The sequence below is a fragment of the Paramormyrops kingsleyae genome, chromosome 8, assembly GCF_048594095.1.
Source record: "Paramormyrops kingsleyae isolate MSU_618 chromosome 8, PKINGS_0.4, whole genome shotgun sequence".
NCBI lineage: Eukaryota > Metazoa > Chordata > Actinopteri > Osteoglossiformes > Mormyridae > Paramormyrops > Paramormyrops kingsleyae.
This window is the reverse complement of record NC_132804.1, coordinates 27,724,214-28,005,920: the sequence shown is the minus strand read 5'-3', so window position 1 is coordinate 28,005,920 and position 281,707 is coordinate 27,724,214. Positions and strand designations below refer to the sequence as shown.

Here is a 281,707-nt window from a genome sequence, read left to right as displayed (position 1 = left end):
GAAGCAAATGTGGGCAGGCACAGAATGTATTACAGCTTTAAAAATATATGTTATTCAAGTTTTTTTTTAACAAATATTTTCAAAATTTAATCTTTTTCGCACAAGGTGTCTTGATTTCTTCATGATTGATTAGTCACCACAAAGAATGCCATTCAGTCCCATTATATTCGAGAGGAATACTAGGCAACTCACAGCAGAACAACCTAGATGGACATGGAAGTAAATTAATGACAAAAGTCGTTGATGAAAAAAAACACGTTGAATTACACTTATCGAATAAAAACGCATTGCATTAATGACGCTTTGAATTTTTGGGGACTGTAATTTAATATGTGCATACATTTAAACATTGAACATTTCAACTGAAAACATTTCAATCGTAATTTCATTGCTTAAATATTCAGTACAAAAATATTCGGCTTCCAAAATTCAGTTCCAAAAGATACGTATTTTAAAGTGCATGTTTATAATTCAACCACATGAATTCAGTTCATTTAATTTCGCCTCAAAATAAATTTCAAAAGAACAAATTCAGTTGAAAATATTCCATGAGTTTTATTCGCATCTTTATTATTCAAGCAGTAACATTCAGTTGTCATGGATACGGGCGGCTCGGACACGAGGACGAGGCATCGGGCACAAAAAAGGGTGGACGACCCACTAGCGGCTCCAAGAACAAAAAGGGGTTTATTAAATAAAACAGAAAACACTACAAACACAACAAAACCAAAAAGGACCACGAGGGGTCAAAAACTAAAGGGAATAAACTAAGACTAAATCACAAAAACCGAATACACATCAAACTCTGAAAATAGCAAAACCATTGAACATCGCAAACAACAATACATCTAATACAGGGAATTTCTGACATAACAACCATCAAACGCAATCAATACAAACCAACAACAACAATGAACCACTGGGGAACTGAACAGAAGCAGGAACTAAAATACTAAGGGGTAACGAGACTAACCCCTGATTTACACTGGATGCGTATCCGCTGCGGTGCGTTTCCGACACGGCAGCCGCAGGCAATCGCCGCCAATAAAGTCAATGCATCAGTTTACACCAGATCCGCTGCGTTGCGTCTCCGCTATGTCTCTGTTCCGTCACGCGTCCGGAAGTCCGTCGAGATGCGCATCAAGTCTATTTTTGACGGATACCGATCAAGAACGCAACACAGAGTGCATGCGCCAATTCTCCGTCACATTATGGACGAGGAAAATTTAATTTTGGAGGTGGAGAAACACGAAATTGTGTACGACCCCAGACATCCTTTTTACAAGGATAATAGTAGAAAGGAGAAGGCGTGGAGTGAAACTTCAGAAGTTCTGGGATTTGATGGTAAGTTGAATCTTCCAATTAACTATGTATATACTTGATTTTTAATGAAAGTAACCTGTACTGTGAAGTACTTGTAAACTCCTAATAAAGTGTTCAGTAACCTATATGGGAGTGACACATTATTTTATCTATAGAAACATAGATAAATGTTATGTTAAATGTTATTCTCCCGTGGTCATGTGATCTCGCAAACCAGCGGCGCGCCGGATCAGATACGGACCGCAATCGCGTCCAGTGTGAATTGGCGGACGACTATGGGCTGATATTTGTGCCACTAGAAACTGAATATGAATTTTGTATATTTGAATCTGCAGTTATCCGCATTACAAAACTGAATCTGAATTTAATAGTTTGAATCTGAATTCCAGTAACTCGAAATAGCATTTATCCTACCTCGAAAAATTCATTTTGCGAGTTCAATTTCAATCTAGTGTGACACACCTAACTCGAGATAGCATTTACCCAACCTCGAAAAATTAAGTTCGCAAATTCAATTTCAATCTAGTGTGACACACATCCGGGTCCTTGAGAAAAAGTAATCGACCGCAGATTCACAACGCAACTCATTTCCACGTTTACGACAGTTCTGCAGGTCGGGGTAAAGAGGAGGCCTATGCCGGGGTGTCGCAAGTGCAAATGTGGGATCTTTATCGTACCACCACTTCTCACAAGTTGCCAATACTCTGCTACTCAGAGACAAGCGTCACGCGAGAGTGGCGGTGCACCGCGCGCCGTACCGTCAGTGTTGTTTAGGCGCTCCTGTTGTTCCCAACACCCCCGCCGCCGTTCTCACGGTCAATACAGTAGCGACACTTCTATTTCTCCACTTAGAGCACTGCTTATACAGATCACCATATTAAACGCCAGTCCAATTGATGTTTCCGGTTATTAGCACAGTACACCGAGAGCGCTGTAGACATGCAGCAGACAAGACGCATAGCACCTCAAACCCGCTTTATAACTTTACATTTAGATCGATACCGGGGGGTATGTGTATCGATGCATTCGTGTTGTGTTTTTTCTCCCCCGCCAATCAGGAGTCAGGAGCCGCTTGTGTAGATCTTCAGATTCAGCCTTTATTGCCACAGTGAGGTTGCAGGAGTGTGTCCAATACTGTTTTACACTAATTTTTATACATTTTCTTATCGTGTAACAATATCTCGTCACTTAAGCATCATCATTTCTTCAACCATTCACCATCGTTGTTTTCTCCCAACACCCCTAGATGATGTTTGTCAATCATCTCTTTTACTATTTGGTCCCTCGGCTGAAAATAATGGCGGCATGACCATGTCTAGTTGTGGTTTTTTTAAACACCCAGCCGTGAAATTTTGCGAATCCCTTCCTTCAGTAGCAAACCTTGCATCGGTCTTTGTCAGTCACGTTTCTGCACTAACACGCCCCCATTCGCCATTTTGAGTGTATCGCGGATGTAAACACATTTGCTTAATATTTCATATTCAGTGTTTTTTTTTCTCCACAAAAATGTAATGTTTTATGTAATCAGTTATAGCCCACTTTCATTACCAAAACACGCTAGTAATGCAGGTGTTTAAGAAAGGAAGAGAGTCACGAACACCACAAAAATGTCATTGCATGGACATAACTTTATTGGTCATATTTACATGCTCTATGCATTATGAAGTTCTAAATAATATTACATACTCACATAAAATTAATACTGATTTCCGCTTCATATCGGCGAGATGAATATTTAAAAAAATATTTTGCATAAACACTGCTAGAAAGCCACATGAGATGAACAGGCAAGCCATAACTTAAACTAAACTAGAAGTAAAATTAATATCCCTACTATCCCTAGCTAGTTTTGCGTTAGTCTACCATATTAACATAAACTAGAAGTGCCAGAAATCGTTAATTAAACCACATATACTACCATATACTAACCAGACGTATGGTTAATGTTTATGTTATCGCTCGTATATATAAAGCTTATTCTCATATGTATCATAAGGTAATGACAAACCTGCGAATCCAGCATTTGTTTTTCTGACATCCCGGCACACGCCTCCTCTTTACCCCGACCTGCAAAACTGTCGTAAACGTGGAAATGAGTTGCGTTGTGAATCTGCGGTCGATTACTTTTTCTCAAGGACCCGGATGTGTGTCACACTAGATTGAAATTGAATTTGCGAACTTAATTTTTCGAGGTAGGGTAAATGCTATTTCGAGTTACTGGAATTCAAATTCAAACTATTAAATTCAGATTCAGTTTTGTAATGCGGATAACTGCAGATTTAAATAATGAAAATTCATATTCAGTTTCTAGTGGCACAAATATCAGCCCATAGGACGGCCTCGAACGGAATGCGAATGCAGCGCAGTCGCACCGCAGCGGATACGCATCCAGTGTAAATCAGGGGTCCACAGGCCAGGTGAGGCTAATTAACAAAGACCAGGGAAACAGGGCACAGGTGAAACTAATAAACTCAAAGGAACTAAAAACAGGGAAACTAAGAACCAACCAAGGACACAGGGAAACAGAAACCAACACTAGGGAATTAAACTGGTAAAGACACAAGCAGGGGCACAAGGAACAAAACCAACTACACAATCAGACAAAATAACTAAAGAAACTCAAATGAAACACTAGGGAGCAAAATACAAAAACAGAGGAGGTGGGATTCAAACGAGGACAGAAGGATATACAGACAACAACATGCTCAACACATTGAGTCACATGACCAACCAGGTAATAGGGGGGAACAAAGACTAGCATAAAGAACGGGATGACCAGCAATGCCTGCTGGCCAAACGAGGAAGGGACACGGTATAGGACCACAGCAGGGGCTAACCCTGACATCAGTCCTCTTATTTCTGCTTTACAATATTCAGTCCCGTTATTTTCCGCTGTTTCAAATACGCTGCCACAATTTCAGTGGTTTAAAATACGATCCGAAATTCAACCCTCTACATCCGGGACTAGCAGGATGAGCCATAGATTGCCGATAGAGTTCTCTTTGGGAACCGCGATCAAAATGGAGCAAGCGATCAGTACAAGTAGGCTACTGATTGACTTGGCAGCAGATTTTTGTTGATTGTGTTATTTATGTTTCTTGTCGTTTACTGGTCAATACGATAACTTATTTCAACCCCAACTAGTAGGTTTTTATGTAAGTAATTCGCTAGCTGCGTTAATTATCACCAAACTTATCTTGCTAACGTAAGATGCCTACGGGCAACTACAAGGTTTACACACCAAGAGTTTAAATCAGCGTGATAAATTTATGATAATGACAGTCAGTTATGAAAGCTGCTGGCAACAGGTATAATGGCAAGGGTGCCAGCAACTGACCCATACCCAGGGCCGCTGCTGACCAAATGGGTGCCCTAAGCAGAATTTTACTTTTGTGCCCCTCCCCCAAATATTACGGAAGTAAAAATAAAATAATTAAAAAAACACCTACTATAGGGGCCAAAATAGAACTTTATTCAAATAAAAGTAAATACATAAATAAATTGTATCATTTATAAATTACAATTGTAGCTCTACAGCAAAAAATACAAACTAAAATTACACTTTAAATAAAACATTTATATTAAATAAAATAAACAATAATAAATTGAAATAAAATCAACACTGTCATCTGCTGGAGCTTTCCAAAGTTCAAAATTTACAAAGGCACACTTCTGCTTTTTCTTGAGGCAAAGTCGTAAATGAGCTCTTCATATGATAAAGCCTTTGCTAATTCAGAGTTGATGCTGACAATTGCCAGACCACTCATGCGCTCTTGTGCCATAGATGAGCGCAAGTACGTTTTGATGAGCTTCATTTTAGAAAAACTTCGCTCAGCAGAGGCAACAGTTACAGGGAGCGTCACTGCTATGCGCAGAGCAATCCAGAGATTTGGGTACAACTTGTATATTTTTGTTTATTTGTATATGTATATTATTAATATTAATTTATTATTATAATATATAAAAACGATTTTTTTGAGCAGCTGGGATGGTGCCCCCCTGGGAGTTGGTGCCCTACGCAGACTGCGTACTCTGCGTATAGGGAGCGGCGGTACTGGGTAAATCATTAGTTGGGCAATAATTTACTTATGCACTACGAGAGTCAAATAGTTAACACGGTTTCTTGGGAACACAATTCATTAACCGCTAAATATTTAAACACAGAATACAAATATAAATGTAGTGAATTATCAATTTAGTGTAAAATCGGTTCTCAATAAAACTGCAGCTTCTGTCAAATACCAGTAACAGAAGCCTGTAAAAAGACGAACATGTTTAACAATATCGATCAGCTAAACTAATTCAGTCGTCTATACGTGCTTACGGACAACAGCATTTGTGCTGCCGTCTGGTTCTCATATTGAGATTAGGAATCTGGTCTGGTATAACTACAATGACGATGACGTTTTCTTACTTACGTACTTACTCATTTTGAAGTTTTTACAGAAAGACCATCCAATCTTCAAGCAAGGGCACAAACATTTCAAACTACAAGCACAGTCACACACTGAAATATCTAATCGGCATTACTCCACATGGAGTTATTTCTTTCATCTCCAAATGATGGGGTGGGTGCACTAGTGACAAACGAATAACAGAGAATGGTGGTTTTGTAGACAAACTACTGCCACGTAACTTAGTTTTGCCAGATCAAGGTTTTGACATAAAGGAGAGTGTGGGAATGATGTGTGCTGAAGTGACAATACCAGCATTCGCAAACGGTCACCATCAGCTGGAAGCAAAGGATATGGAGGAAACAAATGTATCACACATCCTAGAATCCACGTGGAGAGAATTATCGGTCTTGTACGCAACAAATACAAACACTGTCTTCCAAAATTACAATCAGTATGATTCTGCCCTGTGAAAATGAGAGTGTGACATCTTAGACAAAATTGCCAGTTTGCTGTGCTTTGAGAAACATGTGTCCAGGTGTTGTGTGCTGATTGTTAAAGTACACTGTGTTGTGGTTAGTGTACTGGTGCGACTCTGTCCCTGATAGTTGTCCGATACCGGTGTAGCCAACCTTTATTAGCACTAATCATAACCTCAGAGGCTGAACAATGCAGATGTGATGTAATTGTAACTCCCATTTTCATCCCACCCTCATATTGAGTTATTTTGACAGGACAATTTCTGTTGATTGATTCCTAGTTTATGTTGTCCAATAAAGCCAGGCTACATTACATGAGTAAAAATTTATTTATTTTGAATGGTTTCAATGATGACAATGTCAAGCACCTTTTTATATAACTTGAAACGACATATTTGTTTCTAGTAGAATTTTATGTATAGCATTATAAATCACAATATATATTTACACAGCATAAATCATACACTACATTATAATTTCCAGGAAAAGGGAACACGGGACACAAAGGGATCTTTTTTTGTATTTTTTTGTATTTTATTCACAGACACTTCACAGACAGTAAGTGCAACAAACAAAACCACATCTAACAAACACAACCCAAGCTAAGCTAAATCCTAAGTGAAAATAAGTCAACAAAGAAACACGGTCTACACCTGACTCCCTATCCAAATCATACAGTAAACACCATGTTGCGCAAAAACAAACAGGCAGTCACCCCGTACGCACCAAGCACACACACACACACACACACACACACACACACACACACACACACACACACACACACACACACACACACACACACACACACACACACACACACACACACACAGAGAGCAATCACGCAATCCAAACACAGTGTCCCAAAGGGGCGAGCAAAGAGAATAGTCAGGAGTCGGGTGAAAGATCAAAGAAACCAGCAAAGAAATCAAAGCAAAGGAACAGTACCAGAAAGGGGGCGAAGCGAAAGTCGGAAACCAGAAACAAAAACAGTCATACACGGTAAGAGTCAGCCAATAACAATCCAAATCACAAATCCAAAAATGAGCAGAGCTCCTTTTCTCCTGAGGAACAGGAACTGACGCGTGGCGTATCGGAGGAGCTGTGTGCGGGGTCTGGTCAGCAAGGCGGAGCCAAGATGCAGCCGGCGAATGACGACAAGGGAGGGATGTCCGGAGAATCTGGAGGCTTCCCCTGGAAACTTATGGCACATAACACGGGTCACGGGGGTAGCAGCTTCAGGAGAGATACCCAGACCTCCCTCTCCCCAGCTACCTCTACCAGCTCCTCAGGGAGGACGTTCCCAGGCCAGCCGAGAGATATATTCCCTCCAGCGAGTCCTGGGTCTGCCCCGGGGCCTCCTCCCTGTAGGACAGGCACGGAAAACCTCTCCGGGTAGCCGCCCAGGAGGCATCCGCACCAGATGTCCAAACCACCTCAACTGGCTCCTTTTGACGTGGAGAAGCAGCGGTTCTACTCTGAGGCCCTCCCAGATATCCGAACTTCTCACCCTATCCCTAAGGGAGAGCCCAGACACCCTGCGGAGAAACCTCATTTCGGCCACCTGTATTCGCAATCTCATTCTTTCGGTCATTACCCATATCTCATGACCATAGGTGAGGGTAGGGACGAAGATTCTATTATATATCACATCTATTATTATAAATTATTATATATTTATGACATCATATGTAGACCAAGAGGTCATGGGTCATCCAGCTCCAGCCTTATCGCTGAAATAGCTCTGAAAAGTCATATATACACCTTATTCAGGAAAATTTAATTGTATATATATACAGTTGTGTTCAGAGTAATAGCAGTGTGTCTAAAAAAAGTGAATAAAGCTGAAAATCCTTATAATAGTTTTTATTTCCATACAAGCAAATGCATTGGGAACACTACACATTCTATTCCAAATCAAAACAAGAAGAGAAATTCACCACATTTGTGTTACTCCTTTACAGAAAGTGAAGGAAAGGGAATATTAGGCTGCTCAAAAAAATAGCAGTGTCCACATTCTTCTTTACAAACTCAAAGATTCACCGTTTGAACTGAAAAATGTTTTAAGATTTTGCTTTCCTTTGAATCATTGAACTAATATTTAGTTGTATAACCACTGTTTCTGAGAAATGCTGCACATCTGTATTGTATGGAGTCGACCAACTTCTGGCACCTGTGAACAGGTATTCCAGCCCACAATGATTTGAGCTCCATCTAGGCCTCTGAAAACCTGTGGATTGAAACAGTATTTATGTTAAGAACTGCAGTCTCAGCAAAAAATACTGAACAGCTCAATAAATGCATACATCTCTTGACATAAACCAAGACATAATGAAATAAAAATACATATTGATATATTAATATAATGCTTCCCGGAAAATTTAGGATCTTTTTAAAGAAACAGGACGGTGTCTATGTTAAGAAACATCTCTTGGGATAATGCAAGACACAATGAAATAAAAATATATTGACAAAATGCTTCCTGGAGAATTTTGGATCTTTTTAAGTAAACAGGACAGTGTCCATGTTAAATATTGCATTCTCAGCAATTACTGCCAAGAAGAATTACTAATGACAGACTACATAACTTTTCTGTACTAAATATTTTTTTAAAATTACATTCTCAGCAGTTACTGACATGACTTACGGTTATTGATGCTGACTACATAACTTTTTCTGCAAAACATTTAATTTTGTACCTCATGTACCTCATGGCACATCTGCACCTTACCTTGTCTGCACCTATGGCACTTTATTTATTACATGGTAAATGCATATTTACTTCTGTATATAGATGTATATAAATTCGTTTTTCCTCTTTTTATACTTATCCTCTGTTAGTACTTATATACTCATCCTACGTCTAGCACAGTCGGAGTTCAGCCAGGAAAACACATTTCACTGTATGTTGTACCAGCTATAACTACATGTGACAAATAAAGAATCTTGAATCTTAATCGACAGAGAGTTGAATACGCTGTCGTGCGCCTTTTCACAGCGCGTTTGTTTCGCAGACTACACATTTTAAAACAATCGACAGCATTCTTATGCAATTTGACATATTGAATCGACAACATCAAACTAACGATCTGCAAAATACGAAATCAATCGGCTAAACACCCGAAAAAAAGAATAATAACGGGGCGAGATTTCTGCAGCTTACCTGTTAGCGCTGTGTAAGGCTAACCAGCCTTATATTGGTATTGGTATATTGGTATATAGGTATTGCATACATAAAAATCGTATTTAAGCAGTGTAACCTTAATATACAATATTCACCTCATAATGTTATAATAATTGTGTCTACAATCCAAGGTGTAAAGTGATAGATGCAGTAGCAGCAGTTTGGGCAGGTAAGAGTTGATTGTATTGCTGTCTTCACCCTTCAGCAGCTATGGGTGTATGTGTATAGAGTGTGTGTATGTCAATACGTGTGTGGTTGGTGGGAATGGGGGTGTGATAGAGGCTACAGGGATGGGGAAGACGCTGTTCCTCAGTCTGTTGGTATGTGTCCTGATGGTCCTGTATCTTCAGTCTGATTGCTGAGTCTTTGTTAACTGATTTGCATTGCATAGCACTTTGCCTTTTCATCTCAATAGGCATTGAGGGCAGGCTGGTTTTGTAACTACCATTACTATTACGGGAGGCCACACAAACTAGGGTTTCTGTGTTACAAAGTAATACAGCAACCAGAAGTATAATAAAGTAACAAAGCTGGATCCTACAATTGGTACTGGTACAGAGTTTTGGCTGGTGTCAGCTGGAGCCATCTGACCATGCCCCACAGCTCATTATTGAAAGTGCATTGAACATGCATATACTATTGGCATATGTAATAAATGCATAACAATATTAGTTAGTTGTGAAGTCGTGAAGAATTTTAAATATGTATTCTTGGACTGAATTACCGATCATGTCGTGCAGTGCTCAACAGCGACATCTAGTGGGGCCTGGCCCCACTGGTCCCTAATGTATAGATGCAACTGCACTTGATATAAAGTACCCAAGGGAAATGCCTACAGGAAAAATATAATTTTTTTTACATGGACTTTACATTTTCCATACATGATAACATATGGCTTTAGTAGGAAATACAAGTTTATTGTTTGTTGTTTCTTAATAAAAATGTATATTGCTTTTACATTATTCATATGAAACACATGCATGACCTCTCCACATTCAGTTGGTTTAATTAAACTGTTCTCAGAACACAAAGTGAATATATCAACTGAAAACAGATGGTTCCTTTTCAAAATACTCATTCTAATTTTGTGGAACCATTATGCACGATTCAATTAAATTAATTCAAATAATTGCGCATAAAAACGAATACTGACAAAACATTCATTTAATATACGGAGTACATCAGTGCAGAGCTGAAATGTTTGACAAAACATTAACTTAATATGTATTTTAGGAAATTTATGACAAATGACACATACATTTAATATGGATTGTACTTGAATGTAGGATTATATGTTTGACAGTACATTCATTTGAGTTTGCTTTTGTATTTTAGATCAATAAAGGACATATGTCTTAAGACACAATAGGTTAAATATGAGTTGTACATTTATTTTGAGTGTCATATAAAGAGCTTATATATATTAGGTAAAATGCATGAGTCATACGTTATTTTTAAAAATCCTTTCCGTATCGGTGTAGCCGAGTGTCAATGGATTAGAAAGGACTGGACTAAGAACACAGAGCAGTGGTGCTCCTGTGTAGATGATGTAAGGCTGCCCACCCAGACATTTTGTGGTCTGTATGTGACGAAATACAAAATCCAAGAGCACTGTGTGAGGGTTAATCACAGGTTGTTGCACTTATTCACCAGTTTATGGGTATCCAATGCATTGAAAGCGGAGCTGAAATTGACAAACAGCAACCTGATGTATGTGCCGGAATACTCCAGATGGGACAGGGCTGTGCGGGGTGCGATTGGGGTTGCACCCTTAGTTGATCTGTTTCCATGGTAAGCGAACTGCATGGTGCCGGTACAGATACATGGAGACGTTGGCCCTGATGTGAGATAGAACATAATTGCCAAATGTCCCCACAAACTGGTGCGGCATACTTTCCAACAAACTGGCTCTGTCTGGCCAGTGCACCAGTGTAGACAAGCATGAATACAAAACACTTACCTTCTCCTAAAATGCTGCAGTAACAGTTACTTGGTGCACACGGAATAGATGACTGATGTGCTGGATTGACAGTTCTAATCACAGATGCATGAAGGTAAGAAGGAACATCTGAAAGGTGTCAACTATCTTCTTCCCTGAGGTAGAAATGGCACTATATAGCACAACAATACCTGAAAGTGCAATAGCTTGGAAGTCCAGAGCAATATTTTACCTTGGAATCACCAACCTTCACAAATTGCTCTGGAACCATCAACTCCGCACAAGCTGCTCTAGTCTAGAAGATTCAGGTCGATCGGCAAGGCTGCCCCGATCCTTCCCATTGGCTGGGGCAGATGGTATGATTTCACAAAGAACCTCAAGTTACCTGCCTGTCGTTAACTCTTTCATTTCATTGGGGCCTTTTGGGAGGTACATCAAGTTAGGCCCATTTCCCATTGTCTTCAACTGTCCAGTGTGTACTGCATGTCATCAACCTTTCATGCCTTTCTCTTGAAGCCAGATTAGTATTGCCTGATACACACATCACCAGAGACAACCACAGTCCCCTATCCCCCAAGGAACACTCCTGCATTCCAGCAACGGTTGCCCTTGACTCCACCCTGGTAGCAGACTTCCACCAAGAACACCCTTTTCAGCTTGCTCTGTGGCCCTGGGACCATCTCTGATGCGTTCCTCGACCTCCAGGAGGTGCCCATTGGGGGGGAGTGGACTCTCCTGAATGCCCTGATTAATGCCTGCACCTGTTCCTTCTCTTTATATTCCAGCCTGCCCTTCGCTTCTCCTACCCTCCTGTAGTCCCACTGCCCTCGTACTTACCCTGTGTGCTTCTTTCCTGGTCATCATGCCTCTGTAGGACTGATCTTCCTAGCTTTTGTCCCTCCTGGAGACCATTGCAGTGAACACAGTTGACATGACTCTCTCTACATGGCTTTAGTGTAAACCTTCTTTAGTTTAGAGAACTTCAGTGAACTATTTCACAGAATATTAATGGAGGAGGACATGCCTTCCCATCCCCTGCTCCCTGAGATCCTGTGCCGGAGAAAGGATTGAATGATGGATAAATGAAATTGGATAGGTTTCATTTAGATGGGTAGAAATTTTAATTTTTGAGAAAAAAGACCCAATCCCCTCCACTTTTTCCAAACTCTGTTGTGTTGTAGATTTCAAAATGGATCAAATCGACTCTTCTTTTCATCAATCGACATGCGATAAACCAACCCAGTTATTTGGTTAATATATTCATAAGGCTCATTTTCCACACTATCCAGCTTGTTTCTGGTCTTTCCCCAAAAGCTTTGTCCAGTAGTGATTTGATATGGCTCCTTACTCATACTCATATGTAAGTGGAAGGCCTTGAATACATTCTGAGGTCAGTGTATATGTTTTGTATTTTATGCTAAAAGAAAAATCTAATAAAATGCACATATAAAGAAATAATGAAAGATATTCCTGCCTGAATTCACCACACTTCTGAAACAAAACAGCTCTTGTTATAAGTAACAGGAACTTTGTCTTTCCAATGTTAGATTAATTGCAGGTTTTTGTTTATAGAAAGAGATAACTCAAGAATATAAGTGGCTGTGATGTAATGGCAGTCTTCATATTTATGACCACATTTAGCCCTGTGGGGAAGCACTTTACTTAAGGCCATGTTTTTAGCAATTTATAAACACATTCAAAACAAATAATAATGCTTTCATTTAGCATTATCAACATGACTATAAATATTTATCAAACGGCATAACACATTATAGTCATGTGTATCATGCATTAAGAGTGCTCCGTGAAGCTCTCATCTATAATGCACTATAAAGCATTATAACCATGGCCTTAAGGGTTACCAAACTTTAGAAGTTATTTTTTTATGAAGAAGAAAAAAAACTTATGTATTGCTGTACATTTATTGTTTACAAGATATTCAGGAATCTTGAACATTTTTCACTTTCCCTCAAGAGTCACTGTTATATACATCTTTTAAAAAACTCAACTTCCTGTTCTTCAACACTAAAGTGCATGACACCTTAATTAAAGTTTTGCAATCACTGTTTCCGCAGTACTCTCTAATGTAATTAACGGAGTCCAGAAGCACTTTAACGGATGAAATCAATATGCATTAGTCTTCATACTGTCAAACTGAAAAACAATATTGATATCCGAGTGATATCTTAACGTTCCCACTGTTAGTTTTTGCACGTGAGCGTATACACAAGTATACACAATACAAACCCATATGTAAGACACCACAAAGCATCACAGATACAAAATATTGTCGTTTTCCTAAAGAGGTCCTGTGTCCTGTTCACTCAATAATCAAATTATCATGAAATACCACAATTAAGATGGTTTAATGTTCATTTAAAAGAAATATAACCTGTGTAAGGTGTCATCTGGTGGAATCATAGGAACTCTTAATGTGATCCAAGACATTAAGTATTAAGGATCCTTTGGGATGTGTGAAAGACTTTCTTATACAATCCGAACAGTATTAGCTCTCTATGGCAAAAAGCAATATAATGAGAACTTTCAAAGTATTGCTGTTTGACTTTTTCATATTTTTGGGTTCTCTTCTCCAAAGCCAAACAGATATAGTCTCACAAATTTGGCAGGTGTCCCACAGCAGCTCCTTAACACTTTGCTTCAGCAAACACAGAAGCCGCTCGCAAACCTGAGGCTGGGAATGGGCTTGTGCTTTAGTTTGTGTTGGGAATCACAGTACAGTCAGTCTTTACACAACTTTCACACATAACTGATGGGAAGTATGTATATGTAGTCATGCACTGATTTAAAAAAAAAATGTGATGTACCATAAATTGCTTATACAGCTGAGTGGTGCAAAACTAGTAATTTCCCATATAGTATAATTTGAAAGAACTGAAAGAAATCACTAGTAACCAAATATCAGGAGAATGAACAGAATTAGCCATGATGGGCAAACGACCTGAAGATTCACTCCATTGCTTGGTGGGAACTGCTACAGTAGGAAATCATGTGTTCTGGATGTCCTAGGGAAATTATTACTACTATTATTAAAATAATAATAATAATAATAATAATAATAATAATAATAATAACAACAACAACAACAGCATTAGTTGGAAGATGGCTGGATGAATGGATGAAGAATAATAAGAATATGGCATGGCAGTCATTCTGTGCCTGATTTCATCACCATTTTGTGCACCAGCTGAACTCAATTCACTCAGCCAAGTGCTGGTGTTTGGAATCAGTAACCATGGTGACAGAATAAAATAAACAAAAACCTCCCACACATTGAAAAATATCCAGACACACATACATACAGAGCCACACAAACCGTGACACCTGTTGCTTTATATGTAAATGGCCCTGAGTTCCACATGGGTCCCAGAGGCGAACAGATCAATCAAGGCAGATGCTGAAATTACGGCTGTGGCAGTAGGTCCTGAAATCAGTTGCGGTCTTTGGCGGGGGGGGGGGGAGGAAGGTAAGAGTCAAAGCACATGCAGCTATCCGGTAGCACATGACACACCATTAAACATACCTCCTGAATAATCTGTTACTAACTTGTGCAGTTACACTCCCAAAAAGTCTCATAAAGTCCCTCTCCAGAGTTTAGTATGCTGTAGTTTACTGTACTGTATTAATATTTACAATAAAATAACATTGTAAAGTGTTTTTTTTCCTTTTTATAAATCTTCTGGTTAAAGAAACTGGAATAAAAATATTGGGTTCATAGAGAAAACCAAAGCCCACTGACATGGAGCCCACAAGTCATTCATTCCTCAGGGTGGGGTTCTGGGCAACTTGTCCCATCTCTGCCCCCTCAGAAATGGCGGCGCCGTGGAGACTCGCTGGACACACCCGGTGGCTCCACCAATCACGGCTGCTCTCGCTGCAGTCAGGCTTCAGACTCTGCCTTCTTCTGCCCGTCTTCGCCCACCTCGCCATCCTCCGACTGGCTATTGCTGAGGACCAGGAACTGCATGTCGGGATTGCCGGTGGCCCCGGGCCGACTGGAGGCCGCTATCAAGCGGCTCTGCTCCTCAAGATCCTGCATGTTTCAAGAGGCAGAAGTTCATGCTGTTCAGTATCACTGCATTACTACCAAGCAGAGAACCCCAACATCTAAGACATGCCTCTGCTCCGCACCTCCACCGCGGATAAAGTCAGACTGGCGTACCTTTTCGATCTGCTTCTGCTTGTTCAGCTCCTCCTGCTGCTTCTCCTTGGCCTTATCCAGCTCCCTCCGCTTCTCGGAGGCCTTGCGACCCTGAGCCAGAGGACAGGGCATGTCAGGATCCACCTCACCACAGCTGGGCCACATGTACACTTTACGGCCATTCCCGCAGCCATAACCATGTCCCCGCGGCCATAACCATCTCCCGCGGCCATAACCATGTCCCCGCAGCCATAACCATATCCCCCGCAGCCATTCCCATCCTCGCCACTTCCCTCCCTCCAGACAAAGGGAATTATCCAGATCTGGGGGGAAATAAACACTACCAATCACATTTAACATAATAAATGAGCACAAATAAAGAAACTTCAGGCAGCTCACGAGTGACATGAGGAATCGGCCCCACAAACCCCTTTGTAAGGCAAATTTCAGATTTACCTTTACATACCATTCAATAGTCCTCATAGCAAAAAAAATACGTCAAGGATATACAAATTAACTGAATGTACAAAGAAAATGGACAGTGGGCAGCATGTGGCTCAGAGGACTATGCCACTGCGCCCGTGATCGCCATGTCTGCGGGGCCCTGAGCTCCTTGGGGGCTGCAGTGGGGGGCTGCAGTGGGGGGCTGCCTTTCGCTGCCCAGCATGCTCTCATGGAGACCAAGATGGGGTTGGCGAGAAGAGAATTTCAGGGATGGATAAAGCTCCATTCATAAATTTACACACAGTTGCCTGTTTGCGCTTCCATAAACTATAGATCATTTTAAGCAAGTTGAGAGATGCCTGAATACAAATTTGAAGATTATACATTTGTATATAAGTGTCACAACAGCAAGCAACAGCAAAAGGAAACGTGTCAATTTTTACCATCTCGGAGTGGTAGGCAATTTGTTTTGCCAGTCCTATACTGTCACAGATCTGCAAAGACACACAAATAAAAGAAACTTAAGATCTGCATTTGAAATGCTGATGGACATGGTTAATATCGGTGTGACCAGGAAGATGAAAGGATCACCTTCTGGTTACATACAGCTGCTACGTATGTATGAAACACCTCAACCCCACTGCATCTCCAAAGAGATATTTCCAAGCACTTAGGATAGGGGTCGAGTACCTTTTCCCCGTCATTGTTGGACTCGAAGATGTAGCAGACAGTGGCGGGCTGGTCGTCAGTCTGCCCTGCTCCGGTCTGCAGGACGAAGCCGAAGAGGCGCTTGTTCTCCTGGTGCGAGGCGCAGAGCACCACGCTAGACAGGGGGAACTAAGGGGGGTGTGGGGGAGGGGCAGGAGGGCTGGATTAAAGCAGCGAAACAAAGTACCCAAACTCCTAATACATACATCCAATACATTTCCAGTATTTATGAGTCTTGGTGATAAAATTCCCTGAGAGCGCTGGGTTTACATTTCCCTAGAACATTTAAACTGTTACAGGGAACAAAACTTAGCAAGCTGTGCAATTTTAATGGCTGCTCCTTTTAAAGATTATTTAGCATATATTAACATTAGTTTAAAAGGTTACTCCCACTACTTTTGAAACAGCTCTGCATGCGCAATCGGAGCCAATTCCATTCATTTTCATCCTTGCTGTTTAAATCACTCAAGAATAAACGAATTTGTGAGAAACTGATTTATTTCAAACTAATTTCTTCTTTATAATTACTAGCAATACGTAGCAATACGACGTGGAGCAGTGGTTAGAATATAGAGAATACTGCAGCATTATTACAAAATAAGGGACTCTAATGCAGTGGAGGCAGTAAATGTACATAATTTCATATCTCACCCTCATACAAAACAAGTGAGATCAGGGTATGCATAAAACTTTTCAGAGTAAAATGTCACTCTTAAATGCGTCACAATTCTAAGAGTGACGTGATTTTGCTCCTACTCCCAGACTTAAGAATAAGTGGCATGCATAAACATTCTTAAGTGTTAAGAGTAGGTCTCAGCTCTTAAATTATTTAAGAGAGCTGGAGAGGACTGCTAAACCAGTTAGGAGTTGCACGATGGCAGCAGCACTACGCGCACAAAGACGTAGACCGCGCACTTTCCGTGAAAGAAAGGGCGTACTGCAGACGTACGACAATAATGAATCGATAAAAAGGTACAGGCTCGATCATGAGGGCATTCTTTTTGTTACCAACCTAATTAGGAACCGGATACAATCTCCTGCGTCACCTAAAAAAGCACTTACAGTTGAACTGAAGATAATGATGCTACGTTTTTGGCAACTGGAAAAATATTATTATTATTATTATCATCATGTATTATAGCGAGGGTCATAAGAGCAATATAAGTAATGACACAAACCTGTAGCTTGCATGCTTGCTTTATAAACTGATTTCCTTTCGCGAAGTCTATAAAACATTATACCACCTTTTTTCACATTCCTCTGCTGAACGCCTTGTCCGAGGTGACGCAGCATCTACGGAGCTTGCAATAGCCTCCTAACCTTTTTTGTCAGTGCTTGTAACAGCTGGGCCAAACTTTTGTCGCACTACCTCCTTCCATTTAAGCACCAACTGTGCCAAAAGAACCGTTTTGTTTATCGTCCAGTTTGGTTTTATTTTAGAATCCAATGTCTTGCTAAGAGTTTTGCGTTTGACCCATAATTTATACAACATGTGCATCTATTAGTGGAAATTGATTGGTGGTGTGCTAGGTAGATTTTCGTACAACCAATTAAAGGTATAATCACAGAAAGGTATGTTGTATAAAGCTGTACATTAACGGTTTAATGTCACTAATATATTCACCGTGCAGCTCCTCTATTGGTTGAACTCAATATTTGGGACGGGATTTTATTTGTAGTCCTCATTTCACGACACTTAAATGCTGGCTCCGTCATCACTTAGGAATTGGGCTTAGACTTTGCTGAAAGTTACTTTTAGCGGCTTTATACAATGCTCTTAGGTACTACTTTTTGCTAAGATGTTTTTTAACTCTTAAGTCCAAGTGTACAACCATTCTTAAGACCATTCTTAGGAAGTTTTATGCATACCGGCCCAGAAATGAAGGATCCGACCAAGATGGTTTCCCACACTGCCCCCTGGTGGACATGACCTTTAATGATCTTGATAGACATCAACCGCACGAGCAAACATAGTCAGTACATTGCTTGTGTAGCGTACGTGTCGCGTGAAGTATATCCCAGCCCTAACACGTTTCTAAAAACAAACCAATTTTTAGGGGTGTACCTACCCTCAGTCGCGTGACCTGGGTCTGAGGGTCAATGAGCCTGGGAGGGGTGGGGGGCAGACAGGGAACGAGGAACATTTCAAAATTTATTGTCAATTCACCGTCATCTACAGCAATAAATGTGTGTCCAAGTACAGCAGTGAATAGCAGAGAATGGCTCCCCTAAATACGTATACTACTTGGGTTTGAAATAAAATGGCTAAAATGGAGTGTGCTGGAAATAGCTGAAACACAAACATAAATGAAATGGTCAAGAACTGCCACTGAGTAGAAGAATTGCCAAAAGGGAGGCTGACTAGCCGGTAGGGGCTCTAGTTTACGGCAAAATGGCAGTATATCTGCGAGCCTCATGTGCCGCCATGGGGCACAAACCCCCTAAGAGAGGAACAGCATTAGCGCGGTGAATGCGAAGGGGACAGACATGGGAAAGGCCGACTCACTTGAGACAGTCGCAGGTGACCAGCATGTGGGACTCAGTCATGCGGAAGATGTTGTGAATGGCTCTCGCGGCCAGGATCTGCCTCATTGTCTCATAGATGACGTCCGAATTATCCATGGCCCTTACTTCCATGGAGCCAAGGAAATGCACAATGTACAGCTGATGCAGGATGGAGTCTGCAGGGGAGACAGGAATGCAGGCTGTCGCTATAGGCAACAGGCCACGTCCTGAGGTGGGACAGAGTGCGACAGGCCACGGGATTCAGCCAGCAGGACCGGGGCTCTTACCCGCACCGTCCTCTGACTGCTTATCGCCACACTCCCCGAATGGGTTTGTCCTTCTTGCACGAAAGGGCAGAGAGACAGAGACCAGTTAGAGGTGGAAGTTACAGAACTCATTCAACAGCATATTATCCTGGAAAGGGAGACAGCAGTTAACTATGCTGGTCTACATGCAGGGTTCCCACTTTCTTCAGGACATAATTTTCCCGGATTTTTCCAGGACATTTAATGACCCGCACTCATTTTCACTTTACACTTGACAAGAGACCTTCCAGTGAAGTCACCTTTAAATCAGATTTTGCAGTCAAAGAATTACCTAAACTTCACTATAAAATACCCTGACACCATTAAGTCTTACATTATTTGCTTACATTTCTTATGGTATATCCCGTAACTGATAATCCACACATTCATTCCTTAAATTCATATTGACGTAATGAAAAAGCCATAATATGATGCATTTAATGCTGCAAACAACAGTTCAATCAAAATGGCTTTTGTTTTATACATTGTCTATAGAATACTTCATCAGTGACCCATTCATCATTTAGTACTTCTGAATTTGACATTGCTGTATTCCATGTTCTAGCTGTACGATGAATTTATTGGTTTGAAGCATAATTTGATAGCATAAAGTGCACACTGAGAAACAAAATAATATTGGCAATCCTGAACATTTGCCCAATACATAAAAAAAGACAGAAAATGATAGAAGCTCTTCAGTGGTTTCTCACTGTGGCTGCCAGGTGACATAATAGTTGTATTATTAGTCACCTTTGCATTTTCAGTTCTACCAGTATTGTTAGTTCCCTTGATTTTACCATCAGAAATATCAGTGAAATTATGGTGCATTCACTACACAACAACTTGCCCTCTGAAATTTAGCTCAAACTCATTTTCAACGGTGAGTAGAGAAGAACTATGCGAGGAATCATGAAATGAGCGAGTGAAGTGAAATGAGTATCCTTACAGTCAAGCATGCGGCTGACTTAAGCATATAATAGTTACAAATTCTATACAAAGACCAAACTAAGGTGTACCACCATCATTCGGTCAGTCAGTGGAAGCCACACATCACTTGAGTCAAAGTAGCTATGTCAGTAGTTTTAAACTAGTCAGACTACCTAAATATTCAAACAAATATTTTCAACAGGTCTATGCAATCATATATGTTGCAGTGTATCATAGCTTGCTTTTAATTCCCATGCAAATTTGCATCACTTGGCAACCAGCTAGAACAGGTACAATTAGCACCAATGCTATCTAGCTGCTGAATACTCACCTACAAAACAGCCACTCTGACCATCAGTTATTGGGTATGGTATTACTTGTATACCCAGTATTTATATGAATAAAAGGCAGGGTTTTTTCTTGAAATTATTACTTGAAAACGAGGTATAATTTGTAAGATTAATTATATGTACTGTAACTGTAGCTTGTTCAATGAAGTAATGCAGGAAACAAAACATGACTTAGCTTGCATTGTTACAAAGTACCAAAACAAATGAAATGAGAACAGCGCCAGGCTCCTCACCAATGATGTGCATCTTGTGTATGTCCTTAAAATAAAGTCTTAGATGTTTAATATGTTTACCTGCTTGGTAGTTATGATTTAGGTATATAGTAAAATGCACAATTTCCACGTGAAATTTTTTTTTCTCCCCACAAAAACTTAATAGAATTTTTTTCCTCCCCATATATATTCAGGCAAATATGGTACTTCCAACCAGATACACTCAAATGCTACCAAAAGTTGGCATTAGTCTACTGAAAACTACATATAGTGTTCGTGTTTTATAAAACCCTACAACTTCAAAATATAACCAGGTTACAATTTTATCATGTATGTAAAAATCCTGGACAACCCATTTATTTTCCAGTACATATTGAAATTCTTTTCCATTTTCTATGACTGAAAAATGCATTAAAAAAATCCAGGTTTTTCCAAGACACTTGGGAACTCTGACACCTGGACAGTGGGCTCTCGTTTTAGGTGAGTTTAAGAGACATGACTTTAAAAATAACGCCATATATCCTCTGGTTATTTTTTCTTTGAATTATGTGTCATAAGTTAAAATGATGTAAACTGCATAATAATAAAATTTTTAAGTATTCAGCACAGCTTTCACATACCCTAAGAGCCCCATATATTCAAATGCATTGAATGATATGAGCCAATGACAGCAAATCTCCTGCCTGCTACAAGTGTGTGGTTGTGTGTGGTTGTATGTGTGGTCACATGACTCCAGGCGACTCCTGGCCTACGTGTATACACCTGTGTGCATCACAGGGCTTGTGGGACGGTGGTGAGGGACCAGACCTGCCCGCCTGCCCGGAGCTCTTCGCCTGGCCGCCGCATTCCTCGCTGACAGGCGAGATGATGTCGAACTGGATGGGCGTGTTGGGAGCCACTAGGGAGTCCAGGGAGAGGGAGGAGAGAGAGGAGAGGGCCGGGGAGTCGGAGCCCTGGCTGCTGGTGCGCGTTGCTTTGGGGCGGCCTGGTCTGCGGAGGCCACACCCAGGAGATCGTTACATGTACCATTCATCCATCACAGGAAGTGATAGATTATAATTTTTAAGAATAATATTCTATATTTGTTTTTATTATGCAAGTATGATTTGTTTGCTTTTGAGTATTTTTGGGTAAATACCCAAAAATTTACCATCTACTGGCAGAGGCCTAAATCCAGTGCTGTGCTGTTACAGTGGTACCTCAGTTCTCAAACTCATTAGAACTCAAATTTCTTAAAAGTCGAACCAACCAGTTCGAAAAAAAATTACCTAGAGCTCGATCTGAATCTCAGAATTCAAACAGTGAACGCCGACCTAAGATAACTTGCACGTGCGGGGAAATGAGTGACGCAGCACATCTCTAAGCAGAAACAAAGGGTAACGCTTCAGTCTCAGCCTGGCATTCGCTATGAGAGCATCGTGCATGTTTACACTAGCTGAATACATATATTTAGACAGTAAAAATACATTTAGACAATGATAGACAGTAACAGAAATTATAATATAACAAAATACAATTAAAAATAAAGATTTCTAATTAATTATTTTTATATTGATAATAAACCATTAATACATTTAATTATAATAATATTGTCGTGCCGAGCGGGGATGGAACGGAGACAAAGGCACAGACATCAGGGTATCGGGGAATACGGGGTTTAATTACAGGTAAGGTAGGCAAAACACAGACGGACAATACAATGACCGGACAGGGGAAACAAACTGAAACGCTGACGAAATACAGAGGACAACAAGCAGAAACAGCTGATCACACGGGGATTCCACACGGGGTTAACGAGGGGGCGTGGCACACGGAAGGAGCAGACCATCGGGGCAGGACACATTGTTTTTTTTATTTAACTTTACACATTGTTTGGATACATTTATTTTCTTACTTTACAAATTACTGTTTTGATAAATGTGCTTAGATGTGTTTAGTACAGTATATGCTCTTCTTGTTTTATCCGGTTCATTTTGTGTTTAAATGATACAGAAAACATATTTAGGTGTAATTTTTTGGGACCGGGAACCAATTAATTGGTTTTCCATTATTTCTTATGGGGAAAATTCGATCAGAACTCAAACTTTACAGGATTCGATCCGGAGTTCTGAACGGATTAAGTTCGAGTTCTGAGGTACCACTGTACTTGGTGTGTGTGAACCCGCGCACCCTGTGGACACTCACGCGCTTGGCCGCATGTTCTCGTGCCTTTGCTGGAAGGAGGGCGACGGTGTCACTGCCTCCAAAGCCGACTGGTTCACACGGGCGGCAATTTCCTGCCAATGAGGAGAGAGAGCCTCAGCGAAGGATCCAATCACGGGAAGGCAGCCCGTCGAAAAGGGGCAGAGCTTTCAAAATATATCCAGCAGCTTACTGGGAAATGTCACATGGCACATCCTATACCGGTGTGAAGTGCTCTTACTATAAACACGGACACACCCGACGGCGGTCTCACACTGACCTCAGGGTTTTCACTGAGATAGATCCTCTTTGAGATGTTGTTAATGGTAGCAATCCACTGTGGAAACAGGCAAACAATATGCATGAGTTATTTCACAGAAATGTCATTTCCTGCTTTTAATTTATTTAACCCAGTTAAACACTAAGTAGAAAAAATACAACTGGGGTAAAAAGTAGTGACTTTGAGAGAGATAAGGTTGAATGATATTAGACATTAACATTCATACTGACAATTCCTTCCAAAAATGAGGATTCCAATGTGAATGTATAGAGGTGAGTTTCTTCTAGAAAACTCTTTAAATAATGTGATAAGAAAGCTGTGACAGAACTGAACAGCATGATTCCCAAATTCTGCCATTATGAGCGCAGTTAATAGGATGCCAGGTTCATTCTTAGTGCAGCAAAAGAAAATTTGGGTTAAAGTGTCAAAAGTTCTAAATCTGGCAGAAATTTGCAGCCACAGGATCAGCAATATATTTTATCTGTAATTAAAAACACTGAACTCTGATGACACTTTAGTTAATTTAACTAAATTTTAGTTAATTATATCAATGCCTCCGTCCCCCCCTCTTCCCCATCCAGTGGTAACATACAGATACGCTCATGCTGCAGCTCAGGGCCAACCTGTCCAGCTGCAGAACTGAACAGTAAAGACCAAACACACAGACACGCTGTATTACCTCCTCGCAGTCCTTCCTGCTGTCTGCCTGCAGGATGGCCACCCTGAAAAGGTATTACAGGTGTCACGCAGGCCTCAGATTGGCCCCATGGGAATGCCAAGGGTCTGTCCAGGGGGAATCTCTCCAAGAAGCATCACTACTAGGGCTGCAACTAACGATTATTTTGATAATCGATTAATCTGTCGATTACTTTTTCGATTAATCGGATTGGGGGGGGGGGGGGGCAAAAAAACAATTTGATTTCCAGCAATTTTTAATAACCCAGTCTGTCTTTGTACAAAAGTTGTTTCCAGCAACTCACATAAAAAACAAATGTATGCTACATTAAGAGTATACAAAAAAAATTAATAATTTGTAGCAGCTGAATCAACGTAATGAAATACACAAAATCTTGTTTTATTAAGTGCAACCAGCATGGTGCTTTAGATAATGTATTCAGTACTCCAGTTTTTTAATGTAAAAGCACAGACTACCGCTGCTGCTACTAAGAATATTATTAAATAATTGTCTAATGTTATTTAATGTTGATACACATATATGACAGGGGGAGAGAGCACGCCAGCGAGTATGTCTGCATTTATTACGGACAAATAAAGTAAACATTTATTGCGAAGAAAAAGCCTTTTCCGCATCTTACGCTAAAAATTACTGAGCAACGCAAATAAGACGATTGGTGCCCGTGAACGGCAGGCGGCAAATTTTGTTTTAAAACGTGTCCGGTTGTTTCAGCATACTACAGTGATGAACTGTAAATAAGATAAATAACATAAGGCTATTTAGTTTGTTTAATAAAAGGACAAGATATAAACCTGTTCTATCGGAAAGGTAGCCTTAAATGACTTCTGTTGCGATCTGGAGCTATATAGAAAATGAAATTAAATAAAATTAACTTGGGGCGCCCACCTAATAGAATGGTAGGGTAAACACGTTGTGGTATACTGTATGTAGCCGCATTTCTAGCCCCATAATAGCTGATTGTGTTGACAACCACGACTTCCCCTGCGTTCATTTAAACACATGTGCGTGTGTGAAGGGACGGGGCGGGTAACGCGGCCGGCAGTAACGCCATTGGTTGCAGTTATTAGTTATCCAATCCGACAGTAAACGGCTCATTAATAAGAATATTCTCAGAGTTATGGTCTCGAAATAAAATCCCGAGTCCTTGACAAGAACGAGTACAAATACGGCTGCTTCAAAGACAAGATCGAGACCTTCAAAAACTGGTCTTGAGTACTACAACATTTGATATTACTATAAATTTCTATCGTGAAGAAATGAAGCAGTGGTGTAGTGGTAACAAGAAATTTAAGGTGGGTAAACTATATGCACAGCAGTAAAAACGGTGGGTAACTATATCATTAACATTAGTGATCTTAAAAAAGGTGAGTAAAAGCTGTTTTGTAAATTTAAAAGGTGCGTAAATGGCGTTTATGTGCATTTACTTTTTTCTTTTATGGCGGTCGGCATCCAGCTTAATGGTACTTTACTGCCACCGCGGCTTTGGTTAGCTTACTGCTCCCAAATTAGGAGGTTGCCACTGTACTTATGTGTATAATAACGTAGACCCAACTAATCGATTATTAAATTAGTTGGCAACTATTTTAATAATCGATTTTAATCGATTAAATCGATTAGTTGTTGCAGCCCTAATCACTACTGTTCCCTTTTATCAGAAAACGGAACAAGATCCCAACCAAGACCAGATGGGGAGTCTCAGGGCTGAACTGATGTCAACCTGCATTCTGAGACCAGCTACAGTGTTTTCCCCCCGTTACTGGCTGCCTCAGTTCAGTTATGGCCCAGAACTCCTAATCATTATAATAACTCTATGGCAATTTATCAGAAAACCAAGTGAGAGACCAGCCAGACCATAGCTAGAGGATGAAATGCCTCACTAACTTCTTGCCGTCGAAAGACGTGATCTGGAAGCAGAAGCGCCGGTCCTCGCAGTCCACCGCCATCACGGAGCAGTTGTCGATGTCCATGACGAGGCCCCCGGCGACGTCTCCCCGAGCCTGACTCATCAGGTTCCCCCCTTGGGTGAAGAAGTACTGCCGGTCCCAGGAAGATGACACCAGGCCCGTCTTGCTGGAGGGGGCGGGTCATGTGACAGCACACGTACGTGTGGGACTCAGATGGGCCGGAAACCCGAGGCAATTGGGTTACAGGGACTGTAAGGGACAGCAGGCGGCCCCGTGCCCTCATAAGGCCAAAAGATCAGTCACGTCGAGTGCCCTGGTACCACTAATTGTAAGCGTAGTGAACAACCATTAGCAACTGGCTAAGAACACACCATAAACCAGTCTTCCCAGTTAGTATTCCCAGTCAAAAGCACGACTGGCAGAAGCAAACTTACTTGCGGGTGTTGAGGTAGCCAGCTTTGCGTGTCAGGTTCCGGTTGATGGGGATCTTGCTGGGGTCGGGGTCAGGTAGGTAGAGGATGTCGCTGACCTGCTCCAGGTCCTGGATGGTCTGCTGCATGATGGTGACTTCACTGTCCATCTCTCTGCGGACACTGAGGAAACGCAAGGCCTGATGACTAAAGTGTCCCTTTGTCACTACAGGAACTAAACACTCAGCAATAACGTAGATTTGGAGACTGAAGATACATGTAGTCAATGGTCCAAGACAGTAAACCAAAATGATAATGTGTCTATGATCATTTCCTAGATCTTTCTTCCCAATTATAAATTACTACACAGAATTTCTCCTTCTGTACAATTCAACACTAAGGTCAGAAACAGGTATGACAAGCATGACACACGCAAAAGGGCGCTCTTACTTCTGCACGCTGGTGCTGATGTCGGTCAGGAAGTCCTCCCACTGCTGGGTCAGGTTCTCTGAGCCCAGCTTGAAGAAGCTAATCTGTGGGGGTTGGGGGGGGGATGCCGTTTTTGCTGTGCTCTGCGGGGCCCCGACAGCAGGAAAACAGCCAAGGTCCTAGCCACGCCCCGCAAACAATGGAAAGTGATTTCCTACAAACTCGCCGGCAAGCCTCAGGAAAGCGGAGTGTGTGTCACTCTCGGGGAGGAGAGCCAGTAACAGCGTGATCGTTTCGATACGAACAGGAAGGATAATTGCTACAGAAGTACAGACATGGATTTCAAATCATAATACAGCATGTTATAATACAGTATAGAGATACAAGTGTTACTGAGCGCCATCTTGGATATTCTTTCCTGGTCATGTAGGCTATGTGCACATACCATTCCCCAAATGGACCCCATTCCCCCGACCTCGCTGTGTTTTTGGAACCCTTTGGCACATTTTTGGCCTTCCTCCTCATATGGAATTTACCAAATCAATGCATCGTGAGCACAGTGTTCCATCTCGACTAGGCCTGCCCAAAGCGAGGCTAACGAGGCAGCCCTGAACTGAGCGTGTGGGGGTGGGGGGGGTTCTCGCACCTGCGCCTGCATGTATCCCAGCAGAGGCTCCAGCAGAGCAATCTTCTTCTTGTACTGCAGGGTGTTCAGGGCTGTGAAATAGTGCATCATGGTCTGGTGCTGCTTCTTCCGGGATGTGTACACATCCTCTGTGACCTCATTGCGCACCTGTGAGCACAAGGACACGCTGAGCACTGCCCAGCAGAAATACGTACACAGACACGCACACAGTCCATGTATTCATATCTTTATGGAGACTCTCCATTCATTTTTATGGGCATAATCTTAACCCCTGCCCAGCGCTAACCTTAACCAAACAAAAGTAACCAAACAAAACAGAAGACTTTTGGCATTTTTAGTTTTCTGATTGCAGTCACAGGGTTTTATAAAACTGAGGTAATCCTTGTGGGGACCGAACAGATGTCCCCACAATGTAAAAAGTTACAGATTTTTTTATCATATTGTGTGAAAATCGAGTCTCCACAATGTAATAATTACAAAACCGTACACACACACACACAGACACACACACACACACACACACACACACACACACACACACACACACACACGCCCTAACCTTGCTTCGCAGAGACAGACTGAACATGACCTGGTTACACATGGGTGGGCACGCACGCGCGCACACACACACAAACACACAGACACACACGAGCAGACATTTAAAAAAACAAAGCTAAACACAAGCCCTGAACCCATTAAACAAAAGCTGATGCATACAAAACAAATGGAACATAAGACAAGCAAGACACACCTTCGAGAAGGTGCAATGCTGCTAAAATACCTACTTAAGGACTGATCCAAGACCCTGCTTGTAAAGCCTATGGCTAAAGGCAGATGGATGTTGCTTTAAAAGCTCCACTATTATGCTACAGCTTATCCTCAGCCTCAATAACAGCCATTAACGTGAATCACATGGCTCAGTAATCAGGGCAAAGTTCCACGACCAAAACGTCAACAATACACACCAAGAAACAGTGTCTGTGCCGTTAAGCAGGGCTCTTCCATGAAAATATTATAGGAACTTGTATTGATATGTGAACAACAATCTATGACAATCGGTCTGAAGAATAAGATTAAAATGAGTCATGAGGGATTTTTTAAAAAGTGAAATGAACGTACCTTCTCATTGTCCTTTCTTTTAGAAAGCCTGTTGTATTTGTTAATGGCCACATCATGATCTAAACGTGGAAACAAGGCACCTTAGTAACACATCCACAGAGGAAAAGATAAAAACGTGTCTGTAGCTAATGGGACTGGAGTTTCGTACAGGAAGCCAAAAGAATCTCACCATCACTTGCGATCTGGAAGACTTCCTTAAGGGTGAGAATCTCTGTGAGGGTAAGAGGAAGATATCAGGCTAAATTCGATGGTACTGTGCAGGCAGGGGTGTGCGCCGGGGGGGAGGGTAAAGGAGCCCTCCTTCTTACCCTTTAAGTCCCTCTCCTTAAACTGGGTGACGGGGAACATCATGGCATCGGCCAGTTGCGTTGACAAGACCGCGTGGCAGGAGCTGAGCTGTGGATCAGGGAGACAGCCGGCTGGTTTAGCTCATGATAGCAGGGCTTCCGATATCGAGCAGAAGGGAAGGAGAGGGGTACGCCACAATGGACAGGCCACAATGGACAGGCCACAATGGACAGGCCACAATGGACAGGCCACACGCACCTCATCGATGACTTTCGCAAACTGTTGCAGCGTCGAGCTCATGACCTCATCATCGCCCCCCAGGGGAAAGCGCTGCAAAAACAGGACACACACTCAACACACTTAATTTACACAGATAGAAACTTAATCTGGGCAAATAGCAGCAAACACAGAAAACGAGCGTTGATGACAATACAGTAATTCACAGCAATTTAAAAAGACAATTAACACTGAGTCACACTGTCAAATACCATAATTATTACCTGTTTCTCATAGTCCCTCAGCAGTTTGGATGTTAGGTGGGTGGCTGCGCTGAGCTCATTCTGAAGAGCAGAGAATGACACCATTATTGAGGACATTCTGATCATGGATCAAAAAGGTCTTCCCAATACAGATATTGACAGCATCCAACCTTTAAATAAAAAAGTCAGTTATCAGTTTCACTTACTGGACTTTAGTGATAAGCTAACAAGGAACTAAAAGGGGCCTCTCACTCACCTGTGCATCATAGATCCTCTGCATGGCCTGGAAGAGCTGGTGTGTGTAGCTGGATATGGCCGCCGCATCCTCCTCAAAGACACCCAGCAATGAGCGAGTCTGGAGAGGAGAGGACCGATACATCCATGAAAGCGGAAAAAAAAATCAGGGAGATACGCATGGAGCAGCATGGTGCCCAAGATCACAGGTTCACATCCCAATCCGTGATCTTCTGTTGTACCCTAAGGTCCTCCACCAGCCAGCAAATACCAAAGTAAACTTGGAAGTTGCACTTTGTAGACTTTGCATCACCATGGTGGAGACCACAAAGTCTCCACCTCATTGTTCCCCATCTCAATCACTTCCTCCAGATTAGAGCCAGTTGTCAGAGTGCTCAGCTCTTTAGCAATGGCCTAAATTTAACTTTGCACAGAAGTGATGTGGACCGTCCCTCAAATAGAACTGTCACTGTGGTACTTCTTTTCATTAGCTAATAAAGTGATCTAACAGAATCTCCCGCATTTACAGCTTTAGATGCCAAATATGTAAAAAGATTTACCAAAAAAAAACCTAGACCTCAAATTTAAATTGGAAAAAAACACAAGTAATTTAATTACTAATCTGCAACATTGCAAGAATTCTTAGCAGAAGTTTACAAAAAGATTCTGTCTGCATATCTGCCTGTCTTGTGCCTTGGCTGACATCCAGCTGGACTGCAAAGTTAATGGGAGAGTTGTATTACAACCATGAAAAGAGACATATACCTACTTTAATACAACACTGGCATCTGCATTTGAATGTTGTTGACATTGGTCAGCCTGAATCTGCTATCTAATTATTACTAAAAAAGACTACTTTGGATATGTCACGGTATTCAAAGTATGGAGTGTCCTGTGGTCTGATGCAGTTTCTTCAGTCCTGTAACCCACATAAAAACCCCAAAAGGACAGGGGCACTTATGCATAAACTTCAGGTAACTATTTTACACAAGGTTGCTAATTGTCACTATTCGGAAGGGGGAACACAGACTACCCTTTAATTCAAAATAACCCACAAATGTAATACTACGGAAAATTTTAAGTAGACACACAAAGCAGCAGAAAATCGGCTTCTCCTGCCTGTGGCACAGCTTACTAAATTTCAAGGACCCAAGAACAGAAACAACTAATTAAAACGCGAATCAAAAATGCAATTGATAAAATCGGGGAATCATTTCTCCTAGACAACTGAACATACCTGACAAGCATTCTTCTTGGATTTGTTCAACACTGCATTAAATCTCTGGCATAAAAAGCATTTATTTAAATATAAAAAGCAGCAGTAACAGCCTACCATTTCTGCTGAAGGGAATTCTGACGTAAAGCCAAAGCACAGTTAATCAAAGCCATAATGGACAAATTTGGAACTGATAAGCCTGGTCTGCAATGCAAAGTGTTCTATGAACTCCGTTAGATGCTGCAGAAGAAAGACAGGGATACGAACTGCATATTATATTTACAAATCTCCAAATCATTGATGCGACCTTTCTACAAAACGCAGGGTACTGTAATGGTGTTTACACGGTACAAATACCACACCTCATATCTCCACGCAGAGTACATACAGTCGTCATTGTCAGTACAGAGATATCCCTGCCGAAAGTTAGAAATAATGCAGATGAGCACGATTGCATAAAACAAACGGAAAAGCACGAAACAGACCGAGGAAACTGCTTCGCATCTCGGATCGAGCTGACAACCAGTTAAGCACAGCGTTTTGGACAATAACGCCACGGAGTGATTTCTCACTACATAACAATAGTCGTAAATATACACTTTGTAGCAAAGAAGAATAAGACCTGTGTGGCTTGCAGAAAGTAAACACAGAGGTGATTTGACAAGAAAGGCAGCATTCTGTGGGCGCGCTGATACGGTTGTGCCTTGCCCGAGAATAACACTGGAACGAAGGGTCTAGCCCGGCCACTTATGCCAGTTACCGACCAGTTAACCTGCATTTAACCTGCAGATAAGTGTCTGGTCAAAGCAAACGGAATAAAGGGTAGGTGTGACACGTTATGTTAGCTAATAAGCTAAAGTCTACGGGGTGCAGGGCACAAAGAGCGGCTGTGTGCAGTTAACCATTTAGCAACAAACAAAACGCCCATAAAATACCTGAGGACTGTCTTCCAATGTCTCCTCTATTGGTAATTTGTCAATGCCAGGCATGTCCTTCAAGATCACCAGCTAGCGAACGTAGCCACAAAATTAAAACAATACAATAACAATGACCGATAATTGCAAAATGCAACAGCTCCCACGGATCCACAACACTACAACCCAGCCCTTCCCAACATACGGATGTCCCGCCTGCTTGCTTGTGATAGGAGAAAATTAGACGTTCGTGGTCTATTTTCGTCACACGATTAGTTTAAACATATGCCATTTAAAGAAAGGAAACTGAATCCATTTTGGCTCTTAAATGAGCTCCATTCCATCACGTGTAGTATCGGATTAATGGAGGTTGGGATGTGGTGGCGCTTTCTAGACGCCTACGTTAGTTTGCATACAATAATCTGAGGTAACACGAAAATCTTTATAGTCATTAGAAGCTGTAGTTTTATCAATACAGTTAGCTAGTATCGACATGGGAACATAAATGAAGTGATTAATAAGCTTTTGTGAATCCAACAACTTCTTTATTGCCAATACTGTGCAATACATTGCGTCACCAGATGGATTTCACAGAAATTAAATAATGTTCAGTGCCAGACAAAGGAAGACCTCAACTCATATAACAAAGAAGTGGCCTGGACCATATTGTGTAACAGATGATGAACTATTCATGTGCAAGCTCGAAGTGAAGCTGAAAAGGAAACACAAGGCCGCAAGACATCCAAGAAATGAGCTGCAGAATATATTCACTACTTTCAAAAAAGACATTAGAAATCAATTTATAGTACTGAACCCATTTAATAGAGAGCCAAAGGAAATGTGGATGGAATTAAAAAAAAATGTTCAAGAAGAAAAAAGATTGGGAGAAATGAGTCAAAGAAGTCAAAGTGGATGACAGCTGGATAAAGAAGAAACAGAGGATCAATGGTTTTGAACTTTGGTGCCTAAACACCAAGGCAGAAAACAGAATGTTCTGGAGGAACCCTATCTATATGGCCACCTGCAGGAGTCAACACCAACTTGAGGGCACCTAATGATGATAATTAGGAACTCTGGGATTATTCACATTTGAAAATTATTTAGCAACGATATATATATATATCACCTTATATATATAAATATATATATTAAACACATTCGATGTTATTGGAGGAGTACTGCTTTGGTCCAAAGACATGCAGATTAGGTCAACTGGCTACTCTAAATTGCCCATGGGTGCGGCTGTTTGTCTGTGTTGGCCCTGTGGTGGACTGGTGACCTGCCCAGGGTGTACCCCACCTCTCACCTGAAGATGCTGGGTATAGATAATGGATGGATGGATATATATATATTTAATATTTTTAACAGTTGGACAAATTACTTTCATTTTTAAATAAAAAACAAGTACCCACCAGTTACATTTCTATGTTATCTACATGAGTTCATACAGTCAGACAAAGATATATCACGTTATGTTTGATGCTGCTGATAGAACTAAGTACTGTACTACAAAGAATTGTATTACTTATACTCTTAAAAGGGTCTGTGGTTATCAACCATGGATAACATGAAATGGAACAGAGCAACAAGGACACGGGCTTTCATTGGAATTGGAATTATTTATTAGTTTGAATCAGTACACAACTTCTGTTAAATAAAACTGATACATTTCTACATATGTCTGGTCTCAAAACAAATTAGTGTCTCTTGCCTAATTAGTGTCACTCGCCTAGTATGGCATGCCTAAATTTAAAGTACATAAAATGTAGTGAGATGAAAATTACACTGAATGATAGTAAATGGCCTGCACCTAATGTATTATGTTAAAGTGAATATGTTAGTTGTCTTTTCTAAATAAAGCAAATCAGTAATAACAAAAATGGCCTTGAAGGACTTGTTAACATATAACGGCTACACCTACGTTAAATGAAAAATATTCTGTAACTGTTACAAGACTTCAAATCTCGTTTCCAATGCTGACATAAAGCGTTTGGGAGGCTTTGAAGAGATGAGCTTTGATGGGCGTGTCCTCAGCCACCTTCAGCTATGTTTGATACTGGCAGCAGTGAAGGTAGTGGGTATAACCCACCTTCCCATGGACATGCAGCGGAGTCAGATTGGGCAATCAGGCAAGCTCCCTCATCACCTCAGATCCTTCAGAGTTCCCAGGCCATACAGGTCGTACTCCTGGTACCGGACATAGTCCTTGAGGCTCTTGGGCAGAGGCAGGAAGTTCATGAAAATGGGCGCCCTCAGCCGCAGCTTTCCCAGGCAGTCCCGGATCTTCAGACGGCACAGGTGCTTCAGACAGCGTGTGTTTTCTGCAAGGAGAGACACCCGTGCTTCAGCATGGCAGCTTCGAGACACTCCATGCTGTCTGTGGACTTCATGATGGGCGCGTGTCATCATGCTGCTGTGGTGGAAAGTGTTCTGAAGCAGTGTTTCTCAGCCCTGTCTTTGGTGACCCCCGGCCGGTCCACATTATTTACCCCTCCCTGCCTGATATCGAGATGGGAGGGAGTGAAGACGTAGACTGCCTGGGGGTCCTCGAGTATTGAGGTGGGAAACACTGTTCTAGAACGATTATGGTGTAGTTCAGTGGGTTATAGATGTGTGACCTTGTTTGGAAGGTCATGCATTTGTATCTTGTGCCCAACAGAATAATCAAATAATTCTTTTTCACTTGAGCGATGCCCTTAACCCTAACTGCTCTAGGGGTGCTGAATGCTGACTAACCGTGCTCTTTGAGCCAAAATCACACACTTGTGCAAATAAATAAAGCACCTTATATGAAAAATATAACTGCAGAGACCCTTTGGGGGATTTTAGTGTTTTCCCCAAGCTTAGCAGACTGATAGTCTACAACCCTCGGGAGTTCTTTGAGCATCCTGAGGTGTAGAGAGTGTAGTACTATCATGCAAGATTCCTGTTCTTGCAACCTGGGTTCATCTTCTTTCTTATTAAGATGAAGGCGATCGTGGTGAAGGTCAAGCCCCCATTGTCCCTGTTACTCCAGATGGTGAAAACCTATAAGTACCTTGGGGTGCACTTAGACAACTGACTTGAGTGGAGGAAAAACATGGAGCATGTGTACAAGAAGGGTCTATCTATCTATGTCCAGCAGCTGTCCAGCTCACCTTGAATCCTGCATATGTCCGGCCATTGCTTCTGTTCCATCAGGGCAGCTTTCAGCTTAGAGCAGAACTGGACATGGTCAACATAGTCCAAGAGGATACGCACCACAAAGCCGGAGATGTCCCTCAGCCAGTAGACTGTAATGACTTCACAGAACTGTGGAGAAGGCAATGGTGACACACAGACCCTTTGTCAGAGCTCGCTAGGAGGATTTTTCCAACATTTTCAACTGATTTGGAATGACCATCTAATCCCACGTTCCCTCGCTACACTGTACCCAGACCTGCTCAGAAGGGGTGAGCACAAACTACATACCTTCTCTCATGTGTGAGCTAGCGCTACCTGCTTTTTCTTGCTCTACAGATCGTAGGTCTCTGGTCAACAGTAGGTGTTTTGGCAGTGGGATGAAAGGCAGAGGAACCCTGCCATCACCCAGAAGGGCCACCTCTCCAAAGACAACTAATAAACTCAAATGCCCTCTCCCATACGCACTTCACTTTAATCAGTGTGTCACTGGGGACATTTTAACCCAGCAACAGGCATTTACATATGAAAGGTCGATCTTACCATCTACATCAGATTCCAAATTATGGCCTGTAGGCAACAAGAGTTCTTATGGCTTCTTAATGAGCAAGGCTGAGTTGCCCAGGAAAATTAATATATTGGGACTCCTGCCCTACCATGGTGTCCTTAATGACAGTGGGAGTCCAACCCTCGTAGTCATGGGGCACGTGAGAGTCCTGGCCATAGGGGCAGTCGAAGCAGCGCTGGGCATCGTAGCCATAGTTGAGCAGCATGCGGAGCAAGACCTCGTCCTTGAGGGCGTATTGCAGGGCGGAGGGAAAGTGCATGGCGTTGATGCGTGAGTAGTAGTTGACATTGGCGCCATAACGCAGCAGGAGGTTGATGAGCTCGTAGTTGCCGAGCCGCAGCGCCACCTGCAGGCACTTGACAGGGTCTTGGTTGGGCATGGCACCAGCCTCCAGGAGCAGCCGTGTGGAGCGTAGGTCGTCGTTGGAGACAGCAAAGAAGAGGGCTGAGCGGCGCTCATCATCATAGTTACGCCGCACACGTGGGTGCAGCATGAAGTTGACATCATAGCCCGCTTTGAGCAGTATCTCCAAGCACTGTGGGTGCCCGCCAGCTGCTGCCGAGTGTAGCGGGCTCATCCCGCTTTCCTTCACCGCCTCCCGTGAGGTAACGGGCATGAGACGCTCCAGGGCCCTGGTGTATTCGGGAGAGAGAGAGTGATGGTCTATAGGCCAAGGCAGGGGACGCCTAGCCAGAAGCAAATATCGTACTGTAGGTCAACTAGTGAGGTGTAATACTAAGTAGTAGAATCAATGAAAAATTGACTTTTTATGGAATTAAGTTTTATTTGCTATTTGTACACTGGAATGAGTTTTTGCACATCCACATCCAATCTTGCTCTCTGTTTTTAACACACAAACACACACACACAAACACACACAACATAGACAAAAGTGTTGGGACACCTGGCCATTAAATCTACGGGAACTTTTATGACATCCCATTCCGAATACATATAAGAATAAGAGTTCCCTTCACTGGAACTAAGGGGCCTAGCCCAACCCCTGAAAAACAACCCCATACAATTATCCCACCTCCACCAAACTTTACAGTTGGCACAATGCAGTCAGGCAGGTAACGTTCTCCTGGCATCTGCCGAACACAGACGCATCAGATTGGTCAGACAGCGAAGCATGATTCATCACTCCACAGAACACGTTTCCACTGCTCCTGGGTCCAGTGGTGATGTGCTTTACACCACACCACCCGACACTTGGCATTGCACTTAGTGATGTGAGGCTTGCATGCAGCTGCTTGACCATGGATGCCCATTCCATGAAGCTCCCCGTGCACAGATTTTGTGCTGCGGTTAATGCCAGAGGGAGTTAGTAACTCTGCAATGGTGAGTTTTACACAGTATGTGCCCCAGCACACAACGGCCCTGCTCTGTTACTGATCATGGTCTGCCACTGAGCTCATTCTTTTACAAATGTTTGTAAACCGGACCGCATGACTAGGTGTTTCATTTTATATGCCTGTGCCAATGGGTCTGTCCACACACTACCCCCCCCCAAGCAAGTGACGTTACTTCATTCAACTTCATCTGCTTTGTCAACAATATCAAACTTTATAAATGGATGAAGGGTGCAGAGAAACAACCATCCGAAATGGAATGCTAGTTTTGCGAGGAAGCAGTGCCACTCACAGGAGGTGCCCACGGTGCGCCACGCGATGGATCGGAAGGTGACCTGTGTGTTTGGGGACATTAGCATCAGCGCCGTACTCGAGCAGCAGGGAGATGATGTCAGGATTCCCAGAGGCGGCGGCTTCAAACAGGATGGTGGCTGAGTCCATGGCCTGGGAGTCTACGTCGGCACCTGGGAGAGGCTGCAGTTCAGTGACGGCAGAACGTTCCAGATACACAAATATCCCACACTGGAATCACACCTCCCAAATCGCTGCGCTTGCCTGCTGTCTCCAACCCATATTATTGTTTAATTATATTACCTGCATTCAGGAGCAATTTTCAGTTTTATTCATTAAAAAAAATACATTACTAGAAGGTCGCCGGTTCAAATCCCCAAGTGATTTCACTGTTGGGTCCCTGAGCAAGACCCCTAACCCCCAGTTGCTCCAGGGACTGTCTGACCCTGCATTCTCAAATGTACGTCACTTTGGATAAACACATCTGCTGTTTTCACTATGAAAACTGTATTGCCAAGCATAAAAAGGAATGATCTTATTAAATAAGGGTGTCTGCCCTGTGCTTCCCGCGATAGACTCCTGGCTTACTGAGCCACTACTGGATAAGTCGTTCTGGAAAAATTAGTATGTATCAGTATGACTGACTTAATTAAATTACCTAACTAATCTGGAAGAATTAAATCAAAGGCAGGACATGAAAGGGAAAAATCGACTAGTACCTTTCTGAACAAGGGTCTGAACAATCTCATAGTGTCCATACTGGGCTGCCAATGCAAGCGGCGTGAGTCCATATTCACTGCGTGGGTCAGTGTCAGCACCGGACTGCAGTAGCAGATCCACAAAGTTGGTGGCCCCAAGGTGGGCAGCCTCATGGAGCGGCTTTCTGCGGTGCGCCCCCTCCTGGTTCACATTAGCATTGAAGCGGATCAGGAGCGAAGCCATGTCGTACTGATTGTTCTTAATAGCTGCGGTGCAGGAAGACCAACATCAGCGTAAACATCTGTAGCATCTGTAACTGTCCAAATGCACAAGAGGGAACATCACGCACAGTGAAAAAGTCTGGAAAGGGTTCAACGTAGGGCTATGAGAATGATTCCTGGTCTTAGAGGAATGTCTTATGAGGAGAGGTTAGCTGAGCTGAATCTGTTTAACCCCGAGCAAAGCGGGACATGATCCAGGTCTATAAGATTCTAACAGATCTGGATGCTGTTCAGCCAAATGGCTACTTCAATATTAGTTTAAATACTAGAACTCATGGTCATAAGTGGAAATTAGCGGGAGAACATTTTAAAATGGATTTCAGGAAGCACTTCTTTACACAGCGTGTAGTTAGAGTATGGAATAGTCTTCCTGCTAGTGTAGCACAAGCTAAAACCCTGGGTTCCTTTAAATCAGAGCTAGATAAGATTTTAACAACTCTCAGCTATTAGTTAAGTTCTCCCCAAACGAGCTTGATGGGCCAAACGGCCTCCTCTCGTTTGTAAATTTCTTATGTTCTTATGTTCTGTGTTTGACCTGCAACTAGAGGTGAGTCCTCTTCTTCGTCCCGTGAGTCTGGGTTCGAGCCATTCTGCAGCAGGAAAGTGGCGTTGGCCCGTAGGCCTTTCTCCACAGCCAAGAAGAGGGGTGTCTTCCCCTGGATCGTATGGGAATGCCCCGCCCCCTGGGTAGAAGCTGGCGAAGCAATGTCACTGCATGTCAGGCTGAATCACAACATGTCACCATGATATACAGCAGGGGTAGACAATCTTATCCTCAAGGAGATGGTGTGTATGCAGGATTTTGGGATAACCTTTAGGTGAGTGCAGGTGGAGTGGTGGCTCTGTGGCTAGGGATCTGTGCTGGAAATCGGTAGGTTGTTGGTTCCAATCCTGTGAATGCCAGGAGTGATCCTACTTCATTGGGCCCTTGAACAAGACCCTTAACCTGCTCCTGCTTTGTCCTGGACATGATGTTAACCTACATCTAGCCCTGCAAGCAGGACCTCCAACTTTCGGGGAAAATTTGGGGGATGGTGGCAAGATTGACACTCCAGTTAATACAAAAAACTTTCACACTGTTCCATTCTATTCAAACTAGTGTGGTGCTGAGGTATCACTTGCCACAGGGCTGCACTCAGGTTCTCATCCCTGAGGTGGTTTGTTGTGTGGTGGGTGTGGCAACGTGCCGCATGAGTATGTGCTCCTTACCTCCTCCTCCTTTAGTTCAGGTGTGAGGACCCTACAGCCAATCAGTCCTCTAAGCAGTAATTTAATTAGGGCATTGCAGCGAAAACCTGCACATACATTGGCCCTTACTGGATAAAATTGCCTACCCCTTGTAAACAGCATGTGAGGCCTGTATCATAAAGCTGAATAACTTGTCAGATTTAAGGTAATCTGTAGTTACATTAGTCTAAATGTAAGTGAACAAAGATGAAGTCCATTTAAAGTAGGGTATCTTAAATCAGTAAGTTATTCAGCAAAGCAAGAAATCCAGCTTCATGATGCAGGCCTCCAGGCACAAGTAAAAGCCAAGTTCAGAAGTCACAGCTGGTGTACCCACAAGCCAAGTTCTTAAGGGCTACAGGCTAAGTCTCTGTGGCTATGATCAGAAGGTCGTTGGTTCAAGCATGGCCATGGCCCGTCTGTGGGTCCTTGAGCAAGGCCCGTAACCCCCAGCTCCCTGGGTGCTGCTATGGGTGATTGCCCTTAGCTGCCAAGCTTGCTCTCACGGAGAGCAAGTTGGGGTAGGCGAAAGGAGAATTTCCCCATGGGAATCAATGAAGTATAATAATTTCCTATACAAATTTGCATTTTATTAATTTAGCAGGTGTATTTATCCAAAGCAACATGCATATATTTATTTTGAGAAAACAGACTCATCTGCTCCCTGAATCCCTGAAGCAACTGGGGGGAGAGGACCCACCTCTGAAATGACCAGAGATGTGACCCACTGATCATGGACAAAGTTTTCTGAACCACTGAGCCACACGGCCATCCTGTAGCCCTTCCTGCAATTTGACGTTATAAGCCATGTAAAATGGTGACAGCAACATAAGAAGGGAATTTCTGTTGTTCATTCAGCTATCCATGTCACCTCACAGCAACAGCCAGGCCCACAGGTGTGTAGAACGCTCCCTGCATGGCCACCGGGTGAGTACAGACCTGCAAAAGTGATCTCCAGAATGGTTTTGTTGATCTGGACTGCAGCTGCATGCAATGGGATCCATCCATCACCATCTGCCTCTGAGAAAGCGTGCCGACATGAGGAAAGCTTCTGCAGGGCCGCCTCATCACCTTGGTGACAGGGAACCCGGGAAAAAACACAAAAAGTGTAGCACGGTGCTAGGGGCAGTGACCGTGTGACCGGAACATCAATGCTGAACCTAAATTGCCTCAGTAAAATATTCTGGGCTAGTGTTCAGCTTGGTGTGTTAGGACTCTGTGCTCATGATCAGAAGGTTATTGGTTCCAGTCCCTGGGTTGGAAGAGTAGTTTCACTCATTTTGACTGGCTAAGTTGTTTTGGATAAAACATCTGCTGACTAAAATATAAATATTCATCTGTATCAAAGTGCTTTATTAAAATAGCTGGTAACATCTCTGAAACTGCTACATCTGGCCTTTCTTCTGAATCCCAGCTGTTCACTTTCATAACTACCATACCCAATATTACAGATAACAATTAGCTGGGTATTATTAATTAAATATCTTCAGGCAGCAATAAGAAACTGTAGAGCCACTCACCTGATTTGATTGCTGCAAAAACCTTCTGGTTTTCTGGGCTGGTTTCAGGGACCCTGTGCAATGAGATAGTACAGCTTACCAGCACAGCTGTCCCAATGGGGGAATACTGTGTTATTCGGCATACCTGCGCTCCTCCACAGGTGCGGATTCCGAATAATCGCCAGGTTGTCCGCACTCCAGCAGGCTCTGTTCGATCATGTACTGAAGGTCCACGTCCTCCTCATCCTCCTCTTCCTCATTTTCCGGCAGGGTGAAATCCATGTCCAGCTCCCAAGCAAAATGATCACCAAGTTCAAATGGTCTGCCTCAGCAGCGACCTCCGCCCCCCCGTTTCAGACCGGGAAGAAATCACAACAATCGGATCCCTTATTCAATACCAATTGGCGTGACGACACGGCTTCTCCACACTTTTCTTGAAGGTAAGCATCCTAGCTGCCGTCCTCCACCTCACGTAATGCAGCTCACGCAAAAAAATGCATTAAACTTTAGGTATGGGCGCCACTGCACAATGCGGTAAGCAGGCAATTAATCCAGGCTGATCACATGATGGTTTTTAAAATAGCGGAAAAACAGAGAGGATCAAATAACACATAGTCAGTATCGACGCAGCAACATGACATTAATAACCATGTGCAGTTGTATTGCAGTATATTCTAATGACGGATATTTTATACATTTTTATAATTGAACTCACTGCAGACTGCTTAAAATAAAACGCAGTGTATCGGACAGTGTTCCGGATGTCACAGGGAAACCCTCCAGTTCGTTCCCATTGATAACGTCACATTTTATTGGAATTTCACTGATGTTTGGTTTTGTCTTGCAAATTCAGTAGTTTTGTTTTACTCTGTTTTCATGGCCCCTTAGGTGGTTTGAGGGGGGGGGGGGGCTATCAGTTTCCCCATAGAGAGCTACTTTTAGTATCAGCTGACTATAAATATCTGGTCATGAGATATTGCCTACCCCCAAGTCTGACCCCTCTGGCTGGTTCTGTCTGCCCTCCACACCACTTGCAACCAAACAGACATGGAATGTCCAGCAGGGGTTCAAGTGTGTTTCTGTGGTGCAGGTTCTTTACCTGCTCTATGAAGGTGAAGCAAACAATTCAGTTGCTCTGAAACGTGTATTTAAATGCAATAAACACAAAGAGAAGTGGTAGTGTTGTAAATGTCACGTTTCCAACACACAGAGGAAGCGTAAGGGGGTTTATTCAAAAGCGTATAAAAGCAGGGCAAAAATAAAAACAGACCACGATGGGTAGAAAAAGGATAAACACAGTAGGGAATTACTTCAATGACAGGACTGGGGAACACAGGCCTGGGAGGAACTCTTATACAAGACTAACGAGGGAGCTAATGAGGGGCAACTGGAGTGATTCACACGAGGGCTGAAACGAGAGGTGAGACAAATCATTAGCAGACGTGGCTCGTTAGGGCCACACCAGGAAGGAAACAGGAGGGTCAGACAGGGCAGGACATGACAGTACACAGCTAAGAAAGCTATAATAATTCTATATTATCCAATACAGGCCTAGGGTTGCCAGCTCTCACGCATCTGGCGTCACACTCACGCTTTCAGACTCTCAACATCAGGCAAGAAGTCTTTCAGTATATATTATTCCATTATAAACCTAAAATTAGCTGCATCAAAAGTAAAATTAGTTGCATAAAACTGTTATCTACATGTATATGAGCGTGCAAACTTGTCTCAAATTAAAAATCTCACTCCAGCCAGCTGACCAAAGTTGGCAACCCTGCCAATAAGAAATATAGATTTCATTACCATTAAAAAAGCAGACTGTCTTGCAAAATATGAATGGCTGTATTATATAGTCGCTTAAGTATAGGCTTATCTGCTGGTCCTACAAGCAATCATGTGGCAGCACGCTGACAGCGGCAAGAGGTTCACTTACATCTCGACAAAGCTATAGGAATGGGCAACATCCATAATCTAAGTTATGTTCAGTGTTTTGTGATTGCTGGTGCTAAACGTGGTGATTCCAGGACCTCAGAAACAGCCAACATTCTGGTATTTTCGAGGAGTATGGTGCCTGGAGACTACAGGTGATATGGTGGCGATAAGCAAAAAAGATTCAGAAAGTAGTAGTTCTGAGGTCAAAACAATTCATTAATGAAACATGCGGGAGGAGAATAGCTAGATATAGAAGTATCATGGATCAGTCTCAATTAGGAACGTTTTCTTGCTATTCTCTAGGTAAAAGCGCTTCCTACCCGGTAGTTGGCAAGTGTATTTAAAAAACTAGCCTCTGAGCATAAGTACATTATTCAATGAAATATATTGGTAGTAGTGCTTGATTTAGACACTAGAGGGAAACAAAGAGCTTGTAGCTGGATCAGAAATAGCGAATACGTCATATACTATATATTCTCCGTGATCAGCGGCTGAAGCAAATGCGCATAACATCCTTGATATAACATCCAGCACCACTGCTGCTGGCAAGGAACCTTGTAAGTTCAGCAGGCTGGTGGGACAGCCTACCTGGCTGGTTGTAGGCATGAAGTGTGAAGTCGATCTGTTCACGCCAGGAAGTACAAGTGTATTAAATATGTTCAATTATTTATTTCTTTATTGTCATGGATTTTTTTGTAGGGAATTCACCCAGACACTTTAAATTAAGATTTATTTAATTATGATTTATAGAAATCCACAGTCATCGTCAAATAGCACAAAGCAAGATATCATCTTATAAAAATATGCATGCATTGATTTATATTTAAGAATATCAGAAACCATTGTTTCTGCCCTATTTGTCCATTTTCCAGGACATCTAATGATATGAATAATAAATATATTAATGAACGACAGAACACTACACCTGTCTCATTTGTAGAACTTTGAAAGTACTGAGCTCTTGGAAGATGAAAACCAGATGTTATTCGGGGTGATTAAATAATCCCTGCACTAATCCAGCTCAGCTCTCATATCTAAACTACATTTTTTTCTCGTCCCTTTCATTTTCCTTGATGCGTCACAGTCATCCTTCAGAAAGCCTTAGTCATTATTTTGCTGTGTGGACGTTGTTCGGCTTAATGCAGCTCAAATGCAGAATACAGGGTGAGTACTTTGGTCCTAGGTTTTGATTTTGTCCTTGAAGGAGCCACTGGTCAGAAATCAATGGAATGAAAGAGGTGTCCGGGGGAGGGGTATTAACGGTGGATAAATTTGACCCACTGGATGTAATGAATGAAAGGACCGAGAAGACAAAGAGAGGTTGGCCAGAGGGGACCAGGACGGCTGAAGGTGCTACAGCAAGGAACTGAATCTGCTTCTGCTCTTACCTGGAATTCCTCCTCTCCTCAAAGCTTTCACCTCCTTCTTGACACTGCAAGGATCACAGGGGGCAGTAGGGGGGGGGGTTGGATTGGCTCGTGCTGGTATAAAACATTTTCATTTGCTCCTGAAAGAGTGCAGGCAATTTACAGGGGTTTGACAATGAAACTGAAACATCTGGTTTAAGTTTATTAGTATGGTGTAGGGTCTCCTTTTGCGGGCGATACAGCATCAGTTCGTCTTGGGAATGACGGATACAAGCCTTGCACTGTGCCCAGAGGGATTTTGAGCCATTCCTCTTGCAGACAGTGGCTAAGTCACTATGTGATGCTGGTGGAAGAAAACATCTCTTGACTCACTCCCCCAAATCACCCCAAAGTGGCTCAATAATATTCAGATCTGATGACTGTGCAGGTCATGGGAGATGTTCAGCTTCACGTTGATGTTCGTGAAACCATTCTCACCAGTCTCGTTGTGTGTATTGGTGCATTATCATCCTGATACACAGCACCACCTTCACGGTATAACATGTCAACCACATGGTCTTCCAGAATGGTTCAGTAGTCCTTGGCAGTCATGCGTCCATCTAGAACAAGTAGGTAGGCCTAGGAAGCGGAGAGTCGAGGTGTGCATTTCATTCTGCAGTGAGTTGGGCAGCTGTGGTTTAATGTTTTTTTTGGATACAATCTTGGTTAGTGCCCGGACATCCCTTGTGTCCAGTTACTCTTGTTGGATGTGGTCGGTCGTTCAGGGTGGTGTGCCGACGTTACCCTGGATACCATCTTGATACACCACAAAGACTTCAAAGATGTGCCAGCAAGACACACACCAACCAATCTGTCCACTTTTTAACTCTGATATGTCTCCCAGTATGTTGTGTGGACTGCAATATTTTATGGGCAGCTGTGCCATTGCTCTGCTAATTCAACCTTCACACTCTGCGCTTACCGATGGATATGCAATCAGTGAAGATCGGCCACCAGGCCGCGCATACGTATGCATGAAACCTGAAACACCAGTTTGGCCAGTATTTCAGTTTCGTTGTCATGCTTCTACTTGCAAAGTAATGCAGGGCCATTTATATAGAGGGTCATGCTGTATGTGTGCAAACAGCGATTCTGTGTCAATCATAATTGATCCCTTGTGGGGAAATCCTCTTTATGTTTCCCCCAGTTTGCTCTCTGTGGGTAAGAGTAAGCTGGCCCACAGTAGTGCCCTGGGAGCTGGGTTTTAAGGCCCTTTCTCAAGGACCTGCAGATATGTCAAGGTTAGGTTGGAACCAGTGACTTTCTGATCCTATCCAGGGTGTCCCCTGTCTTGGGCCCTATGCTGCCTGGGATAGGTTCTAGGCCCTAAACGACCCTGTACTGGTAAAGAGCAAATCAAATCACCATGAAGACTAGGTTCCTACAAAACAAGTGTAAAAATACAACAGTATCCAGGGTTACCAACAGAACATTTACCCAGGGATACCCAATGAATACAGAGAGGAGCTCAGTGGTTAGATTGACAAGCTGAGGTGTTCCGGAGTTCTGGACAAAAGCTTAAGTTGGGTAAACATGGGTTATGGAGCACAAGACCTGAGCCGCTCCTGTTTTCTCAGCTTAAGTCCCTTTACACTGGCAACACCTGCTGTCTTCATCCAGTAGAAGGGTCAGGCATCCAACATGGTTTAACTCCTAAGGTTATCGTGCATAGTATTCCAGTATTTCAGATCCGATCAGGTAATTACAGCAAAGACACTGGAAGAAATAAGACTCCCTATTTTCTATTTTAACATCAGAGGAAGCAGAGACCAGTGACTGTCTGAGCTGTTAAATCCGCTAATCCGCTCATTAATTTTGTGTTTTCCATACATATGTGTGTGTGTGTGTGTGTGTGTGTGTGTATATATATATATATATATATATATAAAATCATTAAATGTATGAAGGTCTTTGTTCTTGGTGTCAGAGGGAAAGAGATTTAAGTTCTGATCTTGCCGCTCCTGTTTATGAGAGAATTGGATAAAATGTTCAGACGACTTCGGGATCAAGACCGACGTGGTGTGAAATTCTTAAATGAGGATGTGGTCACTTGAGAACATAGAAACTTCACGTGAACAAGACTTATAGCTGAAAACGCTGTATGCTATTCTACACAATTCTGACCGTATCGTCAGGACCCTGTGAGGCATATCCCTCTCTTTTCATATCTAGACATTATACTCTCATCTATACTTTTATACATGGCTATAACCATACCTTCATGTTAAATTATCATTCCTCTGTGAGGGTTTTTTGGATGTGGCCCATTTCTGAATGTGAGAAGTTCCTATGGGATTTCATGGGCTCTGTTACACTCCAAAGACATCCTGCAAGGCTGAAACGACCTGCTGTGAATTTACCCTAGAGGCACCACCGCCGGAGTGACCGCCTGTATGCAGTATGCAGTGCACTGGCATCACAATCAGGGCATCGTGTGACTTGTAGCTCTAAGCCCTGGATCACTGTAACTCTCCATTCCTAAATGGTGACTGAACATAAATGAATATGGATGATGACATTAGCAACTTGCTGCATGAGTTATTTTATGCATAATGGATGCAGTCATGCATAATGAGACTCTGAATGGAGTGAGATAGATGTGGGTCAGACTTACTTGCAAGCTTACCTGACATTTATTTAACAGCTTACAGCTGAGGAAAGTTCGGGTTTAGAGAGCAGGATCTGTCAGCATCCCAGGAGCTGCAAGGGCTGATGACCTAATGTTACCATTTTGATTGCCCACTTATTGAAGCTGGTATTCAAAGAGAAAGGAGCTCTGGATGGTGCCCTTGGTTTAAAGCAGGGGTGTCAAACATATGACTCCACAGGCCGGAAGCAGCCCAATTAAAGTTCTGTTTTGGACCGCAAGAGATTTTGAAAATCTCCCAAAAAAACTCCACTCCTATATGGTGTGTGTCATGCAAAATCTCTTACACTGTCCACATTCCTTCCCCCTGTGACTATTACTCAGCTGTTTGGTTGATGACGCAATCGTGATGATGCAGTTTCAGGGTACCCCATAAGTTTCAAGTTCACCGTTATTGCAGCAGCAAGAGTTCACATCAGTAAAATACGATTATAAATGTTTTGCAGAAGTGTGTTTTTATTATCATTAAGAAATCATTTACATTTAGTTTGAAACTACAACCGACATTTTTTATTAATTCAATTCTATTCAATTTATTTTTCATATAGCGCCTTTCACAACAGAGTCATCCTAAGGTGCTTTACATGGATGTGTTGTGATACATCGAACATCATTAGAGAGAGTAATACAGAACGGGAAAAAAGAAGGGAAGAAATTAAATGAAGATAGCCTGATGACGACGGAGGAGAGGAACCAAAAACTCCCAAGTATGGAGATTAAAAACCTCTGGGGATCCAAGGTCAACTGGCTGCCCCCCCCCCTCCCCCCGGGCAGACTAACATTACTGAAAACGGAAAAGAGTGGACATGCTTGCTAAAAGGGAGGTATACGCTGTGATTAAGGCTCAAGACAAAGTCCATCAATGAGTCCATTATCCGTGTTGACCTGTAATAGATCTTCAGTTGAGATTTAAAGACTGAGACTGAATCGGCATCCCAAACATAGGCTGGTAAACATGGGCGTAACTTTGACTGGAACATTGGGGGGGGGTTGAGGTCTCCACCCATTACGGGAGAAAAATTATTATTGGGGGGATTGTATTGGCTGGTTTTGATTTATTTGGGGGGGCTACAACCCCCCCATCCCCTCCGTAATTAACACACATGCTGGTAAACCATTCCACCATTCCACAGTCCAAACGAGCTCTCTGCTGCTTTGCTTGTGCTCGGCATTCAGCTCCATAAAGACTGATCCACTCCCGTGCTCCGTCGTTGGTGAAGGTGAGACCTCCGCCGCCTGCTGCCCCGGGAGAATCTAGCCATGGTGAGGCCGCCAATTCACCGCTAGCATCGGGCTCAGCCGAAGCCACAGCTCCATTAGTGTCAAACCCGGACGAAGCCGTGGCTCCACTTATGTCAGACTAGAAACAAAGTCACGGCTCCGCTAGCATGTAGCCCAGGGACACCCATGGCCGTGCTTTCACCTTGCTCGCTGCCCGAGGTCCCCGAGGCCTCAAACAGTCCCTGCCCGATGCTTGTGAACCTTACCTCTCTTTCCAAGCCCCATGTTTATTGCTCCCAGCTGTGTCTTGTTAGCCTTATTAGTGATAGTATTTAACTTCCTGATAGCTATGTAGTCCTTATTTCTGTCATTGTGTTGCTGTCCCCGGTTTTGCTCGTATCTGAACTACTCAATAAACGCCCCAATTATGGGGTTTCTCCGCATCAGTCTGCATTCTGGGTCATGCTTCACGCCACCGTCATGACAGATAGTGATGTTTTCTTAACCGGAATGATTTTATTACCTTGACAAATCCACATATTTTGCTCAAATGGTGATTATGTTTAATTTCTATATTTAGCTCCTCTACCCATCCAATATGCGATTATAGGTTATCGCTTTCGAGCTGAATATACATGCATTTTGTCAACTAAATAATTTCATTTTGCGGGTGAGATGTATTTCGTGAATGAAAGAAAGTAATTTTGTAGACGAAATACATTTTGTCGACTACATAAATTAATTTTGTGTACAAAAAGTCATTTTGCGAATGAAATACATTTGATCCTTTGCCTAGTCACGAAAGGCACGGATAATAATATATTATAATTATTATAATTAGATACATATATTTACTCATTAAAGCAAAAAATCAATATTTAGCGTAGAAGGGGACAGTAGTAACTTAACTCTTACTAGCAAAAACAACATTCTTACTAGTACTTGCAAATTTTAAATTTGAATTCAAGATATCCACAATTCAATACTTACTAGTAAGAACTCCCACTGTAGGTATCTGTAATTACATCTAGACAAGTAAGAATCCCAGGCCCGCAATGCATATCCATAATTGAGTTTTTACTAGTAAAAAAAATTACACATATGCAAAATGTGCATTTCAGACACCGTGGAGATCTGCAATTAAATTTTTACTAGTAAAAACTCAATTATTTATTAAATTTTTACTCGTCAAAATGTAATTAGATATCTGCAATAGAAGTTCTTATCAGTAAGAATTCAATAACAGAGCTCTACAATATGACTTTTTACTAGTGAAAATTTAATTTAGGATGTGTGAGGCAAAAATACAATGAAAATCAATGGGAATATATGACTAGTAAAAACTGAATTATATAGCTCTATAATATGAATTTCTACTAGTAAAATTATTTTTACTAGTAAGAATTGCATTGTAGATATCTTAAATTCATGTTCTTACTAGTAAAAATTGCATGTTTTGAGAATGATTCAAGTATTGGTTTTTACAAAGTTTGCTGTTTCAGTGTTTGTAGATCTTTTTGTGAGATGTTTCTATGGTATACTGAAGTATATTTACAAGTGTCAAAGGCTTTTATTGACACTTACATTAAGTTTATGCAAAGAGTCAGTATTTGCAGTGTTGGCCCTTCTTTTTCAGGACCTCTGCAATTCGCCCTGGCATGCTGTCAATCAACTTCTGGGCCAAATCCTGACTGATGGCAGCTCATTCTTACATAATCAATGTTTGGAGTTTGCCAGAATTTGTAGGTTTTTGTTTGTCCATCTACCTCTTGGGGATTTACCACAAGTTCTCGATGGGATTAAGGTCTGGGGAGTTTCCTTGCCATAGACCCAAAATGTCGATGTTTTGTTCCCCGAGCCACTTTGTTATCACTTTTGCCTTATGGCACGGTGCTCCATCATGCTGGAAAAGGCGTTGTTTGTCATCAAACTGTTCTTAGAAGGTTGGGAGAAGTTGCTCTCGGAGGATGTTTTGGTATCATTCTGTATTCATGGCTGTGTATGAGTGAGCCCACTCCCTTGGCTGAGAAGCAACCCCACACATGAATGGTCTCAGGATGCTTTAGTGTTGGCATGACACAGGACTGATGGTAGCGTTCACCTTTTCATCTCCAGACAATCTTGTCCTCATCAACACTCTTACCTCGGTTAACGAGAGAATCACTGAAATTATGTCAGCAGGTCCTTTTGTGGCAGGGCAGAAATGCAGTGCAAATGGGTTTTTTTGGGATTACGTTCATGGCAAAGAGTAGGGGTGTCAAACTCCAGTCCTGGGGGCCAGAACGCTGTGTACCTTAGCTCTTTCCCTGTTCCACCACAAATAATTCAGCTCAAGAGCACAAGGAGTTGAATCAGGTGTATTAAATGAAAGTAAAACCAAAAACTGTGCAGGGCTCCGGACCACCAGGACTGGAGTTTGAAACCCCTGGCAAAGAGGGACTTTGCAATTAATCTGATCACTCTTCATAACATTCTGGAGTATATCCAAATCGGCATCATAAAAGCTGAGGCAGCAGACTTCATGAAATGACTTTCTTCTGTCCACAAAATGTAAGGTGCCGATATCAATTCTGTGCACAAAGTGACACGTTCCTTTTGATTTTTGTGAACAAAGGAAAGTGAAGTCAATGGTTTCGTGGACAAAATATGTGTTAAAGGAAATAAAGGTGTTACTTTATTTCATTATTAAATGCCTATTGTGGCACAATGTATTTCAAGCACAAAATCGAACACTTGGCGCCCTATGAATTCTGTTCACTGGAACTATCTTTTCTTTTTAAGCACACTATTAATCTTGCATCACTCAGTATAACGTCTAATTTTTTGGTCGAGTATTTCATAAAATTTGTAATTCATTATTTATCAAACAGTAATGATTATTTATATATAGTTCTTAAGTTTCATAAAGCATTCCGGTCTACTCATTTGATTGTAAATGATTTATAATCAATGCAATTGTTCATTTAACATAGCTCTACTGGGAGAAAAGAAACCATTAATACTGAAACAAAAAAATGAAAAGGCAGTTTAACAAATCAAAACAAATACTAAGGGTGTTAATAATGTTCTACTAAACTAGCAAATATTTTCTGGCCCACACCAGTTTGGACAGGTTTCAGTGAGGCCCATTCACCTAAAATTAGTTTGACAGCCCTGGTTTATAGGGATGCAGACAGGATTGTGTTTAAGCATCCAGTCTGAGCACTGACAGTATGGAACAGGCCATAGTAGTGTACCCTCAAGATGGCCTCCCTACTTATATATCAGTAAAATTTACAGCTCTCCGAATAGATAAAACAAATGTTAGACAAACTTTTGCTACACAACCTACTGTGACTAGTGACAGCATTGTTTCTGGTTTACAGTGAACATCTGCAGTGAAGTTCTTGCTCATTACTTGTCTTTAACTGGCACACTGCACCCACATAAATGAAGCACTTTATCTGTATCAGAACCTCCATGGCCATATGCTTGGAAAGATCCATTCTTCCTCCCTTTGGGCTCTTCCCACAGTCCCAAGACACATGTCAGAAGTAAAATGGCATCTCTAAAAGACCCTGCTTCCAGGGGTGCCTTGTGATGGGTTACTTCATTCAGATGAAGTAGCTTTCACACGTGCTGCCAATCTACAGTGGTCTAGCAGTTCTAAACGAACACTGAAGGCTAATCTTAAATATGATAGAATATCCAGAGGTAAACTACAAAACCACAAGAAAACCATCAAGCAATCAAACTGCTAAAAAACTTGAGAAAACTACATCTAACACTACACAAGCATGCTACAATGAGAGCCAAAACAAAAAAAAACGTATCCACTCAAATGAACACCACCAGAATTGGTAACTAAATCCAAAACAACTCATGCTATGCTTCAGCCCAGATCAGACACACACACAAAAAAGAAAATCCAATGAACCTAGTTGTAAAGCGTTTTATTGATTTCCAGGTCTGTCCATTTTATGATCTGGGTCTCTCCTTCTTGCCTTTGTAGAGGGCCAGGAGGGACACGTTGGCCACCTTGACCACCTTGAAGCGCACACCGGGAATGTCACCCACGGCATGGCCCTTACGACCGAAACCTGCCACCAGAACCTCGTCGTTCTCCTGGAGAGTGAGACAGGCATGCGTTTGGTGAGCAACAGCATGGGAAAAGGCTAATGGGTTAGGTTAATTGCAATCTGCCTGTGGATTGTAAACATCCTTCAAACCTCCAGGCTAACCACTAACTTTAATCCAATTAATGAATTTCCACATCCTAACCAGAATATGCGCTGAAATTAAGATTGACACAAATCAAAGCAAATGGTGGAAAAATACAGCCATGCAAGCAGCCCAGCACTGACCTCGATGAAATTCAGACAGCCGTCGTTGGGAACAAAGGCAGTGATCTTCTTGCCGTTCTTGATGAGCTGGACTCTTACACATTTTCTGATAGCAGAATTTGGCTGTTTAGCTTCAACACCTCTACAAAAAAAAAGAACATTAAACATCTGTGGGAAATCTATCTACATTTAAAGTATCAAGAGATGCAGGGCAGCTTTGAATTAACATAAATACAAAATTTAAAAACATATGAAATTATTAAATAGCTTTTTGTACCCACTTCTGGATTTAAGTATGGTTGACAATTTCAATCAAAATTCACATCAAAATAAACCACTAACTGTAGTGGCTAAGTGGATCACTTACAAGGAATAGTACTTAGAGGTAAAGGCAAAAGGCTGAGTTTACTTACACTTTCTCAAGGACAATTCCCTTGGCGTGAGAAGCTCCTCCGAAGGGATTAGCCTTGAGGGCAGTGCCCAGATGAGCCTTCTTGTACTGCTTGTCGTGCCATTTCTGCTCACGGCGGTGGTTACGCAGTTTTCTGGCTGTACGCAGACCGCGACACTTGCCTGTCGAAAGACCACAGTCAGTAAACAGGGGCAAGTCTCACAGCTATAAAACCATTTCTAGCCACTGTGTATTCAGCTATTTGTGTCTCAATTGAATGCAACTCAGATACAGAGGAAAAACTGATTTAAAGGCTATAATCTATACTGAAGGAGTAGGTACCAATTTAGTTGGAGAATAGCTTATACCGCCACGGTAAGCAGCAGCATCAATGGTTGGCAATAAATAAAACCGCGCTCACATATACTAGAATCAAGGTGCATATTAGCGACGCTATTGGTGGAGTAATTCACGAAATAAACCAAGCAAAAAAAAAACGTATTGTCTATAAACGGGTTAAAGTTATTTCCTTACATTCTGCTATGTCCAACTATCGAAAAAGGCCTACCGGGCAGCTACTGGTTAAGTGGTCTGTAATTATTTTGAGCTAAAGAGCGCAGTAAAAACTACTAGATTTCTTACTATATATATTTTAACGTATTTCTTGAATAAGAACATGCATTAAAAATGGCACACTACATTTCTACATTTACAAACAAACCATATGATTTCGGACGGCGTAAGCCATCACCAGAATAAGATGGATAAACTACGTGAGACATTAATATGAACTATCATAGCACTTTACTAAGGTCTTTACTAAACGTAATTTTATTGCATTACGTGAAGTGCATTTTATTTCGGCAAATTCGTCCAGTACTGGCTAAAACACTATGACATACAGTAGACACTGAGACGATGTCAGCCCGGCAAGGCTAGAAATGAAAGGCCGCAGTGTACGCGACGGCATGGTCGCTCGCCACGCTTTCAAAGTATCTAATTTCGAACCCATGCCAAAATATTATTTCGCCATGCAACACTAAAAACAAATATATCGATGTTTAAATTTCATTTCAAAGCGCAGCCGTCGAGAAAGATAACGATTTTAACAAATAAATTTATATGAATAAGGAGCATACCCATCTCTTTTGCCTCAGAGACCAAGCAGGAAAGAACGATCCCAGCAATCGCTGCGGCGATGTGTTCTCTCAGGACCCAAGGACGAATAAGTGGCTGCCTGTTTATCTGTTTAAAATTTTCTTTATACTGTAAATATATATATATTCAAAAAAATCAAAACAGTTTTTCATACCATGTCTATTCTTGAATTAGTGAAATATCTTTATATTTTTTATGTCTATCGTGCAATAGATTGGTTGTGCCCAGAAGAAAAGGGTGTTCTGTATGATGCCTGAAGAAAGTGAAACATGGAAGTCAGTCCACTTACACGTAAATCTCTGTAACATGTGACTATAACAATGTAACATACTTCTGATAATCTGTATAATAATTCTCTCAAATAAAATCAAGCAAAGCGTCTATTTGGATGTCGTAAAGCTGGATATATTGCAAGAAATGAAAAGTTATATCCACTATAAATGTTTACGTTTCTTAATTTGTAATTACGCACATGACTATAAATTTGATCTCAGTGTCGGGGGTTTATGATTATTTTATTAGTTTTAACAAAAATAGCTTTATATGAAAATAAGAATATCAAGTATTTAATTTCACAAGGTTGCACTAAAATATATGCCTGATATTGAGCTATTAAATAAAGAGGTTTTTTTTTTTTTTACCATTATTCATAACCGCCTGTGCCTGTAATTCATTGGAAAATATGGGGTTTGTCAAGCACGGTTAAAAACTTATTTAAATGTTTTGGTCCGTTTATTCATCATACACTATATAGGCACCATGTTCAAAATAAATTCCTGGAAATCTGAAATTAAAAATGGTTTTCAATGATGATTGTTTTCTATTTTTTCCCCCTCTCTTTAGTGTCTCAAGGATATAATACCAAACCTGTCTCGATCACAATGGAAAAGAAACCGTACGATTTAAATTGCTATCCTCGGTGTAGATAATTAATTTACGTTAAAAGATTAACGGTCGTTAGTATGTGTGCTTTTTAATAATAAGGTAATACTTGAAGATCTCTTTAAACGCTATAATAACACAGTTTGTGAATGGTGTATTCAAATTACTTTGATTTTTTTATAAGTCATTGAGAATTTAAAGCATCGACCGTATCCGCCAGCGCATCTGCTAAACGTGCTGCCCGCGGTGTTTCGGTGTCGCTAATGCAGACATTACAGACGCCCCTTATCTAGCCGAGATTACTCCTTTGTCTTCGTTGACTGTGTTTGTGAACTGTGAAAATGCCAGAGGATGAGACCAAATACGTCGATAGGACGTAATTCTCCATAAATATTCAAATTTAATTGTTGCACTCCCTTTAAAGTTTAATTATTTGGTTTGATCGATATTAAATTGTCTTGCATCTAACGATTAACTGTCGGTCTAACGTCTGTTAGTGAACGGTATTCAATGGTTTAAAAGGTAACAAACGGTCTTAATTACTTCTGTTTTCCATATTACATCTTACTTGGGGTCTTTACACAGTACTCCTTTATTAATGTGAATTGATAGAATTAAACCTTTTTAAATGTATGGGTGTAAAACATGCAACTTTAAAAATATGAATTATTATTATTATTATTGTTATTTAGATTTACTAATTGCAGACTGTGTGGGAGGTGATATCTTTCAACCTCCTGGTAAAAATATCTGTGTTGATTGGAAAAATAGCCTGCAGAAGGCAAAGTACGTCACTCTGTTTCTACGTCTTTCATGAGTCGTAATTCGTGTATAATATGGTTCATGAGACGTTCTGGCAAACTGCAGGGCTTTTCTGCAGATAAAAAATATATATCTCTAGTATAATTCCAGTTATTGTGGAAGTGCACTGTAACACTGGATCACACAGTTTCCCTATCTCAAATGGCAGGGACCTACAGTATAAAGGAATTTGGCATGACTGATGGTTGGCTTTGCCTTTAGAGGTATGTGCTGTTTAAAACAGGGATTTTCAGACTCCTGGTTTTATTTCTGATGTGCCAGTATCTTGGCTTGTGTGTGGGGGTGAATGTGTGGCAGAGAGAGAGAGAGGGAGGGAGAAAGAGGGGGGAGAGAGAGAGGGGTGTGACCATGACACACGATTATCTTCCTTTTGCTTGTCCATTGGTCGTTGTCACTGCCAGTCAGTGATCTCAGGTTTCGGCTATGTTATCAAAGCAGATTATGAAGCAGCCTTCTGCTGGGGCAGGCTCCTCTGGTCGTCTCCATGGCAAAACACAAGATATTTCTGTTTTATATGATATACCTTCTTCCCCTTGAGCTCGCATTGTCCTTTGACCAAGTGCCTGCAGCTGTGGAAAATAGGTGAGTAGGATGATTTGAGGTGCTGGTGTGGGATTCACGGAGGGATGCTGGACGGGCAGGGTGGCGTGTGCTTCGTTCTGAGCGTGTGGAGGACCTCAGGAAACAAACAAAAGAACAAAGTGCTGTGGAAAAATGCACGTCTGGGGCTGAGGGAGCAACTCTTATGGATTGCCAGCCAGCCTGCGCGTGTGAAGCCATCTATGATCATTTCACTCTCATTTATTTCTCTGTCTGGATTCTCCTGTAACTCTGGAAAATTTAGGCAAGGCTGTCAATGAAACCCAGGAGAAAATCCATTAGTGTAGCTGAGTGGGAATCAGCTTACTGATCCATATGCGTGCTATAAGGCGGTGGGGCGGCGTTGTGATGAACTGCGTTCTTTTTGAGTACCTTGCACTCATGCTGTATAAAATGAGCTATAGGAACACTTACTCTTTAAATGCAAGTCTCAGCCATGTTAGGTACCAATTTAACTGAGAAATAATATCACAGGCTCTGTTTTAGATTCAGCATACGTGATAGCAGAGAAGCATATCGTTTGTTCTTATACGTCACATGCTGGTAAAATAATGTATCATGCAAAAGTTTTTATATTATACATGAGATTTTTAAAATATATTATTCGAAAATTGTACAGTTAATCTTATTATGAAACCATTGAACTATTTTTAAATGCTTATTTTTTGAAAGAGAAGTATTTTTTAAAAGATGCAAAACAACACTGGATATAATTTGGAATGCAAACTTCATTCCCATGCATTATCAATTTAATATATCTGAATATATTCCTAGAAATGTAGTACAACATTATAAATAAAACAACTTGATGTGTATCAGGATACTTTTACTACAGGTGAAAATGGTATGAACTATTTAATAACATGGTAATGAAGTAAACTGGCACACTTCAAATTACAAATAATTTTTCTTCATGAATGAAAACGAATTAGTTCGGCAGAATACTTTCTGTAAAATCCTTTAAATCTTTATACGTCTATAAATCAGTTTCCATTTAAATTTTATAATCTGTTTAAAAGCTACATAGAAAGCATCGGCTTGTTTTTAAATAATTGTTGGCAAGAAAATATTAACGTGGCTAATTTCTACCCTTATTTCCTCCATACTCTTGTTCTGTTCCTTGGGCACATATGCATGGAGTTTTGTGAAACATCAAGACTAAATAAAGGGTATTTTATTTCTATGGCAGTTAATATTGTTCTTGTGTATTGTTCCTCTGTGTTGGACAGTGAGGGAATTCATGCCTTTCTTAGACTAACTATGTATGTAGCATTTAGACGTTTTGAAAGATATAATTATCTGGACTACTAACTCGACCATAAAATAAAAATTTCATCACAATTTTTGCAAACCTTTCAAACGACGATCAGCAGTTTGACCTTAACCTCAATTTGCCCCAGATGTTCTAGCAGCCGACATCTCAGAAACAAAGACAAAGACCCGTGTCTGAGCTGCCTTCAATATTGCCATCTTGCCACATATTTCAACATAATATATAATATGTAAAATAATTAGAATGACTACACAGGTACAACACACTAGGTACAATTTACTAATTAATTAGTCTGATAGCAAAAGAATGAGCTTTCCCTCAGTGGTTTGACTAAGATACACGTTAGTCATTTAATTATGCTTCATTAGAATACAGCAAGGCATTCTGGAAAACCAGAATTGTTTGTTTGAAACTGCTAAAAAAAAATAAGCCATCTGTATCGGGACTGATGAAATTCACTGTGCAGTCTGCCGAATTAAGTAATTCATCCATGTGTGTCTTCATCCTTGCACTGTTGATTCATAAACATCAGTCTTTCTAGCAAAAGCAGTGATTTGATGGGATGCGAGTCTCAGGTTTGGTTTTCCTGAAAATTTGTAGTTTTATTGTATCTTGGGAAGATGTGTCTTACATCTAAACAAGTACGGGAATGTGATGCAGTGAAATTGGGAGTTAGATGCCTTTCTTGTTTTTATTATGATTGCATTAAATTATCCTGCAAACCTGTCTAGGGTTAGTGGCTGGAAGATGAATGTAATGAAGGGTTTAAAATACAGGATTTCAATCATACATCCAGTGAATTAAAAGATTTAATTATTTAGTTAAATATTGTTTGAAATGTGTTCCTAAGTTTTGGACTGGGCCCTGAAGTTCTGCATTGTGGCAGTGTGTGGCTCAGCAGGTTAGGAGTTTCTGCCCATGTCCGGAACGTTGCGAGTTCAGATCCTGTGATCTTAGAAAGTGTACCTCTGTTCATTATTATATTACGTTGCATAATGACACTAACTAAGAAGATTACAGTTGTTAATTTCAGCACCGTAGGAAGTGTTCTAGAAGGATTCTACTGTAGCTCAGTGGTTAGGGATGTGCAGCTGTGTCTGGAAAGTCATGGGTTTGAATTCCATGGCCTATAATATCACATTTCGGCCCTTAATCAAGGCCTTTAACCCCAGCTGCTCCTGCAGTGCTGAATGCTCGCTACCCTGCTCTCCGACCCCAAGACTTGCTCTCAGTTGTATTTATGGCTCTCATGAAGAGCAAGATGGGGTAGAGAGAACTACTACATTTCTCCACAGGGGATGAATAAATGACTGCTATTCTATTAAAGATGAGATCTTTGTGCAGGCTTTCTCCTGGGGAGGGGGATGTCCCATGGAACTCTCCAGAAAGATCCTCTGCCTGTCTCTCACCACTTTATAATTTAAAATCTCTTTTAAAGTCGGTGCCCCGTGAGCCTAATGATCTTCGTCAGAGGCCCTGCAGCTGAGACACATGTCCCCTTACTGGACGAAGGGACGCTGGGGAGCTCTGTGACCCTCTGTCAGCCGTGTGCCCCCACCCCGTGCCTGCAGGAACGCCTCCCAGATTGGCGTCGGTGACATATTGCTTCAAGGGCGCCGGGCTGCTTAGGCCGCCGGCGTGGGCACCACGCAGATGGGATGGCGTGGTGGCATGTGGGGCAGTGCGGCCCTTAATCTCCTATTATCAGATTTGATTTGGTGGCATGCCGGGGCACCAGGCAGGGGGTACGACTCCAAAGATGCGTTCCCTGATCTGCCCCTCTGTCGGCGATCGCGCGCTGAGTGAGTCAGGCAGCAGGGCCGGCCCGCTGCTTTGTTTATATAACTGCACTGCCCTGAACACAGGTAGCGCCAGTGACGCAAGCACAGCCTCGCGCTGGTCTGCCATAAGCGGCTGTTGGAGCCGCTGAAGGGCTTTTCTGTTTTCCAGAACTTGGCGATCGGACCTGTCTCTTTCAAGGGCCTTTTTAAGCTTGCTAATTACACCTGTTATGTTTATGCTCAGATAAACCGCTTTTTATTACATAACAAATGTGACAGTGATGACTTAAAAATACGTATATTATTACCAGATATATTTTTATATCCGAGGACTGTTTATACACAGCTCTGCGACGTAGTTTCTGCAGTAGTAGTTATCAGAATCATTTAAAAACAAAGCATCTGATGTTTGCCATCGTTATACTCGATAGCCGTGTGACACATAACGGTCGTTCCATGAAAAAGGCAAATATGACTTCATGCACGTAAACGTCATCTTGCGGGAGAAATATGGGAATATAGGTCAATGTGACTGTTGCAGTGGAGGGAGATAAAGACGTGATTGAGCTTTTCATCATGGGATGGACAGTTTTTCAAAGCCATTTGCCCGACAGCCTCATGGCCCCATGCCGGATAAGCAGCTGGAATATGCATGGCTGGCAGTAGTATTTTGATGATTTTTTGTTTTGCAGTTTGTATTTGGATTAAAGTTTCCTTATGTGTTTTTGTGTTTGATTGTGTAATGATAAACTGGCATCGCATTCAGGTTGTACCTCTGCTCTCCAGGGCTGCAGTTTCCTCTGCAACCGTGACCTGGAAAAACAGTTGGATGGGTGGATTTATATGTGAATGTATATTAAACATTGATATCTGTTTTTTTTAGCCGTATATATTAACAGATCTGTGCCAGTGGCCATCTAATACATGACAAAATGCACGTGGTTCCGGAATCCCGAGTCCTGTTTGCCACACAATGACACATTGTCATCTTGCTGTAAAAAAGTTTCTTGCGGTATCATCCAAACCATCTACTTGACGCTCGTCCCTCGCTAGCAAGACTGCTCGCATATCGAATCAGAGGCTCAGAGAAGCCACACCCCCAGGATCTGTCACCGTGTGACAGCCTGGTGACACCTCTGCAGGCTTCTGCCCCTTAGCCTCCTGGCCATCGCAGGTGGTCCCGTGGCCCAGTCTGACACTGGGGGAGGAGCTGCCAGATCCAGCAGGCTCTTAATCAGGTTTTAGACTCTCCTCTGTGCAGCTTGTTTCGTCTGGCATTATGGCGGCGATTAGATGATTGGACGTGGCGTCTTAGAGTAATCCCCTAAGTAACACATGGCAATCAACATCAAGAGCACACATCAGAATAACAGCAGTTAGGCCGACGCTTCCAGAACCTCGCCTTCCCTCCCCAAAACAGTTTGCTTCCCTGCCAATAACAGTGACCTAATTGCCCCATTGGTATAAATAAAAACAAATACAGGTGTTTTGTTTTAATTCTGTGCAAAAGCGTTCACGAAATCGGCGATGGGGGAACGTGACTGCTCCAGAATGAACCCGTTAGCTAACGAACGAAGAAACGGAGCTCCAATCACTACTTATCCGATAAAAATAGAAAGTGCAAGTGGAACGGTGCATATGCACTGTTACAGCCTCAAATGTCTCCCTGTCAGGCTCCAGAAAGCTCTCTGCGAATGATCTATAATTATGTGTTCTTTATTTGTATTTATAGTTGGGACAACGCCTCATACCAGGCCATTAGACTTAGGAATGGTAAGTAATTACCCTAAACCTTCATTAAGCATTAATGACATCACCTGCATGCTTGTATATTTGCAACGTCTATATTAATATGTACATTATTCTCCACCACCTATATTAATGATAATTCATTGCCATGATGGATGCAGCTGAATGCAGTGCTAATGTGGAGCCTCATATCACGCTTGCACTACCTGAACGTTCCAGTTTCTTCATGGTCTATATGTTATGTAAGGGAAGATTGTGACTAATGCCCCTCTCATGTGTGGGACAGCCTTACATAACGCACCACACTTTCCAAAAGATGTCTTTCCATTTTATAAATGCAGATGGAGCTTCCATTCAGGCTCACAGAGTCACACAGGCAGCAAGTTCTTTGCCTGAGGCTGAAAACCCGCTGCGAAGATTACTGCAGGTACAGTAGAGTCACTCCTCTAAATATACACGTACAAACCAGAAACTGGAGCAACTGAGCCAGTTTAACTTCACAGACGTGTCTGTGTCGAGTCGGGTGGAATGAATCGTGAAGAAAGTAATTCTCTCACCTGGGGGGCACAAAATTATTCATGATGCCATGCTCCAGTGCGATGAAATGGAGAGTGTGGGGCAAAGCGGCACCCAGAAAGTCGGTAAAACCATCCCCCCCCCCCCCCCACCCCGTATCCTCAGTCTCACGGGTGGCAGGGAGGCTCCCCCCACAAGGCGAAGCGAAAGCTGCTGCAGTCGGCCAGCCCGCTCCCATACTCCCCGCTGAACGTGGTGCACAACGGCAAGACCTGCATCCTCTTCAGGGCCAAGAGGCTGGCCATCAGGTACAGGAATCACACCTTTGTGGACCTCACCGAGAGGCTCTTTGGCCCCAGCGCGCCTGTGGACACCCGCGGCTCCATCTGTGGCAAGGACAAAGCCACGTGAGTCCCCCCTCCATACCGTGTTCCTCTCCCTGCACCATCCGTCTTTCTCACGCAGATAAATATTAATCATGCCCCGACTACCGCAGAATGGCCACCTCCGTACAGAAGCCTTACCTTGCCTCAAGCCAGTTACATCAAAAAACAACACAAACTGAGGACTCTTCTAACAAAAGGCACCCTGACACATCATCACTGTTCTTAGGAGCACTGGGATGTGACCGAGCTCCCGCATAAATTAAAAAAAGGGTCCGTGCTTCTTCAATACACTTTCTGCGGAACACGAGCCAAAATCTGGGCTATTTGTGTCAGCCTGTGCCTGCTTTGCAAACCCAAAAACACGAGGGGCCTCTCCCAGCTGCTTAGCACATTGTCATCGTTGCAGATCATGGAATCTCTTCATAAGGGGTGAATAGTGCCATTTATGCAGGCCTAATATTGACATTGAATGTGCTAGCTTCATTAAAACTTACTGGCACAGTGCAGCGCATCGAATACACTAATGGGAAAAATGAAGATGTTACCTATGACTTAAATTCTAGCATCATTTGTAATTCAAGCTGACTCAAGATGTTTTGTTGTTGCCTGATAAAGAATATGCATGAAATAAACCTTTCGCTTTGCAGGCTTTCATTAAAGTTTGGGGATGTGGAGGATCTAAGGGGGCTTGCAATCAGGTATGTCATTGTCCGGTCTTTGCAGATGCAGTCTGTGACTTATACCATACAACAGTTACTTCATTCAGTGCTGGTCAACCAATTAGACGATATAGGCAGCCACCTAGGGCACCATTTTTCGAAGGGGTGCTGATTAGAAGTCAATTTCACTTTGCCCCGGACAGGGGGCGCTGATGTTGAAGCTTGCCTAAGGCGCCACATGGACTTTGAGTGGCACTGATTACATCACAAGAAACTGGCCAAAGTTAGTAGATGTGACCTTCAACCTGCCATTTGTCACGACTCTGATCGATCTGGTTTCCTCACACCCAACAGGCTGCAGATGTCCAACACTTTTTATGAGTCAGCAGGCCAGAACTGGTTCACCCTGGACAGCGTTCACATCCAGTACAACTGGACCCAGGAGGCAACCTTCAACGCCACTGAGGTGTATGCGCCGGCCACCTACTCCTACCACTGTCAACACGTCAGCAGTCTGCAGAAGTACGACACCCTGCTGGTGCCCAGCTCCCATGCCGACAGTGCTGCCAACTGGCACATCACCTTCACTGACTTCCAGGTGGGTAGCAACAACACAACGTCATGAAACATTGTAGGGTTGCTAAGCGATGCTCCTCATCCATAGTGATTTACGAAGCCTGCAATTCTCCTCTTCAGCCCATTTGTACAGTTACTGTAGATATTTAATGAAACAATGCTGACTAAGTGCTTTGCTAAAAGGTTCCTCTTTGGTGGTAAAGCCAGTTCCTTAATTGGCTCTAGTTAAAGAGCCAGGCTGCTTCTTAGACCCACTATGTTCTCCTTCTTCCTGCTCTCCAGAGCCTTGGATCCCAGTGTATATGTTGGTTTTGATTTTAGTTTCTCTGATCTCTTTATTACCTTTCAGCTACATAACCCTGATGCACTTTTTAATTAAATACTGAAGGAGATTCACTGAATTTGCACTTGTACTAAAACATTTTTTAAATATATTTTTAAATGTTAAATATTCTTTATTGGTTATATTTGCTCAAAATAAATATTAAACAAATTCCTGGCTATTATATTGTATTACTGATTTCATATTTAGGCTCAGCTTTGCCTGTGAACAACCAAGAAACTAAATGGTTTATGTTACTATTATATTTAGTTTATACTACTATTTTGTCCTATGGAAAGGATCATTTTGGTAGCACTGAAAAGCCTCTGTCACTTGACTGTGATGACTCCATCAGTCCATCGGCCTTATTTCTGGTCATCCTTATCCTCTTCTACCATCTGATGTGGTCTTTTCCAATGACCTGGGTCATCTCATAATATCCCTGCCCCCACCCCAAAAAAAACAAAAACAAAAAAACATCTTCAGTCTGGTCACTTTTGCATTACATTCTGGCTTGATTTGGTAAAGAATCCACTTATTTGTTTTTCTTGCAATCTGTGATAAGTATCTACCAACACCAATTCAAAAGCATCAATGCGATTCATCTTCTTTTACTTCATAAACAGTGACAGCAAATACTATAAACTGAACAATTCTTTCTGAATCTTTGTTCTTAGCGATACACCAGTACTTTTGAAGATGTTTTTCCAGACTTGTCTTTGTAGCTTTTGCACTTAATTGCATGTCTGTGCTGTTGTCAGTTTCAGTTTTGACTGTTCTGAAAAACAGAACTAGGTTTTCCATGTTCATTTCTTTCATTAATGATTTTTCAGATACTGTCACAATGTTGCCTTTTTCTAGTAAATTTCTGGAATTCACAGTTCAGCGCTTTAAAGAACTCGCTTTGGGTGCATCCGAAATCGCATACTTACACAGTATGCGCTGCAATTAATTAGAAGCCAACTACTCAATCGTTGATGCGGTATGCATGCATCTTGCATATTACCTGACCTGGATGACGTAGCTTGAATCCTGCAAAAGTTTAAAAAACTATTAAGAACTATTAAAAATACATATTCTAGTTAACTGATCTAATTGGGTACTGATTTCTACTTAAATCTGTACAGAGAGGGAACCTAATCCATCACCCTGACAAAAATTTCAGAGCAAGTGATGTCGTTCATCTCTGGTTGCAGCTGCAGTGGCCTTGTGGGATTGTGTAGCATCCACCAGTTGCACACATAACATTTTGCAGAATGTAGTATGTCATTTTCTAATACCATAATAAAAAGGATGACTGGTTTGAGCTTATAAAATGGTCGCCCAGGTCTAGGATTATGAACCATAGGCATGACGTCATTGGCTTGATAGATGTTCCCATTGCCCAGCCCAGTTCAATGTCCTTCTACTCACCTCTTTGGGTCTCTGCAGATCCAGGCCTTCAACGTGCAGTCCAACCGGTTCGCCTCAGCTAGCGACTGCGCCACATTCTTCACACCGGCCATTCTGATGGGCCTGATCACCTCGTTCATCCTGCTGCTGGTGCTGGCCTACGCCGTACACATGGTGATGCATCTGAAGCACATCGACCGCTACGAGGAGCACAAGGCCACCGTCTACTTCCCCCGCAGCCCCGAGGCCGAGTGCCCGGACAAGAACAGCCTTTAGGAGGCAGTGGTGGTTTGGCCCCACCCCCACTGTGGCAAACAGATGGGCTGATCCATAGATCTCAGAAAGAAAAAACTCTGAGCTGGCCCTTCTTGGCCACCCAAAGTGGACACCACAGGCAGAAAATGGAATATTGCTGCCCAGGGCTGACTCTGCAACTTCGGTGGTTGAGCTGCGGCCGATTTGCGGCCAAGCAGTGGTTGTCCAAGCTGGGCAGACTCCATTTGGACCCAACAGCTCAGCATCATCCAATGGATTTGGAGACAAGTCATCATTGGATACCTATTTGATTATTACCGCGAATTGACTGCGAACGTGGAGATAATTAGGCATTCCGACAGGGCAATGAAGGCGGAGGAGATATTTTCAAGTGAATTTCAAATTAACATCAACACTCAAATGTGTCTCTCCAATATTTGCACTGTGTGTGTTTTTTTTTTTTTTTTACATTTAAAGGAAAACTGGCAGAAATTGGTCACAGGCATTATTTTGATCCTTATATAATACCATGAAATATATGATGTAGATACTTGAGTCTTTATTTTTAACATCCATTGGGACATGCATTATCTTCAGGTGTAATAGTACTGCAGATGGCAAGTGTTTACTTGTATTAAAATAATTTATAAAAATTATACTATATCGGGATTACGGTTTTGTGAACTATTATTTTGTTTGTTTTTAAGCAATCCTTATGTGTTCTCTTACTAGCTAAGCCGTTATCAGCGTTTTTTTAATGCCAGCATTACGCAGAGGAGAGCATCTCTTCACATATACTGGTCAGTGTCATTTGACTAACATACTCGAGAATACCGTAACTGCAGTAACAACATGGAGTTATTGTTTCATTATAACATACAGCATGCCAGTGACTAGGAAACCATCTGCATACAATACTCTGATGGTTAGTATTGTGCAATGTATATTGGTCATTATCATAACGTGCAGATTGAAGGAAACTGTTTTTTCATTGCCCAATTGATGTAACTGGTACAATAAACCATTGTCAGGTAGATTTCTGCGTCTTTATATTCTGCAAATGGGCAGCAACTTAAAAATGAATATTGAATATTGATTTCATGGGCACTAATACACTCACCTAAAGGATTATTAGGTACACCTGTTCAATTTCTCATTAATGCAATTATCTAATCAACCAATCACATGGCAGTTGCTTCAATGCATTTAGGGGTGTGGTCCTGGTCAAGACAATCTCCTGAACTCCAAACTGAATGTCAGAATGGGAAAGAAAGGTGATTTAAGCAATTTTGAGCGTGGCATGGTTGTTGGTGCCAGACGGGCCGGTCTGAGTATTTCACAATTTTCTTAATTACTGGGATTTTCACGCACAACCATTTCTAGGGTTTACAAAGAATGGTGTGCAAAGGGAAAAACATCCAGTATGCGGCAGTCCTGTGGGCGAAAATGCCTTGTTGATGCTAGAGGTCAGAGGAGAATGGGCCGACTGATTCAAGCTGATAGAAGAGCAACTTTGACTGAAATAACCACTCGTTACAACCGAGGTATGCAGCAAAGCATTTGTGAAGCCACAACACACACAACCTTGAGGCGGATGGGCTACAACAGCAGAAGACCCCACCGGGTACCACTCATCTCCACTACAAATAGGAAAAAGAGGCTACAATTTGCACGAGCTCACCAAAATTGGACAGTTGAAGACTGGAAAAATGTTGCCTGGTCTGATGAGTCTCGATTTCTGTTGAGACATTCAAATGGTAGAGTCAGAATTTGGCGTAAACAGAATGAGAACATGGATCCATCATGCCTTGTTACCACTGTGCAGGCTGGTGGTGGTGGTGTAATGGTGTGGGGGATGTTTTCTTGGCACACTTTAGGCCCCTTAGTGCCAATTGGGCATCGTTTAAATGCCACGGCCTACCTGAACATTGTTTCTGACCATGTCCATCCCTTTATGACCACCATGTACCCATCCTCTGATGGCTACTTCCAGCAGGATAATGCACCATGTCACAAAGCTCGAATCATTTCAAATTGGTTTCTTGAACATGACAATGAGTTCACTGTACTAAAATGGCCCCCACAGTCACCAGATCTCAACCCAATAGAGCATCTTTGGGATGTGGTGGAACGGGAGCTTCGTGTCCTGGATGTGCATCCCACAAATCTCCATCAACTGCAAGATGCTATCCTATCAATATGGGCCAACATTTCTAAAGAATGCTTTCAGCACCTTGTTGAATCAATGTCACGTAGAATTAAGGCAGTTCTGAAGGCGAAAGGGGGTCAAACACCGTATTAGTATGGTGTTCCTAATAATCCTTTAGGTGAGTGTATATCGATCTACTTTTCTGAAACACTACATACAGAGTTGTGGTGAGCCTAGAGCTAATCTTGGGTACAAGGGCGGGGGGGGGGGGGCAGGGGGCATGATAGACAGGAAGGCAGTCCATCACAGGGCATATGCTCGCACTCGGCAGGAACAATCCGGAAACATTAAAAGACCAAACCTGGATACCAGAGTACCTGGAGAAAATCCACAGAAAGAGGGAGAACACATATGCACACACACAGGGGGAAGGAACTTACAGAACAGAACTTCTCCTGTAGTGATAGCAGGTGGTTTGGTGCCCCAGTGGGTCTCACTTGGAGGTGATACCAACTCAGCCCCCATACCACATTGCTATAACTGTAAGAAATATTAATATTAATACAGAAACACTCATTATGTTTAATGATATTCATTAAAAGCTTTATTTAAAATCCACCATATGAAGGGTTTCCAGTAGGGTGTACATTTCAAACTAGCTATCCATCCATCCGTCCATTTTGTGTAACCACTTGTCGTGGACTGGGTGCATGTACACAAATAAAATCGAGGTTGAGCTGGCCATTTGGGTGGTGTCTTATAATATTTTAGTGGACGTGTATGCATAGATGGAGTTCTCCAGACTGGTCCCGTATCTGTACTATACCCTCTATGCAGAATGTCTGGAACCCATCCTAAAGGTTTTGGGCGCAAGGCAGGGAACAGCCCAGGATGGGGCATCAACCCATCACAGGGCACACTCACACACCATTCACTCACACCTACGGGCAATTTGGTAACTGCAAACAGCATCAGCATGTTTTTTGACTGTGGTGGGAAACTGGGGTACCTAGAGGAAGCCCCAAAATGACACAGGGAGAACATGCAAACTTCACACATAGAACCCAGGCAGAGACTTGAACCCAGGTCCCAGAGGTATAAGGAAGCAGTGTAACCACTGCACTGCCATGGTGCCCCCTCAAACTAGCTGTTACTACCATAATACTATTCACTTCTGGAAAATTGTACTTGTTAATTTCTATTAACTTAATCCATAGATACTGGTTTTGTTATGTTTTCTTAAGAAATGTTAAGGATGTGATGTAATCCATCATCTTATACCAGTATTGTCATGTTATTAGTACATGTAAAGTATTTTCAATCTCTGATCATACCCTATTGATGGAGTTGGAATTTGACAATATATTCCTGACAATACAAATTGAATGAAAAACCTATTCCATTGTCATCACAAACACAAAGCATTTTCTGGTATTGGCCTTGTCGGCTGCTAAACTTGGTAGCAGCTTAGTTGTTAAAACAGCACCACTTGGAATTATATTTGTATAGCAATAAATGAATCTTTAAAAATCACATACAATGGCTGATCTCTATTCCCTGGCCAGGCTCATGTGAAGGGGACACAATAAAACACAAGCAACATCTCTCTAAAAGGTGATCTGTTCCTTTTCTTAACGTATCATGTGTCATGACAGTGATGTCATAAAAATCATTTCCAATTAGCATGCTACAATGTGTTATACAATAAAGTAATCAAAATGATGAAGACGTGACTAAGAAACCATTTTACTGGTTTAAATCTATTCACCAAATTAACCAATGAAACAATGCAGAATCCTTGGTTTAGTAACTCAGACAAGGTCAGTGCTTGCCTGTGATACAACAACTTCCTCCCAAAAGACAGGAAGTGCTGTGGTTAGAGTGGCACCGCTAGGTTCTCCATCCGCTGCAGACATGCATTGGGTGGCGTTCAGCTATACCCTGTGTAGAACAGAGTATTACTCAGTACTGACAAATGGCATTGTGCAGGCAGCCAGAATACCACCAGTACTCTCCCTTGGCATCATCATCCAAGGGAGGTAATTCCCTTAGGTTCCTGGTCAGGACTCAAACTACCCAATTTCTACTGGCAAAAGCTGAGAAGATAATAATATAAGGCAATTGGTTTTTATAAAAATTTTTTTTTAAAAACTTAGTTTTTACAATGACAGAGAAGTGGTTTAGAAAGCATGGCTCAGGGCTACCAGAAAGGTACCAGTTCAATTCCCCTGGTCAGCAGTGATGTCATCGTTGGGCCCCTGAACAAGGCCCTTAAGCCACAATTTCCCCCAGGGACTGGCTGATCCTGCTTTACAAATTATATGTCATTTTGGACAAACATATCTGTCAAGATAATGCAATTTATTGGTGGATCAGAAGAGAGGTCCTGTTTTAATAGCATTACCAGAGTAACTCTAGTATTATTCTTTTTTAATGGTTTGCACTACTGAACTATTTGCTTTTTAAATGATTGTATCAAACCATAAATGAATCATACCATAATACATAAATGCTTATAAATGAATATATGATGAGAAAACATTAAAAATTCAGAACAACTTACAATGTCTGTAAGTCTGTAAAATATGTCTGGAATGTGTGTCTGATAGAGATCATATTTGATAATTGTACTATGTTCCTTATTTCTGGAAGAAAAAAATATGTATTTTATAACTATAAAATGACAAATACGACAACCAGAACCAACCCATTGTTGGTTGTGACAATGTACAAGTAATACATTATTTAAATTATATTCATATTAGATTTAAAAATATGCAAAAATGCAAAATTTTGTATTAAATCATATTTATCCAAACAGTTGTCGCGATTGTCACTGACACTTCTCTGTGTGTCAGGTTCGATGTACAGTATTTAACAAACAGGTTCATCACGTTCGCGTTTGCGGTTTTACAGATGCGCACGCTCAAACAGCTCCCGGCCACCGCCTACGAAAATTGAGCATGCGCAGTTCAGTTGTATTCGTGTTAACATTTATCTCAGCATTTTCCACAATTTCGGAGAGGTCATATTATCTTATTAGTTTTAGGTACACACTACAAAAGAAAAACGATACAAAAAAATATTAAGAAATTTTATAACAACGACACAAGTTGATCTGTTTTCGGTATTTTACAATTATCCTCATTACGACGAAAAAGGAGTTGCAGTTCTGTGTGTCAATATACATCAGGAGTTGTCAAATCGATCTCCTTCCGCTCGTGTGGTTACACTGTATCCATGTACACGCGTTTTATTTACTGTATTAGGTCTCTCCCCGTTTACAGAGCGCCGCCAGTCCGTTTACGCATCGCAGGACCAGCGTGGGTCCTCGCAAGCCGGCTTTCCGAGCGTTTCTACATGAACATGGAGCGGGCGGTAGTCAGATGCGTGCCCTCGGAGAGCAAGCTGACCATATCATTCGTGCTGGATGGCAGTCAGAAGCACATGCTAAGGGATCAGGCGGAGCAGCTCGGCTGCGTCCTGGCCCGAATCGCCAACAACGCCGCCAAGGGCCACGGCAAGGCAGGCAAGATAAAAAGAAATAAAGCGGATCAGTGTCCGGCGCCCAAGCCCGTGGTCAGGCTGTCCTACAATGGCGAATTCGTGGCGGAGGACGCCGTGAATGCGGACGCCTGGCAGGACGGCGCTGTCCTGCATGTGGGGGACTGTAAGTACTCGGTAGAGAGGAATCCCCCGACTCTCACCACCGCCGAGTTGCCAGCATCCCTGCTTGCCGGTTTCCCCGTCTGCCCAAAACTCAGGATCGAATTCGGGGACCTGGATCGCTGCCTGTTTACGTGGTACAAGGAGCGGGTCCCCGACGCTGAGGGCGACGACTGCTGGGTAGAGGCCGGGGATAAGCGAGTGTTCACGCCGTCTAACTCGGACATCGGTTTGAGGATGAAAATGCGGTGCACGCCTGGGGACGGGGCGAGGTTGGGATCGCCCGTGGAGGTGACGACCGCGGCCGCCGTGGAGGCCGGACCGGGCGCATGTACCTTCGACAACCGGCACATGTACACGAATAAAATCACGGTTGAGCCGGTCGTCCGGGTGGTGTCTTATAATATTTTAGCGGATGTGTACGCGCAGACAGAATTCTCCAGGACGGTCTTGTACCCGTACTGCGCCCCCTATGCGCTGGGTATAGATTACCGGCAAAATCTCATCAAGAAGGAGCTGGCAGGCTATAACGCCGACATCCTCTGCCTCCAAGAAGTTGACAAGGGTGTGTTTAGTGACAGCCTGTCGCCGGCGCTCGATGCCTTCGACCTGGATGGCGTCTTTAAGATCAAGGAGAGGCAACATGAAGGCCTGGCGACGTTTTTCCGGAGGTCCCGGTTTGCGGTGCTGGGCCGCCACGACATCGCGCTGTGCGACGCGCTGAGCTCGGACCCGCTACACGCCGACTTGCTGGAGCGCATCTCCGCTACCCCGGCACTCCGGGACAAGGTGTTGGAAAGGAGCACGGTGTTACAGGTGCCTGGAGGGTGACTCGCTCGTTTGTGTGTGAAATGCAAGCCCTTGTTTGTTTATATCATATATTTATGAGAAACCGTTCTTCCTACTGTCTCAGATTTCCTAATAAATATACAGTGAAATCCCTAGCAGGTGTGACGGTGTCCAGGATACACCTCTCATTTGACAAACGTTTCACTTTATCTGAATATTCATGTTTCAGATTGCTATTAAATACATAAATAAAAAACTGAGCTGATAGTTAGCACGAAGGACACAATATTCTGGGTTCACTTAGCTGACTATGTATTTTTCTTGTCATCTATCAGGTAACTGTGCTGCAGTCTTCGAAAGACCTGTCCAGGAAACTCTGTGTGGCAAACACCCACTTGTACTGGCATCCTAAAGGTAGCTATGCATATAACCATAGCACATTCATCGTGGTACTTTACTTCGGCACTGAGTTAGATTTGCTTTTCCACTGTTTATGTGTGTGGCTGGTTTGTCCTCAGGCCTGATGCAGGTGTTTGTTGTGCAGGTGGACATGTACGGCTGATCCAGATGCTGGTGGCACTGAGGCACCTGCAGCGGGTTATTTCAGAGGTGCACCCTGGGGCCGCACTGCTCTTCGCGGGCGACTTCAACAGCGCCCCATCCTCAGGCGTACTCCAGCTGGTCACCCAGGGCGACGTGGCCGAGAGTCATGAGGACTGGGCCTCGGACGGCCTGGAGGAGCTGTGCCCCATGGATGCGTCCAGCCCCTTCCGGCTGGTGAGTGCGTGCGGGGAGCCAGCCTACACAAACTATGTGGGTGGCTTCCACGGCTGCCTGGACTATGTGCTGGTGGAGCCACGTACCCTGGAGGTGGATCAGGTGATCCCCATGCCATGTCACCAGGAGGTCACCACCCACCAGGCTCTGCCCAGCGTCTCACATCCCTCCGACCACATCGCCCTGGTCTGTGACCTCATATGGAAGTGATAGGTGTGCATTCTCTGACTTCTTGGAAATGTAAACTTTCCTTTCTTATACATTTACATTGCTGCAGTAAGCAAAACCCCCTTGTGGTCGTATGCATTGAATCAGGAGTGTCCCATAGCCACATCCACTCCACCGACCATCTGGCCTGAGAGTGAGGTGTGAGCACAGCCCTCCAGGTGCTGTCCTGCTGAGGTCCACCTTGGCCTGTTCTGGAGGCAGACCCTGCCTGAGTCCCAGTCGCAACTGAGCTGGGCTGTTAAATTGTGATGTAACACACCCTTTATGAAGAAGGCCAACATTAAGGGCTTTCAAAGACCTTTTTGCAAATGGGAACTGGATATCTTTGATTTACATACGCACCTGTTTTGACATGATTTAGAAACCGTAACTTTGAGGGGTACATACAGTTCAAGGAATTTGATATTTTATGGATAAACATTATGCTTGTTTAAATTATGCTAACAGTCATTTCTGTTGCCCAGGATATGTGACAATTTACTTCATGATCTTAGGACACTGATTATTTGTTCTTTCCAGCATGCACCAAGCCCAAAAGCAATTAACTAAGTAGCACTGAAACTGCTTTGACAGAACTGTGCTCGTGTGTTTTGAGTGAGACACTTAGAAAACTGAAAGCTGGTTTATGAATAATTGGCACCTATTTATTCTGTCTGTAATGGCTATTAAACTTCATGTAAACTAAAATATGGTTTTATATAGGTGGCAGAAAATGCACAAGCAGGACTAGTTATTTGTGCTTTAGAAGTGTGGAAATCACGATGGTCTGGCTGAAATTTTTCGCAAATATTTACTCTTTTGTTCGGGTACATTTGCATACTTAAGAATTTTTCACAGAGCCAGTGTCAAGTTCAGTAGCAGAATGAAAATATAATTGCAGTCCTGTTTTGTCTAGTATTTTCTGGTAGTATGAAGGTTAGGGGGGAGGGCACTAAAATATTAGTTGACCATTTAAAGCATAGTCAACTTCAGTTACAGAATCACATGGTTTGTGGAGGCAGGTGCCACAGAGCCCCTGGCACTCCTACCCAATCAACTAAAAAAAAAAATACATGAAGTTTTTGCCTTGTGTCATTATGTCGTCAGCTAGGCATAGAACAGCATATTTACCATAAGCTACAGTTACCTTACTCCATTCAGACACACCAAACCAGAAACAGGAAGTCACCACCTCCACGGTAATGCAGGTAAATCAAAAACCAGAAACAGGAAATCACCTACTGTACACACTGAAAACAGGAAGCAACCAACTCCACACAGGTACACCAAATGCAGGAAACGGGAAATCAATTTTATGTTGTTTTATTAGGAATTACACTGGTAAAATGGCAAAAATGAAGATGCTCAGATTTGAAGTTTACTTTTACACAAAAAGGAGGGGGGGGGGCAAATGTTTCCCATAGCTGAAATTTTATGAAGATGCTGATGATCTGGCTTAAATCAGTTTAACGTAAAAGTACATATAAAAAACTGCAGCAGAACTTGGACTGGCCTAATAAGTTAAAATGCATATCCTTCCAGAAGTATAAATGAAATCAGGGTGGTGATAAGCAACAGAAAGATGACAGGAAATCCTTAGCAGGGTCAGGGAATGGAGCTGGGATGCATCTAATCAGTCATAACTATATCAGAGAATGCCTGCCTCTATTTACACACAAAGCCAGAGTCCAGCAATTTGGCCAGGAGGGACAGTGATGCAGAATGACAGGGCTACATTTGGGGGCTACATTTCTATATAACAAAGGTTTTGTGTGTGTGTGTGTGTGTGTGTGGGGGGGGGGGGGGTTGTGAAATTGGTCCACAAGCATCTGGACAATTAACTAAACTTTTAATAGCGGCACCAGTTGAAGACGCTGTCGCCCAAACACACAGTCTGGCGGTTCCGTTGTCTGAAGTGCGTCTTATTGTCGCACATATCAGAACATATGTGTGACAATGAAGGACGTGAATGGGAAGCCAAACAAACAAACAAAAACAACCAAACAAAGAGGGGGCACAGCTGGTGGGAGGGGCTGCCAAGCCTTCTCAGATCTGAATGCCATATTGATCAAACAGGGGCAGGGGCTAAGGGAGGGGCTAAGGGAAGGGGGCAGGGGCTAAGGGAAGGGGGGCAGGGCAAAAAAAAGGCAAGCGAGTTTCTCCCAAGCCGAGATCAGCGGCGTCGATCATGTCCCTGGATAAGCAAAGGCCTGCTGACTGCATGTTGCAACTTAGCGCTTGGAGAGTTGGTCTGACAGCCAGTCGAGCCCCTCGTACAGCCCCGTCCCCTGGGTGGCGCAGGTCGCCTGCACGTACCACTGGTGGAGAGAGACGAGAGCAGGGCAGTCAGTCTGACATCATGCATATGCAGTAAGTCTTAACCTTAATCTGCAGACCTCAATGACCCAAACAATGACAAAAAAAAAAAAAATGACCACAATGCATGTTAAGAGTAATGATTATCTACCACATTTGTTTTTGGAAACGGTAAGAAACCAGAAGCGGGAACACCACAGAATACTCTGATTCTTCTCTTTATTGCTGCATCACAAAAATAGATATTAAGTCATCCAACAATATCACAAGTTGCACTCGCTATCACACCAACGGATCAAGGATGTGTGTCACTGTACGTGTGGTCACACTGTGAAATTGAGCATTTTCTTAGTGCGGAAGGGGCGACATCGACTGCTAGAAACTGGAGCATGAGCGCTTGTAGTGCAGCTGACATCAGCCTGAGAGCCCATAGAGGTTACTACACGCAGACCCTAGGTGTGAATATGCAGCCCCCCCCCCATGAGACACTCACAGTCCTGCTCCTCAGCGTCTGCAGACCCAGCTTGTCCGTCATCTCGCTGATAGGCATGGCGTTGGGCAGGTCCTGTTTGTTGGCAAACACCAGCAGCACGGCGTCCCGCAGTTCATCCTCCTGCAGCTGTGTGGGGGGTGGAAGGAGGCAGGCATTAAAGTAAAGGGAGGCTACAGAACTCCCACCAGGACAACACATTACATTTATGTATTTAGGAAGCCGGGTCAGACGGGCCCTGGAGCAACTGGGGATCAGGGCCTCGCTCAAAAGCCCAATGGCCATGGGATCGGATCCGGCAACCTTCTGATCGTGGGCACGGCACCCTAACCCAGAGCCAAGCACCGACCCCAAAATCAAACCAAGCATCCAGCTCGTCATATCAAGCTTGTCATCAGCATATATAACAGCGAGCAGCAGCCTTATCGTCTAGGGACATGGGAACAGCAACACTGAACATTAAATGGTACAATATACCAGGATTATGGTCTGTGGGTAGAAACTGTTCCTAAACCCTGGGTTTAGAGTGCTCAGGTTCTTATGCTGTCTGCCAAATATTCAATACTTAGGGCAGCCTACATAATATCCATAATTTGTTAATGCAAATCCTATTCGGTCATAAGTTAAAGTGTTACTAGGTCGACCTCACAAACTAAGCACATCCCAGTCTTAACAGTAACACCTCAGCCACACGGTTAGGGGACAAACTTCCAGGGAATATAGCAGACTCACCATCTTCTGCAGCTCCTCAGACGCCTCCTGTGCCCGCTCACGATCGTTGCTGTCCACCACGAAGATGAGACCCTGCGGTGAACAGTCATCGTTACCATAACGACAGGAGCTCGGCGAGGACAAGGGCAGCGCACCACCTATCGCCGGCTCCAGACGCAGAGGACAGCCACCAGCTGGGGACCTCGGAGGACAAGGACACTCACTGGCCCCCGTGTGGCAGCGCTGGCCTCTTCGCTTAACCCCTCTGCCACTAATCTTAGGCAAACATTCAGCGCTTCGCCTCAGTCGAGTACAATCTCGTTTACAGTCACACACAAGGTGATATCTGTGCGAAAGCCAAATGCAGGCAGTGTGACGCCACTTCCCGCCGGGCCCCCCAGGACTGGGAAGAGAGCCCCGGGTGAGGAAGACATCTATTTCCATCCCACTCCCTCCGTCCCTGGCCTCAATACCCACATCTTCCCCGAATATCTGCAGAGTCATATGGAGGCAGAATGAACAACAGACAAACAAACTATACACTGCAATCTGGGAGGAGGGAATATAAATATGTATAAAGCAGACAACACAAAGCAATTTAAAATACAAACAAAACATTCATAATGATTCAAATGAGACCACAAATAGAGACAGAACAATTGTAAGGTCTTAAGCTGGGTTAAGGTTTTGAAGACCCCTCCCTAAATATTTAGCCTTGCCATCAGACATTGTTACCTAGTTTGGAAATTACCCCATCCACCGTGTACAGCTGCCTGGCCAATCCAGCCTCAGTGCCCCCCCTCCAGCCATAAAACATGTTAGGACAGCATTTGAAATGCATACCACCAGACGTTTACTACGTTCATTAAACACCCCCACCTATTCATTTATTCATATTTACTTCGACAATATGAAGTTGCTGTACTGTCAGCTCTCCATATACCATCTTTGCACTTTGTCTTGAATATGTTTGCATATGTGCACTTTTCCTACCTTGCTGCTGAGCACAAAAGAATTTCCCCCAGGGACCAAAAAAGGCTTTTCTTATCTGATCTTATCTTCACACATATCTGATCCATCTAAACTGGCTAGTCTGTTTGCCCCGTGATGGTCTGGAATCCTTTCTGGTGTTACCCTGTCAGGGTTCCTGACTACAACAGGAAGCAGAAGACTAGCACAGTCTCTCTGTGATGGGAAGATACTTACAGGCCAAACATCTCACTTTCCATGAATATTTCATATCCAGTCTGCCAGTAGTTTTTATTTGTTGTTTTTACAGGATGGGAGCTGCTCTCTTGGATATTTTACATCATATGACAGCTATTACTGTATTTAAGTATATAAGTATATTCTCCTTTTTAATTAGCATTTGCCATATTGGAACCACCCTGTATTTTCTGAAAAGGCTGGAATGTGTGTTTTGCATGCTGTTAAAGTTGCTAATTTCGTTACCAGAATACAGGTCTAAACTGATCTGGAAAGTTGTTCTTTTTAAGGAATATATTTTATGCTACTAGTCAGACTGATATCAAGAGCCTTTAACCTGTGTGTACCCTACGAGCCCATGGAGGTTAGACATATTATTTTAGTTATATGTCAACTAGCATGAAAACCTGGTCCGGCATGCATTCAATACAAGACACACAAGTACACAAGACTGGAAAATGTCACTAACTGCAAAGTCAAAGGGTTTATTGCAAAACCAGAGGGGTAAATGGAATTTAAAAAATCTGATCTGACAGTAGCCACACCCCAAAAGGAAACATCAGGGCGATCAGTGACCAGGAAACAACACAGAAGAATCCGGAATTCTCACCTGAAGATCTGTGTAATAACGCATACCATCTCTCATGTCCATCCCACCCCCATTCCTGGAACAGGAAGTTACTTAGGGAACAATGCATTTCTCAGCCAGCCCACCCCCCCTCCCTCCCCTCCCTCCTGAATGGTGACTCAGATGGGACCCTGGCACTGGCATACAGTCGAGATGCAAAGGCAGGGGCATTGGGACAGATGTCTTTTCTCAATGGATCACAAGCTTGGGGAGACTGAATTCAGCTGGGTTATTATGCAGAGATGGGGTGTGGCCTGTGTTACATGGACAGTCATACAAGCCGGGTCTATCCTGGAACACCAGACCAAAGCTCCTTAGGCAGCGTTTCCCAACCCAGTCCTCGAGACAGTCCACATTTTTGCTCCCTCCCAGCTCCCAGCCAATCAACAGTACCGAATGCCTGGTTCATGTCTGCCGAGAGCTGGGAGGGAGCAAAAATTTGGACTGTCTGGGGGTGCCCAACGCCTGGGCTGGGAAATACTGCCTCAGAATACTGGTGCCGTTTAATTGAGCAAAATCTGATATTTGCCTTAAGTCTTAGAAGCCCCACCCCCCACCCTGCCATCTAGAAAAGTAACGGCACTTGTGATCCGTGACCTGCTATCAGTGTGGATGAAATTACCTGTGTGTTCTGGAAGTAGTGCCTCCAGAGGGGCCTGATCTTGTCCTGGCCGCCCACGTCCCACACCGTGAAGCAGATGTTCTTATACTCGACCGTCTCCACGTTGAACCCTGCGGGAAGGAGGGAGAGGCCGAGGCCGTTTCCAGCGGACGCCGTCCAAGTGAGGCTCCTCAAAGCGTGAAAGGCACTAAAAATAGCGCAAACGGGAGCTTTGCTTCCAGTAAAACAAACTCATTTGCATTTGCAAACAAGCCACTTGAAACGCTTCAGGATGGGAATGTGTGTGTGAGCAAGGGGCCTTTGTCCAGGCCAATAAACCCGGCTAAATTCGGAGGAGAGTGAGATAAAAAGTTGTTCACTACAAACAACCTCATTCAGTGATACTGTGTAAAGCGTACAATGTACTCTACTTTGAAAATTAAAAAATAATGGGAAAACTGCATTACAATACAAAATGGTAGCCCAGGATATCATACATCAGAAAACACGGCATCTGCCACCTCCCCGATTTCTTACCTATAGTGGGAATTGTGGTGACAATTTCCCCTAGCTTCAGTTTGTACAGGATTGTGGTCTTTCCAGCAGCATCCAGGCCAACTAAGAGAGCAGAAAAAAAACAATCAACAAGCCAAGCAGAAGCAAGCAAACACTCTGTACATTACAGGAGTGATGCCTTTGCATGCCTTAATGAAAACAGGGACTGGAGAGTTCATCATACCAGTTAACAGGTCAAAAGAAAAAGTAACCTGATGACATTTAAAGCAATACATGCCGGAGGAAAACACTGTAAACAACCACACTATCCTACTACTACTACTATATATAAGCATGATCATTTTAAAGTCATTATTACAGCAAATGACCATACTTGCAGTTCCAGAACCAATCAATAAAACACAAACCGGCAGACAAGGTGAGAGGAGTATGTTCAACGTGCTATTAGCCTCACATGTACGTCGCTATGGACAAAAGAGCCCGTTAAAATATTTTACTGATCCCACATAGAAAATGGTTATAAAATATAGCACCGTGCATCCAGTTGATACAGCCAACAAAGCAGCGGTAGAGCGCCTTTGAGGCACCGGCTTTTGCAGCAGGTGTGTTTAAGTTCCTCCGGCCCCAAGCGCCGTTTCCTGTGGCGGCGGCGCACCGATGACAGTTCCGCTGCTACTGCCATTCGACGGGGACAAAGTGTGACAGGAAGACGAGTCCCCCGCCCAGGCAGCATCCCCATTGCTGGGGTTAGATAACATTTACGCTTCAAATCCGCCCCCCATTCAACAAAACCCGGAGCCGATTTTATTAAACGCTGACATAAGGTCACCTAAATTCACTAGTAGTATTTGTACAAGTACATATACAGGGGGAAACAACTAAGTAACGCGTGTCCATTTTGCAATTCAACCACAGAAAAACATCAACTTTCCATTTCCCGTCCCCCCGATACAAACATTTTCGTTAAAGACAACAGATCCTGGCAGAAAAAATAGCTTTATAGTTGATAAATTTAGGGTTTAAATTGCCCATGGGGGAAAAAGTTTTTACCAGTTTTATTTTGGAATTTTTACTTCTTTCGTATCACTATAACGAACACGTATGCAAACGTAAACGCAAATCGTGTTTAACCAGATTTAAACACAAGCGTCCATAGGGCCTGATTTAATATAAAGTGCCGCATTTCTCACGCTGTTACCGTCGCTTTTCCTCTTTTATTCCGAGAACATGGGCGTTTTAAAGCGTTTAAATCCACGCTTCTGCTGATAGAAACTACTGGAGCCAAGAAAACAAGCGGGGCCAAGGGCCCGAGTTGTCACCGTTTTCCCACAGCGGCTAGTCTTAGGAAACAAGCATCCATTTATCTCATATCAATGTTTTATCCAGATAATTGTCCCTTTTTCTTTTTAACACGTCTAGCTATGATCTGGGCGTTTTAGCAGCTCAGCCCCAATTGCTGCCGGAGCAAGTGGCCGGATCCGAGGCGTTTAGTCGTTCTTAACATCCTCATTCGGGGATATCTGACTCTCACAGCCATCAAACCCGACAATAATCCAGCGGTTCCGCTTCGGTAACACCTCAAACCGAATCGTACGTGTGACTCCACGGCCCAAAGTATCCATCTGAGGACACTGGATGTAGCCGGTTAGCCCTAAAGCGTTACTTCCACAGCTAACGCCGGTGTGCTAAGTAGCTACACGCATCACGGCGCTTATTACGGCCCCCGATTGTGGGATTTAACTAACATTAACGAACTAAAAAATAACGGTATTGCAGTCACACCTCGACATACAGCAGACCGGGCAGCTGGCCGGCTGTTTGTTCAGGCTACGGGAAAACGTGGACCACAGCAAGTGGACCCCCTCTCCCGGGCCGAAGACCTCGGACGAAACGGGCACACTTAACCCCCGAAAACGGTTGTCGGTCAAAGCATCCCCGCCAGCTTATTACACACCGCCGACTCACCCATCAGGATCCGCATCTGCTTCTTCCCAAAGAGGCGAGAAAAAACGCTGGAGATCGTCAGGCCCATGGTTTATTGTCCAACTAAGAACTGAATAAACTAACTAATTTAACTAGCAGGCTGTATTGCTACCGGTCGAGGCACTTCCCTCTTTCCCACCCTGATAAATACGACTAAGTGCAGTAATTTAATTACAATCCGCCGAGAATCAAGCGGCACATTAGCGGCCGGTCACTACGGGTGGCAGCCGCCTTGCTTCTACGGGGGCAAAAGTAAAAATCTTTGGTCCCTGCCGTCCAACACCCCCCTCCTCCTCCTCCCGCCACGTCACTCTCCAACGCGGTAGAAATGACGTCACGGACGGCGCATCCCAGCACGCACCGCGGCACACTGCCCCGACCTCTTACCCTGTCGCGTTAAATTCCTTGCAGGAAAACCTGGAGCGCGAGTAGCACTGAACCGCAAACATCGTTCTGTGACTTTACCTGCAGCAAGATTTTTCTGGTCTTCTTTATTTGATAATATCTCTTGGGTTAAAGCATGGAATCTGTCAAATAAGTTTTGTATCAATAACAAAATTAAGGAAGTGTCTTACAAAATACTTCATAGAATTTATCCTGCCAAGCATATTTTGGAAAGATTTAAGCTTAATATTTCATATACCTGTGAGTTTTGTGGTCAAGAAAAAGAAACCATTTTGCATATTTTTTTTCATTGTATTTACTCAAAAGTATTTTGGAAAGATATGGAATTCTATATTAGCAGAAAAATGGAATGTATGATAGAAATTTGTATATTTGATGTGCTTTTTTATACAGAAAGTGAAAGATTGAATTGTAAAGAACAACATATTATACATTTGTTTATTTTATTAGGAAAATTCCATATAAATAAGAAAAAGTGGGCTCGGTGTAAACCAAATTTTTCTCATTTTATTAACGACTTTAAATTGTATGTAAATCTCCTGGAACAAACAAAAAACAAAAAAGCACTGAAAACATGTAATGCTCTAAAATTATTGAAATTTAGAAATTGAAATGTATTTTCTTTTCTTTTTTTTCTATTTTATTTCTTCTTTTTCTCTAGCAGCTAATGTTAATTTGACATGATTGTGTAATACCTCTTGTTCCTGTGGCATTGAGTTAATAAAAAAAATTTAAAAAAAACTGAACCGCAATCAGGAGGCGATTAGATATGCCACATTCGTGCCTTTATTGTGGGAATCGGCCTTTCGGTGTTAATAACTGCGGTCCACAGCAAAAAAACGGGGACGCAGTGTTAGGGAGATAATTTTTCAAAATAACTTTGAAGTGTTGGGTCTGTATCCCTTTCTAAGGGTCTTTGGAAAAGTGTGTGGATATGAAAGGTGCATATATGTGCTGGCCTGAATTTTCAGCAAGACAGATCCTCAGACAGATCCTATAGTTATGGTAATGCGGTGGTTCTCAAATTTTTTGAACTACGACTCTGGATCAAACCAGACCTGAATGCTAACTTAAAAAAATCTCAATAACCCGAGCATTGCGGCGCGGGGGGACAATCCCTGTGGCAGCACATTTGAAAGAGCAGGAATTGCAGGATTTAGTAGATTCCGTTCAACCTGCCCTGAATGTGTCATGACAGAAAATATTGAAATCTTAACCTGAAAAGATTTCAAATATGTGTGTATGTATAAAGTAATTTAACATTCATTTAATTCCTCTTTTTTCTAGAATATACAACAAATTACCACAGCCTTCTCGCAAACCACATTTTGACAGCCATTGTGCTGAGGCATTTTACATGTATAAATTACACATATACAAACATCCTCCCATATGCTCTGTTTAGAGCAATGAAAGTTAAAAGTTACATCCCTGCATGAGATTCATTGTCACTCCTGCCCACCCACCACCCCTGAAAGTGTAACTTGTCCATTATTTTCAACATGGAAGATGAATAGGACTGTCTTGTTTAGTTATACCAGCTACACAAATACAGTATATTTACCAAAGGGGAAAACCAAACATTTTGCATTCAAAGCTTTGTCATAAAGAAGTGTCCAGTTGGATTAATGTCTCAAAACTCTGATTTGTAGCAGTGCTTCATGCTGGGGAAAGAAGAATGAACAGATTTTTGAAAGGTTTTATCATATAATGCAGTTCAGGAGAATAGGGTTAGGCTTATTCCTAGGTTTTTCATCATGCACTTTTTTTTTTCTTTTTTACATAAGTTAGGATTGTGTGTGGACTTGCATGATTGGCCAGTCCTGTGATGGGCAGTACTTTCACCGTTGGGTTCCTGAGTAAGGCTGAGTAACACCCAATTGATCCCACTTTCTGAAATGTATGTCACTTTGAACAAAACATCAGCGAAATAAATGTTATATAATACATATTAGCCATACACTTGCACTATAATACTTTTCAATGATCTATAATGACACATGGATGTGCCACAGAGGTGAATTTGTCCAGAATATTGAAGGACAAGAGCATACCTTCCTAGATATTTGCTGAAGAATAGACTTACAAACACAACCAATATATTTGTGGAAGTTAAATGCCTTGGGAGGCATTGTTTATCTCTTTGACTGTAATGTTCTGCCTTCAAATATATTACTATATGAAGACCTCAGAATACACCTCAATGCTTAACTGATGACCTGCATTTCCTGAAGCCATGCACCTTATGTGTAAAAAAACTTGAAATATAGAGAGATGCATATTTATGATGATAGAATAATAATGATTAAGGTTCAGGCTTTAGTTTTTCCCAGGTAATGTTAATGGTTTAATTAGAACCATATCATATGTTTTCCTGTTACATTCGTTGGTCTTCAAACTGCTTCTTCTGGTCAGGGTAACAGAGAGGAGCCTGGAGCCTATTGCAGGCAGCACAGGGCACAACACAGGAGTGCTCTCTTGATGGGATGCCAGTCCATCACGGAGAATATAAACTCATACCCTGGCCTATACTTATACACTACTGGAAATTTTGAGATGTCATTTATGCCATTAGGCAGCCTGTCTTTGGACTGTGGGAGGAAACTCATGAGATACAGGGAGAGCAAACATACTCTACACATGCACACATATCAGATTTGAACCCCCAACAATGGAGGACTGAAGCAACAGTGCTCTCCACAGAGCAACCTCTGTCAGTCACTGTATTTGAAAAGGTATTTATGTATTTTGAGCTCTTAAAAGGCATATAAAATAAAAATAATGAATGAAGCTTTAACTGCCATTTGTATAAATAGTTACTTTGAAATGTGTTTTTTGGGCATGCCACCTTACAGAGTGGGTTCTCAGCACAGGGTCAGCTGTCCCTCCAGTGCCCCTGGAGTATTTCCTGGGGGGGGGTTAAGGGCCTTGCTCAAGGGTCCAATGGAGAAGGGACTATTTTAGTAAGCATGAGATTTAAACCAGTGCCCTTCCGACCACCAATACCCAACCTTCTGAGCCACAGGCCACCCCCTATGATTTAAGGCCACAAAGTGTTCTGCAGTAGGACCTCATGCCTTAGAGGCTGGGTGTTGGAATCTTACCTCTGGCTCCACTGTGTGTGTTTGCTTGTCCACCCTGCTTGCCCCCATAGCCCCAAAGCAAAACAATGTGCCCAAAGGATGTGAGCACATGATCTGTGATGAACTGGCAGCCCCTCCATGATGTTCCCTGCTCTCTGTCACCCTCTGCTGGATAAAGGGTTTTTTAGGGTTAGGTCATTTTCGTAGGTAATGTTTTTTTGGTACCATTTCCCGACTGAGTAACTCCTTATGTGATCACCAGGGCCTTTGTGGCACTGTTGCATCACTGCATCACAATTGACATAAAATGGTAATTTGGTTGGTGGCACAGAAGGTAGAACTGTTGCCTCACACATTGGTTCAAATTGCACTTCTGCTGAGTGTGGAATTTTGATTTCCCACTGGGTTTCCTCACAGTCCACAAACATGTGGTTAAGCAAACTGGTGTCTCCGAGTTGCCCGCAGTGTGTGTGTGTCCTGGGGTGGACTGGAATCCAATCCAGGGGTGTTCCTGTGCTTTGTACTTCCCGGGATAACCTGCAAGTTCAACCCTGTAGTAGATTAGCAGTTACTGAAGATGGATGAAAAACTGGATCTCTGGTCAATTTTCTGAAATCATCTTAAACTTGTTATATGCAACAAGTTCTCCCAAAACCTTACAATGACAAACAAGCTTTTTTTTGGAGCAGGAAAGACTATCAACACACAAAACCACTTTCTGGTTGTCATTTTATTCATGTAAAATAAAAATACCAACTCTCATTAAAAGAACCTGCAGGTGAAGAAATGTTGCGTTCATACAGATGTTGGACGTTAAAAAAATAAAATCATTATGCAGAATGCAAGTGGTTATGGCTTTCATACACAAGGGTCAATGAATAGTTTCTAATATCAGTATACCCAACAGAATTTACTGCCTCTGTGTTCCAATTAACTGTCAATATGCAAATTAATCCAAACTAAAATGCATTACTCACAACAGCTTCAACTAATAAACTTAAAATATTCAAATATCTTCAACAGTAATTTTACATTTGCGTAATTATATCAGAATAATGTATGAGAATAGATCTCTATATAAAATTCAAACATGTTAAAATAGGTTCATCTTTAAAATATAAACTTTTCTGGTTGCCCAACAACCAATAGTCACAGATTCTGTGCCAGAAAACACTGATTTAAATTGTTTAAGAAGATACTGCCCCTACTTTGAGCAGGGAAAATAAACCTTAACACAGAGCATATGTCAAGACTGGAAAAAGTAAAACATTGGTAATCTGGTCAGAAAAAGGACAGTGATTTCAATGACATTGCAGCTCTATTGCATGATCTATCAATGTATTGCTTTCTAACAGAGGGGTAAGAAAAATCCACTAAAAAGTCTGGAATCTGACAGATTATACAATGTAGGTCACCTCCTGAAACGGCAGCCCAGGGACTTGCTGTCCAAACGATGACTCCAACAAAGAAAAACTACAGAGACCAGTATGACCAGCTCAGAAAAAACTACAAAAGATGTGCATGGCCAACTTGGAGGGGAGGGGGACATAAACCAGTGTACCCAGCCTACCCAGCCTGCCCAGCCACCCTTGAGCATCTTCACCTTTGGACTTGTCCACCCCTTATACACGTTTGTTCAAATACCAGAACTATTCATTCCATTTTTAGAATCTCTAAATGGAGCACCATATAGTATGAGAGACCTCAGTGATAAGAGGTACTGTTACAAGTATGTACCCACATACACACATGCATACACACAAACATGAAAATGGTTGTCTGGTTAAGAGCGCTTTGTATGAAAAGACAAGTAATTAATCTGTACAAACATATGTTACGAAATGCTGTGGTTAACATTGTTCGCGTTAAATAAGTTAGTAAAGTGTCATTAACGTTTGAACAGCCCTCGTACTCTGAAGATTAAGTGTTGTATGGCTTGGCAGAATACTGCTTTACAACCACAGGAGAAGGTGTTAGAATTTCCCTACACATTAAAACGCGGTAAATAAAAACCACATGTGAGCAAACGGGGTCCAAAAGGCACAGTATAGTTGGAAGGTTGCAGTTGACTGACTTTTGCCCAAATCACAGACGCATTCCTACAGACTTAAAGGAATGTTATAGGCCGTTACCTTAGCAAGCCCTTACTGTGTAATTATTCACTCTTTCACATACAATACTGCCTTCTTATGTTACATACCCCATAAATCTAATTAACCAACCTGTAAGTATACCTGCTTCGAGTAAGGCAACTTTACATTTAAAAGACCACAATTTAACGCACATTTAACACATACACCCTAAATAAATAATTTTAAATAAAAATGAAATAGCCTCATCACATTGAATACTAACATAAGGCAACATTAGTTTCTTCAAAAGATCGGTCATTGAAGGCTGTGCCCCTTAACTTGATTTGGAAAGAGATCTGTAAAGGTCAGCTAGTGCAGACAGAGTGTCCGGAAATGGGGCAGAACGATTTTAATGATGACAGTAGCAAGTCTAACATAAACCCACCTTCGGTGAACTTTCCAGAATCCTAAACTGGGTGAGTGAGTCCTGGCAGCCTCCTGACCACATCTATGCCCCTGCATCACAGTCACGCTGTCAGACATCTTAGTGTCACATCATTACACTTTAAAACATGCTCAGAGGCCCCTCAAAGGCCTTAAGCTGCTTAGAGCATCCTCTCAGTCCCTGATTGGACATTAACTCAAATCACATGACATGTTACGACCTATGAGCTTAAACACCTACTGTAACCCCTGATTAAAAGCCACCAAAGGTGCCGTCAGTGGCTTTTCCCACCTCAGACAAACCAAGGGGAAGGTAGGGGAGTTGTCAAAACCCATACCTCTAATCTGCCAAAGTCTGCACATCCACTCAGCTCCTGCCGGGGGCGTGTTTGAGGGCAGGGAGAGACGAAAGGACTCGCTGGAGGTACCGTGAGATAATGATGCACATTTTCCCCGAAGTTGCCATGGTATTGCAGAGCAATATCAAAGCCGTGTCCTGGCTGCATGTAAACACACAAATCGGCGGTTCTACCAACGCCAGCATTGTATATGGGGGCAGCACGGGGGGCGTTTCAGGGAAATATTCTCAGCGTGGGGGGGGGAAAAAAAAAATGCAACCGCCTGGATCAGTCCTGGCTCTGGGGACAGTGCCGTCATCCACACCCCCATCCCCATGGGGGCAGCAGAGGGTCGACTTCATGGGCTGGATGACTTGAGCAGGATCCCCTGCAGATCCTCGGGCAGGGACAGGATGACGGTCTCGATGTGGGCCCGCAGTCTGGCCAGCGTTCCCGCTTTGACTGGAAGCTGCTCCCTCTCTGCCTGCGTCTGGGGGGGACAGAGAACGTGAGTCTTCAGTAAGCGGCAAGGTGTCAGCCCAGGGAGCGGGACAGGGGCCACAGAACTGCCCGCATGCCACCTAGCTGGGCCATGAAGGGCAACGCCAGCTAGACTGTAGCACAGCACCTGAAATGTAGCCGGAATGAAAACTACTCCACCCTGTGGCCATAAATTATTGTAATTGTCGAACTCTGATATTTAACAAGAGAATGAGGCCAACGTTGACACACTGAAGCTTGTAGCAGGGGTCAGTCCATAGCTGCCCTAAGCATATTTAACCATTCTCAGCCCATTAGGAGAAGCTCTTCACGTTCATCTAGATCAGCGCTTCCCAACACGGTCCTCGGGGAATCCCAGACAGTTCATGTTTATTCTCCCTCACAGTACTCGATAGAAACACTGATCTAGACAATAGACACAAGGGAGACTCAGGGGACAGCGCTGTCGTGTCACACCTTCAGGGCGGGGGGTCTGAATCCCAGCTGTGTGTCTGGTGTTTGTGTGTTCTCACTGTCACATGAAGTCGGTAGGAACAGCATTACCTCCTAAGCAACCGCCTACTTTAACTGTTTCACAGCTGGTTAAACTACCAGTTGATGTGCAGGCCAGGCCATGCTATTCCACAGGTGGCTGGCTGTTCTGTCAGACTCCTACTATCTCACACTGCTGTTCTGTCAAACTCCCACTGTTTCACACCTAGTGCATTTTTCAAAAAAAAAAAAAACCCACACTGACCAGTTTATCCTTTAGCTTGAGCACGAGGTCCACCGTCTCCACCTCTGTGTGCTTCTGGATGCGTAGCTGCAGGTCCTGCAGTGAGAGCAGGGTTGGTCGATTGGGCTGGGAGCTAGAACAGAGCCCTCTAGTCGGGAGGGCCCCCCAGAATGTAGCATTTCTCTGCTCATTCTACCACAGTATGAGGGTAAAACATCTGCAGCTGCCCTCAAGCATGGCATCTCCCTGTAGGGTCTGTGTGTGTTACTTTAGGCAACCTCAAGCACATGCACACAACACATTTCAGTGGGTTAGAGAAATCTGGGGGGAATTTTCCCAAACAAACATATAAAATAGCGCTGAGTGACTGAAAAACGTGATAATAGGAACCAAGCAAGGAAGTCAAGAAACCAAAAAATATTTTCTAAAGGCAACTGGGTCACACTAATGGAGGCATGTTGACATTTTCAAGCAGGTGTCACCAAACCTCGTCACAGAGGGCCTCCAGGTGCAGCGCCTCAAGTTTCTGGGTCATCTCCTTCCTGCGGTTCCGGAACCAACCATCGAAGTTGGGAGACTTCAGGAACTGCCTGTGATGTCAGACACGGGTCACAGGTGAACCACTACAGACATACACAACCACTGTAACTACAAACTTAAATGCAATATAGCCTGTATAGTCACTGGCTGTGTCAGAATTCAGGGGCTGCACCCTCTGAATTTGTGTTTCAGCGGTGTGGCAATACAGTAGTAAAATACAGTGGTACCTCAGAACTCAAATTTAATCCGTTCAGAACTCCGGATCGAATCCTAAACAGTTCGAGTTGTGATCGAATTTTCCCCATAAGAAATAATGGAAGACCAATTAATTGGTTCCCGGCCCCAAAAAATTACACCTAAATATATATTTTTTTTTAGCATTTAAATACAAAATGAACCAGATAAAACAAGAAGAGCATATACTGTACTAAACACATCTAAGCACATTTATCAAAACAGTAATTTGTAAAGTAAGAAAATAAATGTATCCAAACAATGTGTAAAGTTAAATAAAAAAAACAATGTGTCCTGCCCCGATCGTCCGCTCCTTCCGCGTGCCACGCCCCCTCGTTAACCCCGTGTGGAATCCCCGTGTGATCAGCTGTTTCTAGCTGTTGTCATTAGTCCTCTGTATTTAGTCCGCGTTTCAGTTTGTTTCCCCAGTCTGGTCATTGTATTGTCTGTCTGCGTTTTGCCTGCCTTACCTGTAATTAAACCCCGTATTCCCCGATACCCTGATGTCTGTGCCTTTGTCTCCATTCCGTCCCCGCTCGGCACGACAATATTATTATAATTAAACGTATTAATGGTTTATTATTAATATTAAAATAACGAATAAGAAATCATTTTTAAATGCATTTTATTATATAATTACTGTTACTGTCTATCATTGTCTAAATGTATTTTTACTGTCTAAATATATGTATTCAGTTAGTGTAAACATGCACGATGCTATCACAGCTAATGCGAGGCTGAGACTGAAGCTTTACCCTTTGTGTCCGCTGAGAGAAGTGTCGCGTGACTCATTTCCCGGCGCGTGCAAGTTATCTTAAGTCGGCGTTCACAGTTTGAATTCTGAGATTCAGATCGAGCTCTAGGTAATTGTTTTCGAACTGGTTGGTTCAACTTTTAAGAAATTCGAGTTCTAATGAGAACTGAGGTACCACTGTATTCGTATAAAAGTGATCAAAACTCCACTGAAATTTAAAGTGAATTGCCTTGGTTAAAGGTTTGCTTTAAGTGATCAATGACTCCCTGAAACACTAGTTTTTATTGCTTTTGAGCTGCATTACCAATCTTCAAATCATTTTTTTGCATCATTTTGGGGGTTATACTGTAAGGTATAAGCATCAGCTGCTCCCCATCTGGAAATCACATGGGTCACAGGAAATCCCACCCACTGCTCTCTACAAGGAGCAATCTGACAACTATCATGAAAGCTCAGAATTTATCCATCCTGTCCATGTTACTGAGCATCAAAGCATCACACTTTTCTGTATAAGAGGTGAGCTGCGATGCTCATCAAAAGTACAAGGTGGACATAAGTTTTATATGGCAAAAACATAAATGGGAGCTGCACACTCTTCACCACTGAGCGCCTGTTTTTTTTCCAACATGGAAAAGTGAACGGATATTTAAGCATGTATCACAGATGATGTCATCTATTACTTGCAGCTGTGGTTCCTTTTATTGTTCTGTTATGAGGAGTTTAAAGGTTGGCTGCAAACAAGCGTGCTGCTGTTTTTTTCTGTTTGACTATTTAGACAAAGAGTCTCTAAAACAGCCTGAAATTAATTTAAGTTCATATACAAATGGGAAGCCTAGGAGGTCACGTGAATAGAGCAGTGGGATTGTGGGAAGGGAGCTGGAGGTGTGAGAAGGTTGCCATGGTGATGCAGTACCTATAGAGACCAATCCAGTCTCCTTTGAGGCGTGAGGTGAGCTGTGGCCCCGCCTTCTCCAGCGTCTTCATGAACTCATCTTGGCTGAACGGCCGCAGCTGAGGAGGGCTCTGTGGAGGGGGGGCGGGGTTGGCAATGTGACTCAGAGAATGGGGACACCCCTCGACGCGATGTTAAAATACCAGCTTCGGTTCAGCTCCCGGGTTTAAAGGGTGTTATTTTTTTTTTTAATATGCAGATGTTACGATTTTCAGAGAGAGAGAGACACGGAAGGTAAGAAGTCCGGCTCACCTTCCAAGGTGAAATGCTTTTCTGCAAAGGCATCAGACTCGCCACGTAGCGCTCCTGGGGGAAGGAAGGGTCAAGCAGGGAATAAGAAGCCCGGTGAACATGCGAGGGCCACACGCAAACACGCAAACACGCAAACACGCAAGCAGCAGGCAGGACCTGGCCATCCTCCATATGGCCCAATGTACATTCTGCTTGAGGAAGCTCCACCGAGTGTCAGCAGCAAGCGAAGGTCCTACCAAGGGAATGATGAAGCTCTGGGTCAGCTCCAGGAAGTGCCTCCGGAGGATGGCGTTCTGGGCGGCGGAGGGCCGCTTCTGCTGGACACCCTTGAAGCGAGAGGGGGGAGATTCAACAACCTTGAGGTCTCAGGCTCACGTGTCGAAACGTGTAGAAGGCGGGTCAGAGTCAGCGAAGGCGATCAGCAGGGCAGCACTCGCTCACCCGCTGCAGCTGCTTGATGATCTCCTCGTCCCGGTTCAGGAACGGCTTGTAGGAGCTGTACACTCCTGAAACGGCATGTGGCGAACATTAGACTCATGCACACTGGTGATCATTTCCCTTAGAACCTGTAATTATGAAGGGGGGGGGGCAAGCAGAGGGTTCTGCACTGCACCTAAAGTTCATCACCTGGTTTGGAATCCAAGGTCTTCAAGTTCTTCAGCTTCTTCACCTTCATCTGTTTAGTCACCTCCCCTAAAGACGAGTGACAGTATGAACACAAGGCCACCCAGAACCAACCAACAGAGCAGCTGCTGGCAAATGCAAATAATATTTTCTTTCTATGATAAAAGGCATAATTTTTTTTAAATTTAGCAGATGCTTTTAAAAAGTGACATATAGCTCAGAAAGTTGGATGAGACAGTCCCTGGAGGTATTGGGGTCAAGGACCCAATGGTGAATCACTCTCCCAACTCTGGGATTTGAACCAGCAACCTTCTGATCATGTACACGGAGTCCTAACCCACTGAGCCACACACTGCTCTCAGGTGTCAACTGCCAGAATTTTTATATTTCACCCTTTAGGAGTTCACACACACACAGGCCTTCCCAGCCCAAGGCCCGCCCCCGTGATGCCTGAGCCCAAAGGCCTGCCCACACAATGCTACAGCCCGCCCTTCTCCGATGACACACAGGGCGCACATGGCCTAAAGGACAGTGAAACTCGGCATTTCCGCTACCTGCTTGTTTCATATCCCCAATCCGGATGATGTGAGGCCAGTGCTGGAGGGTTTTGGCAAAGAAGGGATTCGTCACCCCAAGGATGACGGACGGCCTGGGACACACAGAACAGACACTTCAGTTTGCCTCAAAGTGACACCATGTTTTACCCTTTTAACATTAGTCACCTAACTTCCTGTTTAAAGAAAGTACGAATCACATGATTTCACATTACGAGTCATCTTTACTATCCATCTGTTCACAAAAGGGTTTAACTGCATCTCCTGCCAGCGGGGGGGGACAAAGGGATGGAAACCCAATACAGACGCAAGGCGAAACCAGCTCTCATACATCCGCTAACAAAGACCACTGTACACAGGAACCATCAATTATGCATCACACAGCCACCCTGACTGCCACATGCAGCAGAGATAGTGAGCTGACTGAAAAAGGTACTAATGCACTGAGGTCGCTGGCTGCTGCTGCTGCCACCTCAGTGCTGCCAGGCTATTTATTCAAACACCATCCATCCTCCCCTTCAATTATTTACAAGTCAGACAGAGCTCTCAGCTACATGAACATGTCAACGCAGGGTTACCCATGTGGCCACTTATTAGGGACATTAAGGACTGATAGGGGTAGCGGGTCGATCAAAAGTACAAGGATGACATATTTGCTTTGCCTGTAAAAGGGGGAGAACATCTCATGTGAAATATTCTATTAATACCCACAACACCATTGGGTGATTATTTTGGCTTCATTTACAGAAACTGGAAAATATATGGATGAATGTAACCAGTGTAGGTGAACCAGAGCAGGATGACCGTCACAGCCCTGCAAAGCAGAGGAGGCCGAATCTCCCAGGGAGGATAGGATGGAGATGGACCCATCGGGCTGGGTAGGGATGGGAAGACGGCGGAGGTGCTTACGGGGCCTGCGTGCGGGTGGTGTACTCCTTGAACTCACTGTCATGGATGGTGAAGTAGGGCCTGAAGTCGCTGCAGTAGCGCAGCGGGGATATACAGCTACAACACAGACAGAGAGAACGCGCACAAGGTCACTGCCAAGTTCAAGGTCACACTGGGCAACTTTCAAAGCCATCAGATCGCTATGCCGTTCAAACTACACAACCTGACATCTTGTAAATCGGGAGTCTTGAAGTCGTTGTGGTTACACACTACGTAACTGATCAGGGACTGGGGGGGTGGGGGAGAAGTGCTAGATATCTGACGGGCGTCAGCGACAAATCAGCAACTAAACATTGTCTAATTAAACAGTTTTCAAACGGTGATTGAGTGCTGATTTGCCAGTGCCAAGTGAAGACTGCTTTGCCTGCGATTTGGGGCTTTTGTCGGCGATATCCAAAAACTGTCCGCAAGTGGAAAATTGGGGATAAAATCATGTAGTGTGAGCTTAGCATAAGGCACTCACAGAATTACTCTCTCTTCTCCCTAGGGCTGGGTGATACGGACCAAAAAAAAAAAAAATCACATCAGGATATTTTCTAGCTGAACGGCGATATATGATATATATCTCAATATTTTTTCTCCATAAAGTAATAACAAAAAGACAGTTCCAAGTCAGAGCCAAATGTCCTCAATGTCACACAGACATCAACTGTACATGTGCATTAAAAAAATGGCTCGAAAAATAACTACTGGCATATAGTATTTTATCAACCAGCTCCTCTTTGCTAGCTTGCATCATGTCTGTCTGTCTCCATGCTGTCGCTGCATGCGGCACTTGTGAGTGAGGGGGCGGGGCAGGGGGCAGGTGTGCGAGAGACAGACAGGGAGAGGAGAAATAGGTGAACTGGCGGCTCTATGAATATTATTTTAAAGTAACGTAAACTATATCAATATAAACAATATTGTCTCATCCTGTACATCGTATAAAAAAATACCGATCTATCTTAAGAACTCGATATATCGCCCAGCCCTACTTCTCCCCTTTATCCTAAACTGCTCAATTTACATACTGGACCACACCTTCCACTCACAACCGACCTCCATTACAGCAGCAGGCCAGACCTAGAGCTGACTGCAAGCGGAGGAACAGAGCCGCCGGGATCAGCCACTGCCTCAGCAGGGGGGTCATCAGGGGGCCAAAGCAGGACTCAGTGTTTTATTCAAATACCAAACCAAAAACAGGTTCTAATCCAAGTAGTTCCCATCATCTACAGTCCTTTTGGTTAGACCTGAGAACATGGTGTTCGAAGCTGTCAAGCCATGTTGTTCTGGAGGAGATCCACCGTTACAGAACGCCACCCTCCACAGGTGAAGGAGAACGCTCACCTGACCAGTGCCAGCACCGTGTCAGAGGACTCAGCCGGCGAAGGAGCCATGACGACCAGGGCCTCTCCTAACAATACTAGCTCCCACAACATCTGGATGTGAAAGAAGACGGGGCTGAAACACCTAGACGGCCAGGAGAGACAGAGACACGGTGGGACACCACAGCCAAGCACAGAGGGGCTAAAGAATGACCAGACGGTTTCGCCTTTATTCACCCAAACATCAATACCACGTAAAAACACCAAGATTTTAGCAGACACAGAAACACAGAACATGCTATTACATGCCCTAGACTCGGTCATAACATCTGAAAATTGCAGCTCTCCATTATCAAGAACCACCCCTCGAGAGCCACAGTGACGTGAAATCTAACCAAGAAGCACCATCAAAAAAAAATGAGCAGGACTGCCATTGAGGGAAGTGCAGTCCCACCTGACGCCACCAGGAGGCAACAAGCATCTGTCCCAGGGATAGAGGTCAGCATCAGTGACATCATTGCGGAATCACCCTCAAATACCTTTCCCCTTAAACCATCCACATCTACCTGCTGCGTGCTGATTGCTTCAAAAGTCCATCTCCTCAAAACATGGCTAAAATGTACAAAGCCCCCCCGAAACACCCACCGACAAACGGGGCCATAGCACAGCCAGACTGACCTGAAGAGGTCCACCTCGTGAATGGTGGGCAGGACAACGGAGACCAGGTTGTCATTCTGAAACACAGAAGCCCAGAGATGAAGCCTGCGGCACCAAGCAGAGGTCAGGTTTGGGGCTGTGGGGGAATGGATCTCACCTCCGACGACTGGACCAGCTGTGACATGCCGGGCTTGTCATAACAGGCCGGGATCCGAATCTGCAGGATATGACAGCGAGAATCAGTGACACAGTGCGCTGGCACAGAAAGTGAGAGCGAGAGACAGAGACGGGTGGGGACAGAGAGAGAGAGAGAGAGAGAGAGGAAGACAGGCAGAGGTGGGGACAGAGAGAGAGAAACAGGGAGACAGGCAGACAGAGAGACAGAGACGGGTGGGGACAGAGAGAGAGAGAGAGAGAGAGAGAGAGAGAGAGAGAGAGAGAGGAAGACAGGCAGAGGTGGGGACAGAGAGAGAGAAACAGGGAGACAGGCAGACAGAGAGACAGAGACGGGTGGGGACAGAGAGAGAGAGAGAGAGAGAGAGAGAGAGAGAGGAACACAGGCAGAGGTGGGGACAGAGAGAGAGAGAGAGAAACAGGGAGACAGGCAGACAGAGAGACAGAGACGGGTGGGAATAGAGAGAGGGAGAGGTAGGCAGACAGAGAAAGAAAGATGGAGAGATAGGCAGCCAGAGACTTTGACTTTGCACCAGCCTTTATTTTGTCAGTCAACAACAGAAAAAAACCTTACTGCGACTTCAAATCACAAAATGGGTCGTTATCACAAACTCAATCAAACCAAAAACAAAATTAAACAATCAACCAAAAGAAAGAAAACAAAAGAAATTAGCCAGGGCAACCAACATAGAAACACAACCAATACAATGGGCCCCAACAAAAAAACATATGGCGGGTCAAACAATCGACACCATCAACAACAATACTAAAACTTCAAGAGTAAGTCCCCATCATGGGTCAAGTCACACAGAACCCCACCATAACCCCACACCTCCGAAAAAGTCACAAGGTTGTGAGTCAATCCGAAAAAAGCATGTTCTATTTTTATGCGTGCTGCCACCAAGCCCTTCATCATGAGGCCAGGATTCGTCGATCCTGCCCCCTTCATCCTATTCCTCCGGGACAACCAGATACTCATCTTAGCCTGGCCCAGCACGAAGTTCAGCAGACACACCTTAGCCTTCTGGGAACTACAGTATTTCGGTCCATAAATGAAAAGCTGAACAGAAAAAACCTCCCCAAAACCGACACACCACTCCTCCAGAACCGCAAACAACTCATAAAGCCGATTACACCTCAAAAACAGATGCTCCATTGTTTCCTCTGCAGAGCAAAAAGGGCAATCCCTCCCAACTGTAGAGTCAATGTGCGATACGTGTCTGTTCGTAGCCACTGCCCCATGCACAATCCGCCACTGAAAATCCGCTGTGCGCTTCTCAATGGGGGACTTGTACAGGGACCTCCAACGTCCTTGTGGGGAAGATCCAGGCCCCAACAAACCTGACCACCTGGAAGCCGCCAGTCCACTCAGCGCCCGAAAATGCAGCACTTTAACACATGCTCGGTACAGAGCTTTCTTGGACAGATCCCTTAGAGCCACCTGCTGAAAAGCCACGAGAGAAAGCAGCAACCCCACTTCCTCTCGGTGACCCTCTACAGCAGGAGAGACCCTGAGTAGGGGAGAAAAAAAAAGGGGGGGACTGCCCCCTCCCGACTCAAGCACCGTCCTAGCCGCCTCCGGTAGCGCACAAACAATGTCCTCCAGAGCTTTCCAAAGAAGTCGGCCAGACTGAACCCCAGTCACAGCCCGCAGGTCATCCAATGTCCTCCAGGAGCCACCAACCCTGAGGGACCCCAGCTTCGTCAGGCCTGCCCTCTTGAAACAGGCCTGCACAGTCGGAGATTGGAAGAGTCCAACCGGAAACATAGGATTATAAAAAAGAGGCTCTTCATCAGCAGCAAAAAATTGCAGAGCATCCCTAGTCACCACAAAAACAGAAGACCATGCCCGCAGAAGCGATCGATAAAAAGGCGTCGTCACTGAAAAATTCATCACTCCCAGATTAAGCAGAAACAAATGCTTATCGTACCCCATGTTCTCCACTCGCCTCAGGAGAGCACACGCAGTGTCTGCCCACATCAAGTCCTCTTCAAAGACAAAACGCTGTATGGCCTGCAACCGGAAAGCCGTGATCCTGCTGCGCAAGTCTATAAGACCTTGCCCACCTTCTTGTATCGGCAAATACAAAACAGGAGCTCTTGTCCAGTGCTCCCCAGTCCAAAAAAAGTCCACCAATTTCCGTTGCAACACTTCCACCAGCGTCGATGGCGGCTCCAGTACCATAAAGACATGCCACAGCATAGAGGCAATCAGGTTATTGGCAACCAGGACCCTCCCCCTATAGGACAGCTGGGGCAGGACCCAAGTCCATTTAGACAACCTAGCACATACTCTATCCACCATGCCCTCCCAATTCCTATCCTGGAATTCCGCAGTACCCAGATAAACACCCAGGAACTTTATACCAGCTCTACCCCACTGCAGACCTTCAGGCAAACCTGGCAGGCCACCATCACACCACTGCCCCATAAGAAACCCCTCCGATTTAGCCCAATTCACCTTTGCAGAAGAAGCCCGCTCATAGACGGCCAGGCTCTTGCTCAGCACCCGTACGTCATCCTCTCCCCTAATAAAAACCGTGACATCATCAGCATAAGCTGAAAGTGCCAGAGTCCGCGATCCCAACACTGACAAACCGTGTAACTCACCCCTCAGCCGACAGAGCAAAGGCTCTATAGCCAAACTATATAACTGACCAGAAATAGGACAGCCTTGTCTAATCCCCCTGCACACCGGCACTGGAACACTAAGCCCACCACCAACCTTCAAGATCACCGACACCCCAGCATACAGCAGTTCCACCCACTTCACAAACTTATTCCCAAGCCCAAAAGCCCTCAACACATTAAATAGGTAGCCATGGTCAACCCTGTCGAACGCCTTCTCTTGGTCTATCGACAACAGACCCAGGTCCCATGCAGATAACCGTGACAAGTCAATCACATCACGCAACACAAATAAATTATCCATAATGGTGCGGCCAGGCACACAGTATGATTGATTCATATGAACCAAGAGCCAGAGAAAGTGAGAGAGAGGAAGAGGGAGAGATAGGCAGGCAGAGCAAAAGTGTGGGAGAGGGCGAGATTAAGAGAGGGAGAGAGATAGCGAGAGAGAGAGCAAGAGCCTTCATCTAGGCGAGAAGAATTAAGGGGCTCAGGCTACCTTCATGACAACTCCCATTATTGGAAGCATTAAGATTTTCCCAGGGTATGGCGTCGGCCATCGGTCAATGTCATTGCAGGCTGTTGCAAGGGAAAAAGCAACAATAAAAATGAAACCCCATCTTAAACGACAGATTCCTAAAAAAACCCCAAAAAAAACCCTATTCTCAAAGCGATGATTTCATTTATTTATGGCACTTTAAACGCATACATTTGAATAATGGACTTACAAAATGTGGACATGTTCATAATAAAAGCAAATTATGAATTAATACTGCGATTAGGATTAAGTTAAAAAGCCAAGTATAAAGAGGACCCTCCCCAACAGTGATGGTGAAGCTGGGCTCACCGGCTTCCAGACACGGCTCCTGCTTCTCGAAATACTCAGGGGCGACGAGCTTGAGCAAGGAGTGGAAGAAGGTGACGTAGGGGAGCTTGCTGATGAGGACCAGGGACTGGGAAGGAAGCAGGAGGGTCAAATAAAGAGGCTCAGGCCAAAGACCTTCCAAGCCACCACCACCAAAGCCTGAGCCATTTTACAATTTTATTTTAGCAAACCAACACGAGTACGTGATATAAACATTTAAGTTACATTTAAAAAAAATAAAAAAACTGATGTCCTATAAAAGGTTTGATCATGTACATTCCTGGCAAAATTCAGAAAATACTATACTTAGACCCAGAGGCAGACATTTCAGGTCCAGAAGGTAAAAATCCAAACCAGGATTTTGTTTCAACCAACCAGTTGAGTATAAAGAGTCACAGAGTACTCTGCTGGTTGGTTGAAACAAAATCCTGGTTTTGGATTTTTTACCTTCGGGACCTGATATGGCCGCCTCTTCTAAGACCTAATCATCACTTGTGGAGTTTATGCTCAAATTGCGTTTCTCTTGTCAGTAAATAAGTCCTTTTCTGAGGATGTACTCACACTAGGCGATCCATACCATGCCCGAGTACGGTGACCGCCAAAATCTAGTTCATTTGACTAGTGTGATCGCTCGGTACCATACCCGGGCATGCTATGCATCCGGTGTGAATCCAGTGTGAACACTAACCGTGCCCGAGCACAGAAGAGAAACACGACGTCATGATGCGACTGGCACATGCATGTACATATGTATACTACACATGAAGCAGACCCGGAAGGAATGGATTGGGTAAGTTGTACAGATCAGATAGCGACAAATATTTAACAAACATTGCGGCAGAGGGATCACTTTGGTCTACAGCAGAGGTGCAGTGTTTGTTGGAAATTTGGGCTGATGAGTGTATCCAGGAACAACTAAACGCAACACACAAAAAGATATCTGGTACAATACAGGACTATCTTATACATGCAGCACAATTAATCGCTGCGTTGCATACTCAATAAATCGATAAGAGGACCATGTATCATTGCACCCAAAACGACTCCAAATGAAAGACAAGATAAAGTTATTAATCATGAATTCCATTGTGTTGTGTGGTAGCATTTCCTCCTGTTTCCTGTTACACAAAAAAGTCACACTGTGATGACGAAAGCGTGCTCAGGCCCGGAATGTTAAGCGTAATGTGAGTGCTGACCAGCGGGGAAGTGGGGAGGGGGACAATCGTGCTCAGGCACAGTAAAATTCAACTGGGCCAAGTGTGTGTATGTCCTGAAAACTTCTCAATTACTGCCACCAGCAAAATCCTCATCTACCAGCTAGAGTCATTTTTTGGGATTAAATCAGGTCACAGTAGTCAAAGGAGCCCCAGTTCCTTCAGAACTTCCAGACATTGAATACCATTTAATTATGGCAATGTTGTAATTAATGACATGGCTGCCAACTTTGCCCCCAGCTTGTCCTCACTGATAATACTGTGCAGTGCAGAAAAATCCCTGAGCACAGCATGCGCCAATGACCCCCCAGCACACAGACCGGAGACACAGCCTCCCTTCTGGAGGCAAACATTTCAAGCAAGTGTCAGCCCAATATTAGCAGCAATGACTATGCGACAATTTACTAGACAAAACAAGCAACACAGGAATGGCTGCTTATTTAATGATTATAAAAGAAACATTCTACCTGCCCAGCAAATTTTAGCCAATTCCATACCATGACCAAGTACATGTACACTATAATGAACCAAACCTGGAAGGATCAGATCGGGTAGACTGTACAGATCACAGCATTTTTTATGCGGATAATATAAGCACTTATAAATGTTACAGCAGCTTCTGCTTTTCTTCCGTTCATCTTATCAATAAACATATTAAAAATGAAGTCCCATCACAGTGCACTATACTTGATTACCTAACTGCTTAAAACACAGCGTAGCATAATAACCTATAGGTATAGATGCTAGTTTGACGATGCTAATTTAGCCTGTTATATTACACGATCTTGCAATATTATAAGATCCCTTACATAAATCTCTGACTTGAAGCTGGGGAGACCACAATTAACTAACTAACTGACATTTTCAGAGTCGCCAACTTTGGTTAGTTGGCTGGAGTGAGATTTTCAATTCAGGATTAGTCTGCACGCACATTTACATGTCTGTAAGAGTTTTATTACCTTGTCAATAGTCTGTAGGGTTTGCAAACTGCCCCAGTGTTTCTGATGCAACTAATTTTAGGTTTATAATGGAAAATATAGATTTGCCGTAAGATTTCCTGCATGAGCATTAGAGCCTAAAAGCGTGAGTGCCATGTCAGATGCGTGAGAGTTGGCAACCCTCCAATTTATTATCCTATAACATGGTTCTCATTCAATGGTTAGCAACAGCAATGTCTCTAATAATGTAATTAGTACTGGCACTAAATAAAAGTACTGAACAGCTTTCAAAAATGTGAAACTGCATTATCTTTTCAGTACCAGTATCCCATGCAACACTAGTCTGCACTACTAAACTCAGATTTGGCATTTTCTTATACAAATAAATAAAAATCGCTGTGTCACATAAATCTGTGTGCCATTGTGACCAAAACGCCTCGATAAGCCATAAAATTAGTATACTAATCATGAATTCCATTCTGCTGTGCAATAGTGCTTTCCTTCTTATGGTTTCTTCCAAACAAAAAAGTTGCTCGGTGATAATGAGTGTGTGCCTGGGTCAAGATCATTAACTGCAATGTGAGCGCAGACCAGCAGGGGGCAATTGTGCTTGGGCACGGTACAAAGCAACCATGCCAAGTGTGAGTGCACCCTTAGATATCACCTGATTTTTTTGCGATAAATATTGAGACATGTATAAAGCAAAAAAGGAGTTCAAAATAAATTTAAACTCCCTCGTGCTCAGGCAATCTTATCACCAAGATTTCACAATACCGGAATTGTACTGCAAAACAACAGTTTTTGAAAATACCATGTACTGCAGTATAATGTCCAGACATTATGAAAAATCCTGATCTAAACCCAGCTGACTGTCCTGGTCCATGCGATGTGAGAATAGCACATGCATAACATGCAATGTCGATATTAATATCGCAAATCGCCCAGCCCTACAACTAAAGATTCCCTGGCAATAGAAACAGGCCCACCATTAAAATAACTAACAAATTCCAGTCAGGGGGACCTCTTCTTGACTCCCAAAATGTGGCTGCAGTCAGACATACACCTGGAAAGCCAACTTAGACTCATACGTGCTCAACAAGTAGAAACCTGCCTCACCCCTCTACCTTCATTCAACAATTCTTGAATAAATAGTTACCTCCCAACTACAAACACGACTAGATTGCCATAATATGCATGGAAAATGTACATCTGGTGCCTGTCACGGCACAGAAACTGCTTGAATCTGAGCAGCAAATGGCATAATATTGTTCTCTTATGAAGAAAAGAAATTGGGGCCGTAAGCCATGACAGTGACCCCGGACCAGGCTAGAGTCAAAGTATCAGTGTGAATGTACTGTCAAGAGGTCGGCAGACTCACCTTCTGGAAGTATCCTCTCTTGAGCGACTTGTCGCGGACTTGCCTGAAGTATACATATCCATAGTAATAGCCTTGATCTCTCTGGAAGAGACATCATACTCAATGGATTATTCTGAGGAATCACAATAAAAGCCAAGGATGGATCCCTACAGGTAACGGAAAATCGGATCCTTCCCAAATCCTACATCCGCATATCCTTTGTGAGCCAAAAATCTGTGTTCACCAGCATGAGGAGTTTCAGTGCCATCTGAGTCATATGTAAGCAGCAAGACATTTTCTCAACTTACTGATGTAACTACACACGTGTTTCCCCTGCTACCCTAATGCAAGATGCCACCACCAGATGTCTTTGTAAACAGTCACTTTCAGCTATTACAATCATCTGCAACGCTTCTCCTTGTACTTGATACAACTACAATTTCTCTAATCTCCACTGCCAGACTCGAAACAACCACGTCTGCTCATTCTCTCTGCTGTACAGATTGACTGTCAAGTTCCAGAGAATCCACATGAACCCTTTGTCCTGAGGAAGGGAATACCACCAATATGAAATCAGTTTAGTCTTTTTTTTTTTTTTGCTTCATATGTTGTCTTCACAATGCAACAGGACTCCGCTGCAAAAGCAAGGGTGTGGCATTTCCAGTGCTACAAAACCCAGTCTTCTGCCAAATACCAACATCAACATCACTCCATCATCTACGAAACTTGCCTTCAGTTTCAGTACAGTACTACATAATCCCACTCGAACCAGAGGTAATGGACAATTGCTGGACAGACATTTTTGAGACCACAATGTAATCTAAAAGCTAAAGCTTAGCTATTTTGTTACAAACTGATAATCATATCAATCAATGGTACAAACAAGCTCTTGATAGACCCAGTGGTCCACATACTAATTTAGTTGAGGGAAAATTAATGAGGCTTACTATAAAATTTTGAGTCACAGATTGATATTTATTCCCAGAAATATTCGGGGCATATTTGCCAACAAAAATGTTTGTGCCGATATCGTGCATCTTCAGTGGTAAACAGTCAGGACCTTGCACAGCTCTAACTCATTTACTGACATATAATAATATATGTTGCAACACTGAGTGCTGTCGTGAATGACATCTGCAGGACACATCGCTTCTTAGCAATTTACAATTGTTAGAGCAGCTTCCTCACATCCAAAACCAGCTCCAGTTCTAACCTTGAGGCAGAGGGGGGCATCTCTGTCGAACTGATCCAGGAAGCAGCCGAGGGAAGACTTCCTGCCTGATGCTTGGCGGAAACGGAAACAGAACTGCGTGTCCCCCAGACAGCCTAGAGGGAGGAAGGGGAAACCGGAAGTGCATTCAAACATATTTGGGACATTAGGTCATTGACCGCTCTCGCATCATCCTCAGAGTACAGCAGCACTGGGTGTCAGCGGAAAGATTTCAGTGGTTGTTTGTAAGTATTGTAACAATTTTCTTGGGGAGAAAGTTCTATTTCAAAAGTCTTTTCCAACAATATCCTGTATGACAAAGTGAGGACATTACGCCAACATCTTCAAAAATCAGACCAGTATGACAGCACTATACACTGATGAGTCAAAACATTACAAGCACCCCCACGAATGACGTCGTGAAAATGCCACGTGTCAAGGTCTGGAATATATTAGACGGTTAGCTAACATTTGGTACTTGTAGTTCACATGTTGAAGGCAGGAAAAATGGGCAGGGGTAAAGACCTGAGAGATTTTGATAAGGGTGAAACTGTATGGCCAGACGACTGCATCAGAAAATCTCTGAAACGGCAAGGCTTGTGCGGTGCTCATGGTCAGCTGTAGCTGCCCAACTACAAGATATCTTTGATGGCTTTGGGGGGTGCGGGGGTAGAATTTGCTAAGTAAACCATACCAACTGCATTAATGAGTAATGTTTTAAAAGGTCACCTTCGGTGCCTTGAATAAAAGGTCAGGAACACCTCTTCCAGACCAGCAGCCTTCCATGTGTGATATGCCTCAGTGCCTAAGCAACCAGTATCACCACGCAAACGCCGGCCGGCTGTCCACCGGACTAATCTTACTGCCAAATCACACGGGACTTACATGCCGATTATGACAAGCTGGCAGAGACTCGATCCAACCCATAGTACTAATCTGCAGGCAGGCAATGGTTCAACACATTTAATGTCCTCATCTTACAATATCCAAAAATAAACAGGATAAGAAGCCATTGTGTGACATCCTGGGGAAAAAGGTAAGACGTGAAACGTAACAGATAATTACTGCGTTTCATTCTCATCTCTGGAAGATTACAGTCAACTCCATACAGATGAATGGCTTGGCTGGCATTCTGCCTGTTTGGTGCACTCTTATCGGGAAATACAGCCGTGATCCAATGGGATTTTCTGACAAAAAAAAGCATACATTTTCATTTTACTTCTATGCTTTGAATTGTCTGTCTCATGGGAGGAGGAGAGGCCTGGTCTCCTGCAGAGTGGTGGTAGTAACGGGAGGCAGAGGGCAGGGAACCTGCCTATCAGATGTTGGGGATTAAGGCACACGCCCGACTGGAGATGGAGGGGTGATGTCACCCTACAATTTAACCCAATCCATGGATTTTAGCGGAAGGAGGGCCCTAAAAATAGAGGTGCTTACACAACACTCTCTAACCACCATTCATACATTAAGAAGGGTCCCCCGACTCTATAAAAATGAGACCTGTTCTCCAGAAACATGTCCTATGCAGCTTTTAATCATGACCTCAAAAGTCTTCCCACACATGCTGGTGAATTTTGATTCTTCAAATCAATAGATTCATTGAATATATAGACAGAGAAAGAAGCCCCAAAAGCTCTAGAGCCCACATAGCAAACAGTCTCTTTCTTGTGCCAACACGGAACATTCCTCAAATACCATCTCACATGGGAGGCTTTGGAAGATTAGGAATTCTTTGAAGCTCAGACAAATTCCCACTGGGCACCACATCCTCAGCTTTTCCAGAGCTGCATATTCCAGTGTCGTATGCGAAGCGGATTCATGGTGCTTTGCCCCAAAAGCTGAGGCAAGCTGAGTGATGCAAGACGAACCCATGACTCGAATTCAGTGAAAGCTGTTGATCGGTCACCAAGTTTCCAAGGCAACCAAACACTCTGGCTCACCAGAGGCTCGTGTACAGCTCATCCTCCAAGAAAAAGGCCTTCAGCAGACACACGATCCTTTTGACCTCCACACATCTGGCTTTTCATGCTCATACAGACTGACCTCACCATTCTGATGCTGGAGAGAAAATACTCACACACAACCAGTGCTGCCGGGGTAGACCCTGGACCCCAGCAATAGCAGATACGAGAACCTCAGGACTAGAAGGTGCAGCCTTTGTGAAAATCCATTATCACTTCTTAATGAGACATTTATGTTCCAATCTCCACACTGGCAGTACATCTCTGAGAGCTGCAGTCACTGCCGAAGTTGGATGACATTTAATTCCTGTTTTCATCATTAAGTCTTTACCTCAACCACAATATTACTTATTAATAAACAGTCTGCATTAAGGACCAAAATAAAACTCAGAGTGCCTTCTACAATTCACTAGACCAATTCTGTGACACTAATTAAAACATTTTAAAACCACAGCCAATGTTCTCCGCTTGGATGAAAGGACTAACATTTTTCCTCTGTGCATCTAATGCTGGTGGATATTTCCCCTAAAGCAGGTTGTCTTACACATCTAGTTGAAGGGTAACAAGAGCAGGGTTTCCTGTTGTGTCGTGAACCAGCGACCTTTCGGTTGAAAGACCAAGGTGCCCAGCTGCCTGTAGCCCCATGGGGAGCATAGCTGAGCTTCTGGTTTGATGCGCATCCTTGGGGCTCCATTACCGCTGCCATTCTCCGATGTACCAAGTCGAAACCAGACTGGATAATAGAAAAGCCTTTTCCTGCAAAGTGCCTTCTACACAACCAAGCATATGCAGCAGTCAATCCTGCTTAACTATTATGGCAGAGACCATGTACAGTAAAGTGACCTTAAGCCCGGACAGAATTGGTATAACAGAAAATTAGTAACCAGGTCTGATCAAAGCAATTTCAGGTGAAGTCGTGATGAGGAAGTTGATGAACATCTAATCTACTGAACCATGGGGAAAGAAAAAGAAGGAGGAGACATTTTGTCTTAAAACTCAGAAAGTGAAAAGAGATTTTTTGAAAGTGACTGCTATTCCGCAGTGATGTCATCACCACGGGATGGACGGCCATGATCGGTCATTCATGGTTGGCCATACTTGACGTTGGCGGTACTGCGATGGCACCAATTTCGTGACCTGGCTACTCGACACGCTTATTTGAAACCTTAGATTGGAGAAACACGGAGGGGGCGGGCACAGAGATGACGTACCCCTCTTTCAGCTCGATTTCCACGTGCGATGGTTCCTGAACTGATGTAACAAAGCCCACTGTACTTGTACACTGCGCTGTCACAGTAACAGGTTGCTGTAACTTTTATAACGACATAATAAATGCGGGTAGAATAACATCATGACAGCTCCATGTTCGAAGCTCGCCCACTAGAACAGACAAAAATGATTCATTCATTTTACTCATAGATTTCAGCTCTCCCTCCAACCAGTTGTCTACAGTCAACACTGTCTTACATTTTTCCAGGAAAATAAAGGATATTTCTTATTCTTTTCTTGTCGTCATTTAAAAAAAAAAAAAAAAACTGCACTGAAACCATCAATTGAAATGCAAAGATTTTAAGCATCCTTCAATTAAGATCAATTTCAAGTCAATTTTCTCACTGAAGCCCATAATAAACACCATTAAACCAGGTACCAAAATACAGCTTACAGTTACAGACCTTTTAGCACAGTAAAAACAAAACAGCCTGTAGCGTAACTTTACACCACCTGCAAAGAGCAGTCAGGCCTTCTCAAAACGGCTTACCTACTACAAAGAAGGTAGGCAAAGAAATAAAGGAATTGGTGACCTGCACAATGAATATTCATTGCTAGAAAAAAGCTGCGCTGCATTTCACTGATGCAGCGGATGCTTTTACCCAAAGTGATGCCCATTTTTGAGCGAGCAGTGTCAGACAGTCCCTTGAGCAATAGAGGATTAAGGCCCTTGCTCAAGGCCCCAGAAGAGAAATTGGGATTCGAACCGGCAACGTTCCGATGACATGCACGGTAGGGCTGGCCGATATCATATAGATATTATATCGCGCATGCGCAATAATCACTAGGGCTTCAGATGACAGGCGCAAGATTTGGCCATGCACCAGCTTTTCGGTGCTATACCGACATTTATTTACGCCCACAATTTAAGCAGTGTAGTAGTATGGCTAAAATATTAATGAGGCTTTGTATGACGTCCAAAAGTCATCATTAGTATAAATACGGCACATCCTTATGTTTAATAAATGTGTCAGACTTTGAACTGCAAAAAGTACCATCACACCACCGACGTCGTTTTATCTTGTTTACCCACAAGATCTCCTCTTTTAAAAGATGTCATGGCTGCTCTTCTTCACCGCGACTTCAGTGCATATACCAAACCATAGTATACCAAACCGTAGTATACCAAACCAGTATTATGTGGTGTGCTCCGCTAATCGAATTTAAGAAACATAAAGTTTATACAGATTACTAACTTTTGGGTATCACAAAACGCATCTCATTAATATTTAAGCCATACTACTAATCCTCTTACCAAATTATGGGCGTAAATTAATGTCCGTATAGCATCGAAAAGCTGACGTCCGGCCAAATGCTTCGTCTGTCACCTGACCAGGGCGGTGATTATTGCACATGTGCAATATAATATCGATATGATATCGCCCAGCCCTAATGCACGGCATCCTAACTCACTGAGCTGCACACCGCTTTTCTGACAAAAAGTGACTTTCATATTTAGAGTCTGATGAAAAAGCAGCAAGATTCTTCACAGCCACAGTTGAGTCATATATTCTCCTCTTTGTATGGTTTCGCTTTCACGCCAGCCATTGTTCCCCATCAACAGTTTCGGTTGTACGATGTTATTTAACTCTCCCCTGCTTCTCCTTGTGTTTTATACTACAACCTCCAATGACAACCAGCCACAGCTTACAACAGGTTCACAAACCCTGTGTCATTCTTCCAGGTCCAACTAGGTACAGGACTTCAGGCCAGGACTTACAGCATTTCTCGAGTATCAGTTCTGAACCTGTTGTACATGCACACTGGAGGTGCACATTGTACACTGTGAGAAGCAAAGGCATACCAATGGGAGTGGTTATTTAATGTCTCACACTGAGACACACTGTATTCTAATAAAGATTCTGGATCTCTAGGACTTCAGACATGTGACTGTTCTATCTTGTAATGCTATCATATAGCATGACACAAGGGATCTCACGCTGGTCTCACAAATTGTATTTCAGAACAATCCACCTAGGATAGCTATGGATAGGATAGGATGGCTCCAAACCTCCGTCACCGAATGGTTAAGAATTTACAGTGTTTTCGTCACATACTCAGGAGTTTTTCCATTTTTACCTCCTACTTGTAATCTGTGATCGCCACATTTCATAAATATTCCATATAACAACAGCGATAGGAAACAACATTATCATTGACTGTGAAGTGCAACCAGGCAAGACTCAAGCAGCAAGGAAAATCCTACTGTTGCCTAACCTAGCGCTCACAGTCTGAAACCCATTGGCCATCTACAGATCTGCATCCTCAGCAACCAAAACCTCACAGCAAGATTTATGATTCGGCCGCCCAGATAAAGGCTTTGTAAGTCAGGAAAAGCAATCAGCTCAGGCCTTAACCCTAACGGCTGACAACATCTGGTGGAGGACAAGAATTAATGTACTCATCGAGTATGTTGGGAGTAACAACAAAATGTGCCAGGGAATTTTGAGTATTGTCAGTCAGGAGGGAAAGCAACATTGTTATATACAGTATAAGAACTAGTAACACTACAGAAAACAAAATGAGATTTACCTGAATTTGAGTCTGGGAAAGACAGGTAACATATACTTGTTTTCTGAAAAGACAAGATAGAAACGAGAGTCACTATGCATTTAGGCAAGAACCTTAAAAACATTATCAAACGACACAGATTGCACTGCATACTTACCTCTTTGTCTGTGAGTTTTGAGTGGTGTGGGTAAATGACCTGGAAGAGAGAGAGAAATTCTAAATCTCCTTATATTTTCAAGAATAACTTTCTGATGCAGTGGTGCAAATATGAAAATAAACACTGACCAGTTTGGGACATTGTGGCAGGTGATCCTGCACTGGTAGATCACAAATGATAGCAATAGCCAGGAGATTGGACTTGTTGCAGATTCAGACACATGTACATTACATTTAATTATTCAGCGGACGCTTTTGTCCATAAGGTCTGGGCAAACCTCTACCCCTATGTGCTCAGGATGCTTTTTCAGATAACAGAAAACAGACACCTATAAAATCTTCTAGACAAAGAGTACATCGTATTACCGACCACATTTCTACTCTATAAAAACGTTTCCCTACTCGTGACAGAAAGACATCCGCAAAATAGACTGACATGTTATAGCACGTGACATAGCAAAATAAAAGTGAAAGGCTTTTCTTCAGGAATAAGTTCTTCCACCTTATTAATTGGTCTGTCAAACAACTGCGGTAGGCGTATTTTTTAATCTGCAGAAATACACGGCGAACACGGCCATGGCCTGAAGTGGCTGCAAACCATCTTAGAATGACTGTTCATTTAAAGAGAAAGCACGCAAAATAACTCAGCCCGTTTCATACACGCCGGCTGTTTAATAAATATCTGTATGTGGTGATTATATGTCTGTTCGACGGCGTCGTTAGAGAAGACGGTGCCTCTTATTATCACTGAAATGTATGGGACTGACACTAAACTTGCAGCCCTAGCAGGCTAACTGGCTAGCAGGCTAACGGGCGCTTTACCTCCACCGCCTGCCCCAGCTCCAGATCAAAGCCCACCACGCAGATACAGTGCAGCCAGGCGGAGAATCGGTCCCAAGGCAAAAGCAGCGGCTCCGCGGGGGTCTCCACTCCGGGCCCCGCGTCGGGCACTTCAATCGCCGGGGAGATGCTGACATCCCCTTGCCGAAAGTCTTCGGGCTCCTCAACCGGTTCCTCCATTCCCCCTTGACCATGCAAGGCCATAGTGTCCCACGGTGGCTCTTTTTATTCGCCCCCCCTCCTCCTCCTCCTCCTCCTCCTCCTCCTCCAATGCAACTTTAGCAATCGATCCTTTAATAATCCGGTGAAAACCAAAACAAAAACAATTTTCACAAGAAGTTAAAAAAACGATGCGACGTCCAGGCGACGGCGACGCAAGACGCTCCGCATCAGCGCTCCACTAAAGCGGAAAGAGGACGGGCTTCGGAGCGAAACACGGTGGTTGCCAGACTTATGCTCTAATTTAATATCATATCGAGGAATCGTTTCGATTACAAAAAAAAGGAAAATGGCGAATGCAACTAAAAGACAAAAACATCCAAATTCTTCTAAATCATAGGCAAATAAATATACCGGTGTAAAAACTACATGGTTTACCAACTGTCCTAAATGCTGCTTCAATCCTACCTTGTTCATGTTGTGAAATGGAGCTACAGTTAAATATTTAAATGAGATGTAAACGAATATATTTGATTGCACTTAACGATTATTGTATCGGACGTAAAATAAATGAGGATCCGTGATGTGGAATGTGAAGGGTGATCTGGCAACCAAGTTACGAATTCCTCTCATTAAAGAGACAGCAAACAAAGTTTGCCTATTCCGAGTCTTGTGAAATGAAGTGGACAGTAAGTTAAAATCATCCTTGCATCTTGCCGCTTTTCTGGCCACCCCAGGAAGCATAGAGTACAAGGAAAGGGAAGCTACTGGAAGAGATTCCAGTCCACCGTTAGACGCATTCACGCAAACGGCAATGAATTAGAAACGTCGATTCACCTGTCTCCTGGTTTTTGACTTCTGCGAAAAAACTGCATTATTCGGAGGAAACCGGTGAAATAATACACAGACTGATTTGTGGAGACCGTCCGTTAATTTCTGTAGTCAATTTCAACTATGCAAACCTCTACCAAGCCATAACCATAACCATAAGTGACCCAACAAAATACAAGACTTTTGGCTATTAGTTTTTTTGATTGCATTCAAAGATTTTCATACAATTGAGTTTCCTGATGTGAGGACCGAAAAAATGTCCCTTCAAGGTCAAAATAACAAGTTTTTCTGACATTGTACTCTCTCCTTCTCTCTCTCTCTCTCTCTCACACACACACACACACAGACCTGGGGCATTTATCACAAAGCCAGATTTCTATTTAGACAGATAACTTGTTAGATTTGAGGAAGTCTAGGCTAAATGTATGTAAATAAAGAAAGTCCATTTAAACTGGGGTACCTTAAAACCAACAAGTTATCTGGTTAAGCAAGAAATTCAGATTCAGGATGCAGACCCCTGGGCAGGATTGGAACTCACAACCCTAAAATGCCACTAACTTTGAGGAAATGTATGTGTTTAGGTTTAGATTAAATTATGTGGAAGATATTGACATTCCCAACCGTGTGTGTGTGTGTAGATACTCTGCATTGTAGAATTTTATTTGATCATATAACAGAAGACAGCCTGAATAATAACAATAATGACATAATTTGGATCTAGAGTGAAAACTATTGGAATTGCAGTAAGAAGTAAGAGACTGTTTATAGTGGATAACAGAATTGCATTGAGCTGAAATTTGTATTGATTTGATATGTATTTTACTCATTGCTGTATGATTTTGCTATAAAATGTCAGATGGTAAATTCAGCAGATGGTACGACTTGGTTGTGACAAAAACGGTATTGATTTGAAGCACAGGAAAGGGAACTATCTTGGAACTCAGTCAGAAAGGCATTTTACAGTAACCAGTTGCTTAAATGAACACAGTGCAAGTCATTTTGAATAAAAGTATCTAGATCAGGGGTGGATAATCTTATGTGCAAAGGGCCAGTGTGTGTGCAGGTTTTGGGAATAACCTTTAGGTCAACTGTTCAAACCCAAGTGCGAGGACTCTTCAGCTAATCACTTCTCTAATTAATAATCTAATTAGGGAGTTGCAGCGAAAACCCACATATACAGCGACCCTTTCTGGATAAGATTCCCCACCCCTGGTCTAGATAGTGACTAAAACAAAAGCAGCAACCTTCATCTGGTCCACATGTAAGACACAGTTTATCATTAGCAGTTACCAGTTACTGGTTGTGTGGGCCTGAGAGATACAATTAATGTCATAAGTTACAGGAAGTGGTGGCTCTGAGGCTAGAGATCTGTGGCAGCAATTGGAAGGTCACTGGTTTGAATCTTGTAAATGCCAAGAGTGATCCTACTCTGTTGAGCCTTTGAGCAAGGCTCTTAAACCTGCAATTGCTTTGTCCTGGGCGTGATGTTAATCTACATCCAGCTCTGCAAGCAGGACCTCCAACTTTCAGGGAAAATTTGGGGGTTGGTGACAGGATTGGCTCTCCGGCCACTGGAAAACAACTTCACACTGTACCATTTGGGCTAGTGTGGTGCTGAGGTATCACCTGCCACATGGCTGCACTCAGGTTCTCATCCCTGAGGTGGTTTGTCATGTGGTGGGGGTGGCAATGCGCTGTATCAGCGTGTGCTGCTTACAGGAAGGTGGCTGTGGTATCCTTATAACCAGAGCCCTAATGTTAATATATGTGTGAGGAGTTCAGCAAAGTCCACTCTAAGTAAATAAGTTTCCTTTGGTATAACAGAGTAAATAACTGAGCCTATCTGCATGACTCATCATTGCGGATAAAGACAGAGGTTTCATTTTTTCCCCTTTAAATGACAGTTACAAGGTTGACAGAAATATCATGTGAGATCTTTTACATAAACAGGAAGGATGACCAGCAGTTGATCGATGCTAAAAACCGAGGCCACAAAGTAAATGTCAAAGAAAGGAGGTTTGGATGATAAGGAGAAGAACAGAAACTGTACTGTAAACTAATGGAACAGAATGAATTGGGACATTTTAAGTGTCCTAATGTGTCTGTGATTCCTGCAATGGTAAAAGCATTGGATCTAAGCATTGAACACGTAGGAAGGCTAAGAAAGTCGTAAATGGTTACTTAGCGTGATTAGCTACAGATACTTCATCCATGTTGGACAATACTCTGCTATTTACTGAGACTGGTGGGCACTTAAGGTACAACTGAAGATTTCCAATAGAATAAGAAATGCCACAGCAGAAGCCAGTGGTAATTCCATGTGTCCAATTGTGTCACTATTATTATTTTGTTGCTTAGCTGACAATTTTATCTGGTGTGACAGTTTTATCCAGTGACGGTCAAGCGGTCAGTTTTGGCATTTGAAACAATTCCTAATTTACTTTATCACTCAATGTTTTGTTTTAAAGGCATAATACATGATAGCTATATCTTTTGCAAGTGTCATGCTTGGTGTGACCTAGGCATTTATTATTTATTTGTCATTCATGATAAGAGTCAACCAAACAAATCTATGTCTGCATTCATGGTTTGGTGTGGGAATTTGTTTTTGATTCATTGGTATCTTGATTATTCATTTTGCTATGATGTGTTATTGCATTTAATATGTCAAATGTCTCTACTTTGAGCATGTATTATAAGAAACACTTTTAATGATCAATAGTTTACATTACATGAAACAGTTACAGTAATATACTACGTATCCACAGTACTTCAGTGGCAACTTGGCAAGCTAGTGTGATTTGGAAATATTGTGAATGCACAACATTACACTACTACTATAAAACTGCTAGAGGACGGATCAAGTTTACTGCAACAATTGCAGTAATTTCCTGCGGATCTAATGTGATTTAGTACCAGCCCTCCTGTAAATTAGTAACAGCTGCCAAATCTGCTACAAACAGGTATTTTTTTGCTAACATACACTTCCAGAGTTTCTGGAAAAGGCCTTTGATGTATAGCCAATGTCAGTATAAATACTTTTTTTTTGAGGAGGGTTTGGACAGTGTTTCAATAGGTACTCATGATCTAATCATCCTTATGTAATTATGTGGCTACAGGCCAGAGCTTTTGGAAACAGAAAATGTGATGTAAGGTTTGACCTGGTGAGAACACCAGTTAAACACAGGGTAACTACACAAGCGTTCACTGACTGCAGGTCATTTAGACATATAAAACCTAAATCTAGGAACATATCTTTGGATTGTGGGATGAAATTAGAGTACTCATAAAAAACTCACATGTGTACCAAGTGAACCTGCAAGGTGGACAGGGACACATGTGGGAATGTATTAAATCCATAACCCTGCAGCTACAAGGCGACAAAACTGACTTCTGAGCCACTGTGCCTCCTAAAAAGACATTCTATCTTAACAATATTTCTCTTAATATCCATCCATCCGTCCGTCCATTCACCGTCAACCATCTTACTGTTTTTTCTGAGTTTTTACTTCAGCAATCTCACTGGGGGCAGCTTGTGTTGATATTTGAATGCCAAACCAAAGACCCTAACCATACCACTTAATAAAACACTGAAAAGCATGCAGCTACCCTAACTGGTGCCTCAAATTGCTGAAAGCGTATGACTGAGCCAGCAATGATCTGCCATCCCGTCCAGGGTGTACCCTAGGCTTGTGCCCTGTGCTGCAAGAGATAGGCTCCAGGCTCCCTGTGACCCTGCTCAGGATAAGCAGTTAGAAAATGGACAGATCTAACTATGCAATGATCTAAATGAAGAGGTAACATAAATTCTTAATTCAGAGCATTACAACATTAAACAGAATAAAAATGTAGTGAAAAGAAACATTTTATACAAATGGCACAACCATAAAATGTGAAACATGAGGGACTTTCAAAGGCATCATACAGTTATATAGACATCAGCAATAACTGCTAAAACAGAAATAATTGCTCAAAATTTAAAAAATTTATTAAATATATTGTTAAAAAAAAACCTCCCAGATGTTTTCGTTTTAGTCCATCTTAGTATTTGTCTATTTTAAGCTAAAATAATTTAAAAATCATGTATCTAGAGAAAATGAATGAACACCTTTATATTGTTTTAGGTCTCCAACATTTCTCTCCTTTAGCTAAATTGATTAATATTGCATGTTGCAGTTTTCTGAACGACATGCTCAGGGACTAAACCTTCTGAGATTCTAGACAGAAATGATGCTCCCTTTAAAGAAAAAATATATCTATCATCCATGTCTTGAATAGTTATTTATGCACTTTTCTAAAATGAGCTTACTTAATTCCACTGACAGCACAAGAAAATAGCTTTCTGGAGACATTATTAGACAGTAATCGGAGAAGTTAATTTAGTAAGACATTTGTTTCACCGCACAACACTGGCTTTCTCTTTGCGGGTGGGGTTCTTCACTCCTGACTTCTTTGCTCTTATCTGTCTGATAATCACCTGAATCTTTTAAATCCTTTTTGTGTTTCAAAATTACCCATTCGAAATGTGAGGCTATTTAGGGGAAATGGTGTGGCTCAAACGAAATATTTTAAGAACTATGACACTTGAATTGTATTACCCTTTAATCATGAAACGCCTCCGACTGTATTCGGCTGCGATGGGCTTAAAGGTCGCAATAACAAAGCATCAGCATCCACTTATACTACGCAGAGATGCTTCGTATTGCTTGTAACTAACTGGTCGAACCTGAATATGGTACGCACAGATGCCTGGTATTGCTTGCACCAAACTACTACAATTATTTCAGAAATTTAACACCTCTAGGTTTCGGGAAATATAATTTACATGTCATGTTGTAGGGTGTTGAAGGTGTTGAAAAATCGACCACCTAGTGTTTTTGCTATCTAGCAATGGACGAATCCCTTGCATATTTTTGTTCAGTAATTTTTGAATTCCTCTTTCCCTGAAGTTCAGTGACAACCAGAACAAATTTTGCACGCGTCGCGGCGCTGCGCGCATTGGCTGCGCAGCAAGCGACCGTGTCCTTTTATTGGACAATGATCTGCCAGTGTCAAAACGGGCACCGCCCCGTGCTCCTCGCGTGCCCGAGCGCGAGCACGGCGTCGCAGCCCGGTATGTATTTCAATTCCAGTATGGCGGCCGTCGCTTGCGGAGAAGGGCGAGCTGTTCGGATTTGTCCTCGAATTTACCGGAGTAGACAATAATATATGGCCGGTTGATTTTTCTTTTCCCGTCCGGTATTTTGTTTATTTTTCGTAGGAACAACGTGGCCTATGGCTTAGTACGGAATATGTTGTAAAATCGTCGGGGAGTGAGCGGCGGTTGTGGCTGCGGCGAAGGCGTCTAGGTTTTCCGCGTTTCCCAGGAAAATAGAAAAGGAGCGGATCTGTTTTGGTTTTCGGGTCAGAAAGTTCACGGCGTCGCCGCTCGACCACGACCTCAGCCGCCGTCCGAAAGCGGGAGTGAGACGGACCGGGTTCTCACTCTCGGTTATTGATAGGCCTGGCTGGCCAACATATTGGCAACTTTTGGGAAAATTTGAGGCTGCTTTAGATACGCAGTGAGTGTTTTCGGGAGTTTGTCCGTGTTCCGGCGTATTAACTGCCGGATGCAGGATTTTTTGCGGTAAGACGTAATATTTAGTTAGCTGTTAGCACGGGGGTTTCGGCATGGGGAGTGGTAAGTGAATTTACTAGGACTGTGAAGTACGTGTACTTTTTGTAATAATGCACGTTGCTGGATAGAGACCAAAGAGTAGTCAGCTGTGAGGCAGAGTCTCGGAATTTGAGGAAAGTGCCAGAAACCTATATGTAAATGTGCAGCCGGCGGTGGCTGTGTGTCATTGGGTCGCAACCCGTCCAGTAATCAACTATAAGGGGTGTAAAGTGGGCCGAAGCGAGGGAAACGCTAGCGCTGGCTAGCTATTCGGCTAGCTACATGGGGAGGTATATTCGCCGACCCTCGTACAGGTCGCTGACAACTTAATATTTTAGAATTATTGCAGCCCTCCAGACTACTAGTATCGGTTAATTTAAACAGCTCTCGTCGATTTCGTTCGGGGGGACGTCGACGGTCGATGTGTCTGAAGCACTCGTCGAGAGCCGGGGAGCAGAAGTGTAGCCAGCCAGGTGAAGGTGTAGCGCGCTGCGGTTTGTGGGAGCTAGTAGCGTGGCCGCTGTGTCTGCTGGTTAAGGGGATCTAACTGGGTAGGATCATGGCCAGCACGTAGCATTACTAGTAGGGTAGGTCGTATAGTGGTTGTCAATGTTTATTTTCGGTCTACTGTATCTGTGGGGAGGTGGGATCCGGGTCTGAAAAAAAAAATCACCGGCTACTTACTGCACTAGCTAGCCGGGTTGGTCACTGCTTCTAATTGGCGAAAAGAGGGAATCCGGGAAAAAAGTTTGCCAGTCTGGATCACGAAACCTTGTCTTTCGGTTGGAGTCCCGCTCCCAGGCCGTCATCCATGCCTTCAGCGTTGGCCGTGTTCACCTGCCGCCCTAATTCACACCCCTTTCAGGAACGCCATGTCTACCTTGACGAGCCCGTCAAGATCGGGCGCTCCGTGGCGCGCTGCCGGCCGACCCAGAATAACGCCACATTTGACTGCAAGGTGCTGTCGAGGAACCACGCTCTGGTCTGGTTTGACCATAAAACGGGCAAGGTGAGTGTCTCTGATTTTTCTTTTAAAACTACATTTAAAGGAAATCTCTGGGTGCAGGGAACAGGACGAACCGGCTTCGTGGTGCGTGTGTAACGTACAGGATTGCGGTACCTGCAGATCACGGGACTTGCGAGTTGTTTTCTTACCCTGAGCCATTTTGATAAGGGAATGTCGGGCGTCTTGACATCGAGTTAGACATTTGTTAATACTCGTCCCGGCTGGTGGAAGTAGAGACAATACCGAAGGTGACAGATTGCACGACAGAGTTTGGTAAATATCGCTGGCTTTTCATGTTATAAAAGCTGAGGTGTCTTTGCATGCAGTACCGGCAAATCTAGTCATTTTCATGTAAATAAAAGCCACCCGCCTTCCATCTTAACGTCTGACATGACCTTACGGAGGTATGCTTGATAAGAGAAGCAAATCCCTGTGGTGGAGCTTTTCGTTCTTTCGTTTGCCAGGGCCAGCCGGTTCTGCCAGCGCACCGTATGGGTGTTGAATGCGGTAGTCGCATAAATATTCGGTTATATGCATGGCAGTGTAGCGTCGTGCATACATGTGATCGCATGCAGTCAAGATCCAACTTGTTTCGACTGTGTCGTTTTGGAAAGTTTGCTTTTGACAAAATGTGCCCGTAACTTTGATTGAATAGGAATTAATACCTGACATATTTTGTCATGACTCTGGGAGGTAAAATAACCCACTGTCATTTCTCCTTATTTGGCGAAGTAGCGTTAGTATATTAACTTATGATGTTATTTTAAAAACTTGGTTTAAACGACACAATAAGGTTAATAGAAAATGCTCTGACGACGTCATCCATGCAAGATGGAGTATGTGAAAAGGTAGATTTCTTTCCAGTTCTTTCCTTTATCAGCGCCAATCACTCCACTAAATTAACTGGTGTTTTATTTATGCCTAGTTGCTTTTAATGCAATTACTGCTGGAGTGGTAATCTGAGAAATTGTGTTCCAGTAGTGCAAATGTAATATTAACATTGATATAAACTGGAATGGAGTTGTTAGCATAATTAAGTTATGAAGCTTTTAACATAACTGTTTGAATTAACGTTCATGCTGAGGTGAAAACTTATGTTGCCATTGTATTTTGTGCTGGTGGTTTCCCAGACAAGGTTGTCTCTGAATGTGCAAATCTTTTCCTGGGTAGCATGGTTGGAGAACTCTACCTCCTGGGCCATGTCTGTTTACATGATGTTTTGTAGGCCTTTTATAGTAAATAATGATATAATTGTGATTCTTTTGTGTAATATAGGCTTAAAATTGCATGCAACAGGTTGCCCAAAGCATCTACAGAAAATTCAGCCAAAAATTATTTTAAAAATATCATGTTATACTGTCTGGTGGTGTACAATTCCTTTAGTCTGGGTTGTAATTTCAGAAAGGTTAGGAGAGTTCAGGTCCATGTGCGCGTTATTCTGGATGGCTTGTTGTATTTTACAGACACTGGTGAGTTTGCTACGGTGCAAACTGAAAGCATGTACATGTCTCTCAGTAACTGCAGACATTCTCTGCTGTTGCTCTTGGGCTTTCCTGCCTTTGTTGATGATGCTTTTTATGTACATCTGGTTGTTTCATTGATTATTTTTTCCCTTCTTGATCAAACATGATCGATTTCTCCTCTGGCATTGCGTTTTCCCCCTTACAAATGACTGTTGTTCCACCACTCCAAATTCAGCGGAAGCAATGATATTGCGATGCTGTTTTGAATAGCAATTGGCCGAACTGGGGAATTAACAATAGAAATTAGGTTATGTTTATGTAAATAAGGGAAATGGGGGTGTTGGGTGATTATGAGCCACACATTTGTTCTAAGCTTTTCTACAAGTTGACAGTCATTGCAGTCAGATTTGAAAGCTGTTATGTGAAATTATGAACATTTCTATGGAATGACCAAGGTGTGGTTCTGACTGTGTGAGATGTGAGTTTTCAGGGTGGTATGTTCAGTGTGGAAACTGCCTGAAGGTTTGTCTCAGTCCTACACAAATCAAGTGAGAATTTTATAGACACGCTTAAAAATGATGCAAAGATTCAATCATTGACCATGTTGGGTATTTGCTTTGAGCACCCAAAAACTAGACATACCTGACTAGGTTTTTCCCCCCTCTGAATTTTAACAACTGTTTTTGCATGAACTTGTTCTTCTGCCCAGCTAGTCCAAGCATGGCATATTACAAGCCTGTGTGTGAGAGAAATTCTTCCTCTGTGTGTGTGTTTCCAGATAAGAAGTGCTGATTTTAAACTGATCTTTATTGGTCAATTTTATGATTTGTGGTTAAGCTAATTATTCCTTTTTTGGTGGGGGCTTGGGGGGCTGGGAGTCCTTGCTGTACTTATAATTATGATGTAAGGAATTTATCTCTTATGTAATTCGTTTGGGCAGATTTCAAACTGCATTCAAAGATTTTTGGATTTGATCATGTGCGTGTTGCTACTCAAGGTTTTCTGTTTTTCCCTTATCTTGATCCTTCATTATTTGCTCTTATTTGGGTAGTGAGTCACTTCAGTAGGGTCTTTTTTAGTGTAAATTGGTCACTAATTGGTGAACTGGTTGACTCTTGAATTGCAAGTACTAACCCTTGATAAAATTTGCCCTTAGTTTGTACATGAAGTCTGTCTAATCTTAGTTACTGGGTTTCCATGGTCTGTGTGATGGTTGCTGGCCCTAACATGACTTTTTATTTTTTTGTGGTGTCTTTCCAGTTGTCACTGATTGCAGATTTCTCAGTTAAGACTCATCAATTTCTTATCCTGTTGCTGTCATACTCAATATTATATATATTTATTTTTATTCCTTAGCCTTTATCTAAAGCAGCTTTGTTTTTCACCTGTTCTGCCACTGAATGTTGAATTCTACTCCTCCCATTTATTATTGCCTTCCTTTCCTTGCAATTCCTCTGGCACTGTGCCAGAAAGATTATGCTGCTTGCACGACTGCTATGTCCTACCTTATAGGAGTAACCCATGGCTCACAGGAACCAGGCAGACTGCTGGATTAGCCAATCAGCTGATAATGTGTCCTGTCTGATTTTGTCGATCTCCCAGTAGTATAGTTGCAATGCTTGTTCCCTTAATGAGACCAAACAGACTTGTTTAGCCATCTGGACCTTAGGAGTCTATTTGTGCATCGACTTTGCAGTTTTAGCCAACTTAGGAACTAAGAATTTGCATCCCTTCACTGAATTATGAAGGTATGATGCAAACGGACACACCCACTGCCTGCAGTGAGGCCTGCTTGAGCCTGAGAGGATTTTGATCAGCCTAAAAGTTGATTTCCCTTCTGTGGGCATGGTGATTCTCCCTGGCTGGTCCAGCCGTCTCTGTGCTGACAAACCCAGCATGAGCGGCAGTAGGCTTTGCAATCATTCTGTCAGTAGCAGATTAGTGGGAATCTGTTGTGAAATTCCAGTGTTTTCCACACTTAAACATCTCAGCATTGGCTTCCTGTATGTTTAAGATTCTTCCCTTTCACCTGCTTACTGTGTTATGAGGTGCTAGGGCCAGTTGTGCTGGTGTGTTAATACACCCCCCCAGTGTGCTGACCATAAATATGTATGGAATGTGTGGTGTGAAACTGGTACCTGCAGTTCTAGCAGGACCAAGACAGGGACTTGGAAGTTATTCAATAGGGAAAATCCACAGATTTTCTTTGTTATTCCTTGAAATTCCCCTTTGAAATATGCAGTTGTCAGTGAAAGAGACCATTGAATGCCAGCTATTTTTGTCTGACTTTGACTTTAAAGCTCTTGCTTTGGTAAACTTGTGGTAAGCAGAACCATCAAGCTGAAAACACCATATAGATGTTTCCCTCCCCTGTGTCAAGACATGCCTACTGTGGTGCATTCTCATGGCTTATCTAAATTCAATCATTCATTTTGTTTGGCTTACGTGGAATGATGCAGAAACCAATGAACTTGTAATTATTCCTCCTCTTTTACCTTGATGCTCTTTGGAACATGGTTTCGTGGTCAGTTACCTGGGTGAGTCTGGGGAATCCTTTTAATGAAATTTTATTGGTTCAGACTACATGGGTAAGCTTTAGGAGGTTGGTAACTAAACCCTAGAAAATAATAAAGTTCTCTACTGATTGTTCTGGTTTCCAAAGATCATGTTGGCTGTGGTGTGGTGGGGGCTACGCAGTGGTATGGGATCCCCTTGTCGACACTTCTCTGTGCAACTGTGCTTGGCTGCTCTGGCCTTTCTGGGAAAGTGAGAATTCTGATGTTAAGGCTTACAATATTCGGCCGTCGTGGCTACATGTTTGCGTCGCATTGAACAGTTGACTTTTGTGTACACGCCTCTAATAATGTGAGGGAACACCAGGTTCCTCTCAACTCTTACACTGTTTGAAAGGAACAAGACAATGGAACAGTTTGGTGTCAGGCTCATTAGCTAGGTTCTTGTGTTTTTGCTTTGTAGAAAGGGGCTCTCGAAACCTTCAGAAGTGATAATTGAATTTAAGTGGTGTGACTCCAATAGGCTCTGTTGGTTTTATATAGCCTGTTTAGACTGGTTCTTTAGACCAGTATGATAAACCGGTCATTCAGTTAATTTCCAATCAAAATTTCACTTTACCCAAATTTTTCCTGTATCAGTATGTTTTTACTACCGACCACTGTAACATGAATGTCTGCATTGTGTGATAAGTTGCTTTTATCTCATGCCTTTGAGCTTGTTAAATATGATTAGTAATGGAATGCCAATCGGTTACACTTAGCCCTGTTTTTCTGCTTAGGTCATGTGGTAATTGGTAGATCCTTGCTTAGCTGTACCCATGCATGTGAAACAAAAAATCATTCCAGTCTGCACCACTGTTTCTTTGAACTTCAAAAGTATGATTCCCCCCCAAGGTAATGGATCTACATTGTTGAAACCCCACATCTTGGCAGTGTGTAACTCTGTGGGTTCGGGTTCTGTACCCTTGTCCAGAAGTTCACAGGTTCATATTTCACTGCTGGGACCTTTGAGCAAAGCCTTGAACTTCAACTGCTCCAGAGGTGCTGGCTGACTCTGTACTCTGACCCCAAGTTTTCCTCTGGTGATTCGGCTAAATAAAAATGTAAATATAAAAGGGGAGCTGGAAATAGATCCCCGTGCCAGCAAGCCGTCTGGCTCGCGGCACTCCAGAAAGGCCCGTAATTGCAGGGGCTGAACGGATGGTATGGGGAGCCCTCCCCAAGACAGGAAGTGCATGAAGGACAGATGGTGGTGGGGGTGGGAACAGGAGTGAGTGGGATTAGCAATCGTTGCTTTGCCCAGGTCCGCAGTTACGCCGCTGAGTGGATTACGTGTCTTGCCGGGATTGGCATCTACACTGCTTAGGAGAAGTGCATCTCTTAAGAAATCAGGCATAAATCATAATATCATTGTTGGCAATTTCACTATAGTCCTAATATCAAGTCTGGAATAGCATGGTTTAAATAATTGACAATTAAAGCTGACCTAGGCTGTAACTCGGTGCCAGCTCTCTCCACTGAATTCCGTGCTGCCTGCTTAGCTGCTTTAGTACAGCCATAGTGGAGCAAACATCTGCCTACTTAGACTCACTGTTCTGCAACTTCCTAGACTCATGGCGGTTATTTAAGCTCTTGTTTTTTTTTTTTTTTTCTGTCCTTCAAGCCTGTTGCTAGGATACCCCTAATCGCTTTTCCTGGCTTGAACTCTAGTTTCTAGTCTACCTTCGAAGGCAGCTGGTTTTGAAGTTTTCTGCTTCCGCGATAGTGGTGCTGTATGTTATGGAAAGAAGGATGGCTGCTGTGGATTTTGGGTGTCACCCATCTCAACTTGAGGCGAATGTAGTGCTGGAGCAGAGACTGCCCATTGCTCCAAGTGACGTCCATGAAACCGGAGCCACCTGAGTGACACTCCCAGCATCTATATAACTGCTGTGGGGCTTTTACAGCCCGGGTTCCTGCTCATCCTGCCAGGTACCTTATGGGCTAAGCTTTTCATAATCATATGTTTAAAAGGCTGTCATTTCTTTAGAGGCCTGCAGAATTTCCATATGCAAGTCAATTTACAGTATTTGTAAAATTTTGATTGCCCTTGTCTGTTCTGCAACACATGTGAACATGTCTGTAGGCAGCAACTGTATAATATAGAAGCTTTTTTTGGTGGGGGGTATGCAGATTGAACCCCTGCTCTTCACCTTAAGGCTTTTGCCATCAGAAAGTCAGTCAAGATTTGTAACTGTTAATGTTAAACTAAAACCAAATTCCTAATGGAGGTATTATTTGACTATCATGGTTAATGCGAAGTGGTTCCTGTAAGTTATTGGACAGGTGTGTGGGGCCTGACAGGCGAAAGGCCTTGGGGAGAAGGTTTGTGAGCTGTAGATAACATGTAGTACACAAAAAGGGTACAAAGGTTTGCTTTCTTTATCCTGTTTAATGTGTGTGCCTCTTTGAATTTCTCTGAAATATTTGCTTGGTCTGGGTCTTTTCTCATTTAATTTTTTTTGCCACCTATGTTGAATGTTGTCAGTCTTGTCTCCTGCCCCTATACTTTAGGGTGTGTATCATGAATTATTATTTTTTTAACATCTGTAGTTAAAAACGTGCTTAAGTTTGCTTTTTGTATCTATGTGTGGAGTGGATGCGGGTTGGGATAGTCATGGAGGTGAAGTTAGAAGCTGTGTTGTCTGGTCGGTTGTTACACCTTGGTCCTATGGCTGGTCTGACCTCAGGCTCAGTGGAAGGAGGGACTTTGGCAGCAGCGCAGACATATCAGCCTGGTGCTCTGCTCTTTGGCAGCTTACATTTGCATTGGCAAGCATCCTTTCGCAAACAGCCCTTGTTGTGATGGGCTGATTTTAAGTGATCCCTCTTTCATCATATTTGGAATCACTTGCTACTCTTTGGTTCTCCTCCCGAGGATCCCGGCTCTGTGTTTAGGCTGCTTCAGTCTAAGTTGCTTCATTTGGTGGTGTCTTCAGTTGACCATCTGAAGATGGCTTATCCTAATCACTTGGTGCAAGCAGATATCCGTGTGAGTGCCTGTGTGCTGCTGGGTTTCATGGCTGCTATAAAGGAGTATTAATTTGTGTCTTTTTTGGCTGATGTGGTGATTAATGTCACATCAGTTTGTGCTTGGGTCCTTTCCGGCTGGGTCATGTGCTTGCATGGTCAGACAAGCTAGATGGGCTTTTAAAATAACATTTTATGTGCATACCACTAGTTTGGTTGAGGGGTGAAAGCAGTGGTGAGGAGCTGCATAGATATGTGACCATCAAATATCTGATCTATCTGTGTGTAGTGTACATTGTCGTGCATATCAGGCAAGGCCTACCCCCCTGCTGGTTTAGTTTTAAGTGCTGATGGGTACCGTATATAAAAAGAGGTCCTTTGTTTTTCTTTTAGGAGAGAAGTTTGAACCATGCTCTGGGCATGAAAAGACATGTGCAATTTAAGAGACGAACAGAGGAGTGCCAGGTCTTCACAGAATGTGTGCTTGGTCTGTTGCACAATGCCTCTTCCCCCACTATGGATGTTTAACACTTTGGAAATATCTTTAGCAGTGGCCTGGTTTGTCTGTATGCTGGTCACTGAGCTTTTCTGAGGAGGATCACCAGGGATCCAGTAGTAAAGGTGAGCAGGTTATATTACAAAGCAAGTATCAGTGTAACATCTGTGGAAGAGTCAGACTACAGTCCTGTGTTTTTGTGCCAAAGGTTCGCATGCTATTTTGAGGATTTTTCTTTCTTTTCTCTTTAAGGAAATATTGCCTTACTGTCTTTCCAGTCAGTGTAGCCAGGATTGTGTTTTTTGTTTTTTTGTTTTTTTTTGTTAAGTTCTTGCCGAGAAAACAATTGGGGAAATGTAAACATTGTTGGGATAATACCCAAAGACTGAGATGGCAAGGGAACTGAAACAAATGTGTATCTGTTTTATTAGCGGGCCTAGTTCTCTCCCAGTGTACATCCAGCACTGTAACAAGGGCTGCTGTAAGTAGTACCTCTCCAGCTCTGCAGGAAATGTAGCACCAAGTCTGTATCATGTTGTGATGATGCCTAAGCAGGTCTCATTCTCTGGGCCTCATGCTTGAAATGGCGAGTAAGGGCATGCATTTCTTCTGCTCTGACTTCATTGCCTGTCTTATGTTCACTTTGGAGCAAACTGTTGCTGTTTGCTTTGTCTGGCTGCTGTAATCTGCTGGATATTTGTTTATATATGTTTAACGATGAGTAGTTGGTTAAAGCAATCCTGCAACTACGGATTGATATAAAGCTTTGTAAAGAAGTTACCTTGGGTGGCTCTAGCAGTTGAATCTGTCAGAATCACGTCCTCCGTCGTCTCCCAGTCTCAGCAGGCTAAAGCTTCTGGACTTGATGGTGTGCTGGTCTGTTTAGTGCTGTTTTGCACCTGAAATCCCTACTTAAATTTATCACGCTGCTGTTTGTCCATCCCGACTAACATTTATTTATTTAGCGAACAGGTGGGGATCAGCAGGGTCAGCCAGTGCCCCTGGAGCAAGTACAGGCCTAACACTAATGTGGTTACTCTGGCAGCCATGGGATTTGAACCTGTGACCTTCTAGACATGGGCACAGATCAGTAACCCATTGAGATAAACACAGTCCCATCCTGTCTTCACTGTCATTAGTGGGTGAGAAGCTGCTGTAGTTTAGCTGGGGAGCTGCCGTGTCTTTGCAGGAATTTGGAGTCGCACAGAGCGAATGTGGAAATAATTACAGCAGATGTTTCTGAAGTTATTGTGCTGGCCGCTGAGCGTATGTTTTACTAGACATGGAGGTGAGTCATGAGCCATACTGCCCTGCTTTTAGTCAGCATGTTGTTGTTTTTTTTTTTTAAATATATTTACCGTCATCATAGACCAGGAGTAATTACATCTTGTTTGCAAAAATCAATAGCGTTAAAACGCTGTGTATTTCACAAGCTGCAATATTTTCATGGGTCAAGAAATTCAGGGCGACTGTGTTTCTCCTGGATTACGGCGAGCAGCTTACAGGGGTTTTCCTTGCCGTTCCGCGTCCACGTACCCGAGGTAGGTGGGATTGGCCTGGATGCTGTAATCCCCATGACCCCTAGGAGCTGAGGCTGTGATGGGCGGAGCCAAACAGCAGAGGGTGCTTTGATGCCACTGTTTATTTCAGACCACTGGTGGCCTTTCAGTGAAACTGTAAGCGGTGCTTTATTGCTGCTTGTCTCTGCCTCTCCAGTCATCTGCTCCTAATACCGTGTTAAGGATGGTCATATTTTATAGGAGCGTCAGTTGGAAAAAAAATCGTTTTGAAGTTTTTATTTGTGTGGCTCATGCTTAATCCTAAAATACAGCGCAGTTATTGCAGAATCGTGAACTTCATTATTCATTAATTACACGTCGCGTTGGGTAACCAGTTTGGCGGGTGTTAGGCAGGTAGGCGTGCAGTCAGGTGATGCATGTTGTGGGCTTTTTTTGGTGGTGTAGCTCCTAATGGTAAGGACAACTGTTCTTTTTCAAAGATTCCTGCCCAGTTTGCACACTGGTTTTGTGCTGATCTGCCCGTTTCTCTTGGCAGGTTCGCTTAAGTTCCCTTGGCTTGCTTAGTGGTTGCTTTTGGACAGCAGAATTCATCTCTTTTCACAGACTGGCTGTTAGACTGAATGTAAACAGGGCCTTTTGAGTGTAAAAATAAGATGTTTGAATTAATCTCTGCAGCATTTAACTTTTCATAGGGCAGTGGCTGCAGTGACAAAGTCTAGGCTTCATTGGTTGTGTAGAAGTGTTTAATTTAACTGTAACAAACTTCTGGGCTTTGTTGCTGTAAAATGGGAGCAGCATCGATGTTGCAGCATCTGCAATGCATCTATGCAATCATCTTGGTTTGCCCTTTTCTGCTCTCTCGGCTGGCTGGGGGTTTGTATGTAGTGTGTGTTACAGGGCACGGCGATCGCCACCCCTGCCTCCCCAAAGACATCGACCTTGTGGTGTGTTTGAGATTCCCTCTGTGTGCAGGGAAAGCTGACACCGGCAGGAGTCGCACCTACACCTTTGTGAACCGCTTGCTTTAAGATGAAAGCCTTGAGGCGCTGCGATTAGCCAGGCTGCCTCCCTTTCCACCACTGTCTGTTTCCTCCCGAACTCTAATGTGGTTTGTGCAGGCACTGTGTTGTGGGTGAAGCCTGACACCACCCCGCGATCACGCGACTCTGCATGGTGACTCTTCAAACGGCGGCGCCAGGTGCCGTGCTGCAGATAGCTCAAAAAAGGTCCTGTCAGCTGGTACAGAAGAGGATCGATATGGTGCCCCCCGCTGGCTCCTGCCTGCAAATACGGGCTTATCTGTAAATCTCAGGTTATCAGTTCTGCTGTGTTGATTTGCAGTGTAGAGGAAGTATGCGAGGGACACACGCACACTCTTGGAATATGAAATGGTTAAATGACTGTATTTTACACTCTCCTTTATCAGAGCTGCCAGGATGGCTGAGTTTCCAGGCAATGCTTTTCATTTTAATTCCTGATTCTACTCATTCTATTGCCCAGTTTGGTGGCCTTTAGGCTTCAAATTCTTAAACGTGAAATCCTGTTATTAGTAGGGTCTTTTTGTAATGCAGAGGGTCAAATTTAAAAGCTAACGTCAAAGCAGGGAGCTTCTTTGAGCTGAGAAATGAGTAACTTTGAGTTGCAGCTCTCAAGAATGGCAGCACAGTATATACCTTCCCAAGAAAAGCTCTGGTCTGTTTGCTGGAAGTTTTGAATGTTGCTTTGATGACCGCAGTAGACGCGAAGTTAGCAGAGTGGGCACACGTATTGCATTGGGCTGTGGTTAAAGCAGATGGCCAGTGGTGGCTATAGTGAGTCACTGCTCACTGGTGGCACATAATATGTTCTACCAGGCCCCCCTGCTGTGTATGGGACCCTTCCAGCAGGGGTGTTATCACTGGAGAGGTGACATCCAGTTCTCCCTTTATTACCAGCAGCTGTCTTTGAATCTGTTACGTATTGTTAAGGGGCATTGGAGCTAGTTTAGATACCTGCATCCCAGAAATGAGAACTTTACAAACTAGAGGAGGCCATTTGATCCATCAGGCTTGTTTGGAGAGAATTCAGTTCATAGCTGAAAGTTGTTAATCTTATCTAGCTCTGATTTAAAGGCACCCAAGGTTTTAGCTTGCACAACAGGAAGACTTGCATTCGCTAACTACACATTGTGCTTCCAGTTTTCCTAATTTCTACCTAGGGCTACGAATATTGAAGTAACTATTTGCTTATATACCTGGATCATGTTCCCCCCGTAATCGCCTTTGCTGGAGGCTGAACGGTTTGAGCTCTGCTAACCTCTTCTCATATGGCATTCCTCTAAGACCAGGAACCATTTCTGTAGTCCTACATTGAACAAATGTCATTGTAAAGACTTGTACTTTTGGGTAGTTGGGGCGTTAACCTGGCTTATTTTAGATGGTAAAGAACTGGTTGTGCAACTAAATGTGTCAATATCTGATACACTACATGTGCTTGCAGTTTTATCTCCAGGACACCAAGAGTAGCAATGGCACCTTCATCAACAGCCAGCGCCTGAGCCGCGGGTCTGAGGAGAGCCCCCCCTGCGAACTGCTCTCAGGCGACATCATCCAGTTCGGGGTGGACGTGACTGAGAACACCCGCAAAGGTATGGGGCGTGTCACTGTGCTGTCCCTCGGAGCCTCAAGGGGTCTTTGGGGGCTTTTCTCCCTCCATGTCTTTAGTGGTGACAAATTTTCCTCTGTTGCTTTCAATGTCAAACGGTGACTTAATGCTGTTTTTTCTTTTTCTTTTACTAAATTGAGGACGTCGTTACAGCTGGTAGCACTAACATAAGTGCCTTTAAAAGCACTTTTGCTGCCACTCATTTTCACGGGGAAGTTGTCTTTTCAGTCCGGCGCAGCCCTGGAAATGTCGTAATAAGCGCAGGTTGAATTAATTGACATAACTGAAGATTACTGCAAAAGCGAGCCAAGTTTCCTCATTTGTAAGTGGCTTTGTGGGGGGAGCACAGGCCAGAGCAGTGGTGAGCAGCCGTTCTGGTGGCGGCGTTGTGAAAGGGCTCCCTGCTCCTGTTACAGATGACGTTTGATATTCATATGCTGTCAGGATTAAGGGCGCCTTCATCACTCACGCCTTCGCAGTCATAATCTTTTCCTCTGTCATTTGTCTGAAGAGTAAGATTTAGCAGAAACTTTCGGTGACACAAAAAACATTTGGAGGAAGTTGCGTCTTGTGAACTAGATAAGTTGGAGGTGAAGAAATGTTAGAGGCCATGTGAATGTGTAAAGCGTAGGTGACGGGGTGCGGAAGTGCCTCGTTTGCATAGTGTCGTAGCTGTGGCTTGTTGGGCTGCTTTGCCTGATCCCTGTCTCTCCTTTCTTTCCAGTCACCCATGGATGTATCGTGTCCACCGTTAAGCTCTTCCTGCCTGACGGAGTAGAGGCGCGGAGGCGATCAGAGTAAGACCCCTCCTCTGAACTTTCTGAACACGGCGTGTCGGGGTTAGACCTGTCGATAAGGAAGCACGGCCATGCTGGGGGACGGGCTTCTGAATGCTGTTGGGGGTGCTCTTGTGTGTGGGGGGGGGGGTGCTGTGGGGATGTAGGTGAGCTGTAACGTAGGCTGAAGGGAGGTGTGTGTGTGTGTGTGTGTGTGTGTGTGTGTGTGTGTGTGTGTGTGTGTGTGTGTGTGTGTGTGTGTGTGTGTGTGTGTGTGTGTGTGTGTGTGTGTGTGTGTGTGTGTGTGTGTGTGTGTGTGTTAGTTCGTGTTTTTGTAATTATTACATTGTGGGAACTAGAGTGCCCTGCAATGTGGTGATAACTTTTTACCTCATGGGGACATTTGTTTGATCCCCACAAGGGAAAGTCAATTTTGTAAAACTCTGTGAATGCAGTCAGAAAACTGTCTTATTTTGTTTGGTTACTTATGGTTAATGTTAGGGCTGGGTAAGTTATCGTTGGGATTAGGGCTACGCCCATAGAAATGAACAGGGAGTCCCCATAAAGATATGAATACATGGAGTGTGTGTGTGTGTCCCTCGCCCCGGTCAGTCGTAGGTATAGCACAGGAAAGAGCTGATGAAGGTTGTATGAATGTTTGGCAGGCTGAGCTAATGCCCTGTCCAAGCTGAGTGTGTGTGTGAGAGGAGCCGGAAGCTGGAATTTGCCGCTAAGCGGGTGCAGGTGTGCCGGCTTCAGGTGGATGCGGGAGTGAGGGCACCTTTAGCTGCCTGTATACCTCAGAGGCAGATGGTGATCATGGCTACACCTCTATAGTTTCGGATGGAGATCGGATTTTTTTTTCCCGGATTGCTCTTGGAACAGCCTACACTGATCCCCACCTGAATGCTTTCATTACAGTGATGTGTAATGCAGTAACTAGATCAGGGTTCAGTTTTGCTGGTTGTGGCATTGTGGAATGCTTTGAAAATATGTCTTGTCTTATACTGGATGTTCTCCAGTGTGAATTTTGTTGTAAGGTAGCTTAGTGATTGACGTATGTTTTAGTGGGGGCATATTCATGTTAGAATTTCCAGAGTGAGATCCTGAAACCTCTGTGTTTATCAGCCCATGTTCTTAGCTGCTATGCTGGCATTTGGCCTTAATTTAAGCCCATTGGCGGATGTCTCTATTGGAGTGAATGGTGAGCCTCAAATAGGCTCTCAGGTCAAAATGAGCATTATGTCATTGTCCTTGGAAAGCCTGTTGTAACTGCTAGACTCATGAAGACCATGGTCAGCGAAATGATGCAATGCGTATGGGCCTGATCGCCGGTGCACAGGTCAAACCTTCTGCTCTTCGCTCTTCTTAGATTGCTGGGGTTTATAGATTTTCTGCTGGAAACAATTTTTTATTGCCTGCAACCAATAGTCTCTTAGAAATCAAATGCTTGCTGGCCCTTATGTATGTAATTAATATGTGTAATAATTGCCCCGATCAATACCCTTTCGGACAGCTATTGAATATATTGAGGTGAATTAGTTTTCTAGTTTGAAAATGGCTGTATGTCGCTAACTAGCCTTGCAAATTTTGACTGATGCTTCGCTAAATACAAAACTGCAGTCAGTCTAACACGAGCCAAGTGCTTCTTTCTTATGTTATGACCGTACCTGAGACCTCTGGCACCGTGCAAGTTTAGCCTCCCCTTTGTGTCAGTGGTATTTGTTTTTCTGCCCAGAGACATCTTCCAGGACTTATTTAGCTTATGTAAATGATGCTTGTACCTTATGAAGCAACTTGTTTTTGATTTATGAGCAGCGACTCAACCGATTTTAACGAAATATTGAGTTTGCCTCATTCTCCAAGTAATTTGAGTGCAGTAATAAAGCCTCTAATAAACAGTACTATATTGAACCATAATGCGTGATGAATGAATTATGATGAATAAATTATTTGTGGCTCTTTAGCCATTTGCTGTCCCTGTGGGTTTAGCTTTTATGATGATACTTGTCCTCCCTCGAACGTAATGGTGATTCTTGGGTGTATGATGTCATTGGAGAATTTGGTCGCATTCAGATACCCTTGTGGAGCCTGTTTTGTGGTGGGTGCCTGGGACACTCAACCTCCAGCTTTAGTGAAATCTGCTATGAAGTAGAAGCAGACAGGCATCCTTAAGCAAACACTTAAATTACTGCTGTTTATATTGCATATACACCCTTGTAGAGATATAGATATTTACCATTATATCATGCATAATTTGATTGTGTCGCGGATAAATTGAGGCTCGTATTGGATCATAATTGGACACAGCATTTTATTATACAAGACGGGACAATCCTTAAATACAGGATGTATGGGATATATATTATGAGATTCCTTAGAAATAACTCCTCTCTGTTGCATGTCTCTCATTTATAGTTTGTGTGCAAATGCCACCGTCTGGCTTCTGGTTAATTTTTTTTTTCAGTATTTTAAACCATGTAAGCAGGTAATCCGGCAGGGGGCAACGCCCCAAGTGCTGCCGTTCCATGTGTGATTAGTGAATTGGGTGCCTCTGCTTTCCAGTGGGGCCTCGGCTCTGCGCCGCCTACCGTATCTGCCGGGGGGGGGGGGCGGGGTGAGGGGGTGGGGCTAGCTTGTGGCACCCACAGCGGTGCCTCCCGTCAGGTGGCCCAGACAGCCGGCTTCCCCTGTGCTCCATGTCCTCTGTCGTGAGCCGTCCTGTCACGCCGCCGCAGGGTCCAGCTCAGAAATTGAGCGTGTCGTTCCGCTCGCTGCATCCCACAGTTGTGAAGCTGCGGGGAGTGTGCGGCGGTTGGCATGCGGCTTGGAGCCGGTGTGGGCTGCTCCTCACCCTCAACCGGCTGGCACCAACTGCCGCGCTAATAATAGATGCAGGAAAACCCGCTTTCTGTTCAGATTAGTGATTTAGTATGCCTCTACATAAATATGTCAATGTATGTTCATTTGTTTGGCACTTATTAGCCGTGCTACAGCTTACAGGAACGGACAACAAAATTGTGTCCCTTGTACAGGGCTCTTCAAATCTGGACCTCGATTCCAAATCCAGGCCTTTTTTCCAGTTATCCCAGGTAATTTAATAATTACTGATTCTGATTGGTCAGAGGCTTCACATCTGGCTCACAGGTAAAGGAAGGCTGGAAAACCAGCAGTGCATTTGAATAATGGGGCCCTAGTACTTTTTGGTGGGGGTTTCGAATGTTGACAGTAGTGATCAATGATTGCATAGGGAAAAACTGTGCCACTTGGCAGTGTTCTACAGCTTAAGAGCGCTTCAGCTGGCTTGCTGTGGGACTTGGCCTACTGTCCCAAGGCATTTCTGATGGAGAGCTGTCTGTGATTTGCCTTGCGGTCTATGTGATATTGACTTACTGGTCAGTGACTTGAGGCTCCTAATCTTTGTCCTTTTAAAATACTGCAGCACTGATCTAGATGTTTCGGCTTGACAGTCTGTAGAACTCTCCATAGGAATGCTGCATGATGAAAGGATATTTTCTCTCAGAATGCTTCTTGTTCAAGAAATATATATGCAGGATCTTCCCCTTCATTCCTGCTGTCCTTTGCTTCATCATCCAAGATTCTTTGTATACATTGTAAAACCTTTTCTATGAGGTGGAACCTTCTGCCTGCTCCCTAAGTGAAGGTCTGGAAGAGGCAGTTTTCACCCAAGGAGCCAGGGATGTTGTCGGTTCCTTGGCTGTTGGACCTGATGGCTGTTAGGCCAAAGGCAGTGAGAGGAGGTCGTGGCAGCCTGCTGCTCACTGCCTTATCTGGCAAATTTTGCATTGGCTTCCAGGCTTTATTGACGTTTTGTTCTAGGTCAAAACTGGTTGGTTGGGGTTTTGTTACTGGAAAATTATTAAAATGACTTGTGAAGCTTTTTTCCTCTTGCCATTTTCAGTCTCGCTGTAATGGCAGGTAGATCTGCCTGGGTAAGAATCACTTAGGCTGCTGTCATTTTTCAGTGGACCGAGTCTTAATGATGCCCCTCAATAAATGATTACTTTAAGCCTCCCCCCTCTGATATCTCTGGGGGCAGATTTGGTTGGGAGCCCCCAGTGGGCCTTTTTGGGCCAAAAGGGCAACAAGGATGAATTATAAATTATAAATGATGGAATATCAATAAGTGGGGTGGCATGGTGGTGCAGTGGTTAGCACTGTTGCCTCACACCTCCGGGACCTGGGTTCAAGTCTCCGCTTGGGTCACGTGTGTGGAGTTTGCATGTTCTCCCCATGTCGTTGTGGGGTTTCCTCCGGGTACTCCGGTTTCCCCCCACAGTCCAAAGACATGCTGAGGCTGATTGGAGTTGCTAAATTGCCCTTAGGTGTACATGTGTGAGTGAATGGTGTGTGAATGTGCCCTGCGATGGGCTGGCCCCCCATCCAGGGTTGTTCCCTGCCTCGTGCCCATTGCTTCCGGACCCCCCGCGACCCAGTAGGATAAGCGGGTTGGACAATAGATGGATTGATGGATGGAATATCAATAAAATGCTAATCAAAGCATGGGGTGCCAACAGTAAAACTTACCGATCAGGTTGGGGGCGAGAGCACTGTCCGTAGAATTCAGCGATCAGGGGGAGGAGGGCATCACAGTGGTGGATCCATTTGGCCAAATTTAAGAAGTTTAACTGTTCACTCTTTTGCCATGCCCCTCGGCTGTAGCCTATGCCTTACTCTGCTCCTGTGGCTAAGATTAGTGTTGAATTCTTGCGTACATTCATTTGTCTTCTCTCCACAACTTTTCACCTTTTGTCTGCCACTCTAGCAGGATAACATCATGACACGAGAGATATAATGTTAATCTTGTATGTTCTTGTATCTTCACTGTTCTTTTCTGTTAGGCTCCTTTGTCGGTTCACTTGGCAGTGAAATAACTGGTATCCTGCCACTAGACTCCAGTGTGAAAACAGAGCTGTGTAGCGTGAAGTCTGAGTACGAATAGTCCAGTACAACCGGGACTGGAGCAACTTTATCATGAAAACTGTTGCTAAAATGCAAATAACAGACATTTTGCCCTAATTTAATTTATATCCTTAAATTTAACTTTTAGAAATTCTGTCTTCCTGGGCCCCCCAGTTTTCCAGGGCCCCTTGCCTTATCCTAAGTCCACCTCTGCTTAATCCCACTGACTAATTGTAAGGATTGAAACTCTTGTTGCTCTTTGAGTGAGGCAAATTCAGTCATTTCCCCTGTCCCACCACTGGGGGTGTCCTTTTCACAAAATGTACTTCAACATCTGGAATTGCAAGAGACCTGAATTGCTTCCCTACTCCAGTGACTTCATTCCTCCTGAAGGCGTTTCTGCAATTCTGTATGTGCTGATCCTACAGCTGAGAGCCAGGGTTTCCTAATGATCAGCTAAAGCTTCTGAAAACATCTGCGTTCTCTGTTATGAATGAATTAAAAAAAGCTGTGTCAAACGATGGTCTCTACACTGGCGAGTGCATGACTCATCTAGAGGCTTATATAAACTTACCCATGAGCACTGCTTCCAGTCTGAGGGCTGGGTGGCCCAAATAGGAGAGATGCCATTGGGCCATAATGATTGACATGATTGAGGGTGTGTGGTGCCGAACTGAGGTGTGGGCTGAACTGTCTCTGTACCTTTTTAAAAATGCAAGAGGCTTTATGGGATTGAGGAGTGATTTCCGCACCTATGTGGGGGTGCTGGTGGTCATTGCCACGTCTAGGTTTCCATGCAGAAACACATGTAACAGGTGTGTGAGAGACAGGAGTGCAGTTCTACAGCAGAGGTAATTCATTTACCAATATTCCATGCATTTGGTGAAGGGTTCAGCCCGTTATGCAGTATAATTTGATATTCAGGATACAATAGCAGAGAACTGATGGTATTTCACACAAAGCAAGTCAATTATTTTCAAACTGTAGCCAGATTTTCTTTTCATTGTAATTCTGTTACTGTAGAACTAGCCAGGAGCCAGAGGGCACTGTTCTGATTCTTCTGGGCTTAAACCAAGATCCATGACTGTTGCTTGGCTTTGTCACAGTATGGACCTCCGTAAGGTCACAGGTGAGATTGTGTTGCTCTTTTTGATGAAAAGTAAACATTTGGGAAAGACATGGAAGGAGCCCAGGTTCCACATCAGCTTGTAGAACTTCTGCAGCAGGTCACAGTGACCGCTGGGGGGCGTGGATCTGCATGTTGAAAGAGTTTGAAGGGCAATCTGGGAGGGGAAAGAGCCATATGTGGGGCGTGAAGGTCTGTGGGAATGGGCACTATCCCTCCTCTTAATGAGGTTTTCAGTAGGAATGCTCCAGCTTGCAGCAGCCTCAGCAGGGAGAAGTGAGTATGTTTGCAGGGAAATTATGGAATGACTCAGGATTTGGAGCCCAAATGTGATTTAAAGCTTGATGGGAAAAACCTGTCATCTGTATTAGATTTTGGTGACATCCCCTTTCACAAATGGTTGAGTTTTATTTCCTTACCTCTTGCTGGCTCTGCACCAGCTCCTCCTCGCTCATATAGTGTCTTGTGCAAAGATAACGTGTAATCGGAGGATCACAGCAGTCATGTGACCTAGGGGAGGCCAAGCCAGTCTGATGAGTGGTGCGTGACTGCAGATGTTCCCGGGGGACCAGCGTAATTAGCACCTCCGTTTGTCTCTGCAAGCCGCCTGTGGGGGAGCCTGTCAGACGGGCTTGAGTGTGATGCCGTGTCACAAGCCTCCACCGACCTGCCCAGCCTGTCCCCTGCATGACGTCCTCCATGCTGTGGAGAAAGCAGGTCACGTGCTTGGTGCTGAGAACCATCCTGGTGCCGCTGTGACTGCAGAGTCTGATGCCCGTGAGACAGTGGATACTCACCGGGGCCTTAACTACGAGATCGGATGAAAGAACTGCGGTCGGGGTACGTGCCTCGTGGTGCTGGGGATCACAGGGGTCCTCTGCTGTGCTTGGGGAGTGAGCGGTGTCTTGCTTTGAAGAGGTCTGATTGGAGCTCTTTTGTGGTCTCACTTTCTCCCAATGTGAAGCTCGTGTTTTATGGTGTTGTGTATATGGTGTAGTGTGGGGCTCAGTGGATGCTGTCCCTGTGATTGGAAGGTCACTAGTTCAAATCCTGCATTTGGCAGAGTGGTGTCACTGTTGCTAAATAAAATGTGAATATCTTAGCTTTATAGCTTGTGTAAAGGGTTAAGTTCCTTAAATCAAGCCTGTGTGGGTGTCTGTTGGTTTATGCTGGTTGAAATTTAATGCAGATGTTGCCTGACTGTTCACTCGAACCCGGGTAGGGAGGTGGCGGGATGCGAGCGCAGCACTTTTCTCGGAAAGTGGAAGCGTAAGCGAGAGTACCGCAGTCTCCCTATGGTGTCTCAGTCCCAGCCTCCATCACTGTGCCCAACCTGAATAGGCTGGAGCGGGAAACGTGACCAGCAATGTCAGCCATCGTGCATCTCTCCCGGTCTGTCCCACCCAGCTTCCCTGTCTTATTTACTGACATGTTTTTGCTTTTTCCTCTAGTGTCATTCAAGCGCCATTACCACTTCCTGTTGATAAGGTAGGTGAAGGGTGGGGGTCTGGGGGCGGGTGGGTGGTGGTGGTTGTTTACCTCATATGAAGATCCTCTTGGAACTGTTTTGTTTATTAAGGAATTTCCTTTGCTTAAGTGATTCTTGTCCTCGGTGCATCTGAGATTTTCAAAAAATAAATAACCCTAACTGTCATAGTGGTCTCTCGTCGATGGGGGTCGCTGTGAAAGGAATTTGAAGTACATACACTTGGTGTCAGATTCCTGTGTGGTTCCCTTGGACGCCATCAGTCTGATAGCTTGGTCCTATCACATCGTGTCGCTTATATTGTCCTGGATTCTGTTTTGCCGGGAATCACTCCAGCAAATCTTGTGTGTAGGAACCATGTTACTGTCTAACCGAGAATAACCCTTCTTGGCTGTAGTCCTAAAGACGTTAGATAATACTGCCTTTGCTCACTTCATTGTTTTCCTCTTCTGATGCCTGGGAGAGGAGCCTGGCGCCCTGCCACTGCCCAGAGAGGAGGCTTTGTACTGTGGGGTTGATGCCCTAGAGTGCACAGAGGGGTCTTTCTCAGGGCCAGGGAAGGGGGGGTGTCTCCCAGCCCCCTCCCCTGAATTCGCTCAGATTAGAAGACCAGCCGAAGTCTGGGGTCACCCTCCCTGGCTTCCTGGTGTGCATGTGTATACACGTGTCTGCTTGCGTTCCTCTGTGTGCAAGCAAATTATTATTAAAAAATAGGTCGGTTAAACTGTGTGAACGCAGGAGTTTAATTGAAACGAATATGTGTAGCTGACTGCTGCCTGCCCAAATGTAACAAGGATGGGGGGTGCTCTTGGCTTGAGCTGTTCAAGGGCATGGGAACAGCAGGTGTTTAGGTGGGGGTAGCTCAGTGGGTTAGGACTCTGCCTGTGATTGGAAGGTCGCTGGTTCAAATCCCAGAGTCAGCAGTGAAATTTCACCATTGGGTTCCTGAGCGTGGCCTAAACGCCAGTTGCTTTAGAGATTATCTGACCCTTACATGTACACTTAGTAGACATTTTATTAGGTACACCTTGCTAGTACTGGATTGGACCCCCTTTTGCCTTCAGAACTGCCTTAATTTTTCATGCCATAGATTCACATTCCTCAGAGACTCTGGTCCATGTTGACATGCTAGCATCACACAGTTACAGCAGATTTGCCGGCTGCACCTTCATGATGCGAATCTCCCGTTCCACCACATCCCAAAGGGGCTCTATTAGATTGAGATCTGGTGACCGTGGAGGCCATTTGAGTACAATGAGCTCATTGTCATGTTCAACAAGCCAGTCTGAGATGAGCTTTGTGACATGGGGCGTTATCCTGCTGGAAGTAGCCATTAGAAGCTGGGTACACTATGGTCATAAAGGGATGGACATGGACAGCAACTACTCAGGTAGGCTGTGGTATTTAATCAATGCTCAACTGGTACTAAGCGACCAAAGTGTGCCAAGAAAGTATCCTCTGCCATTACACCATCCCTAGCCTGAGCTGTTGGTACAAGGCAGGACAATCTTCCATTATCCAGTTTTGGTTAGCCTGTGGCCACTGTTGCCTCAGTTTCCTGTTTTTAGCTGACAGGAGTGGCACCCGGTATGGTCTTCACATGCTGCTGAAGCCCATCTGCTTCAAGGTTCCACATGTTCTGTATTCAGAGATGCTCTTTTGCATATCTTGATTGTAGCAAGTGGCTTTTTGAATTACTGTTGCCTTTCTATCAGCTTAAACCAGTCTGGTCATTCTTCTCTGACCTCTGCCAGCAACAAGGCATTTTCACCCAGAGAACCACTGCTCACTGGATGTTTTTTCTTTTTCGGCTCATTTTCTATAAACCCTCGAGATGCCTGTGTGTGCAAATTCCAGTTTGATCGGCAGTTTCTGATATACTCATACCTGCCACAACAACCATGCCACATTCAAAGCATTTAAATCACCTTTCTTCTCCGTTCTGGTGTTTGATATGGTCATTAATTCATATAGTGACTGTATGGCGCTTTGTATAAAAGTCCGCTCAATAATTTAAAAAAGATCACTGCTGTAACAATTATCAGCGAGCTGGCATAAGCAAAGCGTTAGGGGGTCCCGTGGTTTGGGCAGGTAAAAATCATACTGTGGCAAATCCTCTGTCAGCTGTAAGATGTCCTTTTTGTTAAGCAACATGATAAACATTTTGGTAAAGCACAGGACAGTCAGTGTCTGTCACATCAGCATCTGGTGCCCCCTACAGGACAGCACTGGTCTGGCTAAGCTGTCTGCTGTCATGTCTGCTGCTGGCCGCACCCCTGTAGGCATTGCACCCTGATGCATTGATGGTGATGTGTTTGCGTGATGTGCGTAGGCCCGATGTGTGATTCGCAGTGAGTGTTGTGACTTAGTGGTCTGTCAGCATCATGGTACTTCGACATGCTGCCTGACTGCACTGTGCTCTCTTCCTGCAGGTCGCTGCTAATGCACCCAGTATGTACTCTCAGGAACTCTTCCAGCTGTCCCAGTATCTGCAGGTATGGGCGAATGGCGACCCCTGCTGTCTGACTGGTGTAAATGTTTAGGTTACTTTGCGCTACATTGTTATCCTTGTATGACAGGGGTGGCCAATCTTACCCGCAAAGGGCCGGTGTGTGTGCGGGTTCTCGCTGCGACTACCTAATTAGATTACTAATTAGAGGACTGATTAGCTGAAGAGTCCCCACACCTGGGTTTGAACAGCTAACCTACAGGTTATCCCAAAAACCTGCATACACACCGGACCTTTGCGGATAAGATTGGCCACCCCTGTTGTATGATTTTTGGCTACTCTGTGAGTTTAGTGGGCTTCTTTCTGTTTTTATGCTTTTTAAATATTGCTGTGGTCCTTATTTAAGGACCATGTTTGAGATGTCTGCTTTGCTTGTGATTGATGCTGCGAATGTTAGTTTAAAATTGTGTTATCTGCAGTACTCCACCTTAAAATCTGCTGTTCCAGATGCACAGCTTGCACATATCATTCGGGCGTAAGGGGGCAGGTTGGGGTAGTACTCATTCCGTCATTAGTCCTGTTGGCCTTTGGACCCCTTCTGGTTAAACACAGCATCCATGAGCTTCCGTTCTATCTGTTAAAACATCAGCGGTATGGTCTTTAGGTTATTGTCGTGAAAGTGGGCGGGATCTCCCTTGATGCACTGATGGCCGCCTCCTCCCTTCCCAGGAAGCCTTGCACCGGGAGCAGATGCTGGAGCAGAAGCTGGCTACACTGCAGAGGCTGCTGAGCAGCACGCAGGAGGCGTCAATGAGCAGCTGGCAGGTGGGTGTGGCTCCCGTCCGTCTGTCCCCCAGGGTCATATGGGCCCCTGTCTCTTATTTCCTATATGTGTCTGTTAGCTTCATAATTGTGGCTATTAGCTTACCGGAATACCTACTCTTCTCACCGGGCATTTCCTGCTGTGTAAATAGCTGTCACCTTTGGCTTAGGTAACTATTCTGTCCTTTCATGCCGAAAGGCTTTAATAGATGAAGATCGACTGCTCTCCAGGCTGGAGGTGATGGGGAACCAGTTGCAGGCCTATTCAAAGGTAGTTCACCTTTTTGGCGCTGGGCCTCCCTGCCCCATGTTACATGTTGCGGTCTGGGCAGTGACGATGAACGAGCCCTCGCCGTCCTGCCTTCCCAGACCCAGACTGAAGACGGCATCCGCAAGGAGCTCGTCGCCTTACAGGAAGACAAACACAACTATGAGACCACAGCCAAAGAATCCCTGAGGCGGGTCCTCCAGGAGAAGATTGAGGTTGTCCGGAAGCTCTCGGAAGTAGAGGTGAGCCGCCGAGCCCTGGGGGAGCTGACTTTCGTGTACTATGCCACAGGGCTAAGCTAAAGTGTAAGTGACCCGAGTGGCCAGATTTGGGCTGAATCTCAATATGTGTATTTGACTTGTGTTCTCATGTACTCAAATGTCAAGGATACATCGGTTGCATCCTCACTGAACGAGACCAATCCCATGATTCAGTGCGTCCCAAGTTTGTTCTTGGAAGGCAAGTTCACAAGACCGGTCTTGCCAAGACCACAAGTATGGTCTTTGTGTTCTTGGTTTTGCGATTCACCCCTAATCAATCCATCAGAATGGGAAGGAAGGTGACCGATGACATCTTGGTTAATCAGATTTTGCTTAGGGTCCCAAAAAAGGCTGGGTGGCCCTGCTGTGGCACGTCCGTAAGGCTGGTGTCTGTCTTGCTCTTGCCGTGCTGTAGAGGAGCCTCAGCAACACAGAGGATGAGTGCACACACCTGAAGGAAATGAACGAGCGCACGCAGGAAGAGCTGCGAGAGCTGGCCAACAAGTACAACGGCGCCGTCAACGACATCAAGGACCTGACGGACAAGATTAAGGCATGTGCCCCCCTTCCAACGCTCAACCCCCCCCCCCCCCCCAATCCCCCAAGCCAAAAGGGCCACCGGCTGTGACCGCAGCACCCTCTCTGGTGTTCCTGCAGCTGGCAGAGGGCCGGCAGGAGGAGCTGCTGCTGAAGGGCCAGACCGAGAAGGAGGAGCTGCAACTGCGTATCAGCGAGATGGAGGAGAAGGAGCAGGCGCTGCAGGCGCGCGTCGAGGCCCTGCAGGCTGACAATGACTTCAGCAACGAGCGGCTCACTGCACTACAAGGTGGGTGGGTGTGGGGGGGGGCGTGGTGCCTGCCAACTGCTGATGGACTGGCAGAGACTCAGTGATGAGAATCCAAAATTAACTCTGTGATGGACGAGATGAATAATGGAGAGGAGTTATTGGTGGTGAGTCACGTGGCTGGCTAGCCGGTCGATCAGGTGACGCGCAGATGGGCAGCGTCGACAAAACCAGCCTGGCAGTCTTCGTGACGGCTGGGGCTCTGCTGCTGGGTGGGGTGGGGGCTCTAATCACAGGCATAGTGATTGTGCCTGTAATAGCAAGCCGTGTCTTAGCTTTGCAGGAATGTTCAAATGCATCATTTACCAGTCGGCATCTCGCTGATGCTTACTGATGGCGAAGTCTAAGTTTCATAGCTACATGTTTAGTTCCAGGCTCTTAATCACCTCAGCTTGGCTGCTGTAACACCAGGGCTTCTGGAGAGTCCCTGGGCCTCCATGAGGCTTTCGGTGTCTCCTCTAAGCACGTTTAGACCTGCAGAGCGCCCTTGTAGGGAGCCTCGACAAGTGTGGCGGGGCTGTGCGGTGCCCTGGGCCCCCCTATTGACCCGCGAATGAGGGCGTGTCCAAGTGCGACTGGGGGTGCGGGTGGGCGTGCAGTGACTGCGCCTCGCTCACGCTTAGCATCTCCAACTCCTCTTGTTGTCCTCTGCAGTCCGATTAGAGCAACTTCAGGAGAAAAGCATAAAGGAAAACAACAGTTTGGGTGAGTGTGGGCTCCCTCTCCGTCCACGGCTGTGACTGACCGCAGGCCGCTGCTTTCCCTCTAGTAATCTGGCATGGGCCCTTGTTCTGTGTTGCCTGTTCTTCCTCACATTGCCTGAATCTCCATCCATCCTGCATTCCTTCCTTCTGGGGCGGGGCCACAGGCCAGCTCGGCCAGTGAGCTCAGTGCCAATGGGTCCGCCGTCGTGCTTTTAGGGCGGGAAGTGTCCACACCAGGTGTGTCTGCTGCCACCTTATTGGTCACGTCAGTGTCTGGATCCTCTCCGTCAAGGGCTGTGAGTAGATCAGGTCTGAGGTGATCAGTGTAGAACAGCACAAGGTCACTCACCCTTTGTTACTCTGAATAACAATCTTCTTTCAGTCTGAGATGCTTGTAATCCATCTCAGTATCAACTCTAGCTGCCTGGTCGGCAGTGGTGGAATGTAACAAAGTATTTGTACTTCGTTACTGTACTTAAGTACATTTTTACGTATCTGTACTTTACTTAAGTAAAAATAATAATGCATACTTTTTATTTTACTCCATTACATTTTGCGGCAATTATCTGTACTTTCTACTCCACTACATTTCTACAATTTATGTCATTAGTCGTTACATTTTATGAACACAATTTCCTCAAAATCTTGCATGAAAGAATAGCCTATTGCGTTCTGGCGTTGTTTGCCATTTCCCACCAATCAGGTGGCTTTATTAGCTCCAATGATGGCAGAGCGTGCGTCAATTAGCAGCAGGAGCTGGTAGACTGGCTTGATTTCAAGAAGACAAGACATTCAACATGGACCCAGAGCCAACATCGGCTCTTAACAGATGTGTTGAATAGTTTTGCAAGTACATAAATGATTTAAAGATATATCATGTCCTGATTGGTTTATCTTAATGGTATATTAGTGGGTAACTTCTCATCCACATAAACCTAAGTTAGGGTACACACAGTATTGCAGAGTGCACGCACAAAAAGCACACCAAACTTTCCAATACACATATACTGTATAGTTGCTTGTAATTATTACGAGCAATGACATCGGCAAGTCAGTATATCTACTATTCTTTTACAAAATGGCACACCCCAGACGTTGAGACAAACCATTGTGTGAGTACATTTACTTAAAAAGAATACTTTAAAGTAAATTTAAAAGTAAGTACTTAGTACTTTCACTTAAGTAAGATTGTTGATGTAGCACTTCTACTTTTACTTGAGTACATATTTTGCAGGATATTTGTACTTTTACTTAAGTACTAAGCTTCAGTACTTTCTCCACCACTGCTGGTCGGCGTCTCCTTCCTGTGTGTCTTCCTTCCATAGCACTACACAACATCGAAGGCCACAGACCCTAAGTGTGTTCAGCGGCGTTTGTGTGGGAGGCTGTGCTGCCTACATATTGAGGATTAAATGCAGATGCATAACACAGATCCATATGATGCATTAAATATCTAAATTTGTAGCTGCATTAGTTACTTGCATATTTAATTAGCGAAGAGTTTTACTCCAATGTATGAAATTTACACTCACTAGGCTTAACCTTATTTATAGGGAGCTTGGTTTATTTTGGCATTTTTTTTTGTAAAACCAATATTTGAAATGTTACTAGAAAGGAGAAAAAAATGGACCTGAAGATGTGGCATTTGGTGCAGCTGAAAATCCTCTTTGGAGCACATAGGCCTTGTGGTTCATGTGACTTTGTCAATGTCGTCTTGTGGCTGTTTGTATCACTGACCACCAGATGGGGCTCCTGGGCCTTTTGTGCTGTGCTTTTTACACATGCATGCAGGAGGTGGTGTGTGCAGGATTGGTCTTGTCAATCAGCAGTACACATGTGACTGGTCAGGTTTAAGAATATGCCCCAGACACTTGTGATTGGTATACAGTTATCATGTGATCTCATCTTTGTTTGATGTGATGGAAATACTGTTTTTTCCTCATCTGTCTTTTCATTTTAAAGTGAACATTTAATTCTCCAGTCATAAGTCATTTATGACCCTAAGCTACATGATCAAGTCAATTAAATCCACAGATGTGGAATTAATTTCCATTCCTGTAGCTCGCTCAAGCCCTCTGGATGATTCACCGTTAAGCTGTAACCGTATCGTCCGTCATCTGTCTTGTATTCATTTTTATTGCTTGAGGCACGCAGCTTTTAGGCAGCCTGTCGCTGGCTGTGAGGAGCAGGGTGGGGAGGTGACCGCAGCAGGGTTGGGCTGCCTTGTGAGGTCTCCTGTTCGTCCCCATCCCGTCCCTGCATCTGTCTGGTGCCCTTGAGTGTCGTGACCTGCAGAGAGCGCCGTGCCGGTGTTCCACGCCCACTGTGATGGTTCATGGAAAGCTGCTTCTCTTTCCTTTCTTTGTTAGACCGCTTTCTTTTAAAGAGTGGAGGAGGCTGTGCTTTTATCCAGCAGTTTGTTGACGGCCAGCGTGAGTACACACCCTTTATTCCACTGACTTCTGGGCTAGGCGGGGCAAGGAGGGACGGTTAGGGGCAGGCTCCCTGTCCAGATTCATGACACCAGGCGGCCCACTGCTACCTGAATCCCCGCTGTCAGGTTTGAGGTGGCGCACTGGGGGGGGGGGGGTGATTTCTTTGTTTGGGTGGAGAAATGGAGCGAGAGGGAATGGAGTTTGTTTGAGGGAAGTTTAGAATGAAAATTTGGCAGGTTTAAAAACCCTGGTCCCTCATTGGTGCAGAGTGGTTCTGTGGGTTTGGCCACTGTGCCTGTGATTTGTGAGGTTGCAGGATCAGATCCCAGGGGGGGCTGAGTGATGTCACTGTTTGGCCCCTAAGCCCCATTCGTTTCCTCCATACAAAGTATGTTGTTTTGGTTAAAAACGTCTGCTAAATAAGTAAATGCAATTTTATTGTATCTTAGCCGCCGTTCAGTGAATGGGAAGCCCTGACTGTTTCCCACCTGCAAAGTGGCAGCTCCCAGCCTTAAAACAGCAGGTTAGCGCTGGTGCCGTTGTCCCGCGTTTAGCGGGTGTGCTGTTTCTTGTTGGCACATGTGCCGCGCCGCTCCCCATCCTCAACAAGGCAACACGATACGCTTGTGAAAGCGACACACTGCAGGCCCAGTGTGTAAAATGATCCCTGTCCTTTTAGTTTGTGTGTTTATCGAGGTCTCCGACTTTCCATGACTGAGCTTTGAATGGTGATTTAGCTTCAGAGTTTAGGTGACGCTGGAGTCCGGGATCCTGGGAGTTTGTTCCTGTGAGAAATGGGCCCTGGCAGAGCAGCGTGGGGGAGACAGGCAGCCTGTTTATATGGGTGAGGGGGGATGTTAATGCATCGGCCTCCTCTCCCTCACCCAGCCGGATGGGATGGAGACCGTGTCTGTCATCACATTGCTACAGGTCGTCTGTCACTGAAGCCTTGCAGCTCAGTCTGGTCCCATCAGCAGAAAGCGCTTCGAGGCGCCAGGCCAGGCGTGTCGTGTAAAATGTAAAAGATGACGACAGCGTAGGATTTAAATGTCTGATGCCACATTCTGCCTTAGCTGAACGTCAGATGCTGGTTTTGTCACAGGTTCTTTTCATATGAAGTGTGACTGATGTTGGACTCTTAGTTCCTCTGAAATATGACGCGCACCTGCGGACTGAGTGATTGCATTGTACTGTGTGTGGGTTACAGAATCAGTCACATGTGTAGCAACAGCCTGCAGGGTTTAAATGGGGCAGTGTGTGGCTTAGTGGACACTGTGCCTGTAATCAGAAGGTCGGCAGTTCAAATCCCAGGGTCGGCAGAGTGATTTCAGCATTGAGCAAGGGTCTTAACCCTGATTGGTCCAGGGGCCGTTTGACCCTGTTTTCTCACCTGAATGCTGTGTTGCATTAAGGGGGGTCTGGTAGGTAATTGTTAATGAATGGACATTCCACATCTTGAGCACACACAGGATAAATTGATTTTAACTAAAGAAGCTCAATATATGTTATCCTGAAGGAATTTTCTTCACAAATTGCCATTCTTGACCATGTATTCCCAAAACTGAATTTTTCCTCATTATTTTTGTATTAACTTTGATATTAAACATCACCCATTCCATTTAAAACCCTTTTGCGACTAGATAAGCTGTAGTCTGTAGTTTGCAGTTATTGAATTGTGCTTGAACTAGAATTCCCTGCTGTGATTGTATGGTTGACCTCTAACCAAAGAGCAGCAGCAGCCCCTGACAGTTTGCCCCTGGAGGACCAGTCTCAGCTCCTGCTTGTGCTTGAGGGAGGCGAGTAATGCAGCTGCTTATACCTGCGTGTCTGTGTGGGTGCGGTGGAAACTGCCCCCTCGCTGCGATCGACCGCTTGCCCTTGCCTGCTCAGTCTGCTTCTGTGCTGAAACTCACCACCAGTTCTCACCGGGACACCAAGGGGCAGTTTTCCTGCCCTAGTTGCCCCAGATCAGGCGCAAGCCCTTCCTTTCTGCACGCCACCTTTCACTCTTTCGCTCCTCGTCTTGATGTGACTCTTATTTACTCACCCTTCCATGTTTATTGGGAAATCCAGTCATAATGCTCTAAGCAGCCTCATTATTATTGGGAGTTATTGAGAGCAGTTAGCGGTCACTTTTACATTATGCTGATTTCTACAAAAGTGGTTTTTGGAATTGGCATGCATTTGGCGTTCTTTTCTCAAATTGTTACCGTTTCCCCCAGCAGCAGTGAAGCAGGCGAAAGGGGCCGTGCCCTCCCCGCTGAAAAAGATCTCCGACTTCGACGGTAAGAGCAGCCTGTACCAGCACCCTCAGTCTCGGGGTGTCTCCTTGGCAGCGGGGGGCACTGCCAGGGTATTCTGAATCGGCACGCTTAAAGTGCGAATGTAGAGCGAGAGAAACCTCACTGCTTGTGACGTTGAGGCATCATTCTGCTACAAGAGAACAGCCACCAGAATGATGGGGTCACAGTGCACCTCTAAGTGGCTTTTGAAAATTTTCCATTTGTGGTGGTGGGGGTGGGGGGGGGGGGGGTTAGGATGCTGAGCCCGTGACATCATGCACCACTGTTGGGCCCCTGTGCAAGGCCCTGGTTGATCCCGCTTTCTCAGTTGTATGTTGCTCTGGATGAGTGTCTGTTAAATAACATAAACTTGCTTTCTCTGTATCCCCCTCGTTACTTTGTCTGACAGCACAGGTTGCCGTTAGGTTCGGTGAGTGGATAAGGTGTATTGTTTCCTGTGATGATAAGTGACGTTTGTCCTTTCAGAGGTCATCGATGCTCATCTCCAAAACAACCAGCTGACTCAAGAAATCAGCCTGGAGAGCCCCGCCATTCTTAGAGGTCAGTCCGCTTTCCCGAAACGGCACGAGTCCCGCTGAGCTGGCACATCAGCGGCAGCCCGGGGAGAGCCCAGAAACACAAGTGGGCCGGTTCAGGGCGTGAATGCGGGTTCCACTGGCCAGCTCCTAATGTGGCGCGGTTGGTTAGGGACCTCGATCAGCGTAGCATTTCATTCATATTTATCAAACTAGTTCACACCTGCCACTGTGCTTAATCTGTACTAATCCTGGCTTCCCGTCCTTAGACAGTTATTTTCTGTGATTGAAAATGGTGGGTGTGGAGTTAAAAGCAGCAGTGAAGCTGGCGCAGTGGCCCTGCGGCCAGGATTTGGCCTGTAAGCACCTCTGCTCACTGCATGTTGGTGCCCCGCTTCCTCAGGGAAGAACAACTGCAGGGTGCAGTGGCTCTTGGGCATCGTGCCGCTCAGAAGGGCATTGTTTTGAGGGAGCACCTGTACATTTCCAGATACCATGTCGGTCAGACAGAGCTGTTTTGTGTAAAGTAATGCCCCCCCAACCCCCCAGACTGGGTATTTTTTTTGATAAATGACTGATTTCTCTTAGTCTAAGTGGCTGGCGGACAGTAGAGGGTCATGAGCAGGCGCCCTGCTTGTTCTGGCCTGCGTCTGTTTTCTCGTCCTCGCTCATGCCCATGTGTGGTGAGGTCTAACCCGACACCCTCCCCCCTTTTGTACAGTGCACTCTTTATACTTGCCTCTGGCTTTGTCACCCCCAGAGTGTTTCGTCCCCCTCCCTTCATGCCCCCCCCAACCCCTCTCAGGGCTTGAGTTTGTTTTACTGGCTTGACGCTGTTCTGTTACATTCTGTAGCCGTGCCTCCCCGTGGTAACAGTCTGTCCCACCTCTCCTTAGAAAACCAGATAGATGCGAAGGAGCTGGACATGTCCGACACGCTCAGTCCCAGCAAGGACCGGAGCAGCGACGACACGTCAGGTATGGGCTCGTCCTCTGTGGTCTAATGCTCACCTCGGCGTGTAATGCCACTGAGTTTACAGGCAGTATTAAGCTGCACTTCTGAAAGCGTTTGTGCGTGTATGTGTGTTTGCGTGTGGGTGCGCGTGTGTTCATGGATGTTTAACTCTTACAGATTTAAACCCCCTGACAGCATTGGTGGTGTTTCCATACATGTCGTCGTGAACCTCAGTTTGCCTTTTGCAGTTCTGGCTTGGCTTGACTGCATAGTGAAGAGTGCTATATAAAAATCCGTTGAATTGAATTTAGTTTGTAACTGTCCCTAAAAGTTGTGGGAAGCCCCAGCTAGTCTGCGTGTCGACGTTCTGGCGGTCTTCACCCCCCCCCCCCCACCCCTGAGTCTTGTTCTTTTCTGCCCCCAGATGGGCAGATGGACGAGCAGGATCTGAACGAGCCCCTGAAGGCGCCGTCGCCGAGAGGTAATGCGCTCCCTGGGGGGACCTGCCGCGGACGTCTGAGTGCACAGTATCGGTCGTGTAAATCTCAGGCTGTTCGTAGGGCCGTTACGGTGGCTGCTTGCATGGCGGAGTGGGGAGCACACTGGCCATATATGGTACGGTGCTGGAGCTGAGGGATGCTGATGTTTGGCCGCTCTGCCCCAGGGCACGCTGTGCTTGGGCACATGTTACCCTGCGCCTGCTGTTCCCAGCTGAGCACAGTCTGCGGTGGGCTGAGCTAAGTAAGGGCCAATCCAGCAGTAATAATAGGATGCATCACACGAAGCACTTGCATTATAGCAGTTTTAATCCTGTTTTATCCTATATTGTCGGATAGTTCTTATTGGAAATGGCTAAACAATGGAAAGTGATTAATCAAGTTCACAAAGTGCAGTCTGGTGTAACATTGAAGGGTCAACGAAGACGGCTTATGAAAGAATATCCCGAATCTTGAGTTTAGGTCAATGGGCGTTTTGAGGGATGAATTCGCTTAAGAATGGGATCAGCGCCTCCTCCCCCCCCCCCACCCCGCTGAAGCCCGGGTCCATACCCACCTGTCAGAGCAGGACAGGGCGTCCCGCAGGATGGCACTGGTAGCTGGGCCACAGTGCAGCACTTCCCTGTATACAGCAGTCTCTGGGACTTACGCCGGGTTTGCCGGCATCAGTGAGATTCACTCCCCTGGGGTGATGACAGTTTTCCTCCACCTGGGATTCATCCTGCCTGATTTGGGAATGTAGCTCCTTAGTAGGTCATGTCAGCCGGCGCCTGCGTCTCTGCAGCGCCTCACTCGCCGTTATCAGCTTGCCGCTGCCGTCGCTTTCCTTGGAAACGTCCGCCTAGTGCCGCCAGACTGGCTCGCCATGAGCTCATGGCTTTCCCCAGCGGCCGAGTGCAAGGCTGTTAATTCATGTTTGTTCAGGCCCGTGGGCTGACAGGACACTGGGCCGTAGTCCAAGTAAACTGTTGGGAGCTGTGCTAGGTGGGGGGGTGGGGGGTGGGGGGTGGCGGCAATGGCAGGACACCACACACCTCACCCTCCCGCCACTGTATGCTTGCTGTTTTGCACATGGGGGAACTCTCTCTGGCTCCCTCCACTTGTTTGTTGGTTACCTATTGTAAACATGAGTTATTTGTGCGCCTTGGTTGCCTGGGAGACAAAGCTATATACAGTGGTACCTCAGAACTCGGAATTAATCCGTTCAGAACTCCAGACCGAATCCTAAAAAGTTCGAGTTCTGATCGAATTTTCCACAGAAGAAATAATAGAAAACAAATTAATTGGTTCCCGGCCACAAAAAATTACACCTAAATGTTTTTTTTAGCACTTAAACACAAAATGAACCGGATAAAACAAGAGCATATACTGTACTAAACACATCTAAGCACATTTATCAAAACAGTCATTTTTAAAGTAAGAAAATAAATGTATCCAAACAATTTGTAAAGTTAAATAAAAAACAATGTGTCCTGCCCCGATCGTCTGCTCTTTCCATGTGCCAGGCCCCCTCGTTAACCCCATGTGGAATCTCCGTGTGATCAGCTGTTTCTGGTTGTTGTCATTAGTCCTCTGTATTTAGTCTGCGTTTCAGTTTGTTTCTCCAGTCCGTTCATTGTATTGTCCGTCTGCGTTTTGCCTGCCTCACCTGTAATTAAACCCCGTATTCCCCGAAACCTTGACATCTGCACCTTTGTCTCCATTCCGTCCCTGCTGGGCACGACAATATTATTATAATTAAATGTATTAATGGTTTATTAATATTACAATAATTAATAAAAATCTTTATTTTTAAATGTATCTTATACAATAATTACTGTTACTGTCTCATTGTCTAAATGTATTTTTACAGTCTAAATATATGTATTCAGCTAGTGTAAACATGCACGATGCTATCACAGCGAATGCGAGGCTGAGACTGAAGTGTTACCCTTTGTTTCTGCTGAGAGATGTGCTGCGTGGCTCATTTCCCCGCGCGTACAAGTTATCTTAAGTCGGCTTTCACGGTTTGACTTCTGAGATTCAGATCGAGTACTAGGTAATTTTTTTTCGAACTGGTTGGTTCGACTTTTAAGAAATTCGAGTTCTAATGAGTTTGAGAACTGGGGTACCACTGTATAATTTTTTAAATATATATATATATATATATATATGTGTGATTGCCGGCTTGGGCCTTGAACTTGGGATGCTCGCTGTAGGGTTAATGGGTCTCTTTAGGGTGAAACACTGCTTGGTACCTGCTGGCCTCTGACGTGTGCAGAGCACCAATGGTATGTCGCTGTTCTGCGCAGTTTCGGTGCCGGTATTTTTTCCTTAACCGGGCCTTTTCCCCGCAAGTCACTCTTTGATAGTGGGAAGTTCCCGACAGACCTGCTACAAGAACCCACTTTCAAAAATAGATTCAGTTTCTGTCGCTTTTACGTCTCAAAGTGAAACTTTTTTTTTTTTTTTTTTTTGCTGCTATTGAAGGCAGTCTTTGTCATGAGTAGTTGGGGACTTGAACCAAAAAGCTGCTGGTAACATTCTGCTTCCTTATCCGCTCCCGTACCCGGTGGCCCTCAGTAGCCACAGGCCCTCGTCATACTGCTCACACCCATATGACTTGCAGAGCAGTTTGCTCGCAGCCTCCTGCTTGGCCACATGCGTGAACCCGGGCCGATGGTCTCCACGGTCTGACGAGTCGGTCAAGCAAGTTTGCAGCTGAAGGTGGTTGCTATGGTGACATCACACAATGTCATTTAGATGGTTCACTGATACTTTCTGCGGAGGAAGGCTTATGTGCTCTGGATAGTTTTACCAACTTGCTTCAGGGTCTTAGGGCAGCACTTAGGCCTGGCCACCTCGTTAGACTCTGTGCCATGCTTCCGCTCACTTCCCAGAGGTTCACCGCAACTGGCTGCTGCTGAGCCTGGCTGTTTCCTTATGCTGGGTTTTCTGCAGGTGCTCCTTAGATCTTCCCCAAGTCCAGGTGCTCACTAGAGGGTGCTGTTTCTCACTAGAGGGTGCTGTTTCTCACTAGAGGGTGCTGTTTCTCACTAGAGGGTGCTGTTTCTCACTAGAGGGTGCTGTTGGTCTGAATTAGCTAAACCAGACAGTTATCTTTCAATGTTTTTAATAATAGGATTATTTTTCCTTCCTACCTTTAATACAACCTGAGCTGCTTTGGCAGTCTGTGCCAGCAGATCTAGGTGAGCTGGAGACCTGAATCGTATTGTATGCCTGCCGATTTATTCCGCACGGGATATCATCTGGAGAAACTCAAACTGAGTTTGGGGCCATGTTGGCTTAATGGTATTTCCAGGCCGTTTTCTGTGTGCATGTGTTGGTTTACTGAGATCAGAAGGCGCTTTTAATGAGTCTCTTGGGAGGTCAGTGCATTTAGGTGTGTCTGTCCGTGCCAGTCCCCTGAGCGGCTGGGAATAATGCCGGAGCCCAACGGTGCAGATCGCCAGTCTTTTAATTATCAGTTAATGTGAGGAGCTGGATGTGGTTCAGACAATCACAGGCTGCTCCCCACTGGGTACGTCTGGCCGTTTTTGGTAAAAACTCGCTGTCCCACTGGAGAGGGAGTGAGATCAGTGATTAGTGTGTGAGATGATCTCTTTACTAAGCTGAGGGATTTGGCACCGCAGTCCAGGTACATGCAGCAGTGGCCAGAAAAGAGAATAACGGCCTTCAGATTTCTCCAGATGTGCCTCTGGTTATATTCCACTGTGTTCTGTGTGCCGCTTAAGCCTTTCAGTAAAAGCACTTGGTGTGAAATGGCCTTTCCTGTCTGCCAGGGGGGGGGGGGGGGGGTCAGGCTGTCTGCAGGCCCATGCTTCTCTGCGGTCTGAGGTTGGGCTTTCAGTCGGACTCTACCTGCCTGTGGTTTGCCCCCCAGCTAAGGATTTAAATCTCTGGCTAACCTGCTTGATATTCAACTTCTGATGTGTCCCTGGAAGGGAAGCATTCATGAGCATGCCCCCGCCCCCCATCTCCGCAGCCTGTGGTCTTCGTCGTCAGATGTGTCAGTGACTTCACACTGGCTCAGTCACGCCTGTCTGACCGTGAATGTGAAGCTAAAATGGACCTTGCTGGGATCATTTTGGCTCGCAGGGACCAAGGGCTCGGTTTTTGGAGATGTATTGAAAGCTACTTTCCCTGTTGCCGTGCTTAAATCCCACCCGTTTGCCCCCCCCCAGATGAGCTGCCCCTCACCGACCTGGAGCCTGGCAACACAGAGCAGGTGATGGAGCACCTGCAGAGGGAGCTGCTGGATGCCCACGAGGTGGCTAACTGCGGCCGGCAGCGATGCCAGGAGCTCCAAGGTAGCCAGTCGCCGTCACATGGCCTGCGGGCCGCGTTGGACTAGAACCTGAGGCTAACGGTATGTTCTGTGTGGCAGCTCTGCTGGAGGAGGAGAGGACGGCCAACAGGAGGCAGGCGGAGGGCTCTGCCAAGCAGATCCAGCTCCTGCAAGGTGGGTCACGAGTCTGTCAGCCTTCGCCGTCGTCTGCTTTATTCCCTGGCCGCCATCGCGTGACCCCGCGTTCCTCTCGCCCCCGCTGCGCCCCGCAGCCCAGATGCAGAAGCTGCAGGCGGACATGGAGGTGCTGCGGGAGCAGCGGGAGGGTGCCATCGCCGGGGCGCGTGAGGAGCTGCAGGCCGCCCAGGAGGAGGCGCTGGCCTTGCGCTGCGCGGTGCAGACGGCCGCCGCCGAGCGGGAGCGCGACATCGCGGGCCTGCAGAGCGACCTGCGCACCGTCACGGCTGAGCTGGAGAAATGGAGGCAGGCGGCCGCCGGATATGAGGCGGAGATCGGCGTCCTGCAGGCCGGCTTCCAGCAGCAGAGCCAGCAGGAGGAGCGCATTGCCCAGCTGCAAGGTAGCCCCACCCGCCACATAATTGCTAGGAGGGAAAAACCCACAGTGAGATCGCCACAGGGAACAGTGTTTGCTGACCCCTTTCATTTGCCTGCACACGCCTTTCTGGTTGTGGTTTTGTAACTGATTTAAAGGGCTGCGCGGTGGCCTGTGAGTTACCCAGATCCCTGGCTGCCTGCTTTTCATCAGCAGGCAGTCTCACTACTGCCCTCTAGCTGCTGGCGTGCATTGGGGCATCCCTTCAAAATGGCAGCATGAGCAGCCCCCAGTCGCCATGGGTGTGGCTTCCTGGGGAGCAGCCCGCTCCCTTCCCCAGCGCAGCAGAGCTGTGGATTTGTGGTTTCCATACTGTAGCATGTGTGACATTCTGCTTTCAGGTGGTCTCAGAGCTCAGTGGTGTCTGTGTGTGTCTCCCCACCCGCAGGCGAGCTGGACAGGCTGCGGCTGGAGTGCAGCGCCCTGCAGAAGGAGAGCGACGCCCTGCGGGCCGAGAAGGTGGCCCTCCTGGAGAGGCTGCAGCAGCTGGAGCTGGAGCTGGATAAGTACGCAGAAATGCGCTTTGTACTTTCCGTTAAAGCATCTGCTAAATAAATAAAATGTAAACGTATGTATCAAAGGAGCTCAGCACATGGCATGTTCAACCCACACGGCGCCCACTGGTGGCTGGTAGCGTGCCAATCCCATTAGCTGGCTGAGTGGGCGTGGGTCTGCCCGCAGGGTGCCAAGGGTGGCGATCGTCTTTGTTACTCTGTTTATGGGCGCGCCCCTGCCACATGCAGTACCTGCTAACAGGGTGGTGCCCTTCGGCCGGAGGGGGGGGGGGTGGTTTGCTCCGCCCACACTGCCCCTTCGTGATGAAGCCTGCCAGGCAGCACATCTCGTCTGCCCCTTTAATGTCACCCACCCATTTAATGACGGGCAGCATGTTTCTCTTCAGTGTAGCTGAACGCACTTCCTTGTCACCCTGCAGTGGGGGGCTTCAGGGGTGACACCATCATGTCTTGCCGGACCTCACTTTACAGAACCGTTTGTCGAGACACCTAGTGATGGTCACGTACCATTCTGACTGCGCCTCCGTCCCCCCCCCAGCTCCCGGGAGCAGAGCTGCACCCTGAGCAGCAGCCTCAGTGCACTGGAGCGGTCCCAGGGCGAGCTGGAGCAGCAGCTGGGATCCCTGCAGGAGCAGCACCGGCAGGACGCAGGGCGGCTGCGCAGCCAGCTGGCCCAGGCAGACGGCCACACCCGCAGCCTGCAAAAGGAGGTACGTCTCTGTCCCCACCCTCCGCTGGGGTTACCATGGTATGGTTTAGGTGACTCCCCGCACTGACTCATCTCCCCGTCCGATCGCAGTACGACGACACACAGACACAGCTGTCGGACCTGCGGGAGCAGTACGAGCGCACGGAGAGGGAAAAGTGCAGCATCCACGAGGAGCTGGAGCAGTGCCGTGTGAGCCTGAAGCGGCTGCAGGACAAGGAGGGCAGCGTAAGTGTCCTGGTGGGGCGACCCCCTACGTGCCCCTGGGGGAGTGCCTCTTAGTGTTCTGGCAGGGCGACCCCCTGCGTGCCCCTGGGGGAGTGCCTCTTACTGTCCTGGCGGGGCGACCCCCTGCGTACCCCTGGGGGAGTGCCTCTTAGTGTCCTGGCGGGGCGACCCCCTGCGTGCCCCTGGGGGAGTGCCTCTTAGTGTCCTGGTGGGGCGACCCTCTGCGTGCCCCTGGGGGAGTGCCTCTTACTGTCCTGGCGGGGCGACCCTCTGCGTGCCCCTGGGGGAGTGCCTCTTAGTGTCCTGGCGGGGCGACCCCCTGCGTGCCCCTGGGGGAGTGCCTCTTACTGTCCTGGCGGGGCGACCCCCTGCGTGCCCCTGGGGGAGTGCCTCTTACTGTCCTGGCGGGGCGACCCTCTGCGTGCCCCTGGGGGAGTGCCTCTTACTGTCCTGGCGGGGCGACCCTCTGCGTGCCCCTGGGGGAGTGCCTCTTACTGTCCTGGCGGGGCGACCCCCTGCGTACCCCTGGGGGAGTGCCTCTTAGTGTCCTGGCGGGGCGACCCCCTGCGTGCCCCTGGGGGAGTGCCTCTTAGTGTCCTGGCGGGGCGACCCTCTGCGTGCCCCTGGGGGAGTGCCTCTTACTGTCCTGGCGGGGCGACCCCCTGCGTACCCCTGGGGGAGTGCCTCTTAGTGTCCTGGCGGGGCGACCCCCTGCGTGCCCCTGGGGGAGTGCCTCTTAGTGTCCTGGCGGGGCGACCCCCTGCGTACCCCTGGGGGAGTGCCTCTTACTGTCCTGGCGGGGCGACCCCCTGCGTGCCCCTGGGGGAGTGCCTCTTAGTGTCCTGGCGGGGCGACCCCCTGCGTGCCCCTGGGGGAGTGCCTCTTAGTGTCCTGGCGGGGCGACCCCCTGCGTACCCCTGGGGGAGTGCCTCTTACTGTCCTGGCGGGGCGACCCCCTGCGTGCCCCTGGGGGAGTGCCTCTTAGTGTCCTGGCGGGGCGACCCCCTGCGTGCCCCTGGGGGAGTGCCTCTTACTGTCCTGGCGGGGCAACTCCAGGTTAGCCTTTTCAGGAGCAGAGATGTCCAAATGTGACCATGTGGGGACGGGGGCATCTGCTGTCTGTTCCATTATCCCCCAGAAGCACCACACTCGTTTATGTAAGAGCTGATCACCTGGACAACCCCCCCCCCCCCCCTTTATGAATGACAGTGGCTGTTTTCCCGCTGTCAGCACACCCCGAGACTCCATCAGCATCTCCAGTCTTGCTTCGCACAGGGAAATCTGCAGGTCTCCTCCTCCTCATGTGCATTTCACATGAATCCAGCCGGGATGCTCGCTGAGACAGTGATCCTGCCGGACAGAACCTCCTCCCTCAGCATCTTCCCCCAGTCACCCCCCCGCCCCCTCAGTGTCGTCTCCAGATAATGCGGAGAATGGATATAATTGACCTTCCTCAGATCCCTCCTTCCTGATACCCAGCCTCCAAATCAGGGGTCTCAAGCTCAGATAATCTGCTAGCCGCCAGCTTGGAGGGCAGCTCCCACATGGGGCCACCTGAGCTATGTTTTTATTTATGAGAAATGAGAGAAATGAAATAAAATTGTAATGTCTGTATTCTGCGGAAGCCCTGAAGGGCAAAACAAGCCTGCAAATGAGAACACTACAACATTAGCGGCATTGAAAATAGAAAAGGTATCTATCTTCTGATCATCACTGATGCTGATTGGGCAGAGAGCCTGTCAAATCGCGGACACTTGTAACTTATGTCGATATGCATGCTATCCATGTCGACTAAACGTTTGTCTCCCTTCAACTTTGAACTGAACTTAAGACCTGACTACTGTTTTGACAATGAGATTCTGTTGATTTGCACACCTGACAAAACAGTTCAACTTTAAACTGTACTTCTGTTTTCTTGTATGAATGCAGTTTGTAAAATGTTACACCTTCAGACACATGACTTGTCCTTGTCATTTGCGTCGTTGTGTGTTGTCCTGATGTTGTCTGACTGTTATGAATGTCATCTTGTTTTTCTTATAGTGCAGCTGTATCATTCTCCATTTGTGGTGTTCTGCATATCTTGTATCATTCTTAAATACACCATTCATATGCTTTCATTTTTTCACCCCGGTAAAGTTAGCTTCATATTTGATATTCAGTTTGTGTATTGGAGAATGATCTGTGTGTTTGAGAATGTTATAAGACGATATGCTGAACAACACAAACAACTGGGAGAACGATGCAGCCGGACTACAAGAAAAACAAGACGAACAAGACATCAGGATGACTTTCATAAGTCAGACGACATAATGATGCAGTCAAACGACAAGGAGGACGACCCGTCGTCTGAAGTTGAACTGACAAATATTTTGTCAGTTGTGCAGTCAACAGAGTCTCATTGTCAAGATAGTTTTGTCTGGGCTGATGTTCAGATCGAAGTTGAAAAGAGAATCGTGTTCTGTTGAGATGAACAGTGTGCATGTTGACATGTTTGGCACAAATGGCACAAAATCCCTTAAGGACAATGGAGTCCCTTAAGGAAATCAAAAGATCAACCTGCCGGCCAGATTTAATAACGATTCAAAAAAACAAGTAATGGGCTGTTCAAGCCCATCTCTGCAGCCCGATCTGGCCCAATGGCCTGTAGTTTGAGACCTCTGCTCCAAATGTTTAAAAGTATTTATAAAGTCCAGCTGTGCATGTGTTTGTGTGTGTGTATATCTATATTTAATATATATCTGTGCCCCCTCCCTCGTCAAGGACCCCATTGCCTGTGCGAGACCCAGGCCTGACCCCCACAGCTCCTGTTTCTGCCTTTAGTTCAGTTTTGGTTCGTTTTGCGGCGCTTCCGTTTGATTGATTGTACTGTGCCTTCCCTCCTTCAGCCGCCCACATTGCAGCCTCTCCAGGCCATAGTCTTCGCCCTTATCCTGGCTTTCCTGTATTGGTGCTACAGGCAGTTGTGATGGAAAGGTACCCAGTGCTCCTGTTGTGTCCTTCGTGTCCGTGTTCACGTCTGTGTCCCGTGTGTCTTCCTCATTGGTGCATGGCAGATAACACTCAAAGTGGCCTCTCTCTCTCTCTGTCTCTCTCTCTCTCTCTGTGTCTCTCTGTCTCTCTCTGTCTCTCTCTCTCTCTCTGTCTCTCTCTCTGTCTCACTTTTTTTGAATTGATGAACTCCCATCCTCTCGTCGCCTGAATCACTAATGCTTCCGGGTTCTCTCTCACCTTGGCGATTTCTGTTCCCTCTTGCTGACGTTCAGATTGGTCTCTTAGTAGCGCCGTAACGCCTTTCTCATTTCTCGAAAGGAGCCATTGTTCCACCTCTCCTCTTCGTCCTCCCGCTCTGGCGCTTGGCTCTGCCCGTGTGAGTGTGCAGTGCCCTGGCCGACCAGCGGGATGATGCCCCCCTCAGACTCCTGTCCTCCCTTTCAGAGTGCCTGGCTGCCCTGGATGCCAGTGGTGGCAGTGATGGTGGCGGTGACCGTGGTTGTCCTCTACCCCGGCCTGTCCCGGAGTGCCACCTGAGCCAGGCCCCGCATCAGCGCCCCCCCCCCCCCCCCAGCCCACGAGTTTGCCCATTGGACTCCGTTACTCCCCGAGTGGAGAGCGTAAGCTGGCTCTCTGCTTTTACTTGTACAAAGTCTACCTGTGTGCGTGTGTGTGTACATATATAAATAAATATAAATATATAGAGAATAAAAGTTAACTTCTGCTATAGATAAAATACTTTATCGGAGGTTAATTCTTTTTTTCTTAATCAGTTTGATGGGAATCTTTAAAGTGGCCTAAACTAGGCTTTTTTTTTTTTTTTTTTTTGGTTTTTATTTTCCATGGGTACCAAACCTATTCTGGGCAAATTGTGAGTCTGTGGTTTGCCACGTCGGATGTAAATGTAGTATTCCAGATTTCGGGGTAACAGCGAATCATCTGGTGCATGTGGCTCGCGGTGGGAGGGGCCACCCTCTGCCGAAGTGCCATCTGTATCCCTCCGTGAAGCGAGACCCCAGTGGAATCAGCAGGGAGGCGCTGGAGGCTTTGCCCTGCCCTGCTCTCTAACATGTATTATGAACAGCTATTCATAATACAGGCAACACTACAGTCCCTAGAGGTGACTAGCATGTCAGTACAATCGGGATTACGAAGCACTAACGTGGGCCCCTTTCAAGCCGGAATGTCTCTGCAGTCCTGCTTGAACAGCGGCCGAATGTCCAGAGAGCCGTCCTCCCTGTCGTCTGGCCTACACTACATAGACCGGGGGGATTTAGATCCTCCCCGTGCGATCTGCATGCACCAAACGGGTTCTCTATGATGAGTTTGCGGCCTTATTTTCCCTAACTAGCCTTTTGTTACCTCCCCCCCCATTTAGAAAAGGGGGTTGGGAATCAGGTGGGTGTATATCTGGAGTGAATAACCTGTGCAGTTAGTTCATTGACTATCATAGGGACAGGTGTGGCTGGAATGTGAGCCCAGTACTTCCCCTGGTAGGCGAACACAAGCCCAATGTCCCACTCTTTTGCTGCTTGAGGATTATGAGTAACATCGGAGCGTAGTCCGTCCCCAGACGCCATTATATCCCCACCCCACTTTTCCTATTATTTGGCTGCGAATGGGGTGGTTAGTGTTTCAGAGAGTAAAAAAAAAATATCACATGCGCATGCACTGTCTGCTGTATTTTTAGGGTTTTCTGGAATGTTCTGGATGTTACTCATGGTTTGGCCTATCACTGGATTCATTATACTCTAAGTCTAAAAGTTCAATGCCCCGATGCATTGCAGAATCTTGAAAGACCGTAGATCTTGAGAATCAGTCTGAAGGTGTAACATTTTACAAACCGCGTTCGCACAAATCTTATGCCAGCTAAATGGAGGGGGGGGTGGCCTTTCTTATGGTAGTTTTTTTTTTTTTTTTAAGTTTTGTTTTTGTTTTGTACCACCTCAACTTTCCATTGTTAAATGTCTTTAATGGGGTGAATCGGTAAGAAACTTTAGAATTGGGGGTTTCTTTGTGGGAAGGGGTGGGGGGTAGCATTTGGATTTATGAAATATCTGGTGTTTAAAACTTATTGCGAAAATGTCCTGCACATTGTCTGTTAAATGAACTTTCTTCTCTGTCAAAAATTCATGTACAATCCAAGCTGCCTGGTCACTTCATCCCAAGCTAGTGGTACACAGTGTACCCTTCTGTATATAGTTTTGTTTGCAAATATTGTTCCGGGATGCTCAGCTTCAAAATTACTTTTTTTTTTTTTTTTTTAGTAAATTGTTTAAAATCTATTTTGTAAAGAAATGGAAAGTCCCATTAGTTTCCTGAGTACAGATCTAAAGTATTTGCACTAACACATGTGATGTGCATGATTTTAATAAAAAGAGCCTTACTCTGCTGCAGCGTCTGTTTCCTTTGTGCATGTAGTTTGAGGTGTTCAGGCCGTTTTTTAACCATTCCACTCCTTTCTGATTAGATGACTGGCAGCTCCTTCATCCTCAGGTGCCCAACTTTTTCCCCAAGGGCCTAATTCCAGCAGTAACACTAAGCCAAGGTCCACTGCATCCAAAAAAAAATAATGTAAATGTGTTAACTCGAACGTGGTTGTTTGCACAGTCCTGATTCTGTTATCTCGGTCCAGATGCAGAGTCCATCAGTTGGTGTCTACTGCTCTGTTTTTGCACACTACTCCAGCCTTACTCCACCTGATCTCCAGTGGCTCCAACACCATTTCTTCCAACATATTTCATAGTATATGTGGGAAAAATACAGGAACACAGGAAGATCAACATTTTTACAGGGGACATGTAACCCATCTTCAGGGTTAAAGAGCGGTAGTTGAGGGGACTCATTGGCTTCTGTAATGCAAACCTTGTCATAGAAACTTTCTTGTGGTTGTATTAGGAAACGGTTGCACATCCACTTCGTAGAGTGTCTCTACTGTAACGTTGTCCTTTGAGGATGTTCTATAGACAAAATGAGACATTTAAAGTACTTTTTATTAAAAATTCTTACACTAAGTAGTAGCCCTTAGCCTGAGAAGTTACTGTACAAGTTGTCTTACTCCAGTTCTTATTCATATAAAAGTGATTAAAGTTTGCATATTTGTGTTCTGTTGAATAGTCAGGATTTCTGCTGACCTTGTACTCAGCTAGTAGTTTGGATAAAGGAACACATCAAGCTTAATGAATATTCAATTGTTTACACTTAGAATAGGCAGGTGACATTTTCTAAGGGGGCTTTTATTGAATTTTCTGACCTCTTTAAGTAATCAGTTGTGCTCCAGACCACCTGGCTCCTACATCAAGATACACAAGACGTTCACCAGGACACACCCCGGATTGCACAAACATGCTTATACCCAGAATAGTTTAAATCACAGCCATACCTGAACTACAAGCAAAGGGCAATTTTGCAAATAACAGTGATGATGTCATTCAGCTCACATAAGTGGTGATCAGAATATTGGGACAGTCAGTTCCTTCAAAGCTGATTTCTTGTCACTTAACCTCATAAATAAGTAATCCAGAGGTGCTGGATAAATGGATAACCATGCTAACCCCAAACTTTGCTCTCACCTGTGTGCATGCATCTGCTGGGAGGGGGGGGGCATTCAAATCACAGGGTGGTTTCACCATGAGGCCAGTGATCAAGACCCTTAACCCCCAATTGCTGACCCTACGTTGACGGAAAAAAATGTTTGTCGCTATAGATGTAAGCATCTGCTAAATAATAAATCATCAGTGTGAACATGAAAGAATTCCTATTAACCTACACACAGTATCACCATCATCGTTTTAAGCATATGATGTGTTTTATTTGCTGTTGATTTGCTTATTCCTACTGTTTAGTCACCAACAGCCAGCTCACGGCAGGAGTGCTGAGGCGCTAACACCCTGCTCTGTGGAACTCGAAACACATCTAATGGAACTTTCTAAGATCAGGGTATTTTCTCAGACTCTATGCAAAGTGACTCTGCCGGTGACTCAAGGCCAGAATTTTGCGGTAAAGGCGATAGTATCTGTTGCAAGTCTGCCAGGAACACCTGGTGCTTTGTTCTGGTGCTGTTACCAAAGAGCCGTGAATGCGCAAGTGCCTTTATGTCGCAACCGGACCTTCCAAAGATGGTTTATTGCGATGAGATGGCCTTTGGGATCCACACAGGCTGACTGAGACCCTGAACTCCTGGAGAAGGATGACAGATGGCGTATATCACTGGTGCCACAGTGACATGGGACAATGGGTGGGCCACCATGACTGAATCATTTTGGCTTATTTTGTCTACAGCTTCTTGGTGCCAATCATGTTATCACAGGCATCTGGGGAGTATAATAATACTGATACTCCCAGAAAGTTTGGATGAGTTAATAGAAGAAATTATGAATTACACAAACATTCTGGCAGTTTGCATCCATTAAGAGGTTTTGATTGCTTAAGCTGGATTTTTCAGAAATTAAAAATAGCATATTACAGCACTGTTCTATAAACTAAACATTCAGAATGCTGTTTGTTTTTGAAAGTTTACTATAAAATCCATGGAAGAAAAGTATGGCATATCGGTGTCTGTCCTCTCTGTCGACGTTAATTACCGTCTGGGGACGGAGCCTGCAGATGAGCTAATCATCAGTGTCTGCAAGCATGGTGCCCCCTCCCGCCCCCAGTGCAAAGCCCTGATGAAAAGAAAAATGGTGTATTTGTAATAATAGGGTCTGTCTGTCCTGTAGTAAACATAAAGATTGATGTCAACAGAAGCAGGGCAGGGCAGGGGCGGGGCCAACAGATGAGGTAAGTGCAGGAACTGTGCCAGGGCGCGCGAGGTGTGGAGAGCCGAGTCAAGGAGCCCGATCGTGGAACTCCGACGGATTAATGAAAGGTTACACACCCCCCCCCCCCTCAGGAGTAGCAAAGTAGTTGTCATCACTCAGTATATCACTTGTACAACTTAAAACGAAGTTAATATGTTGAGAATTACGCCGTTGACAAGAAATATCCAAATACTTTTGCACACCAGCGTTTATATAGCGCCAGCGGGCACTTAACACCGATGTGTTATTTCCAAGTGTCTGATTACCCCCACCCGATGTGTCATTAGGGTTCAGTATTCACACTAGAGGCACTCGTAGATGACTGTTACACATACCGGCAATACAGTATGAGTATGTATACACATGACCGATATAATGCTACCTATGCAGTCAGGCACCGGGTATTATATTTTTGTTACATGCTATGCATTTCTTTACAGTGACCACAAAGCTTCATGAGTAATCTAAACCATAGTGAAAAGAAATGCTGATGAATATAAAATTATGAAGTAGAAAACTCGCAAGCTGTATGTATAGCTATTCAATTTCTGTATTTGTTAAAAATGATTGTGCTTTTCAGAAGCCTGAAGCAAACCCTTACTCCCGAAACCCGCATCTGGAGCTGTCCCCAGTGAAGGCGGCGTCACGGCTCTTTATAGCCCGATGCGCATGCGCTTAATCTTCATTCACCCAGTAGAGAAAGACGGGCTGCAGGACGAGAAGTTGCATCAAACCCCCCATCTCTGCAACAACAGCGCACGCTAACGAGCTCCGATCGGCAACCAAAAGTAGTCGGGCTACAGCAAGATGCCGGTGACAGAGAAGGACCTGGCGGACGATGCGCCGTGGAAGAAGATCCAGCAGAACACCTTCACCCGGTGGTGCAACGAGCACCTGAAGTGCGTGAACAAGCGGATCGCCGATCTGCAGTTCGACCTGAGCGACGGCTTGAGGCTCATCGCCCTGCTGGAGATCCTCAGCCAGAAGAAGATGTACAGAAAGTACCACTCGAGACCCACCTTCAGGCAAATGAAGTTGGAGAACGTCTCGGTGGCCCTCGAGTTTTTGGACCGGGAAAACATCCGTCTCGTTTCCATAGGTAAAGCCATGCATGCAAATTTCCCCAATAAATCCGTCATACGCCTCTGACATCTTAATAAGCTACATGGTGCATTTATAATCGCGGTTTACTGTGATATTTGATAAATGGATAGATCGGCCCGAGAGGACGCCGCCGTCCCGTCCAACTTCAACGGGCGAAGGGATCGGCGTCCGCTGGGACGCGCACCGCACCTGTCCCCTTTTCCACGACCAGATGTCTTCTGGCTAGAAAAGCTTTCAAAAACAGCGAAGAATGCAAACTTTTTCTTATTGAATAGTATTGCGGCTATGCAGTTTTAGGTTTGCTCTAAGCAATGCGCTAAGTAATGCATAATTTATTTGTGACATTAAGCTTAGAGTTTTTTCCGTTCGCAAACAATAAATGTAGAATAATAGGCTATTGAAGCCTGTTATTTGTTGTTCCCCCCTTGTAACCTCGTGATATTGCTTTTGTTGCATTTAATATTACACCATCTGGGATGTAATTTTATATAGGACATGTTTAGCGAACCTGTAAGGAAATGTAACTTAATAAACCGTCGGTGCCATAATCTTATTTGTTAGCTGTCGCCGTAATGAGGAAAAATTAGGACTTGAAATGTAGCTGCGTCGCGTTTTTGTTGGACTTCTTTCCAACACCATCGGAGTGACATCGGAGTGCTGTGGGAATCTCCATTCTTCTAGGTGGGGCAAGGCTCTCTAGGTGTCTGGTAACTCCCCTTTTGGGAGTGTGTGTGAGAGAGCTCGTCCTGTTTAAATAGTGGTGTTTTAGCGGTGTACAAACGTAATTCAACCATATGTTTAAGCCATTCACGGGCACTACATTTCTTTGCGCGTTCAGGACTACGGATTTAAATCTGGTTTCCCGTCTTTCTGTAATGTTTATGCGCCCTGTTTTACGCGTGCTTCCTCCAGGTACTCATATTCCCTCTCATAGTCCACTAACATGCATTTCCTGCATATTAACTAATTTGCCCCTGGGTCTCTGGAACATTTGCACATTGCTAAGATTTTGCACCTCATAAAGGGTGTGCATTACTCTCAGGAATAATACTGAATATTTAAGGATGTACTTTGTAATTCTTAGAAATGCCGGAGCGGAGCGAGATGGTGACAGCGCAGGCTTGTCCATTGAGCCTAGGTGACTTACCTGCAGGGCAATAAGGGCCTCGTTGATAAAGTGCCTTATCTCACCTAAGGAGGGTGCAGTCACTATGTCTACACCGTGTCTGCAGTTAGTCATGCCTGAATAACGTTTTTTTAAAATCTAAAAGTAGATAACAGGATGCACTGTCCATTGTCATGGATACGTTGAGACATTACAATGGGTTTGTACGTTATGGTTGAGTGACACTGGACCTTACTATGTAAGGAATGAGTCATGCCTTAAAGAATCAGAGCTGGACAGGGAGGGTCCAGTGATAGGTTACGTAGACACCCCATCCACCCCCCCCCCCCCCAAACACACAGCTGCACTGTTCTGATTTACAATGCTTATGGAAGCTGCTGTGAAGACCAGGAGAATTAAAGTGCTGAATTCTGCTTGAGCACAGTAGTACTGACAGTTGTTGTTGTTGATATCTAGCTTTCAGAGATTAGCTTCCGATACCCCTGACATGTTGGTGCCTTTGTGATGATGCGGAGAGGGAGACGCTGAGCAGTTTCTCTTTTTAAATGCATTTTGGTTTCTTTTTGGCTCCCTAGAGTGCATTCCCACTATAAAATCTGCACTGGAGATGTCCTCTTGTTGTGATGTAACCCCCCCAATGCACTGGTGACTGTCTCCCATCCTACAGCAAGAGTGATGTTATTGCTTTTTAGGGGAGAGGATGAGATGGCCAGGCACAAGGTGCTTAGCTTGCTTTTTAAAACGTTCTCTAGCCTGTTAATACCGTCACTTACAGGCAAGATGTTTTCTGTGCCGTTAGTAACACGTCATGCTTCATTGTTTTCCGGGCTTCTGCGATATCTGACTCGCCCCCTTCCCCAGTTCCAGCACTGGGCTCAGTGGGATACTCTTACAACACGTTGATCTCGTTGGGATATGTAGGTTCTGCCAGTCTGTGGAGTCTGGATCTCTTTAAATGGTTTGCGGGCTTCTTGAAGTGAGCTCGGGCCTCGCCTTGCCAGCCCACCCTGTCGATGAGTCAATCTTTAACCATGGGCTTGAGGGTGACATCAGTTGGTTTCATTTCCCAGCGTTGAACTTTGCCACCGTGGCGGTACTGCCGGCGTTGTACTGATGACCGCTGTCCCAACCGGTCGACGTTCATCGAAAGCAAAACGGAGTACGGTGCAAAATGTTATGTCCTGTGCGGAAAACTTTTCACATGCGCGTTTGTGCCTGCGTGTCCCATGTCTTGTAAATCCCATCCAGTAAATCATCCTTACTCCAGTTTCTCTGCCTTGCCCCATTCTACCCAATTCATGAAGCTTGTCTTCTGTATTGAACACTAAAAGTGCTCACCAGCACAATGCTGGCCTTCAAGTGGCAAAGTTCAATACTGGGAAGTGTTAAAGAGAGAGTATCTATTATTATTATTTTGCAAAGGGTCCATGGAGACAAGATTGCAGCAAGCTTGATACTCTCTTGTTCATGCTCTCTTGTTCACGTGTAATTCCCCCATTCCGTGTTTTTGACTTCTGCGTAGCTACGGACTTTGATTCTTCGTTCACCCTTTTCTGATACTGCTATTTTGGGTTCAACTTTATTGCCGTCATCATAGTATCGGTGTAATTGTAAAACAATAACCAGTGGTATTCATACCTTATCAGGTATCCTCTGTATTTTCCAGCCTCTTCCTTTACTCTTCCATCTCCCCACCTCGTTTCCATTGCTGTTCCAGCCTTACATCCCTACAAGGATAGTAACAGAAGGTCGAAGTAGCGGCTGAGAAAGAGAATCACATGTCATACCTGGCTTGTGTAACTCACTGCTGAGGAATGTTCTGCATGTCTGATCAGCTAAGTGTTGTGCCTTCTGATGTGGAACATATGGTTCGTCATTGTTGTGGAAGTCTGATCCAGTAAAACCTCCAGTCCACTAATTGATGCCTAATAAATCCCAGCAACAGCTTCATAGTGTTTTTCTTTTTTCTTTTATTCTGGCTTGCATTGTCATGTTCACCACAGAGTTGGCTCTTGGAGAGATTATGTAGAAGGCTCCTCGATGCCAAGGCCTTTCATTTTATAAAATGACTGTTTTGGTCAACACTAGTGTGGGTGTTGAGTTACAGTTCCTTCACACCTGGGTAAACTGCAGTGTTTAGGATTTCTCTGTGTTCGTTCAGGGCTGGGTCCTTCAGATGGTGCTCACCAACCACTTTGTGATGTTGGGTTTCCTGTCTGGCATTCCTTTTTGCTGACCAGTCAGAATAAATTAGTATTTCATTGCTGAAACTGGTCATATGTCCATTATTTTGCTTGTGACAGACCTGCTTTTCATTGCCTGTTTGGTTTGCAATTTGGGCGCCCAATTGAATGCAGGGAGGGAACATGGTGCTGATTTAATCCTCGACCATTTCCTTTCTTTAGTCGTACATTTGCCTGTATGTTGTATACGTAAGCCCGCACAGGTATGGCAGAACAATTACCTACTGCGTTTTAGTGGGTTTTTGTGCCTCATTTTCCCCTAGCAGGCACTTCAGTTTGCCAACATCTGAATGAATACCATCCACATGACCATTTTAAACCCCAAAGACCTATTTTTAAACATGTTCTACATTTCCAGAAAAAACAAATCAGGTTCAGTAACTTAAGTGTACAGTAGCAGCCCCTCTCTTAGGCTGTGAACCAACAGCACCTTTGGCTACAGCTTTGACCACTGCACGGTGCATGTACTTCGGGGTGCTGGCTGCAGTAGTCCTATCCGTGGCTCCAGTGACTTGCACGATTGCTCCTCGTGCAGTACGAGGCTCCCCTTCGTGAAGATGGCAGCTGGACGTCCCTGCGCTGTCACTCACATGGATTCCTGTCGAATGTAGCGTAGTAGTTTGTAAACTGGGCGTCTTACAGCCTGTTGTCCTGGTCCCTGGCCAAGGCCAGACGTTTTTAATAAATATAGTTGTCTCTCTCAGTCCCACCCACTGCATCCTTTTAAAATTTTGGCATCATCAAATGCGGCTAGATCATATCTGGCTGTTCTAAACTTAATATTACGAAAAGCTTCACTAGTCAGCAGCTGTGATATAAATGGCTCTCGGTTCAGGGCTAATTTTGTTTTTCCAAATGCTCATGCTCAATTAGGAACTGCGAGTGCTGCAGATTTGGGGTGGCGATGAGATGAATGCAGTAGTTGATAATTACCGTCACGTCGTTTGGTCTTACTCAACTTTTTTTTTTCCTGTATCCTTCCAATTAATTATACTAGTCTCTAGTATAGCATCAAGTATCATGGAGATGTTTTCATTTGGCCGAAGCTTTTGCTAGCCATGGAGTGGATATGCTGACATTATTTAAGGCTTGACAATAAACCTGCTAGTAATCATCTTCCTCCGCCTGGAGTTTTAGAGAACCCCCACACTTCTGTAAAATCAGCTATGACATGGTTAATCTTGAAGAATCCCCAAGTCATTGCCTTGTGGGCTGGTTAACTAGTTGCAATGTCTTTTTGATTTTTTGGTCTTGTCCAGTTCCTGCCCCCCACCATATTTTTTTGTAGCCTCGATCTGACTGCTTGGTAGGGGGTTGTCTGGCCACTGGATAGAGGTGGTGTTGGAAGGAAGCCCTCATCCTGAGCCTGAACATCACAATGTTTGCTTGCTACCTGAATTGACCTTGTTCTGTACCTTGGGATGAATGTAAAGACTGCTGAGGTCGTCCTTGAAGAGCTTTTCAGGTGTGGTGCTGCTGAAAAGGAACCAAGATCAATCCACTAACGCAGGGGTGGCCAGTCTTATCCAGAAAGGGCCGTTGTGTGTGCGGGTTTTCGCAGCAACTCAGTTAGATTACTAATTAGAGGACTGATTCACTGAGTCCTCACACCTGAGTTTGAACAGCTGATTTAAAGGTTGTCCCAAAAACCAGCGCACCCACTGGCCCTTTGCAGATAAGATTGCCCATCCCTGCACCAAGGAATTGCTTAAGCACATCTCTAGTATGGCGTCTGATAAACATGTAGGGCTTATCAGCTTCTTCACCGCGAATTTTGCACAAAGCCTCAAACCAGCTTCAAGGGAGGATAGAAAGCATTTGCTTTTCTTTAAAATAAACTTTTCCATTTCGAAGAACAGGAAAGGGTGTGATGCGATGGATCAGTGATCAGTGATGCTTCTGGTACTTTCCAGCTCTGTAAACTGACCTGCATTCCAGACCTTCACATCTCTGCATATTTTGAGAGCAGGTGTGCGGTCACCATGATGGAATCTTTCCATAGTAACATTGATATCGGAAGAACCAGTATCGGTACTGAGTACGGTATCACAGAAGGTATGGCCAGGCCAAGCTGCTGAAGTTGTCCTCGCCTGAGATCGGTTGTGTGAGTGAGTAGTAGAAGACCAGGAGGTACAAAAAATGCTAAAGATGAACTTGAAGCCTTGTGTCCTTGTGTTTTTGGGGGTGTCATGTTCACAGTTCTTTTTAATTTTTGAAACAATTGTCCAGAATTTTTTAGCAGTCGTAGCATCGTAGTGTCTGTCCCGCAAATGTCTGTCCTGCTAAGAGTGTCCCCCCACCGTCTGGCTCATATTGTAACCTGCTTGAGCCTTCTGGAAAGATCTGGGCTCCCCTTCAGCTCCCATTGAGAGACATAAATCTGAGTAACTAAGTATTTCCTTTCATATATCTGCAAGGCAGTCACAGTCCATGAAAGCCCCCTTCAAAGTGCACATCTAGCTTCTTTCAAAGATGAACCTGCATCTTCCCCCCATTCTTCCCCTGTTGGGTAGTCTTGATGATGTTCTCCCATAAGCTGCTCTCTGTAGTCTAATGAGATCAGATAGGTCTGATGTTTCTATTAGGACAAAGCCAAGGGATGAAACGTCAAATGATTACTTGATGCCTCGAGGTACGTTGGGTTCACAAGCTGTGATTTGCTTCTGCTGGCCTGATGGATTGTGTTCCCATTTTGACTGTGTACTGAGATTTACCTCTCTTGGGGGTTGGGGGGGGGGGGCACTTTCCAACCAGTCTTGTTCGAGCAGTAGCCTCGTTAACTGATACACTCTAGGTTTCCTGGCGCAGCCGGTGTCTGGGAGCCTCGATCGTGTTTCATCTGATTTGTAGAAATGCAGAACTACTTGACTGAGGTTTGGTGGCATAACTTTAAAGGCAATCTGTTGTGAAAATTTGCTAAGAATCCGGTCTTTTGTTTCATATTGGTAGCTATTATCCAATCATTATTGCAGATATTTACATCCAGAGAGAGAGAGACTCTCCTGGTGGTAATTTTAAAGGAGGCTGGTAGCCCACTCTTCTTAGTGTCTGAGACAGGGGGTATCTGCTTATCTGTTGTCATGACGTTTGCCCAGTGTCCATGTAGAAGGTCAGTTGGACTGTGCCACATTCATGCCTTCTCGTCCGGTTTTCTCAGAAGTTGTCATGTAGTTATATGACCAAGAACTTTCTAGGTACTGAGACCTGTCTGACTCGTTCCACGGGTAATGAAGGCGGACCGCCGCACCGGCAGCAGGAGTGTAGGAGAACAGGACAGGATCCAGTGCGTAGAGTCCAGAGGAAAAACCCTGCTTCAATCCACAGGCGCCTGCTTGGAAACCTGAATATGCCAAGGATGGGTTTTTCCTAGCTGGAGATAAGGTAGGGTGACCAGATAATCCATGTCAGGGAGGACACTCTGAGCTAGGACAAGAATTGTAAATTACCATTTCAATTAAACGGACCTGGATTTCACTTGAGCACTGAGTTCTTGCTGTGTGCTGATTGGTCAGTCTCCTATAATCAAGCATGTGTCACTAATGCTAATGTGAAACAACTGGATGAGTCTTTCAGTCAAGGAAACAAACCAGTCAAAGCACAAGAAGAGCTGAACTATTTAGCTGAGCACAGGAGCCTTTCAATTTGAAAGTAGTTTGTAAAACCCGAAGTAGCTCAGTGTCCTTCCTGACGGATTATCTGGTCATCCTACTAATAAGGCCTGCATCAGTAATACACCTCATAATTTGGTTACTTTTTTGCATGTCTGTCACTTTCCATCGCTACAGTAAGACTGTAATCCTTTCTGCTTTCTAAACAATCACCCTGTTCTAACTTGTGATCAAATGTTAGTTTGTTTATTGCAAAATGTTACCTACATTGCAAATTGATGTAGGAAATGGGAAGTCTGTAAGGCAAACAGGAACTTTGTATTGTCTTCAAGGAAGACCTTTGGCACGGTAGTTGTCCCTGTTGCTGTTTCGGAAAACCCTAGGAAAGCTCAGGGACTTTCTGTTTTGCTTCTTTAGAAACAAAATTAATGACTTAGAGGCTTTAATTTCTTCAGACAATTACGACATTATAGGAATAACTGAAACATGGATGAGTGACAATGATGGTGATGAATATAATATGGATGGTTATACGTTGTTCCGTAGAGACCGGATAGGCAAGAAGGGAGGTGGTGTTGCAGTATACGTAAAAGAAAACTTGCAGGCAAGGGATCTCACTGATAAAAATAAAAATTCAGAAGCTGTATGGATCAAACTTGATGCTAAAGATTCAAATGGCCTAATTGTCGGGGTTTGTTATAGGGCACCTAATGTAGCTGTAGAGGAAAGCAGAATATTATATGATGATATCAGGATTATGAGTAATAAAAATGATGTGGTGGTTATGGGTGATTTTAATTTACCTGGGATACAGTGGGACACAGTCTCTGGCTGTTCTGTAAATGAACTTGAGATGGTGGAATTAGTACAGGATTGTTTTTTTACTCAGTTTGTTAATACTCCTACCAGGGGAGAAGCCCTTCTTGATCTCGTTTTTTGTAATAACCAGGATAGGATTGGAAAATTAGAGGTTTTAGACCCATTGTACGGTAGTGATCATAACATGGTTAAATTCGAGGTTAATTTTAGTGTCCGAAGAGCAAAGTCTAAATTAAAAGTATACAATGTTAGGAAGGCTAACTTTAATGGTATGAGACGGAAATTAGAAACTGTAAACTGGACAGAATTAAATAGCAAAACAGTTGAAGAGGCATGGGAATTTTTCAAAAGCACATTGTTGCAAGTGCAAGAGGACTTCATACCTGTTTCCAGCAAAACTAAATCTAGGAAACGACAACCAAGGTGGTTTACTAAGGAAATTAAGAATAAAGTCAGGAGGAAAAGGGCTCTGTTCCACAACTGGAAAATAACTAATGATTTCAAAATCAAGCAGGAGTATCTAAGTCTACAGGCAGAGTTAAAAAATGACATTAGGCTATCAAAGAGGGATGTAGAAAGAAAAATTGCATTGGAGGCTAAGCATGACAGTAAAGGTTTCTTCCAATATTTTAACTCCAAGAGAGCACTAAAAGCTGAAATCACTAATTTGCAGGATAGTAAGGGCCTTATAATTGATAACGAAACTGATATGGTAAACGAGTTTAATGATTATTTTTCAAGGGTGTTCACAATAGAGAACACAAGTAATTTACCACCAATTAATACGAATACAGCATCGTCTATGACCAATATATGTATAACTGAGGTTGATGTGATACTAAGCCTAGCTAAACTCAAAATAAATAAATCGCAGGGGCCTGATGGCATCTTACCTTTAGTCTTGAAAGAGATGAGGGATATTATTAGCCAACCTTTGACTTTAATATTCCAGAAATCGTTATCTGCGGGTGTGGTACCATCAGATTGGAAGCATGCTAATATAACACCCATATTCAAAAAAGGGGATAGAAGTAATCCAGCAAACTATAGGCCAATCAGTTTAACTAGCATTACTGGAAAAATAATGGAAGCTATAATTCAAGTGAAAATGGTAGATTACCTAGATGCAAATAACATTATAAAGGATAGCCAACATGGATTTAGGAGAGGTAGATCCTGCTTAACGAATCTGCTTGAGTTCTTTGAGGAAGCTACAAGTGAAATTGATCACAAAAAGGCCTATGATGTGATTTACTTAGATTTCCAGAAAGCCTTTGATGTTGTCCCCCACAAACGGCTCTTGTTAAAGCTTAAAGCTGCAGGAATTTTAGGAACTGTGGCAGCTTGGATCAAAAACTGGCTAACTGATAGGAAGCAGCGAGTAGTTATTAGAGGCACTATGTCACAGTGGGCCTCCGTTTATAGTGGGGTACCGCAGGGTTCAATTTTAGGACCACTATTGTTCCTAATTTACATTAATGATATTGACACGAATACATACAGTAAACTGGTTAAATTTGCAGACGACACTAAGGTGGGCGGGGTAGCAGATACTAATCTAGCAGCAGAGAGGCTTCAACGGGATCTGGATTTAATTAGCGAATGGGCTGATACTTGGCAGATGAAATTTAACACAGATAAATGTAAGGTAATCCATGCAGGGAGCAGAAATATACAGTACAGATATTTTATGGGTTCCACTGAAATAAAGGTAGCTGATTACGAGAAAGATCTCGGTATGTATGTTGATGCTTCCATGTCCCACTCTCGCCAATGTGGGGAAGCAATAAAAAAGGCGAACAGAATGTTGGGTTATATCTCTAGATGTGTGGAGTTTAAGTCAAGGGAGGTGATGTTACACTTATATAATTCCTTGGTAAGACCCCACCTAGAATACTGTGTGCAGGTTTGGTCACCATACCTCAAGAAGGACATTGCTGCCTTAGAAAAGGTGCAACGAAGAGCTACGAGAATGATTCCTGGTCTTAGAGGAATGTCTTACGAGGAGAGGTTAGCGGAACTGAATCTGTTCAGCCTTGAGCAAAGGAGACTAAGGGGGGATATGATTCAGGTCTATAAGATTCTAACGGGTCTGGATGCTGTTCAGCCAAATGACTATTTCAATATTAGTCTAAATACTAGAACTCGTGGCCATAAGTGGAAATTAGCGGGAGAACATTTTAAAACAAATTTGAGGAAGCACTTCTTTACACAGCGTGTAGTCAGAGTATGGAATAGTCTTCCTGCTATTGTAGTGGAAGCTAAAACCATGGGTTCCTTTAAATCAGAGCTAGATAAGATTTTAACAACTCTGAGATATTAGCTAAGTTCTCCCCAAACGAGCTTGATGGGCCGAATGGCCTCCTCTCGTTTGTAAATTTCTTATGTTCTTATGTTCTTATGTTCTTAAGTGGGAATTGTCTTTTTGGCTGAGTGGTATCACTGGCGGTCTGTCGGATGTTGGGTCTTCTTGACGCAAAGATGCATCTTTTGATTTGAAAGGCCACATAGCTTTTCTTGCCTGCACCACGAATTTTAGCTACTGTACATAGGACTCAAATTTCAAGGCAGAGTAATAAGGAAACTTTATAAATTCTATTGGACAGGCAGCACATGCTAAGTAAGGAGTTCTGGAGTTTGGGGTCAGATCTAGGGATCATTCTGACACCCGATGGCCGTATGAAATTCTGTAGTTAAGGTTCAGAAGGTTATGTTGGCTTATTTTACAGTTCCAGTGGTTCAATTTTTTTCAGTAATATTCAGTTCACATTTCTGATGATTTCATTGTATTAATTTCCAACATGCAGCATGGAAATGGACAGTTTGTGTTTTTGATTCCTTAAGTATTGAAATTTTTATACTTCTCTAAATGTATCGACACTGGGATAGGTTTACTTTGCCCGGGATTCGGTCACTCTGGCAAGGTGAACCCTTACATTCAAAAAGGGGAAAACTTCCACAAAACGCCAGGGCACTTACCAGGTTTGAAGCCTGCTGTTTGGGTTTTGGGGATTGTAGAAAGTTTGAACACAGTTCAGCCATTCAAACAATTCGGCTGTTGATGTAGGCCTTTGACAGGTTTGTGGAAATATTTTCGTAGATGTGAGATTTGACCTGTTTGCCTCTTGTATATGTGGTGTATGCACTCCTGTGGTTGCACCATGGAAAATGTTCTCTCTAGAAAAGCCTACAAAGTTTGTGTAGCAAGAATTTCTCTGTTGACCTACTGTGGACTCAGCCCACAGTATGCTGTTGTGCGTCATTGGATGTTGGGACGTTTTCGTATGAAGCTAATAGCAAGTTGGTCAGTTATTTTTCAGCCACTGTGTCAATCATATTCATTTGTCTTATATCCAAAGTCCATACTATTAAGTTTTTTAAGGAGTATGCTGATACACATGATACTTAACTGGTTGATGCAAAGCCTTTGAATATGGGTGAAGATTAGCATGAATTTTGATTTGTGATTAGAAGTGGTGATTTGATTTATTTGCATTTTTAAGGCCCCCCAAGTAAACGCTGAGACCTATTCTGAGTGAAAGACAGGTAAAGAGACGGTATTGGTCAAAAACGAATTGTGAGGTACCCTACGGATGCACACTCACTAAGACAAGGATGTACACTCACTAAAACAAGAAAACGTGGGAGAAATCCTTTCATCTTTAACAACTGTAATTTTTGTGCTGGCTGGACCCTTGTTTGTGTGGGACTTAGAGTTGGTTTCCGCATTGAATAACAGTGGTAAGAGCTTTTTGATCTTGACGTTCCTGTTTGCTATGGAGACTGCCCTATGGAATGACAGAAGTGCGCATGTTTTTGCGGCAGCATGCCCCAACCTTCCACTATAACTGGAAAGTAACGCACTTTTTCCATAAAGAGCTGCAAGTTTTGACAACTTGAAGCAAATCGGTTGCAGAGGATCTCACGGACTGTCTTATGGACGTCACCAAACATCTTTCCAGATTCTTAGATTCGTGTAGGAAAAAGGCTGTCTTGCATAAGTTCAGTGTGTTTCACAGAAGAGCTAATCTGCAGACTAGAGCATGCGGTCGGGAACGTAATACCGGCTTGTGGCTATTCTGTCATGTTGAGTAAATGGGTTTTTGGATGCACTGCCTTTGTGCCTGTTGCGAGGGTCAGAGCTGATGTTTGTCATAAACCTGGGAAAATGTGGAATAGCTTCCATCCTCCGACCAAAGGGAGTTAGGTCATCGCTTTGGAACTGCTGGGTGCTTTAATGAATGGGGACGGAGATCAGACTGAAAGTGCCGGCCGATGCCCCGGCTGAGATGAAAGGAGGACCCCGCGTGTGGTGGCGTGGCTTGCATTAAGTGACGTTTGTGGTTTTGGGGGGGGGCAGGGGCAGGGGCGGCATCCACCAACCTTTGAGCTCAGCTACAAGCCAGAGGGCTGTTTAAAGTTTCACAGGGCATTAAGCTGGCCAGACATAATGCTGCGTATGCTGTGGACCTGACCCACGAGCCTGTACTGCCGCTTAGGCCTGCTTTCGGCTGCTCATTCCCACCTCCCCCCAACGAAAAATGGCAATGTTTGATGAAAACAGTCTGAAGTTGGTAGGAAGTGCAACAGGGCAACTGCTTTTAATCGAGGCGGTTTTTGTGGTCTGTATGGATCCTGACTCGGGTCTGGCCTGTTTCCTTTTCTGACCAGAACTGGGCCGTGTGCAACCCAGACGTGGGTAATGGGGGGATAATGTGCCCCAGCAATACCCGGCAACCGTTACTTCCCCATGGGAAGCTGGGGTTGAACTTCGGAGGGGGTGGGGTGGGGTGGGGAGGGTGTTGTTTGCCAAGTGTTTCAACTCTGTCCAATATGCAAATTGTGCCCCCAAGTAGCCTTACTGACTGATGGAGGATAGTACCACAACCACGAAAGTATTGTCCCCCCTCAAAGCTGCATCCTGATGCATTGTGGGTACAAGCCTCATTGGAAAAGGTGCTGCTTATGGTGACTGATCTGTCCTGGCACAGGAAGTGCATGTTGTTGTAATGAAGAGCTGCCACTCAGGGTTTGTACGTCTTTGTTAGTGAAGTAGTATTTTTAGGCCTCTCAGAGTAGGAGAACCTCGTTTCAACACCACTTGTCTTCTGACTCATTGAATAAGCCATGACATTACCTGACTAGACTCTTAATGTGGCTAGTGGGCAGGAGGGGGCTCTTTGTTCTCTTGCCCCCCTCGTTGGTCCCCCAGGGGATGAGATGGTGAGCTCATGGGGCAAGCATGCACCGGGCTAGGTAACTGCTTGGGTTGGGGGTGGAGTGGGGGGGGGGGGCTGTGTCCCTTGCCCAAGGTCATCTATGATGTCATGATTCTTGCAGGGCTCTGTATTAGAGTGTAAGGGGCGGGACTAGGACTAGCATTCCTGGGGAATTCTGGAACCTTCCTGTTACGCCCTCTGGTACCAAGCGCATTGTGTGCTTTGTTTTCTCAGGCAAGCCAATGCTCTCTCTCTCTCTCCCCCCCCCCCTCTGTCTCTCCCCCTGCCTTTATGAGCTTTACATAACCCTGTCAGTCTTTCAGAATACTGATTTTAAAAAATTTTTTTTTATGTAGTTTTTTTTGGTTCAAAACTACTAAAGAGTTTCCTGGAGGCCATGTGTACAGCTGGCAAAATTCTTTTCTGTTTTTTTGTTTTTATGCAAATTTATTTGTAGCCTTTAAGAGAAGGAATGGTATTCACCCAAATAACAAGAAGTCAAAGTGGGAGAGACATTGACTTCATGAAATGCATGTGACAAACATGGGGGGAAAAAAACATGGCTTCCTTAGCTTAACTACAAGCCTGATCTGTGACACTGGTTTTAAGGGGAGGTTTAAGTTCTAGTAACTTTATTGGATTGCATTGGTTGTGAAATTAAGGCATTTATTGACGGTTTTTATCTACTAGCAGACGTGTGGTGCCGGTGCTGGAGCTCCCAACAGCTGTCGCTTTATGACATCAGCTGTGAAGTGATGTGAAAAAGCTCAGGAAGGGCGGCTGGAGTGGTGGGGGGGGGGGGTGTAGGGTTGGGGGGGACTGCGAATGTTCCAGAGTGTGCTGTTCATTTTGAAGAGTTGAGGTTCTTGGTAATGCTCACCTGGGGTATTCGTATGGTGCTGAAAGTTAGTTCTTCTGCCACAGAGCAAAGCTGGGGCTGGTGTTTCCCCGTTAGCTGTGGATGTGGAGGCCTCGTCCTGGGGGCTGGGGCTGGTGTTTCCCCGTTAGCTGTGGATGTGGAGGCCTCGTCCTGGGGGCTGGGGCTGGTGTTTCCCCGTTAGCTGTGGATGTGGAGGCCTCGTCCTGGGGGCTGGGGCTGGTGTTTCCCCGTTAGCTGTGGATGTGGAGGCCTCGTCCTGGGGGCTGGGGCTGGTGTTTCCCCGTTAGCTGTGGATGTGGAGGCCTCGTCCTGGGGGCTGGGGCTGGTGTTTCCCCGTTAGCTGTGGATGTGGAGGCCTCATCCTGGGGGCTGGGGCTGGTGTTTCCCCGTTAGCTGTGGATATGGAGGCCTCGCCCTGGGGGCTGGGGCTGGTGTTTCCCCGTTAGCTGTGGATATGGAGGCCTCGTCCTGGGGGCTGGGGCTGGTGTTTCCCCGTTAGCTGTGGATGTGGAGGCCTCGTCCTGGGGGCTGGGGCTGGTGTTTCCCCGTTAGCTGTGGATATGGAGGCCTCGTCCTGGGGGCTGCAGCTGGTGTTTCCCCGTTAGCTGTGGATGTGGAGCCTCGCCCCTGCAGTGCAGCAGCAGTGCTGGTTATTCCCCTCACCTCCCAGGGACAGATGCTCTTTGTTTCTTGCTGAATGTTTCATCCATGAGCTTGTTTCGCTTTAGATTTGACACGTGACTGGTTTTCGTTAAAATTCTCCCTTCCTGTGGTTGCCGCCATCGCTGAGGCTAACATGCGCCTGCTCTTCAGGCTAACCGCATCTGGCCCAGTCCCGCGTATAGTTTCCCCTGCACTGTCAGACCATCTCGTAGGATGCCCCGTCAACCTGCCAGCCAACTTTCCGGCATTCTGCCCTGGGAATGTTTTCCCACATCCAAGTGAGAGGCTGAAACTTGTGGAATCCTGCGTACTGGTTGTGATCTTCTGCGGGCCTGGCATGTTTAACACTACAGGTCATTTTTATTATAATTATTTATAATTATAATAAAAAAAATAATTTATAATAATAATTATTATTTTTTTTTAATTCTCCATTTTTTGGGGTGGTGTGTATCACAGGAGATTAAGGGTTTGTTCCCATGTGTGGAAGGTCATAGGTTCCAATCTGCCCTTAACCGAACTGCTCTGGGGCTCCAGACTCTAGTTGACTCCAAAACTCACGTGTATGTACATGTGTCTGTCTCATGGAGACGAAGGCAGGGAATGTGAAAGTTGCCCAGTTCCCTCACAGGCCTGAATAAAGTGCCTCTATTCTGTTCTGCTCTTTTGTGTTGCACTTCAGGTGTCATCCTGTTTACGTTAGCAGCTGCTTCCAGGGGCACGATTCCTTCTCCATTCCGGAGATGGGATTTCCTGTTTGTGAACCACGGGGCAATTAAGACAACTGAGTTTCAGCTTGGCCTCGGCAACGCCAACGCATGCAGAAATATGCTTAAAGATCATCCCTTTATGTGCCTGTTTTTATGTAATGTGGTTTTGGGGGACACGCTTCTGTGATATCTGCAATAAAACAAAGGTCACTTTTGATTCTCGATCGGCATGTCGCTGATTGCCGGCGAGTCGCTCGATTGTGGCGGCGTTTGTGGCGGCATTCGTGACGCCGTGCCTGTGACCCCCGTCCCACCCCGCCGTGTGTCCTCAGTTCACTTGTGGTCTCTCGATCTCTGGAATGGATGCATGGGAGCATGTGCTAATTATACTAGAATCCTGCCACAACTATATAACAAGAGCTTGTAAAGAATATGGGAGCGTAGTGCAGCGTAGTGCAGTCACGGCCTACCCTGACTTCTGAAACTCCACTTTAATGATTATTCTCTCACGTTTTTAGGCTTAGCTAACCAATCTCCCTCAGCTGGGTCATCATATTCATCACCCCTCTGTCATTCCGTCCTCCCCCCCCCCCCCAACCTTTTTTTTAGATGGTCCGGTGGCCTTAAGCATGTATCATCCATGCAAGGCATTAGGGTTATTTTACAAACTCAAAATGAATTTTCCCAAAGTAAATCTGCATGAGTGCTTGGTAGCCCTCGACTGGCCCTCGACTTCGGAATTCCTGCTGACCGCGGTTCTCTAAGAGGCCAGTCGACTGAGATCTCATGGCTGTCAGTATGCTGTCTGTCAGGTTTTAAAATTATTTTTTTTTGGTCCCACATGTGTTCAGTCTCTAGTAGCAACCAGTTTTTTATTTGTTGGTGTCACTCAGTGGAGTTGAGGCGTTTTGTTTTGCAAGACGCATAGTATTGCCTATTGTCATGATTGCACACATGACCTAAACTATCAGATGAATGAGTTGAGTAATGTGTGACAGGATTGCAGAGCAGCTACCCTGTATTTTGTATCTTCGGTCACGGTCCATGGGTCGTATTTAACTCATGCTTCATGATTGACTCACACCCCACATCCAGAAGGCCTTTTAACCTTACAGCTTGGGTGTTTGTTCCAATGAAGAACGCTATGTGAAGAATTCTTCCAGTGAGAATCTGTTTAGTATTTCGGTCTAGACCAAAGCCTCATATCTGCTGCAGGGGGTCTGTTTGTGTGTTACATCAGCTGCAATTACGTTTCATCGGCCCACCTGTCCGCATGTGCATTCTCAGTTCTACCACCTGTGCTAATCACATTTTGGAGAACAAAGCATCGCAGTACTGCTGACCTCAACGCCCCGTGGCATTTTTTCTCAGCTCTACTCTCCCTGCAGTATGATTTTTAGGAATTGCAATTGTTTACTGATATTGAAACCACTGCCAGTTGGTCGGGTCGCATGGCTCCTCCTGCAGTGATAAGAATCATTTGTCTTGGAACGGCTCCTATTCTTGGTTTCGAGTATTGCTGGTATCTGTTTATTTCCATGGCAACTAAGTAAACAAACTCCAGAATTCACCCCCTGGTCATAGTCTTGTGCTAAATATGTAATTTATGAATGAGATCTCTGTTGTGAGCATGATTAATTTAAAGGGTATGTATTAGCCTGCCAGAGTTGATGGGAAATTGCATGTCACAGGTGGGTGGACATATGTGTGTATAGACTGCAAATGCATCCTTAAGACGGTAAAATTGGCTGTAATTATTTTTGTAATTGCTTCTTAATTTAAAATAACATGGATTTCTCCCTACTGTTCTCAAACTCCTCTTAAACTTATGGTTTTCTCTTGCATTGACTTAGACCTTTATTTCCCAACTGTTTTTGCTTATGTGGGAAATGTTTAAACTTCTTATCCTGTAATGAGTAAGAGCCTCTGCTATGGAGAGCAGAGTGTGTTACGAAAGGAGTTCCCAGCACGTGACTGTATTCGTAAGAGCGGATGTGTTGTCCTTACAGGGCCTGTACTGTTACTCTGCTGTTAGTTGTCTTTGGTGACTTCAGCAAGTAATACTTTGGTATGTCTGTGTTGGTAGAAAAGTTGTGGAGGTCCATCCTGAGTCAGAATAGGAATCGGTGTGTTTCACCGGGGACGCGTCTGAGGAATTTGTTCTGGTGCACGATGAGACACTTCGCAACCAACATATAACTAAGTAAAAATAGACACGTACATAAAATAAAATGATATAAAATTACAGAAGGCAGTGACTGCGCTCTGGAGTTTTCTTTTGTTAATGCACATTTGATTTTTCTGTTTACTTAAGGTATATAACGGTGATCATTTTGGTTACTTATAATCATGATATTAAATTTTCATACCGTTTCATCTCTAGTAGTTTAATCATAATATTGAAGATGCCCTTACAGCTACAGTCTTTCAGCTTTGCAATAGGCTGCTGCATGTAACTGGATGTCACCTGACAGATGAGGAAACCTTCCACACTTGCTTACCTTTCCGCTCGGACAGCTGTGAGCCCGAGTTTCGGAATGACGTCCGGGGAAGAATGCTTTTGTTTTCTCCCGTAGCTGGGTCTCGGCGAAACCGCGTGGCAGAAATAAAGGCCGTAAATCTGCACAGAAATGTTTTGTCGAAAGCCACAGATGCTCCTCTCTTCCATTTCAGTTTGTCCCTCGTTCAGTGAGGCTGCTGGTGACACAAGTTCTGTCCCTCCAGCCTCAAAGACAGCTATACCACCATAATTGTGAGCAGATTAGGAAACTGCTTACAATTATAACCTGAAATTCCTTTTTAATTACTCATTTCAAATAGTCTTTCTATAATTAAGTTCTGGGAATCCTGCTTCTTCAGACAGTTCTGGTCCTGTTATTCTTGTCTTCAGACAATTAAACAAAAGATTACAGATGAAGTCTAACTTAATAGTTGCATTGCACTGGCAATAGAGCTGAGTAAGCAGTTTGGTCTGATTTTTAAAGCCGTATTCATTATTACATTATGTATTCATTTATATCTCTGTGGCATCCCCTCTAGGGTACACCTCAGCCTATTGCCATATGCGGCCCGGGATCGGCTCTGGCCCCCTGCAACATTAACCAGTATGAGTGGTTAGAAGATGAATGGAAACAGAGTCATGTAGGTGGGAGCTGAACCTGTGTGATTTACATTTGAGAAAGCAGGTCAGACAGTCTCTGGAGCAACTGGGGGTTAAGGGCCTCACTCAAGAGTCCAACGGTGACATCATTCTACCGACTCTAGGATTTGAACTGGTGACCTTCCGATCTCAGTCAGCGTCCTAACCCACTAAACTACACACTGTCCCCGATGGATTTGCCCAACCTACACCCGGGTCCTTCAGCACACCTCCGGTTGAGGTGTCCACTGGGGAGGTGATGACTCCTCGCCAGGATAATTCTCTCTGATACTCTGACACATCACCACTGGTTCCTGTTGAGCTCCAGCTGGAGTCCTGTGAGCTCGCAGCTGGCCTGAGGGCCCCTCTTCTCCCTCTCCTCCCTTCTGGGGGGGAGGAACACCTCCCTTCCTGGGGAGGGACTTCCCTTGCAGAGCTCTAGGACAGCACAGGTGGCCGGCCTCCTTCTGGCACGGCACGACTGTCATCCACTAAAGTGACACAAATGAGATTCCGTCTCCAAACATAGAGCTTTATCTTCATTGCCAGTTTGATTTCAAGCTTCAAGAACTTTATTGGCCGTGTGCAACAGGTGCTTTGGAATGCTGAGGCCACACACTGCTGCTAAGAGACTAAAGATGGGACGACACATCCGGCTCTTTCTGTTGTGCACTCTGCCCAAAAACAAACATAACTAAAATACACGCCTGGATGAAGTTTCTCTTACTGGGTGCACTCTTGCCCGATTTAATGCTGGGTTCTTAAATATTTTGAACCAGTAGCTATAATATAACTGTTGGTGTTTCAGTCCAGTGCACTAACGACGGGAATTACCTCCTGCATGCCAGGGGCTCGAACTCCCTCTCCTCCACTCTCTGGCCCCAGCCGGTGGCCTTGAACAATGGGCTGCCATGGCAACAGCCCCGGCACAGACAATGGCCCCCAGAGAGGCCTTGCGGATTTGTGAGGCAGCCTTGCGGCGTAACGCGGGTGCCTTTCACTTCCACGCGGGAGCGATTGTTGATGGATCTCCTAATTGGAGCTGTTCTGCCCTGGGTGTTGTCCTGTTAAAATTACAGTCATGTAGTTAAGGTGCTTTGGATGTCTATGTTTAGAATGTCTTATCTGGGTTTATGAAGTTATTTATTTACTTAGCAGAAGCTAAGTGACATGCATTAGAGAAAGCAGGGTCAGATGGTCCCTGCAGCAATTGGGGCTTAAGGGCCTTGCTCAAGGGCCCAGTGGTGAAATCACTCTACTGGGCAGTCGATTTGAACCAGCGACCTTCCGATCACATGCAGTTCTAACACACTGAGCCTTGCACACTTCCCCATTATCAATTGATGACTGCATTCCAAAGGCCCATCAGTTTAGGGAATTTCCGGAATACATTCCTCATTCATACAGTGCTTCTTGGAGATGGTTCTGGTTCCAGATGTCAGATGCACTTATGTACCTGGTTCTTCCAGTGATTGTGTGTGTGGATTAGGTTCATATTACTTTGTGGGGACCAAATGTTTATCGTATCCCCACAAAGATCTGTGATTGCAATCAAAACAGTAAAAATGCCTCAAGTCTTATATTTTGTTTGGTTACTCATGATTAAGGTTAGGGCTGGGTAGGGGTTAAGGTAATCATGTTATGATTAGAGTTTTCCCCATAGAAATGAATGGAGAGTCCCCACAAAGGTATAATTACAAACCTGTGTGTGTGTGTTTAAGAGAGAGAGTGTGAGTGAGAGAATACTGCATAATAGAGATATAAGATTCACTTATTATTATTATTTGATTTTATTTTTTTGCATCAGTGGCATTCAGTGCTCTGGTATAAAAGTTCACAGTGCGATTGCTCCGAATATAAAAGCTGTGTGCCAGATGCAGTTTGGGGTGACCTCAGGATGCATCATTTCTAACATCTTTGCATTGGTAAACTTATATTTGGATTGATGCCCCCTCTCTAAACTGCACCCCAATAGGGTTGTATCGTTAGTAGTTACTTTAACGTATCGGATCGTTGCCCGCGCATTGAGATGTTTATCGCGTCGGCCCACCGCATGGCAATGCTTTGTCTTCGTAAAAAAGTGCATCAGGGACGTGTGGATGGCTGACCCACTCCCCTTTCCGCACTCATGTCACAGCCTGTGTTTCTTTTCTTGCCGGTAGCCTCCCGTATATTTCCTCCCACTGGCCCTGGTCTCGCTGCCCCCCCTGGCCCCCGCCCCGGCCCCCGCCCCACGGGGTAGGGCCACTTTGTATTTGGGCCAAAGTTCAGCCATGCAGGTCATTGTGCAATGATCGCTTGCAGGATGTTTGCGGAAGATGACTGATTAGCGCCGTACAAAGCAGGAGGGTGGAGCCCCAGCACGCCCTCGAGCGGGATGGGAGGGTGGGGCAGGGGTGTGAGAGGAAGTGGAAGGGAAGGCGGGGAAGGAATGCTGGAACGCCGCGGCGTCTGCAGGAGCTGACATTCCTGTTGTGGTTCAGCGTGAAACTGGATCGCTGCTCCTCTTTCATAACGCGGAGGTTCTGAGCGCGTTCGTGCTGTGCAGACGCGGGGGACGCGGTCGCGTTTATGGCCTGACCGCCTCGGGATGTCGTGCTGGGATCCACTCCGCCTTCCCAAAGTCAGACACAGCAGGAGGCCAGGAAACACGAGGTGTGACTTTACATAATGCGAACCGTGTGGGACCATGACGTAAGGGACATGCTAGCGATTAATCGGGCCGACCTGCGAGGCCTTTGAAGGTTTTGAAGCACCATTACTATACTTTGAGTCGGAGTGAAATACTCTGTTATACTCTTTCTCTTGTAATACTCAATTCAGTTCTTTATTGTTGTCATTGTATAGGCCAGCACACCTTTCTCTTACAGTATATATTGTCACAAACAGTTATCAAAAAATAACTTAGCAATACACTCACACACTTATATATGCCATATGTTTTATAGTTTTTATAAACACTTTGATTGCATTATGTTTATAAGCATTTAAGTTGAAGTTATTTGTCATTTATGGAGGCTGCTACTAAATTCTGTTACGTTACCCACTTGCACAATGACAGATACACTTCTAGCAGCAAGGATTTTTATCTCAGTATTCTCTTCTAAAATGGAAAAAAGCACCGTTCATGATTCCCTCAATCCTTTCACCTGTCTGCAGACTCCAAGGCCATCGTGGATGGGAACCTGAAGCTGATCCTGGGGCTGATATGGACGCTGATCCTGCACTATTCCATCTCCATGCCCATGTGGGAGGATGAGGACGACGAGGACGCCAAAAAGCAGACCCCAAAGCAGCGGCTCCTGGGCTGGATCCAGAACAAGGTGCCCGATCTCCCCATCACCAACTTCAGCGAGGACTGGCGCGATGGCAAGGCCCTGGGTGCTCTGGTCGACAGCTGTGCACCGGGTGAGTTTCCCAGCCCTCTTGGATGCATCCTGAGGGTCGTTTTGCGGGCGGGGGAGGATTTCCTGTAGGTGTTTATCACTCCTGGCTTTTTGCCCGTGGATGAGCCTGCATGTGTGTCTCCCGCAGGCCTGTGTCCGGACTGGGAGGTGTGGGACACGGCCAAACCAGTGGACAACGCCAACGAGGCCATGCAGCTGGCGGACGATTGGCTGGGGATTCCCCAGGTAAGGTGCCACAGCAGTGTGAGGCGCACGGCCAGAATAGGGCACAGCCGACCACTACGGACCTGCACCCGACTTGCAATCATGCCCCTCTTTGGCACACTTGGATGTTCCAATTTCTCTTCATGTGGCAGATATCAATGCAGAATAGTGGGGCAGAAGAATAAAGGGGAAAAAAAAAAGAAAAGGAAAAACTGTTTATTGTCCGTCTGTTTGCTTAGAAGGAGGCTGCTGCCTTTCTGGACACAAATCTGACGCCCGGTTTTGTTTGAGCAAACAGAAAGGTGTGATGGCTTAGACGCGGCGGAGAGCAGAAGGGCGGCTCTGTTGGCAGCTGGGTGTTTTGGCTGTGGTGCCACGCCAGCCCCCCTGATTTGTCTACACCCCTGCGCTTTAGGTCATCACCCCAGAGGAGATCATCGACCCCGGCGTGGACGAGCAGTCGGTGATGACGTACCTGTCCCAGTTCCCCAAGGCCAAACTGAAGCCTGGGGCCCCCCTGAAGCCCAAACTAAACCCCAAGAAAGCTCGTGCCTACGGTCCAGGTACGGCCGCCTCGCCAAAACCCAGCCGCTTCGGTTCGGACGCTTACAGAACTGTTAAATTTAATGTAGGCTTGATACATTTCCTCCGAAAATTAGAAGCTTCACAGGAGAGTAATAAAAACGGTAGCATGAGGCCAGCAGCTGGCACAGGTCATAAGTACAGCGCCCCCCCCCCCCCCAGCTTCCTTAAAGGCACCACGTCTCACTGAGCACGGCGTTTATGGTTTCCAGCTTAAATGGGCCACCGAAGTCTTCGCTGTGGCCTTTGGAACGTATCAGCTGGCCTGATTTCCTTTCCCCACTGCTGTTCAAGGAGATATAGCTGCATCTCCCACATTTAGTTCCATCGTAACCAGGAATGTATACAGGGGCGGGGCCACAGGGTCATTGGCCCCAGCTGATTGGCCCCCCAGAGTGCCCGTAACCCTGTCACTCATCGAATTGAAACCTACCATTGCCTGATGATAAGGATGAATCTACATGAATTTTGGCCTCTCGGTTGCCCCCCTACTTAAAAATATGCTAGAATTGCTCTTAATTGCAAGCTTTAGTAAGGTTGGTCTTGAGGGCTTTGTTTGACCGGTGATGGAGGGGGAGTCTCTCTCCTTTATTGTCCGCTGAGCTTCCTATCTTGTTAAACCTCCTGTCTGGAGATGGCTTGGTGCTCCTTTCGCACGGCGTACACTGCACCTTCGACGTCCCTCAGAGCTGTTAGATTTAAGGCTGATGCCGTGTTTGTTTGGTGCTATCGGAGGCGAGCCTGGCGCGCTCTGCTTCCCAGAAGAGGACACCTGATGTTTCACATTGCATTTGTTCAGCAGACGCTGATTCAGTGCGAAGCTGAGATAGGTGTGTCAAGCCAGACCTTGGGACAGTTGGGGGTGAATGGCCTTGCTCAGGGGCCTCTCTCAGGTTTCTCACACACTTCATGCTTATATTCAGAATTCCCCTCCAGCGCTGACCCTTGGATTCAAACCAGCAACCTTCTGATCACAAGCACAGGGCCCAAATCCACTGAGCCACACACCATCCCCAGTAGGACTAGTTTGCTACTAAGCATGTCATGTCATGTCCTGTCATGGAGGGTTAAGGTTTTGAGCTATAATGCTGAGCTGGTTGGGGGGGGGGGGGTTGTGTATCCTGGGGGTGTGTTCACTGTGTTCTGGAAGGTTCAAGGGGTCAGTGTCAGGAAATGCCTGCACACCAACCACAACAATGGCGGAACCGCTGTCAGTAATCTGGAGATAAGCTCTGAAGCTTTGTGCGTCTTTGAATACCCCCCCACCCCCCCACCCCCGGTGTCAGAAAGATGCCTGCTCATGTTGCGTCCACATGCTGCCTGCCGTTGCCCTCTGCCAGATTGTGTTCATCTCTCCGAATGGAGGTCAGCACAGGCAGACTCACTTATTTATCCAGAGCAATGTACATTTTTGGGTAGCAGGGTCTGACAGCCATTGGGGGATGAAGACCTTGCTTAACAGTGACATCACTCTGCTGACCCAGGGAACTGAACCAGTGGCCTTCTGATCACAGGCCCAGCATCCAAACCCGCTGAGTGACACAAGGCCCCCAGAAATAGTCATGTGTGAGCCTGTTCTCCCCCCTTCCCTGGGACCTTTCCCATCTCTCATCGGTCTCCCTCCCCCCCCACTCCCCGGCAGGGATCGAGCCTGTTGGGAACAGGGTACTGCGCCCAGCAACGTTCACCGTGGACACCTACAGTGCCGGCCAGGGTCAGGTCACTGTGTACGTGGAGGACCCTGAGGGAACCAGAGAAGAGGTGGGCTCACTTACTTCGGGGCAGTTTGGACTGGCGTCAGGTCCCTGGGGGCTGATCTGATCCGTTCACATGTGGGAATAGGAATGGGGGTGTTATGGTGAGAATGGCGAGTTTTAGGGGATCGATCATTTGTGTTTTTTTTTTTTTGGGTAAATCCTATGAAGGTCTTTCATCCTCATGGCTGATTACACTTCATTCTGCGGTTATTTCGGTACTAAATCACTGAAATTGCCAGAAAATGTCAATTACTCTTACTTGCTGTTAAGTCGGAGGATTCACTCGAGTTGTACTGCAATTTAGTGTAATCCCTGAACGTCTCTGTTGTGTTTCACTGCGTATGTTATGTTTATTGTGGTTTTTTTGATTCAGGCAGATGATTTTTGTGGTTCCCAGGTGAAAGCTATTCCCAACGAAGGCAAGAAGACCTTCCTTGTGACCTATGTTCCTAAAGTAATGGGCCCTCACAAGGTAGCGTGATCCTGCCACTTGGAATATACCAGTAATATGTACTAAAGAGCGGATGTTAAATGAAAACATAGTATACATTTACATGCTTTTATGACACGTTGCTTTTTCACAGTGGTGCTTTTGTAAACTCTCTTTCCTGGATATTTTTTCCATAACTCTGGATACAAGTTTATGTTTTTTACGTAAATTGAGAGCTGCAAGTGTAGCTATAGATGCATTTCTCTCAATTGAGTCACCAGATTTCAATCCAACAGAGAACCTATGAGATGTGGTGGAGCGGGAAATTCACATCCTAGAGGTGCAGCCGACAAATCAGCAGCAAATGCTTAATGCTCTCATGTCAACAGGGACCAAAGTCTCTGAGGAATGTTACAAGCACCTTGTTGAATCGATGCCACGAAGAATTAAGGAAGTTCTGAAAGCAAAAGGGGGTCCAAACCAGTCCTAGCAAGGTGTACCTAATAAAGTGGCCAGTGAGTGTATATATTGTGGAGCTGCTCTGGTGTAGTGTGTAGCTCAGTGGGTTAAACCCCTCTTTCTGTAATCAGAAGGTCACTGCTTCAAGCCCAGTCTTGGCACATCTACAGGTCCTTCAGCAAGATCCTTAATCCCCAGCTCCCAGGGTGTCACAACAGGTGGCTGCCCTTTGCGGCCAGTTTGCTCTCACCTGCAAAGCAAGTTTGGGGAGGCATAAATAAGATTTCCCCACAGTGACCTATAAAACCTCAATTATAAGTATCACCCCTATTGAAAATAAAATGCTAAAGCATGATTCAGTATTGCATTAATGGTTTTCCGGTACCTCAACAGAGAGCATTATACTAACAAGCAAACCACCGAAATGGTGAGGAAAGCTTCTGCAAACTGCCCCATAAGTGGAAGTGCAAGAAATGAATAAAAGCACAAATATTAGCTGACTTAGCCATTCCAAATGACCCGGCTGTCTGGGGAAAACAATGCAGTCATTTCTGAAAGCACCAACTGTATTTCTTTAATTGGAATTTAACATTTAGTACCAAACCATCACTGCGCACTGTTTCTTTAATAAAACATCTGTTATTCTTTTTGTGACCTATGGCAACAACTAAAGCAGTACTGCACTACATGGGCAAAGGTGTGTGGTCTCCCCTGTTAATTAAAGGAATTGTCTAATTACGCCACATCCATTGCTGATGCAGGTGTATAATTAGGCACAGAGTCGCACAATCTCCTGCAACAAACGTTAGCAGCATAATGGGTGGTTGTACAGAAGAGGTTAGTGACCTTCCATCATTGGCCCATCATTGTCTGCCATCTTTCACCATCTAGTCCAATAACTGGTTAACTGCTGGTGAACTGACAGTAGTGCTGAAACATCTGGGAGCAAGTCCAGTTGTGAAGGGTTTGGCCACACAAGCTCACAGGCAGTGACCTTATCACCCCACCTGAATGGCAGCAAATCCCACCATCGATGGTCCACCATCTAATGGGAATGAGATGTTGGAAATGCTGGTGTCCCCATACTTTCGGCCATATAGCCTTGTTTTGTGTGATGCTTTATGCGGCCAGTGTATCGCGCCTACGCGTTTCCTGACCCCTAGCTTCTGCACGTCCTGTCTTGTAGGTGACAGTGCTGTTTGCAGGACAGCAGATTCCCAAGAGTCCATTCGAGGTGAACGTGGACAAGGCCCTGGGAGATGCCAGCAAGGTTACTGCAAGGGGTCCTGGCCTGGAACCGTTGGGCAACGTTGCCAATAAGCCGACCTACTTTGAGATCTACACCGCAGGTCTGTGTCCCAAAGAAGAGGCTTACGCTTTCAAAACTTACGGTCCAACTATTTCCGAAAGCTTTGCGGTAAGGTCAACGCGCCAAGTTTCCGCTGCTATGGCTTAGTCATAGGGCAGTGCAAATAAGCGACCCCAGCATGAAGGGGTAAACATTCCCGTCCGTCTCGCAAAGCTAATGGTGTCCTTCCAATGACTGAAACTCGTGGTTGCCAAAAACACAGATTTTTATAGAAACATTCCCAGGGAGTTTGAAGATTAATTAATGCCGTTAACACCAGGTCTGTCGCTGAGATTGTGACCTTTCTCTCACTGATAGGGGCTGGCATCGGTGATGTCACCGCCTCTGTCAAGGACCCCCAGGGCAACATGAACACGGTGGAAACCATGCTGGAGGACAGGGGTGACAACATGTTCCGGTGCACCTACAAACCCGTCCAGGCCGGCCCGCATGCCATATCCGTCACCTTTGGGGGCATGGCCATCCCCAAGAGCCCTTTCACCGTCAACGTCGGTCCAGGTATTCTTTCCCTTTAGATACTTCTAGAAACATCCTGCTGGGAAAATCCCAAGAGACATTATTCCTAATGTGTTTCAGAACTAAGCCCTTTGTAGTGTCTAATTGTTTGAGTCGTGATAAATCTGTGTGACAGTTGTGGTTGCCGGGTGCTTGCCATGTGTAAGGTGCATAGTTTGTACCAATTAAGTCCTCCGCTGTTGCGGTGAGGCAGCGTAATAATGGGAAGACACAGCAGCGTATTAATGACTCCCATGCCTGCCCTCCGGAGGTGGTCTACATCTTCCAGGATCAGGAGAGATGACGCGCATCCTTACAATGGCAGCGAGCGTCATCCTCTATCGAGATCAGAACATCAATAGCACGTGCGGCGTCCCAACGGGGGGAGTCGCGGAACGAGAGAAGGAAAAACTAAACGGGGGTGGCTTTCCGCTCGAGAGCTCGGCGGGTGTTAATCTCACCCAGATGCAGTGGGTCTCATCTGCTGTCGCATAAACGGTTTATTCATTGGGTCGAGGGTGCAGAGAGCAGGCGGGACGGTAAACGTTTGTCCCGCATGCCAACGAACCATCACCAGCGTTAAAAACACTTTGCCATTGGGCTTGGCGTGCTCCTGTATCTCTGCTTCGTGTTTTTAATTAAACTCGTACAATAAGCCTTCACTTTGCATGTTAGACAGCGGTGCGTCTGCTTGAGGTGTGAAATGTTAAGAACAGGTAATGAGTGTTCTGCACCCCACATGCCCAGTGACTTAACATCGTGGACATGCTGACTTCACAGTGGGCTCGTAAAACGCCAAATTCCTGCTCTCTGAGGCTGCTTTTCCACACCGGACGGACGTTTATATAAAAAAAAAAAAAAAAACCTTTCAGCGTCACCTTTTAAACCGGGTTTCCGTAAATAAAAGCTGCTGTTAACGCAGAGCAGGTCTGCTGCAGGGGTCAGTTTTATTTAATCTAAGTATTTGACCCAGATGTAGTGTAGCGTGATCGTGCTTGCAGAGATTCACTCACCTTGTAGCCTTTCTCAGGTCAGTGATGAGCCAATGACGATAGCAGAACCTTTGTCTGACGTGATTCTGGCTTTAAAAGGAGCTTCCAACATCTAACTTTACCTTTAAAGTCGAGCGTATTTTGTCCTTTGTATACAATGTTTGTAAGGTATGTGTTTACTTTTTTTTTTTTTGCCAAAACACCGATGCCGTTGGTGTATAGGATGCCAGCCAGCCGCTCCATAAACATGCCGTTGACGGTGACCAGTCTTTCCAGTGCCGTGCTTGGCAGAATACTGGTTGCTGCCCTGGAACTTCATCCCGGTTTGCCAGTAAAAACGCAGACTGGGTTCTCGTCCCAGTCGGTGGTGCACTAGTGACTGGTACACTTTCCTAGGCTGGACAGGCTACAGTGCCCCCTCTTTTCGGGTCTAAGGGAAGCGCGTGCCCCCAGGCATGTGGGCCCACTGGGGCAACCGCCATCCGCTTTCACCGCCCAGCACATCTGATCTGCCCAGCACCCCTGGAGCATTTCTCAGGGGGTTAAGGGCCTTGCTCAGGGGCCCAGTGGAGAGGCGTAACCTGCTGAGCCGCACCCCCCCCAGCCCCCCCCCCCCCTGCTCACCCCAAGCTGATGCAACAGTTGTCAGTTGGCTCAGGTATCTTGCTTGGCTGGTTTTAGGACTCTTACTGTGGCAGCTTGTCTTAAGCCCCCCCCCCCCGCCCACCCCTTTTTCAGCTTCCAGCCCCAACGCCTGTCGTGCCACCGGTCGCGGGCTGCAGCCCAAGGGCGTCAGGGCGCACCAAGTGGCGGACTTCAGGGTGGACACCCGCAACGCCGGCAGCGGCGACCTAAAGGTCGTGGTCAAGGGGCCTAGTAAGTGACTCCCCGCTGCCACTCTTCTTGGGGGCTTTCTTGTTGGGGGTGGGACTGGTTAGGTAGGCTCAGGTGGGGGCTGCAGCTTGTTCTTCTGGTTGATTTAATGACCCCTTCTGGCTGCCGTCAGGAAGGTGTTTAGATAGGAGCCTGAGGGATGAGGGTGTTTCGTGTGATGTGTATTAACTTCTTCCCAAATCTGCCAGAGGGCTTAGATGAGCCTGTCAAGGAGACGGACAGTCTGGACGGGGTCCATGCCTTTGAGTATTACCCACTTGTGCCAGGCAAGTACGTGGTAGCCATCACATGGGCCAACCAGCACATTCCCAAGAGGTGAGTCGCCACTGTTCCCTTTTCCCACAATGCACCACTCACACACCAGCTTTATTTGAGTCTTTGTGTGGGTCTGCCATTTACGCCCCATAAATACCTATCATTTATGTTTGCTGTTAGCTAGTCGCTTACCAATTCATGGATTTGCGTGCAGGTTGTTCTTGTTTTAGGGTTGGTTCCCGCCCTCGCCCGTTGTTCCCGGGATAGGCTCTGGGCCCCCCGTGATCCCAGTGTGGATAAAGCGGGGATGGATGAATGATTTTAAAAGCTTATTTGTTTTTGGTAACATGTTACTTCAAGCAGTCATCATAATACATTATAGACACCTTCATAATGCATTATAATGGTCAATATAAGCCATTATGTTGTCTTATTAAGGTATTTATAGTGCATTGTAGAGGAGAACTTCTTAGAGTATTCATAATGCATAATATGAATACTGTGCTATATGCCTTTTTATAAATAGTTATAGCCATGTTAATACCTTCATAATGCTTTATGAATACATCTATAATCTATTTATGAATACATCTATTACTTATTTAAAGTATTACCGTGTATTTTCATTCTCTCAAGTTTCAACATTTTATTGTGATGTGTTTGGAGGAACGCGGTGAAGTTCTTGTGCCACAGTTACATGGAGGGGGGCAATAGAGCAAAGAGCAGCATGATATAGGACAGACAGCAGTACAGTGCAGTGCAGTACAGGACAGACAGCAGTGCAGTACAGGACAGACAGCAGTGCAGTACAGGACAGACAGCAGTGCAGTACAGGACAGACAGCAGTGCAGTACAGGACAGACAGCAGTGCAGTACAGGACAGACTGCAGTGCAGTGCAGTACAGTACAGGACAGTCAGCAGTACAGTGCAGTACAGGACAGACAGCAGTACAGACAGCAGTACAGTGCAGTACAGGACAGTCAGCATTACAGTGCAGTACAGGACAGACAGCAGTACAGTGGAGTACAGGACAGACAGCAGTGCAGTACAGTGGAGTACAGGACAGACAGCAGAGCAGTACAGTGGAGTACAGGACAGACAGCAGTACAGACAGCAGGACAGTGCAGTACAGGACAGACAGCAGTACAGTGCAGTACAGGACAGACAGCAGTACAGTGCAGTACAGGACAGACAGCAGTACAGACAGCAGAACAGTGCAGTACAGGACAGACAGCAGTACAGACAGCAGTACAGTGCAGTACAGGACAGTCAGCATTACAGTGCAGTACAGGACAGACAGCAGTACAGTGGAGTACAGGACAGACAGCAGTGCAGTACAGTGGAGTACAGGACAGACAGCAGAGCAGTACAGTGGAGTACAGGACAGACAGCAGTACAGACAGCAGGACAGTGCAGTACAGGACAGACAGCAGTACAGTGCAGTACAGGACAGACAGCAGTACAGTGCAGTACAGGACAGACAGCAGTACAGACAGCAGAACAGTGCAGTACAGGACAGACAGCAGAACAGTGGAGTACAGGACAGACAGCAGTACAGTGGAGTACAGGACAGACAGCAGTACAGTGGAGTACAGGACAGACAGCAGTACAGGACAGACAGCAGTACAGTGGAGTTCAGGACAGACAGCAGTACAGTGGAGTACAGGACAGACAGCAGGACAGTGCAGTACAGGACAGACAGCAGTACAGTGGAGAAGAGGACAGACAGCAGTACAGACAGCAGGACAGTGCAGTACAGGACAGACAGCAGTACAGACAGCAGGACAGTGCAGTACAGGACAGACAGCAGTACAGACAGCAGGACAGTGCAGTACAGGACAGAGAACAGCGCAAGACAAAGAGTCCGATAAAATGATAAGTAATAAATAGGATACAATAACTTATTAGAATGTCGCTGCGAGTGTTAAAAGGGGATCCTAGACCTTGTGCATGTAGGTGTGCCAGAATGGTAGCAGGAAGGGTGGGAAAGGAAGAGCCTCCGGGTGTACTGGGGGGGTGTATGCATTACATCATTTACTCCTGGGGGCGGGGGCCCCGAAGGGCTGCACCAGAGAGGAGAGGTCAGCAGACAAGCTTGGGAGTGTTGCGTGTTGGTGCCGTCGATGGTCTTGATCTATGTACGGCAGATTTCTCACGCTGTGACGCCACAACGCTAGCCTGAACGCGTCAGTTTTTGTTACCTGTTTGCATTGGAGAGGGCATGCGGGCGGTTGTTTTACGGTGCCAGAACCCGTCTCGCGGGCGTCCTGTTCCCAGAGATGGATGCATTTTTAGAATCCCTCTGCTGCTAAGTAAGGGGTTCCTTGTTTGTCTCCTACCTCTGAATCCTTGGTAAACAGGCTGGCAGCGCGCCAGGTGTGATTAACCCAGGGACGTGGTGTATTTGTGCCCGGGCGCGACTGTTGCCATGGTGCCCGCTTTGTGGCACTGCTTGGGGTCAGTGCTGACCTCATCGCTGTGCTGCTGTCACCGCTCATCATCTGCTCATTTATTCATCGCTCCAGGGAAACGAGCACAAAGAACTACCAGGAGCTGTGGAGCACGTTCATCTGTCAAACTCTAGTTCGTGGGAGCTGCTCATGGCTCGTGCAGCATTTCCCACACAAACCGAGCCGTGAGGGCCAAAGTATCTAAATCATCTCAAAAAGCACAAAACATAATAAAACTCCTGACCTTTTATAGTTAAGTCTGTGTCATAATGCCTTTTGTTATAACTTACACTCATTGTGATAACAATTAATTAGCTGCTATAACTTCCATAGGTACCTTTCCACATTAACTGTGCTTTCACTTGGGCTGCTTTTAAAAAAAATAATAATAATAATAAAACAAAAATTCAAGCTTGCTTCTTCGGTGGCTAGAGCATTTTGGGAGTTGAGGCCCTTGCTCAAGGGCCAAATGGTGAAATCCGACCGTGGGATTAGAACCAATGACCTTCCTCTGAGGTACACACCAGCAGCATTTGTAAGGTCAGAGGGAAGCTGTATGTTGGCCCTGTGAAGCCTGCTAGCCTTTTGGATGTACGATAGCCGGTTAGCCTTGGCACTGTCTCTGCAGTGTCCTCCCACGCGAGGAGCTCGTCTGCCGCAACCGTCTTGCTTTTATCTGTTTTGTGCTCCGGGTACCAGCTGGCAGATTCCCTTAACTGTCTCTAAACGCTCCACTTTTTGTGTTTAGTGCTAATTCTGGCAGTCAACAATACACGCAACACCCATGCAGTGATGCACATTAAACTGCGGCCAAAGTGTTAGATCTACAAAGACTGCAGTGGATTGTTGCCAGATGGGTATGATGAACTGCTGAAGTGTACTGGTTAGGGGAGAATGTCAAAAGTACTGGTGAAATTGTGCAAGCTGGTAGATGAAAAGTGAAATAAGGAAATAAGTGTTGTGTAACTGGTGTGCTCCCCACCACAGAGTTGCAATGCAATACTTTTTTATTTGTATTTATTTATTTATTTATTTATTTATTTAAAATAATTCAGTCTGGGACTGGGTTAGGAGCGTTGGCAGTATAGGTGGTACAAAGGACCAGGTGTGTTGTTTCTGGGGCCTGATTCAAAAAGTCACTTTGGGGTCCTACTGTCCTGCCCTCAGATGTTTTAAAAACTGAATAGATAGCTGGTGATTTGAGTCGGAATATCATAGCTAGCTGGTCGACAAAATGTGCTGCTTCAGCATATCTAAAAAAGGAGCGTGTTTATTTAATATTAACTGCAGTGGCTGTTTGTGGCCAACAGGGGGACCCACGTAAATGCATAGCTCGAGTGGTGGCAAACACCAGCTCTAATGACACATGTTAGTATAGAATGGCAGCAGCTGGGGGTGTCTGATCCTCCCCATTGATTTTCATTTTCTTGCAGCCCATTTGAAGTCCATGTGGGTCCTGATGCTGGTCCGCAGAAGATCCGAGCCTGGGGGCCAGGTCTGGAAGGTGGCATTGTGGGCAAGTCGGCTGATTTTGTGGTGGAGTCTGTGGGCACAGACGTTGGCGTGCTTGGTGAGTCATGGCCGCCCCCCCACTCACCCGTACTGGCAGAGCTCTTTAATTGAGGGTGAAGCGCCTCTTCAGAGGGAAGACCAAAGTGACCGGCGGAGGGCCGTGCTCACTGTCTTTGCCTCTCTGTGGCCGGAATCGCAGGCTTTGCTATCGAGGGCCCTTCGCAGGCGAAGATCGAGTGCGAGGACCAGAATGACGGCTCGTGCGACGTGAAGTACTGGCCCACAGAGCTGGGCGAGTATGCCGTGCACGTGATGTGTGACGACGAGGACATCGAGGACAGCCCCTTCATGGCCCTCATTGGCCCCAACAGTGACGGCTGGACTCCCCACAGGGTGAGAACTGCGGCCCTCATCAGCCTTGTCGACCTGAGTGTGGGAGTCCGAGCCCCTAAAGATCCACTTTAAAAATCACCTACGTAGGTCTTACTGGTCCTTCAAACCGTTGGCCATTAGAGTCTGCAGTGAGTTACCCAGTGACGCTTGTGGGAGGCCTGAACTACTTAGGCACAATCACAGCACATTCATTTGTTCGCTGCAAAACACTGTTTATTTCTGAGCTGTTACCATGGAATTCTGTGGAATTCTTCTTTATTTTTATAGTCTATTAACAGTAAATTAATTTTTATTGTCTGTTAATGTCTAAATGTCTATTTTACAGTCTAATTATGTGTTTTGTGCTGCTTTACACGTGCATTATCCTTTGGCATTAATACAGTCTCTGTTTGTGCTGGTATGTTTTCTTAATGTGGTACTGGTTCTTGTGTGAGCTGCATCTTCTGCGTGTTCTTCAGGTGAAAGCCTATGGTCCTGGCCTGGAGAAGACTGGCTGTGTCATTAATAAAGTGGCAGAGTTCACAGTGGACGCTAAAGACTGTGGGAGAGCACCGCTGAACATCTTTGCTCAGGTGAGGCTGACTCCTCTCTTGGGTCCTGTTTTCACTAGGAGAGAAAGACAAATCTGTCAAGGGGGTGTGGACTTGAGCAGCAAAATGACATCATTCGACAGATGGAGAGGCAACGGTCTCCTTCCTACCTTCCTTCCTACCTTCCTTACTTCCTTTCTTATTTCCTTCCTAACTTCCTTCCTTCCTAGAATCCCATGATCTTATTCCATGTCAGTCTTGGCCCTCGGTTTCGTAACGGGTCTCTGAAGTGTCCTATCTTTGCCGAACGCCCTCCCTCCCTGCCCTGTAGGATTCTGAGGGCTCCCCCATCGACGTGAAGGTGAAGAACATGGGGGATGACAGGTACGCCTGCTGCTACACGCCCGTCACCGCCACGAAGCACACGGTGGCTGTGGCCTGGGGCGGAGTCTGCGTGCCCAACAGCCCCTTCAGGGTAAGTCGACTAAATGGGGTAAAGTGGGATAGTTCTATAGATGTGTGGCTAACTAGGGTTTCTGAACAAGCGCTCATCAGCCAATCAGATTGTCAGTTCTCAATGGGTTCGCACCAGTGAACCGTGCTTCTGGTGACTTGCTGGCTTCCCTCCATTTTTGATGATCTGAGAGACGACAAAGAGCGAAAATCCCTTAGAGCGATTTCAAATTCTGACGCTCGAAAGGCATCGCAAGGCGAAGTAGCCAATGATTGGTTGACAATGAAAAAAATCATTTGTCACGTTTTTTTCACATCAGTTGACACTTGGTAGAGTGCAGCTGGGGGGAAAACTCAAAGTCCACAGCAAGTGATAAGATCAAAGTAATAGGAAACAAGTAGAACATATAAAAAGGAGTAATAATACAAAAAAATGGAGTAATAATAAATATTGTGCGATTTAAATAAGAAATAAGTACAAGTGTGTTAAAGGCTGTGATTCAGGTCACGGTGACAGCTACAGAAATGATCCATGCCTAAGATGATGGGTTAATGTGCTGCAGGTGAATATCGGGAAGGGAAGTCACCCCAACAAGGTGAAGGTGTTTGGGCCGGGGGTGGAGAGGTCAGGCCTCAAAGCCAATGAGCCCACACACTTCACCGTGGACTGCACCGAGGCTGGAGAAGGTAACCTGCGCCTCTGTCTCTGCTCCTGGGATCTGAGGTCCTTCTCCTGTCTGTCTCAGTACATTGCTGACAAGGATGGACTGAACGCCCGTTAAATGCGGCTGACAGAAACAATATAGAGACGTAACGTGCAAATAATGTAATGTTTTTTTTACCCAGGGGATGTCAGCGTAGGCATCAAATGTGATGCCAATGTTATCAGTAACAAGGAGGAGGACATTGACTTTGACATCATCCCCAACGCGAACGACACGATCACCGTGAAGTTCACACCACCAGGAGCTGGACGATTCACCATCAAAGTGCTTTTCGCCGGACAGGTGGGTCTTTCCCGTCATAATACCAGAATGAGTAGGATGGAACCAAGGCCTAAGCAGAAGTCGTATACCACGTTTAATGTTGTCGTGATGCACTTCTTGGCTTGCATCTGAAATGTTTCATTCTTTAAATGCTGTGTGATATGGAGAGGCAGGAAGCCTGGGACTCTATAACCTACTGTCGCTGCCATTCTCTCCTATCTGTAGGAAGTCCCGCTCAGTCCTTTCCGGGTGAAAGTTGAGCCGTCGCATGACGCCTCTAAGGTGAAGGTGGATGGACCCGGCCTTGCTCGTACAGGTGACATCCCCCTCTCTCTGCTGCTTTGATTAAAACAGACTTAAGATGGACTCAAGTCAAGTCAAATGTATCCCTTCCCAGTTTCTCGTTGTCAAGCTGCAGTGGCCAGATATTTAGAACTTCTCCCTCCCGGAACAGGTGTAGAGTGTGGGAAGCCCACGCACTTTACGGTCTACACCAAAGGGGCGGGCAAAGCTCCCCTGGATGTCCAGTTCGCCGGCGCTGCCAGAGGGAAACCCGTCCGGGACTTCGAGATCATCGACAACTACGATTACTCCCAAACTGTCAAGTACACGCCAGTCCAGCAGGTAGGGCAGGATGTAACTATGGAATCCAGGCTCTGGTTGTGCCTTGCTTTGATTAGTGTCTTTCGAAGCTCAGACATCCTGTTCTCAACCAGAAAATGCAGTGTTATGCGTTTCCTGTGCATGTAGTCAAACAAATGTGTAAAATAAACAAAAGTAGCTGGAGGGATGCAGTTCCAGCCTGACGGAGTTGATTTGAGTTAATTGTTTCTGCTCTCGGGGGCAAAAAGCCCCACCCCCCCAAGGAAATTAGTCTGCCACCATGGATAACGGAATGTTTTTGGTTTATGTGTTTGTCTCCAGGGGGAGTTGGGCATTGCAGTTACGTTTGGAGGTGACCCCATTCCCAAGAGCCCTTTCACTGTAGGGGTAGCAGCTCCACTGGATCTCGGCAAGATTCAAGTGAATGACCTGGAGAGCAGTAAGTGGTCTGCATCGCTGGGTCTGTGCCAGGCTGCCCCCTCTAGGCACTGCGCATTTTATTACGTTTTATTTATTTAACAGTCACTCCTATCCAAAGCCACATACATTTTTTGAGGATGCAAGGTCAGCTAGTCCATGGGGGCTAAGGGCCTTGCTCAAGGGCCCAGTGATGAAATCATTCTGCCGGTCCTGGGATTTAAATATGCAGCCTTCCAAGTACAGACCCAGAGCCCGGACCCATGGAGCCACACACCACCTTCCAAATACATTTATAAACAGCTGCTGTCTTCACAATCACAATGGGTGTTTAAAAATTTTTTTTTTTTACTTTTCTCTCGTGAAATTTATGACACAGCACAGAAATATGGAGCTGTACAATTCCATCATTTCCCTCTCTTTCACCACAGATTTTCCCCCGTTATAAAATTGGTATTTTTGATAAAGCTGTGAATCGTGCTTTTGTGTGTGTGTGTGTGTGTGTGTGTGTGTGTGTGTGTGTGTGTGTGTGTGTGTGATTATTACAATGTAAGAACCAGATTTCCCCACAATTTGATAAAAGCGTGTACGTTTTTTTTAATACCATGTGGGGACTTTTTTTCAGTCCCCACAAGGGGAAACTCAGTTTTCTAAAAATGTGACTGCAATAAAAAAAACTAAAAATGCCAAAAGTCTTGTATTTTGTTGGGTTACTCATGGTTAGGGTTAGGGCTGGTAGGGGTTAAAATTGTCATACTTAGGATTAAGGGTATAGAAAACTCAAAGATATGAGTACAGAACTCTGTGTCCATGTTTGTGCGTTAGGGGTGCAGGTTGACCAGGACCAGCAGTTTGCAGTCAACACCAAGGGGGCTGGTGGTCTGGGCAAGCTGGACGTGAAGATCAGCAGCCCGTCTAACAAGGCCGTGCCCTGCATGGTGGAGCCACTGCCGGGGAAAGAGAGCAGCTTGGTGAAGTACATCCCCAAGGAGGAAGGCGTCTACGCCGTGGATGTCAGCTATGACGGCAGCCCTGTGCCAGGCAGCCCCTTCCCTGTGGAGGCCTCGCTGCCCCCAGACCCCAGCAAGGTAGATGAAGCTCAATCCCGGACTGCACTGTCAGATGAAAAGGGTGCAGCCCTGGTACAGTTTTATTCCTCAATGTACAAACAACATTAATGTATCCCCAATGGTACAAAAGTGTTCCTCAGAGTCCATTTCTGTACCTTAAAAGATACATTCACCTACAGCTAAAGTCCAGTTGGCAGACCCTTGAGGGTACAGCCCCAGTGATAAGTCACTGTATCCTCAAAGGTACAGAATGGTACTTTGTTTCTGGCAGTGTTGGAGTTTTTTTTTTGATGAGAGTTTTGTTTGGATAATTAGTAACATCACCAGATGATCGAGGTAGCTTATCGTTAGGGGAGGATAACTTGGAAACCTGTAGGCCAACTTAGCTCTTTGGTACCTAAAGAACCTAAGCAAATGTTGCGTTTGGTCAGGTTCTGGATCAGAAACTAAACCTTTTCTATTTCCATCAGGTAAAAGCCTATGGTCCAGGTCTGAAGGGTGGTCTGGTGGGAAAACCAGCAGAGTTCACGATTGACACAAAAGGTGCGGGCACTGGCGGACTGGGACTCACCGTGGAGGGTCCCACCGAGGCCAAGATGGAGTGCTCAGACAATGGCGACGGCACCTGCTCCGTGTCCTACCTTCCCACCGAGCCCGGGGAGTACCTGGTGAACATCCTCTTTCAGGAGGTCCAGATCCCTGGCTCACCATTCCATGCAGATATCCAGATGCCCTTTGACCCCACTCGGGTGGTGGCCACCGGACCTGGACTTCTGCGAGGGAAGGTGGGTGAGACCAGCACTGTGAACGTGGATTGTTCGAAGGCCGGGCCTGGTGTGCTCACTATGGAGGCGACGTCCGACTCTGGCTCCGTGGCTAAGACCAACGTGCTGGACAACAAAGATGGCACCTACACTGTCACATACGTGCCCCTCACTGCTGGCATGTATACCCTTCTGCTTAAATACGGAGGCAAGACTGTGCCCAACTTCCCCGCTGTGGTTCAGGTGGATCCGGCTGTTGATACCAGCAAGGTGAAAGTGTTTGGACCAGGGGTGGAAGGAACCGGTATGTCCTTTAAAATACTGACTTCTTTTGGCTGCTTATTCACTCGAAATCTTTGTATATGAGGCTTTATTCATTTAAATTTGCAGTTTTTCATTTTGTGACTCTGAAACCAATATGAATTACTTACAATGGTAAATCTTATTTATTTTTTTCATGAAGGATGGGCTTAACTGATATTAAAGCTAGACCTCCATAAAATCTTCTTGCAATTTTGACAGTACGTCCCATACTTCTACAGTAGGTGAATTGAGAGAACTGAAGTGATTTTCTTCATTAGAATGGCAGTAATGATTAGTGATGTAGGCCCTGTGATGGAATCACGGGATTGAGGCATGAAAATGGTATTTACTTAGGAATGTGTAATTGTGTGTGATGTTGTGTTGACATTATAAAATTGTCCGGAGTGTTAACTACGCTCACAGTATACTTAGTCAGATACTTTTTAATAGTCAAATCTGGCCAAATGATTTCAGGGATGTTACCATTAGACTTGTTTCCACTGCAGGAACTTGGGGCAGTTACCAAATTGCTCAATCGTTTACAGGAACAGCCCCTTAATCAGCCCTTTCAGCCTTTTTTGGCTCCATTGTGGTGCAAGAACCAGTGATGCACAGATCCATTCAGTGACCTGAACTCTGCCTGATGCTTTTATTCAACCCGACCACAACTCGAACCCCTAATATTAATAGATACAAAATGATGCCCAACCCTCTTAAATCTTAGTTTACCTGACTTGGATATCCCAGGACAGTTTTAATAAGCTGCCAGACCAAATAAATTACACATCATACTCTGAAAAGAAAGTTTGGGATTTTGGCTCCTAAAAGGTTAATTTTTTTGGTCGGCGGCTTATAAAAACTTTAACATTTGAAATGGATCAAAATAAATCCCCAAAAAAATGAAATTAGGAAAAAACAAAACGGAATTTGAGAAAAATCTAATGGAATTCATAGGAGCCTCCTGATGTTTTGCTTATGACCTTGAGGGGGTAATAAAGGCTGGTTTTGTGATTTTTACTGGATCTGTGGATGTTGCTACGATTTGGTAGAAATTTGAGGGTTTGGTACTTGTGTTCCCCCCCCCAGGAGTGTTCCGGGAAGCCACCACCAGCTTCACCGTGGACGCCCGTCCCCTGACCAAAGCTGGCGGAGACCACATCAAGGCCCTGGTCCAGAGCCCTTCAGGTGCTGCCGCTGACTGCCTGGTGACCGACAACTCTGACGGGACGTATGGAGTGGAATACACACCGTTTGAGAATGGTATGACAGGGGAGGAGCTTTAAAACCCGAAACGCATGATGAATGCTCTCTGTTGTTCGTGCACGATTGACCGTGCTCGTGCATCTCACCATGACAGGCGTGCACAGAGTTGAGGTGCTCTACGATAAGACCGCCGTTCCAAAGAGCCCCTTCCGAGTGGATGTGACGGAGGGCTGTGACCCCACCCGTGTGATTGCCAAGGGCCCCGGGCTCCAGGAGGCCCTGACAGAGAAATCCAACAACTTCTCCATTATCACCAGGTGAAGTTGCCTGATGGTACTGTTGTGTTGAATTGTGGAATGAGTTAGCTGCTGGCAAGTGGATATGATTAAGTAGGCTTTCTCACATATAAGATTTACGTTTCTTGAAGGGGGGCTGGCATTGGTGGCTTGGGCATCACTGTGGAAGGACCATCAGAATCCAAGATGTCCTGCAAGGATAACAAGGATGGAAGCTGCAATGTGGAATACACCCCTTATGTTCCCGGGCTGTATGATGTCAACATTACGTACGGAGGAAACCACATTCCAGGTAGGCTATAGACATTGGCATATTGCCAAAACCACTACACATGAGGTTAAAGAAGGTAAGTATGAATATGAGGTTGAGTTTAGATGTCGTTTTGAGGTGAATGACCAGCTTCTTGGTTATGTATTGGGTGTAAGCAGGTGTTGGGAGTCGCCTCACCTTGGTGCTGATGCTCTTGTTCTGTAGGAAGTCCCTTCAAGGTACCAGCAAAAGATGTTGTGAACCCCAGCAAGGTGAAGGTCTCTGGTCCGGGTGTGGGCTCCGCAGTCCGAGCCAAGATCCCACAGTCCTTCACTGTTGACTGCAGCAAGGCTGGCGTGGCGCCCCTCTCCGTGGCAGTAATGGCACCCAAAGGTGGGTCTGGCAACACCGGCCCGCTTTTATGTTTAGTGGTTCGTGAACTGTGCAGTTAACCATGCTATCACTTGACTGCAATCTAACAGACATGGTCGTTAAGAATTGTGACTTAAACCGGTGTAACCTGTCCCCCCCCCATAATGGCATGTCACATGTCATCCGATCCTGTGAAATGGACGTCCATGAATGCGATTCACGGGCTTGATGCTGAAAGTTTTGTGTTCTAGCGGATGAGGTGGAAGCCCAGCCTTGGCGCAGTCCCCTGAAAGCTTTTACGGACCTCTTTAAGGCCGAACCAAAGGACTCGGGGACAGGTCTGTGGCCCGGTCTACGTCTGACCGCCACATGGGTGAGGGTGCTTTAGCGTGAGCTCTGTCAGAAGGGGCCGCCAGAGAAAAGGGCCTTTCCAGTTTCTGTCTCGCTTATGAAAAGCTTTCTGTCGCTTCCTGTCCGCTAGCGCGCAGCTGCTGATCTGGAGGTGCAGAGGGGTTGAGGTTCAGTAGGACAGAGGAAATCTCTCTTGTTCGGCATATGCAAGCCGAGACGAAGGGTTTTCCTGAGGGGAAATGCCAGAAATACTCTGAGGTCAGGAATACGGTTTAAGGGCTATGTTGAGTCATCGCTGTGTCTTCCGAAGGGCTCTCATGCTTCAGTTGCCATGAGGGAGAAGGCCTGCTTTTCCCTCCCTGGGCTGGGTGGCTCTTCTGCATGCTCCTCCTGCTCTGACCTGGTTCTGCTTGTGGCTCAAACATCCCCAGGACTTGCTGCGCCACCTTGAGTGCCGTAAATACAGTGCAGGGTGCATCTGAGCTATGCGTGTTGTCTGAGGCTGGCACTGAAGTTTTATCAACCCACGTGAACGATAGTCATCATGGCGACAAGCATAACCAACAAGGGTCTTGTCTGATGATCGTCGTTGGTGGACCACCTAGTAGAATGACGACTCCCATGACTTTATGAGAAGCCTCTAAGCAGAGGTCACTGTTGCTCTCTCTATTTGCCTTATTGTCTGAGAGGTTCCATCAATTAGCCAAGAGGCAAGTAAAGGGAGTTTCTCTGCAAATTGCATGCTAGAAAAGTGGTTAGTCCAGGTTAGTCCAGTCTCATACCAGGCATAGAAAGCACCCAAATAGGAGGCAGGGAGACTGACCAGTTAAAGTACCAAGGCCAGGTCGTTTTGTGTCCTCAAGTGGCAGCTTCTGTCAAACCCCTCTGGATTATGGATGGATGCATTTTGTGGTCCATTTGTAATTGCAGGAAATGCCTGCAATAAGGCTGCCATTGCAAAGCTTCAGGAGCGACCATTAGCCTCAGTGGACTCAAGAACATAATTGCATACCTGTAAATTCTGTTCCACTGCAATTGTGTTTTTCAATATGGAGGCAATAGCCACCACACTGGCTATCCCCAGGAGGTTTTAATGGAGGGTTTAAAGGCCTTTTAAAAGGCAATAGCTGAATGTGCAGTGTATTTTCAAATGAAAGGAAGTAAATTACAGTCTTTATTAAAACCAGGAAAATCAATTATCAGTGCATTTTGTTTTGAGATGTTCCGGTGCCCCCCCATGCTCAAAATCAGTGGGATGAAATCTATGAGTGCAGAGGGTAATCAAGTTGTGCAGACTGCAGATTACACTTCCAATACAAGTGACTGGTTCAGAATTCAATCAAGCTAAGCATGCAGAGTGCCTCAATTGGCGTAAAATTGACTTTCACTTTGCATTACGAATCAGTATCCCTGATGCCGGGGTTTCTCAGCCCAGTCCTCAGGGACAGTCCACATTTTTGTTCCCTCCCAGCTCCTGACACACCCACACCATATTTGGCTCAGGTGTGAGGGGAGCTGGGAGGGAACGAAAAAACGGACTGTCTGAGGGTCCCTGAGAAGTGGGCTGAAAAACACTGAGAAACACTGGTGAACGCAGATGGTGGTAACTCCTCTGTGCTGTCCACAGGGATGGCCGAGCCAGTGCAGGTGACAGACAATGGGGATGGGACGCACACCGTGGCCTACACCCCATCGGTGGAAGGACCGTACTCTGTGGTGGTCAAGTATGCTGACCAGGAAGTGCCTCACAGGTGAGTGGCCAACAAGCTTCTATCCTCTTCATTTAGTTTCGTTGTCCCATTTGACTCTTTCACTCGCTTGACCCACCTGTGATCCTTGCAGTCCCTTCAAGTTCCGTGTGCTGCCCACCCACGATGCCAGCAAGGTCCGTGCCAGTGGGCCTGGCCTGAGCACTGGGCTGCCCGCCAGCCTGCCAGTAGAGTTCACCATTGACGCCAAGGACGCTGGAGAAGGTCAGCTGTCTGTGCAGATCACGGTGAGTGTGAACCTCCCGGTGCTTTACTGAAGACCCTTGTGCTCATGACTCACACAGTCCATTCCCCAAGGATATAGGTGACTGGAAACCTTGATTATCAGCTTAAAACTGTGCTACACTCTCTCATCACACAAAGTTTGCTAGCGATAATTCCTGCTGCCAGCATGTTTTCAAAACATACGTTTCCTGGAATACTTGGAAGATTTCCACCAGACTTTGTATTCGACTTGGTACAGAGATCTCTGCAAGAAGACACTTTTTTCACAAATGCTGTTAATCCTCACATGCTTGCATTCGAGACACGGCGTCTGCCAGTAATGGTGTGGAAAGGGCAGTAATGAAGCGAGCAGGGTGTCCAATTGGGGGGCCAAACAGCCCCCGAGTTTCCCATGTAGTAGGCATCTGCACTGAGGTAATTTCTCTGGAGAAAAATTAACCCCAATATTTTTCGCAATTGTAGCAGTTGAAGCATTCCCAAATCTAAGACCCCCCCCCCCTTATTGTACATATTTGAAATCTGGACTCTCCAACCCCACTTGGCACCTCACACAAATTCATAACTGTTCTCAGTCATCTTGTCCCAGAGGATCTTGCTGGATAGCTAAGGTCTGAATGTTCTACCATGGATTTGGTTTCCCAGGACCAGGAAGGTAAACCAAAGAAAGTCAGTATCCATGACAACCAGGACGGCACGTACCGTGTGTCTTACATTCCGGACAAGGTTGGCCGATATACCATCGTCATCAAGTATGGGGGCGATGAGATCCCAACCTCACCGTACCGCATCCGTGCCACCGCGGTCGGCGATGCCAGCAAGTGTACCATCGCAGGTATGGAGAACATCCACCTCCATCTTAACTGAGTGAAGCAGTTTTCTGAGCAGGTTTTGAAAGTCTACGTCTACATCCTCAGGGACCGGCCTTGGCCCAGTCATTGGCATCGGAGAGGAGGTGGGCTTCATGGTGAACACAAAGGGTGCTGGCAAGGGCAAGGTCTCCTGTGTCATCGTCACCCCAGATGGAGAGGAGGTGGAAGCAGAGGTCATCGAGAATGAAGACGGCACCTTTGATATCTTCTACACAGCCTCTAAGCCGGGAACGTACGTGGTCTACGTGCGCTTCGGAGGAGAGAACATTCCCCGCAGTCCCTTTAAAGTCACGGTGAGAGAGAGTGCCAGGTTCTGTGCATGAACGGACAAGACGTACCTGTGGGTACAATTCCTGCAAACTCTTAAAGTGTCTGTATAACAGATGTTTGAAAGTAATCACTAACGGTCACCCCCCCCCCCACCAGGCTATGGACGAACCTGCCCTGGTGGCTCAGCAGTCAGTCCAGCAGCAGCAGCAGGCTGCCCCGGGGGCTGCACCCCCTGGCTTCCAGTCCTGGGTACACACTCCCTCCCTTCCTCCTCCTATTCTCTGTAGACTGCTCTCTTAATCTCATTCCTTTCCCTCTTCATACACCTATCTTGGACCCTCACCTTTCTCCTCAGGTTTCTGTAACTCTGTTGGTTCATCTTACACGCTAAGGCAGGCGTCTCAAGCTTAAATAACCTGGGGGACACTGGCTAGGAGATCTTCTCCAGAGGAGGCCGTTTGAGCTGCCCTTTATGAGCCCTTTAAGAGAATTAAATGAAAGATGTAACTTTTATATTTTGCTAATCATTGTCGGGGGGTGCCAGTGAAGCTAAGCTAACTGGTGGGGTGGTGATGATGACGATGATGAGGAAGATCATATTAATATATCACGTTTAACAAACCCAAGGTTACTTTACAAACAAGGGAAAAAAGATTGACATCTTTTTTGACATGCTCTTTTATTCTCATTAGAAAACGAAAGATCGATGCACGAGCCAGATAATGAATTAAGAACCTGTAAGGGCCCATACTGAAGCCTCTTGCCGGCCGGATCTAGCCCTATCCTCTGTCCCAAGGCTCTTCTCTTCCCTTTCCTCCTGCGGGTTTCCGAACTGGACCGTGAGGCTAGAAATGACTGCAGGAAATTCCGTGTAACTGATTTTGCATGCGTTTCTGTGTAACATTACTGCGCTCTGGTAGGTTACTGTACCCACGGCTAAAAATAAAACAGGCCCACATAATTACGGGGTAGGTTTTTCTGGAAGGGTTTACCTCATACCATTGTGCCTCATGGCCTTTTGTGAGAATGAAAACAACAGAATGTGAGGCAAACATGCACAGAGAGTTTGTATGGACCTGTGAGTGGCTGCCCTCGTTACATAACTTATGAACCAAGGAGCCCTTTAGCTCAGTGTTTCTTAACCCAATCCTTAGGGGCCCCCATAACTGCTTTAGCTAGTGTTGGGAGCGGCATGTGGCTCACTGGGCTAAGCCTGTGTGCCTGTGATCAGAAGGTCATTGGTTCAAACTCAGCCTTGGCAGTCTGTGGGTCCTTGAGCAAGGCCCTTAACCCCCAGCTCCCTGGGTGCCCCAACAGGTGGCTGCCCTTCATGGCCAGCTTACTCTACAAAGAGCAAGTTGGGGGAGGCATAAAGACAATTTCTCCCCGGGGATCAATAAAGTATCAATTAGCTAACAGCATTGCCGCCCATGTACCCAGTCAGACCATGTTTATGGGTTAGAAAAACAGGTCCAGATATGAATCATCTGTCCTACTTATTTCGGTGCCTTTTCTCCAAGTAAATATGGTCCCTGGTTGACTCTGTCTCCTCCCCAGCCAATTCTAGCTTGCATGGGGGTGCTTCTCCTCTTTTCCAGGCACCTGGGAATGCGTTTGCTTTTCACAGGTGGGGAGCTGTGTTCGCTACGTTCTTTTGCTCCCCCCCCCCCCCCCGGCTAAAGTCTGAGGCACAATATTCTAATTAAAAAATGGCCGTACCCCTTGGAAACCAGCTCCATGTAGGGTAACTGTACTTACCCACCCTGACCAGACTTTCTGCCCCAGGTGACCGATGGCTCCATGCCAGCCAACAGCATGAATGGGACAGGATTCAGACCCTTTGACATGGTTATCCCGTTCGCCTTCAGGAAAGGGGAAATCACAGGTAAGACGGCTTCTGTGCAGTGACAACAGCAAACCCGCTTCCTCTCCCTAAGCAGGTGCCTGTTGGCGCTTCATCAGAAGCTCAGCCTGCCTACTTGTATGTCGCTTTGGACACAAAAATGTAGATGTAGCAAAGTTGGGTTTCAGGTTGAACTTGTAGACATCTGTGATTTTGGTCCATTTATTGGAAAGTGGAAAATATGAGGTAAATAATTACAAATGAATGAATGAGGTAAATAATTACAAAATTTGATCTGTCTTACTGCACTACATTTGTAGATAACTGGTCCATCAGTTGCCCTCTCTTGAGCTCCATGCTGAAGATCTACTTTGAATTACCAGTGTAGGACCATGTTGTCTTTACCTTTCCTGCCCAGGTGAGGTCTATATGCCTTCAGGCAAGACTGCCCAGCCTGAGATCATAGACAACAAGGATGGGACAGTCACTGTGAAGTTCGCCCCCACGGAGCCGGGCCTGCACGAGATGCACATCAAGTACAACGGCAATCACATCCCAGGTCCGTCTTGGACGCCATCCCTCGTCCTGAGGCGTGAGCCGGGACCCTGGTCCGATGAACGAGCCGTGTGACTCCCCCTTTACAAACCCCCTAGGCCTGGGATCATGTTTGTTCTATAGAACATGGGAGTGGTTGGGGGGTGTGGATTCGTTGATGTTGCACAGATGAATAATCCACCTTCAAGAGGTTTTAGACACAAACAGTAATCCATGCTGATTTTGATTTATGCGAGGTGTTGAAAGAAAACCTTTCCATGACATCAGGCTTGGGATTATGTTTGTATCTCAAGTCTCAGCTTGTTTGAAGTTGGACACAGTGTTATAATAGGTTTGAATTTATTATTTTGTTATTTTTTATATTTACAGTTTTTATTTAGTTTTAGTTAGCTTTCAGTGTGATTTTATTAGTTTTTATTTTAAAGATATATTCCTATTTTAGTTTTCTGTTTTTTGTTTTCACTTTTTTTACTCTGCTCACTTCTAGGGACAGACAGTTGTCTAGTTTTATGTGCCTGATCTTTAGGGAATCCTACATGATTACAGTGTACATTGTCTACACATTTCCAAAAAACTGGACAAATGTTCCAGGAATATTATTGATGGTTTGTCGTTTGTTTTTATTTTATTTCAATTAGTTGCGGAAACAATATTTGTAATATTTCCATGTCTTATTTTATTTCAGTTCACAAATTTTTTTTCTTATTTTAGTTTTCACTAATAACCCTGGTCACATCTCCAGTGTGCTCCAAATGATCTGCACCATTCGTGCCCTTTGCCTCTGCCAGTCCAGTTACTCAGATTATTCTGGAACGTGACTGCTTACGTTAATTTCTCTGGCATGTAAACAGCAGGCTGCTGTTGTGGTGATTTACTTACATCATCTTTCTACGCTGTGTTTTGAAATGAATGTTCAATAGGGAGACTTTATTGCAACGGCCAATCCCTCAAGAAGAAAGGCCTTGCTATAATTGGAAGGATATTAAGTATAACAACATTTTGAAGCATCATTTATCATAGAGTTTCATCAGTTATTAATATTCCTTTTCATGTAAAGGGTTGTTCCCACAGGTCTGTACTTGCTTAGCTGATGTGAAGTGATTACGAAAACATGACAAATAAGCCACATTCCCATTCAGTTAATTCACACGGAGACCTTCTGTTGTGTCAATTGACTGCTTGAGGGCAAAGCGAGCATGCCAGTTTTCCCAGAACGCATGACAGTGGGAACGTCCCTCCTCATTTTGCCTGTTTCGTGAGATCACTGAGTTTCTCACGTCTCCTGCCTGCTGTCCACCTTCCTTGCATACAGAGAGCCCCCTGCGCTTCTACGTCAACAGCGTCAACAGCCCCAACGTCACTGCCTACGGACCAGGCCTGGTGTATGGCACCGCTAACAAGATCGGCAGCTTCACCATATTCACCGATGATGCGGGAGAAGGTGAGTCTGATTACGAACTCCATGTGGATACAAATGTCAACGATCTGGAAAGACGCTAAATCCACGCCTCCCCCTCCCCTGTCATGTAGGTGGCTTGGACCTGGCGATCGAAGGCCCCTCTAAGGCGGAAATCAGTTGCACAGATAACAAAGACGGCACCTGCACAGTGGCCTACCTGCCCACGTTACCTGGAGACTACAGCATCCTGGTGCGCTACAATGACAAGCACATCGCGGGCAGCCCCTTCACCGCCCGCGTCACTGGTAGGCTCCATGGTCCTTGAGACTCAACCAGCAGTGGTCTGTGACGGATCAGCTCCAATCACACTGGGGCTCAACATCTGCCTTTGATCTTTCGTTAGCTAAGGACGTCAGCCAAAACTGTTGTGTTTGCACCGTTTCTACTTGGTCATCTTGGGACGTGGTCGGATGCCTCATGATCAGAAGGCCCCAGATTAACGGCGGTGTTGGTGCCCTCCTTTGCAGAGGACAACAGGAGGAGGTCGCAAGTGAAGCTGGGCTCTGCAGCGGACTTCTCGCTGGACATCACAGAGGCGGACCTGAGCCTGCTCACTGCCAACATCAAGGCGCCGTCGGGCCGAGACGAGCCCTGCCTGCTCAAGAGGCAGTCCAACAATCACATTGGTGAGAGCAGCTTGTCCCCAGAAGGGCACTTTGTTTGTGATGATCTATTAACCAGTACATTAAAAAGCCATGTGTGCTGTTTTAACCAGCATCTGCTAATGATAAACTCCGTGTTACAGAGCGACATCAACACATGGTGTTTTTTTTGGATTGTTCTATGGGTTACGATTGGCTATTAGTTCGTAGGTTGTAAACGTTGCTGTTTTTGCCTATTGTCTTTTGAAAAGTGTAACAGAGATGGAATGCTTATAAAATATTGAGTGGAATTATAAGTTTTTTGCCCCCCCCCCCCCCACTACACATTCAGGCATTTCCTTCATCCCAAGAGAGGTGGGAGAGCACCTGGTCAGTATCAAGAAGAATGGCCATCATGTGGCTAATAGTCCCGTCACTATCATGGTAGTCCAGTCCGAGATCGGCGATGCCAGCAAGGTGAAGGTGTTCGGCAAGGGCCTGGTCGAGGGCCGTACCTTTGAGATGGCCGACTTTGTCGTGGACACGCGCGAGGCGGGTGAGTGAGCTTAAGACGGAAGGCTTGGGGGTGTCAATGCTCCTGTAATGTGCTTTGGTGCTGCTTCACAGAGTAAGTTTCTGAACAAGTCCCCCTGTAGTGACATGGTTTCTCCTATCATCTCCCAGGAGATTCTGACTCCCGTGGTCTATCACGGTAAAATGCCCATTAACGCAATTTGCTTGCAGCGAGTCCTTAGGGTCTGTGCCACATTTACATTTGTCCCACAGTGCTAACCCCCCATTTTTGCCCACACTAACCCGGCTAGTGGTTACACACTCCCAAACACCTGGAGTGCGTGCCGATTTTACGGTTAATTGCGTTTTATGCTTTCAGTTTCAGCATGGGCTGGAGTCCCACAGGACTGGGAAAAGTGAATCTAGGCTGTTTATCTCAATAGGAGTCGCACATAATTAAGTGCATTTCTTTAATTACTCTGAATTCATCGCAGTTTCGGTAATTACCATGTTACCAGCGATTGTTTTTATCTGACATTCAGGATTGGTTTTACTTATCGTGTAGCCTTTGTTTGGGCGTTTAGCCATGCTTCTTTCATAAGAGACTGTTCTGGGTTGTCTCAGGGTACGGAGGCCTTGCTTTGGCCATCGAGGGCCCCAGTAAGGTGGACATCCAAACGGAGGACCTGGAGGACGGCACCTGCGAGGTCTCGTACTGTCCCACGGAGCCTGGTGCTTACTTGGTGTCCATCCGGTTTGCAGAGGAGCACATACCTGGTAAGGAGCCCTGGTTCACCTTTCTGTTCCTTCTTGGGCTGAGGCTACTTAGCAATTGTTGACGTCTTTCCGTGGAGCTACTTTTAACTACACAGCATCTTTTACATTGTTTGTAATCGATTACTGTTGATTCACGTTTACGTTCCGTGTGAGCAATCTGTTCCCTTTCTGTTATTTCAGTGGCTTTTCACACTAATGACCCTGTACTTGGTAGAGTGTGGCGGCCATATTGATTTTAGCCTTAGAGTAGATCTAGTGCCCTGCCCTGTAGGTCCCTGAGGGCTGATGTTGGTCAGGTGGGCGCAGGGCTGTTCCATTCCAGAGGGCTCATGGCTGTGCTTCACTTTGGCAGGGAGCCCCTTCACCATGAAGGTGACGGGAGAGGGACGTATCCGGGAGAGCATCAGCCGCCGCCAGAGAGCCGCTTCCGTCGCCTCCGTGGGTAGTGTCTGCGACCTCAACCTCAAGATCCCAGGTAGAGTGGTCTTTTCCTTCTAAAACGGAACCCAATTTCCGTGGTGATTCCTCATTTAGTCTTCATTCCAGTTTTGATGTAGTCCTGTTTTATAATTGCAATGATCGCAGATAGCAGAGCACCTCCCCCCGGGGTACACTGTGTCTTAAACCGGACCACAGTGAGGTCTTATACATTCCTGTATTTGACTTTGCTCAGTGGTGACTGCTGTGATTTCATTGGAGCAGAGACCCACAAAGAGGCAGGCCTTTGGTGATTGGCACCATCCTATTGGATGTCCACCAAACCGTCCCTTTAGTTGCATTAAAGGCTGGGAAAATACCATTATTACTAAATAGCAAGGTGTGGCCTTTGACTCCTCTACTTTCACAGCTTCTTTCCTCCTATGCTGTTCTCATCCCAGATCTGTCTCCAGTTCTCGCTGTTCCTGCCCTCTCTCCTCAACTCTCCTTCTCTCTCCTGTTCTCTCTCTCCCCCCTCTCTGCCCGCCCCCCACTCCCTGTAGTGACATGGTTTCTCCTGGCCATCTCCCGGGAGATTCTGTCTCGCGTGGTCTATCGCTCCTGCTGCTCTCTGCGGCGCCGGGGTGGGGGGGCAGGCGAATGGGGCACGCCTGGCCAGGTGCCCAAACACGCTGAGGGGACATGGATCGGTGCCGCCCCCCTGGCACGGCCCTCTGGGCTGGAGGGTGCGTTATAAGCACTGGGCATGTGGACAATGAGGTTGGCAGAACGCGCTCCTCTTTGATTTATCTGTGTGTGTGTGTATGTGTGTGTGTGTGTGTGTTTTTGTTTTGATTTAAAAAAGCATGATTTTGTGTGCGTGAGGCCATGCTAGTACAGTAGTTGACTTTTGTATTGCTTCTTACTTTTCATTTTTATCCATATTTTGAATATGATTATAGCACTGACTGATGAAATTAAGAAACAGGATTTGAATTTGGATATAATGTTAGACCAATGGGTGTTATCGCATTTCTGCTGTTTCGGTTGCTAGGCAACCTTCGCTTGTTTGCTGAGCTGCCCCCTGCTGGCCTTGCCCTCGCCCTGCTCAGTGCTGACAGCCTGGCTCTCCATCTCTCTCCATCTCTGCCAGAGATCGACGTCCACGACGTGTCTGCTCAGGTCACCAGCCCGTCCGGCAGCACTGAGCCGGCCGACATCGTCGCCGTGGGCAACAACACCTACTGCGTGCGCTTCGTACCGCGTGAGATGGGCGTCCACACCGTCATCGTGAAGTACAGGGGTCAGCACGTGCCCGGCAGCCCCTTCCAGTTCACGGTCGGGCCCCTAGGCGAGGGGGGGGCCGGGAAGGTGCGGGCCGGGGGGCCCGGGCTGGAGAAGGCCGAAGCCGGAGTGCCAGGTACAGTGAGACGCGTCGGGCAAAGTGGGCCGAGTCCCGACCATCCTTTCAACGCTGGTGTCGAGTCGTTTATCTGAAGCCGAGAGCCGTTCTGTTCCCCTGCAGCTGAGTTCAACATCTGGACGAGAGAGGCTGGGGCCGGCGGCCTGTCGATCGCCGTGGAAGGGCCCAGTCGAGCAGAGATCTCCTTCGAGGACCGCAAGGATGGGTCTTGTGGAGTTTCTTACATCGTGCAGGAGCCTGGTATGCGATAAATCCGTCATTGAAGTCATTCAGTCAGTCAAATGTTGTATGTCACATACTCAGTTATACTCAGTCCAAAGTGCAGTGATATGTTTGGTTGCCTAAACTGTGAAGCAGGGGTCATAAATATAAAGAGACATTAAACAATCATAAATATCCATAAATAGTGTGCCGTATGCAGTGATGTAACAGGTGTTGGTGCAAAGAGACTAGAGAAGATGTAAGTCAGTATTTACATATGTCGGCTGTACGGGTTTATGTTGAGTAGGCTGCTGGAACAGTGGAGGAGTCTTCTGTTTTTTTATTTTTAAATAGCTTTCTTAAAGGTAAATGCCTTTGTAAAAGGTTTTTGTTTTTAATCTGTTTCCGCTGAGAACTGCATGAAGGAATTCGGGTTCAGAATATCGCTCCAGGGTGCAGCAGCAGAGCTGCTCCTGGGAGTTCGTACCAACATCCCTTAGATACTAATTACCTGCAGCCTGATGTCCTCAAACACTCCGTTTATGCAGCAGAGTTTGTTTGTCACTGCATCTCCCAGGCGACTACGAAGTGTCGGTCAAGTTCAACGATGAGCACATCCCCGAGAGCCCCTTCCTGGTGCCCGCCTCTGCCCCCCTGGACGACGCCCGCCGCCTGACTGTTACCAGCCTTCAGGTGAGGCACGAGGAAACATCTCCACGCCGGGCGTGTCTGCGGCTGGCCAGGGCCTCCATTGGCGGCCACCGAAGGCGATGGTGTCACTTAAGAGCAAAGTGCAAATCCTCAGGCGATGATTCTGGCCGCGATTTGGCCGTCCTGCCAGAAAGTGACAGCTTGTGACTTTGACACCCCTGCTCTTTATTTGGGATTTTATTAAAATCCTTGCAACTTTTTCTTTTGCGCTTGCAAATTTCCGTCTCTGGTTCTCCACTGGTCCTGCCCTGCGGGGGGCGCCACTACTGAGCCGGCCCTGTTTCGCAGAGCTCACAGACACCCCCCGGCTTGTGTGCGACTCTGGGTGTTTCCCTTGTGTTTCATTTAAAGGCCTGTAACAGGAGCGACGTTTCCAGCCCGTCCCAAGCTGCGCTAACGCAGAGAGAGGCAGACACTGTTTCCAACACCCCCCAAAAGCCCCTCCTGTAGCGCACTCGCCTATCTGGGTTCTGTAGGTCACCCTAGCAAGTCTTGTAGTCCCCTTGTCCTACTTCCTGACCTGTAGAGTTTGGAGACCAGTGCATCTACCTCTCTCAGCTTTAGTTGGTTGAAGGTGGGCTCAGGTAAAGTTCATTTTCTTGGATCATGCTTAATGTTGCTAAGGGATTCTCCTCCTTTGGAGCCGAGTTGGACCTTCGTAGGGTAGATCTTAAGAGGTCTACAAGGCCCCAGCTTGGTTTCCTCTTTGTAACGTTCATATTTGTGTCTGGGGGGTGGGCAGGAGGGTGGGGGGAGGAGGTGCCTAACTGTCCTCTGTCAACTCGTTCCCAGGAGTCGGGCCTGAAGGTGAACCAGCCGGTGTCGTTTGCGGTGCGCCTAAATGGGGCACAGGGGCACATCAGTGCCAGGGTGCGCAGTCCCTCGGGGGCTCTGGAGGACTGCGTGGTGTCTGAGCTGGAGCAAGGTGAGGCTCCACCCACGAGGGTCTCCACACCTTCCTGCCCGTGTTTCCATGGTCGTGGGATCAGCTCTCCTCTGCTGTTTTCCGTCATCATTTTCATTTTCTCTCTGTAAAGCCTGAACATGCCTCTATGACTTTGCTCAGTCTGCTGTGATTTCATTGGAACAGAAACTTGCAAAGAGGCGGGCCTTTTGCTGGCATCCACCATCCTATTGGTTTGCGTAACCAACACTCCCTTGTCCACCAGGCTGTTCTTTTAGCTACATTGGAGTCTAAAGGCTGGGGAAATTCGAACATTTTAGCCACGCCTGTCATTAGTATTAAACAGAGAGGTGTGGTCATAGACTCTATTTCACAGCTTCTTTCCTCTCTGTAAGACTTATCTGATCAATCTCCATCCGCCCACTCAACCCTCTCCAGACAAATATGCCATCCGCTTCATCCCACGTGAGAATGGCATACACCTCATCGATGTCAAGTTCAACGGCATCCACATCCCGGGCAGCCCCTTCCAGGTGCGCGTGGGCGAGCCAGGGCAGGCGGGAGATGCAGGGCTCGTCACTGCCTACGGCCCGGGCCTGGAGAAGGGCATCACAGGTAACTTTCCTGAAGGTCGGCCGACTCCAGCAGACGCATAGGACAAACTGAGGATCCAAGGACCGGTATTCAGGGGCCAGTTTATTGTGTCTGGGGCCCATTAAAAAAGTCACTTCAGGGGCCCCGTGCAAATGTTTGGTTTGACTGGTAGTAGTGAGTAGTTCAGTGGGCTAAGCCTGTGTGCCTGTAATCAGAAGGTTGCCGGTTCAAACCCAGCCTCAGCATGTCTGCAGGTCCTTCAGCAAGGCCCTTAACCCCCAGCTCCCTGGGTGCCCCAACAGGTGACTGCCCTTTACGGACAACTTACTCTGCAAAGAGCAAGTTGAGGGAGGCGTAAAGATTTCCCCACGGGGATCAATAAAGTATCAATTATTACTATTTTTATTATTATTATTAAGCACTGCTGCTGCCTGTACCACAACTGGTTACCAACGAGTGAGCAGTAGAGCTACTCGCTAATTTAGCTGTTAGCATTAGCCGGTACCCTTCCCAGCACGTCTGTGGAGTGGGATTGGGGTGTCCAAGTGCTCCCAGGGCATTGGCTGGCATTAGCAGGATGCTAGTATAGCGTAGAGTGATGGCATTCTAACATTCATGAACGCCGTCTGTCCGCCCCAGGTACCCAGTCTGAGTTCACCATCAACAACACCAGAGCCGGCCCCGGGTCCCTGACCGTCACCATCGAGGGCCCCTCCAAGGTCAAGATGGAGTGCCAGGAATGCCCTGAGGGCTACAGGGTGCAGTACACCCCGCTGGCACCAGGGAACTACCTGATCAGCATCAAATACGGGGGGCCCAACCACATCGCAGGAAGCCCCTTTAAAGCCAAAGTGACAGGTGCCTATTACCTTCCAATTGCAGTTGCTGCATTAAACAAGCAGTTTTAGGAAATTAATTCTGGTAGCTAATTTGCCTGTACAAAGGGCTGGATGTTCAGGTCGGACCCAGCGTGAGGTTCAGTGTAAGACCTCCAGCCTTCCTCTTCTAGGGTCCCGCCTGGTGAACGTGACCAACGCCAGTGAGACGTCCACGCTGATGGTGGAGCCGGTGAGCAAGGCGGCCACCCCCACCAGCTACAACGTCCCGTGCCCCTTCTCCGACGCCAGCAAGGTGCTCAGCAAAGGGCCGGGCCTGAGCAAGGCCTTCGTGGGTCAGAAGAGCAGCTTCTCCGTGGACTGCAGCAAAGCCGGTGAGCTGCTTTGGATGTGCAACACATTTGGTTCCTTACATAAAGACGGAGTAGTCAAAGCACAAGGTATTATCAGTTAAGCAGCTGGATTTCGCTGGAGTATGTTGCTGGTTCAGGGATTTCCGTGATTCTTGCCTTGACAAAAAGGTGCTTTATGCATCTGCATTGATGACGTACAGCTGTATAAATATACTCTTTGCAACTATACGGCGTGTGAGTCACCTTTGCGTAAATAATCTGCTAAGCATAGGACAGGAATAAACCTGAGCGCATTCTGAAATGCGAGAGACAACGCCGTCCTCTTGCAGACTTGACTGCATGTTGTCTAGCTGCATGCCCCTATGTGAGCGGCTCTGTTCTCCCTACACCTTGCAGGCAGGAACATGCTTTTGGTGGGTGTGCATGGCCCCAGCACCCCCTGCGAGGAGGTATCCGTCAGGCACATGGGCAGCCAGCTGTACACCGTCAACTACGTGGTCAAGGAGAGGGGCAGCTACGTGCTGGCCGTCAAGTGGGGCGAGGAGCACATCCCCGGCTCGCCCTTCCACATCACTGTGCCGTAGAGAAGCCCTGATTGGACGAAGGAAACGGAGGAGATGGCAAACGTTTTGTTTTTGATTTTTTTGATTTAAAATAATTCCCACATGGAAAAATTTGCACTCAACTGTAATGTTCATTTGTAAAGTGAATTGATACCAGTCATTCGACTTTACAGGACAGATTACATGCACAAATCGGTCCCCTTTTTGCCCTGATTGTGACTTACGTCAAGCACAGGGTATAAATTGGCATTCGTCCCTTTCTCAAGTAAGTTAGATACTAAGAGCAAAGTGACAATATTTGTGTTTGGGAAATTTGTATTACTACTGATGAATGTCCAGCTTGAGTTTAAAGGGCCATTCTGTCCGATCGCATACACCACTCAGGCCCTGAAAGGACTCAATTACTTTACTTCACTTTACTGCCTGTGTTACATATGATAAACACTCCCCTTTGCTTGATTTTTACTACTGCATGAACTGGACCTTGTGTTTACATTGTATTAAATAAGAATGACGATACTTCCCAGATGAAGGCTAACAGGGTCTTGGCTACAGATCATCTGTATTTGGTGAAACTTGTTCTTCTGATCCCAGTGTTCTGTGCCATCTAAGAGATGCTGGAGGGTGTAGCCCCTCTAGTTGGTGAAGACGGCAACGTTTGTTATCATCCAAAAAAAAAAATGGCTACATGACTCTCAGCTTAAATGCATCACTTTGTGTGTTGAGATGTATGACTGAACTGTGCATCTCCATTAAAATATGGGTTTATGAGTAGCTAAGGGTAGCAGGTTGGTTTCCTTCTTTTGCAGCTTTCATGAGCAGTGCCTTCAGCCTGCCTGTCTGGTCATGTCTCCTAACAATCGAGTGTCTCACTGAGTAGGCTCTGTCACTACATCCTCCCAAATTAAATTGTGTACAATGAATCAGATTAGGTCAAATATTCTGGGGCCTTGTAGGAGGGGGGAAATCAGATTAACACTAACCAGGTGACATCTTGATTTACTGTTTCCTCCATCTTTGAGTCATTACATTTTAAATGTAGATTTAACTTTGCATTCGATTTCCTTATGGATTCTGTCATCGTGGGCTTACAGAAAACTGCTCTCCATATTAATTTTCTGTCATTAGTATTAAACAGAGAGGTGTGGTCATAGACTATGGAGATGTGTATAAATCCTCATAATGCTCCTACTTCATTAATGAGACTAGTTTTGATACACAGTTGACTGGAAATATTTTGTACTAGAATGTTTTAAAAGACGGTAAAGGTGTTCTTTACATTAGCCTCGTGTGCCTTACTGTGAAATCCGGGCCTGGAAATTATGTACATTTTGGAAATCAAAGCAATAAACTGGAATAAAATTGTTGATCTGTAGTGGTGTGTTGGCTGGTTGCATATGGAGCGGTCCTGGTTTGGAAGAGCTCACACTGTTGCAACGCATACTGAAGAACACAAACTGCTGGAATTTCCAGTGGCCTTTGTACTGGCCAGTCATTCCTCAGCTGCGGGGCATTGACCTTTCACACAAGTATTGGGTTTCCATAGTTATGGAGCAAAGTGAGCAGAGAATGGCTGCTTTTTTACGAGGGCACAAGTAGAAGGCTTTCATGTAGATTAGGGTTGCCTGGTCTCCCTGATGCACCCACCTCCCTGCTTTTGGAAACAGACGATTGTCCAGTGTCCTCATTACTTTGCTCCTGTATCCTCCGAGTACTGGGTGAGTATTACCCACTGCTGTATCTGCTGGGAGGTGCAACGAGTGGCCAGCTTTTGGTGTCTGCTTACCTGTAAACCGGCACTGTTCTGCCTTGGCGTGTAAATATTTGCATGACTTCTGGTTAGGGTTATTTAAACTGCTGACTCATCCTCAATTTGACTGGTTTATCCAGAAGGGGAATTCAGACAACAGTGCCACCATCTGGACAAGTAAAGACATCAGTGATAAAAGTTCAATACTTTTTCAGTTTTTTAACCTGACAAAAGGGACTCAAGGAACTTCAATGCCTTATGTAAAATATATTAAGTATTAATTGTTATCTTGTCTTTGCATGTGAACATTCACATTTTATACTGTTGTTAGTGGGAATAATGTTCATATATATATATATAGATTATGGGTTGTGTGGGCCCCTGGGCAAAACGTTCACGAGGGCCCCCCCCCCCCCTCAAAAAAAAAAACAAAAACAAAAACAAAAAAAAACGCCAGCATTGTCTGGGATGGCTAGTTGCTACGTCATCATGCCACTTGTGGGTCCAAACTAGTGCGGCGTACCGTGTTGTAAAAGCAGAATGATGTTGATAAAACTATCTTTTGCCGCTTTTTACCTCGGAAAAAGTGAAAAGAAGGTGGCTTAAGTTGATACAGTAAGTTGGATCTCAAATTATAATCAGTACAGCCTAATGCCATTACCTCACGTTAATGTTAGCACCAGGTTACCCATCTCTGTTTATAGAGACAGGTAGCAACGTAGCACAACCAGATCGTACCATCATGCCAGAATCCACCTGTGTACCATATCCCCTTACAGAACGGAGTGATCAGGGGTGTAGTGGTAAAATAAGAGGTGGGTGAACTACGAATTCTGTGATCACATTTTGTGCATAAACTATACTATGATGTGCATTTAGATCAATTGAGAAGTGGGTAAACTCTAATTCTGAAATTTCAGAGGTGGGTAAACTGTGTTTACTTGCGTTTAGCCTCCACTACAGCCCTGGGAGTGATTACACTGGTCAAACTCTTACACTGCTACACTGGTCTGGGGGCCACTCAGCGGGCAGGTTAACCGCCTCCATCCCACCATGCTACCGCTCCCTAGTCAGAGGGCCTTCTGTAAGGCTGTTAACACGCCCCCCTCCCCTCCCCCCAGAAGCCAGGGGCCCCATGGTAGGGGCCCTTGTAATCAGATGGCCCTCTAAAGGTACACTACACCCTCCTCCCTAGGGCCTCCTAGTAGGGTCCTCATAATCAGAGGGCCCTCTAAAAGCCCCCAAAGCCCCCATCCTCCCTAGGACCCCCTGGTAGCCAGAAGCCAGGACCATAATAGGAGGGCCTAAGAGGGCCTTCTAAAAGTAGGCTCCCATGCACCCATTTCCCTTTAAAGTTCCTATAGCAGGGCCGGGGGCCCCCGGAAAGCACCAACCCCCCTCCCCCCCCCCACCACCAGCACCACCACCACTACCACCACAATTCAAGGGCCCTTGGCAGCCAAACGCCCTCCCTCCATGTTTCCATCAGAGGCCCTATAGGGTCAGGGGCCCTTGTAGGCAGAGAATCAAAGAATGTAGGCCCTCTAAAATAGACAAACGAAAATACATTGTTGATAAGCGTTGCAAATTGTTTTGGGCTAGGGGCCCCACGGGCCCCCTGCACCCCAAGGGCCCCTGGGCAGCGGCCCCGCTGGCCCGGTCCGTAATCCGTCCCTGACATGAACAGATTACAATAATCAGGCACACAGGCCTGCTAGAAACCTGAACCTCTGCTCATCATTTTAGGCTTTTGTTGTTCGACCTGCCCCTGCCCCCCACCACAGTATAACAGGGTGCCACAGCAGCTTTGTGGAAGTTTCAACACCCCCCCCCCCCCATCGGGGTAACCATGGTGAGAACACAAACGGAGACACGCTTTCGGGTTGTCTGCCTTCAAGCGGTTTTGTTACACCACAACAAGGGGAGCGAGGAGCATCAGAACACGCCGGATTAAAGGAGAGGACGCCTTGGTGCATGCTGATGAGGGGCCCGCTGACCACACAGAACCAGAACTGCTACCGGCAGCTCATCGAGAAGGAGGCCTACACCCGGCTAGCCTGGAAGATCAAGTATGGCCAGGAATACCCCAGCCGGATCGCCGCCACTTTCAGGGCAAAGAAAGAGCCGGGGCTCCCAAAACTGCCTGCGGCCGAAACTATCCTGCCACCTATAGTAAAGAGGGAAGTGCAGGCAGTCCCAGAACCCAAGCTGGACCTGAAGCTCAAGGCCCCTCTCATGAGGCCAGTCACTCCAAAAACCAGGGAGACTCTGTACGATGGCATCTCCACTGAGGGAAAGGGCCGGGCCTTGTATATGAGGCAGCGTCTGGGGAAAGGTCCGGAAGAGAAGTTTGATCATCCTCAGCTATCGTCCTGGGAGTACGGCTGGAAACTGGGTGAGATGAATGGTTGGATGGATGCCAGTTTGAAGGGACTAGGATGAGTTTTCAAAGAATGTCACCTCAGAGGCCGGCATGTATAGACGGGAAATAAGTGTATTTTTATTTTTTTTTCCAGGTGATTATGGGATAGACTACAGATCCCCAGTCAGTGGACGTTCAGGAATCGTAAGGAGCACGTTTTATGCCAGAAACGGAATATTTAACGTTCCCTCTTCGACAGATTCGCTCGGATAAGCTCCAGGTCATTTTGTTAGTTTTATTTAAAAATATTTCCTTTAACAATTCATATTACATTTTGGTGTAGATCCATTTGATGCAGTGTTTATTTTAGAGTGCAGGTCTCACAGTGTTATGAGTTCTTAAATTTGTAGAGTTATTACAAAAACTTGCCTACTGAAAAATGTGCTTAAAAAATTTAATAAATCTTAAGTGGTTGTGACTTTGCTTTTGATTGAATACCTTGGAATTGGTGTAGATAAACACTTAAACCAAAAAATTAAATTAAATAAAATGAAACATTATTGCATTAAGAGGCTAATGGCTCGCACCAGCAAATGGTTTCTTAGCAACACTGAAACGCAAAGCTGGAATGTGTTGGTTCATAATTAACAAGCAGAGTCATCTTTGACCCCACTCTCTGTGCCAGCTTTAGCTCACCTTTCAGGGCAGTACAGCAAAGTACAAGGTTCATGCTTACTCCTCTGAAATGTAACGCTTTAATCATTATTGCCCAGGCTCTTTAAGCTCTGGCTCTTATTGTGTCTTTGGGGGGCGTGGTTTATCCAGTGAAGGTACCAGTCCTGATGCCCCTCTGGCGGCCTCTGTTGATTGTGAGGGCCACAGGAAAATGGTCACTCACTGCCAGGGCCTTGAGGAAAGAATGCAAGAGCAAAAGAAAACATAACGAATAATCCGGAACAACTAAAACTGGCAATTTCTGCATCATAACAGAGGAGTCTGTGTCTCTCACATTGTAACTGCTGGTTAACCAGCCAACACTTGCAAACATTAATTTCTGTTTAATGTTTAATCTTTTATACTATATTAACTATAGGTTAATATATTAACTATAGGTTATTGGTTGACTATAGGTTATTGCTTCAAGTTGTAGAGTTTCACAATTGAGATATTTCTATGTTTTTTTTTTAGACAAAAGCACATTGAATGAAACCCACTTGTTCCTCTGTGAGTCCGTAGGCAGTCCTGAAGTCAAACACCTCCACTGAGTCTGGGCGAACCGCCTTAATCAAGTTCTCCCCATGCAGAACCACTCTGGCAACAGGAAGGAAGTGTCAGACTGAGCTGTAATCAGTTTTAAACCTTTCTACTGCAACCTAAACATGCAGCTGACTCATATTTTCACAGACAGGTAGTGCTGCCAGTGAATTCTCTGTATGTGTCAGCAGGGAGATCAGTCTGGGATGTGGCTTAGTTCCTTGCATTTTCTCCAAAATGAAAAATGACCTGAATTTGAACCCGCCGTTCTCTTATAGATTTCTGATACGTCTCCCAAGAAAAGGACTGAATATTAAAGGAATTTTAGAGCAGGGAATCAGAAGAGGTTCCTGCCCTGTCCACTTTCCCATTCATTGACGCAGTACTACAGCGTATCCAGGAAAGGTGCACCTCTTTCCTTAATTTTCCTTCAGGGATTTACAGTAATCTGTCTACGCTGTCCCTAGTGACCTGGGAAACACATTACCTATCATAGGCACAGTTTGTGGACTCCTTCACGGTGGTGTCCGTCTTGTCGTCGGTGAGCCACATAAAGCTGCTGTCCGACCGGAGGCGGATGTTCTTCCACTGCTTCTTGGCGACATAGCTGCAAGCCGCGTTGAAGTCTCCCATGAAGATGAAGTTCTGCCGGAGGCCAAGCCGAACAAAAAGACGTGTGTCTCATATGAAAGTGTGGTGGGACATATGAAAAACCATGGAATTCCAATGTTCTCCTTAAAGTGCCAAAATAAAGTATTATTACACTTCATGATAAGTTGAGAGTCTCACTCAAGGTTGAGGATGAAAGGGTCCTTGGAACCAACCTTGATCATTATGAGTTGCTCCCCTGAAAGAATGACCTAATGTGCAAGTGTGGCCCTGTGTTTCAGGAGTCTGTGTGGTGATTGGATGGTTGCTGGTTCAAACTGCATGCCTGGCCCTAGAGCAAGGGCCTTAACCCCAACTGTGCGAGGGATGCTGGCTGAACCTGCTGTCAGATCCTTGGTCGTGCATTACTCTGCAGAAAAGCATCTACCAAATACTTACGTGAACTGTAAGTAAAAGTAAGATCCTTGGCAGGCCAATCCTACCAAGACCTACCTTGGCTGTCCAGTGTTGTCTCACATGTTGATGGACATCATATAGCTTGTCAATCTCTTGCACGGCCACCTCTGGTGTGGTGTGGATGGGAATTATTACAAATTCCTTCACAGCTTTAAGAAGGAACGGCCATGAGTTTTTTCACCTGACATGTTGACTGGTGTAGTTCTATCTTCCATGGAAATAGGTCAAGCGAAATGTAGCCTACCGGTTCTGGGAGATGAAAACCAGATGATGAATGGTTCGCGGGAAAAAGCATCCTCATCTCCAGTCCGCATGTCCGGGTACTGATACCTGGCCCTCACTGACACCAGTTTCCTTCTGCGTTAGTGGAAGAGAGTCTCTACAACTTAAATTGTCCATAAAACTCAGTATCAGGTTTCTGTTTTTAGAAAAAGAACCTCAACTTTCAATTTCAATATGAAGAAGAGCTGAGAAACCCAGTAAGGGGATGGATAGAAATCATGTTTGCATGCAGAGAGTTCAGCCACATATCCAGCACATTGAAGAGAACCTGCATAGTGTGTGGCTTTCTGCCCGTGGTGTGGCTCAACACGTTAGAATGCTGTGCCTGTGTTAAGAAGGTTGTTGGGTCACACACCAGGGTCGGCACAGCGATTTCACTATCAGACCCCTCAGCAAGGGTCATAACCCCAATTGCTCCATGCACTGCTGTTTGGCAGAACATGTGAGAACATGTGTCACTTTGGATAAAAATGTCTGCTAAATAAAAGGAATTAGCTGCCGTCATGTGCTCCGGGGAATTCCCTTTAACTAAAAACCATCTCTCAGCAACAAAAAGCCTGCCAGCTGTATTATTTGACCTGATGCTGAATAAGAGCCATTGATTCACAAAGACCCCTCTTTCACACATGGTATTTGTGTTGCTATGAAGGTATTTAAATCTGAGAGCCAAAAGTATGAAAGTTACCTGTAAATAAATCCATATTGTTCCTTGTATGACTTTCTTCCTAATCTCTCACTGATTACATAATCAAACTCCGTCTTCTTCTTACCGAATCCTCTGTGGAAGCTGTGAGAGATGGTCATTTATAATGAGAACCTAAAATAAGCTTTGGATGGGTGACACTTTTGCAGAGGTCACAGGCTACAGATTTTGGCACCATTACCTGTTTATGTGGGCCACAAGCTGTGGAAAAACCTGACCCTTGGCATCTTTGATTTCCATAACGAGCATGATGTCACAGCGAGTGATGCACTGTGGTAGAAGAACATGTTAAGAGGAGCCAGTGTCCCACTTTGAAACATGAACAAACATAAAACAAATTGCTTTACAATGAAGAAGCAGGCATCATTTTATTTAAGATTTTGTATCCTTTTATTTAAGAACTCCGGAATGTAACAAAAATATCAAAGTAAACAGGAATCACTTTGTTCACTGTTCTTCTGCAGAACAGATGTGCTGTAACCTAATTTTATGAACAATAATCATTCATTTGCTTTAGTCTTTTGAAACTATGAAATTAAGTGTGGTTTGTCACTGAACAAAATTAATGGCTATGCCTATTTTTTTGACAGAATCCGTTTTAATTGCTTCATCCACTAGTAAAATGTTTGCACATTTTACATAATTCTATGTCCTCTAAAAGCCATTAATTTTCACTTGCTATTCCCTGTCATAGGCCATAGGCCCATTGCACGCTATGAAATAGCACAGAGCAAAATAAAGGTTTCAGCCTATTCCAAAAGTTGCTCACCTTTGTTATGACCTCCAAAACTTCTGGCTTATTTAGTTTGTTTTCCCCAAAGGACCTTATATTGAATGAACATATTTTCAGTGATGATGTTCCAGCGATGCACAGCGCCAGCAAAAACAGGAACGTGCACATCCCGGGTTTCTAGCGTGCTTGCTCCAGATATAAGCCTCACTAAATGCAACCTTTCGCATTTTCAGAGGAATTTCACTGAACCCGACAATTGGAACTCCGCCTATCTCATTTTCCCTTGTTATGCCTTGTTTGCGCCAAGGACGTTGTCATACCCTATTTGCCAACAGTATGTTTCACTTATGTGTTCATGTGTTAGTGTTCACAATTTTATCATCTGTGCAAGCTGTCATTTCTCTTCTAAGTATAAGCATATTTGTTCATCTACCAAATTATATATATATAGCATTTTTTCATCTTTTATATTTAAGAACAGTTTCTAATTTAAAGTCGAAGCACTAATGGATTAGGTAATCCACTCACATAAAAAAATAATGGTAACAAGACATCCCTGAATCAGACCTATGCACAACTAATTAGAACGCGCTGGCTCTTTTTAGTCGGCATAAATACACGCCGGGCTTGCTTCCCCTTTAAAAGCACTGTAACTGTGTCAGTTCGACCGGCGTTTGAATTGCTATAGCTTGAAGATGTGCCCGTAAAGATACCTGTCTTTTGGAGACAAGCCACCCATTTCCAAGGCTTACACTTTTCTTTTTATTGAAAGATCCGGAGGCGGATAGAAGGTACAGTAAAATCATGTCTATAAATGCAAAGACCATTAAACACAATTTAGCTAGTGTATCTCATCACTGTAAAGCTTCATATAATTGCATGTGTATCTAGACAGAGAAATCGTCATTGCTTGACCCTTATGAAGCTGTTGCTATCGCTAGCGCTTATATACTGTAAATGTCGTTTGATGTATCTGGTATCATTTTAATGTATACGTAAGTAACATGACGCCTGTAGAAAGATGCATTATTTACTACACTGTGACTTTCTATTATTAAAAGTGAAACGTTACAAGAAAGCGCTACACGAGGGATGATCATCGGATGAAATAATAACCATAAATGATTGATTAGAAATCATGAATACATTGCGTTCTTTTGATACACTTTGATACACTACAGTACTCTGCCTGGAAATGCGATTTGACGGCTTGAAGTTTCGTCACCGCAGTTACGCCATGTCCCGAGTTTTTCAGTTTACGGTCAGGTGAAAAGCTTTTCCTATTTTATAGATCGCGACCCCAACCCCCGCCATTATTACCTTCAGCCCAAATAACCCTTTTTTTCTGGGTAACTGCACGTTACACTTCAAGCACTGAATTGTTTATTAATTGAATATTTATGTGGCGCAGTTGTATTGCTGCGCAGGCGATCACCTTTTGCCTGAAATAAATGGCCACCTAATTTTAGATAGACCCCAATCGGAGGAGTATGGTCGGGACAGCAGGTGAAAGAAACGTCAGAGGATCAGGCACTTGAAAAGTAAACGTACTGGCAGACACACTGCAGCCCAAATGCAATAAATTAGCGTTCGTATTTTAAAGAAACTCCCACTTTTCAGTCGTACTGTACTAGTTATCATGAGGAAGTAAACTGTGATTGTAGTTGACGGTCTAACAAGCAGACATAAAAGACACCGAACACACGATTTCACCAATGAAGAAGACGAACCGTTTGCTGTCTGTGCGCTGGCGAGGTGATTGAAACAGGATAAAAGCCTCGCGGTTTCCTTCAGTGATGCAAACACACCTGTGCTGTTATTCAGACGGTCAGCCAGCCGTGGTACTTGCTTTACACATATACGGGTATATTCATTGCATGATTTTTGAAAACAGTTGTGATGTCAAAATTAGAGTTGCAACTATTCTTCGGTAAATTCGATTAAGTGTAAATATATTATATTATTAATAAATAATACATTTAATTTTTTTAAAAATGGAGTTGCTGAATTGCCCTTATAGGTGTGCATGTGTGAGTGAATGGTGTGTGACTGTGCCCCCGTCCAGGGTTGTTCCTTGCCTCGTGCCCATTGCTTCCGGGATAGGCTCCGGACCCCCCGCGACCCAGTAGGATAAGTGGGTTGGACAATGGATGGATGGATGGGTTATACTAACATGGAAAACTTTAATTTCAATATAGAGAGATCTCTGCGAGCTTTGTCATAGCAATGACTCAGTTTATGTTACCTTCAAATATAACACCATGGATGTTTCTGTGCAATCGATAGCTATATATGTAATGTATATCTTACATAATATTTCTCCTAAACAGTGGCTATTGAGGTTCCTTCCAAATTTATTAATAAGTGATATAAGCTTTGCCTTTTTAATTTTAATAATGTATGTTTTTATTTTTTTCAGATGTGGTTAGATGCATTGGTGAGTGAGATATCTGTTGTGTGTGTGTGTGTGGGTTAGTGGGTGTTTGAGTGCATGTGTCCTATGATAGACTGGCATCGAATCCAGGGTGTCCCTTCTGCCTGGAATAGGCCCCAGGCTCTTCGTGACCCAGTACTGGATAAGTGACTGGATGGATAGTTATTCTGCTGTTATTGATTAATTCAGCCAGTGTGTACACTATGGTTGTGTTACCTGAAGGCATGTTTCCTCTATGACCATTAATGCCCAGATGTAACTGCACCTTGGTGGCATTCTGCTGAGCCCCCTCATCACTGCAGAATGTGCCGTTGGGTTTCCTTAGGTCTGAAATGAAATGCCCTACCTCTGCTGGGCTGCGTGTTTTGGATGCGCTAAGGGTGTGGGGAGGACCTCTTAACATGGAGGAGATTAATGCACCAGCTGCTAACTGAGCTCAGAGAGGTTTGGCAGATGGAGCTTAAGGCACCTGAACACATTTAACTGAACCTGAACACATTAAGCCTAACCTGAACACATGAACCCCAGCTGAAACCTGAACATGGTACCAGTGCATGCACACACATTCTACCCAAAGTAATTAACTTTTTTTTTTATATACAAACAGTTGTTTACTGTTTACTGTGTATATCAGTTTAATTAAATAATATCTGAAATAATTATTGCTGCTGTTTGTGGTTTATGTCCTTATTGATGGAGCACTTGTAAAAGTGTGTCAGAATAATTGTGTTGTATTTTATTGTTTCTTATGTTGTTTGCCTTTATTAAAATTGTTGTCATCGTGTCACAGAGTGTTTGTAAGATGTGTTCCAGTTCTGCTAACAAATAAATTCAACAAATTGAGCAAATAGATCATGGAATGACAGATCCATTTGATTAGCCGGTAGGAAAGTAGATAAAAACTTCATAGGACCCCAATTCACTTTTCTGTGGCAGGTATGGGTAAATACAGCAGGTCTGACAATGACATAATTGTCACAGAATAACATTTGTAATTGCAGATTATCCAGTTAGAGACAATGATGCCTGTGTTTTTGCTGCAGGGGGTGTTGGCGATGGAGCTGGATTTGGTGAACATGTTCCTCATCGCTGGGGGAACACTTGCCATTCCTATCCTGGCCTTCATTGCCTCTTTTCTGCTATGGCCATCTGCTCTCATTAAGGTCTACTACTGGTAAGGTCATTGTACCTGATTGGCCAATTGTCTGACATTCCTAAGCTACGGAAAGAGATTTATGCCAAAAGAGTTTGCGTAACAGTCTTGTGTTTTTGCTGTCCTTTCAGTATTCAAATTGAATTATATTAGTTCAAATTCATACTGCATATTTAATTTTCTGGAGCCTATCCCAGCATGCACAGCATACATTAAGCAGAGAACTCCCTGGTGTGTTTATCACAGGATCTACAAAGTCAACAGCAGAATTTAAGACCACATAATCTCAGCTGAGCTTAGTTTATGCCTGTAGAGAATGCTGCTAATTAACATCATGTGCTAATTTTGGCCACATTTGATCCTTTTGAAATTGCACATGAACTCTGAAATTATTTAACTAAGTACTGCATCCTGTCCGGTATATTCCCCTGCCTGCGTCAGTGAGAAGAGTTTGATAGGAGGAGAAATCACTGGATGGACTGAGTGGTCCCACATTCAGAAAAAAGGGTAAAAATTTGTACCTTTGATTGTCACTGGGGCTGTACCTACAAGAGTCTGCCAACTATACCCTTAGCTGTAGGTTATTGTACCTTTTAAGGTACAGAAATGGACTCTGAGGAACATCCCAAAGATACAAACAACATTAATATACAATCAATGTTATCAATCAATCAGTGTTCCTCAGAGTCCATTTCTGTACCTTAAAGGTACAATTATCTATAGCTAAGGGTACAATTGCCAGACCCTTGACAAGCAAAGGTACAGTTTTTGTCTGAGAGTGTAGCCTTCACCTCACTTATGGGGAATATAAGTGTACAGAAATCAGACAGAGAGGACTTAAGGGTTAAGATTAAAATCACAGACACTCTCTCCAGACTTCCGGAATGAACTAGAAACATCAGCTGGTGATGTGAGGCGGTGAGAAAGGGACGACTGTCTTTGCGAGCCGCATGCATTTGAATGTTCGAAATCGTCTGAATATTATGTCACCTTTGGAGAAATGCAGTGAATTTCATTTGTTGCTGTTAGATTGTTGCATTCCCTGGAATCGTCATCCTTTTTACAGAAAGAGGCTGTAATATTTCGCCTTTTGACTTTTGTAGGCACTTTTGCTCTGGGGCAAAATGCATGGTGGGGGTTGTAAACTTATGCAACTTGCTCTGTGGACTTTGGCATGCAGACAGGAACAGGAGCATCCCATCTATGCCAGGGGGGAACTCTGAGGTCCTGGGACTTCATTTGCTGACATTTAAATGGAATTTGAACTTGACCTTAACATTCAGGGGATAATTAATATCCTTGAGAGAGCCGAACAGGTGCTGTTATGTAAATATTACACATCTCTGTGACAGCATTGTATGTGTTATATGATGTTTCTGCACCTGCGTTAAGATTGAAACCCAAAGTCCTCTGATTAGGCATGTCAGCCAGTGACCCCCGGTGATCCCGCTGTTGCTATGGGGACAGGTACTGGAGGCGGGCCTTGGGGATGCAGGTGCGCTACGCTGACAGTGAGGCCTACCGCTTCTGCTACTCGGTGAGGGGCAAGCCGGGAACACGGCCCACGGTGCTCATGCTGCACGGCTTCTCCGCCCATAAAGACATGTGGCTGTCCATGATGAAGGTGAGGCTTCACACGGCACGGGGTCCCGGTGACCCCTGTATGTGGCACTTCTGTGATGCGATTCCTCGATTGAAGGCAACGTAGTACAGTGGTCAGCCTGGACCAAGCAAAACCACTTTACTGAATGGCTGTCAGCTGGCTTCCTCAACTGTGTTTGGAGAGATGATATGCCACAGTGCCTTTATGGTGCTACAAAGGTTCCTTTGATCTGCAGGTGGATCTTCTACTTGCAACAGGACAGATTTAATTAAATTGCATAATAAGTTTATGGACTGATAGGTAGGGAGTGTTCTTGGTGCATGTATCTTCTATTCTTAAATATCTCAAAGACTGAAATGTTAAGATAAAATTATGGATTTGACTCGGACTATTTCCGTTATCTTACTGCTGTACCTTGATATACGATAGCTATACAGTCTTAGGAACACAGTTTTTTTTTTTGTATAGCAGGATCAAATCGCTGTAAGAAGATAGCAGTGTCATGTTTCCGTAGACTGTAATTCTTAAATAGACCCTGTGTCCATTTAAATAGAGCATGTGTCCATTTTAAGCCTGTGCTTTTGTGTCCCTTTTCATAGTTCCTCCCCAAACATCTTCACCTGGTGTGTGTGGACATGCCTGGCCACGGAGGGACCACTCAGACCAACGTGAAGGACTACTCCATTGAGGGCCAGGTCCGCAGGATACACCAGGTGGGCTCTACAGCATGGCCTCGTATGGGATGCTGGTAATCTGGAAATATCAGTCTGCAGAGTATACTCCTTACATCCTTACATAACCACTGTGCCATTATGACATCATCGACCATGTTTTAGTGTTTAAATCCAAAGTAGCTGTTACCTGAAGCAGTTTGAGTACCTTTTCATGGGTAAAGAGAAGATAAACAGCAGTAAAACCAGCCTTGAGAGCAGGACCTGTTTGAATCAGATGATCAGATCCCAATAAACTAGACTACCTGTTTCCATCAAGTCTACCGAATGGACATTTGAAGAGCATAAACCCTGATAAAAGTCCTTTAAGAAAGTAGGCCTATGACCAGAAGGTTGCAGGTTTGAAAATCCTCTCTGGTGGCTGTTAAATGGTGTGTGGCTCAGTGGGTTAGGACTCCAGAACAGAAGCTTGCTGGTTCAAATTCTGTTGTTGGCATAGTGATTTCACTGTTGGGTCCCTGAGTGAGGTCCTTAGCCTTCAGTTGCTGACTGTCTGACTCTGCTTTCTCAAACATACATCACTTCTGATAAATAAATGTAGAATGTTGAGTGTCTATAAATACCTGCATGTATAAATGGTTATAAGTATAATATTGGATGAACGTTGAGGAAGGTATTTTCGCACTAAATGGCTGGATTCATGCAGCGCATATTGTGGAGAAGCAGCAGCGTATGATCAAACAAAGCAGAAATAAAGGCAGTTAAGCTACAGCAGATGTTTGTCCTGCATGAGAGCTGGAAAAAACCTTCAGGCTGAGAGGGCCGAAGTACATTAACCTGGCGTGTTCTCGCAGAAATCCATCCCAAGCTGAAGCACCTGGAGATTCATCATCTCTGTTTATTAATTGACATAAATAATTCCTTTTGACCAGCTCTCTCTAAGGAAAGTCAGATTCATTCATGTTAATGTCTTTGTATTTGTTTATTGTGTTAAGGCTCTTCTTGCCTATTTAAATAATCTAAAGTTACATGGAATGAAAGCTTTTTGTCTTTTTGCGGCACCAGCTTTCCAAGCAGAGCTTCTAAAGCTCTTAGCTAAAGAAGTATAAAGCTGGAAGCCCCCCTGCTCAAATTCAGATGTTTTCTGCTGCACATTATCTCCATGACATTTTAAGATTCTTCCCAAATGGCATGATACATGAATCCTGCCAGCTTTATGTTCAAATTCTCATAGTCAGGATGATGCCTCATTACATTCATCAAAGCAGGGGTTGTGGTGTAACAGCACAGACTTAATGAGGCCGTTCCAGGGCACAGGGCAACGGAGGACCTTTGGTCCTTCACAATATGCTATTTGTCAGCCTGTTCTTTTGATTGGGTCAGACCCCCTCCCCCATTTTGCTGGACTCAATATAGCAAATTGTTGGGTTTTTCTCTATTACACAGCTATTTCGGAGCTCGTTTTGACACTTTACCTTCATAATACAAAAGCTTGTAACTACTCCTCCCCCATCAGTTTGTAGAGACCCTCCGACTCAACAAGAAGCCATTCCATCTGGTGGGGACGTCCATGGGGGGCAATGTGGCTGGAGTGTATGCTGCCTGCTACCCTTCGGACATCTGCGGGCTCACATTGATCTGTCCTGCAGGTCAGTATGGCTTACACCAGCCTTGAGGGAACAGAAGATGCTCATGGCTACATATCGGCTTCCCTCCCTGAATGTGCATAGTGCTGACCTAGCATGAAAGGTACCAAGCAAAGTCCAACTTATCTACCATCCATTTTCTATGGGCGCCACCCCATCGAAGGGCACACTCACACACCAGTCACTCGCACATGAACACCTACGGGTAATTTGGCAACTCCAGTTAACCTCAGCGTGTTTTTGGACTTTGATGGGAAACCGGAGTACCCGAAAGAAACCCCACGACGACATGGGGAGAACATGCAAACTCCACAAATGAAGCCAGAGTAGAGACTCAAACTTTGCTTCTAGAGGTGTGATGCAAGAATACTAACCACTGCGCTGCCAACTGATCACACATTTGAAAATTATAACATTATTAAAAGCATTATAATACCTAAAAATAAAGTTGCTTTTCACCTATAAAGTTAATATCATTATAGTTTAATTGTAGAAATAATAAAATGTATTAAGATGTAAGAACGTGCTTGGTGATAGAATGTAACACATGTAACACTGTAAAGCGTCACATGTAATGCCGATTTGCCCTAGATTTTATTTAAATACAAAGAGGATCACGTCTGCATACTGCAGTCTTGTAGTATCACTGTTCTTAGAAGTGTTTGTGTAACACCTACTGTATGTCAGTTTGCTCTCCCTCATGTTTATCGAGTTGACTGTGCTGGACAGACATTCCAAACTGAACACAAACTAATCCTTTAGTTTAATGCTGGTCATATGTGCTACATAATAACTGACATTTTACTAAAATTCACAGTGAGAATATATTTTTTTCTTTACATTTGTCAGTGATAATTAATGATAATTAAGTATTAATAATGGCTTGGAAGTCCACCTGGCTTGGGTTTCTCAAGTTTGACTCATCTTAAAAGAATAGGGATCTTTTTAATTTTATGCAACTAAATATTTTTTAATCCATTAGTACAAAGTTACTAGTGTCCTATTCAGGATGTTCCTCACCCTTGTGCCCTATGCTGCCTGGGATAGTTTACCTGGGACAAGCAGTTGGATGGATGGATGGATGGATGGATGGAATCATAAAATGCGACTTATTTTCCTCCACATCACGTATGGTTTTCCCGCCCTTCTCTCCTATATCATAGGCCTCAAATACCCCAACGAGAGCCAGTTCATCCAACACCTGCGGGACCTGGAGAAGACCAAGAATATCCACAGCATTCCGCTCATTCCATCCACACCTGCAGAGATGGAGGAGATGCTCAAACTCTGCTCCTACGTTCGCTTCAAAATCCCACAGCAGGTACAGAAGGCTGGACCAGCACGTTCTTCTGATCTGATCTGCACTTGATCTTTCTCAGCTAAAGTACCTATCAATGTCGGATCTGCATCACTTAAAGTGATGTTCTTTTGTCTTCTTTCCCTACGCTAGATCCTTCAAGGATTGGTTGATGTACGCATTCCTCACAACGATTTCTACCGAGAAGGTAACTTACGTCAGCATCCGTTATTTGTTATTTGTGGTAGAATCTGAAGAAATAATCAACAAATTAATCTTTTGTTTTCTTTAGAATTTTGAGGAAACATTTACAAATATACACAGGTACACATGTAAAAAAGACTTAAAAAGTTAACATCCCATTTAACGGTTTTTAATAACTAATTGCATGTTTTATGCTTCCCCAAACATTAATCTCTTTTTTTATAACATTGATCTCTCTGTTTCTTCTCTTGTCTCTGCAGTGTTCATGGAGATTGTAGGAGAGAAGTCCAGACACTCTTTGTATGAGAACATGCATTTGATTACAGCCCCAGTCCAAGTCATTTGGGGAAAGCAAGATCAGGTAGATGCTGCATTGCACATGCATGCAAGTGATAGTGATAACGTTTGTGTTTATTTTCGCTTGGCACTTTACGGAAAAATACGGGGTAACTTGTGTTAATAAATAATTGTCAGAGCTTTGTCTTAATAGACTTCTAGAGTTCACATTCCATCTTGGGATTTGAACTGATGACCTTGTGGTTGGCTTTGGTCCTTCCCTTAGGTGATAGATGTCTCCGGGGCTTCAGTGCTGGCAGAAGCCCTGCCTGGATGCCAGGTGGATCTCCTGGACAACTGTGGTCACTCAGTCGTCATGGAGAGACCGCGCAAGTCTGCCAAGCTCCTAATGGACTTTATGATTAGCCAGCAGAATGCCAGCAATTCGAGCTGCAAAAAGCTTTCATGAAACAGCAGCGGCAAGAAACTTTTCAAAATAATTTAAAAGTGTTTAAATAATATATTAATTAGATTTCTGATCGAATCAGCTCTCAGGGAGTTTCCCCATCTGCCTGATGTCTCATTATCTGTGTTTGTGCTATGGCCATGTAACATACTGTATACATACTGTGTCGGTGCATCATTTTAAATGAGACATAGAATATTTAAAATATGAAGTTCCTTTTATTGCTTTGTTGTTTTACCATGGTGCTTCTGATAATGCTCCTTTGTAAGCCTGATTGTTATTCATATTTCTTTAGCTAGCGACTTTCCGTACAGGGAACACTAGTACACTAGTAGGTTTTCTGAATCTGATGATACAATTTAAGCAAGTAACCTGCATCTCAGAGTAGCTATAATGGAAAGCTCTTCAACCAAAGTTCTTTAACTCAAAAACTGATAAATGCACATGTAATCAGTCAATTGGCTATAGCACAAGCCTATATCTGCTTAATACATTAATGTCTCAAGTAGACTTTAGGGTACAACCTCCTATGTTCAGATTAGAATTAGAATACAGCTCTGGAAAAAATTAAGAGAAATTAAAATTTTTAATTTCACTAATTTCTCAATTTATGGACATGTGCCTGTGTAAAATATACAGTTTTTTGCAAACTGCAGCCAGGCTCTTCTCTGTTTTTCATGGATGAAGGGCTTCTTCCTTGCTTTATGGGACTTAAGTCCTGCTTCTAGGAGCCTGTTATGAACTGTCCTAGCAGTGTGCTTCACACCACTTAATGTTTCCCATTCTCTTTGAAGGTCACTTGAGGTCATCCTCTTATTTATGAGGCACTGTCTCCTAAGTTGGCGGTCATTTCTGGCATTAGAATTTGACATCTTAATTTTTTCCAGATCAATACATGTTCCCCTACAAACTAGTTCAGCTAAGTCACCTATGTACAAGTAAATCCCTTATCTTAAGAAATACTGCACCTTGGTGTGAAATTAGTAATTATTTGTCTACAATTAACTGTTCTTAAAGATTTTAATATTGAAATCAGGGGTCTGAATGTTTAATGACCAGGGTACTGTAGTTAACTTTCAGTTCAGCAGTTTTAGTTTAGAATACTGAGATTCTGAATTAAAAAAAAAAACAAAAAAAAAAAACAGAAACTTGCAAAGCATGGTTCTGCAAATTTCAAAACTATTGAAGAAATACAACTCGGATGATTTTGCAGAAATATTTTAACAGACATTACCGGCATATAAAACATTAAATTTAAGACATGCAGCAAAGGAAAAAATGTGATTCTTGACCTTGTTTAATCTTGCATACAACATAGACTAGTTGCCTTGTTAATTATTTTAATTTGTTCAGAGACAGTTTCACACGCAGAAACTAAGTATATGTGAAAATTAATGCTGTGAGTAAATATGGTATTTTGCAATTTAGGGCAAGCAAATACAATACAATTTCAAGGATTATACACAATCACTGTGTTTAAATATGTACCATGAGCTGGACTGGCATCCTGTTACAGGTGGATCCCTGGCTTCCTGGGATAGGCTACTGGTTCACCGCTACCCTATACTGGATGATAGATGGATGGACAATCATAGGCTTAGCTTAGGATCACTTTACTGTGCCCAAAAGAATGTTGTGACCCTCTCCACAGTATTATTTTAATGTATTGCAAACCTGTATAAGATAGTAAATATGCTAATTTTATTAGAAAAGCAACACATGTTAACAGTTTGCAAACCAGAATTAATAGCCACTGGAACACCGCGGAATGTGCATTAGTGCAAGGGCCCCTGAAAGGATGTGGATGTGTCACCACTAGGTGGCAGCCGTACACCCCAAGGCCTGATAGTCTGCATGTGATTTCTCCCGAAGAAGATGCAGTGCCGTTTGCAATGGTTTGTGGGTATTTAGGCCAGGCGAGTCGGTTTTACGTCCATGCTTGCTATGTTGACAAGGGCGTTCGTGAACTGCTGGGATGTTTTAGTTCATTGGCGTGATGTGCAATTTTTTCCCTCAGTTTAGATTCCACTTTTCTTAATGCAGATTGGTTTTCTATTAGAAAACCTAGTGGTACTTTTTTTATACTTTGATTTATCGTAATGGTTAAAGTTTAATTTGAAGTTGCAGTAGGTAAAAGTTAGCTTGGGTGGTCGTGTCGTACTTTATTACATAAATTACAGTTTCCGTGTGGGTTAAAAGGAGCGCTAACACAAATTACAATTTTCACAATAGGAAAAGCTGTATGAAACGTGTTATTGCTATCGTGTGACCAGGGTGCGTTAGCTGGCAGCTAACAGTCACGTCACGCATAGTTTTCTGTTTAGTTCCCATGCATAGATAAACACGTTATAGGCTGGATCACTGAGTTTCAAGGGGCATATAACATTATGAGGCAGGCTGATCAAAGGCAGGAACCTGCAGCTTACGAACGGCTTGTGTACAAAAACGCCTCCGAATACCACTACATGAAGATATCTCTGTAAGTGTCCGCGCAGCTTCTCCTGATGTGCCGTATTCTTAAATCTAACTGTTGGACATTATGTCAATCAATAAAACACTATTTCATAAGTGGCGTGCATTTGAGATATAATCAGTAAATTTTTAAGTGAAATCAAAAATGCTATTTAGTGTTATTTGGTAACAAGGCACATGAAGGCATCATCCCCAGTGGAATGAAACATTAACTTGCACAAAATAATGTGAAATGAATCGCAGTTGATGACTTTATCTTTACAGAATATTTGAAAAAGAAGGGAAGAGACTCGAAGCAGCTTTTTTCAAGCAATTGATAATCTCCGCCCTCCGGGACCTCTACGGCGAGGTAAACGCTGGACTAATTGCTTTCGGTTATTTCACTCCTTTAGTGTTATTACACCATGTAATAATTTAAGGAATATACCGTACGATCATGCAAATTTGCGTCATTGCTTAAACTGCATTTTTTTTTTACAGCGGTGCTAAAAATGAGCAGGAATAATTACTGAAATTTCTAAATACATTGCAGGTTGGTGCTGCCTTTCCATTTGATGTTTTGAAGTTCGACGAGGCATCGTTGACGGCAATCCTAAGAGTTTACAGCAGGTACTGTTAGTGATTTAATGTGGATATTGTTTATACATCGACTGTTGCATGACAAAAAGGTTGGAGGGTTAAGTTGCATCTTTTTCTCCAGTGGATTGGTGAAGTTGTGGAGTGCCCTGACATTACTGGGGTCATACCATAATGAGTCTTGCGCTGTCAGAGTTACTCAGGTAAATTCATTCTCCACTGATTATTGTATTTGTGTCTCTGTGTGTTTATTCGACTTTTTTCCTCAGCAAAAAACGGCATTAAAATCTTATTTTTTTTTTTTAGAATATTATATATTCTATGGCCTGTGGGTGGCAGTAATGAGACACCACGGCATCATGACTCAACAGAAACGTGTCAAAACATGTAAACATGTCGGGAAAAGAAAAAGTTCTGTGTATGTGATGGTATATATAGTCATGGTACTGGTGCCAGTGGCTTCTTTGTTTGTGTAGGAAATAGTAGTCCCCAATGCTATGATAAAATGTTGAGGCCATGTAGCTACGTTGTGATTCAAATATTTTTTGTCCTGTCCCTTGCAGGTTTCCCCATTTTTGCTGGCTTTGTCAGGAAACAGTAGAGAGCTGGTGCTGAATTAAGGTGCCTTACTCACGAAACCAATCCAAGATGATGCATCTCATGTTTAGGGTCATACGCAGGCATTTTAGTCACATTAACTGCACAGTCACCTCTCCCTTTGACCATGGAACCAAAGGCGTGTGGCTGCACTCACTTAATCGCAGGCACCTCCATGTTGGAGATCGGGCGTCTCTGACGAAGGCCTTCAGTGCTCAGGACGTCGCTGCCTTCGCCGAGCTGACAGGAGACAACAACCCCATCCATCTCTGCCCTGACTATGCGCGGACGACCTCTTTCGAGAAGCCCATTGTCCATGGCGTGCTGATCAACGGGCTTATCTCAGCCATTTTGGGGACCAAAATGCCTGGCAGTGGCTGCATATTCCTGTACCAGGAAATTCGCTTCCCAGCACCCCTGTACATCGGGGAGGCCGTTTTGGCTGAGGCAGAGGTGAAAAAGATCAAGATGTCATGTGCCCTCATCTCTGTTTCCTGCTCTGTGAAAGACAAAGTGGTGATGGAGGGGGAAGTCATGGTGCTGGTGCCAGAGGTCAGGAATAAGGCCTGAGCGTCACCATAATGGGCTGGGGAAACGAAAGACACCATGTTAAAGGTTCCTCCTTTGTTTATGTAGGAAATAGTAGTCCTCCCCCCCCATGCCCCCGTCTGTTCTGAAAAAAATAAAAATATGTGAATTAACTCTGGAATCTTAAGCACTGTTAATCATAGTATAAAGACTTTTGAAATGACTGAATAATATAATTGTTTGGATATATTATGAAATCTTTTACTAGGTTTGTGCTTCAGTGTTTAGCTGTTTTTTTTTTGTTTTTTTTTTGCTTTTTGTTTGACTTGACCTGTGTCAAACCAACACAACTTGTCAACCCATGTTGTGAAGTGTATTTCTAAATTGTATGAAAATAGTTTGCATCACAGGAACAAACTAGTCAACTGTATTTGACAATATATTCATAATGTAATAAATATATATACTTATGACAGCTATTATGGGATTATGATTGATTTTTTTTTAATGCAAGTAATAGTTTTTGTAGGTTTTCCGTCGTATCTTCTGTTTCAGAAGGAACACTGGAACACTGTGTTTGGGGGATAAATGGGAAAACGTAGATTTTTCTGACCATCATAAACAGTATTGTAAAGATCTAAGTGACAAGGTTTAAATATTTCCTTATCCACATACGCTTATAGTCGCCTTTAAGGTTTAAGTGTATTTTATAAGACTCATTTGCTGCCGGTTCCGTGCCGCGGTCCCGGTCGCTGCTGGCGCACCCCGTTTCGGGCCGGACCTGGCCTGGCTTCAGCTTCGCACCTCGGGATCATTACGCGCTTCCGCTCAGCAGCTTAATGAAACATCACACAGTCGCCCGGAGCTCCGTCTCTCCGCCCCTCAGACGCTCCGCAGGTTCTGGCCGGTACAGCTCCGTATCCGGCCGGGGCTGCCGATCCTCCTGAACTGATCCCGCATAGTGAAAGCTGCTGGAAACTTCCGCCGTTTTCGTTTTTTTTTATATATATATATATTCTTCCCCCATCTTTCTCTCTCTCCCTTTCTTCCTCTTTTTTCCTCCCACTGGAATGGCGTTCCTGGACAAGCCGTCGGTGGCGAAGCTCCGGCTCGACGACACGGTGCCGCTGACGGCCGTGATCGAGGCGAGCCAGAGTCTGCAGTCGCACACGGTAAGCGGCGTCGGCGTTTCCCCCACTGTCCAACGGGCTACAGCAGGGCCTCCATACGCGGAGCAGCCGCCAAGCGGTGCCCCGGAGCCGCCTGCCCGTGCTGCGCGACCTGACAGGCGGCCGGGTCGCGGTACGAAGCCCGGGTTTCTGACTCTCCATCCCGGATCGCCGGACCTGTCAGTTGACTTTGTCTGTTTGCCGTACCTGTGAGACTCGGGCTCGGCTGGCAGCCGAGCTGGTATTTTTTAAATGCCATGTTTTCCAGGTTTTGCTTGCATGTTTAAGAGATTATTAATGCTTAAATTGACTGCCTGTTCGATATTTCTGAATATCTCTCTTTCAGTTCCCGCATGACGTGGGCAACATTAAATTCTGGATCTTTATTTTGCCCTGGCAGAAGTATCTAGTAATCGGGTTTTGCTTATTTTTTGTGTTATTTAGTGCATAGGTGTTATTGGTGCGTAAATTTCCTTATTCCTTATTGTTACAAAGAGTATTTCTCACCCAGTTGCAGTTCTGAGTTCGTGATCCGTGTTTAGTTTCTGAAGTGATGGGTTATGCGGAAATCGAAACTGTAAAACTTAGTGTAGCTCTGCGTGTGAGAGGTTTGTAAATAACGATCATTGATCCTGCACGTCCTTCAACCCTGAATTTGCGCCCAGAAGGTCTGGCATGAAAAGTGCTGATGTCCATATTGTCAGGATATAGAGTATGCACTTATTAGGGCAGTTTTGGTGTCGCCGTTTTCCTGTAAAGCAGAATCCAGAATAGAAATTGTAGCTTATTTCTGTAAACTTAAGCAAAATAGTTTTTATAAACAAAGTCTTCCTGTACAATTCTCACATTATTATTATTATTTTTTTAGTTTTTTATTCATAGTAACAGGATCAGACCAGAGAGCCTCTGTGTTTGGGTTTAAATGATGTTTTTGTGTCAGCGAAATTGTCACTTTTGTTGAGGTTTCAGAATTCCTGTTTAGTCATGGGTTTTGACATAAAGGTCCAAATTAGTGTAAACAAAACAGTAAGCTCCTGTTCCGTACGCCGCATCCCTCATTGTCATTATTTACATACTACTCTAAAAAGTAGAACTACATTATGGGATATGCCCTCCAACTAGATATAAGCAGAATAAGAACTGGCGTTACATATTAGGTATTAGATGTCACAGTACAACCTATAATTAAACAATATACAAGGTGTCCATAAATTCTCTTTACGATTTCAAAAATGTATTACAGAGGCAACTCATCAGATTTGTTCCATGTACTTAGTGGTTATCAAAGTTTTTAATCACATTGCAAACAAAGGTAGGGGACATCACTAATCTAAAGCAGAGGATAACTGATGCCATTGCCACCAATGATGAGGGTATGTTACAGCGAACTTGGCAAGAAATCCAGTACCATCTTGATGTGCTTCGTGCGACTAATGGTGCCCATATAGAGGTGTATTAAATGAGGCAAAAAAAACTTAAATATATACGTCTCATTTTGTAATAATTTCCACATATGTGACTTTTCATTTGCCTTTGTAATACATTTTTGAAATTGTAAAGAGACTTTATGGACACCCTGTATATGTATATAGGTAGTGGTCACGAAGTGCTTGTTCCTCGGACAAAAACAATTCTGATCTTAAACCGGATAATTCCTCATTGTTTTGTAGCCTAATTATAGTTTAATGTAAAATTCAGCAAAAACACTTTATATACAATATTTGCACCAATTTTGTTTACACGGGAAGAATGTTGATTGGTCTCTGCGAACGACAGGCGTTACGACCCATTAATAGTGCAGATTCAAGAGTAAATATTAATCAGTAAGAGTTATTCTTGACCGGGAATGTCTTTTGTTCCTTGTTATGTTCTCTGTATATAATCCCCATGGTACACTGCATGCCAGTTTGCACTGTTTATTACAGAGTTTCTGTCCTTTTTGTTTGTTTCTCGATCCTGTATGTGGGACATTTAAAGGCAACACGACCAGTTTGTGACCTGTGGAGTCACGCAGGTGACGTTGTTTCTGATCGGTTAATGTGTATACCAGCATAATTCGAACATGCCTCCACATTACAGGCCAGTCAGGTCTCGTCAGTGTTAACCATTTACACTATCCCTGTGTAACACGCTACCTTCCAGGTCACGTACCATAAAGAATGTAATTAAGGGCACAATACGGTTCTGAAAATGGGGTGTATTTATGTGTGTGAGAGAGTGAAAGGCTACACTGTTATCACAAGCATTTGGTAGCAGGGAGCAGCACAGACAGAACATTTTATGAGACTGTTTCATTGTCATTGCTCACATGATTGTCATTGGCCACATGCGGGCATGCGAGGGGTGGAATTGTATATGTACTTTTTGTCAATCTGAATGATTAGGAACTATTTTTTTCATTTTCTTTTCCAACCAGGAATATATCATTCGTGTTCAGAGGGGTGTTTCATCAGAGAACAGTTGGCAGGTAAATTTCTTTTTATTGCAATTTGGTATTTTAACCTTTAAAATGAGAACTTAAATGTTCTTGGTGTTGTTTCCGAGCCTGTTGCTGTTTGTTTTTGTATATCGCTTGTTTGAATTTACATTTTGTTAAAGAAGTGAGCCTTTACCCAAAAGTCAGTCAGGCACAATGTTCACAATAATTGAGCTTTGTTCATTGTACCAACCACTTTGACCTAAATATTTTCAGGTCATAAGGCGATATAGCGACTTTGACATGCTGAACAACAGCTTGTTGGTAAGTGTCTCTCTTTTGACTGTGATCGGGAACCATGCTCACTGATGTAGGTGGTGTTCGCCGCCTTTAATTTCACACCCCCCCCCCAAAACTCACCTGGGGCAAATGAATGCCTCTCCCTCTCCCTGCAGATCTCTGGGATCAACCTGCCTCTTCCGCCCAAGAAGTTGATAGGAAACATGGACAGGGAGTTTATCGCTGAAAGGCAGAAGGGCCTGCAGGCCTACCTGAACTTCATCACCTCGCACCACATCCTTTCCAGCAGCGAGCTGGTCAAGAAATTTCTGGACACTAATAACTACTCTGCAAACTACACGGGTGAGACCTGAGGAGGGTAGATGGTGTCAGCAAGGTTTGCTGAAGCTGTTTGGGTGGGTTGGCCCTCCGCTCGGTATAACGGTTTGTATTCTAGCCAAACCAAATCATGGAAGGTTCTTATTTTGTGCCGAGTGAGCTTTGCGTGTTGGCCGTGTGTGGCTCAGCAAGCTGGATTGCTTTGCCCATGATTGGAAAATTGCTGGTTCCATCCCCGAATCAGCAGACTGATTTTGCTGTTGGGCTCTTTAGCAAGGCCCTTAACCCTTGGTTCCTCCCAGGGCTACCTGTCCCTGCACTCTCAAAGAAAAAAAATAATGTTGGAACAAAGCATCCGATAACTAAATTTAAATCTCATAGCTTTTGGATAGATTATTGGCGCACGTTTTAGATCGTCCTTTCCCCCCTTCTTTATTTACAGAAATAGCTTTACAGCAGGTGTCCATGTTCTTCAGATCTGACCCAAAGTGGGAGGTAGTGGAGCCTTTGAAGGATATAGGTGAGTGTCTCCTTTTCAGCCTGAAAGTGCCCTGCTGCATGCTGGGAAAATGTAGGCATGTAACTGGCCAGCTGCAGATGCATCAATGCTGTCACCTTTGTTTTATTAAGGCCAGACCCGTTTCACAAGGCTTAGAGTTTTCTAGCATCACTTACAGGATGTGGCCTTTTTAAAGAGACATGCGTCAGCACATTTCCAAAATTAATTCTTTTTTTGCTGTTTCTGAGATCATCAATGACCTAAAGACAGCCTTCTCCGAATATGCTGCAGTTTTCACACACTCCTCATGTAGTGCTGCAAAAAACTTCCGTGAAATTTCCAAAACTCACTGAGTTCACAGAAATTCTCTTAAACGAATTCCGTCGACTGTGTGAGGTTTAGAAATTTGCTCTTTGAGTTATTACTTATGCCGGCGTCTTTGGGGAGCAGCTTCTGAAATAAGAGGGTAACGGTTTCTCCTCTTTGCGTGTTAGGCTGGCGGATACGGAAGAGGTATTTTCTAGTGAAAAACAAAGAACAGCCAAAGGAACGACAAGTCTTAAGCTGGGTAAGTGCCGCTTTAACCAGTACTGGTTAGGAGCCTGTGTAACAGGCCTCTCCACGTGTGAGACCTAACCCAGATCTACCTTTCCCCATTTTTTACGCAAGATGCAGATTACGTAAATAGCTGCAGCCAGTTATGATCGTTTGCCGTTACCCTCTGCAGCACTTACAAAACTCCCAAGGTTACTTTTCACTTTGGCTTTGCTGTCAAACTTTACATGTATATTTACTATGACACAAGATACTGTAAAAATGTTGATTCATTCTCGTAATTGTCGACCCAACACACCACCCAGAGTGATTTCACCCTTGAGCAAGGCTCTTAAACCCCAGTTGCTCCAGGGCCTGGGTGACCTCGCTTTACATTGATTTTGATAACAGCATCTGCTAGATAGATTTTAAAAAGTTCATTTGAGTATTTGGCCGCTTGTTTCGCATCCCTGTTTATCTTGATGCCCCATACTTGTCTTAACCTCTTCAGGTTGACCTGGGTCCTGATAAATTCCTGTCAGACAAGGACCTTCAGTCTGCGATGAAGCTCCTTCCCACAATCTCGGTAAGGGCCGACTTCCTCTTTTCCCGTTCTTTATCTATCTTTATCTACCCCCAGCCCCCCCCCCCCCCTCTCTTGGGAGCCTGTGGGCATTTGAGTGTTTAACCAGAAGGCATAGATTACACTTCAGCTGTGAAGTAATTTCGGTGGGGCTCGGTGACACCCAGCCGACGGCCGGGATGCTGGGAAGGTGCCACTTTCTTCAGCGATAAATGCTTCACTTTTTCTACACTTTGCTCTTCCCCACCCTGTGTTCATCACACTGCTGCAGTTTCATCTCTGTCTTCAAGGAATTATGGGAAAGTGGGCCATCATTCTCCTGATACCTTAAACACGAATACAAGCCCAGTGGACAGACAGCTTTTATATTGTATTGCATAGTATTATTTAGACATTTATATCATATTGGTTGCTCTTGTATTGATTTGAACAGCTCTTCATTCAGGTTCCTGTTTTGTGTGACTCAGTCGGTTAGGCCTCTGTGCCTCAGCCTCGACCCTCAAGCAAGGTCCTTAACACCCCAAAATGCTCCAGGCGCACTAGAAAAATGATTTGACCCTGCACTTGGAACCTGAGCTTTAAACTATGTGGTCATCTCAAAGGAGAGCAAGCTAGAATAGGCGATAAGAAGCATTCCAGTGTACCTGTACTCTTTTACTCATAATGGATCATTTCATCATTGTATTTCAAATGCATTGTATAGCTCTTGCTCCATTGCTAACTTGTATCTATTACTGTTCACTCTTTGGAAGTTCAGTCTAGCCACAATTATGCCTAGTTGGCTCCTTGACAACCATATCCTTGTGATGCACTATCTGCGCCTCAGAAGCATCAGGAAAACAAACAAATGCAAATGCTCCGTCCTTTTCTGGTACTTAACGCATGGATGTTTTTCCCTTAGAAAAAGTCCCCGATTCCATTTCTGAAGAGTTACCACGACGTGCCTTACCATTCACGATCTTCCGTCGTCTTTCCCCTAATAGCTTGACTGCTCTCCAAGTTAAAACACGGTTCCCTTTTGAATCGGTCCACTTTATTGATTTATTACTTCCCTCTCTATATCCTTCCAGAACCCTTACATCTTTCCTGTGACCTTCGCCAGCACCAGCGAGTCCTCCGCCCTGCTGATCCGTGTCTTTAGTGAGAAAGGCACGTTGCGGGATCACATATGTAAGGTGAGGCTTGTCATTCTTTCTCCTGCCTTTCGGACACGTGTGATGCCCTACGGGATTTTTGGAAACACACAAAGCTCCTTTTCGATCCTTCCGTGTTCAGGTTCCTCTTCTCCGTGCTGATCACCCTTTTCACCCAGTGCTATTTTGGCCAGGCAGGAGTGTCTGCCTCGCTTGACCAGCTATACAGTTGAATGTGTGATCGTCGTTCACATACTGATAAAGATGAGATCAGCTATTTTCTGTTTTTTATGTCAGCCTCCCATTTGACACTTATTGCCTATTGCCCCCCCCTGCACCTGCGGCACAAGAATTTCACTGTGTTCCTCAGAACACGTGACAATGAAAACTTGACACTCAAAAATAGTGCATGTGAATTTACACTTGCAGTGGTTAATTATCTCACTCGTATTCCTACGCGTGTTGGCCTGGGGGGTCCAAGCACTGTACCAGTGTTTGCTCCCCAACCTGACCTGACTTGAGTTGTATTACATTTATCATGGATCTGTTGTATCTTCTAAAAATGGTGGACCTTTCATGTGTTACTCTGGTTGTTCTTGTCATGCATTCTTTTAAATGGGGGAATGGGGCACTGTTGGGTGTTAGTGTCTGCACTGGCTGTCGCACCTGCCAATCAACAGCAATTTGGTTATGTTGACGACTTCCTCTGTTCCCAAGGTGAAACCCAGAGAACCCTTCCTGAAGAAGTACTGTAACCCCAAGAAGATCCAGGGCCTAGAGCTTCAGCAGATCAGGACGTTCGGAAGGCAGATACTGGAGGTATGGTGACTATACGCACTGTCGTCCCCATACCTCAGCGCTGAATGAATGCATCAGTTAACAGTCATTTTCTGGGTTGGAATATCATAGTGATGTTTCACTGTTGTTTGCCCATTTAGTTTTTCCCTTCCCCAGAGTTGCATGGCCAGTGTAAACTCTATAAAATACTGTCCATATAAATGACAGTCTGTTGTGATTCTGTGTCGGTCTTATATAATGGCTTCTGGTTCCCCTGTTTACTGTCACGAACATACTTTCCACAGTCATGGCATTTCAGTCTTATCTTGCATTTCATCAATGTCTTTTGTCTCCCCGAACATCAACCCTGTACAGATAGTCTGCTCCAGGTTACAACTTGCAATGGTGACTGAAAAAATCCAGCATGGCATCACAACCATTCCGAAACTTGGTTCAAAATTAACTTTGTTATCCTTCCTAAATCAGGTCCTTAAATTTCTTCATGACAAAGGAATCCCTTATGGACATCTCCACGCTTCCAACGTCCTGATAGAAGACGACACGTGCAAACTCCTGGACATAGAAAACTCGCTGCTCGGCCTTCCTTCCTACTACCGATCTTACATCACACAGTTCCGGAAAATCAACGTAAGTTACTGCTGGTATTCTGCTACTTGGGGCAGCATGTGGCTCAGTGGCTTAAGACTCTCTGCTCATAATTGGAAAGTTACAGGTTCAAATCCCAGGATCAGCAGAGTGATGTCACCATTGGGTCCCTGAGCAAGACCCTTAACTCTTAGCTCCAGGGACTGGCTGACCCTGATTTCGCAAAAATGTACATTGAATAAAAGTGTCTGCTAAATAAATGTAGCTAGTTAGTAAATGTAAGTAGTAGTAACAGCTAAAAGTGGATGCTGTGATTGGTTCTTACCAGAGGTGGAGATTTCAGGTCCAGAGAGTAGAAATCTAGACAAAGATTTCGTTTCAACCAACCAGTTGATTACTATGGAAGCCCGTTTCCGACAGGTAGTAAAAAAAATATAAGCCACGGAATCTCGCAATTGCGACTTAGTAAGTCACAATTCCGACTTTATATCTCGCAATTGTGACTTTATATGTCGCAATTGCGACTTATAAAGTCAGAATTCTGACTTTATATCTCGCAATTGCGACTTTATATCTCGCAATTGCGACTTAGTAAGTCAGAATTCTGACTTTATATCTCGCAATTGCGACTTAGTAAGTCAGAATTCTGACTTTATATCTCGCAATTGCGACTTAGTAAGTCAGAATTCTGACTTTATATCTCGCAATTGCGACTTTATATCTCGCAATTACGACTTAGTATCTCGAAACAAGTTTCTAGCTTTAATAACTTTTCACGGAAGTAAGGTGGGGCGTTTTTAATGACAGAATCGTGTTGTCCAGTACACAGACAACGATGCACACCGATTACGAAACACGTAATCAAGCAATTCAGCTGTGATACATTTACTTTGTCCCACGGTGCACTGCCTAAATCACACTTTACAACTTACTTATGGATTAATTTGTGTTATCAATTAACTGTCAATATGTATGAAATGGAGCAATGGCATGTAATATGGATATGATGTAATAATTAAACTGTTAGACAGAAAGTGATCTTGAAAATCCAAGGGGTGTGCATTGTCCCCCAGACTCCACTGATGAAAGCACACTCAATTGGACATGGCTGTCCCATTTTGTTTTAGAGCAATTAACCCTTTAGTGCATTGCCCTTATGGCATGTAATATGCACACAGTGTATTAATTAATAGCTGTTTTAGAGAACGTGATCTTGAAAATCCAAGGGGTGTCCATTGTCCCCCAGGTTCCCCTGATCCATGCACACTGCATAGGACATGGCTGTCTCATTTTGTTTCGGAGCTATTAACCCTTTAGTGCATTACCCCTATGCCATGTAATATGGATACAATATATAATTAATAACTGATAGAGAGAAAGTTATTCTGAAAATCCAAGGGGTGTGCATTGTTCCCTGTAGTCCACTGATCAAAGCACACTTCACTAGAAGTGCCTGTCTTGTCTAGTTTTAAAGTTATTAACCCATTCATGTATTGTCCCATTGCACATTATACGGATACATTCAAACATTCAGAAATTAAATAAAATTTGTACGTAAAGCAATCTGGGAAACAAAGGGGTGTGCATCAGTCGCCATGAGCCCAAAATGCTAAACCACCCTGTCATTACAGCTGACAGCACCTATAATATTAGCTATTAACATGATTTTGCACAAATCACGAAATGGTTTGAAGCGCAAAAATAATCGGTGTGCATCGTTGTATGTGTACTGGCAACACGATTCTGTCATTAAAAACACCCCACCTTACTTCCGTGAAAAGTTATTAAAGCTAGAAACTTGTTTCGAGATACTAAGTCGCAATTGCGAGATATAAAGTCGCAATTGCGAGATATAAAGTCGCAATTGTGACTTACTAAGTCGCAATTGCGAGATTCCGTGGCTTATATTTTTTTACTACCTGGCGGAAACGGGCTTCCATAGATTACTCTGTGACTGTGACTCTTTATACTCAACTGGTTGGTTGAGTACTCTCTGGACCTGAAATCTCCACCTCTGGTTCTTGCATATTCTTACATACTCTAAAATAGGCTTCATGTCTGACGCCATTACATCACATTTGCTGATTTGCTGTGATTTTGGCCGTTTCAGACGACAGAGAGCATCGACGTGTACTCATTCGGGCACGTGCTGTACGAGATGACATACGGGAGGCCCCCCGACACGGTGCCCGTGGATCACTTCCCTCCCGCTCCTTCACCATCTGTGGGTCGGTAACGACTCTGACCTTCTCTCTGTTAATTGCTAATGTGTGTGTAGCGTAGGTCAAAGGTCAACATTTGCATTTAGTTATTGAAGAAGGTCCCCTAAAAATCAGATTACTCCAGAATGAGAGGGTTTCTGATCTGTGCCTCTTTACGTGTTAAAATGGTGATCAAATGGTCAAGTTGCATTCTTGGTTATGAACTGTTTACCCTTTTAGTGGAGCAGATTCATACCATTTAATGTAATGAATGCCTCTAATTAATTAAATCCCATCCAAAACATAACTGGTGCAATTGAGTTTTGGAGGGGGAACCAGCAAATCAAACTGTTAGCCTCCAGCAACACCTGTCTAAATAAAACAAAAAAAAAGCCCTGTTTCCTTAGTGAATTTAGCCTTTTCGTTAAGTGTTCTGCTCTTAGTGAAAGCCAAGCTGAGTTACAGCATCAGCAACCGGAGTGGTGCTTGGTGTTGCGAAAATGATTCGTCATCATTGGGTGGATTCACTAAGGAAGGGGGGGGGCGGGCTCGGAAATGCCCCAGAGGCTAAGTGTCACCCAGTCCCCTATCTTCCACTCAGTGTCCGTGCTGCACTCCATCCTGTCTACGGAAGCTTGCAAGACCGGGATGCCCACGGTTGGCCAACTCCTGCAGACGCCGTGAGTAACTGCCGCGCTGTGGTTTTGATGATGTCGGCATGCCGCACTCCATACGCCATAGTCCGGTGTCTCCCACGTCCCTGTGACACGTTCATTAATTCCCTCCCCCACCAGGTTGTTCAGTGACATGCTGCTAATGAACTCCGAGAAGCTCCAGTTCAAGGTGAGCGACGGGTCAGAATGGACGTCAATCCCAAAATGCATTTCCCTCAGTTTAAACACCACCAAGTACAGTAACCCCATCACACTGGTGCATTTTGCGTTTCACGGTTTCAGTTATTCGCGATTTGGCCGTGAGCAATTAAACTGGAAAATTTTTGGAGCTTGTCGAAAGATTGCAGAAACTTGTAAGCCAAAAACAATACCGAAAATGATTTGGATCACATAAAATTATATAATATATAAATATTCGTAATGCATAATATTTGTTAGTGTAAGTACATACTGTATCTTTAATATTAAAAGTCCTGGCTGGGGTGCATCCTGCATCGCTGTTTCGGCCCCCAGCCTCACTCACGTCAGCTGTCTTTTTGACCGTGGAATCTTGCCTTTCTCGTGGTAACTTCTAAACTTTTCAGTGCCGTAAATTTAAAATTAAAATTTCCAAAATATAGTGCTCTCAGTGTGTGGAGTAGTAACTTTGTACATACAGCGGCATTATTTAGATGGTTTGTATATTATATAAAAAGACCTTGATAGGAAATCTCAAAGTAATTTGACATGCAGTGAGTACAGTACAGTACTGTTTCATTTGAAATTGATAATAAGTAGACATTTTATGTCATTGCTCAGTTTAGCAGACTGTTACGGGCATCCAAGTATTATTCGCGAATTGTCACATTCGCAAGGTTCTTCCGCCCCTAACCCTTGCGAATGTGTAAGGGTTACTGTGTAGCTTTTAATGTTTTTTTTCCCAGTATGAGACTCCTAACATTGATACAGCTTTATAAACATGCCAGATTGCAAAATAGCATTTGAATTGTTCTCTGCTGTAGATTACGGCCAAATTGAAGGACGCCTTGAAAATCGCCAAAGAAAGCTTGGAAAAACGCTTACAGGAGGAACAGAAAGTGGTCAGTGTTTCCCCGCTGTGCCAGACAGTGATCTTAAAGTCGCACTCTGGTCTCTCCTGGGTGCTGCTTGGATCTACTTTTGTGTTCACGGAGCTTTGTGTGTATATTATGAATTCCATTATTCAGAAAAATAAGATTTCGATAGGCAGCCTGGTGTACATTGGGTACAGGCAGGTCAGCGAATGGTCGCTCTCCCCTACAGATACATCAGCACCGACGGCTGACCAGAGCCCAGTCACACCACGGGTCAGAGGAGGAGAAGAAGAAGAGGAAGATCCTGGCCAGGAAGGTCTGCCAAATGTCTGCAGTGAATCTCTTCTGACAGAATGGACCTCTTTGTGGCTGTAATATATGTCAATTATACACCATAAATGAATTGTTTCAGAAATCCAGACAGTCGGCTTATGAAAATGAAGAAGACCTTTCTGCCAAATACAACAACAATTCTGGTATGTCGTCCAGGGGTAGCAAGTCAAGAGGGGACATCCTTGGGATTGAGGTTCTAAGGGCTGGGCTTTGAATGCATTTCATGCAAAGGAGGTTAATGTGATAGTTTCATATTGTCTTTAACTCTGCACACACCAAATGAATGAGGTGGTAACTGTATTATTTTGAGGGGTGACATAAAATCTAATGCAATACCGACATTAGCTGTTGAATGTTTACGAAGAAAATTCCCTTCAGGCACATTAGCAAAACAATGTTACACTGATCTTTTTGGTCTGGGGTCCGTGGAAGTCTGTAAATTTCAAATCTCATTTGTCATCTGCAGTGTTGATAGTCTGCTTTGAGTAAAAATCCTGTGTTTCTTTATACCTGGGTTACAGCACTCAGATATCACATGACATTCTTGCCTTTTTAAATTTAGTTTAGGGTTTTTATTGAAGTAATGAAATGGGCTAAAGGAAGTTGTTATATATCCATGGAGTTTGTTTTATGACTTAGTGTAATGACCTATATTAGGTTTGGTCTTGAAAAACAGTTTCAGTGGACTTTTCTCTTTGTGAGCTGCTGACCAATAGTGGGGCGCAGATTTAAGACATGATGCAACAGATGCTCACCCCCCCTCCCATTTTTAAATTTAGCTGAATGTTCTCCGCAGGTTCGGGTGCCAGCTCACCTCTGACATCACCTTCGTCCCCCACCCCTCCCCCAATGACAGGTAAGCCCCTGGGTCACGGTACTCTCTTCCCCACCCCCCCCATGTTGACATGTAATGATCTGTGCTGATGTTTTGTGTTCAGATCAGAAGCATGGTTGTTGCTTTGTGTCTCCAATTATGGACAGTGACTAATTAAATCAATTGTAGCCTGGAAACCCAATCGAGACTAACGCATTTGTAGTAGATCACATCGATTGCAGAAATAATGATTCTTCTGTAAATTAATTTTTATATCATTTTTAGCGCGTGATATTCTTTGGTCACATGTAACAAGGTGATTGATTCTCCATTTTGACTAATTGGTGACTGAACATGTGATTTAGATGGACATTTCATTCTGATTATGTTCAAATGACCAGTAACGTTGACCTGCCTCTCTTTCCCTCCTCTGCTCTCTTCAAATTAGAGCATGCTCCATTTTGAACGTGCGGGTAAAGTAAATCATTACTGACTCCTCCCAGCCTTAAAGCTGCAGCACCTTCTTTCAGTAGCAGAGCTCTCTCCCCATCCGTTGCCTGTCTGGGCTTAAGCTGCGGATGCACTGACTACGTTTTCTAAAAAGAGATGGAGGCGTAAACTAATTCCTGCACTCACATTTCTTTAGGTGGCTGCACTTTTGCGAATTGTTTATGCAATAAATTTTTTCAGACATTGTCTATACGTGAATTTTACCTTAATGTTTGTGGTTGATATTTAATTTCTCTGGTGAGAATTTACAGTAAATGAAGCATCATTTGGCTAACCTGTTAAGACAAAGATGCCTCCCTGCATATTGCAGCGAGGAACGATGGTATTGTAGTCGGAGAATGAGAAACTCACAGGTCAATACATGTAAATGTCATGCATAATTTGGTCCCTGATTTGATAGCTCCGCCCACTTATAAAAATCAAATCATCCTGATGGTTGCTCAAACCTGCCAGCTTGGCTTTGGCTGATTATCATCTTCAACCAAATTGGTCAGTAGTTATGTTTGCCAAGTCTACTAAATCTTTGTTACTTTTGCTTCATCTCTTTTGAAAACAAAAAGCAATTTTCATACCTGCTTTGAAAAAGGTTTAATGCACCTTTAAAAAGCCACAGTCTGCAAAGTGAACCGCTTGAAGGCACATTTGTAAATGAGTTATGTCAGATATTCCCCCCTGTAGAGAAGCACACGGGAGTCTGTCTCGCTGTGTGCTTCAGCGCTGTGCTCCTGTCCTGGCTGTCCTTTGTTCGTGGTCGTGTCCTTGTCTTTGTGCTGAGGGGACAGAAAGTGGGGGTGTGTGAATAGTTAAAGGTGAAGTCCGGCGCAGCTCACAATCGTGGGTCGGTTCTGAGTGGTATAATATACCACTGCATTGACCGTCACTTTGTCTGTCAGGTGCCTTTGAGTTGCTGGTTGCCGGTGTTAGGGACATTGAAGGTGAAAACTGATAAATGAGGGTGAAATTTAGTGGGGAATCTTCCTAAATATTGACAGGAGACAAGTGTTTGCCTTGATTGTGCTTACTGCATGCCTCTCACGTTTGCTTTGTTGATCTGTCTTCTGCATGAAATGTTTTAACTTCTGTAGACATGTTCAGGGCTGGATGTTTTACTTGGGTTTTCGTTGATTCCTTTCGAATCGTAGCATGTTCTTTTGGTGTTAAATTGCAGTTCCGCTGTCATTCAAAGGAGACTATATGAAACCCAGGCGTCTGTGTGTTCTGGCGCCCTTGGATGTTGCATTTACAGGAGCCCTCGATTATTTATTTCTTTGGCTAGTGCGAATATTCAGCAAGAATGGCATTTATATGAAGAGAGTAGAGAATCTCTGCTCTCCAAATAGAACATAAGCAGAATGTTCTCTGGACTGACAAGTGCAAGGAAAACTACTTGAAAAGTAGGATCTTATTCCAAAAAGTAAGAACAGATTGTCACAATGGTCATTTCTGCTTCGGGAGCTGGACAGCTGGCTGGCGTTGAATTTATTAGAATATTCTAGATTGCCTGCGGCTGGAAACTGAAGCAGAAATAGGTCTTGTGGCAAGAAAATGAACCAAAGTGTAAAGTATCAAATGCATATACTGGAAACTTCACAGTTTACACTGACCTAGACAAGGTCGGAACCCAAAAGAATATTGCAGTGGCATATAGATAATTAATATTCTGTCACATTCTGCTTTCTTTCCTCTTAAGCTTTTTGCTTGTCTTTTTTTTTTTCTCCTCACTTGCGTCCATATGGCAATTGTCTGTTTTTGTGTTTCCGTTGTCTTTCCATGAAGTACGTTTCATTTGTCAGTAGGTGTCTGAATGAGTCTGTAACTGCCCATGATCACAGAGATCATTAACAAACCCACTGTTTTATGCATTGGTACTGTAAGGAAAAGTAGTACAGATGTCCCAATGTTCTTGGTTGATCATTTGGATACAGACAATTTTAGCAAGTTATGATCTCTGAAGATAATAGGGGTTCCAGTCGGCACCACTAGGGTGCTAAGGAAGATAATTCAATTGACAGTGGCCAGAGAAGTGGCTGAGCTACCATTCGTTCTCACAGGAAAGTCTCCGTCCTGTCCTGTCCCCTCCCTGCCTCAGGATCCTCACACTCCAGGGGGGCACTCTTTATATGCAAATTCCCTCACAACACCTACACACAGTACCATGTTGGGGAGGGTCTTTTGGGGTATAAAGGGGGGTGAAGAACTGCCCTTAATTTGTATTTGAGCTGCCTTTCAATACCCGGTGTATGTCTACACTGTATTACATTATATTATTTTTTTACTGTTCAATAAACCACCATTTTGCTGAAACTGCGGAGACTCTGCAAGTGGATTCCTTACAGTACACACACATACACACACACGTTTGTATCCATATCTTTGTGGAAAAACACTAATCCCAACAATGACAACGTTAACCCCTACCCAGACCTAACCATTATTCTAAGTAACCAAACAAAATACAAAACTTTTGGCATTTTTGATTGCAGTCACAGATTTTTATAAAATTGAGTTACTAGAAAATAAGGTTTTTTACTGTCTGGTAACTGCATTGTCAGAAAAAATCCAGAATCCCATCAAGCAGTGATCAGAAATTCCTTCCTAAAATTATAAGTGTTTGCAGGGAGAAGCCTGCCACCCATCTTCACCTTTACTGGCAGTTGCATGAATACCTTTAATTTTTAATATGTGTTGCCTAAAATGAGCCTGGCCAATCAGGAGTTTACTGGTCAGCCATACTGGCCATTCTTATGGAGCTGGTAATAATATACCAACCAAAATTGTCCTCCCTGAAAATTTGTCACACTTTTAACCCCTGAAACCAGGATGCAAATATTAATCGCACAAGTCCCTATGACAGCTTGTTGTTGCCACGTTTCATGTTTATTGTTTTTTTTTCTTTTCTAAAAAAACAAATGAAGTACAAGCATAGAGAAAATAATTTTGTCACTGTGCCCTATGTCTTGGATTTTCAGTTTTGTTTTTATTTAGGGAGGGTAGGACATGGATTAATATACAAATACATATAATATATAATATGCTAAACCAAAAACAGTTGTGTACAGTGTGATTTTACTCCATTTTTTAAAGGTTTGCAGTGTTCTCTGTGCATGATTTTGCCAGTCAGTGTGGTTATGCTCATTTTAATGAACAGTATCCTGCTGTATTTAAATCTGACATCCTGCTAATTAAAAGACTAAGTGAATAGTGTCATGGGGGGTTATTAATAGTTAATGTGTTAAAGTATGCTATAGGATCTTAACACTTCTCAGTGAAACTTCTTCTTCTTCTTGTTTAATCTCATATCGGTTTGCTCCAAACATCACTATTGAAAGCTCATTGAAATATAAACCAGCGTTTTTTTAAATTTTATTATTTATTGGGTGTGTATATGAAATTTTATGCTTTTAGAAATTACTCAAACTTTCCATTGATGTTTCGGCTGACAGGTTTCCTTACTGATGGGGCTTCCCCCTCCATAGGGGGTGGGGGGTGTGAGTGTGACATTTATGGGGTGATGGACTATACTTATCACTATTGTTCAGTTCTTGGATATCAGTATGTCAGGACTGGTATCCCGCCCGAGATACTCGTGATTGGTCAGGCTCTGAGATAATCTGCACCACTCAGTACATATATTCGCTTAAGCTGAATGTCACCCTTTTTAAATCCCTCTTTTCCACGTTTTGCTTTCTCCCTGTCCAGTACTGAAAATTAATTCATGTGTAATTCATTACATGCATTTTAAAAGCTAGTTCCCTCCTTCCTGTTTCTAAATGTTTGCCTTACTGAAAATCCTCTGCTTTGAAAACAGGAGCACCACCAGCACCACCACCACCACCTCCTCCTCCCCCAGCTCCACCTAATGAGCCCGGCCGCACTCCCCCGCTGCCGGCCGTGAATGGTACGGGCCGGGGTGCCCTGCTCAGCTCCATCCAGACCTTTAGCAAGGGCAAGCTAAAGAGGGCTGAGATCAATGACCGCAGCATCCCCAAAATCTGAGGGGGGCCTCGTTCCCTTTGTGGCATTTATGCTTTATTTTTTTTCCATTTCATTTTTTGTAATATTGATTTCATTTTTGTAGCCTTTTGAGACGTCCTTTTTCTTTGTTTATGTCTGGCCACCGGGTCTGAGGAGTGCCGTCCGGTCATATGCAGAGCATCTTGGGTACCGTGACTTGAGCTCCTGTCCTTATTTTTTTTGCAGTACTTCCTGTCATTGTAAGCCCCACCTGTGAAATAAGGTCACATTCAGGCATTGTTAATGGCAACCAAAAAACTTGTCATTTGTCATTTCTACCATTTTACTTCGGACTAATATATGCCACAGTTTTATCATTTAAAGAGCCCTTTTTCTTTTAGTTAAGTATCAGAGGTTTACTGTTGTTTTATATGATGCTGTAAGTCATTCAGCATTTACCTTGGTGCCTTTCAAATAGTTGATTAGTCCAGCATTTCCATGGTGCATCTGATGCACTGAACATAAACCCCTAGTAGAACAGCATTTCAAGCACTTCATATTACCTGTGAGGGAGAAATGTCAACTTTGTCCTGAGACAGATCCTGTCTCGCACAGGAAGGTGTTTCTGCCTGCCTGTTTGTGTTAGGATTGCAGTGTTGATGATGAATGTGTTTTGAACTGTTTTTTTTTAAATATATATATATATATATATATATATCATTCCTTTGGAGTGTCCTGCTAATAATATTCCTGCCTTTCAACATTTTCAAATGTTGGAATCCGGGAAGTTTAACATTATTAATATTATCTTAAAAAATACTTAAACCTTTTGTGCCCATTTTTTTTATCATGGATAACTGATCATTGTAAAATGTTTATAAATGTAGAAACATTTCAGAATCTAAGATTTTCATACTCTCAAGCAGTCATACTTGATCTTCAGTGAAATAACAAGTGGTATGTATAATTATTCAAAACTCTTGTGTAAATGATTTGGAGTTCTCTAGCCATGCCAAATCCACATGCAGGTGTCTTCAGGGTGTCCTCTTTGCTGTGTGGAATGTGTTCACAGTTTAAGGACACTTTGTGAATGAATGTGTTCTCATGTTCTCCCTGGTTATTCTTTCTTTGCTCAAACGCATCGTTAAGGAGTTTCCCAACGCCTTCATACTATCAGAAGAGTCTGAGACACTTTTTGTCTCTTTCCACTCCCAAGTTCTCCAGGTAATGTTTCCCAATTTTGCTTGCCTGAGAAGCATTGAGGAAACAACCTTTTTTGAATTCCTTACAAGGGTTAGTGACATGGATACAGTATATTACAGCAATCCATTGTTCATCTTCAGTAGGTATACTGTCCGGTATTTCTGTATATATCAGTGTGTTCATTTGCAGGTTCGTGAACACTTGTGATTTGAATTGCATGAGACTACCCTGACGTGATGTCTTTTCACATTTTTTTTAAAGGGGTTGAAAGTAAAATAGTTTGAGTACACAAACCTTCTGCACACATAGGTGAGCTTGGTAAAATGCTGGAAAAACCTCAGAGAGGAGAGTTGTGGACGAAATAGATGAACATAGTGTGGTCATCATAAGTGGGTCAGCTGCCTTTGTGGATGAGCATGGTGGTCGTGGGCTCCAGACCCAACCTCCTGGTTCAGTGCTCGTGGCCGATCTGTAGTTATGTAGAAAGCGTTCATTGGTTCGTGTGTTTTGTTTTTTTTTTTCTTGTAGGAGCCATGTGTCCGCACTGAGCATTCTATATTTAATATGGCTACCGTGATGATACTGGTTTACTTTATGAATGAAGAATAAATCATATTTCCTGCTTTAGAGTCCCCAATTTATAGACAATCTCATTCTCTCTAAAGTTTTATTATTATACATATATATATATATTTTTTTTTTTTTTTAAAAAAAAGGTCTTTAAAAATGCCAATGGGGATAGAATTGCACTTTAGTATGGACTTCACAGACCTTTCCTGATTCAGATTTTGATCTTTCAGTTTGTGGTTCAAAATATAAGAACTTTTTCTTTTTCAGGGGTTCACTTACTACCTGTTATGCTTGTAGCTTATTCTAACATTTTTTTCTGCCTGAATACATGACCATAAATGTTGCTTTTGCCGTTTCCCGTTTCTGCAATCTTAATGTGCCGTTTTCTTTTTTAGCTCTGTAGCTAAACAGGTTTACCGCCTTGTCAGAAGTATTGAAACAGATTGGATTATCACAGAAGATGGTGACATTTGTATATATGTTTAAAATAATGCTATGTAACCTGCGATCAAAATTGTGACTATTTTATTAAAATAATGGAAGAATACTCAATGGGTTTTAAAATTGACTTTATTTCAATCTTTCAAAATATATGGGAACTGTGGCCTTTACCTGGCATTTAGTTTAATATTCTTATTAGGAATTGATTCATTTCTATTGATGAAATTTTATGGATGTAGTATTAAACTATGCATCAAGATTTTAACATGTTAAAGCAATCTTATAGTCAACAATTAAGACGGACAGCTTGTGAATTACTTTAGTCAAAATCTGAGCATGCAGCAAATGAAAAAGATTCATTATTTTTACACATGGTGGCTGCACAACACTATGGAATTCTACCCATTGCATTTTAAATAAGGTTAGACATATATCATAATCATCCACAAAAGGATGATCATGCAGCAGAGATCCATGGTTGTATAAGTAACCAATGAAGTAGGAATCACCTTGTGGACTCGTCACTTAGAAGGCATACGGAAAAGGTAAGGGTTAGGACAATACTGCGAGGCCAGAAAAGAGATCATTGGATGGAGCGTGTGATGTGACAAAGTATTACATTGGCTAATCTCACCTCAGCCAAAACAATTAAATACACATTTACTTTTATTTATCAGACGTTATTGGCCAAACAAGCATACAACCATACAATGAGAAACACATACTTTCTTGCCTACACAACGAAAAAAAAAACATCAGATAAAATTATCTCTGCTGATTTGGATCTAGACGGATTGGAAGATTGCGGACGGTGGAGAACATCATCGGGTCATCGCTCCCATCTGTTCAAGAACTATACCACTCACGTTGCCATAGCAAATCCATTAAGATCATAAAAGATCCTACACACCCAGCACATGGACTGTTTGAACTTCTGCCATCTGGAAAACGCCACCGCAGTATACACTGCAGAACAGCCAGATTTAACAGGAGTTTCTACCCCCAGGCCATCAGAATACTAAACTCTGTTAAATAACCTTTTGACCTTTTACTCTCCTACCTATTGTGCACTTTATAATCACTGATAGGTCTCAAGTTTTCAATCTACTTATATAGTGCAATAACTAATTCACTGTGAAACGTAGTGCAATAATTTTTCATAGTATATATCACCCACAGAATATATTCGTGTATATATATTTATTGTTTGTACTTTGCTGCTTTTTGTTGCCATGCTGTCTTAACTACCTCTGTAAAGTGAAATGTCTGCATGTTGTATGTATGTTGTCTTGAGTGCACTTGTCCCTTATGTCCGCACATTGAGCCTTGGAGAAACGCAATTTCGTTCTGCCTGCATCTGTCTTTGTACTGTTGTATGGTGTGAATGACAATAAAGTTTCACTTCACTTCAAGACTGGGAGGTCATGAGGTCGCTGGAAAGGGGTGTGTGGCGCTCCCGGTCTTTGCAAGAGGACGAAGGTCCAGGTCTTTAGAGTCCTGGTGCTCCATGTCTTGCTGTATGGCAGTGAGACATGGACGCTAACCAGTGACATGAGATGAAGACTGGATTCCTTCGGTGCTGTGTCTCCTAATTAGGAGAATCCTTGGGTACCGCTGGTTTGAGTCGAATGAGCGGTTGCTAGAGGAGTCCCGAATGAGGAACATTGCCTGCATTGTAAGGGACAGTCAGTTACGGCACTACAGCCATGTGGCGCGTTTCCCTGAGGGTGATCCGGCTCACAGGATCCTCATTGCTGAGGACCCAAGTTGCTGGACCAGGCCAAGAGGACACCCACATAACACCTGGCTGCAGCAGATGGATGGCCATTTCCGGAGGGTGTGACTGGACTGTGTATCTGCCTGGGGGATCGCTGGCTGGGATCCCGAGATGTTTTGCTGTGCGATGGGTGTGGCAACGCGCTGCACCTGCGCAAGCTCCCCAACCTGACCTTGACCTGCTGATTTGGTAACAACTAAATGCCTCAGACTTTTGAAACGAATAGGTAGCCCATTCTAGATACCTGTTTCTTTTGAAATCTTCAAATAGACAAAATGCAAAATATATAAAAGTATTTATAAAATACGATTAACAATGCGAAAGAATCAGGTCTAACGGGAGATAGACCGAACTGAATATTAAATATTTGGCCAACGGGACTAGTAGAATAGAAGGTTGATCTTAAATCCAGCCATTTGCCCACAGTAATGCTTGACTTATGATCAAAACAATCATTCTCCTGAGCGTCCCTTCTGCCAAATACTTAATGGAATTACTTGTCTGTCGCAATCCAGTAAAAATAAACAACAACTGATAATGGCTCCGAAGAACCGTAAATATTTTGCAACAGATGGGCCGGTCAACCAGTACAACTAAGCATTATAATGGCCGAATCGAATTACTTGTCAGGTTGTAATACGATAAAAAATAAATAAGAAACAACATACCAAAATTACAATAATAAAATTAATTTAAATGAAAAACTTGGCTATAAGAACTTAAAAACGAATAAACAAAAATTGTACATGCTACTTGAGAGATCAGTTGGACAGTTTCCGGCTGAAAATTGATGTAGGCGTTTTCTTACGAGTGCAAAATAAAACTTCCGCTTCCGTCTAAGTCAGGGCAATTGGTGATTGGTTCGCTGCACTCATACCCTCCAAAAAATCAGTATCAACTAATTCCATTGGCCCCAACTTTTGCGTCACTTCCTAAATAAGGAGGCATGACCCAATCTGTAGGACAAGTGAAATTATGGCGTCCTTAAAGTGTCTTCTGCGATCAGGAAGGGTATGGTAGACGTTTGTGTCATGTTCAAAAGTATTTGCAAATGTTGATATTGGTTTTCAGTAAGTAAGCTGTTTTTTCCCCTATTGCAGAATGCTGTCTCTGTGGTTCTGCGAAGGGAATTCCATAGGACGTTGCCGGCTTCATTGCAGGTAACCCTCAGTACTGAGCTGCACTAACCTTCCAAACATCTGTTCAAATGTTGAATATCATCTGCACGGGATGATTGCATACGTTTGAATAAAATTTAATATTGCTGTGTGAACACGACTAAGAGTTTTATTTTATTCTGTCATGATTTATTAGTGGAATTTATATGTTACACATTGCATTTATATAAGTATGAACATTTTCTTTGGTTTCTGTAATGTTGGTATGCCCAGGGGAAGTTATCCGGTCGTTATAGGGCCCTCGGAGGTTTTCTTTTCTCCACACTATAAAGCTTTTGGTTCCACTCCTCTGTGGTCTTCTGGATTTTTTTCCATCTTCATTTTATCACCAGTATCTGGCCAATTTAATATCTGTGTACTAATAATGTATTTTCACAGTTGTAACTGTATTGCAAAAAGCACTGTATAGAGAAAATAAGTTTGCAGGTGTAGTTCTTTTTAAAAACATATATAAAACATATATAAAGAAGCCACATTTGATTGATGTGTGAACTAGTGCTTCGTCTTAGAAGACAGTCCTATATGAATTCATAATCAACATTCATTCCTTACGGGATATAAAAATAGTAGATGGTAATCACTTTTTCACTTTTGTTTCATGGTAAACTGTGTACTGAGCTTGTGGAATAAGCAGTAAATGGTGTTGAGTGTTGATGTTTTACTTTCAAATTACGTATTTAGTTATAGACAGTTTGCCAGATTAATACCTTTTAATGCCACTTATGCTACCCAAAATGTCAATATCATACTGACAAGCTGTCTTCACCTTGTTATGATTAATTTAGGTTACAGTCCGTGATGCATTAAATCAGGCTATGGATGAAGAACTGGAGAGGGATGAGAGAGTGTTTCTCCTTGGGGAGGAGGTGGCACAGTATGATGGGGCTTACAAGGTACGTCAGACCCCCTCTTGAACCTTCCTTGTCCTGCAAGCATTGCCCTTTTTTTTTTAATTCACTCCAGTGGCGTTAATTTGCATTAATAAATGACTTTGGGCTTTAAGTCAAAGGGAAGTAATTTTAAACATGGAAAGAAACTGGAAGTGGTGTTTTATACAGGTCAGCAGAGGACTCTGGAAGAAGTATGGAGATAAACGCATCATCGACACACCCATCACAGAGGTACTGATGGAGGTTCCATTTAAATACATGCATTCAACTAACTGAATTTTAACATTGTATAATGGGTTTACTTTCTTTTTTTTTTGACAGATGGGGTTTGCCGGCATTGCTGTGGGTGCAGCAATGGTAAGTCACTAAAGTTTTTCAATTTCTTTATTGGCTGTCAGTGTTTTTTCAGCACTGAATGATATCGGAAAGAGAGTATGTCTTCCTTCTGCTTATTCTTCGATTCCCTTTTCCCTCCTTTCACGAAACATCTCAAATCACAGGGAGGCTTACGTCCAATTTGTGAATTTATGACCTTCAACTTTTCCATGCAAGCCATCGATCAGGTTATCAACTCGGCAGCAAAGACCTATTACATGTCCGCGGGCCTGCAGCAGGTGCCCATCGTGTTTCGTGGGCCCAATGGCGCCTCCGCTGGCGTTGCGGCTCAGCACTCCCAGTGCTTCGCGGCCTGGTACGCCCACTGCCCGGGGCTCAAAGTGGTCAGTCCCTGGAACTCTGAGGACGCCAAGGGGTTGCTCAAAGCAGCAGTCAGGGACGACAATCCAGGTAAGGCGTGACCTGAGTAATTTTAGTATTTATTAACCTGAATTTTGTGTATATTTCTACTGTATTTGATTTTTTTAGTATAATATAAATCCAGCTATTAAAATTCCAGATTGCCAGTTTGAATCTCAGTGCCAGCAGAATGATACAGGCGTTAGGCCCCTAACCTCCAGCTCACACTGGCTGAGCCTGCACTGTGACCCCCAAGTTTGATTTTAACCTGTATAAGTATTTGTGTGTCGCGCAGAGAGCAAGATGTGATAGGAGAAAAGTGAATTTCCCCATGGGGATTAAGAACATATCACTCCTCTATTCCTTTCTCCAGTGGTGTTTTTGGAGAACGAGCTGATGTATGGGGTGCCCTTCGAGATGTCAGAGGAGGCGCAGTCGAAGGACTTCCTCATACCAATTGGCAAGGCTAAAATCGAAAGGCAAGGTGAGTCGTGGTTAATGTCTTATTGTGATTACATAGCAATATTAAACATTTTTGCATGATGCTGGAGAGTGTTGGCAGTAAGCTGCATAGACAGTGAACTTAATGAGCACTATTTCTGTTTTGTTTGTTGTGTGTCATTGTTATTGCGTAATGAATGTTATGAGTGTTTGCATACAGAATTATTTTGTTTAAATAGTGTGTGGGAGGAAGCATGTGATCTGAGGCTTTTTTTTTTTTTTCTCCTCCCCCCCTCCCTCCTCTCAGGGGATCGTGTCACACTAGTGTCTCATTCCCGGTTGGTGAGTCATTGTCTCGATGCTGCGGCTGTCTTGTCAAAAGATGGCATAGAATGTGAGGTAAGTACTGCTTTGCGCACTCTCATCTGTGGCAGTACTGAGGGAGCACGTGCAGCATGATACAGCCTATGTGTTGTTTATTGCTCTTCTATTTTCCCCCACATTTATAAAATGGCTCAAAATCACACATTGTGTTGTGTATTTCCTATGAAGCATTTTGCTACAGCCTCTGCCAGTCAGGGTCCTTCACTTATTCCACACTTCCAGGTCATTAACCTGCGCACTATCAGACCAATGGACATGGAAACCATTGAGAAAAGCGTGATAAAGACCAACCATCTGATAACAGTGGAGGGAGGGTGGCCTCAGTTTGGTGTTGGAGCTGAGATATCTGCCAGAATCATGGAAGGTAAATCATTTTTCAGCTAGCTGCAGTCTTTTTGATGCCTCAGACTTTTTGATGCTAATTATTGATATTGAGTTTCAAACTTTTAGACTTCGAGCAAAGTCGACATTTAGCAAAAAAAAGTCCAGTAAGGTGTTTATCTGGTCATGAAGGCCAAACAGGAAATTGTAATTTCTATGTGATTATGGGACTGTGTGCGTGTTGTTCTTTTATTGCCCTCGATCTGTGCCCTGTTTTATTTAATTTTTTTGCAAGTGTTACAAATATGCCTTTTATTTCCAGGTCCTGCTTTCAATTATTTGGATGCTCCTGTTGCCAGAGTAACTGGTGTGGACATACCAATGCCCTACGCTAAAATTCTGGAAGATCATAGTATACCTCAGGTTAAGGATATCATATTCACGGTCAAAAAGACCTTGAACATCTGATTTTACCCTTTTAACATGATCAACACTAAGATTTGTTTGCCTTGGAATATTTGCAGGTAGATTTTGCTCCCCATAAACTAAAATCTGCTTATGAATCATTCAATATTGAGAATATTTCAAACAGAGACATCCGTCTTAATGTTTTCAATTTCGTAAGATGGTGCATGCTGTTACATGTTGAGTTTTGTAACTATCAGGTGTGTGAATGTTGCATAATGTTTTGTGCAGTCAGATGTTCACCTGATTTCAAACTGAACACAATTTAATCTGCACAATGGATGAACAAGTGTTATCTTTAAGAATCCCCATTTAATGTGTGTCTTTATATCTCTGTCAATTATAAAGAGAACGAGACTCTGCTGCCTCCCTTGAATGCTTTATCGTACCCCACACACATGCGCTGGCAAGCCTCACCAAACACAAATATACACTTTGGTTGTGTTCTGCAGCCCAAAAATTCTGTTTTTAAAATGGCAGTGCTCTTTCACTTACAGGAATGAAATAGCTGGTCTAATCTGAATTTAGCATCTAAATCTATTTTTAATGTAATGATGTTCGGGTGTTTAGTAATAAATATTTAAAAACCGCCACTTGTGTCTATTGCATTTAAAGGCTAAGAATGTACGTAGAACGTCCATATAGTGTACTCCACATGGTTGGATATATGTTTTCATTTAGCACTAGTCTTAACTGTGTTCTAAGTAGAGGCATAGCAAAGAACTTGTATATAAAAATACATATTTCATACTGAGAACATACTGCACAAAGTGATTGCAAAGTCCATCAGGAGGAACTATGCCCCTGTCCATTCATCCATCCTTTTTTTGAAACTGCTTATTCTATTCAGGGTCACAGGGCACACTCACACGCATCAATCACTCACACATGCGTGCCTACAGGTAATGTGGTAACTCCAATTAACCTCAACCTGTTTTTGAACTGTGGGGGGAAAGCAGAGTACCCAGAGGAAACCCCAGGACAACATGGGGAGAACATGCAAACTCCACACTCGGAACCCTGGCGGAGACTTGAACCAAGGTCCTACAGGTGTGAGGCAACCACTGTGACGCCCCTAAAAATGCTCATCTTCAGTACAATTTGCTTAGTGCATTTATCCTTTTTTCCAAGTTTAAGATGTTCATTTATATACAACAAAGTGATGGGTAAATCCCTGTCTACCGGTTCCAGTCGGACAACATGTCATAGACTGGATAGACTGTATACGTACCATCCGGTTTTTATTTCTAATAGAGCATAAGTTACTTTGGCGGCTTTTTAAACTACCGTTCAGACGTCATGGCCGTTTAGGGTTCATTACATATTAATGTTCGAATATTAGATGGCGTGTTGCGCCGTCATCCATAGGCACCTCTGCGGGCAGGGAAACAGGCGGAGTTTGTCTGTCATGCAGCTGCCTATCGGGGTGGGAGAGCCGGGGAAGCTCCCTAAGTGAGAGTGGGAGGCGGCCTGCATTTATTCCAGCACGTTTAACAAACAGACGCGAAGGTAACAATAAAAAAGAGCGACCATCATGAGACGGCGAGCTTCAGCTGGGGTGTGTTAGTGAGAGAGGGATTGCATGGTTAGTCTGCTAGCTGCGCGCTAGCCTGTTTGTTAGCTCTCTGTGCGCTTCTCATTCATTCTGCTGACATGCGTCTTCATCCTGCATCATCTGCTCTGTCTGCGTGGACAAGCTGTTAGATACTGTAACTCGCTATTTATATTTAATAAAGCCATGCGGGTTCCCGATATTACAAATGAGTGGAAACATTATTGCTAATTATAGAGCAAGAGGTGAACGATGATCTGAATACGTGGAAGATTCCTTAATTATATCACCTTGTGAAATGCTGTAATAAAGTACTACGTGACTTTTAAAATCTCTACTGATACCGAGGTTTGGGTAGCAATCGGTTGGCAATCTAGTTTATTTGTGGTTGCTTTTGCCCGTATCAGTAATGACCTCCAAATCGCAGCGATACTCGACTATAAATGATAAATGTTTGATTTTGTTTGTCTTTAGCACAGGTGATATCAAAAGGAATAAACAGAACCAAGAAGAAAGCAAGTAATCAGCCTCACTTTAGGAGGCCACCAAACTGATGAAAATGGACAATGGACATCGGGGATTCATGGTCAGTGACGGGACTGGGACTCAGGCAGACACCACGTGACCGTATGATACCAACATTAAATAATCTGGCCAGCAGTAACTGTTACTGTAACTAGTAAATAAGAATGGACTATTTTACAGTGATACAGGTTTATTGGTGCATATCTTAGGGAATATTTACAGACTACATAAAGCAAAATAAATGGTAAGCTAAATGCAAAAAAACTTAAATGGAATTTTCATCTCATGGAAAGCCTGTAATTTTGTTACCACATAAATTGGGTACAGTCACTCAAGTTTACTTGCACAATAAATTGATTAGATAATTCAGATGACCAATGTATAACAGAATGTCTTTTAAAACAAAAACAGGAATAATCTACATGCTTGGTGAGTGGAAACTTACCTATATTGATACAATCCAGTCAGAATTTAGCTACGATTTGGTATTTTCATGTATGATCTATATATATATGTCAAACTCCAGTCCTGGAGAGCCAGAGCCCTTCACATCTTTGGGTTTCCCCTCATTTAACACACCTGATTCAACTCCTTGTGCTAATTACCACACAGCTCTTGAGCTGAATCATTTATGGTGGAACAGGGAAAGAACTAAGCTACACAGGTCTCCGCCCCCCCAGGACTGCAATTGACACCCCTGTTCTAAGAGGTTCCTCTTCAGGATGTAGCCACTAGCACAGAGTATTACAAACACCTGAAACATGTAGGCATGGTTTCATGACTAAAAGGGTGACTTGCATTTTTAGTAATAAGGGATTTTGGGAGAGGAAATGCTTCCTAAAATTCTGGAAACAGCCCCCGGCACATAGTAGTGCTTGCAAACTGGTTTTGTGCATTATTTGTTAGCATGATGTTGTGTGGTAACTTGCCTGTGATGCCGTTAATGCATGTTTGCCTGTATATAGATGACAGATCCGGTCACTCTGAATGTCGGCGGTCACCTCTACACCACCTCCTTGTCCACGCTGCAGCGATACCCAGACTCCATGCTGGGTGCCATGTTCTTTGGGGACTTGCCGTCGGCTCGGGATTCTCAAGGAAATTACTTCATAGACCGCGATGGTCCGCTTTTCCGCTACATACTGAACTTCCTCCGAACCTCCGAGCTCTCGCTGCCACACGACTTCAAGGAGAACGAGCTCTTGCGCAAGGAGGCCGACTTCTATCAAATCGAGCCTCTCATTCGGTGCCTGAATGACACAAAACCTCTCCACCCTTTGGACACGTTTGAGCAAGTGGTGGAGCTGTCCAGCACCCGAAAGCTCTCGAAGTACTCCAACCCAGTGGCTGTCATAATCACCCAGCTCACCGTAACCACCAAGGTCCACTCCCTGCTCGAAGGCATCTCCAACAACTTCACCAAGTGGAACAAGCACATGATGGACACCAGGGACTTTCAGGTGTCCTTCACCTTCGGACCTTGCGATTACCATCAGGAGGTGTCCCTGCGGGTTCACCTTGTAGAGTACATCAGCAAACAGGGCTTCAGCATCAGAAACACACGTGTGCACCACATGAGTGAACGGGACAACGAGAACACTGTGGAGCATCACTGGACCTTCTGCAGGTTGGCTCGCAAGGTTGAGGACTGAAGTGCCGTCATCGGCATTTAAAATGTTGTCATTGACTAGACAAGATACGCCATGTGATATCAGCAGTTTAAGGACACGTGCTTCTTCAAGCATGAGTGTTGTACAGTAAACAAGAACAAAGCATATAAGCAGGAGTGTTTGTATTTTTTGCTAAGTGCATACTGAACTTTACATTTAGCAGAAACTTTCGTCCAAAATGATTACGAGTTAGGATCAGGGTCAGACAGTCACTGGAGTGGTTAGGGTTACGGCCCTTGATCAATGACCTAGAGGTGATATGGTTACTCTTCTGGCCACAGGATTTGAACTCAAGACTTCCAGATGTGATTACAGATCCGCATGTGATAGGATGCTGATCAGCAGCCCATGAGCACGGCCCTTAACCCCCATTGCTCTATGAACTGGCTGATCCTGCTTTCTCAAAAATGTATGTCACTTTGGATAAAAAGCTTCTGCCAAGTAAATGAGGGCCACTGAGCTACACACTGCATTTTATTTGTCTAGAGCAGTGTTTCGCAACCCAGTTCTCGGGGAACCCCGGACAGTCCACGTTTTTGCTCCCTCCAAGCTCCCAGCCAATCAGGAACACCGAATACCTGGTACAGTGCTGGGAGCTGAGAGGAAGCAAAAATGTGGCTGTGTAAAGCGCTTCTTTACACAGCGTGTAGTTAGAGTATGGAATAGTCTTCCTGCTAGTGTAGTGGAAGCTAAAACCCTGGGTTCCTTTAAATCAGAGCTAGATAAGATTTTAACAACTCTGAGCTATTAGTTAAGTTCTCCCCAAACGAGCTTGATGGGCCGAATGGCCTCCTCTCGTTTGTAAATTTCTTATGTTCTTATGTTTAAACAGCTGTACCTGCAGAATTAAGATAGATTATTTTACTCCCTCTTCATAACTGATGTCAAGCACATGTCTCAACCCATTTTTCAAAATAAAAATAATGTTTTAGTGTTAAACATTGTATGGTTGTATGATTGTAATAGTAATAATATATTATGAACATTCCATTTGGTTAGTTTCAGATTCCTCATTGCAGAATCCTTACAACAATCTAATTTTAAACAAATTATTTTAAACTCAGTTTGGAAAGTTGAGATTTTGTGCATTTTTATATAATATGATGCAACATTGCTATAGAATGAAAGGGAGAGGTCCATTATATTTGTAGTTTTATTTACATTAAATGTCACAGTATGTAGTGAGATGAATGAACAACTTGTTACCCAGTCTGCTTTTGTTCTCACATGCTGAATTGCATTGAATCAGAAGAGTACAGTACGTACATAAGCTGATACCATGACCTGATTCATACAATGCAAATTTGTTCCTCTGCTCCGGAACTCCGGAGAATCACAATCAGATAATTAGCGTCTGTGTAATAAATGGGACTCTTGTCTCTGCAGTGTATTTGTTCACAGCTCTTTTGATTTCAATTGAAAGCTTGGGGATGGAACAGCTTGACTCTGTAAATGCCTCGCAACTGGCTTCTTTAAGGTTTTAAGTCTTTCTCTTGTGATCAAAACAACTTCCTTGTTGTATCTGTGCATTTGGATTTTCCGGGTGTTTTAAATCCAGTAATCCACCATTAGTTCCTTCTTCATTCCTCCATCCATCTTCTATACTGCTCTTTTAACATATGGTCACAAAATATTCTATTTCTGACAAAGAATATACAGTGTAATACACAACAATTTAGAATTTTTTTAAAAAGGTCCTGTAAACTGGTACAGGTGCACTTCACCTGTAAACTAAGGATAGCCATGCGCCTTAGTGCATTTACCCAGTTTTAGAATGTATAAGGTAATTTAAGCTAGTACAGTATGAACTAATAGGTAAGGTATGGAACTGTGTATCAGTTGAACAGATTTCCATGCATTTTTGGTTACATTATGTTCAGCAAGGAGAGTTGGAAATAAAGTCAATGTATCTTTATTGTCATCTTTAGCTGTATGATTTTTGGATCACACACTGAGATAAAATATCGATCTCATTGATAAAAAGTAGAATATGAATAGGGAAAAAGTAAAAATATAAACATGACATGATAGAAGACAATAAAATCTAGTCATGGACACAAGACATAGGACTAAAATACAGTTAAGATTATGCAAATGAGCAGGAATAAGCAAATTGGTTAAATAGATTTTGGTTTCAGTGTTATGGTTCAAGTCAAGAGTTGTATTCATCACAGGTATACAATGACATCCAGCCATTCCAAATAATAGCAGAGAAGGGTATTTTAAAAAGTGATGTAAAACTAGTTATGAGACAAAATACCTACAAATTTGCATCACATTATGGGTTTATAAAGCTTTACCAGTAAGTCAAAAGCAAACGATTGAGCTTCAGAATGTCTCACCATTCATCTGAGAAGCTTCATAAGTTTATCTGAATTGGGGGGGGGGGGGGGGGGTTATTCCCTAGATCCTTTTGATCACATGACAGTCATGTGAGGGTTGTTTATGTCTAGATGTGTGAATGGGCTATGAAACTCCTGGGGTAGAGATGTGATTATTACTGCTAGATGCAATGCTGTGAGATGATCACGTGATATGGAATTAACTGGAAAGCTTATGTGATTCGAAATTTCCAAGAATGTGGTGCTTCCTGTACGATTGCACTTAGCTAACAGCTATTGCCTTTCCTGGTACTTCAGGAGGCTGCAGTGTCTGGAAGCTTTCTGTCTTTCACACTCATTGCTTCCACTCATGTCCTGGGTGTTCTGATGCCCTAGGTGAGATTCTGTTGCCCTCACAGAGCAGCAGAAAACTAATTTTGTCAGTTTATATTCAAAACATTTTGGTACTACAGGGCTGCTAACTAGCTAGTAATATCTCTTTCACAAGAAAAAATGTGAAATATTAAAACTAGTGTAAATAACTAATGTCATGGAACGAAACCAGAGGTATTTCTTTAGATTTTTTTCCCACTCACTCCTTTGCACCCTCAAAGCCATTGTTTCCCAATTCGGTCCTCAGAGGCTACTAGACAGTCCACATTTTTGCTCCCTGCATACAGTCCACATTTTTGCTCCCTGCATACAGTCCACATTTTTGCTCAGCAAGGAGCTGGGAGGGAGCAAAAGCATGGATTGTCTGGAGGTCCCCGAGGGCCAGGTTGGGAAACACTGCCCTAGACGATAGCCTCTGTCGCCCATAACCTGGGCAGGCCCTGATCACAGAATACGCACACTAAGGGCAATTTAGTGATTCCATTTCACACAGTCACGTGATTTTGAACTGTAGGTGGATACCAACACACCCAGAAGAGTCTCAGGGAGAGCATATAAACTCCACATGCAGTCGGGGTGGGATACAAACCCCAATCCTGACAGTTTGAAGTGGCAGTGCTCTACCCGAATCTACATGCAACCAACACAATACTGTATTTTAAAATTATGGAATGTGCTAAATTGAGTGTGATGTTTGAAAGTATGAATATAAATGACACAAGAGGGTATGTAAGTTGGCACTTCAAATACACTGCAGATATCCTACACTTAACAGTCAAAGCCGTGTTCCTACTTCACTTCTCCTTGTGTTGTGCAGGGATGCCATTATAGATTTTGGACCCCATGAAAGCATATCATATTGGGCCATCAACCCAGACCAATCCAATTATGTTACAAATATTTTATGGCCCCTGTCACTAAATGGCCCTTGAAATTGTCCTAACTTCCCCCCCTTTATGGCACCCATGCCGTTAGTGGTACAGATGCACAAAAAGTCCACTAGATGAGTAGTGTACAGTCCATGCAGACACTCCTGATGACAAAATTTACGTCACACATACTGCATGCAGAGCGCTACGGCATGTGGATCTGTAAGGCTTGAATTCAGCTTAACAGTATGCTTGAAAGGACACTTAGGGGTACATTTAACAGTCTACCAGTAGCCTAGGAAAGAGAGTAGTGTTATTCTGGAGGTGTCACAATGATTGATGAGCAACAGGTGTTTGAGGGGGTGGCAAAATAGACTCAGGATGTCACATGTGATAGCTCCAATCTTCCCATGTGTGCCAGTGAGGTCACATATTCCGGCCCACCCCCCAAAAAAGTGACAAAAACAGATTTGGGGGTCAGTTTTATGAGGACGTCAGCTGTAATATCCCTGCCTCTGACATTCTGCACCTTCCGTGAAGATAAAAATATCCAGCAGCCTTCTCCCACCCTGCAAAATTAGTTTCAAAACGGGTTTTAATTAGGCGTTGGTTCCAGCAAAGGAAATAGCAAATTTTAGATACCATGCTGTGTTGAGAACAGCCGAGAGAGAAATTGGTGAGATACAATATCTCCAGATACACCTAAGGAAGGTGGTCGGTTCTGCAGATGTGGTCTGAAGACCTGAGCGTTAAGTGGGAATTACCAAACAGGGATAAGTTGCTTTTGCGCATCGGGACTCAACCTGTAAACAGAATATTGCTGGTTAAAATCTACATGTGAATGGGGTATTTGGAGATGGAGGAATCTGAAAGAGGTGGTGCAACCCTGAAAATGCCTGACTGGAAGCTTTGTAATCAAATAATCATTCCACTGTTGAAATGGAATGATGGGTCTGATAGCTGCTGAAGCTTTTATGCTACAGAAACTGGAAATTCCGCGACTAGCATGTGTCTGAGCGGTCAGGTCAGGTATGATGTGAACCGGTGAGACAGCCGACCGGATGCTAAGTGTCGCTCAGCAGCCAATCGGTACTAATAGTGAAATATTCATCTGAAATAATCTGGTTAAAGATGATTTTTTTTTTTGCATCTCCAAAAGGGTTATTAAACTATGAGGTGGACCATTCCTGTCAGAAACAACATGCCTGTCTATTTAACACTGACTGATTACATGTACACACATTGCAAAATGCTGATTCATGAGTCTTCAGAGAAAGTTAACCTCTTATTGAAGCAGGTGAAGATACCTTTGATAATCCTAACGTGTGTTGCTGCTTTCTGAGACAGCCATCACATGAGAGAAGTTGGGGAATGAAATGCTCTGTCTCTCATGTGTGTATAATTGAAGAAGCAAGTCGTCTTTGGTGCATTTCATATGTCACATGTATTTTAACAGGTCTCATGGCTCTAAATTGAAAAAAAAATCTAAATAAGACCCTTTAGCTTCTTTAATTAGTGCATGTCAGTTTCAAAGAGCACTGCTGGGCAACACCACCAACCTAGGGCAATATGCAGGGCCAGACAAGTTACAAAGAGCTGTCGAGGAAGAATTCAGAAAAAAGGATAGATGGGGACCAAATCAGAGAGTGAGATCCTTACCCTGTGCACAGAGTTTGTACTGAGGCCTGGGTGTTAGTGGCAAGCAGTTTTTTGTGGCATGATGACACTGATTAAGTACAATGATGAATTTAAGTCAAGTCAAGTCAAGTCAAGTTTATTTATAAAGCACTTTAAAAACAACAATAACAGCTGACCAAAGTGCTGGACAAGCATGGAAATACGACCTAGGAGACAAATGGAGAGGACAACACAAAATAAAACATGAAACAAAAACAAACAAATAAATAAATAAATGAAATTACTGGTAATTAAATAACACATTCATGGTGTATTGAATGCCAGGGCATAAAAATGTGTTTTAGGATGAGATTTAAAAACAGCCAAAGAAGGAGCTAGGCGTATGTGCAATGGCAGCTCATTCCAGAGTTTCGGTGCCATTACTGCAAAGGCCCGATCACCTCGGCTTTTTAGCCTAGATGGAGGAATGAGTAGGTGGAGTTGGTCAGCTGACCTAAGAGCCCTGGATGGTGTATGAACTTTTAAAAGACCTGATATGTAGGAGGGAGCCAGACCATGTAAAGCTTTAAAAAACGAATAAAAAATTTATGAAATGAATCCTATAATGGACCGGGAGCCAATGAAGGGCTGCGAGCACAGGTGTAATGTGCTCACGCCTACGCGTTCTGGTTAGAAGGTGGGCTGCAGCATTTTGAACTAATTGAAGACGGGATATGGAGGAGCAGCTAATGCCTGCGTACAGGGAATTGCAGTAGTCTAGGCGGGATGAAACAAAGGCATGTATAACCCTTTCAAAGTTTTTGAATGATAGAAAGGGTTTTACCTTGGATAAAAGCCTTAATTGGAAAAAGCAAGACTTAACAACTGTGTTTATTTGTTTCTCCATTTTAAAATTAGAATCAAGAATTATGCCAAGGTTTTTTGCCGTGTCTTTCACATATGGTTCTAGGGGGCCTAGGTCTACATATGCATCACAGGCAGCACTGGGCCGAAATACTAGAACCTCGGTTTTGTTTTCATTAAAGTTTAAAAAATTAAAAGCCATCCAGGCTTTGATGTCCTCTAGACAATCAAGTAAACGTTTAAAAGAGTGGGAGTCATTACGTATTAATGGCATGTAAATTTGCGTATCATCTGCATAGCAATGAAAAGAGATATTATATTTTTTCAGAATAGATCCCAAGGGGAGCATGTAAAGGGAAAAAAGTATCGGCCCCAGAATGGACCCTTGAGGAACCCCACAGGGGAGAGGTGCAGAGGTAGATACCGATCCATTTAGGCAGACAGAAAGACTTCTGTCTGTCAGGTATGATCTAAACCATTCCAGAGCAGTGCCTCTAATACCAACATAATGCTCCAGACGGGAGATTAATATGTCATGATCTATAGTGTCAAATGCAGCGGTGAGATCAAGAAGGATAAGGATAGCAGAATCTCCAGAGTCAGTAGCTAGTAATAGATCATTAAAAACCTTAAGTAGTGCTGATTCAGTGCTGTGTAGGGCTTTAAAACCTGATTGGAAGGGTTCTAGGATACCATGTATATCTAGAAAAAACTGTAATTGTTGTAGCACGAGTTTCTCAAGAACTTTAGATAAAAATGGTAGTTTAGATATGGGTCTGTAGTTAGAGAGGATTGAAGTGTCTAAGTTGGGTTTTTTAATCAACGGCTGAACTACAGCATGCTTAAATTTCCTTGGCACAACACCTGAGGCAAGGCTACAGTTCATAATCTCCAATATACTGGGACCTGTAGTTTCAATTGTCTGTCTAATAAGAAGAGGAGGAACTGTATCTGCTGGACCAGATGAAATTTTCAATTGACCAATAATTTTACTTAAATTTGAGAATGATATTGGCTCAAACTGACTGAAAGTCCCAGTACAAGTGACAGAAATAGAAGGGTGAAAAGAGGATGGGGTTATAAGAGCTCTAATGCTAGAAATCTTGGACACAAAGTACTGCAGGAATTTTTCACTATTCACTGTGGAGGTGTCTAACTCCACAGGCTGATGGTTATTGAGAGCATGTGTTGATAGTATTGAAAAGAACACGTGGTTTGTCAGAGTTGCGTTGAATAATATCAGAAAAATATTTAGTTTTTTCTGATTTAATAGTTTTTTGATATTTAAACCAGGTTTCTTTCAAAATGTCGAAAGATACATGTAACTTATCTTTTTTCCACCTGCGTTCTGCCCTCCTACACTCTCGTCTGATTGAGCGAGATGTATCAGTCAACCAGTTTTTTTCAAAAAACTGGCCCTGGGCCAGAACAAATGGCTCAAGCATGGCACCACAGAACAGCTGGCCTCTGCTCTAATAATATGTCCTATATTCTTTTCTTAAGCACTTTTTCTTGACCTAAGTGGATAAACTGCGGTACTAAGAGAATCGGACTGTACTTTCACTAGGCTATGCAATTCTGCGATGTCAGATGTTATTGATGTGGGACTGCTGTGTGAAACTGCAATGCTCCGAAAATGAACTACAAAAAGCACATCTTGGCCACGTGCATTCATACTGTCTTCTTTCTTGCTAGCTGTATAAACGTGGACAACGCGGTGAAAAAAAATGACATTACCAAGATTGGAATTGAAATTCCTAAAGGAATATACAGTAGTCTACCAGACACAAAACTGAAATGGAATAATTGTCACCTTGAGAATGTCTGCTCATGTTCACCTTCCTGTCCACACAGTTTCAAACATGTTAAATTAAAAACATCATCTGACTACAAATGTCTCAGATTGCCTTTCCATGAACGATGTTATGGGCTGACTGAGTGGCCA

General features: G+C 44.4%; 17 protein-coding genes across 42 annotated transcripts; 11 read left to right on the top strand and 6 right to left on the bottom strand.

The window, feature by feature from the left end:
• Positions 1 to 13,222: 13,222 nt before the first annotated feature.
• Positions 13,223 to 31,954, bottom strand: appl1 (adaptor protein, phosphotyrosine interaction, PH domain and leucine zipper containing 1). 2 transcript variants are annotated; one of them, XM_072715583.1, is made up of 22 exons: positions 31,748 to 31,954; positions 29,619 to 29,717; positions 29,384 to 29,443; positions 29,142 to 29,213; positions 28,904 to 28,991; positions 28,765 to 28,806; positions 28,596 to 28,654; positions 27,477 to 27,623; positions 26,852 to 26,934; positions 26,426 to 26,584; positions 25,969 to 26,157; positions 24,070 to 24,112; positions 23,391 to 23,447; positions 23,114 to 23,205; positions 21,737 to 21,919; positions 19,423 to 19,475; positions 19,137 to 19,311; positions 18,700 to 18,736; positions 16,613 to 16,759; positions 16,366 to 16,416; positions 15,500 to 15,589; positions 13,223 to 15,370 (listed from the first exon to the last, which is right to left on the bottom strand). In XM_072715583.1, the coding sequence occupies exons 1-22, from the start codon at positions 31,799 to 31,801 to the stop codon at positions 15,218 to 15,220; spliced, it is 2,133 nt and encodes a 710-aa protein (XP_072571684.1). In that variant the 5' UTR covers positions 31,802 to 31,954; the 3' UTR covers positions 13,223 to 15,217. The 2 variants fall into 2 exon arrangements, with proteins under 2 accessions (XP_072571684.1, XP_072571685.1); XM_072715584.1 differs by having other exon boundaries at positions 19,423 to 19,472; positions 31,748 to 31,953.
• Positions 31,955 to 33,325: 1,371 nt separating this feature from the next.
• Positions 33,326 to 41,617, bottom strand: asb14a (ankyrin repeat and SOCS box containing 14a). 4 transcript variants are annotated; one of them, XM_023799521.2, is made up of 9 exons: positions 40,948 to 41,617; positions 40,824 to 40,876; positions 40,243 to 40,323; positions 38,612 to 38,770; positions 37,816 to 38,061; positions 37,098 to 37,269; positions 35,542 to 36,085; positions 34,864 to 35,017; positions 33,326 to 34,047 (listed from the first exon to the last, which is right to left on the bottom strand). In XM_023799521.2, exons 1-9 carry the CDS (start codon positions 41,082 to 41,084, stop codon positions 33,869 to 33,871), a joined length of 1,725 nt encoding a protein of 574 aa, XP_023655289.1. In that variant the 5' UTR covers positions 41,085 to 41,617; the 3' UTR covers positions 33,326 to 33,868. The 4 variants fall into 4 exon arrangements, with proteins under 4 accessions (XP_023655289.1, XP_023655288.1, XP_023655290.1 ...); XM_023799520.2 differs by having other exon boundaries at positions 40,243 to 40,374; positions 40,948 to 41,615; XM_023799522.2 differs by lacking the exon at positions 40,243 to 40,323 and having other exon boundaries at positions 40,948 to 41,616.
• Positions 41,618 to 51,925: 10,308 nt separating this feature from the next.
• rps23 (ribosomal protein S23) lies at positions 51,926 to 54,005 on the bottom strand. The gene is made up of 4 exons (XM_023799771.2): positions 53,861 to 54,005; positions 52,744 to 52,903; positions 52,352 to 52,472; positions 51,926 to 52,112 (listed from the first exon to the last, which is right to left on the bottom strand). Exons 1-4 carry the CDS (start codon positions 53,862 to 53,864, stop codon positions 51,966 to 51,968), a joined length of 432 nt encoding a protein of 143 aa, XP_023655539.1. The 5' UTR covers positions 53,865 to 54,005; the 3' UTR covers positions 51,926 to 51,965.
• A 1,961-nt stretch (positions 54,006 to 55,966) lies between these two features.
• On the top strand, positions 55,967 to 66,126 carry atp6ap1la (ATPase H+ transporting accessory protein 1 like a). Its single transcript, XM_023799770.2, has 7 exons — positions 55,967 to 56,165; positions 60,970 to 61,010; positions 61,328 to 61,413; positions 61,668 to 61,909; positions 62,536 to 62,586; positions 62,902 to 63,145; positions 64,877 to 66,126. The coding sequence occupies exons 1-7, from the start codon at positions 56,068 to 56,070 to the stop codon at positions 65,111 to 65,113; spliced, it is 999 nt and encodes a 332-aa protein (XP_023655538.1). The 5' UTR covers positions 55,967 to 56,067; the 3' UTR covers positions 65,114 to 66,126.
• Positions 66,127 to 70,236: 4,110 nt separating this feature from the next.
• On the top strand, positions 70,237 to 73,388 carry pde12 (phosphodiesterase 12). The gene is made up of 3 exons (XM_023799681.2): positions 70,237 to 71,723; positions 72,032 to 72,110; positions 72,241 to 73,388. The coding sequence occupies exons 1-3, from the start codon at positions 70,482 to 70,484 to the stop codon at positions 72,681 to 72,683; spliced, it is 1,764 nt and encodes a 587-aa protein (XP_023655449.1). The 5' UTR covers positions 70,237 to 70,481; the 3' UTR covers positions 72,684 to 73,388.
• A 599-nt stretch (positions 73,389 to 73,987) lies between these two features.
• On the bottom strand, positions 73,988 to 81,453 carry arf4a (ADP-ribosylation factor 4a). The gene is made up of 6 exons (XM_023799682.2): positions 81,114 to 81,453; positions 79,170 to 79,250; positions 78,654 to 78,763; positions 76,219 to 76,290; positions 75,490 to 75,615; positions 73,988 to 74,998 (listed from the first exon to the last, which is right to left on the bottom strand). Exons 1-6 carry the CDS (start codon positions 81,178 to 81,180, stop codon positions 74,912 to 74,914), a joined length of 543 nt encoding a protein of 180 aa, XP_023655450.1. The 5' UTR covers positions 81,181 to 81,453; the 3' UTR covers positions 73,988 to 74,911.
• A 3,878-nt stretch (positions 81,454 to 85,331) lies between these two features.
• On the bottom strand, positions 85,332 to 111,055 carry dennd6a (DENN/MADD domain containing 6A). Its single transcript, XM_023799737.2, has 20 exons — positions 110,614 to 111,055; positions 109,793 to 109,831; positions 109,657 to 109,699; positions 103,898 to 104,010; positions 102,706 to 102,786; positions 99,158 to 99,263; positions 98,810 to 98,889; positions 95,666 to 95,725; positions 95,530 to 95,585; positions 94,874 to 94,996; positions 93,509 to 93,604; positions 92,600 to 92,694; positions 92,049 to 92,114; positions 91,863 to 91,927; positions 91,658 to 91,747; positions 91,422 to 91,475; positions 91,131 to 91,240; positions 89,177 to 89,279; positions 88,711 to 88,785; positions 85,332 to 87,963 (listed from the first exon to the last, which is right to left on the bottom strand). Exons 1-20 carry the CDS (start codon positions 110,833 to 110,835, stop codon positions 87,832 to 87,834), a joined length of 1,809 nt encoding a protein of 602 aa, XP_023655505.1. The 5' UTR covers positions 110,836 to 111,055; the 3' UTR covers positions 85,332 to 87,831.
• A 5,669-nt stretch (positions 111,056 to 116,724) lies between these two features.
• Positions 116,725 to 162,021, top strand: slmapa (sarcolemma associated protein a). 6 transcript variants are annotated; one of them, XM_023799622.2, is made up of 24 exons: positions 116,725 to 118,286; positions 129,763 to 129,910; positions 130,652 to 130,724; positions 138,204 to 138,240; positions 140,671 to 140,733; positions 141,417 to 141,512; positions 141,709 to 141,780; positions 141,879 to 142,019; positions 142,453 to 142,590; positions 142,695 to 142,863; positions 143,536 to 143,586; positions 145,955 to 146,017; positions 148,246 to 148,305; positions 148,789 to 148,863; positions 149,735 to 149,815; positions 150,217 to 150,273; positions 154,474 to 154,599; positions 154,677 to 154,751; positions 154,850 to 155,155; positions 155,579 to 155,696; positions 156,244 to 156,415; positions 156,505 to 156,639; positions 159,525 to 159,612; positions 160,075 to 162,021. In XM_023799622.2, the coding sequence occupies exons 1-23, from the start codon at positions 118,089 to 118,091 to the stop codon at positions 159,603 to 159,605; spliced, it is 2,535 nt and encodes an 844-aa protein (XP_023655390.1). In that variant the 5' UTR covers positions 116,725 to 118,088; the 3' UTR covers positions 159,606 to 159,612; positions 160,075 to 162,021. The 6 variants fall into 6 exon arrangements, with proteins under 6 accessions (XP_023655390.1, XP_023655393.1, XP_023655389.1 ...); XM_023799625.2 differs by lacking the exon at positions 145,955 to 146,017; XM_023799621.2 differs by lacking the exon at positions 159,525 to 159,612.
• Positions 162,022 to 165,102: 3,081 nt separating this feature from the next.
• Positions 165,103 to 222,976, top strand: flnba (filamin B a). Of its 3 annotated transcripts, XM_023799533.2 has the most exons (47): positions 165,103 to 165,528; positions 187,100 to 187,348; positions 187,475 to 187,572; positions 187,967 to 188,114; positions 189,776 to 189,894; positions 190,288 to 190,362; positions 191,966 to 192,128; positions 192,446 to 192,646; positions 194,374 to 194,511; positions 194,718 to 194,844; positions 198,669 to 198,805; positions 198,947 to 199,140; positions 199,599 to 199,712; positions 200,002 to 200,145; positions 200,687 to 200,810; positions 200,970 to 201,130; positions 201,335 to 201,425; positions 201,564 to 201,733; positions 202,034 to 202,151; positions 202,955 to 203,217; positions 203,670 to 204,267; positions 205,353 to 205,526; positions 205,624 to 205,786; positions 205,897 to 206,057; positions 206,241 to 206,408; positions 206,639 to 206,725; positions 208,366 to 208,489; positions 208,581 to 208,734; positions 209,375 to 209,564; positions 209,647 to 209,894; positions 210,028 to 210,120; positions 211,657 to 211,756; positions 212,133 to 212,273; positions 213,582 to 213,710; positions 213,800 to 213,973; positions 214,196 to 214,354; positions 214,662 to 214,865; positions 215,447 to 215,599; positions 215,952 to 216,074; positions 217,170 to 217,436; positions 217,542 to 217,679; positions 218,218 to 218,333; positions 219,144 to 219,276; positions 219,694 to 219,870; positions 220,489 to 220,707; positions 220,859 to 221,059; positions 221,435 to 222,976. In XM_023799533.2, exons 1-47 carry the CDS (start codon positions 165,237 to 165,239, stop codon positions 221,620 to 221,622), a joined length of 7,908 nt encoding a protein of 2,635 aa, XP_023655301.1. In that variant the 5' UTR covers positions 165,103 to 165,236; the 3' UTR covers positions 221,623 to 222,976. The 3 variants fall into 3 exon arrangements, with proteins under 3 accessions (XP_023655301.1, XP_023655303.1, XP_023655304.1); XM_023799535.2 differs by lacking the exon at positions 206,639 to 206,725; XM_023799536.2 differs by lacking the exons at positions 217,542 to 217,679; positions 218,218 to 218,333; positions 219,144 to 219,276; ... (2 more) ...; positions 220,859 to 221,059; positions 221,435 to 222,976 and adding an exon at positions 216,580 to 216,796 and having other exon boundaries at positions 217,170 to 217,292.
• Positions 222,977 to 223,172: 196 nt separating this feature from the next.
• Positions 223,173 to 227,706, top strand: LOC111837485 (protein SPMIP1). Of its 4 annotated transcripts, none has more exons than XM_023799583.2 (3): positions 223,173 to 223,319; positions 225,273 to 225,746; positions 225,868 to 226,003. In XM_023799583.2, exons 2-3 carry the CDS (start codon positions 225,326 to 225,328, stop codon positions 225,984 to 225,986), a joined length of 540 nt encoding a protein of 179 aa, XP_023655351.1. In that variant the 5' UTR covers positions 223,173 to 223,319; positions 225,273 to 225,325; the 3' UTR covers positions 225,987 to 226,003. The 4 variants fall into 4 exon arrangements, with proteins under 4 accessions (XP_023655351.1, XP_023655353.1, XP_023655352.1 ...); XM_023799585.2 differs by lacking the exon at positions 223,173 to 223,319 and adding an exon at positions 227,246 to 227,706 and having other exon boundaries at positions 225,217 to 225,746; positions 225,868 to 225,993; XM_023799584.2 differs by lacking the exon at positions 223,173 to 223,319 and adding an exon at positions 226,902 to 227,198 and having other exon boundaries at positions 225,217 to 225,746; positions 225,868 to 225,993.
• LOC111837483 (deoxyribonuclease gamma) lies at positions 225,994 to 229,996 on the bottom strand. Its single transcript, XM_023799581.2, has 8 exons — positions 229,787 to 229,996; positions 229,199 to 229,287; positions 229,000 to 229,101; positions 228,277 to 228,389; positions 228,069 to 228,181; positions 227,455 to 227,612; positions 226,928 to 227,024; positions 225,994 to 226,620 (listed from the first exon to the last, which is right to left on the bottom strand). Exons 1-8 carry the CDS (start codon positions 229,916 to 229,918, stop codon positions 226,531 to 226,533), a joined length of 894 nt encoding a protein of 297 aa, XP_023655349.1. The 5' UTR covers positions 229,919 to 229,996; the 3' UTR covers positions 225,994 to 226,530.
• A 386-nt stretch (positions 229,997 to 230,382) lies between these two features.
• Positions 230,383 to 240,532, top strand: abhd6a (abhydrolase domain containing 6, acylglycerol lipase a). 2 transcript variants are annotated; one of them, XM_023799559.2, is made up of 10 exons: positions 230,383 to 230,541; positions 232,170 to 232,187; positions 233,228 to 233,358; positions 234,805 to 234,961; positions 235,540 to 235,653; positions 237,128 to 237,260; positions 238,421 to 238,578; positions 238,708 to 238,762; positions 239,019 to 239,119; positions 239,321 to 240,532. In XM_023799559.2, the coding sequence occupies exons 2-10, from the start codon at positions 232,170 to 232,172 to the stop codon at positions 239,501 to 239,503; spliced, it is 1,050 nt and encodes a 349-aa protein (XP_023655327.1). In that variant the 5' UTR covers positions 230,383 to 230,541; the 3' UTR covers positions 239,504 to 240,532. The 2 variants fall into 2 exon arrangements, with proteins under 2 accessions (XP_023655327.1, XP_023655328.1); XM_023799560.2 differs by lacking the exon at positions 232,170 to 232,187 and having other exon boundaries at positions 230,384 to 230,541.
• Positions 240,533 to 240,791: 259 nt separating this feature from the next.
• On the top strand, positions 240,792 to 243,448 carry rpp14 (ribonuclease P/MRP 14 subunit). Its single transcript, XM_023799543.2, has 6 exons — positions 240,792 to 241,979; positions 242,237 to 242,321; positions 242,505 to 242,581; positions 242,673 to 242,751; positions 243,112 to 243,169; positions 243,313 to 243,448. The coding sequence occupies exons 1-5, from the start codon at positions 241,888 to 241,890 to the stop codon at positions 243,166 to 243,168; spliced, it is 390 nt and encodes a 129-aa protein (XP_023655311.1). The 5' UTR covers positions 240,792 to 241,887; the 3' UTR covers position 243,169; positions 243,313 to 243,448.
• LOC111837463 (hydroxyacyl-thioester dehydratase type 2, mitochondrial-like) lies at positions 243,163 to 244,152 on the top strand. Its single transcript, XM_023799541.1, has one exon. The coding sequence runs from the start codon at positions 243,197 to 243,199 to the stop codon at positions 243,713 to 243,715; it is 519 nt and encodes a 172-aa protein (XP_023655309.1). The 5' UTR covers positions 243,163 to 243,196; the 3' UTR covers positions 243,716 to 244,152.
• Positions 244,153 to 244,453: 301 nt separating this feature from the next.
• Positions 244,454 to 263,871, top strand: pxk (PX domain containing serine/threonine kinase). 3 transcript variants are annotated; one of them, XM_023799639.2, is made up of 19 exons: positions 244,456 to 244,845; positions 247,259 to 247,309; positions 247,535 to 247,582; positions 247,714 to 247,900; positions 248,319 to 248,396; positions 248,870 to 248,943; positions 249,421 to 249,495; positions 250,563 to 250,667; positions 251,343 to 251,444; positions 251,889 to 252,050; positions 254,119 to 254,236; positions 254,811 to 254,889; positions 255,004 to 255,052; positions 255,885 to 255,962; positions 256,165 to 256,251; positions 256,348 to 256,411; positions 257,065 to 257,124; positions 257,531 to 257,555; positions 261,401 to 261,540. In XM_023799639.2, the coding sequence occupies exons 1-18, from the start codon at positions 244,744 to 244,746 to the stop codon at positions 257,545 to 257,547; spliced, it is 1,536 nt and encodes a 511-aa protein (XP_023655407.1). In that variant the 5' UTR covers positions 244,456 to 244,743; the 3' UTR covers positions 257,548 to 257,555; positions 261,401 to 261,540. The 3 variants fall into 3 exon arrangements, with proteins under 3 accessions (XP_023655405.1, XP_023655407.1, XP_023655406.1); XM_023799637.2 differs by lacking the exon at positions 257,531 to 257,555 and having other exon boundaries at positions 244,454 to 244,845; positions 261,401 to 263,871; XM_023799638.2 differs by lacking the exon at positions 261,401 to 261,540 and having other exon boundaries at positions 257,531 to 259,896.
• Positions 263,872 to 266,443: 2,572 nt separating this feature from the next.
• pdhb (pyruvate dehydrogenase E1 subunit beta) lies at positions 266,444 to 270,308 on the top strand. The gene is made up of 10 exons (XM_023799641.2): positions 266,444 to 266,548; positions 266,638 to 266,697; positions 267,501 to 267,608; positions 267,774 to 267,836; positions 267,927 to 267,962; positions 268,106 to 268,391; positions 268,714 to 268,824; positions 269,089 to 269,180; positions 269,388 to 269,529; positions 269,809 to 270,308. Exons 1-10 carry the CDS (start codon positions 266,513 to 266,515, stop codon positions 269,952 to 269,954), a joined length of 1,080 nt encoding a protein of 359 aa, XP_023655409.1. The 5' UTR covers positions 266,444 to 266,512; the 3' UTR covers positions 269,955 to 270,308.
• Positions 270,309 to 271,304: 996 nt separating this feature from the next.
• On the top strand, positions 271,305 to 273,808 carry kctd6a (potassium channel tetramerization domain containing 6a). 9 transcript variants are annotated; one of them, XM_023799612.2, is made up of 3 exons: positions 271,305 to 271,460; positions 271,983 to 272,089; positions 272,994 to 273,808. In XM_023799612.2, exons 2-3 carry the CDS (start codon positions 272,057 to 272,059, stop codon positions 273,678 to 273,680), a joined length of 720 nt encoding a protein of 239 aa, XP_023655380.1. In that variant the 5' UTR covers positions 271,305 to 271,460; positions 271,983 to 272,056; the 3' UTR covers positions 273,681 to 273,808. The 9 variants fall into 9 exon arrangements, with proteins under 9 accessions (XP_023655380.1, XP_023655375.1, XP_023655382.1 ...); XM_023799607.2 differs by having other exon boundaries at positions 271,978 to 272,089; XM_023799614.2 differs by having other exon boundaries at positions 271,305 to 271,509.
• Positions 273,809 to 281,707: the final 7,899 nt, after the last annotated feature.

What these genes read in the sequence shown, in the direction of transcription:
- pxk (XM_023799637.2), top strand. Translation starts at nt 244,744, where the DNA reads ATGGCGTTCCTGGACAAGCCGTCGGTGGCGAAGCTCCGGCTCGACGAC. An exon ending in TGCGGGATCACATATGTAAG is followed by an intron (nt 250,668 to 251,342) that starts GTGAGGCTTGTC and finishes TCTGTTCCCAAG; the next exon opens with GTGAAACCCAGAGAACCCTT. An exon ending in CACAGTTCCGGAAAATCAAC is followed by an intron (nt 252,051 to 254,118) that starts GTAAGTTACTGC and finishes TGGCCGTTTCAG; the next exon opens with ACGACAGAGAGCATCGACGT.
- flnba (XM_023799533.2), top strand. Translation starts at nt 165,237, where the DNA reads ATGCCGGTGACAGAGAAGGACCTGGCGGACGATGCGCCGTGGAAGAAG. An exon ending in AAGTGCTTTTCGCCGGACAG is followed by an intron (nt 201,131 to 201,334) that starts GTGGGTCTTTCC and finishes TCCTATCTGTAG; the next exon opens with GAAGTCCCGCTCAGTCCTTT. An exon ending in GGCCGAAGCCGGAGTGCCAG is followed by an intron (nt 217,437 to 217,541) that starts GTACAGTGAGAC and finishes GTTCCCCTGCAG; the next exon opens with CTGAGTTCAACATCTGGACG.
- atp6ap1la (XM_023799770.2), top strand. Translation starts at nt 56,068, where the DNA reads ATGGCAAAACACAAGATATTTCTGTTTTATATGATATACCTTCTTCCC. An exon ending in TGTGGCAAGGACAAAGCCAC is followed by an intron (nt 61,910 to 62,535) that starts GTGAGTCCCCCC and finishes TTCGCTTTGCAG; the next exon opens with GCTTTCATTAAAGTTTGGGG. An exon ending in TCACCTTCACTGACTTCCAG is followed by an intron (nt 63,146 to 64,876) that starts GTGGGTAGCAAC and finishes GGGTCTCTGCAG; the next exon opens with ATCCAGGCCTTCAACGTGCA.
- LOC111837483 (XM_023799581.2), bottom strand. Translation starts at nt 229,918, where the DNA reads ATGTGCACGTTCCTGTTTTTGCTGGCGCTGTGCATCGCTGGAACATCA. An exon ending in CTTGTGGCCCACATAAACAG is followed by an intron (nt 229,102 to 229,198) that starts GTAATGGTGCCA and finishes CATCTCTCACAG; the next exon opens with CTTCCACAGAGGATTCGGTA. An exon ending in GTTTTCATCTCCCAGAACCG is followed by an intron (nt 228,182 to 228,276) that starts GTAGGCTACATT and finishes TCCTTCTTAAAG; the next exon opens with CTGTGAAGGAATTTGTAATA.
- rps23 (XM_023799771.2), bottom strand. An exon ending in GGAATTGTCCTTGAGAAAGT is followed by an intron (nt 52,473 to 52,743) that starts GTAAGTAAACTC and finishes TTTTTTTTGTAG; the next exon opens with AGGTGTTGAAGCTAAACAGC. An exon ending in GCTGTCTGAATTTCATCGAG is followed by an intron (nt 52,113 to 52,351) that starts GTCAGTGCTGGG and finishes CTCACTCTCCAG; the next exon opens with GAGAACGACGAGGTTCTGGT.
- asb14a (XM_023799520.2), bottom strand. Translation starts at nt 41,084, where the DNA reads ATGGATTTCACCCTGCCGGAAAATGAGGAAGAGGAGGATGAGGAGGAC. An exon ending in TTTTGCAGCAATCAAATCAG is followed by an intron (nt 40,375 to 40,823) that starts GTGAGTGGCTCT and finishes CCTGTCACCAAG; the next exon opens with GTGATGAGGCGGCCCTGCAG. An exon ending in GGACTCACCTCTAGTTGCAG is followed by an intron (nt 38,062 to 38,611) that starts GTCAAACACAGA and finishes CCTGCACCGCAG; the next exon opens with CTATTAAGAACAATCAGTAC.
- pde12 (XM_023799681.2), top strand. Translation starts at nt 70,482, where the DNA reads ATGTACACGCGTTTTATTTACTGTATTAGGTCTCTCCCCGTTTACAGA. An exon ending in AAAGGAGCACGGTGTTACAG is followed by an intron (nt 71,724 to 72,031) that starts GTGCCTGGAGGG and finishes GTCATCTATCAG; the next exon opens with GTAACTGTGCTGCAGTCTTC. An exon ending in CTTGTACTGGCATCCTAAAG is followed by an intron (nt 72,111 to 72,240) that starts GTAGCTATGCAT and finishes TTTGTTGTGCAG; the next exon opens with GTGGACATGTACGGCTGATC.
- LOC111837485 (XM_023799585.2), top strand. Translation starts at nt 225,326, where the DNA reads ATGCTGATGAGGGGCCCGCTGACCACACAGAACCAGAACTGCTACCGG. An exon ending in GGAGTACGGCTGGAAACTGG is followed by an intron (nt 225,747 to 225,867) that starts GTGAGATGAATG and finishes TTTTTTTTCCAG; the next exon opens with GTGATTATGGGATAGACTAC.
- slmapa (XM_023799621.2), top strand. Translation starts at nt 118,089, where the DNA reads ATGCCTTCAGCGTTGGCCGTGTTCACCTGCCGCCCTAATTCACACCCC. An exon ending in GCGATGCCAGGAGCTCCAAG is followed by an intron (nt 154,600 to 154,676) that starts GTAGCCAGTCGC and finishes TCTGTGTGGCAG; the next exon opens with CTCTGCTGGAGGAGGAGAGG. An exon ending in CCCGCAGCCTGCAAAAGGAG is followed by an intron (nt 156,416 to 156,504) that starts GTACGTCTCTGT and finishes GTCCGATCGCAG; the next exon opens with TACGACGACACACAGACACA.
- LOC111837463 (XM_023799541.1), top strand. Translation starts at nt 243,197, where the DNA reads ATGATGCATCTCATGTTTAGGGTCATACGCAGGCATTTTAGTCACATT.
- abhd6a (XM_023799559.2), top strand. An exon ending in TGTGGCTGTCCATGATGAAG is followed by an intron (nt 234,962 to 235,539) that starts GTGAGGCTTCAC and finishes CCCTTTTCATAG; the next exon opens with TTCCTCCCCAAACATCTTCA. An exon ending in AGGTCCGCAGGATACACCAG is followed by an intron (nt 235,654 to 237,127) that starts GTGGGCTCTACA and finishes CTCCCCCATCAG; the next exon opens with TTTGTAGAGACCCTCCGACT.
- dennd6a (XM_023799737.2), bottom strand. Translation starts at nt 110,835, where the DNA reads ATGGCCTTGCATGGTCAAGGGGGAATGGAGGAACCGGTTGAGGAGCCC. An exon ending in TTTCCCAGACTCAAATTCAG is followed by an intron (nt 104,011 to 109,656) that starts GTAAATCTCATT and finishes TCCTCCCTCTAG; the next exon opens with GCTGTCTGGGGGACACGCAG. An exon ending in TGGGGATATGAAACAAGCAG is followed by an intron (nt 92,115 to 92,599) that starts GTAGCGGAAATG and finishes ACTCGTCTTTAG; the next exon opens with GGGAGGTGACTAAACAGATG.
- kctd6a (XM_023799612.2), top strand. Translation starts at nt 272,057, where the DNA reads ATGAAAATGGACAATGGACATCGGGGATTCATG. An exon ending in ATGGACATCGGGGATTCATG is followed by an intron (nt 272,090 to 272,993) that starts GTCAGTGACGGG and finishes GCCTGTATATAG; the next exon opens with ATGACAGATCCGGTCACTCT.
- rpp14 (XM_023799543.2), top strand. Translation starts at nt 241,888, where the DNA reads ATGAGGCAGGCTGATCAAAGGCAGGAACCTGCAGCTTACGAACGGCTT. An exon ending in CACTACATGAAGATATCTCT is followed by an intron (nt 241,980 to 242,236) that starts GTAAGTGTCCGC and finishes TTATCTTTACAG; the next exon opens with AATATTTGAAAAAGAAGGGA. An exon ending in TCCGGGACCTCTACGGCGAG is followed by an intron (nt 242,322 to 242,504) that starts GTAAACGCTGGA and finishes AATACATTGCAG; the next exon opens with GTTGGTGCTGCCTTTCCATT.
- pdhb (XM_023799641.2), top strand. Translation starts at nt 266,513, where the DNA reads ATGGCGTCCTTAAAGTGTCTTCTGCGATCAGGAAGG. An exon ending in CGTTGCCGGCTTCATTGCAG is followed by an intron (nt 266,698 to 267,500) that starts GTAACCCTCAGT and finishes TGATTAATTTAG; the next exon opens with GTTACAGTCCGTGATGCATT. An exon ending in AGTCAGGGACGACAATCCAG is followed by an intron (nt 268,392 to 268,713) that starts GTAAGGCGTGAC and finishes TCCTTTCTCCAG; the next exon opens with TGGTGTTTTTGGAGAACGAG.
- arf4a (XM_023799682.2), bottom strand. Translation starts at nt 81,180, where the DNA reads ATGGGCCTGACGATCTCCAGCGTTTTTTCTCGCCTCTTTGGGAAGAAG. An exon ending in CACCACAATTCCCACTATAG is followed by an intron (nt 78,764 to 79,169) that starts GTAAGAAATCGG and finishes TCCTTCCCGCAG; the next exon opens with GGTTCAACGTGGAGACGGTC. An exon ending in AGACGCTGAGGAGCAGGACT is followed by an intron (nt 74,999 to 75,489) that starts GTGAGTGTCTCA and finishes TCTCTCCACCAG; the next exon opens with TGGTACGTGCAGGCGACCTG.
- appl1 (XM_072715583.1), bottom strand. Translation starts at nt 31,801, where the DNA reads ATGCCTGGCATTGACAAATTACCAATAGAGGAGACATTGGAAGACAGT. An exon ending in GGCTACCTCAACACCCGCAA is followed by an intron (nt 26,158 to 26,425) that starts GTAAGTTTGCTT and finishes CGCCCCCTCCAG; the next exon opens with CAAGACGGGCCTGGTGTCAT. An exon ending in CCAACAATGACGGGGAAAAG is followed by an intron (nt 16,417 to 16,612) that starts GTACTCGACCCC and finishes GTGTCTTTGCAG; the next exon opens with ATCTGTGACAGTATAGGACT.